Source organism: Carcharhinus amblyrhynchos, chromosome 13 (genome assembly GCF_965287045.1).
Source record: "Carcharhinus amblyrhynchos chromosome 13, sCarAmb.v2.hapA, whole genome shotgun sequence".
Taxonomy (NCBI): domain Eukaryota; kingdom Metazoa; phylum Chordata; class Chondrichthyes; order Carcharhiniformes; family Carcharhinidae; genus Carcharhinus; species Carcharhinus amblyrhynchos.
The window spans coordinates 33378860-33664543 of record NC_137336.1 but is presented as its reverse complement, the minus strand read 5'-3'; the positions used below and the strand labels follow the sequence as shown (position 1 = coordinate 33664543).

Sequence of the window (285684 nt, the reverse complement as noted above, 5' to 3'; positions counted from 1 at the left end):
ACTAATTGGATAGAAACACTTGTGATTCATGAATCCAGTGGGATCATGTGAAGGAATCTGCAGGTTGACAATGCACTGCTCTGCCATTCATTACGATCATGGTTGATCATCCAACTCAATAGCCTAATCCTACTTTTTCCCCATAATCTTTGATCCCATTCGCCCTAAGTGCTATATCCAGTCACCTCTCGAATACAAAACTTGAAACATTCTTCCAGTCCAGGGCCTTATTGACTTCTGCTATTGTTAACCTGGCAGGTTCAAAAACAGCCATGAATTTGAACAGACACAAACAAGGACATGGATTAACTTCAGCATTTTTGAGTGATAACTCCTATCAGGAACTCATCCTTGGTGTCTGTTCAAAACAGACACAGACAGGGACATGGATTAACTTCAGCAGGCTTGGGTGTTAATTCCTCTCAGGGACTCATGCTTGGTGTCTGTTCAAATATAGTCATATTCATGGCCCTGGACTGGAAGAATGTTTCAAGCTTTGTGTTGAAGAGGTGGCTGGATATAGCACTTGGGGTGAATGGGATCAAAGGTTATGGGGAAAAAGCAGGATTAGGTATTGAGTTGGATGTTCAGCCATGATCATAATGAATGGTGGAGCAGGCTCGAAGGGCCAAATGGCCTCCTCCTATCTTCTATGTTTGTAAACAACAGATCCTAATTCATGCTGCTTTCTAATATGCATGTTTGCATTAATAACAAGGCATCAATCATCAGTTTAATATTAACAGGAACTGCATACTAATACATATTACTGGTATCACGTGTGATAACTAGAAGGACTTCTAGGCAAAAGTTGAGATATATAGTGACCCTAAGTGCAATAGTCAATGTCCCATCAGTTCTAACAGTTGGTTATAGGTTTTTATGAAGGAGGTATTACAGTCTGTGACATCCTTCCTGGGGAGTCGCAGCCACCATATACTTTGCTCCACAGAAAATTGTAGGAATGTTGTCTTGGACCTATAAACTCTGCTGGGAGGATAAACATCCCTCCTTCTGTTTGCTCCTTGCAGCTGCAAGTCACTATGCTCCCTGTCTTCCTTTAGCTCTTTATTTATCAGTAGAATTTCAATGGAATGCTAACAAAGAAAGATGTGCGTCACCAGAAGTCTCTTAACAGATTACAACATAATGCATCCACAAAATAACACTCAAACAGGCTAAAAAGCAAAACCTCTTGCTTTTGCAGCAAGTTAACTGACAATTGTTGGGATCCTTTTAAATTGTGTTGGAAATGGTCACCTATCAATTGTACTGCCCATGGTTTGTGGGTATAATTAAACTCAATTAATATACTTGGTGCTCCTTACTTGTTCCATTAAGGGTCGGCATGGGAGCGTTATGATATTCCAACATAGACAATGAAACAGCAAATAAACATGATCTTACTAGAATAAGCAGTTGACAAGTTTCCTTTATTCTATTTCTGTGATGACTCCTGCTTTACTTTATTCTTTCACGGGATGTGGGCATCGCTGGCTAGACCAGCATTTGCTGCCCAACCCTAATTGCCCTTGACAAGGTGATAGTAAACTGCCTTCTTGAACCTCTGCAATCCATGTGATGTAGGAAGGAAGTTCCAGGATTTTGTCCCAATGACTGCAAAGGAACAGCGATATTTTTCCAAGTCAGGATGGCACCTTGGAGGGGAACTTGCAGGTGATCTCTGTGGTGTCATGTATCCGCTGCCCTTGTCCTTCCAGGTGGTAGACATTGCAGGTTTGGAAGGTGCTGATGAAGGCAAATCGGCGAGTTACTGCAGTCCATCTTATAGATTGTACAAAGTGGCCTGGTGGTGGAGAGAGTGAATATTGAAGGTAGTGGATGGGGCATAAATCAAACTGTTTGCTTTATCCTGGATGGGGTATTGAGCTTCTTGAATCTTGTTAGAATGGCACTGATCCACCAAGTAAGAATTGAATGGGGTAACTGTATACTAAGGTTGATATTAAAATGTGCTCTTTCTAGTCATGATGGTAAATTTAGCCAATACTATAGGCATGATGGGATCCTTGGCCAAGGAATGTTGCCCAGCATTTATGACAATAACTGTTCTCCCGGATATGCATTGCCAAACAGGTCAAGAAGGAAATAAGGGGAACTGAAGGCCATACCCAAGGCTAAGGGATGAGATAATGGAACATCTGCTGATGAAATAGTATGGTTAGCTAAGAAATTAATGAGAAATATTATAATGAAAAGCAGCAAGAACAAAAAATATGTGCTACAAAGCCTGTATCATTGAGAGATGCAGGCTATTGGCTGAGCAACACTGTCTCCAGCATATGTTTGAAATAAAGTCTTTATCTGAAAGCTCTCAAATTTGGAGTAGTTGGTTCTACCACAACAGTGTATTCCATCACACTCCTGGTTTGTGCCTTGTAGGTGGTAGAAATGCCTTGGGAGAGTCAGGAAGTTACTCACCACATAATTCCCAGAATGTCTGACCTGCTGATGTAGGCAAAGTATTTGTATGGCAGTTCCAGTTGTTTCTGGTCACTGGTATCCCCTTGGATTGATGTGGGGGATTTAGCAATGGCTAATTCCGTTGAATGTCAAGGGAAGGTGGATGGATTCTCTCTTGTTGGAAATGTCATTGTTTTGTGAATAGAGTCATAGAGATTTAGAGCGTGGAAACAGGCCCTTCAGCCTAACTTGACTATGCCACCCTTTTTTTTAACCCCTAAACTGGTCCCAATTGCCTGCAGTTGGCCCATATCCCTATACACTCATCTTGTCCATGTAACTGTCTAAACACTTTATAAAAGACAACATTGAAACCCGCTTCTACTATTACCTCTGGCAGCTTGTTTTAGACACTCACCACTCTCTATGTGAAAAAATTGCCCTTCTGGACACTCCTGTATCTCTCCCCTCTCACCTTAAACTTCTGCCCTCTAGTTTTAGACTCCCCTATCTTTGGGAAAAGATATTGACTATCTAGCTGATGTATGCCTCTCATTATTTTATAGACCTCTATAACATCATCCCTCAGCCTTCTACGTTCCAGAAAGAAAAGTTCCAGTCTATCAAGCCTCTCCTTATAACGCAAAACATCAAGTCCTGGTAGCATCCTAGTAAATCTCTTCTGCACTTTTTCTAGTTTAATAATATCCTTTGTATAATAGGGTGACCAGAACTGTACCCAGTATTCCAAGTGTGGCCTTACCAATGTCTTGTACAACTTCAACAAGACGTCCCAACTCCTGTATTCAATGTTCTAACCAATCAAACCAAGCATGCAGAATGCCTTTTCCACCATTCTGGCCTGTTCCCTGCATTGGCCATGCTAAATTCTCCCTCAGTGTATCTGAACAGTCAGAGTGTGGCGACTAGGGGATTTCACAGTAACTTTATTGCAGTGTTAATGTAAGCCTACTTGTGGCACTAATAAATAAACTTTAAACTGTGCCAGCTCTTGGAAAGAGCTATCCAAATGGACCCACTCTCCTCTCTTTCTTTATAGCTCTGCAAATTTTTCTACCTCAAGCATTGTCTAATTTCTATTTTAAAGTTAGCACTAAATTACTTTCCACCACTCTGTTGGGCAATGTAAACCAGATTGTAACAACTGCCTGCAGAAAAAAAGTACAATGTATGCACAGAGTACAGGAAACTCATATTTCCCAGTTTCCCATACAAAGCACCATCCACAGCTACTTCCCTCCTTCTCTCTATATTTGTGAAGGTTGAGCTTGAGATTTCCAGACTCATCAGGTAAGACATGACACATCTTAGTCTTTAATATTTCAGCTATTTTTCTTTTCTCCAATGATATCACAGATTGCTTCACACCTCTTGTCCTGCAAATGTCCTTCAGGTACTTCCCTCAATTTCTCTCTAAGTCCCCTGTTTACATCCCTTGGGCTGAATATATCTGAGTTCATGGGAAGCGGACTGAGTGACAGTGTGAGTTGTGAAATGCTGGCATGGCTGGATGGAATGAATCCTGACTCATCATTGTCTGGCACATTAAGAGAGAAAAGAGAGTGACAGATAGGCAATGGTGTACTGATTAGCATCTTTCATATCCAGCTTTTAGTAGGAGTGACATGGTAGAGGGGTCAGTATATTCCTTGTTAGCTTTCAGTGAGAGAATAGGATGAGAAGAAAGAATGATAGTAATTGTTAACAAATCCTTAACTGGCAGCTACCCTCTTACTACCCCATTCTTTGGCAATCATTATTGTCTTTCCAATGATTCCCAGGGTGTCTTTTTCATGTAATGTAACACTAAAGATACCCTTGCCCCAGAGAAGATACTGCAATACTCGGATAAATCCAAGAACTTGCCAAAGCACCTCCAAAAATGCACCATAGCTCTCCCAGACATTTGCAATAGACAAAATGCAAATCTTACCTGCAATTAGGGCGCCTGTCCTTTGAAATAACACTTCATAGCCTAGCTTGCAACTTCATGCTTGTATTTTTTGAGTAAATAACACTGACTCTGCTTGAACATTCATTACTTGGGTTTAGGATTCTGGCACCACAGCAACTAATTTGGCTGTGTGACATCAGGATAGTGCCAAATCAGAGCCCTTATCCTGGCAGAAGACTAAGCAATTCGCACAGGAAATGCTGGCAGCGCGGATAACACCAATAGAGCAGTACCATGCCTCAGTGGCACTGTTTAAAGTGGTGCTATAAAGAAGCAATTTCTCACTCTCTACCCTCAGCCTCATTTCCTAGAACAGGATCTCTGTGGACCTATTAAAACATTGGGCTGCTTTGTAGTCTACTGCACTCACCACACACATTACTTCACCAGCAGCTACTGTTTCAATAATTGTTCCAGCTTTGCTATCTGCCTGTCTAAGGTGCTGCAAATGACAAGCTTGTTCTCATGCTTGTTCTATCCCTGTATCCCAGCAGCAAGATTAGCAATCTGAAGATTAGGCAGGTGCAATTTCTGAAACATTTGACCACTGGTCTGCAATATGCACAATCAAAACCTACATTTCTGATTGCATTGACATGTATGAAACAACCGCTTAAAAATGTTGGTTCAGCTTAACTCAACATCATCAAGATATTATAAATAGTACATTTTATAGACAAAACTTATTATAAAAATCTAGGTGTTTTAAAAAACATTTTTATACAATGTGCAATTATTTGGAAGGTCTTTGTTTAATCCTCAGTCCTTGCTAAGATCACTGCTTTAAATGATATGAGGGTATTAAAATTAGTCTCAACTTGTCCGGGATAAGGAGGAGAAAATTATCCATGTTTGCTGCCCTTGATTACTACCTAGCAAGAGTGCTGAATGGTTGTAAGGGTAAGTGAAGGATAAGGGAAAAGCTGAGTTCATAGAGCATGATGTGGAGATGCCGTGACTTTAACATGGTGTTGTGAGACTTCTTGCAAAGGGCACCCAGCCACCTTATGTGCATTTTGTTTAACTTTGAAAATGTTTTAAGACAGTTTGAAGGTGCTGCTGATGGGTAAGGTTCTCTCCTGACTGACAGATTAATTACATGATCCCCACAATGCAATAGAGCTTACAGCCTGTTATACGTGAATTACAAAATTGTATTTTCTGGTTTTTAATTTCTCTAATAAGATTTTTCCAGTAAGGTTATGCAAAAGTATTTGGCATAGGATGAACAATGGGGCAAAAAAATAAGTTTTCATTCTTTTACGGGTCGTAGGCATCGCTGGCTAGGTCAGCATTTATTGTCTATCTCCATTTGCCCTTGACAAGGTGGTGGTAAGCTGCCTTCTTGAACCACTGCAGTCTATGGTGTAGGTACACCCCACTGCTGTTAGGGAGAGTTCCAGGATTTTGACCCAGTGACAGTGGAGGAACGGTGATATGGTTCCAAGTTAGGATGGTGCGTGGCTTGGAGGGGACATTGCAGGTAGTGCAGTTCCCATGAATCTGTTGCCCTTGACCTTCGAGGTGGTAGGGGTCGCAGATTTGAATAATATTATTTGAATATCGGCTAACAGTAAATTTATAGAATCAGCTTATAAAAATATAAAATACAGAATAGATTATAGATTCTGAAATGACAAAATTAAAAAAAAACACAGGTTTGATTCAAAAATTTAAGAAAACTTGGAATTTATATCATACTTTATCATGTCTCTCAGAAACCGACCAAAGAGCAAGTAGAATGATAATTATTATTCCTCCGTTTCAGCTTAACAAAATTGAACAACAGCAACATATTTGATGGTGCTGATTGAAGAGGGCATGTTGGCTTGCAGGTTAAGAAAACCCCCTGCCCTTTCCCCAACAAATATCATGAGACACAGTATTATCCACACAAGCTATTCAAGCAAGGAAACAAAACTGTTGGTTGGACATGATTCAACGGACAACATTTGCAACATTTTTCTGGGTCCTCCACTTTAAGCGCTAACTTGGATTATTTGCTTAAGTTGTGGAATGGGGCTTGAAGCAACGTTCTTGACATAAAGGTCCCTCAAGTTAATCAAGCTGACAACTTATAGTTGTAAATTAATTAATTAAGTTGCTCCCAAATTGGTGCTAAAACAGCTGTTCAAGCAACTTCAAATGGTGCAACAGTCATCATACACAAGACCAATTACTACAATGCAGCACCAGTAAGCACACTGCAGAATGTAATTTGGTTTACTTTCAGCATACAATTTATTCAAATATATTGCTGAATGGTATTGTCTCAGTGCATCTCTATCACAGTTTAACCAACACATTGTGACATCAAATCTACACCTTTTCAACATATCTATTTTTGAAACGAAAATGATTACCTGATGAGGTTAGATTTTTCCAGTTTCATGGCTTGTCCTGTCTTTAGTAGGTTTCAGGAGGCACATTGCATTTCAGGATACTCACTTTCGTTTATCTATTAGATCACCGATGGTATCACATTGTGGTTACATAAGGCAATGCTGATGAGATTCTTGAGGACACAGCTCTTACTTGTGTGCAATGCACTTTGTGAAAATCTAGTCAGGGTGCACTGACGTTTTATGATTGACACCAAAACAACCACAGAGACAACTTGAAGAGTCTCAACAATAATCAAAAACAGGAGAAATGGATACAAAGCAGCACCAATCAGCTCAGCACAGAATGGGATGTGGTTTACTTTCACAATATGATTTGTCGATCCTTATCAGGTTCGTGCAGACTGAGGAAAGGTATTACTGTGCTGAATATTGTTAACAAGCCTTTGTTGATTAGTGCGATTCTCTAGCACCATCTTGTAGCCGAATTTAGGATTTTGCAGAATTCCAAATCTCTAGGAATTTGTTAAAAGCTAAGATCTATCTGTTAGTAACACAGATATTTATTACAATTTTAAGATATTATTGTGTAAATCTATGTGAGAAAAATCATTGAAGACCTCTCCAATAAAACATTTTAAATAATTTGTTTAATAATTGTACCACTAAACAGTGAGCTCGGTTTCACATTGAAGACCTTCTGGATTATGCAGAATAACTGATATTTTCCAGGGTATGAATGTAATTTTTTTCCAGAAAAAATCTGAAACTATAATCTCCTTTTCTGGTAATGTTAATAAATACAGAGAGCTGAATATTCAAATACCAATTTGTTCTTTAGTCCAGCTCTTAAGATAACAACATATTAAAATTCCCATTGTAGTCCACACTCACAATTGCAGAAAATTATTTATAATATTGCTGCATAACAATCACTCTGGAAAATCTGTGGCTGTGTCCCTCTTAAATTTAAAGTATTTTCCAGTTTTTGTCAACGCTTGTTGCAATTCCAATTTATTCCAGGGTCTCACCTTTAAGATTGTTGCAACAAAGTTCTGAACCCTGCAATCAGCAAAATCTTAACCTGTGGGCCTCCTTGCAGTGGAAGAGGCCACCAATGAAAACACACATTATACATGATTGTTAAAGCTTCAGGGGTGATCTTACCAAATGCCGAATGAGCGTATAAATGGGAGAGAACCATGCCGATTTGTTGGGTGAGCATCCAGACGCAGTTGAATGGCATTTAGAAAAAAAAGCCCAGATGTGATTCTCGCCAACAGGGGGAGTGGGCAGAGCCTATTCTCGCCAGGAAGCAAGCCTCTGAGCTCCAGGAGTGCCGTTGTGCACGTGCCCCAATGTCCCAGTGTACTGCATACACACAGACATCGCCTCCCCCCACCGATCGTCACCCTCGCCGATCCTGATATCTCCCTACCCCCAATAACTGCCTCAGACATTGCTGGTCCCCACCCCCCCCATGCAGAATACTCCCTTCCTGCCTGCCTCCTTCTGACCCTGCCACCCTCAGGCACTGTCCCCTTGGCATTTTCTGGAACCCAGTGGGCAATGCTAGGATACTGGACTAGCAGTGCCCAATCCTGCATCTGTCCACTCGGGGCGGGGGGAGCGGCTTCAATGGTCTCAGGTCCCACTGGCAAGGCCATCACGACTAGTGCCCGTTGGTGGGGACCATATGTGACCCTCACTGGTGAGGACCTCAACCGGTGAGCAGGTCAGTGCAAATGAGTCCAGCCAATCAAGATCGGAACTCACTAATTATATTTAAAATAGGTTATACATATTGAAATTGGCTGAAGCTGATTTTGCCAGCAGAACAGGACTGGTAACATCATGAGAGGCAGAAAACTGGGCGCGAGCCTGATTTTCTTCCTCTCGCCTGGTCTTACCAGCTTGTCTCACTGGTCGACTGGTGGCACGAGCCAATAAGACTGTTGCCTCAATGTTTAAAGGGATAAGAGACAGTAGGTGAGATTTCTAACTCCTCCCTGCAGCCGGCAGCATGACAGGTGGGAATGGAAAATATTGCAAGACCAGAAAAATTGGTTTTGTGACACTGTAAAACCAATTTGCGACAATGCTACACAACCACTAATAGTGGACCATATTTCCCACCGTGACACGCTGGGAAATATTTTGCATATTTTTGAATATCATTAATACTCATTACATGGTTGTTCATTAATACTCATTCTCCCCACGCTGAATCAATTGATCATGTTGGCACGCAATCACCTCTTTCTTTTCCCAGTCTTGGCAGTAAGGCTGGGATGACTTTGAGTCAGCTGCAGGGTGAGGGCCCGACTTAGGGAATGGGCACTGGGATCCAGGTTGCTGCAGAACAAGGGGCTACAATGTGAGACCTGTACTGGAGTGGACGGAGCGCTTACACATGACTGGGATGCTGTGGGCAGGGAAAAAAAGTTTCTACATCATACTGTGCCAGAGCCTTCAAAGTGGGGGGGGATCAAGTTTTAACTGGATCATAGGTGACTTGACCTGCCTCACATGCTAATTACAATCGTTCTGCTTGCGGGTTCTTGCATGAGAAGTGACAGCTCTGCTCCACCCCCATAAATAACTTATCATGGCAAAGTTTAGAATCCTCATTTAAAGGGTAGAGGGAAGGGTAATGTTGAAGCTCTTCCACAGATCTTACAACTTGTATACAACTTGATTTCAGGGGCAATTATTTGCCTGCACCATTACCAAGTGTTTTATCCACCAGTGACTCGTTAGTTATCATGGGAAGAAATAGAACCGTTGGAGTTTAATGCTGACTTATGTATTCTCATGTCTGCTGCAGAGATGAGACCATCAGGAAGACCAACACTACATTGATTGCAACTGCCATTTCTTTATATGGTCAGGAGAGAAGGAGGGGACGATGAAAATGTCAGCACCAGGCATGCCAAAGAAAGGAGATTCAGCTTCCGTAGCATTGGCCAGCAGGGTCCCATCCACGTTCACACTCCCAGGCTGAGGCTTCTGGAAGTGTTGTTCATAGATGCCTTGCAAGATCCAGTGAATACTGGACACACATGTCTTTTCTGCAGATGAGTGAGAAAGAGTAGCACCGACACCTCCACTTGTCCAGAAATCTAGTGGTTCATTTATGTCACATCCTTCACCACTTGGTGCCACTAACACTGGGAAGATATCTACTGCCAGTGGCTGTGAAAGTCACAGGGTGGTGCTGTTCCAGAGAGTTGTTGCATACTCAATGGGCCAAATGGCTTCCTTCTGCACTGTAGGGATTCTATGGAAAGATGAGTGGTTTCTTCCCACATTCAAGTGCAAAACGATGCCTTTTCCTGCACAGCTAAGATCAACACACTTTGTAGCCCTCCACATTCATCTCTCTCAAGGCTCTTCTTACAACACCTTTGGACAGCCAACAATGGCACTATTCCTATTGCTGTCCCACACCCAACTTTCACAATTGCCCTTCAGAAATATTCTCAGTCCATCCTCTCCTAACTCTTTCCTTTATCTCCATGCAGGAGAAAAGAATGCAGAAAGCTAGGGAGAAGACCAGAAGTGGCCCTCCAATCATTGCCATGATGACCCTTGCATAGGAGAAAGTGATGAAAATCAGCAAAATGACAGAATGCATAATCATTGGAGATGGAGAGGTTAGGTCCTTCTAGCTACTTGGTGACAGTATATCGCAAAGTTAAATGACATATGCTGACTTCTTGGGTCAACAACATGAAACATTATTCTGGAGGAACAGCAGAAAATGCAAACATTTTGTCAGCATTCCCAGAGGCAGTTGGTACCATTGGAGAGAAATTGACAGGATTTGTATCCACCATGAATGCCATGATGTCTTAGACCTTTGTACTGTTGCCCACCTCCATGGAAAGAGTGGTAACTGCGTGGGACATCTGACATGGCAGGCAACTGAGTGTATTCTGGCCTTCACTAATGGCCTCCATATGGTCTGCTAGGATAAAGTAAGCTGAAGGAAACCCTCACCCTGGTCATTCATCGTCACACTGAAATGCAGGAAAGTGGAGGGAAGATGGAGACAGAGCTCATGGAACTGGGGACTCTACTCAAAGTACTTCCACTCCTCTCCCCCTCCCCCATTGTATCCCCTGCACCTCTACCCACCCCCCCCAACCCCCGCCCCACCCCCCAATCAGAGTTCCACATGCAGCCTTCTGTTCCAATAACCAAGGCTGCCCCAGCTCAGGTGTTGTTGGGACAATCTTTGGCAAAGTCTTCATGGGACTCAAAACAAGAGGACATCAGTCACAATCAGCTCAGTAATCAGAGCAGGGAAACAATAGTCCTGCTACAGCCACAGAGGTAGCACCATAAAGACATAATAGGAAAAAGAACAGACAGAAGTTGTAGTTTTGTAAGGGAAAGCACTTGGATGTCCACAAGTCTCTTAATGTGTGAATTGTAATATCTATGTTTAGGAACCATAAACTTTATTTCAAGTTTCCATTTTCAGTTATCTCCTTTGTTGGCTCTCACCTCCTCAGTGACCATTAGTTTAAGGAAAATGGTGTAACAAGAATAAAAGGTGAATAGTTGGTGTCAGTGATAAAAGGATTAGTGACTGTGGGAATGCTTTGTTGGGAGTGCTGGGACATGGGGCATGGGAGTGGGGGGCTGTGGATCCAGCACCGGTATCTGGCATCTGGTTGCACATCCTCAGACTTGTGGAGTAGTGACTGAATCAGGCACATACCAGCTGAACATCGATGGCGTGGGATCCCTTTTAATTGACAGATATTCTGGTTTGATCTGAGGACACCGAGATTGCAATAGTCCCGGGGAATCCAGCCATTGTCCCTCTCGTTCTGACTGGACCTGTCAGTTGCAAACTGAACATAATTGGTTGCCCTGGTAAACATGCCGCTGATAATCTGGGAAATGCACTTATGGGCGGCAGGTTGTGAAATCCAGCAGTTGACTGAAACAGATCTCTGGAAGGAGCCAGAGACAAAGAAATCAGGCTGTGGTGACCCTGACCACTGGCAATTCATTCCTACCTGATAAACTTGTAGGGAGGCCTTGTTCCAGAGGCTGCAAATGTCAGCAATGACCTCTAATGAATGTTTGAGCTCTTAGAACAGATTTGGTTCTTAGTCATGAACAGGAGTTGAATCTCTGCCTGTATTCCCTAGGTTGCAAAATTGAACACTACATCCATCCTCACTAGCCTGTGGAGATAGCACCTTGCAGCAGCCAGTAGCCAGCTTTCTGGTATGAATAGACTGTCCACTCCCTCTACTGGCATGAATCACACTTTGCCTCATTTTTTTCTCAAAGTGGCATAAGATTTGAATCTTTTTCTCGTTGATAAAATAGACATGACTCTTTCCCATTTTCACAATCATTCGGCACTTGGAACCTTTTGGTAAGATTGCTCCACAGTGTTCACTAACGTCTGGGTGAATTACTGAGAAAACATTGATATCTGTCTTGGTCCCATTTGATACTTATAGTGCAGTGTGGGTTGTTCGACTGCAGTTTGCCTGTTAATTCACATGTACCTCACGGTAACCCTGAATATTAGCTTTTAAGATACTGTAAATTGTTTAATCTTTTTGATCTTGTATAGTAAAGTTTATTTTTGTTTGTTCAAAACCTGGGGAATCTTGTGGCTTTATTCTCTTAGCAAGTGTCCTGAATCTCAAACTTCATCTATGTTAAACAAAACGTCATTGATTCCTAATCAATCTTACCAAAAGCTTGGGGGCCTAGTTGCGGATCATAACATTTAGAAGTCACCTCTAAACTAGCACAATCCCAGCACAAACCCTGTCAGCAAAGCCATTCATTTAAGTAAAGAAGTAGCTGTCATATAATTCAGAATGTGAAGGCTTTCTGGCTTGTCAATTTCATAGCCCCGTCAATACCCACTATGCTTCTGCTTTGTGTTCCTTGGTGAGTTTCAAATATCCTCAGAAACCAGTGCACTATAATTAAAGACAGAATTCAAAACAAAAATAAACTTTACCATACAAGGTCAAAAAGATAAAAACAATTTACAGTATCTTAAACTCACCCATTTGGTTTTTTGCATATTTATATCTCAGATATGCCAATCTCAGATAAATGCATAAGTTGCTTGATTCCTGCCTCATTTCTGACATACAAGCATTTGTAATGCTTTAACTCCCCCATAGATACCAACACCTGCCCCACTTATTCCTGATTAAAATTCCATCCCTTACTGCCTACAGCTCATAATAGTGAATAATTTGTTAATTATCGAACTGTATACTTTTTCAGAAGCACTTAAATCACAGTGTCACACTTTCTGTGGTACTCTATGAAAAGAAGAATGCCAAAATGAATTATCAAGAGTCAGCTTTGCCTCATTGGCAGCATACCAAGATGCTATCAACTATTTATGGAACCATTACTTAGCTATCTGGTAGTCAACGTGGCACACAGTTTCTCAGGTTTAGGTCAGCAGAGAAGCAAATGCCAAGCTGTGCCATCTGTTGCAAGGACAACAAATGCGTAGCATATGGCTTACACATGTAGGAATAGTAATGATCAGCTGTGATCTGGAACTAGCCTTATACCTCATTGCTGTTCACTTTGCAATGCCGACCTACAGTTAAGACTAGGAGATATCACAGAGGGCAATCTCCACAAAAGTACCACATGCAGCAATACCATAGGCGGAATTTTGAGGCCTCTTTCACCAACTGGATCTTCTAGGCAGAATTCAGGGTTAAATTCTCACTCATTTGGTTTTTTGCATATTTATATTACAGATACGCCAGCCTCAGATAAATGCATAAGTTGCCTGATTCCTGCCTCATTCCTGACTTACAAGCGGGAGAAGGGCATGATAATTTGGGGCATGACATTGCAACTGTGGCCAGGTGGCCAACAGCCTGATCAACTAGACTTCTGACCAGCTCGCTGCATTTTGTGGCCCTATCCCTACCATGAGTGGGCCATAAAAGTCCATCTGTCCTATGCACTGATCATCAACTGTGGATAGAGTGTTAACACAGTAAAAAGTCTGACAACACCAGGTTTTAGTCCAACCTATTTATTTGATAATATACTCACAAGCTTTCGAGGGGACTGCCTCTTCGTCAGGTGTCACCTGACAAAGAGGCAGTCCCCTCGAAAGCTTGTGAGTATATTATCAAATAAATAGGTTGGACTAAAACCTGGTGTTGTCAGACTTTTTACTGTGTTTACGCCAGTCCAACGCCGGCATACCCACATCATAGAGTGTTATGCAGCCCTTTTATTGTTACGTTTGTATTTTCTTCCTTCTCACTATTATAATCCCTTCTCTTATGTTTAATGAATTCAGTTTTCAGAATGCTTGTTCCCCATACCGTTGATGGAATGTTTTGACCCGACAAGAGGCAAGAAAGGTTGCAGCAGAGCCTAAAAATTTGGGGCTTGGCCTTGGAACTGTGACCAGGTAACCAATGGCCTGAGCAACTAGGCCCAACACAGAATTGAACAATCTAAATTAGATAGCAATCAACAGCTTCCACAGACAGGCCTGATGGAAATTCAGATAGACCAAGTTTAATCACAAACACAGATCAGAGGTGAGCAAGGGCACTCCTGGACTTACTCTGAAAACTGGAACCGGAGGTACTCAGCCCTGACCAAATAAAGACAGTATTTGTGTATTTCCCAGTTTCAGCCAGACTCTCTGGCACCTCGAATTCCTGCCGTTACCTTACATGTTAAGAAGCTATGTGCACCTGATGGTAGGCACCTGGAAGAGGGGTGGGGATATATATTCATATATCCATATATCCTCCATATATGGAATTGGTAATCCCATTGGGACTCTAACCCAGTGATCTCATTGGCTGAAAGCCAGAGAATCCTCCAGAAGCACACTTAGAGGAGGATAAGAGGCACCTGGAGGCCACGCCCAGTGAAGACTCAACTTGACTCCAATGAAGATTTGACTCGACTCAGCGAAAACTTGACCTACAACAAAGACTAGGCAGAGACCCACTGATGATGGAAGAGGGCATGCGAGACCAACCTTTGTGAAGAAGACCTGTGTTGAAGAGACAATAGAGCTTAGTGAATCAGACCCAGCAACTCAGTCAACTTCATTGATATAGGTAGTATGAGAATCTCAGACAGATAGTATAAAGCATTAAATTATTGGGGGAACTGAGGATTGTTTTTGTACAGAGCTTGTAATTTAAAGATTTGGAAATAAATTGGGTTAAACCGCGAATTGATTCTTGTCCTTGGTTGTTTTATGGGTAAGAGCACCTGGCTAAGCAATTTTATTTCCAGACAACAGAACAAAGACCAGTTGTCTTCCTGCTTCTACCAGAAGTAGGTTTTTGATGCGAAGATCCATGGTTGATATTCCTGCCACTCCTCCACTTGAGTCTGTTAGGTGGTGGATTAGCAACTTCCTATTTCCGCTGCAATATTCTCAGCTCCAAGTGGGCCTGTTGGCATGTAGCCTGCACGACTGGTAAAACTGTGTGGGCTGCAAAGCAGCTGAAGTTTATTTGTTTATGAGTCACAAGTAAGATTTACATAAACACTGCAATGAAGTTACTGTGAAATTCCCCTAGTCACCATACTAGCTGGCAGAATTACACTAACCTGCACATGATCAAGGGAATGAACATAGGGTAGGGAGTATGGCTGCTGACAGCTACCTCCTGCCCTTACTGCTGATCCTGATGGATCCCTCCCCATGACCCCCATCCCTTGACAGCACTTACATTTTTCCTGGGTCACTTCACAATCCTGGGACTCTGGGGGTGTTGTTCCGACAGCAGCAATGGCTCCATTGACCCTACCAAGTGAAAGAGCTTTTAGTTTTATTTTTATTATTGTCACATTAACACTGCAATGGCGTTACTGTGAAAATCCCTTAAAAGCTGCTGGCTTCCAGGTACCAATCAGGTCACTCTTGGCATCCAGTGTGCCATATTTCGGGGTCCACATTCAGGAGGAAGGACCACTGCTGTCCACTTAACAGTCTGATGGACAGAAAATATGGATGGGCCTTCATTTAGTTAGGGCAGGTAATGAAGGGATAAAGAAACAGGATGAAGACCGATCAACAATACAAAAAAGGAGAAAAAAATTCATAAAACAAGATGGGGACAGAGGTTATATTTTAAAGTTTTGAACTCAATGTTGAGCCCAGAACATTGTAGAGTGCCAAATCGAAAGATGAGCTTACTGTTCCCTGGGCTTGCATTGACCTTCACTGCAATACTTCAGCAGACCATGGACAGAAAGGACAGCATTGAAGCAAGGTGGAGAATTAAAATTACAAGCAACTAGAAACTCAGGATCATGTTTGCAGACTGAATGGAGGTGTTTTGCAATGTGATTATCCAGTCTACATTTGGTCTCTCCAATGTAGCAAAGACAAAATTATGAGCACCAAATACATCTGATTTGATTTATTATTGTCACATATGTTAGTATAGAGTGAAAAGTATTGTTTCTAGTGCGCTATACAGACAAAACATACCGTTTATAGAGAAGGAAACGAGAAAGTGAAGAATGTAGTGTTACAGTCATAGCTAGGGTGTAGAGAAAGATGAACTTAATGCGAGGTAGATCCATTCAGAAGTTTGACGGCAGCAGGGAAGAAGCTGTTCTTGAATTGATTGGTTCGTGTCCTCAGACTTTTGTACCTTTTCCCTGACAGAAGGTGGAAGAGAGTATGTCCGGGGTATGTGGGTTCCTTAACTATAGTGGTTGCTTTTCTGAGGCAGCGGGAAGTGTAGATGGTGTCAGTGAGCGGGGAGTTAGTTTGAGCGATGGACTGGTCTTCATTCATGTCCTTTGTAGTTTTTTGCAATCTTGGACAGAGCAGGAGCCATACCAAACTGTGATACATCTCAAAAGAATGCTTTCTGTGGTGTATCTGTAAATGTTGGTGAGAGTTGAGTCAACATGCCAAATTTCCTTAGTCTTCTGAGGAAGTAGAGGCATTGGGGGTTTTCTTAACTATAGCGCAGCATGAGTAAATTGAAAAAGATACAAGTAAATTGCAGTTTCACGGAAGGATTTTTGGGGGCCTTAGGAAGGGAGAAGGTGGAAGGGCAGATGTTGTATCTCACATGTCAGAGTTTACTGAGGAGTGGACTAGGGTATCAAGGAGGGAATGGTCCCTATGGAATGCTGAAAGGGGAGGGCAGAAGAAGATGTATCTGGTGGTTGCATTATGCTAGAACTGATGGAAAGGGAGGAGGATGATCCCTTGAGTGCAGAGTTTGATAGGGTGGAAGGGAGGGAGGGGAATGTGTAACAGCAGAGGTGTATGGAATGGATTATGGAATGGATTGGATATATTGAAAGGCTAAATAGGAACTTGAGGAAAAAAGAAGATTTGTTGAAAATGCTGGTAAAGAAGGTTGTAATATGAAAACAGATACCAAAGAGATGGAGAAACTGGGAGTATAGAATGGAGTCCTTACAGGAAGCAGGGTATCAGGGCATGTATTCGAAGTAGCTCAAGGTCATTCAAGGGAAATATTATGATGGTTCATGTGCCTCAAAAAACTGCCTTTGCTCAATGTCCCCATTATTAGCAAGTCAGAAAGACTTTGGCAAAGTTTAACAATATTAAAGATTGCCATATTCATAGAAAAAACTTAGTCTTCCAATTTTCTGTGAAATTGGAAAGGTAGGAATAACTAAGACGAATAGATAATACCCATAAATAGGATACTCAGAATTATTTTTAATTTACAGTTTATTAGAAATTAACTTGGCATTCTCTAATAGCTGGGATTTTCTGGCCCCCTCACGATGGTTTTTCTGGTGTTGAGGCTCGCCATTGGCCGCTGGTGGAATCTTCAGGTCTCACAGAAGTCAATGGCCATTTGTATTGCTCGCTGGCCATGCTGCCAGGGAGCCCACCACGGGGAGTAATCTTTTGCTAGATGGGAAGATCCCGCCAGCGGGAAGGGCTGGAAAATCCCGGCCATAGATTTTCACTTCAACTCCAGCTGAAGAATGTGGAACATAGAGGGGGAAATATTTAGATTTAAAGTACTAATTCTTACCATCGTCATATTTAGTGTAGTTTAAAAGGAAAATAACTGAAAAGCAAACCCTAGTGTAAAGTGTAATGATATACAGATGATGTTGATTCAACAGTTCAATTGCACCATCTAGTGTAGAGCTTCTTCATTTTTCTGTTTATAGATATGGACAAATCTGCCAGTTATCCTTCATTACTTAACTGTAAATTTGAAATATAAACATGTATAGAAAGACGGATGAGGGAGATAGGAAAGTAATTAAAAAGCAGGCCTCAAATGTATTAATCTCTGTACTATTCCTGGTGCTACACACCTACAAAACCAGAAATTGAAGGTTGGAAACATAGAAAATAACAACATAAGAACATAAGAAATAGGAGCAGGAGTAGGCCATCTGGCCCTTCGAGCCTGCCCCGCCATTCAATAAGATCATGGTTGATCTGTCGTGGCTCAGTTCCACATTCCCGCCCTCTCCCCATAACCCTTAATCCCCTCTCTTATCAAAAACCCATCAACCCGCGTCTTAAAAATATTTAGCGAGGCAGCCTCCACCACCTCAACGGGCAGAGAATTCCAGAGATTCACCACCCTTTGAGTGAAGAAGTTCCTCCTCAACTCCGTTCTAAACCGCGCCCCCTTTATCTTGAGGCTGTGCCCCCTAGTCCTACTGTCCTTTCTGAGCGGGAAGAGCCTCTCCACCTCTATCCTATCCATCCCATTCATCATCTTATACGTCTCAATGAGATCTCCCCTCATTCTTCTAAACTCTAACGAGTACAAGCCTAGTCTATCCAGCCTCTCCTCATAGCTCAACCCCCTCAACTCCGGCATCAGCCTAGTAAACCTCCTCTGCACTCCCTCCAAGGCCAAAATATCCTTGCGTAAGTACGGCGCCCAAAACTGCACACAGTACTCCAGCTGCGGTCTCACCAATGCCCTATACAGCCGCAGCAAGACCTCCCTACTTTTATATTCAATCCTCCTTGCTATGAAGGCCAGCATCCCATTTGCCTTCCTGACCACCTGCTGTACCTGCAAGCTGGGTTTTTGCGACTCATGCACAAGGACCCCAAGGTCCCTCTGCACCGTCGCCTGCTGCAGTTTTTCTCCACGTAAGTAATAATCCTTCCTACCATTATTCCTACCAAAGTGGACCACCTCGCACATGCCAACATTAAATTCCATCTGCCAGTTCCTGGCCCATTCGCCCAGCCTATCTAGATCCTTCTGCAGACTCTCCACACCCTCCGCGCAATTTGCCGTTCCACCAATCTTGGTGTCATCAGCAAATTTCGACACCGTACACTCGGTTCCCTCCTCCAGATCATCTATATAAATGGTAAATAGCTGAGGCCCCAGCAGTGACCCCTGAGGCACTCCACTAGTCACCAACAGGAGTAGGCCAGTCAGCTTTCAAGCCTGCTCCACCATTCAACATTATCATGGCTGATCCTCAATCTCAATACCATACTCACATGCTACCCCCATATCCTTGGATGTCTTTAGTGTCTAGAAATCTATCTATTTCCTTCTTAAATATATTCAATGACTTGATGCTCACAGCCTTCTGTGGTTGGGAATTTGATAGATTCACCACCCTCTGAGTGAAGAGGTTTATCTTATCTTAGTCCTGCAATGCTTACACCATATTCTGAGACTGTGATCCCTCATTCTAGACTCCCCACCCAGAGGAAGCAACATCTGTCTGTCTAGCCTTGTTAGAATTTTATATGTTTCAATTAGATTCCCACCCCTCCCCCCTTATTCTTCTAAGTGCCAGTGAATACAGGCCCAGTTGGCCTGATGTCTCCCTATATGCCACCCCAGGAATCAATCTGGTCAACCTTTGTTCCTCGATGGCAAGTATACCCTTTCTTAGATAAGGAAACCAAAACTGCGTACAATACTCCAAGTGCGGTCTCACCAAGGCCCTGTACCACTGCAGTAAGACATCCTTGCACTATACTCAAGTCCTCTCGCAATGAAGGCCAACATACCATTTGCATTCCTAACTGCTTGCTGCACCTGCACGCTTGCTTTCAGTGACTGGGTATACAAGGATAGCCGGGTCCCTTTGAATGTCAACATTTTCTATCTATCATCATTTAAATAATATTCTGCTCTTCTGTTTCTCCATCTAAAGTGGATAACTTCACACTTAATGCATTATACTGCATCTGCCATGTATTTGCCCACTCACTCAACTTGCCTAAATCACCTTGAAGCATCTCAACATTCTCCTCACCACTCAAATTCCCATCAAGTTTTCGGTTGCCAGCAAGTTTGGAAATATTACATTTGGTTCCCTTATACAAATCATTGATGTACATTGTGAATAGCTGGGGCCCAAGTACTGATTCTTCCAGGACCCACTAGACACTGCCTGTCACTTCAAAAAAGGCCTATTTATTCACACTAGAACCATAGAATCCTGTAGAATTCATAGAAACCCTGCACTGCAGAAGGAGGCCGTTCGACCCATCAAGTCTGTACTGGCTCTCTGAAAGAGCATCATACCTAGGCCCGCCACCCCACCCTATTCTCATAAGCCCACTCATTTGCCATAGCTAATCGATCTTATCAACACATATTTGGACACCAAGGGGCAATTTAGTATAGTTTATGATTCCAAATAAACCTGTTGGACTTTAACCTGAGTTGTGAGACTTCTTACTGTGCCCATCCCAGTCCAACGCCGACATCTCTACCGTATGAAATAATGGAGGCTCTGATCATTTTTCAATCTTTTATCAGATACAGACATGATACAGGTGGGATTGGAGGCTGCTAAAGTTGTACTTTTGTTTAAAAGGGGAGATAGGTATATATTAAGTAATTACAGGTCAAACAGACAATCTCAGCAATAGGCAAATTATCGGAAAACAATTTGAGGATTATGCAAATTGTCATTTAGAAATGCTGATTAATCAGGGAGCATTTACATGGATTTGTAAAGGATATATCGAGTAAAACTTGATTTAATTTTTTGAGACGGTGGCATGGATTTCAGCAAGACTTTTGACAAGGTCCCACATGGCAAAATGATCAGGAAAGGAGAAGTACAGAATGTTTACGGAAGGTGGCAAGTCCAAAATTGTCTCAGTGGTAGGAAGCAAAGAGCTTAGCATAGGTCTTTCGCCTTTTGTGGTATATAGACTTAATATAGTGGGCAAGATTAATAAGCTTATAGCTTATTTAAAATTGGCTGTGCAGTTGATAGGGAGAAACCTGTAGGCTACGAGAAATTAGTTGACAGAAAAGTGGCAAATGGAATTCAATGCAGAAGAATGTGAAGTAATAAGGCAAACACGGCAAGTACACAATAAGTAGTTGGATACTGAGAATTGTAGAGGAACAGAAGAACCTTGGAGTGCGTATCGACAGATTGCTAAAGTTAGCAGGACAGGTAGATAAAGTGGCCAAGAACCAATACAGGATAATTCCTTTATTTTACCAAAGCACAGAATATAAGAGCAGGGAGATAATGTTAAAACTGTATAAAAGACTAATTAGACCACAGTTAGAGCACTGCATACAGTTCTGGTTACCGCATTTCAGGAAGAATGTGATTGCACAAGATAGAACACAAAGAAGGTTTGTGAGGATGTTGTCAGGAATGGAGAAATTCGCTACAAGGAAAGATTTGATAGAATGGAGGTGTTCTCTTCACATGAGGAGGCTTTGGGGAGACTCAATTAAAGTCTACTAAAATTATAAGACATGGATAGAAAGAACTAATTCCCCTTATCTGAGCAGTCAATGGTCAGGGGACTTAGATTTAAAGCTTGTTGAGGAGAAATGTTTTCTCCAGAGGGTATGGGGTCTGGAAGTCACTGCCTAGAAGGGTGATTGAGGCAGAAATGCTCACTGTATTTAAAAAGTACTTGGATAAACAATTGAAGTGCGCTAAACCATAAGGCTGTTGACTAAGAGCAAGCATGTGCAATAAGGCTGGGTAACTTTATTGGGTGACACAAACACAATGGGTTGAATGGCCCCCTTCTGTGACATAAACCTTCTTTGTTTTATTCCATAAGATGTTGTTCCAAAATTCCAGTACAGCACAATACGTAAAGTGAGTGGATGACTCTTTGAAGAGACTAGAATTTACAGGGGAACCTAGCTCTCCCTGGTTGCTGTCCCATCTAAGGAATGACCCAAATTCCAATCACAGCAAACAAACAGAACCAGAATTCTCATAGCCAAATTCTCTGTCTTCGCTTGCAGTGGTGATAAGGACACAAATGGCTGGAAAATTCAAGCCCACATTTTCCACCTGCCACTGCCCACATCAAGGACAACTTTAGGGCCTTGTGTTAAGAACCCCGCAAATGTTACCTGCGAGAATGTCTCAAAACCCAAAGGGTAACTTGAAACTCTGGTTCTTAGTAGTGTATATTTGTTTGGAATAATGTGAGGAACCATGTACAACCCAGAGAGGAACCAGTCCAGTCATAGGGTATGCAATCAATAAAGTGTATTCATTAACGTAAAAGAAAAAAGAAACACAAAACAGGAGAGACTAAATTACACAAATGACACTTAAGTGCATTAGTAACCAAAAAGCACCACTTCAACTGAAATTACCTTGCTCGCAAAAGATACCTACTTTCTCTGAACTCATTAAGACATCGAAAACAACATACGCTTTAATAACTGTATGGACGGGATTTTCCCACCAGAGGTCAACGGTCTGCCCCCATCTGCTATGACTCCTGTGGCAGGTGGAATGGGAAAATTCCGCTCTAGAAGTCAAATGCAGCTCCTAGTTACCGTACAATACAGCTTAGATGACCAAGTCATGGTCAACCATGATGAACACTAAACACTGGATATCCAAGTAGTGACACTGCAGCCTGCGTAAAGGGGCCTTGAGAAGTAGCTTCAGTTGATAACTCAGTCCTTAGCAGATAACTGGTGACTGTCGAATCTCATATTGCAGTGATGAGACCATCAGGAAGATAAAGAATGGTTATCTCATCGTCTGCCTCATTGTTATAGGCAGGAGAAAAGATGGAGAAGAATGTGGCAGTGGTGCTTGGCACACCAAGGTAGGAGCAGAACCCTCAAGATCAAGGGGTTGAAGAATCTCATCCGCAGTAGGGGATGAGCCCCAGTGAGCTGTCAGCTGTTGGCACATCAGTAAACCTACAGATGGCATTTGCCATCCCTGAAGATACTGAGAACCAGTGCTACCAAAGGCTGCACGCGTCCAGGGAACTGGATGGTCATAAATGTCATTTGCTGCAGGATTTGGCACCACAGGAATTTGGAGGGCATTCAGTGCCAATGTCTGTAAAAGTGACCTCTGCAGGATTCCAAAAGCCTCCACACACAAGTATGCCCGCAAATGTTGTTTTCGCAAGGACACACAACCTGGCATATTTCGACTGGGATCAAGCAAGCCAGGAACCAAGAGTGCTGGGATTTGCACAAATCTGTGTGTTTCCACAGGCAGAATTTGACTCACCTGACAAAGGGGCAAACCCCGAAAGCTAGTGGTGTTTACTACCAAATAAATCTGTTGGACTTTAACCTGGTGTCATGAGACATCTTACCATGTTTACCACAGTCCAATGCCGGCATCTCCACACCATGTTTCCACAGGTGCAGGGTGCCATCAACTGCACTGATGTGGCACTCAGATTTCTGTGGCAACAAGCAGTCAACTACGTCAACCATAAGGGCTACGTCAACCACTCATTGAATATTCAGCTGGTCTGCGACCATACCAAATTTATCCTGCAGGTGTGTGCATGATTCCCAGGAGAATCCATGACTCTTACATTCTCAGCTGCTGTCAGATCCCTGCGGTCTTCTCGGGTTCACAGAGGCTGCAGGATTGGCTCCTTAGAGACAAGAGCTACCCGCTGAGGTCCTGACTGATGACGCCCGTGTGGAGGCCTCAGAGTGCCACAGGAAGAAGGTACAACAAGGCTCATGCTGCAGCTCACACTTCTGAGGAGCAACTATTGGGATGCTGAAAATGAGGTTCCATTTCTTGGATTGGCCTGGTGGAGCCCTACAGTATAGTGCTCAGAGTGTGACAGGCATAGTTGTTTCCTGCCGCGCCTTACACAACCTGGTGTGTGTGTGTGTGGGGGGCGGGGAGGAAGGAGCTGCCTGAGGAGGCGAGCAAGGAGTTGCATGTCTCCTCCAGTGAGGAGAAATCATAGAATTTGGTATCCATTTTGGTAGTAATAACAGCAAAATGGACTATTATTTAAATAGTAAAAAGTTGCAGCATGCTGCTGCACAGAGGGACCGGGGTGTCCTTGTGTAGGAATCTCAAGGAGTTGGTTTGTAGGTACAACAGGTAATTAAGAAGGCAAACGGAATTTTGCCCTTCATTGCTGGAGGGATGGAGTTTAAAAACAGCGAGGTTATGTTGCAACTGTATAAGGTGCTGGTGAGACCATATCTGGAGTACTGTGTACAGTTTTGGTCTCCTTACTTGAGAAAAGATGTACTGGCACAGGAAGGAGTGCAGAGGGGATTCACTAGGTTGATTCTGGAGAGGGTTGGTTATGAGACAGACTGAGTAGACTGGGGCTATACTCATTGGAATTCAGAAGAATGAGGGGAGATCTTATAGAAACATATAAGATTATGAAGAGAATAGATAAGATAGAAGCAGGGAAGTTGTTTCCACTGGCAGGTGAAACTAGAACTAAGTGGCATAGCCTCAAAATAAAGGGAAGCAGATTTGGAACTGAGTTGAGGAGGAACTTCTTCACACACACAAAGGGTTGTGAATCTGTGGAATTCCCTGCCAAGTTAAGCAGTTGAAGCTACCTCATTGAATGCTTTTAAGGCAAGGATATATTATTTTTTGAACAGTAATGGAATTTTTACTGTTATGGTGAGCGGGCAGGTAAGTGGAGCTGAGTCCACAAAAAGATCACCATGATCTTATTGAATGGCAGAGCAGACTCGAGGGGCCAGATGGCCTACTCCAGTTCCTAGTTTTTACGTTCTTATTAAGTACCATAGAATCTTACAGTGCAGAAGGAGACCATCCAGCCCAATGGGTCTGCACTGACTCTTTGAAAGAGCATCCCATCCAGACTCTATCCCTGTAATGGTAACCCCATGCATTTACCATGACTATTCTACCCTATCTACACATCTTTGGATTATAGGATGAAACTGAAGCACCTGGAGGAAACCCACGCAGATATGCAGAAACTGTGCAAACTATTTAAGAATTGAACCCTGGTCTCTGACGTTATGAGGCAGCAGTGCTAACCACTGTGCCACAATGCCACCCATGGTCTTCAACAAGAGGGTGAAGAGGTCCTTGAAGGTGAGAATAATGGGCCATGAGACCTTTGCAATGTCTAGATGATGGAGGTATGCTTGAAACGCCCTCATAGCTGCTAGATTCGTGGAGGACAGTGATGACATGCAGTGAGGACACTCCATATACCTTCACATTGCATCTAGAACATAAGAAATAGGAGCAGGAGTAGGCCATCTAGCCCTTCGAGCCTGCCCCGCCATTCAGTAAGATCATGGCTGATCTGTCGTGGCTCAGTTCCACTTTCCCGCCCTCTCCCCATAACCCTTAATTCCCTTTGTCTATCAAAAACCTATCAACCCGTGTCTTAAATATATTTAGCAAGGCAGCCTCCACCACTTCAACGGGCAGAGAATTTCAGAGATTCACCACCCTTTGAGTGAAGAAGTTCCTCCTCAACTCTGTTCTAAACTGCCCCCCCTTTATCTTGAGGCTGTGCCCTCTAGTCCTACTGTCCTTTCTGAGCGGAAAGAGCCTCTTCACCTCTATCCTATCCATCCCATTCATCATCTTATATGTCTCAATGAGATCTCCCCTCATTCTTCTAAACTCTAATGAGTACAAGCCCAGTATTTGACTTAAGTTTGACTAATGGTAGCACATGTGCCCTCTGTGATAAGGCACCTGTCACAGAGATGCAGTGGATGTCCTTGGTCCCTTCCTTCCAGGAAGATGATGACATGAACTGGGAGACTCCATAGATCCTCACAGAGTTTATGTGAATGTCTGACTCCTGCCTGGCTGATAGCCACTCACTTGAACTCAATGAACAGGGTCATTTGATGGAGATGCAGCATAGAAATTGTAACTTCTCCTGATCCTATGGCATCCATATGAGCTGAACCCTTCAGGACCACAGTGTCACTGGACAGAGATGCTAACGAGATGTTGGGCCAACCACAGCTCAAAGGTGCAGAGAGCACACAGAGAGAATGACAATCTCCGTGATGCCAGCCCAGGACATTCTGATAAGTCCCACTAATGATCAGCATGAATGGCCTGCTCAGTAAGTCTGAAAGTGCATCAATGTGACAGAAAGGTTACACATCGCACACATAGGAGACTTTGCACTGAGATACCTGTCTTTATCTTGTGCAGGAACCTGGCTTTTCCTTCAGACTGACAGAAACACTGCTCATCATAACAAGGAGCAATAGACAGGGTGACACTAGTTGGAGTTTATTTACACTTGTTAATAATATGTGCAAGTGATTTCTTCTTGATGCAACTCCAATATTCACAGCAGAGGTGGAAGCAGCCTGCAGATGTTGTCTGTGATGACCTTGGTGGGCGTTCTCTGGTGGCCCGAGGCTTGGGGAGAGGGGCCCAGCCTGCTTTTGAGGTCCGGTTGTGTGGCAATACCACACTCCTTGGCCTGTGGTGTTGGAGTTGAAGGAGTCACAGAAAGAGAAGGTTTGATGGGCCAGAGTCTCCTGCAGTCATCTGAATGGATGGTCCCAGAGTGTGCACCTGCCAATCCTCCTCCCTATGGATGACTAAGAGGCCCTAGCTGCCTCCTTGAGAGGGAGGGGCAACTGGAGTGACCTTGAGATGCCTTGCATTCTTCTGGCATTGACACTGATGGATGCTGGCAAGTGCCTCAGCTATGGAATGCAGCTTCCACAGCAGTGCAAGACCAAGGACTCTGCAGTGGCCACCACCCTACTAATGTTGACTTTGGTACCATGCCATGTCAGCGTTACTATCTTGGTTTGAAAACAGATGGACCCCTCCATTATGCCTTACAATTCAAGGAACACAACAAGCATCCCTTCCTGATGTTCCAGAGCTTGTCTTTGTAGCACTAGCAACTGAGGCATGACCAAGTGCAGAGGGTTGTCATTTGACTCAGAATCAGCAGATCCCTGGCCTTCAGCAATCCTCCAATTGCCAGCAACATTCAATGTCCCTGCCTCCCCCTGCCTTCTGTGGATTACAGTGTGATGTGCTCACCAGAATATCGTCCCAAGGCTACTCTAGAACTAAGTCTCTCTGCTCCTGAAGGATGTGGGTGAGCATTGCGATGTGTAAACAATGTCAGTGCCTGTGGATTCCTTGTCTGTGCTCGTCTTGGGACTGGAGTCCAGGATCTGGCTTGTAGACCATTCTCAATTTCTTCTTAGATTTGAAAGAAAGGAGAGATCATGATTGCATGGCAAGGACTTGTGAAATGTGAAAAATGCCTCACGTCATAGTTACCTGATCGATGCTGAGTGGCTGAGAATCTTGGTTCAGTGCCACTGGGCTCACTGTCAGAACATGAGCGGTCTACATCCTTGCTGACCAACTGAATTTCTCTGTCTTCAGTCTATCAGGAATTTGAGTTTGGGTATCTACCCACTAGTCTAGGACCTCTCTCTTTTATTGCATGCCTGTTTGTCTTGAATGAAGACAGACGCAAAGTGTAAGCCGGGCTCCTGCCAGGCTAGGTCATAAGGATGCTTGGCACTTGTGGGTGGTGAATGGGGCAATGGATGGGATCAGGACATGACCTGCAGGGGAGATTAAGGTGAATGTGGGAGAATGATGGGTGGTGTCTCTTGAGCTGGCTTTGAGTGGACATCCTTGTGGATGTTTGATGGGCCCATGGGAGAGTGATAGGAAGAGTGACCTATCAGATGGAGTGAAGGAGATCATTCATCCTCTTTCGGCACTAGATGATTGTTCTATTCTGGAGGTGTTGGTGCTGAGTGTTGCTGCCACTGCCTTTCATCCTGGATTGGTGGCCTTGCTTGGTGGTTTTAGCTCAGATGGGGGTGGGGGGCGGGGTGGGGGTTGGGAGGGGACACTGTGGTGGGCCTCCACTGTGTCTAGTAGGTACTGAAAAAAGGCATTGCTGAATTTAGGGGAGCATGCTTCTTGGTTTTGACAGCCATAATTCTCAGTGGCTTCCTTTTCCTTGAGTTCTACAGTGTGCAGCAATAGCTTTGAAAAATGGCGCCTGGATTACTGAAGCCCTGAGATCATGGTGGACAGGCAAATCAGAGGCCATCCTGCCACCGATCCAACACAAAACTTGTGCCAATTCAGTTTTTGAACCAAGTACAGCACAGTATGGCAGAAAAACATTGTTGACATCCACGAATCAAATGCTACTTTCCCTCAGTGAAATCAGGCATTGTCGATTTCTGGGATTATTCTGTCCAATGTTTTTCATTGTAAACAGCCGTGAACATTGTCCCAGTGCACATCTGAGTGGATATCTTGGCCCTGCTGTTCACACAGTAGCACAGTCGTTAGCACTGCTGCTTCATAGCATCTGCGACCCAGGTTCAATTCCCAGCTTAGGTCACTGTCAGTGTGAAGTCTGCATATTCTCCTTGTCTCTGTGTGGGTTTCCTCTGAATGCTATGGTTTCCATCCACAGTCTGAAAGACGTGCTGGTTAGGTATATTGGCCATGCTAAATTCTCTCTCAATGTACCTGAGTGGTAACTAGGAGATTTTCACAGTAATGTCATTACAGAGTTAATGCAAACCTATTTGTGACAGTAATAAGTAAACTTAAAAAACATACTAAATTATTTATTTTACATGTTCAGGTGTGAAATTTCCATCACAAATTGATGGAGAACAACATTTCACATTTTTAATTTTTTATATATTTATGAACTTTTCCCCTTTTTAAAGAATTTATGGATATTTCCTTTGAATATTTTACTAATTTCTGTTTCTCTGTAGCCTTACCCTCAGAATTAGTCATCCAAGTTTGCTGAAGATATGGGAGAAAAGTTCAAGATATAAATAGTTCCTCAGTGAACAAATCCAATATTGACAATGTTACAGAGTAGGAGTGATGTTATCCTGAGTGTGAGATTGAACTATGAATCTTCTGTTTGGATCTGTCCAGCCCACTGGAAGCACTCACTCATTTTTAGGCTGTTCCAAGCAATTGCTGTGAAAATTGCATCATACACCCAGTTTTCAGTCATTTACACTTTGTTGTGCTTTTGTTTCTTGGGATTATTCCAAGTTCCTTTTGGGCAGCCCAGTAAGGCTTCTAAAACAGCTGTGTGCATATGTATTAAGTAGGTCACTGGTGCACTGTTTACTACTGCAAACTGTTTCATTTCACTCTCCAAGATAATCAGCAGGAGCATGGCAGCACCAAGTAGTTTTGCACATGGCTAGATTCCCAAATGTTTAAGAAATTATAAATGACTAAATTAGACCACACTCAAACACAGGGTGACTAATCCATGCATATTGATTGCTGAGCAGTCAGCACATATTGTTGACGGTGACTTTGTTACCTTGAAGTTTGTGGCCAGGGGGAGGTTGGTACAAAGTCTTTGTCAGGTGTATTGTAAGGAAGTTCTGATAACTTGGCTAAAGAAGTCAACAAGTAGCTGCACGTCCTTCACAGTGTGAGCTATGAGAGCAGTGTCACTGGCAAACAAGAATAAAATAGCAGATGTTCTGTGACCTTTGTGTGAGCCTTGACCTTTGCAGACTGCCATCTGTCCTGAATTGTACTCCAATGTGAAGTTCCATGCATGGACATGGCTGAAAAGTAGATGGCAAGAAGAACTGGAACCACAATGCAGTCCTGCTTGGTAACATTTATGACAGGAAAGGTATCTGATGAGACATCATTCTATATAACATGGGCCATCATACCTGTAGCCCAGGTAGTCATGTGGATGTTCGGATGATATGGATACAAAAGGGGTCACGTTTCAGGAGCATGGGGAGCGGCACAGCATGTAAAAGCTATTCAGTTACTGTTAATAAATATCTCCTGTTGTTAGTCTCTGATTGCCAGTTATTGGAACCCAATACTCCTGCGTGGTATCAGAGTTGTCAGAATGGCACAAGGAATTTGCCACATTGACCTGCTTGTGTTTAACAAAATCTTTGCAAATGAAATCAATCCATAATCTGCACCAGATCCCAACGTTCAAGTGAACCTCATGGCGTATGATAGAAAAATGATTCACACACTGCAGGGGCAATTCTCCCAAAAGTGCTAAATTGGCAGCAAAACTGTTATAGATTGTGCCAATTCTGTCAGTTCAACTTCTCACCCAAATCTCCGCACTCTGTGCACTGAAGAGATCCCATTAAAAACCCAGGGGGGAGGCAGGGCCTATTCACGCTGGAGTCTGACAATTCTGGAACTCTGCGCATGCGCAGTGGCCCTAAACTGTCAAACTCCCATTTGCTGGACAGCTCAATCGCTGGCCAGCCCGAGACTCCCGCAGTATTGCCCCTCCAGTTCCCCCCCCACCTTGGCCCAACTGTGGCCCCCACAACGATTCCTGGGCCAGCCCTAATCCTCCCCTGCCCTGGAGCCCCACCCCCCACTCTCTCCCTCACCCTGGCAGATCCTCCCAACCACTAACCCTCCCCAGGTCAGACCCCCCCAGGAAGCAATCCCCCCCAATCGCTGCCCTCCTCCCATCCCAGACCAATCCCAATTCAGAGTGGCAGGGGACCCCCCATCTCCCACTGATTGTCCTTAGCTCCTGTCCACAATAGACCCCACCCCCTTGGCACTGCCCGATGCCTGATGGGCAGTGCAAATGTGCCTCTGGCACATTTGAACACTTTGCCCCTTGGGCAGTGCCAGGGTGCCCAATGTCCAGGGGGCACCACACCCCCCCCCACCACTGCCTGACACCCTGGGAGGCCCTGACCGTCCCCCCTTCATTCTGGCAGAGTCTCCTGCTAGTTCCCTAAATGTGGGGAGCTAGTCTGAACCCGCCGAAATGAAGTACTCCTGCCGGGTGGGAGATTCGATTGGGACCTGAAAGATCCTGATAGTTAACACATCTACATATTTAAAATGGATTACTTACCTGCCTTCCCGTTGGGTGAGCACGTGGTCTGGCAGGCGATTGCTCTGGGAGATGCCTATGCGTTCCCCACACCTGCGCAAATTCCCATTCAAGGCCGCAGATGTATGTCTCCTGGCCGGACCCATCAGAAAATTGGCGGGCGTGGATGGGAGAAATGCGGCCAAGGTTTGGTCACTCTCTATTGTACGCAGGACAGTTTTCAATTTCATGTCATTGACCAAAATGTGAAGCCTCTTTTGGGTCTTTCTGGTCAGCATCACAATTGGATTAATCCACCTTGGTCAAGATGTACACTCCGTAGCAGCAAGCTCCAGAAAAGATGGAATATAAAGACCTATTCAACTGCAACACCATTGGGAAGCTACCTGTAACATATGAGGCTAGATGGCTTGATTTCAGTTGTGGTCTGTGCTCCAAGAAGGGTCCCTCTAGTGATGAAGCAGAATTGATGAGCTTGACCATATGACAATACTGGGTGTCATAGCCCCCACAGATGAGACCACAGGATGGATTTTGGCAATCGTGGCTGCGGTAAATGAAGACAGCACAGTCATGATCTGTATTGACCCAGCCCACCTGAATTAAACACTGCATAGACCTCATCAGGCTGTGAAGGTGGTGGAACAGGTCATTGCTGACACGCCCAGTGCCAAGGTCTTCAGTAACTTGGATACGAAGTGTGGGTTCTGGCAAATTCCACTGGATGAAGGTTCTTCGAAACTCATTACATTAATGTCTCTGATAAGCAGATATTGTTTCCTTTGTACGCCCAAAGGGACCTCCACTGGCAGTGAGGTCTTCAAATGATTTCACAGGGCCAACCCTGTGAAATCATTGTCGATGACATCTTAGTCTGGGATTGTACTATGCAAGAACATGATGTACATCTTCATCTAGTCATCGACAGAATCAAGCCCATACAGTTAAAACTCAACATGCACAATATAGATTCAGGGTCAACCAGGTTCTTTATGTGGGTTACTATCTCTCAGCCGATGGTGTGAAGCCAGATTTTTTAAATTTATTCATGGAACATGGGTGTCACTGGTTGGCCAGCATTTATTAGCTATCCCTAGTTGCCCTTGAGAAAGTGGTGGTGAGCTTCCTTCTTGAATCGCTGCGATCCACATGCTATGGGCTGATCCACAATAAGAAGTCTCACAACACCATGTTAAAGTCCAACTAGTTTATTTGCTAATAAACCCACAAGCTTTCAGAAATGCTGTCCCTTCATCAGGTGTGTGGAAAGTTCTGATCAGATTGCACAGTATAACTGTGTGTGCCTTTATATGCCCTTTTCTGATCAGAACTTTCCACACATCTGACAAAGGAACAGCGTTTCCAAAAGTTTGTGGGTTTACTATCAAATAAACTGGTTGGACTTTAACCTGGTGTTGTGAGACTTCTTACTGTGTTTACCCCAGACCAACGCCAGCATCTCCACGTCATTGACCCACAATGCCATTAGGGAGGGAATTCCAGGATTTTGATCCAAGCACTGCGGAGGAACAGTGATACATTTCCAACTGAGGATGTGTGAGTGTCTTGGAAGGAAACTTGCAGTTGGTAGTGTTCCCATGTATCTGCTGCCCTTATCCCTCTAGATGGAAGTGGTCGTGGGTTTGGAAGGTGCTGCTTAAGGATCTTTAATGAATTGTTGCATTGTATCTTGTAGATAGAACACTGCTGCTACTGTGTATCTGTACTGGAGTGAGTGGATGTGGTGTCAATCAAGTGGGCTGCTTTGTCCTGGATAGTGTAAAGCTTCTTGAGTGTTGTTGGAGCTGTATCCATCCAAGCAAGTGGGGAGTATCCTATTGCACTCCTGTGGACAGGCTTTGGGGAGTCAGGAGGTAAGTTACTCGCCATGGTGTTCCTAGCCTCTGACCTGCTCTTATAGACACTGTGTTTATGTGGTGAGTCCAGTTGAGCTTATGGTTAATAGTAACCCCAAGGATGTCGATGGTGGATGATTCAGTGATGGTAACACCATTGAATGTCAAGGGATGGTGGTCAGAGAATCTCTTATTGGTGATGGTCATTGTCTGGCATTTGGGTGGTGCAAATGCTACTTGCCACTTGTCAGCCCAAACCTGGAAATTGATCAGATCTCGTTGCATTGGAACATAGACTGCTTCAATATCTGAGGAATCATGAATACAGACAAAACAACAGCCACACAATAGATGGCCATTCCCAAGGACAAGCACACCCCTCATTGCTTCCTGGTGTGACAATTTATCTTTCCAAATTCATTCCTTAATACAGAGGTCACCAGACCTTTTTATCAGCTCCTCCACCAAGATGTCAAATGGTATTGGCAGGAGCATCAAACTGTTGCATTTAAACAACTCAAGCAGGCATTCTCAGCCCCTCCCGTATTAAAATATTTTGACGTTCGAACCCTGATAATCCAATCAGCAGATGCCTCCCAGCCTGAACTTGATGCGGTTTGCATCTAAAATGGCAGACCAGTTCCCTTTGCATCAAGAGTCCTCACTGACAGAGACTTGTTATGCTGAAATTCAGAAGATCCTTGTCCTTGTCTTCGCTTGTCAGAAATTTCATGACTTCATATCTGATCATTCTGTAAATTATGAAACTGATTATCAGCCACTCGCTATTCTTAAAAAGCTTCTTCACACTGCGTCTACATGACTACAGCACAAGGTGATCAAATTACATCGCTACAATCTCATTGTCATCTACAAGCATGGCAAGGAGTTGTACCTTGCTGATACTCATTCCAAAACCTTCCTACCTACCACTGACCAGGCAGATCATGAGGAGGACATTGACATCATGCCCATACTTGTCAAGTCATGGAACTTAAGGATGCCCTGCAGATGGATCTCACATGTAGGCAACTCCACAAAGTCATCAAGAAAGGCTGGATCGAGTCCTCAAAGGAATTTCCCAAGAGCTCCACAAATTCTTCTCTATGCAAGAGAGACTAAATGTACAAGATCAGCTGATACTGCATGTTCAGCAATTCACCATTCCTACAACTTTGCATAGGTATGAGGCCAAGCAACTGCACCAAGGGCACACAATGTTGTGAGCAACCAGATACAGGGCAAAGGAATCCCATCGATGTATGCGGACATGAAGAGAGAAATATCCAGGTGTGTGAATATGTGTGCAATGCACTCAAACTACATCAAACCAAGGAGCCACAACACATACGTGAGGTCTTGGATCTCTCATGGTCATTTCTGGTAGTTGATATTTTTGAATGTAGCGATAAGCAATACTAGTCAACTAAAACTCTAGTTGGTTTGAAAATGACTACCTACTAGACAATGAAGAGCAACATATTATAAGCAAGCTCAAGAGCCACACACAGCATTCCACAGCGCATAATGACATTTGTCAGTTCGTTTCCAGAGAGTTTAGGGACTCTGTAAATGCATGGGACTTTGAGCACATCATGAGTAGTGCACAGTATTTACAGTCCAATGGCCTAGCAGTAAGGGTGGTGCTTTTAACCAAGCACCCGCTTGAAAAATGTACCTGAGACCAGGCAAATTTCTATGCTGCACTGCTTGGCCTGCAAAATATATCTAAACAGATCCTGTCATCGTCTTTGCCGCACATGTTCTCGAGGGTTCCCAGAACCATGGTTGGCAAATTCCTCTTGCAACCAAAGGTCGAAACCATGGTGAGTGATATCCTTATGAAGTGCAGATGAAGGAGAAAAGATATTACAACCAAAATGCTTGCACACTTTGTTCTCTAGAGCCTGGTCAAATGGTCAGGATCCAGATCACAGGTGGCCATGACTATTGTACACAGTCATGCCCCACATCCAAAAGGTCATATGGTTTCCTTGGACAGTGCTCAGTATGTATAAAACCAGCATCACTTACTGCAGGTATCTGAACCACCATTGTCAAGCATCACCATACCCCTTGCAGCCAGCCAGCAATCCAGGTTGTCCACACTAATGGAAATAGAGGCCCTCCAGAGGCTAGTGCAGCAATCATAAGTCCTTAGAGGCAGAACTCCCTTCACCAAAATCCCTTTAGTTACAAGTCTAACAACTGCATACAGAACGCTTTCATGTAGCAGTCTACACTAGGGGTCCCAGAGGAACTGACTCTTCTGGTTAATACAAACAAGACGTTCCCTGATTGGCTCATCAATTTGACCCTTAATCAGGGAGTTCATATTCTAACAGGCCAACCTTAATTGTCTGATTAAAGTCATTACAGCAGCAAGCCCTGCAGCCTTGGGGTACTCTGCAAGGATTTCTGATGCTGTTCACGCAACAAACTGAGGGCATATCAAGCACAATCACGTTTGGGGTGCCTGAGCCAGCCAAACCTAAGGCTCAACTAGCCTACAAATGGACTTTGTTTTAAAAGGAGACATGATGGGCAATGCCTCAGCTGCAGCAATCCAATCAGTATTTTGCATATTGTAAATAATTATGTGTTGTTGGCCCTGTTTAATTTTGTATGTGTAGTTTATACTTTTTGATTGTTCTCCTACAGTGTTACACTTCAGTACCAGCGGTTGTCCTAACTTAAATGGGGAAGGTGTAGACCGAGTGGTCATGTGGATGTTGGGATGATGCAGGTACAAAAGGAGTCACATGTCCAGAGTGCAGGGGATCTCGTGGAGCACAGCAGAGACAATGTATGTAAGAGCTGCTCATCTACTGTTGCTAGTCCCTGATCACCAGTATTGGAATCCAATACTTCTACAATACCTTCATGAAATAAATGGATCATCCTGATGATAGTTTGAGGACAACAGTAATTGTACATGCCTTTCGTGGGTCTTCATGATTTACTTACTATGTTGAAAACACTGATCAGGTCAACAAACACCATGTAGAAATTTTTGTTGTGTTCAGGGGACTTTTCTTGAATTTGAAGGCATGCAAAGACTCAGAGGAGCACTTCAACAGGGCAGTCTACAGAAAAATGTTGAAGGATTTGCAGAACAAAATGCTTGGTGCATTGGGAAGACTGCTGGAAAACCTGTGGTCAATGTCAAGGAGCATGGAGGAGTCCAGCACAAACTTGGCACAGGCCTTTGCATAGAACTTGGAGTCCATTTTTTTCAGCCTGGAATAGGTGGCCTTTCTGTCCATATATTTGTGGATCCAACTGTGATGCATGGCCTGATGGTTGATGTTGCAAATTCCATTGCAGCACAAGCAGCAGTCGCTCAACATCTGGTGCTGAAGTGGAAGCTCAAACTGCAGTCATCATGGATGTGAAATATGGTGTTCAAAGGGTCTTACATGGTATCAGAGTGGTCCAGCAATCTCCAACAGGTCACTAGTGTTTCTGTGTTGCTCCAGGAGAGTAGCAGTGACTCTGTGGAGCACAAACCTGTTTTGTCCCTCAGAATCACTGCATTTATCCTCCAACCACTGCCACACTGCCAATACCCTTGTCGTTGCCTGTAGATTGCGAGTCCAGACTGCTGCTGCTTATAGAGTTTGCTTTGTCTGCAGATAAGCTTTTGTGGTCCAAACCTGCTTGAAATTATCTTCCAGGACTATTTGCAGTCACCTTCATCGAATTCAGCAGCTTTCTACGGGCCATGTAACAGCAGAGTTGAGCTATGTAAGTGCCCTAGACAAACAAAGGTATCTAGAAGAGAGGCACAGGGTGATTAGTGTCTGCAATTTGGCATAATCTCATGCATAAACTTGTATGGAATGTGTATTTTGTGGTGGATTTATTTTTGCATTGTGCTCTGGTGGATGTTATGATGGTCAGTGACAGAGGAGAGGTGTGGGACTGATGGTGAATGGGAAATTGAGGATTAGGGGTACTAGCAGTGCACTTGGATGAGTTCTTCACAGAGAGCAAAGCCTTCCTCCGTTTTCTCTTTCTCAAGTCCTGCTCCTCTGCTGCTTGCTGTACAGCTAGAGGCAAAGGCTACTCTCATGATGGCAAAGATGTGAATGCAGTAGATCACCATGAGTTTTGACAACCACTCAGTCAAGTAGTGTGGGATTCCTCCAGACTGGTCCAGACAGCTGAGCCAATTACTTCAGCATGCCAATTGTCTGCTCCATCACATTTACATGCTGTACACGTTTGCACCAGGGCATGTGGTCAGTGATAGCCCTTGTTGCCCAATAATCACCCTTTGTTTTACCTTGATGAATCAAATGTAGTTGGCACAGCAGAATGAAGGCATTATGATTTTCTGCATTTCATCACTTTAACTGGGTCGTGAGGGGTTTTTTGTTCCAATATAGGGCAGAGTTGACTTACGGCATCCATTAAGTAATATGCGTATAGTCCATATCATCTGCAGGGGATTGTATAATCTGAGCAAAGTCACTTACTTGCTTTCCTGCTTCTCTCTGGCAAGAAATAACAACATAATTAACAATTGGAGTAGAAAGCTGCAGTGACCTCTCTTACTGAGACAGACAGATTTTTTAATCAGCACAGGCGTCAAGAGTTTTGGGGATAAGGCAGAAGAGTGGAGCTGAGAATTATATCAGATCAGTCATGATCTCGTTCATTGGCAGAGCAGACTATAAGGGCTGAACAGCCTACTTCTGCTCCTACGTCTTATGGTCCTAAGCAAGAAGTGATGCCAAACAGTGAGATGTTGCAAATATCTTCACCTTTGCCCTTGAAAGAGCTAGGTGCATAAAAGTTCATTGCCACTGACACTTGCACAGCTTCTGGACATGGACAGGGGTTTTCTTACCAGTAGATGCAGTGAGCCATTCAAATATCCATTGACTTTGGTGGGACCAGAAGATCCTGCCAGTGGAAAGGTATTGCAGAATCAATTCTCTGCTTATTTTACTTATTTTGCTTAGGAGGCCACATAGCCCATCGAGTCTGCACCAACTCTTTATAACAGATTATTTTACCCAGGCCTTCTCCCCCACCCTATCCCTGTAACCCCACACATTTGACAAGGCTAATCCATCTAACCTATACATCTTGGGACACTAAGGGGCAATTTTGCATGGACAATCCACCTAACGTGCACATCTTTGGACTGTGGGAGGAAACCGGAGCACCCAAAGGAAACCCATGAGGACTTGAGGAGAACATGCAAACTCCACACAGCCATTAGAGGTCAGCCATCCTAAAAATTCAGCCATTGAGTCAACTACCATCTGGATGGTTATTTTTTTCTCTGGAGAGATGGTGTGTTTCAGCCTACAAAAGAAGTCAAGGGATCCTTGCGTGGCCATTTTTTTGCAACTTCTAGGGTGAACTTTTATAGCTCCATTGTGGCAGAGACATAACTGGAAAATGTAGCAAGCTGTTCAAAAGTCCAGTGACTGGCAATAGTGGAAAATCCCACCAGGGGAGAGGCATAAAATTCTGCCCCTTGCATTTCTTTTTTTTTAAATAGCTTAGAATGTGTACTATCTTCATAGCTGTACTGGGAATTATGGAAATAGAACTCTGCTTAAAGGACAATAAGAAGGAAAAATGCAGGGAGAATAAGGTGGTCATTCAGCACTATAGAAACCTGCTTCCCACCCACGTTCACCCTCCCACCAGGATTTGCATGAATCAGTGCTAATGATCAAAATAATTTACATAATCAGGGAATCAGTAGATGAAGTTAATGGGTTTCTCAAGAGCAACATATTTGTGTGCAACCAATTATGCATTACACCTTGGGAAAGACTGGCACTTGATAAAATCATGTTCTTGGGGGAGGGTCTGTGATAAGCTATTCCATTGTTATTGATTCAGTGTCTTTTCCCTGGAAAGGCATTCAATAGTGCATTAGGTATTTGTTTAAAATCTTTTTGCACAACTAACTGGCCAATGTTGCAGATGTTCTTGGATGTTGCATTAGAAATGAGAGTTGTGCTGCCTTTCACAACCACTAACAGTGCAGTGCCTATTCTGGAGGTAGTAGGCAAACCAGATTCCAGTATGAGGCACAACTCATAGATGGACAAATTGATGCAGATTGCTTTTCTTGCACCACCATAAAGTTAGCCTTCCCATGCCTTCTTTAAAATCCTTGAACAGGCATCTGAAGGGATGAGTGAGAGGGGATGCACGTGCTGACATCCTATGAGATAGTAAGAAGTCTGACAACACCAGGTTAAAGTCCAACTGATTTATTTGATAGTAAACTCGCAAGCTTTCGGGGTTTGCCCCTTCGTCAGGTGAATGGAGAGTTCTGTCAGACTTCTTACTGTGTTTACCCCAGTCCAACGCCGGCATCTCCACATCATTCTATGACATAGCAGCTTGATAAAAACCCATTCATACCCTACTACTTTCTGTTTGGTTACTGCTCTGGAGAATAAAAATGATTATACACAAATTATTGAAGCTCTGAGTTGTCTGCAGGACATTGAAACTGATCAACAGCTTTACTGCTGGCCGAGGCTTCAACAGCAGTGGCTCAATTCTGGAAACAAAGGGTGGAATTTCTCCTTCCGGGACTAAGTTCCATGGTGAGGGGAGGAACTTTCCCACTGTGAGGATTCATACCGAATTTCACAATGCCGCCTCATTAATTATGCAGTTGGGGGCTTTGCACATTCCGCGCAGTGGAGGGAATTGGATGGAGCGTGCCACACCATCATCTCCAGGTGCCATTTTGAGAAGGTGCCCTAACATCAGGCTATCCACCACTCAAAGAGATGGCCCAGAGATGACAGGGAGCTCCAGCACCTAGGTTCAGTGATAATTTGTTAGAAGTTCTGCTGAATGAAGTGCAGGCCAAGAGAGGCATCTTTTATGCGGATGAGGGGATGAGCCAACAGACAAACATAGCATGGGAAGGAGTCTCAAAGGAGATAAGTGTTTGGGGCCTTCAGCATTCCTGCAATGTGGAAAAGGTAAATAATCTCATCTGCTCCGCCAGGGTAAATGAAACCTGAACTGCTCACACAACATGAGCCTCAGTGGAACATGATAAGGTGATGCCTCATTGCCTCGCTCCTGTCTATCCAGTCTGCAAGTGGAGAGGCCACTGTGGGTCCCTGACTCACACAGACAGCTCACATGCTGCCTAGGAAGAGAGGGGCTGAAGAGATTCAGGCATTGAGGACACTAGTGGTGCCACTTGTGATATGCATCTGTGAGTTTTATCCTTATATGTGCATGTTTTTACTATTCTTTTGGGTGCTGCCACAGAACCCTTACAGGCAGTGCAATGCAGCGGTCATATTGCACTCAATCCTGTGGGTTCTTTGGTAGACTAGAACCATTAAGATACATAAAACCCAGTAGTTCTCAACTCCTTCTCTCTTTGCACAGGAAAAGCTAAGGCACAATAGGAAAGGGAGGGAGAAGACTGGAGGGGGCCAGCCTGACATTAAGAGCCTGACAGCCTTTGAGGATCAGGCAATCCAGCTGGCAGGGGAGGAACATATGGATATGGACAGGTGGTTTGCAGTCTCCAACCCATAAGGATCCATGCATGACATAGAAACGTAAGAGTCACCCTTTCCTCCATGTTGGAGGTAGCTCATGCAGTCACTCTCCCTGCTGCCCTGTTCAGCAGTCACAGCAGCCTACAAGGGGCCAAGGACATTAGAGAGGTGGAAGAAAATGCACCTGTAGAGAAACTACAGAGTCACCTACACCCTCCAACAGCATAGAAAAATATACCTCAGTGGGTATCAGATGTAGTGAAGTAAGGGTCTTGCATTCTGGTAGTCACTGCATGAACATGTTTCATCAGCAAGAGGAGGCAGGGTCAGCCAAGCTCACTAGAACTTGAAAGACTTGCAAGGAGTGGGATCTACAAGGTTTGAGTCAGATAATAAACCTCTGGAATCAGCCTGCCATGACTTACTGGAAATGCTGCGAGAGGTAGGGGAACATCAAGCAGAAGTGGTGGAGGCCCTCAATATAGTGGCATGTGAGGCAGAGGAGTTCACCCGCAAGCTCTCTGATGAAATGGCTCCAGCCAGTGCATTCATGGAGGTCTGCATCAAAAGAATGGCAGATGCCATGGAGAACTTGGTGAAGCAGATTCTGCTAGAGATGCATGCAGGACTGCACTCCATCTGTAACTATGGATGAGTTTTTGCATTGCTATGTGAGAAGGGGACGAGGTACCTCAACATCCCTGCAGGTACCGCCTCCTCTCAAGGTGTCAGGCAGCAGCACCCATGGACCTCCATGCAGGACTCTCTGAGGGTACTTCATCCTTCTGAATCTTTCAGCCTTATCCTCAGTGACTGCAGAAGCAGCAGCTGCCTCACAGCAGGACAGCCATGCTAAGTTGGGCCCTCCAGGTCTCAGGCCACCAGAGAATGTCTGCCAAGATCATTGTCCTATTATCTAGAAAGTGGTCAGCAGGCTGCCTCCATCACTGCTGCAGATATCATGGAACACCCGAAAGAAGTGGTAGGGAACAAGAAAATTAAAAAGTTTTGATTTCACATGTGGTTGCATGAGTGCACTATGATTTTATAACACTTTTGTAAATACAGTCCATGTACACTTGAGGTCTGATGTGGGTTTATTTGCTTAGTCATTCTTAAGCCTGTGTGAGCCTATTCCCCCAACACCTTCCAAAGGATGCCCTAGTTGGGTCTATGTTACCCAGAATCATGTGTAAGGGAGGCAAAGATATTCGCCAGAGCCCTTGTGTTAGGGCCCTGGATCAGAATCTCAAATTACACTAGGAAGCCAGACAAGAGTCCAACAATTTTTCTATTTTGGCATAAATGTGAAAATGGATGAACAGCTAGGAACTAAATTAAATGTAATAATTTCTGGATTACTACCTGGGCCACGAGCTAATTGGCACAGGATCAATAAGATTACGGAGGTAAATGCGTAGCTCAAAGTGGGAGGAACGGGTTTGAATTCATAGGACATTGACATCAATATTGGGGAAGAGGGGACCTGTTCTGATGGGACTGTCTTCATCTGAATCGTGCTGGGGCCAGAGTCCTGGTGAATAGTATAACTAGGGCTGTAGATAGGGCTTTAAACTAAATAGTGGGGGGAAAGGGTTCAGCTGTATGGAGAATTAGAAAATCAAAGTTAAAGGAGAGGGTAGAAGTGCAGATTAATGGCACTGAAGACTCAGGAGAGGTTAGTAAAGATAGTAAAGAGGTTAGTAAAAATAGAACAGAGCATAGAAGGTGGCAGGAATCTAACCTCATGCAGAGCAAAAAAGGTGACAAGTATGAAAAAGGAGGTGGTCAATGCAGGACTGAGGGTGTTGTACCTAAATGCGTGCAGTATACAGAACAAATTAAATGAGCTTGTTGTGCACTTTGAAATTGGCCGGTATGATGTTGTGGGCATCACAGAGACACAGAGATTAGGGCTAGGGTCTAAATATCCAAGGATATGTCTCCTACAGGAAGGACCAGCAGATGGGCAAAGAAGGTGGGGTTGCATTGTTAGCAAGGAATGAAGTTAAATTGATAGCAAGAAGTGATATAGGATCAGAAGGTATAGAATCTCTGTGGATAGAGTTGAGGAATTGCAAAGGTAAAAAGACTCTGATGGAAGTTATGTACAAGCCCCCTAACAGTAGTCAGGATATGGGACAGAAAAGGCACATAAAAAAGGTAATATTACAATAATCATGGGGGACTTCAATATGCAAGTGGACTGGGAAAATCAGGTAGGTCGTGGATCCCAAGAAAAGGAATTCGTGGAATGTCTAAGAGATAATTTTTTGTAGCAGCTTGTGACAGAGCCAACTATTCTGGATTTGGTGATGTGTAATGAGGTAGACTTGATTAGGAAACTTAAGGTGAAGGAACCCTGAGGGAGCAGAGACCACAATATGATAGAATTTACCCTGCAGTTTGAGAGGGAGAAGCTGGAATCAGATGTAACAGTATTACAATTAAATAAAGGTAACTCTAAAGACATGGAAAGGGAGCCTAGCAGGGAAGACAGTAGAACAGCAATGGCAGGAGTTTTTGAGAGTTATTCGGGAGGCACAACAGAAATTCATCTCAAGGAGGAAGAAACATGCTAAGGACAAGGAATCCACGGCTGATGAGGCAAGTCAAGGTCAGCATAAAAGAAAAAGTATGAAAAGTGGCAAGGATTAGTGGGAAGCCAGAGGATTGGGAAGCCTTTAAAAGTGGGCAGAGGACAACTAAAAAAGCAATAAGGGGGTAGAAGATGAAATATGAATATAAGCTAGCTATTAATATAAAAGAAGATAGAAAGAATTTTAAAAGGTAAGAGAAAAGCAAAAATAGCCATTGGACCACTGGAAAATGAAGCTGGAGAAGTAATAGGAAACAAAGCAATAGCAGAAGAACTGAATAGTTGCTTTGCATCAGCGGGATGCCAGAGCTCCAGGAGAGAAAGCGGGCTCAGGTGAGTGTAGTGGCCATCACTAAGGAGAAAGTTCTGGGGAAACTGAAAGGCCTGAAGGTGGATAAATCACCTGCACCGGATGGACTACATCCCAGGCTTCTAAAAGAGATAGCTGAAGAAATTGTGGAGGCATTGGTGGTGATCTTTCAGGAATCACTTGAGGCAGGGAGGGTACCAGAGGACTGGAAAGTAGCAAATGTAACTCCGCTTTTAAGAAGGGAGGGATGCAGTAGATGGGAAATTATAGGCCGGTTAGCCTGACTTTCAATTATTGGCAAGATTTTAGAATCCATTATTAAAGATGAAATTGCAGAGTACTTGGAAGCGCATGATAGAGCAGGACTGAGTCAGCTTTGTCAAGGGGAGGATATGTCTGACAAATTTGTTAGCATTCTTCGAGGAGGTAACACGGAAGTTAGATAAGGGAGAAGCACTGGACGTGATTTATTTAGATTTCCATAAGGCTTTGACTAGGTGTAGCATAGGAGACTGTTAAATAAGTGCCCATGGTGTTACGGTAAGATCCCGGCACAGATAGAGGACTGGTTGACTGGCAGACGGCAGAGTGGGGATAAAGGTGTCTTTCTCAAGATAGCAGCCGGTGACTAGTGGTGTGCCTCATGGGTCAGTGCTGAGACCGCAACTTCTCACAATATAATGATTTGGAGGAAGGAACTGAAGGCACTGTTGCTAAGTTTGCAGATGATACAAAGATATGTAGAGGGACAGGTAGTATTGAGGAAGCGGGGAGCTGCAGAAGGACTTGGACAGGTTAGAAGAGTGGCTAAAGAAGTGGCAGATGGAATACAATGTGTATAAATTTTGAGATTATGCACTTTGGAAGGAGGAATAGGCTATTTTCTAAATGGGAAAATGCTTAGGAAATCAGAAACACAAAGGTACTTGGGAGTCCTCGTTCAAGATTCTTTTAAGGTTAATGTGCAGATTCAGTCATCAGTTAGGAAGGCAAGTGCAATGTTAGCATTCATGTCCAGAGGGCTAGGATACAAGAGCAGGGATGTACTTCTGAAGCTGTATTAGGCTCTGGTCAGACCCCATTTGGAGTACTGTGAGCAGTTTTGGGCCTCATGTCTAAGGAAGGATGTGCTGGCCTTGGAAAGGGTCCAGAGGAGGTTCACAAGAATGGTCCCTGGAATGAAGAGATTGTCGAATGAGGAACGGTTGAGGACTCTGGCTCTGTACTTGTTGGAGTTTAGAAGGATGAAGAGGGATCTTGTTGAAACTTACAGGATACTGTGAGGCCTGGATAGAGCGGACGTGGAGAGGGTGTTTCCATAGTGGGAAAAATGAGAACCAGAGGGCACAACCTTAGGCTAAAGGGACAATCCTTTAAAACAGAGATGGGAAGCAATTTCTTCAGCAAGAGAGTGATGAATTTGTGGAATCTTTGCTGCAGAAGGCTGCGAAGGCCAGGTCATTGAGTGTCTGTAAGACGTACATAGATAGGTTCTTGATTAATAAGGAGATCATGGATTATGGAGAAAAGGCAGGAAATTGGGAATGAGAAAAAAATCAGCCATGATTGAATGGCAGAGCAGACTCAATGGGTCAAGTAGCCTAATTCTGCTCCTATGTCTTATAGTCTTATGGATTCTTCACTCCAGGAGTAATTCCGCTGACAAATTAGGGATCTTTTACAGTAAAACAAACTTCATTTAATAATAGATTAACGATAATTCTAACAAATGAAGCAGCTTAACTATTACCCATTGAACGATATTTAAACATGAAAAGAAACTACTCTAATTTCTAACTTATTACTATTTCAGCTTCAAATAAGCAACAGTCTTAAACTCAAATTCATTTTAAATACAGTTAGTAACTATAAATATACTTACTATAATGAGTGTAAACAGCCTTAAACCTTTCAAAGATTCTGTGGAGAGAGCAATTTGCTGATTTCTGCCTCAGCCAGAACTAAAAGTTGTTTTCTTCTGCTAGTCTTCCAACTGAGGAGTAGGATATGAATCTGACTTTGTAACTGCATTGACTTTTCTGTAGTCCACACATAATCATTTTATACCATCTAGTTTTGGTATCATCATTATAGATAAACTCCAATTGATGCAATTTACTTCAATAACATCATTCTTAAGCATACTTTCAAATCTCTTTTGAACCTGTGCCAACTTGAGTGGATTGCGTCTATAAGGATGTTGCTTAATTGGAACATTTCCTACATCATGCACAATTATTTTTGTGCTTCTTAGTTTGTTCCCGCATATAGACCTATGTGGTTGTAATAACTCTTTCAGATCATTTTGATTTTCTTCCAATAGGTAACTCAGTAATTTATCCCAATTTCTGATTACTTCCATGTTGTCCAATCTAATTTGAGGAATGTCAAATTCAAAATCATCTGGATTTTTTTTTTCACTGTCTGCCCACTAATGACAATTTTTTGATCTCTTGTCCGCTTTTCCCAGCACATGCTGTGCCACTTTCAAATGCTATTTAGCCAACTCACCAGCCCTTGTCAGTCTCTCCCTAAAGTTTGAAATATAGTCAAACAATGTAGTCTCAGAACTCCGACTCACCAATTTCTCCATGACCAATTTAAGTGGCCCTCTTACCTCAAGACTGAAAAGCAATTCATATAGACTGAATATAGTTCATTCGTTAGGTACACCCCTAATTGCAAAAAGTACAAATGGAATTCCATTATCCCAGTCCTCTGGATAATCCTGATAATAGGCCGTCAACATAGTCCTTAAAGTTTGGTCCCATTGTTCTAATACTCCTTTCAATTCTGGAAGATATGCAGTTAAATTGCTTTACTCCTAAGCTATCCATAATTTCCGTGAATAACTTAGACTTAAAAATGATCCTTGATTTGATTGGCTTTCTGTGGGCAGTCCATATCCGGTAAAAAATTTAAGTATCTCCTCTACAATCCTCTTAGCTGTAATATAGCAAAATCTAATGGCCTCTAGAAATCTGATCAACAAATACTGATTCCCACTTTTTGCTTTAGGCGGGGATCCCACAGAATCAATTAGGACCCTAGTGAAAGCTACGTCAAATGCCAGAATGGATATTAAGAGTGCTGGTTTGGTTACCGCTTGAGGTTTTCCTATTACCTGACTTGTGTACCATGTATAGCAAAATTCAACCACATCCTTTTGGAGCCCAACCCAATAAAATTGTTTTGTATTTCAGCTTGATTTTTCTTACCCCTAAATGTCCTCCTACTGGAACCTCATGTGCTGCCCATAAAATCTCCTTTCTATGACCCACCAGTAACACAACTTGATGAACTTCTGCCTGAAATAACTCCTCCAAGGCAACTGTCCCTTCACAAAACTTAGATAATATTTACATACCAAGCAAAACTCAGGCAGATACTTCCACTTATTGAGTATAACCCCAGAGTGCCAGTAACATTGACACTCCACATTATTTACACATGCAGGGCTCCCTGATTGGACAGGCCATTACTGCCTTAATCTGGGAACTCATATTCTAAGAAGCCTGCATCGTGTGATTGACTGAACTCATTATATCCCTCCCTGTCTAGTCCAAGGACTCTCACCAGTTTGTTTGCCTCGAGAGCCTCTTGAGGCGTTTAAGTGCTGGGTGTGGTTCCTCAAACTCTGTGTCCAATGTAGGCAGGGTGTAACGAATTGGTGCTCATCTTTTTCATCTTTAGTGCCAAGGCATGGCTTTACTTCCTTCTTTTGGTTGCAAGGTAGTAGACTTGGCTATGTCCACATTCAATTTTGGGCTCAGAGGGTCCAACAACTAGAGATGGACAGTGGGAGCCGTTGAGTCCCAGAGTTTTTCTGAGGCTCTTGAAGTGTATTGTTTGCTCCTGAACGAATGGAGTTCAGCCAGGATGGGACAGTGGCCCAGGCTCAGAACAACTCTAGATCCCATCCTTGCGGTCACGGAAATAACTCTTTCAAGACTGGTGTCCGCTCATCAAATTTAGATTTATTTACATAGTAAGTAACACAGACAGGTGCTTCTTCAGTATATAAAACTGGAGAACCCTGACACATTTGCAGCTTCCTGATTGGTTAAGCCATTACTGTCTTAATCTGGGAGTAAACACAACATCACCGCCAGCAACAACCAAGCCTCCCCTGGCACCACAGTTGTGTTTACTCCAGTCCAACGCCGGCATATCCACATCTTAATCTGGGATCCCATATTCTAAGAAGTCCACATGGTGGGCCTCATTACAGTCATTACACTACTCATTTTATATCCGCCTGAATATATAAAGGTCTCCACTTAATCATTAAGACAATATTTATAATGTAATAACATTCCAGCATACACTCAGATTCTCCTTCTGTGTACGTCTTCAGATACAACTGCTTTATCTCTGCATCCGTATTTTAATTTTGCTAACTTGCCTGAACTAAAGGTATCTGTTTCATTCTCCACCTGTTTCTGCTCTTTATCAAACATTGAATCAAAGATCGTTTCTGATGACTGAACCTCAGTCTCCCTAACTTTGCTCTTTGATTTCTCCTCCTCCGGTCTCAACCTGTGGCTTTTTGGTCTTGTCGGGAAACATCCCAGGATACATTTCCTGCAACACTTCAATTGTTTGACTTAGCACTGACTTTTCAACCACAGTAGGCATCAGTCCCACCTCTGATCCAGTTATATCATTACCCAGGATAAATTAATGTCTTTGTTGGCACAGCGGGGCATGACTCTTCATGAATCATATGACAGTTCAACATCACTTCAAAGACAAAGGAGAGAGAGAGAGAGACATTGGCTGTGTTGACAACACATTAAGATTTCCTGCGATTTTGACAGATGAGAAACTTCTGTTATATCCACTGCTTCTTGTTAAGTATATGTAAAATTTTGCATAATAAATCCTACCTGATTCATAAATACTAGTTATCCGTACCTTTTAGAAATTAAAAATTCAGACAATAAAGTTTTCTAATGAGAAGAGTTTTATTTCATGAAACCCTGAACTTGACAGGCAGGGTGGGAAGGGTGGGGTGAAGGAAATGCTAATTGAAGAGGTATTCATTACTGTGACCAATTCCAATACAATTGGATAGGTACAGTGATCAGTAACAAGTATTTGTTTTGTTCAATGTTGTATTTGGACAGTATTAATTTTTCACTATCATGATTAAGAACTTTGCATTTCAGGGCAACTAGGGTGCACTTTAAGACCCACATTAAGGAATTCTGCTGATACTGGAAATCTGAAATTAAAATAGAAAATATTCAGCAAGTCAGAGAGCAGCTGTATGGACAGAAACAGAATTAACGTTTCAGGTCAATAGCCCTGGATGAACTCTGAAAAAAGGACATTGACCTAAAACATTAACTGTTTCTCGCTCCACAGGACCTGATCTTCTGAGTATTTTGCACTGTTTTTGCTTCAAAAGATATATTCATTTTTGTGGACTGTTCCCTTAAGCTGTTAACTTAAGTTGTTGTGATGACGGAACAGAGGGAGTTGATAAGGGGAAATTCATACATGGACTTCAAAAGAGCATTCGATAAGGCATCATGCAACAAACTTGTGAGCAAAGTTAGAGCTTTTGGAGAACAGACAGTAGCAACATGGATACAAAATTGGCTGAGTGACTGGTAACAATGAATGATGCAGAATGGTTGTTTTTCTGATTCAAGATTCTAGGGCCCAGTGGAGAGCTCTAGAGATCAGTGTTAGGATCCAAGCTCTTCCTGATAAATATTAATAACGTAGGCCTTGATGTACAGGACACAATTTAAAATTTGCAAATATTGCAAAGTTTGTACTCAAATCATCAGTAAGATAGCATTAAATTTCAAAAGAACATTGGCAGGTTGGTATAATGGTTGGGCAAGTGGCACATGAAATTTAATGGAGAGAAGACTTAAGTAATACATTTTGGTAGCAAGAGAAGAAAATGGGCCTAAGTATACTCAGAACAGCAATCAGTCAGAATGCCACTACATTCCTATTTTCTTAACTTTAAACTTGTTTGATCCTATCTCGCCCGACCTTCTGACTTAGACCTTAAAGGTCCAACCAACTTTAAAGGTCTTTGTCGTCAGTGAAAAGGTAAATGTATAAAGTGGGTAAAATTTTGGCAGCGGGTATGGGTGGTCATGTTGGGTATTGGTGGGAAGCAGGCTGGGAGCATCGGGTTGGAACTTGGAGGGAGGTGGGTAGGGTTGAGATGCATCTTGGCAAGGTGAGGGTTCAGATTGGGCCTTAGTGGAGGGGTGTCAGATCAGGTTTGGTCTTATAAGGTTGCTGTTGACCTTGGCAGAGTAAGGGTTGGGGTGAGAGTCAGGAGTCCGACTTTGCAGTGGAATGATGAGAATCATCCAATTGTGTGGGGGGTGGGAAGATGATGAAAGTCTGGAGTCAAGCCTGGGGGAGCATTGGGTTAAGAGTCTGGGTTGAGCCTTGGGGCCATGCGGGGCTGGTGAGAGTTGGAGTCAGGCCTTGCGAACAAGGGAGGTTGAGAGTTAGCAGTCAGGCCTTGCCAAGGAGGGGTTTGGGAGTTGAGTTTGGTGTGAGTCAAGGAAGTGATAGGTGGGTCTTGTGGAGGAGGGAACCCCCATTGGTGGGGAGGGGTTCTTGATAAGAGAGGGGATTAAGGGTTATGGGGAGAGGGCGGGAAAGTGGAACTGAGCCACAACAGATCAGCCATGATCTTATTGAATGGCGGGGCAGGCTCGAAGGGCTAGATGGCCTACTCCTGCTCCTATTTCTTATGTTCTTATGAGTAGGACAAGAATCCTAGTTCAAGGGGAGTTGGAGGAATCAGGGACAGTGGGGAGGGGGGGTGGGGAAGAGTTCTGGTGTGGGAATCCCATCGGAGTGGCCAGTCCCTATATGGGGTAGGTATGTCTATGTACAGCAGTTACCCAGAAGTTTGAAGTGGTTTTATTTCTTCTTTTTCCAAGTATCTACTTATGTAACATAGTCAAAATCCTTAAGTTTATGATTTCAATTGCACTTTTGATTGATTTCCAAGGCAGGACAATTGCCCATGGGCAGTTTGCACACTGCAGGCAATTACCTGGCAAACATTACCTGGAAACTTCCTGGAGCAGGGGGTGGGGGAGCAGGTCTCCATTACATCTTTGGGAGCCCAGAAGTTACTGCCCAATATTAAATAAAGGGGGTGCAAGGTCAGAGGGACTTGGGTATATATGTGCCTAAATCAATACGGTATTTACAGCTTTATGAAAAGCAGCAGTGTGAAAGTAAGGAAGTTAAACTAATCTAAAACACTAGTTTGGTATTTGCTAGAGTACTGTGTCCAGTTCTGGGCAGCACACTTTAGGAAGGACGTGATTGTAGAAATTGGAACGTTCTCCTTGGAGAAGAGAAAGTTGAGAGAAGGCAGAGAGGTGATTTGATTGAGATATTAAGATTCATGAGGTGTCTGGACAAAGTAGAGAAAGAATTATTGCTCTCATTGGTGAAAACATCAAGAACTGGATGGCAGATTTAAGGTGACTGGCAAAAGAATCAATGGTCTCAAGTCAGGAGCTGGAGTGCACTGCCTAAGAGTGAATTGAATTGATTTATTATTGTCACATGTATTGGAATACAGTGAAAAGTATTGTTTCTTGCGAGCTATACAGGCAAAACAAACTGTTCATAGAGTACATAAAGGAGAAGGAAAGGATAGCGTGCAGAATATAGTGTTGCAGTTACGATAGGGTGAGAGAAAGATCAGTTTAACATGTGATAGGGCCATTCAAAAGTCTGACGGCAGGAGGGAAGAAGTTGCTCTTCAGTCAGTTGGTATATGTTTTCAGACTTTTGTACCTTTTTCCTGACGGAAGAAGGTGGAAGAGAATATGTCCAGGGTGCATGGGGTACTTGATTATGTTGGCTGCTTTCCCAAGGCAACAGGAAGTCAATATTTAAAGTTTATTTATTAATTCACAAGTAGACTTACATTAACACTGCAATGAAGTTACTGTGAAAATCCCCTAGTCGTCACATGTAGATGGAGTCAATAGATGGGGGGCTAGTTTGCATGATGGACTGGGTTAGGCTCACAACTCTTTGTAGTTTCTTTCGGTCTTACTCATAGCAGGAGCCATACCAAGCTGTGATGCATCCAGAAAAGATGCTTTCTATGGTCATCTGTAAAAATTGGTGAGAGTCGAAGCGGATGTGCTGAATTGTCTTAGCCTTCTGAGAAAGTAGAGGCATTGGTGGGCTTTCTTAACTATTGCGCTGGTGTGAAGGGACAGGACAGATTGTTGGTGATCAGAACACCTCGAAACTTGAAGCTCTCAACCATCTCCACTTAATCACCTTTGATGTAGATGGGGCATGTCCTCCACTACTTTTCCTGAGGTCGATGACAATCTCCTTCGTTCTACTGATGTTGAGGGACAGATTATTGTGATTGCACTATTTCACTAGATTTTGTATCCCCTTCCGGAACTCCATCGCGTCATCGTTTGAGATCAAACCCACTATGGCGGTGTCATCAGCAAACTTGAAAATGCAGTTGGAAAGGAATTTGACCATGCAGAAATAGGTTGAGGGTAATCATGGCAGAGCTGTCATTACCTACACTTATTGATTGTGGTATGTGGGTTCGGAAATCTAGGATCCAGTTGCAGGAGGGACCAAGCTCCAGGTCACAGAGTTTGGAGATGCATTTTGTTGGGATAATGGGGTTGAAGGCTGAACAGCAGTCGATAAAAAGGAGTCTGACATAAGTATCCTTGTTGTGCAGGTGTTCCAGGGTTAAGCGCATGGTCAGGGAAATGACATCTGTACCTGTTGCAGTCATAGGTGAACTGTTGCAGGTCAATCAATCTGGGAGACCAGAGTTGATGTGTGCCATGACTAACCTTTTGAAGCAGTTCATGATGGATGTCAGAGCCACTGGACAGTAGTCATTAAAGGCATGCTGCCTGGCTTTATTTTGGTACAAGAATGATGGTCATCTTCTTGAAACAGGTAAGGCCTCAGATGGGAGTAAGGAGAAGTTAAAGGGGATCTGAGTGCTTGTCCAGGTAACAAATCTGGGCCTTCTGCTTTACGAGTTAACTTTCAAGAAGGCTGATCTGATCTTTGCAATGGTGACCTTGGATACTGTTCAACTGAGGCAGTTGGGGTGGGTGACATCCTCTTGCTCAAAATGAACATGGAGTGCATTGGCGCTTGTTGGGGAGGGATGCATTGTGCCAATCGATTCTACTTGTTTTCACCTTGTAGCCTGAATTGTTGTGTTGACCTTGCCAAAATCAGTGGATGTGTGTGGCTAGCTTGAACTCTAGCTTGGCCCAATATTGTCTTTTGGCATGTTTGATGGTGCTCTATAGGTCGTATCTGGATTTCTTGTATAGGTCAGGGTCACCCAACTTGAATGTCTCAGCCCTTTACTTCAGCAGGCAGTGGATATTCCTGTTTCTCCATGGTTTCTGGTTGGTAAACACTCATTAGATTCTTTGGCAGTCTTCTATGCACTTATAAATGAAGTCTATTACTGTAGTGGCGCACTCATTTAGGTTCGTCGCTGAGTTCTTGAATTTTGACCAGTCCACTGACTCGAAGTAGTCCTGAAGAAGATCATCCATTTCCTCAGACCAAAATTGTACGACTTTATCAGATTCTCCCACAAGAATAGGTCAAATAAGTCTTTCAAAAGAGAATTGGATTAATATCGGCAAAGGAAAATTCTGCGGTGCTCTGAGGAATGGCACTAGGTGAAACACTTCTTCAGAGGGTCGACAGAATCATGATGGGCCTAATAGTCTCCTTTTGTGATATAATCATTCTATGATTCTGTTAAATGTACTAACCTTTGCCCTCCTGTCACACTTGGAATCAAAGAATACCTAAGCACAACGTTTTGTAATAATACTTCCACTGGCCCTTCAGAGAATGTGGTTTTCTGCCCTAATGGTGCAATCAGCAACAATTCTGCAATCTCAAACCTCTTTTCCTGAACCAAAATGACACTTTGATTATGCATATTTATTTCATTTCTTACGAGCCTTTAAATCCTGCAGCAGCACACTATTTTCCCTCCCCAAAATGGGTGAGTTATTGATCAGAACTCATCAATGATATTTTAGCAAGAAATTATGTTGCGGTCATAGGTAGTTTGTCCAATTTAGTGGGTGCAAAATGCAATCAGTCCTTGTAATTCTGGTGTGATTGCTGGTTTTGGCACACTAGATCTTTTGGAAAGAGAAAGAAATGTTAAGCAGTAAGAGCTCGAGGAGACCATTCGGCCCATTGAGCATACGTTGTCATTCAGTAAGACTTTGACCTTAACGCCACATTTCTGCCAGTCCCCCATAACCCCCAACTCCTTTGTGGATCAAAAATCTGCCTAACTCAGGCTTGAATATATTTAAAGGACCAACGTCCATTGTCGTCCATGAAAAGAAATTACAAAATCTCTCTGGGAGAAAAAAACTTATCTCCATCTTAAATGGGATATCCTTTATTTTTAAACTGTGCTCCCTTAGTGCTAGGTTCCCCCACGTGGGAATCATCCTCTCAGCAAATATCCTGTCAAACTCCCTCAGAATGTTATGTTTTAACAGGATCACCTCATTCATCTAAACTCCAATTTATATAGACCTGGTTTGCTCAACCTTTCCTCCAGGAATCAACCTGGTGAACCTTCGCTGAAAAAAAATTACCCAAATTGAAGTCATAGAACGGATTTCCTTTGTGAAATGCACTGATTCATACAAACATGTACTTTATAGAATCCCTACTGTACAGAAGGAGGCCATTCGGCCCATCGAGTCTGCACCAACCACAATCCCACCCAGGCCCGATCCCCATAACCCCATGCACTTACCCTAGCTAGTCACCCTGACACTAGGGTCAATTTAGCACGGCCAATCGCCCAACCCACACATCATTGGACCGTGGGAGGAAACCGGAGCACCCGGAGGAAACCCACACAGACATGGGGAGAATGTGCAAACTCCACACAGACAGTGACCCAAGCCAAGAATCAAACCCAGGTCCCTGGCACTGTGAGGCAACAGTGCTAACCACTGCGCCACCATGTCACACATTTGCAGCTTGAATTTTATTTCTGACATTATGGTGCATTTTCCACCATTTTCAAATGCTTTGTCATATACAAAAAGGAGAGTGAACCAAGCTATGCTTGAACCTAGTGTCTGAATTGTACATTCTCATGTTCCTAGAGTCTGTACTGTCTGCGCTGTTTCGCGCTTAGATAGATCTGTATTCAACGACAGTAAATTCATACCCATTCATTCCAGACAAGTGGAAAATAATTGCAAGTTTTGAGAAGAGAATACACTTCACAAAACAGGCATTTCACTCGAGATCTGGGTGAAAATCGGCTTCCCACCTGAGCTGACTCAGCAAGCAACTACAACCCACCCCACCTAAGCTCACACGGGGGCAACCACGACCCATCCCACCTGAACTGGCTCAGCAGTTACATAGAGTCCTACAGTGCGGAAGGAGGCCATTCAGTCAATCGAGTCTGCACCAACCACAATCCCACCCAGGCCCAATCCCTATAACTCGACACACATTTATCCTGCTAGTCCTGCTGACACTTGGGTCAACTTAGCATGGCCAATTCCTCTAACCACACATCTTTGGAGTGTGGGAGGAAACCAGAGCACCTGGAGAAAACCCACAGAGACATGGGGAGAATGTGCAAACTCCACACAGACAATGACCCAAGGCAGAAATTGAACCCTAGTCCCTGGCGCTGTGAGGCAACAGCGCTAACCACAGTGCCACCCTTATGAACTTGTCAGGACACATTCCTCCACCGTCATGATTGTTGGTAGCTATAAATACACTCAGCTTTACATAGATAATTTTTAGTTTTATAAGTTCTAATGCAACAATGGAAGCTAAGAACAGAATATCAAGAACTTCAAGGTAACAACTGAATCACATTTCTGTTGCGTTCTAGTCTAAATTCCCCCAGGCTGTAATTTGATCCTGTTTCACTTGCAGATTGCATTTGTTCTTGACTTCTTTATTAATTTGTGGGACATGGATGTTGCTGGCTGGCCAGCCAGCATTTGTTGCCCATGCATAGTTGCCCGACAGTAGTTGAAAGTCAAGCACATTGCTGTGACTCTGGAGTCACAAAGAGGGCGGACCAAACAGGAATGGCAGATTTCCTTTCCTAAAGGACATTAATGAAACAGATGGGTTTTTCTGACCATAGTTAAATTCCAGATTTTTAAAAATATTGACTTCAATATCTGCCAAGGCGGGATTCGAACTCGGGGAGAGCGAAAATATGAAAACAAGTGGTGTATGTTGCTGACTCCTTGTTAGGATGTGTCTGCTGTGTGGGTTTCATAAGAAGTCTCACAACACCAAGTTGTGAGACTTCACCTGAAGGAGCGAGATTCCGAAAGCTTGTGCTACCAAATAAACCTGTTGGACTTTAACCTGGTGTTGTGAGACTTCTTACTGTGCTTCTTACCCCAGTCCAATGCAGGCATCTCCACATCATAGTGCGAGTTTCCTCTAGGTGTTCCTATTTGCCCCCCCACCCCCCAAAGATGTGCAGGTAAAGTGGATTGGCCATGCTAAATTGCCCCTTAGTATCTTAGAAAGATGTGTAGGGTAGGGGGATTAGCTATGCTAAAGGTTGCGGGGATAAGGGGGGGGGTGGAATGGGTTCAGGGTTGTCGTAGTCTGTGTTATAGGTTGCCCTGAGTGGGTTCGTGATCTGTAGTCCTTTTGGTATCTTGTCTGCTTTCTTGCATCTCTGTAAAAATTTGATGTCTGTGTCGATATGCGCAATCTTCTTGGAGATCCTCTCCACTTGGATCCGGCAGTTTGTGGTGTCGATAGTAGTCATGATGTGGGTATGCCGGCGTAAACACAGTAAAAAGTCTGACAACACCAGGTTTTAGTCCAACCTATTTATTTGATAATATTCTCACAAGCTTTCGAGGGGTTACCCTCTTCGTCAGGTGAATGGAGAGTTCTGGCCTCAGACAGAGCATATAAAGCACAGACAGTCCTGCTGTTCAAGACCTGAAGTGGCTGACAATGTGAGTGGTAGGAGCACTGATCACAGTTTAAAGAGATGTGTATTGTCTCCAGACAGTACAGTAAGTGAGGTTTTGCAAACCCAGGCAAGTCACGGGGTGTGCCACAGGGCTCGGTACTGGGACCCCTTCTTTTTGTAGTGTATATAAATGATTTGGAAGAGGGAGTCGGTGGTGTGATCAGCAAATTTGCTGATGACACCAAGATGGCTGGATTGGCGGGCAGTGAGGAGCAGTGTCTCGCAACACAGCAGGATATTGATAGGCTGGTTGATTGGGCAGATACGTGGCAAATGGAGTTAAATCCAGATAAATGTGAGGCAATGCATTTTGGCCGGAATAATGTAGGGGGAAGTTATATGATAAAGGGTAAGCCCGTAAGGAGTATAGAGTTGCAGCGAGACCTGGGGGTGCAAGTGCACAAGTCTTTGAAGGTGGCAGTGCAAGTGGAGAGTGTGGTGAAGAAAGCCTATGGTATGTTAGCCTTTATAGGAAGGGGTATAGAATATAAGAGCTGGAGTCTAATGTTGCAGTTGTATAGAACGTTGGTTAGGCCGCATTTGGAGTACTGCGTCCAGTTCTGGTCGCCTTACTACCAGAAGGACGTGGAGACTCTGGATAGAGTGCAGAGGAGATTTACCAGGATGTTGCCTGGTATGGAAGGACTAGGGTATGAGGAAAGATTGAAGAAATTGGGACTCTTTTCCCTTGAAAGACGCCGACTGAGGGGGGATCTAATAGAGGTATATAAGATTATGAAGGGTATAGATAGAGTAAACAGAGGTAAGCTATTTCCTATAATAGAGTCACGTAGGACAAGGGGCCATGGACTTAAGGTGAGGGGGGAGAGGTACAACACAGATATTAGAGGGAGGTTTTTCACACAGAGGGTAGTGGGGGTATGGAATGCTCTGCCAAGTAAGGTGGTGGAAGCAAACACGCTAGAGTCCTTTAAGAGTAACTTAGACAGGCACATGACTGAGCTGGAGATGGGTGGATATAGGAGAACCTTCAATTAAGGGTCATTAGCATTGGGGTGTCCCTAGAAATGTAAATGGGTATAGTATGATAAAAAAAATTTTTTCTCTGTTTTCATTCACAGGTTTGAAGTCGGTCCACCTCGTGTCCAACGAGGGGCATACACGCGATGGGTCGTACTGGGGCTGCTCTTGGTTGTTCGAGATTGGCCTAGTGCTTCATGTCGTTAGTGTGTGCCTAAACTGGACAAGATACTGGGCAAGACGACAGCTCAGTGACTATCGCTGATTGCTGTGCAGACACATGGATTTGGGCCGGTGTCTGTGGGACTTTGCGCATTCTCCCCGTGCTTGCGTGGGTTTTCTCCGGGTGCTCCGGTTTCCTCCTACACCCCAAAGATGTGCTGTTAGGCTGATTGGCAGGAATAAATTGTCCCTAAATCAGTTTTCCCTCAATCTGGATGGCCATAAAACATTAGATAGGGGTCATGGGTAGAGAGGTGGAGTTGAGATGGCAGCGTGGGCTCGTTGGGCCGAAGGGCCTGTTTCCCAGGCTGATTTTGTTCTTCGTTCTTCGAGTCGGTACATACTTGAAGGGCTGAATGGCCTCCTTCTATGAGGAAATTTCTATGTCTATGACTGCGTCAGGCCTTTCCACCGCCATTTCCTCCTAGCTCCTGAGGAAGCAGCGCCGGCCGCTGTTGGGAAGCGGCACGCGTACCGGGCCCACCGTGTCGGAGCGCCGGGCCGGGCCAGCCAACACCGGCGGCGGCGCGAGGTCCAAATCCGGGGACAAGCCGGTGCTCGCTCGACGTCCCTCCGGCCGTTTGGGGAAGGGGAAGTGCTGCCGGAGGGAGACAAGATGGTTTCCGTTTGCCGCCAAATAAAGATGGAGGAGAGCGAGATAGAGAACACCCACACAATTCAAATTAAACAGGGTCAACGGCAGTGCAGACCTGAGAGAATAATTTAAACACCGCAGCCCGTTATATTTACACAGCGGTGTGTTGGAGTGAGTGGAACGTGGGGCTGCACTCTGACCTGGTCACTCATTCCACCTCTCTGCACCCCTGGCCGGTCACTCACTCCACCTCTCTGCACCCCTGGCCGGTCACTCACTCCACCTCTCTGCACCCCTGGCCGGTCACTCACTCCACCTCTCTGCACTCTGGGCCAGTCCCTCCCTCCATCTCTCTGCAATTTGGGCTTTTCCCTCCCTCCATTAGGCTGCTCCCTCCATCTCTCTGGAGGACAATGGAAGCGACAAGGCTCCTGAACTGCAGCACAGAATGGGGCTGGCGTTACCTAGCAGCCAGCCCCTGGCCAATCAGCGTGGCGGGTCTGAGGCTAGGCCCCGCCTCCTCCCTCCCCGCTATATAAGGCGCTCATTAGGCAGGCCGTCAGTCTCCTGCAGTGTGTAGTGAAAGCAGTCGTTGCAACATGGCGCGGGAACAGCTCTGTAAGCTATTTGTTGGCGGGCTCAGCTTCGAGACGGTGGAGGGCAACCTGCGGAACCATTTCGAGCAGTGGGGGAAGCTGACTGACTGCGTGGTCGTCCAGGACACCATCACCCGGCGCCCCCGCGGCTTCGGCTTTGTCACATACTCTTCGCCGAGCGAGGCGGATGCTGCAATGGCCGCTAGGCCTCATGTCTTAGATGGCCGCACGGTGGATCTGAAGCGAGCTGTGCCCCGAGAAGACTCCAACAAGCCCGGCTTCAACATGAAGGTAAAGAAGATCTTTGTTGGCGGTATAAAAGAGAACCTTGGCGAGGATGATTTACAGAGCTACTTCTCAGACTATGGTATGATTGAGAAAGTAGATGTGATCTGTGACCGAGAGACTGGCAAGAAAAGAGGCTTTGCCTTTGTGTACTTCGATGACCATGATTCTGTTGATAAGGCGGTTATACAGAAGTACCACATGATTAATGGCTACCGGTGTGAAGTCAAGAAAGGTTTGTCGAAGGAGGAGATGCAGAGCGGAACTAGACCTCGCGGCCGAGCTGGCATCTTTAGCCAGAGAAACGGCCGGAGTAATGGCAATTTTGGAAATGCAGCTGGGTATGGGGCCCAAGGCGGTGGAGGCGGCTACTACAATGATAGAGGAAGCCGAGGAGATGTCTATGGTGGTTATGGTGATGGGGGGTATCCTCGGCGCGATCGTTCCTTCTCAGGCGGAAGTTATGGTGATCAAATTGGGAGCTATAGAGGAGGCGGTGGATACGATCGTGGAAATTTCCAGGATGCTTATGATAACTTTGGGAGCTATTCCCCTGAGCCGTCCAACTATGGCCCCATGAGAGGAGGGGGTGGTATGGATAAATTTGGACCCTACAGGGGAGATTATGTTAGTAATAGAAGCCGAAACAGAGATTATGCCTTTTAGTTCTTTTGGGGGTGGGGTGATGGTTTAAAAAGAGGGGGGTCTGCATAGCTACAAAATGTACTCAAGTAATGCGTACCACGCAAACTGCATACTTTTTTTGTTTTAACTTTTTTCATAATAAACTACATTGAATTTATCTCCTTTTGTCTATAGTGTCTCTTTCTGGGCGAAGCTTACCTGAAGACGCAGAGTTTTAACCCATTGATGCTTGTAGCAGTTTTGTTTCCTTCTCTAAATTGTGAAAACTAACTTCAAGTGCATTCAGCAACTGCAGTTTTCACGTTCCCTTTTTTTTAAATGAAGATTTCTGTTTGGGGTTTTTGGAAACGAATCCATCAATTGCCTTAAGTTCCCTCTTATCCATCTAAAGTACTTAAGTCCAGTTTTTGGAAATTTTCTAGGTATATGGGGCTCTGGTTCTGCCACTCAATTTGCAGTTTCATGTTCTTCGTGCGATTTATAATGGAGACTTTTCCTCACTTGTAGCAACTATCAGTTGCTGACCCCTCTCTATCTTTTTCAGTAAAGAGGTAGATTAAGTTTACTTTTAAGGAAGGTCTTGTCCTAGGTACTCTAAGGTCTGACACTACTCGAGCTTGTTTGGAATATACCAGATCTGATGCTTCTCTAGGGCTAGTTAGTCATTTCTGAATTGTGGTCACTATTTATACCTGGCTGAATTGCCTTTCCTGCAACTGAAAATACTTGTCTTCCAATACACGTGAATGCTGGTTGACAAATTGTCTCCACCTCAAATCCCTTCTAGCCATGATGTACAACTTTGCCATCTTTTTGAATTTGTGGTGCTGAGACGTGTCCATCAAGTATTTTGCACTTCTTGAAACTGAGTGCTCAAATGTGACACAAGTAATTAGAAAGATGCTCTGTTGACATGGTAGCCTTATCCTATCAAGTTTGCCTTTCCAGTCTAGGTCCCCATCAGTGCAAGTCTAAATTCTTTTGTCCTACTAAAAATTAAGGGATTAGTGACAACTAGGAGGTTACTTTATGTTGGAAAATAAAGTTGGATAATTCTTTAAAGATCAGTACAAGCAACAAATGAGACTCTTTATCCACAACTTTCTGCATATGTACCTGTTGAAGGCAAGTGTTTGTCTTTTTTCCCCTTGCCAAAAGCATTGAAACCAATTGTGGAAAATCATCCTCATCTTAGTTCACATTGCAAAACTCTGTTCAACTCGCCCTCTTTAGCTATCTGCATCAGTTCATTTGTCCATAACTTCAGAGGCAAATGAAGATCTGGGTGGAAGTTAAGAATTGAGAATATTGTGCAAAGAAGAATATTCTATTATGGAAGTACTGTTTCCACAGAATATTAATGTTTGGTATTAACAAGGGGCCTTGCTGCAACCTGGACCCTTGTACTTTCCACTGCATGAGTTGATGGTGGTTTTTAGCAAAATTATTTTGAATATCCAGCCTCAGAGCTGAATGGAATTAGTGTAATGGTGTTTGAATAAACCACAGATTAGTTGGCCCCTGGAATGGAAAGGGACAAGGCAGTCTAGGAAATGCATAGTTGGTCCCTTAAAGATTGCAGACTTTTTTTTTGTTGCAATCTCAGAACATAAATTTCTTGGTTCTATATGTTCAAAGTCCCCTCTTATGTGAGTTCAAGGCAGGTTTTATATATTTGAAGCAGAAGTATAGTCGAGATGAAGGAATCATGAATGTACTTAAGTTGTGGGAAAATGTGAGGAAGTTTCATTAACTTGAAATGTATTATCATCTAAATGCTCATGTTCCTACTTCATTTAAGTTCAAGTACAGTGCAGCAGCCATTTTGGTTTAAGTCTGCATAAATGATTATGATTTGTGCTTTTTGATTGAGGAATGTTGGCCAAGATAACAACTGCTTGCATTTATATAGCGTTTTTAACTTAACTATCAAGGCCATAAAGGAAGAACATGGATACAGAGTATTAGGAAGAGTCTTGGTCAGAGATGGTTTCTAAGGAGCGCATTCCAGAATGTGGGGCCTAGATTCCTGAAGGTTACCCCTGCCAATAGTAGTGTGAAGAGCGGGATGCAAGAGAGGAGTCTCCCTGTCTGACCAAATAGTGTGAACTACACCAGTGGATTAGGAAGATGCGCCTAACATCCAAAGGACAGGTTTGGTCAACTTGGATATTCATTTAGGATTATGGTTTTCTAACTAGTTATTGAGTTGGCTTTAAATTTAAAGTAAATTATGCTTGACTATCTTAGATGTTTTATTTTTGTTCTCTAACTTGGATCATTGGCTTTCCCTAGTTTGTAGATTATGGATCAATCACCCAGTTGGTCTGGACCAGTTCTCTACTATTTCATTTGAGTGGTATGCTGAACTGTGATCCTTGGCATTCTGTAAAGTAGACTTTAAAAATCTTGTCCCATGAGATCAGTACATAGTTGTGTAGATTAAGATTTTATTTTTAAATGTCTTAACAACATAAATAACAAAGCTATTAAGTGTCAAATTAATAACTTTCAATGGTTAATGAATCTTCATGCTTTCCCTTCTAGGTCACTAACTGCATACTCTTCTCTCATGCAGCCCTCGAGCAAGAGCGGACAACTTTGGGTCACAGAGCTTCTCAAGACCTGCTATCATCGCTGCTGTCTGCCAGGCTGATGGAAGTTGAACCTCTGAGGCTGCTGTTTACTCCATTGAGTGCCACAGAATTCTGCTAACAATTAAATCTTTAGTGCATCCTTTCTTCCTGCTCCACCCATGGAAAATTGGAAGAGAAACATTGCCTAAAATTGCATACAATACTGAAACTAAACCTGCAATTCTGGAAATTTTTCAGATGTCATTTGGCCAGACTCCACAATTGTATTGACAGAGGATAACCAACTAATCCAATTGGTTTGACTGACAGTGGAAAAGAAAGTCAGGCAAAGACAAAAGTGCAGCTAAGAGCCCCAGAAAGGGGAGGAGGAAAGATTATGGGTGTTGAAAGAGCAGTAATAGAAGTAAGTCATGGAAATACTAAGCATGAGCTTAAAAATTACGCCCAACAAAGCCACAAGAAAAACATTGTCATTGAGGGGTTTGATTTGCCAATTTATACTGATTACAAGATACCTCCTTGATTATATAGTTAAGATGCATCACCAACTTGAGATGGCCTCGATTATTCTTGTATATCGACGGACCTAGTGCTGTTTTAAAACTTTTGGCGGAATTATTTGGTGGGCAGCTATGTTCCTGTTGCCAAAATACTGGCATTCTTCATTTGGAAGACATGAAGGCTGACTTTCAACTGAAGTGTTTGCTATACTATATTGAGAGTAACCTGAGGTGACTTGAATTGATCACAAACACTAGTTTTTGCTTTGTCCACTGCAAAGTGGAGAAGATGCATATTTCCATCTATGGTATTTTTAATGTTTAAGAAATTAATTTAACCACCCAGCAGTAAAAGTCTGATTATGGAATGGATTACACAGCATCCCAAGCACTCCAGGTTAAAGTATTATGCTATCTTTGCCAGTAAGGGTGGACTGCAACCTGCAAGTACACAAAACTGCTTGTTTCAAGGTTCTCAGATGCCTGTGAGACAAATACTAGTTTAAGAAGTATGAAAATAGACTTGTGCAAAAGGTGGCTGTGGGAAAGAACCTGATCTTGGAGAAGTACTTTAGAAGCAGCATCAATGAAATCTTAAACCACTATCTGCCAATCTAAGCTGGTACTTTCTCACTCAGCTTGAGTGCTGTACCATGCCTATGATATCAGTAATTATGACGTGAATCAAACAATGTCTTGCGTTGCTAGTGATTGGATTGTAGATTACTAATATCTGCAACAAATGAAACTGAAGTCATGCCAGTGACAATTAAATAACAATGTTGCTTCTGAACATGAGGCAGCTAGAACACTTTCCTCAATCCATCAAAAGCTGATCCAACATAGTTCAGGAAAATGATGTGGAGCAGTTTTCTGATGGTGCAAAGTAGGCACTGCCTTTGGATTGGCATATGGGAATCTTGTTTGACTCGCTAAGCGTTTCTCTACTCTCCATCGGAGTTTCCCCCTGAAGAACACTTTGCAGCAACATGCCAGTCCTGGAAGGATTCAGTACAAATGCCCTGTGGGACTGTATTAATGCTACCTGTAAAGAGCTGCCAAATGTAATCAATAACCTTGGTTATGGTATCATCAGCAGCTTCAACTTCTCTGGCATGCTTGACTTGGCCATTGTTCTGTCAGTCACAATCAGCATGTGCTTTTGAGGATGTGGAGAATTACTTCTGCCAATCCTTGCCACACTGAACTTTTCTACCCAACTGCAAATTGAAGTCAAAAAAGAGTTTAATTGGCATGCCCTTTTCAATCTGAGCACAGTCCCCTTCGAGAGAAGACTGAACTGTATAATGTTTTAGTCTAAATAATTACTTAATGGATTCCAAGGCTAGGCAAGAGAAGATGGCGGCATCTTTTGTAACAGTTGAAATCTTCACCTGGGCTACTTCTGAGGTGTGATCAAATGTTGTACGAAGGTTCTTAAACCAGTAATTGCTGGTGTCATTATGAACATGTTGAGCAGCCTTGGGGATGGTGGTGGTGGGGGGGCTGCTTAAGAGTAGTTATAATTCCAGTATAGCTTTCAAAGCGTTGACTATTTGAATTCATCTGAAACAGGACTAAATGAGGAAGAAACACCTTGTTGCTACCACTATCAGAACACCTTCCAAACCATTGAATGATGTTCATAATTAACATGGAAGAAGTATTTTTTGCCAATGTGCTCAATTGAGCTAGATTAATTGATACTAAATTGCCTAACACAGTATACCTGCTGATCATGAACGTGACTGTTTTGTCCAAACACAGACTGCCTTTCCTCCACCCAGGTTCAGTTCTTGGCTCACCATTTGCCTAAAACTAAATAGCTTTCCAGCCTGTTGCATAGTGAGTCAGCACAAACAAGCCAGGACTAATACAGGCATTTCTTCCATGCTGTGAGTTTTGAGCAATGAAAAGATGTTTTGAGTTAAAGTACAAAAAATTCTATTGCCAGTTAAGGAACCAGGTACAGAACCCATCTCTGTACGTTTGCAGCACATTGAACATGTAAGATTCAGGTTGGTACCATTGGCAGTTGGATATACAGGACTTATTTCAGTGTGCAGATGAAAATAAAACTTGGAAGTACATCAGGATTAGTGTAGGCTGATGAAAGGGGCAGAAATGTGGTAGATGTGATTGGGTGCAGAGATGAATTTTGGTAGGCAGAATGTAGAGGTGATATAAACTAAATGGGGTAAAGAGGCAGCGATATCTGAATGTACGCACATATGGCTGAGAGGCAAAGACCATAGCCAAAACAAAAATCATGCAAATTTTTTTGTTAAATCAAGTTGGGTCACATTCACATTGGAGGAAGGATGTTGAGGCATTATTTCACTTGGATAGCTCTTTCAAAGATGGCAGAGGCTTGGCAAAATGGCTGCTTTTGCTGTGTTGTACTGTTCTATTAACTATGGTGTATTAGTCAACAGTTGGATTCTACGCCCCTTGACTAAGTTGCTGAATACATACCTGATTGTGAAAAGATAATCGGCATCACCTAAACTTCCTGTGTTATTAGTCATGAACCTATCGGTCCAAATCATTTAAAAATACTTGGTCTTGTTTAACTTTGGGACTTGTCACTGTCCATTTATTCACTAATCTGAAAGAGGCAATGTAATTCCTGATTAAGTTCCATTCTTGTGAGCTTGAAAGCAATTTAATTCCCCCCCCCCGCCCAAAGTTTTCTTGCAGCCCAAAAGATGCAAGACTGAACTTGAGCATCTAGTGGGGAAATGACTAGGATAGCAAATGTGGTACCGTTATTTAAAAAGGGTAGCAGGGATAACCTCTAATTATAGGCTGGTGAGCTTGACGTCGGTGGTAGGGAAGTTGTTGGAGAGGATTCTTGGGATGTATGCGCGTTTAGAACGGAACAGTCTCATTAATGACAGACAGCATGGTTTTGTAAGAGGGATGTTGTGCCTTACAAATTTGGAGTTTTTTGAGGAGGTGACAAAAACGGTTGACAAAGGGCCATGGATGTTGTCTGTATGGAGTTCAGTAAGGTGTTTGACAAAATCTCTCATGGCAGGTTAAGGCTCACGGGATACAAGGACAGGTGGCTAGATGGGTTGAGAACTGGCTTGGTCACAGGAGACAGGGTAGCAGCGGAAGGGTCTTTTTCTAGCTGGAGGTCTGTGACTAGTGGTGTTCTGCAGGGCCCCATACTGGGACCTCTGCTATAAGAAGGAGTAACTAGTGTGATCAGCAAGTTTGCGGATGACACGTAGATGGCTGGACTCGTGATAGCGATGAACATTGTCAGACAGTACAGCATGATATAGGCTGGTAAATTGGGCAGAGAAATGGCAGATGGAATTTAATCCAGATGAATGAGAGGTGATGCATTTTGGAAGAAATAATGTAGGGGGGAGTCCTAAAATAAATGGTAGGACCATCAAGAGTATAGAAACAGAGGGACCTAGGTGTGCAGGTCCACAAATCCTTGAAGGTGGCAGCACAGGTGGTGAAGAAGGCATATGGGATGCTTGCCTTTATAGGAAGGGGTATAGAGTATAAAAGCTGGAGTCTGATGTTGCAGCTGTATAGACCGTTAGTGAGGCCACATTTAGAGTACTGCGTCCATTTCTGGTCGCCGCAGTACCAGAAGGACATGGAGGCCTTAAAGTGCAGAGGAGATTTACCAGGATGTTGCCTGGTATGGAGGGTCTTAGCTATGAGGAGATATTGGGCAAACTGGGGTTGTTCTCCCTGGAAAGATGGAGAATGAGGGGAGACCTAACAGGTGTATAAGATTATGAAGGGTATAGATAGGGTGAACAGTGGGAAGCTTTTTCCCAAGTTGGAAGCGACGATCTCAAGGGGTCACAGGCTCAAGGTGAGGGGTGAAGCATAACTCAGATATCAAAGGGATGTTTTTTTACAGAGGGTGGTGGGGGCCTGGAATGCACTGCCAAGTAGGTTGGTGGAGGCAGACACGCTAGGGTTGTTTAAGACTTACCTGGATAGTCACATGAGCAGACTGGAAATGGAGGGATACAAAAGAATCTTCTAGTTGAAGATCAAGAGCCTCGGGACATTCCTGGGAATTAATAGATTCCTATCAGTCGTCCAATAAATTAAGGCTCGCCTTGTCACTTATGTTGGAGCTATTGGGGAATCTTCCATTACTGTCTGTATAGCATGTTGTATGTCTATTTATGTTTATTGATGTCTCCTTTTACATCCACAGGCAATTCGGTCCGCCTTGTTGGCCAACAAGGTGCATACACACAGTGGGTCGTGCGAGGTTGCTCTTGGATATTGCTTCGAGTTGCCTTGTGCTTCACGTCCGTTAGTGTACGCTTAATCTGGACCAATTGACGGGCAACACGTCAGCTCAGTGACTATCACTGTCTGCTGTACAGTTACAGGGACCCGGGTCAGATCTCTGGCTTGGATCAATGTTTGTGGGAGTTTGTACATTCTCCCTGTGCTTACGTGGGTTTTCTCTGGGTGCCCCGGTTTCCTCCCACATCCCAGAAACTTGCTTTTTAGGCTGATTGGCGTCAATAAATTGTCCCTGAATTGGATCTCCCTTAATCTGGCGTACATATAATTCCCTAAATTTCCACCCCCTTTATTGTGGAGTTCCACTAGAGGTAGGCAAAAACATCGAGTGACAAAAGACTTGAATAAGGCATTCTGTGTTAAAATGGGTGGCACGGGCTTGTGGTGCTGAAGGGCCTGTTTCCTGTGCTGTTCTCTGAAACCATGCGCATGAATGTAGCACACCAGCTACAAGCTTGAGCTCAGTGTGCTGCAATTCCTCCATTTGGGAGGAGGGACTAATCTGATTTTGCTGTTTGGTCTCGTTCTAGTTGCTTTTTAGTCAGAAAATGTTGACATGCTTTGTAGGGAGATGTGACCATGGCTCGAGGGGAAGAGAGACGGATAGCAGAAGCACAATTGGGATGAGACAAAGTAACAGTACACATAGCCTCCGTGCTAGCCAACCAATGGGAAATCCTGGTGAATCTTAAAACCAACTAATTTTAAAGACTGTAAATGTCTATTATCTTCTGAATCTTTCCTGCAATAAGTCATGGATAACCTGAGCTTCATGGGAATGTGTGATGCAAGGATCAGGAGATCATTCCGGTCTATCTAACCCATAGTTAAATCTATTTGAGGTTTCATATCTACTCCCTTTTGGAGATTTTGCAGTTGGAACATTTAGTTGTTCTGGATTACTTGGACTAGATGCACTTCTGCAAGTATGCTTTATGAATCTTATGACCATCACGTGGAAATAATAATGATGTTAAAAATCAGATGTTTTGTTTACTTGTAGCTCAAGTGACTTTTGAGCACAGTATATAGGCTGACACTTAAGTGCATTACTGAAGGAGTGCTATACTGGTGTTGTAATTTGGATCCTTCCTGCTGGATTGATGTTAAAGATCCCATTACACAATTCTCTCCCTGATGTCCTGACATTTCCCTTGACATCTTTCTTGGTGAGGGGGGAAGACTTTGATTATTTTGTCATTGACTCATTATTTAAGATTTTGTTTTTCTATGTTCCTGTATTACAGTGGCGACAGCACTTAATACTTTATTTGTTGTAAATGATTTGTGGATTCTTAAGGGTGTGAAAATTGAATTTTTGCATTTGATTTTGTATAGAACTTGGGACTGTTGGCTTTGTATAAATACTGTCTGTACTTTCAAATAATCAGTATTTTGTGTATTTAAACAGATACAGGGTGAAGTAATTGGTCCAGTGCAATAATTTCTTTTGTCATTTTATTTGTCTCCTGATAGCATGAGGTGCTCAACACTTCTAGATGAAGCAGAAATGCAAAATACTTGAATGTTATCCAGTTGAATGTCTTCAGTACATCCTAAATAAACCAGTTCCAAACTAAACATTTCCTCTGCCGAATGGATTATTATAATGACAATGTTTCTTGCACCATCATTTCAGCAAATAAGTATGGATTCTCTCATTTTATCAGGTTTGCAACTGGTTTTAACTTTAAGTGTCTTACATGCTGTAAATGATGCACAGTAACTTGTTTGCAAGGGAAAAGGAGTGTTAACTAAGTTTGAGGTTGAACAGTTCAGTTGGTAATGGTAAGATGACATGTAAAATTATCCAGTACTTGGTGAGATGTCATTGAGAAACCAGCAGTAGCCTGCACTAGTACATTAATATACATTGCTCAGCAGGCCAAGTAACATCTGTGGACAGAAACCAACTTAATTTTTCTGGTTGCCTACCTTGCCTCACCAAAGATTTCATAGAGCTCCATCTGTCTGGTCTTTCTCACAGCTCCCTTAAGTTCTGGTTTTAAAGTGCAGTACTTCTGACCAGATTTGTGGATTGTGGCCTGAATCTGAAGCCTCTATGTAATGCTGTCACTTTATATTCCAAGTGAGTAGTCAATGTTTTCATTTTTGAAATACAAAACCAACTAAGAATTTTATTTTGTGTGGCAATTCCAATGTACAAAAGATTATCAACTCAAACAGCACTAGGAAGCCCTAAAGCCTGAAATAAAATCTAGTAATGAAAAATAAGAACATTGCCTGTACAGAGCCTTAACAAAATGAGGAATTAAAGCCTTAGAGTGCAAAGGAGATGAGAATGAATACCATGGATGAGGAAATTTGGTTACTGTAGTCTCCATGTAGTGAAGGTTATGGGGAGGCTTACTAGAGTTTAAAAATAAAAGTAAGACTAACTGTTTCCACTAGCAAAAGGGTTGGTGAACAGGGGATAAAAATGCAAGATATTTGACTAAAGAGCCAGATTACAATTTGGAATGCACTACCAGAAGGGGTGAAGGAAGCAGAAGTAGAAACTTTCAAAAAGGAAATGGATAAATATTTTCAAGGGAGTGGGACTAACTGGATAGCTCTTCCCAAGATCCGATGCTGATCAAAATGGGCCAAATTCTTGTGCATAACTTATGTTAGAGATAACTAATAAATGCTTCAGACAGAACAGGTTTGGTAGTTTAAATATTTATGATTAAATTGGGAGGTTGAGGAAATTAGTAATAAAAAGCACAACCATAAAATTCTAAATTCTTCAAAATTGGATGGGAGTCACTGGATTTGTATAGATTTCCCTGGCAGAGAAATTGACTTGATTCTTTTCTGTTTCCATAGGGGGAAATCCAAAAATGGGAACACCTAAAATAGTTGACACATATTACAACTTTATAGTAAAGATGATGCATGACAAATTAGCCATTTAAAAAAAAAAGCTAGCATAAGTTATTCTATATTAGTATTCAGTTGAGAAAATGGAATAGCCAATGTTTGTTTTTAAGGGTAGCTGGTAAATCCAGGTATTTACAGGTTGGTGATGGGAAATTATTGAAGGTGATTCTTCGAGACAAAATTTATTCCCACTTGGAAATGTGGACGTATTAGTGAGAGGCAACATGGTTTTGTGAAGGGGAGGTCACGTCTCATGAACTTGATTGAGTTTTTCGAGGAAGTGACAAAGATGATTGAGGGTAGGGTAGTAGATGTCCACATGGACTTCTTTAAAGCCTTTGACGAGGTCCCTCGTGGCAGAAGGTGAAGTTGCATGGGGGTCAGGTGACCTGGCAAGGTGGATATAAAACTGACTCTATCAAAGACAGATAGCAGTGGAAGGGTGTGTTTCTGACTGGAGGGCTGTGACAAGTGATGCTCCTCAGGGATCAGTGCTGGGACCATTGCTGTTTATAATATAAATGACTTGGAGGAAAATGTAACAGGATTGATTAGTAAGTTTGCGGACAACAAAGATTGGTGGATTTTTGGGTAGTGATGAGGACCATCAGAGGATACAGCATGATATAGATCAGTTGGAGACTTGGGCAGAGAGATGGCAGATGGAGTTTAATCTGGACAAATGTGAGATGCGTTTTGGAAGGCCTAATACAGGTAGGAAATATACAGTAAATGGCAGAACTCTTAAGAGTATTGATGGGCAAAGAGATCTGGGTGTACTAGTGTACAGGTCACAAAGTGGCAATGCAGGTGGAGAAGGTAGTCAAGAAGGCATACAGCATGCTTGCCTTCATCGGCTGGGGCATTGAGTTTAAAAAATTGGCAAGTCATGTTGATGCTTTATAGAACATTAGTGAGGCTGCACTTGGAATATAGTGTCCAATTCTAGCCGCCACACTACTAGAAGGATGTGGAGGGCTTTGGAGAAGGTACAGAAAAGATTTACCAGGATGTTGCCTGGTATGGAAGGCATTGGCTATGAGGAGAGTTTGGAGAAACTTTGTTCTCACTGGAATGATGGAGGTTGAGGGACGACCTGATAGAAGCCTACAACATTGAGGGGCGTGGACAGTCAGGAGCTTTTTCCCAGGCTGGAAGAGTCAATTACTAGAGGGCATAGGTTTAAGGTTTGAGGGGCAAGTTTTAAAAAAAGATGCACGTGGCAGATTTTTTTTAGTGTGGGTGCCTGGAACTCGTTGCTAGGGGATGTAATGGAAGCGGATACGGTAGTGACTTTTAAAGGGTGTCCTGACAATTACATGAATGAGATGGGAATAGAGGGATATGGTCCCCAGAAGCGTAGGGGGTTTTAGTTATGTCAGGCAGCGTGGTTGGTGCAGGCGTGGTGGGCCGAAGGCGTGTTCCTGTGCTGTAATGTTCTTTGTTATCAGGAAATGTAATTCCAGTTTTAGAAAAGGAACTGGTCCAATTCCTGGGATGCTGTTTAACCAGTCTTCCAAACAGAAAAATGGTAGCTTTAATTCCACGAAGACACAGAAAAGGGCAATACTTGACATGATGAACATACATTTCAAAAGGAATTAAAGTGCCACTGAGAATCATGACCAAAGTTGGGGCCTGTGCAGTTGCATTGTTGAATGCACTTGGAATATAATGTTTGGTTCTGGTCACTACCAAGAAGATGTGGAAGTTTTGGAGAGGGTACAGAAAAGATTTACCAGGACATTGCCTGGTGTGGAGGGCATTAGCTATGAGGAGAGATTGGAGAAACTTTGTTCTCACTGGAATGATGGAGGTTGAGGGACGACCTGATAGAAGCCTACAACATTGAGGGGCATGGACAGAGTGGATAGTCGGAAGCTTTTTCCAGAGTGGAAGAGTCAATTATGAGGCATAGACTTAAGGGCAAGGAGATAAGAGGCAAGTCTTTTAGAGGGTGGTGGGTGCCTGAACTTACTGCAGGAGGAGGTAGGGGAAGCAGATACAATCGTGAGTTTTAAGAGGCATTGGGACAAATACATGAATAGGATCAGAATGGAGGGATATGGTCACTGGAATGGTATGGGGTTTTGGCTTGGTTGGTGCAGGCTTGGAGGGCCAAAAGGCCTGTTCCTGTGCTGTAATTTTCTTTGCTCTAAAGGACAAGAGGCCAAGAGTTGTGGGATGTTTCACAGATCAGGGAGCAGCATGGTGACTGTGTAGTTAGGACTGTTGCTTCAATGCTCAGGACCCAGATATGGCTATGGAATTTGCATGTTTTCTATCTTGGTGGGTTTCCACCCACGTTCCAAAGATGTGCAAATTAGGTGGATTGGCTGTGCTAAATTGCCCCTAGGTTAAGTGGATTAGCCAGGGCAAATGCTTGAGGCTATGGGGATTTTGAGGGGGGGCAGGGTGGGGGGAGGAGTTGGTGTGATGGGCCTTGAGTCGAATGTTCTTTGGGAGAGTTAGTGCAGACTTGGTGTGCTGAATGGCCTCTTCTGTACTTGAGAGATTCTATGAATTATTAGCTAAAAGTGTGAAGGTAATCTGCTGGGATAACTGTTTTGTTCCCTTTACAAATATAATTCCAAATGTGTAAATTGGGACGATGGTATTGAAATTAGCTATACTGGCCAATTTGGCATCATTTGCAAATGTGGAATTGCACAAAAACACACTTAATTAGACCTGCAGAGAGTAAATGACAAATGCTAATAGTGTGGTAGTCTTTTTTTAAGGAGGTGTAAGTAGCCTTTAAGGGTAAAAGGTAAGATCTGGGTGCACTGATGTCTAAATACAGCAAAACCAGTTGGGGCTTACAAAGTGGGTCGTATAGGAATGCAATTGTTAAATTGACAGACTGCATCGAGACAAAAGCACATTGTCCTGGGAAAAGTTGCATCTCAACTCTGATAATATTTTAGCAAATCTTCTTTCACATCAGAAAAAAGATTGGTTTTTCACAGGAAGACCTGAGACACTGGTTCTAAAATTGAAGGGATTCAGTGGGGTGGATTACAACAACAGATCAAATAAGCAATTTGGGAGAAATGTATTTTGCAATGGTTAGAATATCCAATAGGCTGCTATAGTGGTTCAGGCAAATGTCACATTTTAAGGGACAGTTTGCATGCATGAGGGAAAAGGAAAGAAAAAAATTGGTGTGTAGACCAGTTAAGTTGAATAGCCTGTTCCTGTGCTGTGATTCCATGTAATTGTCCTTCCTAAAACAGAAACGAAGGATTCACAAAATGGCTACTGTTGGATTTTTAAAAAAACACAAAATGGTGGAAATACTCTGCAGGTCTGAACTTGTGGTGGGAGGAAGAGGTTAACCTTTCAAGCCAATGACTTCTGATCAGAACAACTTTGTTTCTCCAGGAACTAAACTCTGAACCCATCACATTGTTGCTTGATCTTTAAATCCTCCTCCAGTACACCTGCTAATAGGGAAGTGTGAACTTCAAGTGCTACTTTCGTTTTTTTTTCTTCCTGTGTATTTTTGGTTTTCATGGTTTGTGTAATATACCATCAGGGGCTGTGAAATGTTACGTTTCATCATTTCACAACACCAGGTTTATCTATAATCACAAGCTTTTGGAGCACTGCTCCTTCATCAGGCGAGACTCATCTGATGAAGCAGTGCTCTGAAAGCTTGATTCCAAATAAACTTGTTGGACTTTAACCTGGTGTTGAGACTTCTTACTGTGCCCACCCCAGTCCAACGCTGGCATCTCCATGTTTTTGTCACTGGTAGCAGTGGGTCGAGCATAGAATAAATGAAAACATGTTAACTCTTGCCACCAAGTGAGCTTTGGGGATCTAATGGGCATGATTGGTTGACTGATCAAATTATTTATGAAAACTGTTCTTGTTGTGGAACAGGAGCCGAACTGTTCAGTATATCTGGGAAGTTCCTCATCATCCTTGAAGGTGAAGTCAGGTGTTTCCATGAAGTATTCTTTCTGGGCTACATAATAGTGTTGGTTAGAAGCTGAATGAATAATGCAAGTACTTTTGTGATTTTAAAAAGTTTAAAAAAAATTCATACATGCGCATATTAGGGAATCATCATTTTTGACCATGGGCACTAAAGATTATTTTGTTTTTGAACTGTTTAATTTTTAAAACTGAAAACTCCTTAGTGCTGAAACTGCTTTGGGTTTCACTTTAGCCAATCTTTTTCATGAATTGACAGTGGAATATACCTTACTATATTTGTAATTTGGCTTTTTCAAAATTCCCTAGTTTCCTATACTAACCAGCATTGTTCCATTTCTCCCCTTGAGAATCTGTGGCAATCAGTCTGAGATTAAGCTAGAAGTAATGCTTCCTAATGGTATTAAAATGATTGTAACAAGTAAACTATCTTATCATAGAGCCTAAAGCATAGAAACTGGCCATTTGCCCAACAAGTCTATATCAGTGCTTTTGCTACATGAGCGTCCTACCTACTGTTGATCTTTTAACCCTATCAACGTACCCTTCTATTTCTTTGTGCTTGGACCATAAGATATAGGAACAGAATTAGGCCATTTGGCCCATTCAGTCCACTCTACTATTTAACTATGACCCATTCTCCTTTTTTTACTATAACCTTTGATCGCCTTCTCAGTCAAGACCCCTGTCTGTTTTAAATACACACAATGACCTGGTCTCCACAGCCTTCTGTGGCGATAAATTCCATAGATTAGCTATCTTCTAGCTGAAGAAATTCCTCATTGTTCTAAGGATCGTCCCTTTAACTGTGTAGCTGTGCCCTTGGATCCTCGTCTCCTACCAATGGAAACATCTTCCCCATATCCACTCTATCCAGGCCTTTCAGTAAAGTTTGTGAGATCCTGATCTCTTTTCTCCCCCTCCCCTGTCAAGCTTTCCCCCTTTAAATGTAACAATGCTGTTAAAGCCCCAACAAATTAACCCAATAAATGGGGCAGCACAGTGGTTAGCTCTGCTGCCTCACAGTGCCAGGGACCTGGGTTCGATTCCCTGCTTGGGTCACCCTGTATGGAGTTTGCACATTCTCTCCATGTCTGTGTGGGTTTCCTTCAGGTGCTCCAGTTTCCTCCCACAGTCCAAAGATGTGCAGGTTAGGTGGATTGGCCATGCTAAATTGCCCCTTGGTGTTAGGGGGACTAGCTAGGGTAAATGTATGAGGATAGGGCCTGGCTGGGGTTGTGGTCGGTGCTGACCTGATGGGCTGAATGGCCTCCTGCACCGTAGGGATTCTATGAAATTGGTATAATTTTCACTGAAATGATGTAACCCCCCCCATTTGATATGTTACTCAACCCCAGAACAATTGTGCTGTGCATGTTTTTGGTTGAGCTCTGCATTCTTGCCATTTTGGGAAAGACATTTATCTTGAATTTCCTGTTGAAATTGTTTTGTCTTTATTTATGGTCCTTAGTTTTCATCTCTACTTTCCCACACCCCTTTAATGAGAAAATATCAGCTCAACGTTGAGCTTGCAATCCCTTTCATGCAACCTCTAAGTCATCTTTCAGCCTTCCCTTTTTCCTAAAAGCTCCTAGCCTTTTCTGATTTATTCTTTGTTCTCCAGTGCTGTTAGATCCTTTTGTGAAAGATCAGAACTGTGCATAGTTCCACAGGTGTGATCTAACCAAGATTTGATCTTTTTAACAATTGAAATTCTGAAAAGTTGCATCTTTCCAAGAAATGGTCCCCCCAGTGTTTGATTTGCTTTGAGAAATTAAGTCTTTCTAGTTTAAAGGTGTTTTTGCATACAAAGATTTATGAAGAGAGGATCTTTTTTAAAGTGGAATACTCCTCTTGCAAATTGTCCTCGGTGTGTGGTTGCAGAATGCATTGTAGAGCAGATTACATAATTGAGAAAGTGAAATAAATCCATTACTAACCTGTTCCTATAGTTGAAAATAGTTTGTAAAGTGAATTATGGATGTGGCCTTGTCTGCTCTCTTCCAGTGTATTCAAAGAGATAATGAAGTATGAAAAGGGTTCATCATTGAAGAGAAAGTAGGCAGAAAAGGCAGCTTTTAAGTATGTAATGCTTAATGTGTAGCCTGATGAAGCTTTGAAAAATTAAATTGTTCTGATCTTGAGTTATCTTTACTCAGGACCAATCATTAATTTGATTAGATTAATTGCACATGTTCAGTTTGGTAATTTGCTCCAATGGAGAAAAAATAAGATTTGCTATTGCTAAGAAAATGAATGTGGTTTCTAGAAGAATCCACAAGTTCCAATTAATAATGGCAAATGTAGATTTCTGAACTGTCCTTGATTTTGGATTTTGTTTCAAAGGTTAAACAAAAACTTAATTAGTATCCCTGCAGCCTATGTTCAGCACAACTGCTTTATTTAACATGTTTGCCCTGCACCTGTGGAAAACGCCTGCAACTGACCCAATGATGGCACAAGATTTTGAGTGAGAAAGTATTCGAGGTAAGAATTATCTATTCAATGCAATAGAGCTGTTTTCAAAATGGTTAAATTCTATATACTTGAGGAAAACTATGGCTACTTGAAATCAAATATGGAATGCTGGAAACACTCAACAGGCAACATCGTTAGAAAGAAATCATTGACATTTCAAGGCAGGTGACTTCTGTCAGAAAAAGTTAGACATTAAGTGCAGAAGGGGTCAGGAAAGCAAAAGAATCTGCAATATGTTAGACAGTCATTATGGTGAAAGGGATGATGGTACAAGGCAAAAGGCGATGGTAATTGAACAAGTGAAGAAACAAAATTGAATTGGAGTTATATATTCAAAAAGCAGAATCAACAGCTACCATTCCCCCAAAAATGTGGTCAGAGGTTCAGTATTCAATAAAATCATAGATGTTGAGTGTGAAGTATCTAATTGAAAGACCACATCATGAGCAATGAATACATTAGGTAGAAGGGACCTGACAGTTGGAAGGGTGGAAGTAAAAGGCAAGTGATTGATTTCCATCAGGTATGAAAAGTGGAGAATTGTTGGGACAATTGAAAGTGAGGGGAGGCTAGTTGCACCATGTTGACTGGGATGGAGTATAATCCATTCAACACTGTGGCCCAGTGGGTGAATCGTGAGTTCAAAAGAATCCTTTTGTGGATCTTGGAAGAGAAAGGGTGAACAGAAGTGTAGAAAATGAAATGGTTATGATCCCTGTCAAACACGTTGGAATCTTCAGTTGAGGAAAAGGAGGAATAGGAATGAATGTGTTATTGTATTTGATCTGATTTATTATTCACTTGTGTTGAGATGCAGTTAAAAAGTATTGATTCTTGTGTGCTATACAGACAAAACAGTATATGGGGAAGAGGAGGTGCTGAATAAGTGTTAGTCATGGCTAAGGCGTAGAGAAGTCTCAGCTTAATATATGGTAGGTCTTTTGAAAAGTCTGATAGCAGGGAAGCTGTTTATTGAGTTGTTTGGTACATGATCCCAGACTTTTTCCTGATGGAAGAAGGTGGAAAAATATCTGGGATGTAGGGTCCTTTATGCTAGTTGCTTTTCTCGGGCACTGAAGTGTAGACGCAGTCGATCATGGGAGGCTGATTTGTGTGATGGACTGGGCTTGATTCACAACTTCGTTTCTTGTGGTCTTGGTCAGAGCAGGAGGCATATCAAGCTGGAAACGATGTTTTTTTTTAAATGGTGCAGCTGTAACAGTTGTGAGCATGCTTTCTTGGCCACCTGAGAAAGTAGAGGTGTTGGTGGGCTTTCTTAATTATAGTGTCAGTGTGGAGGGACCAGGACACAGTGATATGGACATGTAGAAACTTGAAACTACCAAAATTTCCATTTCATTACTATTGATGTAGACAAAGGAGCATGTTCTCCACTATGCTTCCTGAGGTCGATAACTATCTCCTTTGTTTTATTGACATTGAGGGAGATTATTGTCATTGTACTAATAGTCTCTATCTCTTTTCTGCACTCCGTCTTGTCATTGTTTGAGATCCGACCCACAATGCTGGTGTCATCAGCAAACTTGAAAATGGAGTTGGATCAGAATTTAGCCACAGTCATAAGTGTACGGTAAGGGGCTGAAGAGACAGTCTTGAGGGGCATCAGTGATTGGAGGAGGTGTCTTTGCCTGTCCTTATTGATTGCAGTCTGTGGCTTATGAAGTCTACAATCCAGGCACAGAGGGAGGAGCTGAGCCCCACCTTACAGAATTTTGAGATGAATTTTGTTTAGATAATGATGTTGAAGGCTGAGCTGTAGTCAATAAATAAGAGTCTGACCATGTTATCCAGGTGTTCCAAGGTTGAGTGTCAGGCCAGGGAGATGGTATCTGCTGTGGAGATAAACGAAATGTAGTGGATCCAGGCAATCTGGAAGACCAGAGTTGATGTGTGCCATGACTAACCTCTTGAAGCACTTCATAATGAGTGGAATTGAGGATAAGATATGTCAGGAAATTATTTCTTTGAATATGCACAAGTGTGAAATGTTTCTAGCAACAAGATTTGTATTTCCATTGTAATGTTACTATTGCCTGTATATATTTGTGACAAAATATATTTTTGTATGGAGAGAAGTTTGTTTCTTCTATCCAATAATGGCATGCAAGCAAATTTGAGCAGTTTAATTTGACATTTCAATGATATAAAACTTGTGCTGTCAAAATACACACCAAACAAACAAAAATCAGAACATGCACAAAATACTAGAAATCTAAAATATAAACAATACTAGAATACCCTGGCAGCATCTGTGGCAAGCAACAGTTTCAAACTGGTAACGTTTCATCAAAACAAAAGTTTGGATGTAGGAGGTGTAAGGCTGAAGAGGAGGCCTTTGGTTAGAGAGGGCAGAAGCGATTTAAATGGTACCAGGTTTTATGATGCAAGGCCAAAAGGTGTAGTAATGGGACAAGTATGACAAAAGATGCTAAGGATGTGAAATGAATGGCAGGACCTGTAATAGCTGCTGTTGAAAAGCTAACAGTAAAGGAAAAAGGGAAATCTAACTAACAAAGGTTATGATTTAAAATTGTAGAATGGGAGTCCAAAAGACTGAAGTGCCTGTCGAGAGAAGATTGTTTCTCAAACCTATGTTGAGCTCCATTGGAACACAGCAGGCTTGAGATCCTTATTGAAATAAGGTAGAGAATTAAAACAATACGACCGGAAGCTCAGGAATCACACTTGTGGACTGAATGGAGGTGTTCTGCCAAGTGGTCACCAAAATCTCCCAATGTAGAGGAAGATAAACTGAGCTGCCAATACATGATACTAAATTGAAAGGTACAAGTAAATTTCTGTTTTACCTGGAAGGAGCACTTTGGAACCATGGTTAATGAGAAGATGGATGGGTAAAAGGGCAAATGCTACATCTGCTTGTATGGCAAGGTACAGGAGGAAAGAGGGAGGGAATTTAAAGTGTAATTGGACTGTTGTGTTATGGAGATATTGGTCTCTTGAATTTTAGGAACAGTGGAAAGAAAGATGTTTGGCCTCAAGCTGCAAATGGCAGTGGATCCACTGAATGTGGAGGCTGGTGAGATGGAAGGTGATGACAAGGGGAACCCAATCATGGTTTTGGGAGGGAAGGTGGGCTGAGAGCAGTGTTTTCTGGAACGGATACAGTACTGTCAACTACAATGCAGAGTGCTTGTTAGAGGAAAAAGGAAGGCCTATCTAAAAAGCTAGTATCTAAGAGGTTATGTTGCCCATTCATGTAACCATGGAAACTAGGAGAATGGGATAGTCCTTGCAGGATGCAGAATGTGAGTAGTAGTTAGGTAGCTGAGTTGATGGGCTTGAAATGAACATTACCTATTCTCCAGAAATGAAGTAGTCAAGTAAAGGAAGAGAGGAGTTGAAGATGACACCTTTTGAAGGTACGAGAAGGTGGAAATTGGAAGCCAAGTTGGTGACATTTTCCACTTCACACTCCTATCTGTGGTGATCAAGATGCTCCTCCTACAACACTTTGTTTCAGTACTACTCATACAAGAAAAATGTTCTGTATATCCCACAATAGCAGTCGCGGCTGTGGCCCGTGCAGGTACCCATAACAATGATTTTATTTGGAGGAAGTGAAACGTGAGAACCAGTTCAGCCAGTTAGAGATAGGAGCTGGTGGATGGTGTTCTGTTGGGCCTTGGAAGAACAAAGAAATGTACAGCACAGAAACAGACCCTTTGGCTGTCCAAGCCTATGCCAGTCTTGATGCCCTAACTAAACTAAAAATCACTCTTGCCTTTGGTCCATATCCCCCTCTTCCCTCCTTATTCATTACCCATCCATATGCCTCTTAAGTGTTGCTAATGTGTCCACCTTGTAATTGACCTGACATTTTGTAATTCCAAGCTCTTGTAATTGATACATCCACCCCAGGAAAAAGCCTCTGATTATCCAACCTGCCTGTGGCCCTCATAATTCTGTATCAGGTCTCCTGTCCGCCTGTTCTTCCATGAAAAAATTCCTAGTTTATTCAATCTCTTTTCATTATCAACACTCTTGAGACCAAGTAACATCTTGGTAAGTAATCATCTTTGCACTTTCTCAAAAGCTTCCACATCCTTAGACATAGAATAAACTTGATGGGCAGAAGGAACTGTGGGGAAAACTTGTTGGATTAAAATGCAAGCAGGATGAACATAAGAACGTAAGAAATAGGAGCAGGAGTAGGCCATCTAGCCCTTCGAGCCTGCCCTGCCATTCAATAAGATCATGGCTGATCTGTCGTGGCTCAGTTCCACTTTCCCGCCCTCTCCCCATAACCCTTAATCCCCTCTCTTATCAAGAACCCATCAACCTGCTTCTTAAAAATATTTAGCGAGGCAGCCTCCACCACTTCAACGGACAGAGAATTCCAGAGATTCACCACCCTTTGAGTGAAGAAGTTCCTCCTCAACTCCGTTCTAAACCGCCTCCCCTTTATCTTGAGGCTGTGCCCCCTAGTCCTACTGTCTTTTTGATAAACACAGGACGTGGATTGGTATGTGGAACTGGCATATTATAGCCATAACTGGAACATAGAACATCACAGCGCAGTACAGGCCCTTCGGCCCTCGATGTTGCGCCCACCAGTGGAACCAATCTAATGACCCTCTAACCTAAACTATTCCAATGTTATCCATATGCCTATCCACTGACCATTTGAGCACCCTTAAAGTTGGTGAGTCCACAACTGCTGCAGGCAGGACATTCCACGCCCTCTGAGTAAAGAACCTACCTCTGACATCCATCCTATAATTACCACCCCTTAATTTAAAGCTACGTCCCCTTGTGTTAGCTGTCACCATCCAAGGAAAAAGGCTCTCACTATCCACCCTATCTAACCCTCTGATCATCTTGTATGCCTCAATTAGGTCACCTCTCAACCACCTTCTTTCCAACGAAAACAACGTCAAGTCCCTCAGCCTTTCCTCATAAGACCTTCCCACCATACCAGGCGACATCCTGGTAAACCTCCTCTGCGCCCAAGGCTAACGGAGGGACAGGACTGGTAGCTTAATGTTCGAGCGTACAGGTGCTTTAGGTGGGGTAGAGGAATGGGAGTTGCATTCTTGATTGAAGGGACCATCACAGCAGTAGTCACAGATGAAATAACTGAGGGATCATCCAACGAGGCTTTATGGGTGGAACTAAGAAATAAAGGGATGATGCCCTTATTGGGGTTATACTATGCTGCCAAATAGTCACAGGAATTAAAGGACAAATATGCAGGGAGATGGTGAGACTTGCAGGAGTAATAAGGTTGTCAACGTTGGTGATTTTAATTTTCCTAACAGATTGGGACTGCCATGGTGTTAGGGGCTTAGATGAGGTGGAATTTAAGTGTGTTCAGGAAAGTTTCCTTAGGCAGTATGTACAGTGTCCTACTCAGGGAAAGGGCAGATCTTGTCCTACTGTTGGGAAATAGGGCAGGGTAAGTGACAGTTGATGGTGGGGGACCACTTTGGGACCTGTGACCATAGTTCTATTAATTGTAAAATAGTTACGGAATGAACAAGACTGGTCCACTGGAGCAAGATGAATTTTGATGGAATTAGGCAGAAGCTGGCAAGAGTTGGCTGGAGTAGCTTGTTGAGCAAGTGGGAGGCCTTCAAAAGTGAAATAGCTAGAGTTCAGGGTCTATATGTCCCTGTTGGGGTGAAGCACAAGGCTGGCAGGATTAGCGAACCCTGGATGACAAAACTTTTGAGGTTTTGGCCAGGAGAAAAGAGGCATGGCTCAGGTATATAGGAATTACAGGAGTATACGCGAGGGAAATTAAGAGCCCAAAAATGGGGTATGAAGCAGCTTTGGCTGAGATGACAATCCCTTTGGATTCACCTTTAAAGTATATTCAAGGAAAAAGAATAACGAGAGAATAAGACTGCTCAAGGACCAAATGGACACGTGTGGAACCACAAGAGATGGGTGAGGTTCTTGATGAATATTTCTCCTGTTTACTTTGGAGAAAGACATGAAGACTTGGGAACCTGGGAAAGTTGGTGGCGATATATTGGTGACAATCCTCATTATAGTAGAGGAGGTAATGGACGTATTAAGAAATATGAAAATGGATAAATTTCCTGGCCCTGACCAAGTATATCCAAGAACACGGTGTGAGGCTAGAGAAAAAATTCCAGCAGCCCTGGCTGAGATGTTTGCATCATCGTTAGCTATGGGTGAGGTACCATAAGACCGGAGGGTAGCAAATATTGTACCCTTATTTAAAAAGGGCTGCAAAGAAAAACCTGAAACTATAGACCGGTAAGTCTAATGTCTGTGGTTACTAGCAGATTCTGAAGGATAAGTAGTACAGGCATTGGGAAAGACAGGGTTTGATTAGGAGTAGTCAGCATGGCTTTGTGCATGGGAGATCATGCCTTATAAATTTTGTTGGAGTTCTTTGAAGTGACCAGGAAGGTTGTTGAAGGCAGGGCAATAGACATAGTCTGTATGGACTTCAGTAAAGCCTTTGATAAAATTCCACATGGTCGGCTGCTCTGGAAGGTTAGATCACATGGAATCTAGGGGGAGCTAGCAAATTGGATAGGCTTGATGGTAGGAAGCAGAGGGTAATGGTGGAAGGATGTTTGTTGGATTGAAGGCCTGTGACTAGGGGTCAGTGTCCATTGCTGTTGAGAATGTACGAGGCATGATCAGTAAGTTTGCAGATGACACTAAAATAAGTGGTATTGTAGACTGCGAAGGTTATCACAAATTGCAGCAGGATTTTGATCAGCTGGGGAGGTGGGCAGGGAAATGGCAAATGGAATTCAATATAGCTAAGTGAGGTGTTACATTTTGGAAAGTCAAATGGTAATTTGCCGGGTGTTAGAGATGGAACGGTGGTAGGACTGGAGGGTCTCAATGACATTATTGTTACTAGAGAGGCGGTGCTCGACAGACTGGAGGGACTGATTGTGGACAAGTCCCCAGGACTGGATGGAATGCATCCGAGGGTTCTGAAAGAAATGGCGGAGGTGATAGTGGATGCCTTGGTGGTTATTTTCCAAACGTCGCTGGGTGCCGGAAGATTGGAAAACGGCTAATGTTACGCCGTTGTTTAAGAAGGGTGTCAGGCAAAAGGCAGGGAATTATAGGCCGGTTAGTTTAACGTCTGTTGTAGGTAAAATGTTAGAATCTGTCATCAAGGAGGAAATAGCGAGGCATCTTGAGGGGAATTGCTTGATAGAGCAGACGCAGCACGGTTTCGTTAAGGGGAAGTCGTGTCTGACAAATTTACTGGAGTTCTATGAGGATGTGTCTAGGGCGGTGGATAGAGGAGAGCCGGTGGATGTGGTCTGTCTTGATTTTCAGAAGGCGTTTGACAAAGTGCCTCAAGAGGTTATTGCAGAAGGTCAGGGGACGTGGAGTTGGAGGTAGGGTGTTAGCGTGGATAGAGGATTGGTTGTCAAATAGGAGGCAGAGTGTGGGGGTTAATGGGTGCTATTCGGATTGGTGGTTGGTGACTAGTGGAGTTCCCCAGGGGTCGGTGCTGGGGCCTCAGCTATTTACCATTTAAATAGATGATCTGGAGGAGGGAACCGAGTGTATGGTGTCGAAATTTGCTGATGACACCAAGATTGGTGGAACGGCAAATTGCACGGAGGGGGTGGAGAGTCTACAGAAGGATCTAGATAGGCTGGGCGAATGGGCCAGGAACTGGCAAATGGAATTTAATGTTGGCAAGTGCGAGGTCGTCCACTTTGGTAGGAAGGATTATTACTTACGTGGCGAAAAACTGCAGCAGGCAACGGTGCAAAGGGACCTTGGGGTCCTTGTGCATGAGTCGCAAAAACCCAGCTTGCAGGTGCAGCAGGTGGTCAGGAAGGCGAATGGGATGCTGGCCTTCATAGTGAGGGGGATTGAATATCAAAGTAGGGAGGTCTTGCTGCGGCTGTATAGGGCATTGGTGAGGCCGCAGCTGGAGTAGTGTGTGCAGTTTTGGGCGCCGTACTTACGCAAGGATATTTTGGCCTTGGAGGGAGTGCAGAGGAGGTTTACTAGGCTGATGCCGGAGTTGAGGGGGTTGAGCTATGAGGAGAGGCTGAATAAACTAGGCTTGTACTCGTTAGAGTTTAGAAGAATGAGGGGAGATCTCATTGAGACGTATAAGATGATGAATGGGATGGATAGGATAGAGGTGGAGAGACTCTTCCTGCTCAGAAAGGACAGTAGGACTAGGGGGCACAGCCTCAAGATAAAGGGGGGTGTGGTTTAGAACAGAGTTGAGGAAGAACTTCACTCAAAGGGTTGTGAATCTCTGGAATTCTCTGCCCGTTGAAGTGGTGGAGGCTACCTCGCTAAATATTTTTAAGACGCGGGTTGATGGGTTTTTGATAAAAGAGGGGATTAAGGGTTATGGGGAGAGGGCGGGAATGTGGAACTGAGCCACGACAGATCAGCCATGATCTTATTGAATGGCGGGGCAGGCTCGAAGGGCTAGATGGCCTACTCCTGCTCCTATTTCTTATGTTCTTATGAAAGTAAGACTTTCATGGTGAATGGTAGGACCTTGGGGTATCGTGGAACAAAGACCTTGGAGTTTCAAGTGCACCATTCTCTAAAGGTGGAGTTACAGGTAGGGCAGTGAAGAAGGCTTTTGGTATGCTGGCCTTCATCAGTCAGGGCATTGAGTGTAGACATTGGTACTTTTCAGGTGTTTGTGCGGCTGCATCTGGAATATTGTTCGGTTTTGGTTGCTTTACTATAGGAGAGTGCAGAAGAGATTTACAAGGATGTTGCCAGGATTCCAGGGACTAAGTTGTAGGGAGTGATTGGCAGGCTAGGACTTTGAAGTGTAGGAACCTGAGGGGGAGAATCTTATAGAGGTGGATTGGGTGAATGCACTGTCTTTTTCCTAGGGTTGAGGAATCGAGAACTAGAGGACATAAGTTCAAGAGAGGAAAGAATTAATGGGAACCTGAGGAGCACCTTTTTTTTTTAAGAGGGTGGTACATATGTGGAATGAGCTGCTGGAGGAAGTGGTTGAGGCAGGGACATTGACAACATTTAAAAGACATTTGGATAAATAGATAAGAGAGGCTTAGGTGGAAATGGGCCAAATGCAGGTAAATGGGATTAACTTAGATAGGCATTTTGGTCAGCATGGACCAGTTTGGGCTGAAAGGCCTGTCTCCATGCCATACATTCTGAGTCTATGATCCTTCTGGTAGTGTGGTGGCCAGAACTGTGCACACTATTCCAAATGTGGCCTAAGCCAACGTTTTATAGAGCTACAACATGAACTCTTGTACTCAATGCCCCAGCTGATGAAGGCAAGCATGCCATATGCTGCCTTGGCCACCTGTGTTGCCACTGTTGGGAACTGTGGACCTGCACACCCAGATCCATCTGTTAACCGTCCTTGGGGTTCTGCCATTTAGAGCACAATTCAAACCTAAATTTGAACCTCAAATGCATCACCTCACATTTGTCTGGATTAAATTCCAGCTGCCATTTACATCTCCCTATCTATTCTCTGACAATCCTCATCACTATCAGCAACTCCACCAATCTGTCTCATCTGCAGATTTACTAATCAGACCACCCACATTTTCCTCCAGATCATTTATATTACATACAACAGAGGACCCAGCACTGATCCCTGTGGAACGCCATTTGCTATAGATTTCTGTTCCGATAAACATTCTTCCAACCCTACTGTCTTCAACCCAAGTAAGAAGTCTCATAACAGCAGATTAAAGTCCAACGGGTTTATTTGATAGCACAAGCTACTAACTTTGAGTGTTGCTCCTTTATCAGGTAAGTGGGAGTTCTGTTCACAGGGCATATATCTCCGAACAGAACTCCCACTTATTTGATGAAGGAGCAGTGCTCTGAAAGCTAGTGGCTTGTCCTACCAAATTAATCTGTTGGACTTTACCCTGCTGTTGTGAGACTTCTTACTGTTTGCTCCAGTCCAGCATCTCCACATCATTCTGTAACCAAGCCAGTTCAATTATCCATCTAGCCAGTCCATCCTAAATCCCATGTGATTTTAATTTTTGTACCAGTCTGCCATGTGGGACATTGTCAAACACCCTACTGAAGTCCATATAAACTATTGTCCACAGCCCTTCCCTCATCAATTATCTTTGTCATCTCTTCAAAAAGAAATAAAGAGCTCTGACCACTGGTGAGGGTTTGGTGTAAAACGATTGGATGTCCATAGAATGGACAGGTGGTGATTAGGGTCAAAGTTATATGGGAGGACAATGAAGAGCTATGGAGGTAGATGCAAAGAGAGTGAACAATGGCACTGAAATAGTCATATGAAATCTGTTCTGTAGGGGCACAGGATAGTTTGTGGATGTTGGGAAGGAGGTAGAAGCAGGATTGAGGTACAGTTTGGAAGCTAGAGGATTTTTTTTCTCAGGAGAGGCAAGTTGACATTCTTAGGAATGATTAGGTGGAGCAGGAAAAAGTTTGTGTTTTAGCATTTTGAGGTCAGTGTGCCAGGCAACAAGTCAGCAGGTTTGATGACTGGGAGAAAGTTTGGGCAGGGGGGTGGTGTGGAAATTAAGGTGTACTGACAGAGGCCAGAGGGGGCAAACAGCAGATGGATAAAATGATCAGCTGAATGTGGGGGGGAGGACCCCTGACCAAAGAAATGAGCTTGGTGTCATGCCCAGCTTGAATTTAATTTATAGGGGTGTTGAAGCAAAGATCTGATTGCTCGGTTCAAGAGGAAAATTGGAGGCTATTGACTGCAATGCAAGAAGTGACATTTGAAGGGATGGGTTCAAGGGAATGAAGGATCTGGAGGGTTTTTTGGTTTGGAGTTTGCAATCCTTTGCGTGTGAAAGGATGAAAACTATTTTGTTTAAAATGCCACGGGAGGCATCAAATCAAATTCTGGACCAGGATTGTTTTGAGATGGAGTCTGTGTCTGTCAGAAGGGTTGTGTGCAGAGTGATGTGTGGTATGTGGATCTTGATTTGCTGAGACCAATGCTTCAAGAAATACTGAAGATCTTGGAGATATCCATCCAAATTTCCAGGTTCTGAAAAAAGGAATTTAAGTTGGCATCCACATGTATTATATTGGAACAGGCTAGTTTTACTTGAACCTCCAGGGTAGCACAGTGATTAGCACAGCTGTATCACAACATCAGGGACCTTGGTTTGATTCCAGCCTTGGGTGACTGGAGCTTGCATGTTCTCAATCTGCATGGGTTTCCTTTGGATGTTGCAAGCATCCTCCAACAGCCCAAAGATGTATAGGTTAGGTGAATTGGGCAATTTAGCATGGCCAATGTCCCAAGATGTGGCAGTTAAGGGGGGGAGGAATTGATGGAGTCAATGCATGGGATTACAGGGTGGGGAGGGGGTGAAAGAATGCTCTGTTGGAGTCACTGCAGCCTCAATGGGCTGAATGGCCTTCTGTGCTGTAGGGATGATTCCCTTGCATAACATGGCTATTTCGGAACATTGTCCTTCACGTTGATCCAAGAAAGATGCTTGCAGTTAGGAGTGCTAATTGACAAATTGCAAAAAATAAGAAACTTGTACAAGCAGCCCAGACAGTTTCTGCTGTTTTATTGAAGCTGTAGTATATGGTGGAGTGGGTAGTTGGTGGAGCTACACTCTGGTTGGCCTCCAAAGGGCTGCTCATTCCACTACCCCCTCCAATGGGGCTGCACTCGGGGTTTGGCTGCTCCCTCCCTCCATGAGGCAGCAGGCTGGGTTGCTCACTCCCTCCATGGGGCTGCACTCAGTGCCGGCCTGCTCACCCCCCACCCTCCTCCTCCATTGGGTTGCACTCAGGGCTGCTCCCTCCATTGGGCTGCACTGTAGGCTGCTCCCTCCATCTCTCTGGAGGACAATGGAAGCGACAAGGCTCCTGAACTGCAGCACAGAATGGGGCTGGCGTTACCTAGCAGCCAGCTCCTGGCCAATCAGCGCGGCGGGTCTGAGGCTAGGCCCCGCCTCCTCCCTCCCCGCTATATAAGGCGCTCATTAGGCAGGCCGTCAGTCTCCTGCAGTGTGTAGTGAAAGCAGTCGTTGCAACATGGCGCGGGAACAGCTCTGTAAGCTATTTGTTGGCGGGCTCAGCTTCGAGACGGTGGAGGGCAACCTGCGGAACCATTTCGAGCAGTGGGGGAAGCTGACTGACTGCGTGGTCGTCCAGGACACCATCACCCGGCGCCCCCGCGGCTTCGGCTTTGTCACATACTCTTCGCCGAGCGAGGCGGATGCTGCAATGGCCGCTAGGCCTCATGTCTTAGATGGCCGCACGGTGGATCTGAAGCGAGCTGTGCCCCGAGAAGACTCCAACAAGCCCGGCTTCAACATGAAGGTAAAGAAGATCTTTGTTGGCGGTATAAAAGAGAACCTTGGCGAGGATGATTTACAGAGCTACTTCTCAGACTATGGTATGATTGAGAAAGTAGATGTGATCTGTGACCGAGAGACTGGCAAGAAAAGAGGCTTTGCCTTTGTGTACTTCGATGACCATGATTCTGTTGATAAGGCGGTTATACAGAAGTACCACATGATTAATGGCTACCGGTGTGAAGTCAAGAAAGGTTTGTCGAAGGAGGAGATGCAGAGCGGAACTAGACCTCGCGGCCGAGCTGGCAACTTTAGCCAGAGAAACGGCCGGAGTAATGGCAATTTTGGAAATGCAGCTGGGTATGGGGCCCAAGGCGGTGGAGGCGGCTACTACAATGATAGAGGAAGCCGAGGAGATGTCTATGGTGGTTATGGTGATGGGGGGTATCCTCGGCGCGATCGTTCCTTCTCAGGCGGAAGTTACGATCGAATTCGGGATTATGGGTTCGCGAGCTATGGTGGCGGCGAAAGAGGATACAATAATGAGAATTTCGATGACATGTATGACAGTTTTGGGAGCTATTCCCCAGAGCCGTCCAACTATGGCCCCATGAGAGGAGGGGGTGGTATGGAGAAGTATGCTGGACCCTACAGGGGAGATTATGGTGTTAGCAATAGAAGCCGAAGCAGAGATTATGGAGGATATGCCTTTTAACATGCGCATGAATTTAATGTGTAAGGGGGAAGTATTTGATTTGTACACATGGCTCAAGCTAAAAGTGAATTGTGTGTAAACTGTGTAAGGGGGACGTATTTGATATGTACACAAGTAGCTGTAAAGCTACATAATGTATTCATCTAATCAAGGATAATTGTATACTTTTTTCACAATAAAAAAAATTCAGTTTACAGTCTGTCCAGTTAACTTGTAAGTCTGAAATTACTTATTAGGAGCATGAACATTTTAAGTATCTGGGAAATTAGCAAGTGACTACATTCATTTTGAGTCTTGAAAAAAGGCTTTACACAACCACTTAATATACTCTTGATTAAATCTTGAGGCTGAACAGTTTCACTTTAAGATCTTGAATCTAAACTCTAATTTGAGCCCATTTATTTTTGTATTGATGTGGTTGGAGTTTTGAAGTTAAAGCTATAAAGATTCAGTCAAAGACTGACAGAAGAGAAGCAGGAATTGTTTCTATTCACATTTAAGCAATTTTTAAAGTTAAAAACACATGCAGAGTAACATTTTCATTGGGGTAGATCCCAAGTACATGTAATTTGAAGGTCAACGTATTATTTATGACCATGAATATTCAGTCTTCAACACAATTTTTTTTAAGTGTATTTGAGAACCAGTCACATTCTGGATGTTACTTCCTGCCACTGAGCATTCTGGAAGTAATTCCCATGGATGACATTGAGCACAAGGAAATTTGAATTTGTGTGTGCTCTTGCTCTACTATAGAGCAAGTCTGAACTCCCAAGTTTGTTTTTGTTACTTATTTGGGAATACTAGCTGAGTTAGATTTCCCATTGCCTTTGTCACAATTTTAATTTGAGTCTCCTAACATCCTACAAATTAGGAGTAGGAATAGGCTCACAAAGCTCTGAGCTTGTTCTGTATTCAGTAGTTGATTTTCCTAATTTTTACTTTTTTTCCACCCGTTACCTATAAATCTGATCCCTTAGTAGCACCAAAGAGCTATTGATTTCAGCCCTAAATGATGCATCTACATGCCTCTGCAAAGAAAATTCCAAAGATTCACAACCATTTGAAGAAATTTCTCTCCTTGCTGCTTGACACCTTCTGAGATTTTTACCCAGCATAATAATCTATCTAGTAAGGCCGTTCAAAATCCCGTGCTTAAATAAGATCACATCTTTCTCTTCTGAACCCCAGAGAATATAGGTCCAATTTACTTTGCCGCTGATCCATAAGAGCATAGACTCATCTGAGGAATGAATCTTGTTGACCTTGGAGCATCTGGAGCCTCCAAGTCCTATGTGGTCTGCAACTAAAGCTAAAATAGTGCAACCTCTTATGATGAGTATTACTGCTTAGCTTATCATTCCAGTATGAGAGCTGGCACTTTAAGAAACGGTCTCCGTTTGATGGAACTGTGGGGCCCAAGAACCTAACCTATCAGATACAGAGACAAGAATGGGATCATTGAGCTCTGGTTAATCAATCTAGAGGCAAGTATCCTACTGAGTCAACTTACTGCTGTAATGAGACTGTCACTTGGTGTAGAGATCTAGTGAGGGTTGTAACTAATTCAAGGGCTTTGTCTGTATGTCCTGTGCACGTGTTTTTCCTTGAAGTAAACAACCCCAAGGGGGAAAAAGATGTTCTCAAGCTATCAAAAACATCTTGCAGATAGCAAACTCCCCCAGTTCTGATTATATGGCAAACAGCATAGCTCTTGTAAATGTTATTACATTGCACACAACAGTTGCTGGACCTAGTGCTTGTATTTCACTGATTATTTTCTTGTATATTTGCCATCTCAGTCCTTACCTTTCACCCAGTTAAGTTCCTTGCTCCCTACATCAGCCCAGCTCTTGCTAACATTGTCCCATCCCTTCCCTGCCCTTATTCCTCCTGGACTGACTCAGTTCTTCTCTCTACCACAGATTGGGCATTCACCACAGTAGCTCTTGGTGCAAGCTCAATCTGAGTTTGCCATCCTAATTAATCCTAGAAAAATCTAACTGATTTACACCTTGGTTCACTACTGATTCATGCACCTCACAGATCATAGCATATGTGTGAAAATCCTATAGTGGCTTTTGCTCTTCATTTTGTAAGATGGTTTACTTCTCCCATTTCACCTTTAAAAAATTGCATTTATATAGCACCTTTCATAACATTACATCCAGTTCAACATAAAAGTATTCACTTGAAGGGAAGGCAACAGCCAATTGTGGCAGAGCACAATTACATAAGTGACCAGATATATAAATTAAATTAAATCTTTATTTGGGGAAAAAAATGTCCATTGTGGCAAAGGGCTGAATTGATGCAATTTATTTGATTCATTATTCCATTTTAAAAAGCTAGAATCTGACAGCTGCCAGGTTGTCATAAAAACCCATCTGGTTTGTTAATTCCCTTTTTAGGGAAGAAAATCTGCCACCCTTGCCCAGTCCTAAATGCGAGTACAAACAAAGCAACATGGTTGACTCTTAACTGCCTTCTGAAATGGACTTGCAAAGTACTCTTGTATTAAGGCAATAACTCATCACCCTTTTATTAAGAGTAGAATTGAAAATGGGCAATAAATGTTCACCTTCCCAGTGGATCTGCTTCCTGTGAATACATTTTAAAAAAAAGATGGAAGAGAGCCTCAGTATATCATCTCATCCAAAAGGCTACACCTCCAGCAGTACTGAGCTGGTGTCAATCTCACTTTTGTATTCCAAGTCTCGAGGATGGGATTTAAAATGGTAACCTCCTGACATTCAGGTGAGAGTACTCTCTTTTGTTCATATGATTCATTGCAGGCATTACATGGCTTTTGTTCATGTGTTGTCTCCAATGTACCTCCTAGATCCACCATCGGTCCCTTCTTTTCATAGCTGCATGCTACCTTTTGGTATTTTCCACAGGACCACAGTTTCCAAATATATGTTTATGATGTCCCACACTGTTGCAGTCATCATCATTAGCTGAAGGTTTTGGTCATACACTCATCCTGATCACAAAATTCCAAGTTCTCTTAATAGCTAGTCCTTTATTTTGTGGGGTATGCATGTCACTAGCAAGGTAGGCCATTTAAGAGTCAACATATGGGCCAGGTGATTTCTTTCCCTAAAAGAGAATGAGTAAATTAGATTTAAACTTTTACTGGGGTCAGCTTTATATTCCTAATTTAGTTTCTATGATGGGATTTGAACCCATGATTCCAAATCATTAGCTCTAGATCACTAACCATTGACTTCACTACACCACCACTATCTCTCTCCCTACTATCATTGCATTCTGAAATGTTATCTAAATATTTAATCACCAGTATTGTTTGGGAAAATATTGAGCTAGTAAATTCCACATCATACTATTGTGAAATATGCAGTCTCCGCTGCTTATAGTAAATGCATTGGTGCTAACAAAATTTGCCTGCTATATGCAATTAGAGAAAAACATTTAAGGCCATCAAGTAATGATTGTGAGCCTTGAGAATATGCACTTGGGTGTGGGGATATCCAAATATTGCCCAAGCTTTATGTACTTATTGTTTTTGGTGAGAACACTACACATGCCCAACAACAAACCCACAGTGTCTGATATTTGAGATTCTACTTGGTATGCTTTTGAGAGCAGAACTGGCATTTGAACCAGAGAAGATTTGGCCTGGCAACTGAAATGAATTGGCATTTGGAGATGAGCAGCCGTCTTGTGGAAGGAAAGGAGCTACAACAGTTTTGAGTTTGAGGATTCAAAACAAGAAGGGCAAAAGATCTGAGGTGAGAAAAAGACTATCAAATAATAACTAGATAAATTCATCAAAAATCCTGTACTTAATCACATTCAACATTTCATAGATTTGTAGTATTTATTCAAGTTTATTGAACTGGTCAACCAGCTGTAATTGGCTGTAATGGAAAGTGATTTGTGTTTTTTGATATGTGGGGTTAAATTTTAAATGGAGATTGCGAAAAATATTAAATTGATATTGGGAAGAGCTTAATTAGAAGTTGCCATGTGAAGATTAAGGGAAAATTGGTCATACAATTTTAAGCAACAATTGTGCGAAAGTTGTTGCACTCTTGATGGACTTAAATCTTTTCTGAATTCTGACTTTCCTAGTATACCTAAAATTTAATTTGGGCTGCATAAATGTGAATACAAAAACACTGACACTACAAAGGCCTGATTTGATTCGATTATTATTCTACTGTTTTACATTTCCATAGCCTACCTACCACATTGAGCTCAATACTCAGACATGGTTCATGAGCATTGCACAGGTAAGCAAATCTTAAAATATTCCTTGTTTTATTCGAACACTTATATCTATAACAAAATAGTTTCAACTTAATGTACTAATTAGTTCTGTCACATGGGCCTTCCCCAGCTCCAGAAAAGCCTCGCGTCTTATCCCATTTTGAGCTGATTTAACTGATCTTAGCTGGAGGCACACCATATTTAGCTTCAGTACTTTGAGTCAGAGGTGAAAAGTGACCAGGATTTCTCCTGATCATTGAGCACTTCCTTAGGAAGAAAATATGAATGGATATCGGGCAAGTACAGAATTGGGCCCAGCTGCCAGGTTTCTGATATCTATCAAGACTGAACATATGGTCCCTTGGGCAAGGTGATGAAAGAAAACTGGCTTGGCTTCATCAAGGCATTGCCTTAAGACTAGGAAATTTATTGGTGAGAAAAGCTGAATATTTGAATGATGTGATGTGTTAATACACATGCAAATTTATGGCATCATGAGTTTGCATACTAAAATGAATTAAACAGTAGTCACTTTCTCAGGAAAATTAAGATGTATTCAAAAGGTTTTAAAATGTGTTTTTGCTCCAAAAATAAGCTTAATTTTTAGTGGTTCCTTGAAGGGTTGTAAATGAATGCAGTTAGGGGAAACTTTCAACAATTAACTTGACCTGAGTGTGTAACCAGTTTTGTGTGATGGATGTTTTCAAAGTAGCACAAAAGGTTGCAGAAACTTGAGAGTCACACTGAATGTAATTTGCTCTTAAATTTGTGATCTTTTACACTGGTTTGACTGAGTTCTGCAGAACTGTGCTCCAAAAAAGTACAACTGAAGAAAAAAATCCAGACCCTTTTTTTGAGCTTTTGCAGTGAATCATGATAAATAGGACTGATTGGAAACATTATCAGCAACAAAGACAGGAAGTAAATTGGTTTTGGAAGTAAATGTTTGTATCAGTAGTGGAGGCCAACAACTTCTCAGATTGGAGATCTTAACAGTAATGGGTAAATAGTGAATGTAACTGTGTTGCAGTCAGACTCATGAATCCTCAGATTCTGATGGATAAAATAGCTAAATTTTAATAGATGGATCTCTAAATTCCTCCTTGGCTGTTGTACTCCAGTGATGTTTTCACTGACTCATTGTCTATTTAACAGCAGCTTATATTTACAAAGTGCCTGTATCGTGGTAAAATATCCCAAGATGTGCTTCTGAGGCACATTTTAAAGCAAAATATGACGTATTAGGAAGAATAGGTTGGGTTAATTGGCCATGCTAAATTGATCCTTAATGTCAGGGGAATTCGCAGAGTTAATATGTAGGGTTATGGGGATAGAGCCAATTTACTTCCTGTCTTTGCTGATAATGTTTCCAATCAGTCCTATTTATCATTCACTGCAAGAGCTCAAAAGGGTCTGAATTTTTTTCTTCATTTGCACTTTTTTGGGGCACAATTCTGCCGAACTCACTCAAACCAGTGTAAAAGATCGCAAATTTAAGAGCAAATTACATTGTGTGGCTCTCAAGTTTCTGCAACCTTTTGTGCTAGTTTGAAAACATCCCTCACACAAAACTGGTTACACACTCTGGTCAAATTAATCATTGAAAATTTCCCCTAACTGCATTTGTTTGCAAGCTTTCAAGGAACCACTGAAAATGGGCCAAATGGCCACCTTCTGCGCTGTAAAGATTATGATTCTATGAATACGACAGGAGGTGGTTTTATTGGAGGAAAGTGAGGTATAGAGGTGAAGAAGTGGGGAGCTTCGAACCTTGGTAGGTGAAGGCATCAATTGAAATAACAGCTTAAGCCAGCCAAAGAAAGCAAGTCCAACCAGCTGCAAACAACAGCTGGGCAGGACTTGCTCCATTAGTGGTAGGGCATTGGGGTGAGTTACAGAACAAAGATCTAGGGGTACATGTTCATAGTTCCTTGAAAGTGGGGTCACGGGTGGACAGAGTGGTGAAGAAGGCAATAGGCATGCTTGGTTTCATTGGTCAGAACATTGAATACAGGATTTGGGACGTCTTGTTGAAGTTGTACAGGGCATTGGTAAGGCCACACTTAGAATACTGTGTGCAATTTTGATCACCCTATTATAGAAAGAGTGCAGAAAAGATTTACTAGGATGCTACTGGGACTTGATGGATTGAATTATAAGGAGAGGCTGAATAGACTGGGACTTCTTTCTCTGGAGTGTAGGAGGCTGAGGGGTGACCTTATAGAGGTCAATAAAATAATGAGGGGCATAGACAAGGTAGATAGTCAATATCTTTCCCAAAGATAGGGGAGTCTAAAACTAGAGAGCATAGATTTAAGGTGAGAGAGGAGCAACACAAAAAGGTCCAGAGGGGCAATTTTTTCACACAGGGTGGTGAGTGTCTGGAACAAGCTGCCAGAGGTGGTGGTAGAGGCAGGTACATTTTTTAAGAACATAAACAGGAGCAGGAGTAGGCCACTAGCCCTTTGAGCCTGCCCCGCCATTCAATAAGATCATAACTGATCTGTCGTGGCTCAGTTCCACTTTCCCGCCCTCTCCCCATAACCCTTAATCCCCTTGCCTATTTTAAAAAGTATTTAGATAGTTACATGGATACGATGGGTATGGAGGGATATAGGCCAAATGTGGGCAATTGGGATTAGCTTAGGGGTTTTAAAAAGGGCAGTGTGGACAAGTTGGGCAGAAGGACTTGTTTCCACGCTGTAAACCTCTGACTCTGACAATGGAGAGATTAAAATCCTATGCTGATTTGCAACCAGGTTGTGTAATTAAGGTGATAACTCATCACCCTTGTGCTATATTATGTAATTAAAAAGCTTGCTTTTGTTGCTTATTGTGAATAAAGGTGGTGAAATCACTGGTAAATGAACCAAAAGTTATACATCATAAAAATGAAAGCAAATGGGTGAGTTTGTAACAAGTCGGAGGAATAGTGATCCCAAAGGAAACAAAGATTACAAAATATAAATCTCCTCCTGTCTTCCAGATTTAAAATTTCAACTCTTGTCCTCTCTTCACAGGTGCTGTCAGACTTTCCAGCATCTTCTGTTTTTGTTTCATATTCTGGCATCTGCACTAATTTGCTTTTATCTTATGATTTAAAGCAATGTGTTCCCTGGAAATGGCTGATCAGTAATTGGCCTGTCTTCAGAGGCACACTGTTTTGTATTTAACATTTTATATTTACCTAACAAACATCCACCACTCAGCAGTGTGAACTTTTCAGAATTCCTTTTTTCACTGAAGCTTGGAATTCTGGCATGAATTGTCAGAAACTGCACCTCATCATGCAACTTCTTGCCCAGCAGTTTCAGGCTATACAGTACTTCGATGTAGTCGGTGCAATTACTCAGAATATTGACTAACTTATTGCATGCCCATGGCCTACATTCTGGCTGTTATCGTTGGACTTTTTTCCTTAGCTGGTTGACAGGAGTTATTACAATCCACTGAGCTGACTACAATGACAGCTTCCTTTTCAGTGTTACAGGTGTTTACACTGTGCTGAAGATCACATGTTTAATAATGGTGTCTATTGCATAACTTTATTTACTAATCAGAAATACAACTGGAGGAAATGGTGGACTAGTGGTAATGTTACTAAAGTAGTATTCCAGAGGCCCAGGCAAATGCTCTGGGGATACTGGTTCAAATCCTACCACAGCTGCTGGTGGAATTTTAGTTCAACTAATAAAATCTGGAATTGAAAGCTAGCCTCAGTAATCCTGACAATGAAACTATCATTTTCTTTGGCATTAAAAGCCCATCTGGTTCATTTCGTCTTGGGGAAGGAAATCTGCTAACTTTCGTTTGATTTACATTTGACTCCAGATCTAAAATAATATGATTTGACTCTTAAAAGCCTTCTGGAATGGCCTACCTAACCACTGAGTTCAAGGATAATTGGGGATAGGCAGTAATGTCCACATCCCATGAAAGAGTAAGTTTTTAAAAATTACCCTTGTACGAATTCCCAATTAACTGGCAAGCAGTGACCTTTCTGACAGCTGAAGTATATAGAGTGTTAACATATAGACAACGTCAACTGAAAATGCCAGATCTTGTGGAAATTAAAACCATGTTTTAGACTTGATGTATTATTACAAGCCTGTTGAATTTCAAAGAAGAAATCAGTTGTTATGGGATGCAATGCTACCTGAAATTTGATTTTGATGGTACTAAATCCCACCATATGTCCTTTTGAAACCCACTTAGATCTGTAGGTTAAAGAAAACAAAATCCTGCTTGGAGCTTTTTTTTGTTGCAGCGAAATACATTTTTATAGGATTGGGGCCACTACTAATCTGGTGTCCTCTCATTGACCCCACAACTTTGGCATGATCAGGGTTGGAAATCCATAAGAGGAGGGACATCTGATCCAGTTGTAACCACCAATAACATAACCCTGTACAATACCTGGGCCAGAGCATTACTCCAAACCATTTACACAAGCAAAAGACTTTATAGGAAGTTCTGTTGCATTGGATAGGGTGGTTTTCTGTTCTGTTGCACATACTTTATCTTTATTACACCTTGAAACCACATTTATTGATTTTTGTTTCGCAAGATGTGGGTGTTGCTAGCATTTGTTAGCAATATCTAATCACCTTGAGAAAGTGAGCACCTATTCAAACTGCTGCAGTCCATCTGTGTGGATATATCCACGGTACTAGGAAGTGAGTTCATAGACTTCCTAGTGCGGAATGAGCCGAATGGCCGCCTCGTCTGCATTGACCATAATCCTCCTGACACTAGGGTCAATTTAGCATGGCCAATGAACCTAACCCCACATGTTGGACTTTGGCACTGAATCCAAATCCTGGCACTTGAATGAAGGAATGATAATATAGTTCAAAGTCCGAGTGGAGTGGCTTGGAGGGAAGCTGAACATGGTGTTTCCATGAATCTGTGGTCCTTGTCCTTCTAGGTGGTAAAGGTCGTGGATTTGGAAGGAGCTGTTGAAGGAGGCTTGATGAACTGATGTAGTGCATCATGTAGATGGTACACACTACTGCTATTGTACATCAATGGTGGCGGGAATGAATGTTTCAGGTGATGGGTGCCAATTGAGGAAGCTGTTTTTGTCCTGATAGTGTTGAGTTTCTTGAGTCTTGAGCCATAGTTATTCAGGCAAGTGGAGAGTATTCCATCACATTTACGACTGCACAGAATCTTTACGGTGCAGAAGGAGGCCATTCAGCCCATTGAGTCAGTGACTCATTGAAAGAGCAATTCTTCCTAGTTCCACTCCCCTTCCTCCTCCTCTCCCACCCCACCCCAAAATCTTGCCCATTCTTTCTTTTCGGGTCGTAATCCATTCCCTTTTGAATATCTTTGAACAAAGCTGCTTCTGCTATCCTCTCATGAAGTTCGTTACAGATTTCAATCTGGATGAAAAATTTTCCTCATCTTTTATTCCTTTTGCCAGTTATTTTAAATCTGTACCCTCTAGTTCTTGATGCTTTTGAGTGGGAACAGTTTGTCACTGTTCATAGCCCTCAGGTCTTGAATACTGTTATCAAATCTCTTGGCCTTTTTCTCCTAGGAAAACAGTCCCAGCCTCTATGATCTACTCTTGTAGCTATGGTCTTTTTAGCATTGGAATTGTTGTGAATCTCCTCTACTCTCCTGCATCCGTCCTCAAGCATATCCAGAACAGGATGTAGTGCTCCAGATGAGGCCTAATGAGTGTCTTATACAAGTTCAAAATGACCTCTTTTTGTACTTAATGTCCCTATTAATGAAGCTTAATTGCTCTCAACACATCTTGCCATCTTCATTGACTGATGTACATATTTTAACCAAGATCTCTGTTCCTGCACCTCCCCTAGTATTTCTCCCTCGCTACTTTCTCTCCATTTCTTCCTGCCAAAATGAATCACCTCTTCACTTCTCTGCATTCAACTCATGTACCACTTATCTGCCTAATCCACCAACATGTCTCTGTCCTTTTGAAATTCCAGGTTACCCCATCACAGTTAACAACAGTTCTAATTTTGGTATAATTTTCAAATCATGCCCTGAATGCTACAATCTTGGTCATAATATATAATCAGGAAAAGCAAGGGCCCAACACTGACCCCTGAGGAACTCCATGACAAAGCTTCCTCCAATCTGGAAAAAAACTATTTCTACTGTTTCCTGTCACTTAGCCAATTTCTTATTCAACTGGCTATTACTACTTTTACTCCGAGCTAGAATTTTGTTCAAGTCTGTTGCGTGCCACTGTATTAAATAGTTTTTTGAAAATCCATTTACACCACATCAATAACATTGCCCTTATCAAAATTCGCTTTTACATCCTCAAAAAATTCAGCAAGTTACTTAAACGTGATTTTTCCCTTCATAAATGCATGCTAGCTTTCTTAATTATCCTGACTGATTTTAATCTGAACTATAGTTTCCAGAGTTTTCCCTACCACTGAAGTCAAACTGGATCTGTAGTTGCTAGCTTTATCCTTGCACCTCTTTTGAATAAGGGTGGAACAATTTCAATTCTCCAGTCCCTTGGCACTACCATATTTAAAGACTGGAAGATTATCCTAGTGCCTCTGCAATTTCCATTCTCACTTCCCTCATTACACTAGCTACATATCACCCAATCCTTGTAATTTATCAATTTTAAGTAAAGATAGCATTTCTAATACATCCTCCTTCTCAACTGTAACTTTTTTCAGTGTACCAGTTACTTGCTCTCTCACCTCAGCCTGGATAATAGCATCATCTTCTATTGCTAAAGACCAATTCAAAGTACTTGTTTAATAAATATGCAATTTCCCCTGTCTCCACATGTTAATCCCCCTTTTTTATTTCTAATTGGCCCTACTCTTTCTTTTACCTCTTGTTTGTTATTTATATGCATGCAGAAGACCTTGGGATTCCCTTTTGTTGGCTGCCGGTCTCTTCTTGATCTCTGCTTGCTTTCCTTATTAATTTTCTAACTTCCCCTCAGATGCTCCATTGTATTTTCTACCTGAAATCTGTTGTATGTGCACATCTTCCTTTTCATTTTCCCCTCTATCTCATTATACAGGAAGCAATGGATTTATTTCAGAGTCCCTACAGTGCAGAGGAGGCCATTTGGCCCATTGAGTCTGCACCAACCCTCCAAAGAGCAACCCACAAGCCAGCACATCCATCATAGCTAATGCACCTAACATAGATACAAGGGGCAATTTAGCATGGCCAATCCACCTAACAGCACATCTTTGGAAACAGGAGCACCTGGAGGAAACCCATAGACATGAAGAGAATGTGCAAACTCCACAAAGTCACCCGTGGCCAAAACTGAATCCGGGTCTCTGGTGCTCTGAGGCAACAGTGCTAACCACTGTCACCCTAATATTTGTCCTACTTTTTTCCTTTAAGGGAATATATTTGTCCTGGCCACAAAAAGCAGGACAAATCCAATCTGATCAGTTAGAGTCCCATCAATTTACCCACCATCATCAGCAAACTGATAGAAGTTATTACTGAGTGTGCTATTAAGCAGCACAACTAATACTCATTTCTCAGCTTCTGACCTCTTTACAGTATTTGTGCCTGCCATTCTTTTTTCTTTGAAGGTGCCCATTATTCAGCCACAATCTTTTCTGCCCAGATTTGGTTCCAACACAACTCAACTCGGATGCATTCTCATCTTACTTTGCTTCCCCTAATTAGGTATCCTTGTTTTGGAATGTTCCTTTTCCATAGCCTGGCTTTTTCTACATCCCTTCCACTAAAAGATGGTCTGTACATTACGATGATCAATGTTATTGTACCTTTTTTCATTCTTACCTTTAGGAAGAGAGATTCTGTTCTTGACCCCTCTAGAACATATTCTCCCTTTAATATTGTAATATCCTCTTTAATCATTACTGCCACTCCTATCCTTTTATTATGGGATGAATTGAACATAGTTATGATGTTATGCTTCAGTTATATGCAGCAAAAATCCCCATTTCCGTCATGATGGAGGGAACATCATTGAAGCGGTTTGAGGATGGCTGGGCCTAGGACACTACCCTGAGGAACTCCTGCAGTGTCTAAGATGATTGACCTCCAACAACACAATCCATGTTCCTTGGTGCTAGGTATAACTCCTTTTGGTGGAGTTTTCCCCCAGATTCCATTAACCTCCATTTTGCTAGGACTCCTTGATGGGAGAAATGCTGCTTGGTGTCATGCAGTTATTCTTGCCTCACCTCGAGTTCAGTTCTTTTGTGCATGTTTGGACAAAGTTTCTGACCTCTTTACAGCCTGAGTGACCCCGGTGTAACGCAAAATAAACAGTTGTGCTGCTTAATAGCACTGTCAATGATACCTTTCAGTTTGCTGCTGATAGGAAGATTGATGGGACACTAGTTGGCTAGATGCAATTTGTCCTGTACTTGTGGACTGGACATACCTGGGCAATTTTTCACTTTGTCGGGAAGATATCAGTGTTGTTTCTTTTTATTCATGGGACATAGGCATCACTAGCTGGCCAGCATTTGCCCATCCCTAGTTGCCCTTGAAGGGCAGTTGAGTCAATCACATTGCTGTGGATCTGGAGTTACATGTCAGCCAGACCAAGAAAGGACGGCAGATTCCCTTCCCTAAAGGACATTAATGAACCAGGTGAGTTTTTCTGATAATTGATAATTTCACGGTCATAAGTAGATTCTTAATTCCAGATTTTTTTAATGGAATTCCAATTCCTCCATTTGCTGTGGCAGGATTCAAACCCAGGTTCCCAGAATATTAGTTGAGTTTCTGGATTAATAATCTAATGAGAATACCACTAGGCCATTTGCCTCCCTGTCGCAGTCCTGGAACAGCTTGGCTATGAATATTTATTCTGGAGCACAAGTCTTCAAAATTGTTGGAGTTGAGGAGCAGAGGGATTTGTGGGTGCAGATACATACTAATAAAAATGTCAATACATAGTAAAAGGCCTTTTTTTAAAAAAAAGACAACTCTGGTTCATTTGGAATAGAATTGTAAAACAATTAACATTAAACTTGTACGAAGAGAGGGGATGCACGTGGAGCATAAGTAATAGGATGGACCAGTAAAACAAATTAACTTGCCTTAATGATATGGCAGCATTTTGAAATTCAGATCCTGCACAGCATGCTGGTTGTTAAGTTTCTTCATTGCAGCTGCGTTGCAACAGTCTTCTAAAAATGGATTTTTTTGTGTTTGACCAGAGATCAGGATTACAGCCAGGAAATGTTTAAATTTGGCATATAAAAGTTGAAGTGCTGTTGTTGAATCTGCCAGTTTCAAAACTGTTTGGCAAAAGGATTGTGACTACAACTAAAAATTATTTATGAAGATGAATGAAGCAGGAGTTGATGGTATTTGTGACTGGAAGGCAGTTTCCAGTGTGGTTCCGCAGGGACCCAGTGTATTGAGTCACTTGATGTTGGTGTGTGGAATATATTAAGTATTTAGACTCAAATATACAAAGTATGATTAAGAAGTTTGGAGACAATAGAAAAATTGGCTATTTCATTTATGGTGAGTAAACTGTACCGCAGTATAGCTGTCAATGGATTGATCAGGTGAGCAGAAAAATAGCAAATGGAATTCAAGCTGGAGTAGTGAGATTGTGTATTTGGGTAGGTAAAACGGGGCAAAGGAATACAGTCAACTCCTGTCATTTACACAAGTTTTATTCCCGCACATTCCTGCAAAGTGTGAAATTGCAAACAGTCATCACATGCACAATGCATGCTTGCTCTGTGAGATCTCGACATTTTAAATCACGGATGAGTGAAGTTTTAGAATTGCGAACTGTGATTACACATACAAATACTTATGTGCAGGAAACACGGATGAGTGAAGTTTTGGGATTGTGAACCGTGATTGTGTGGGAAACAAATTTGCAATAGAGGTTTACAAATGACGGGAGTTGACTACATGGTGAATGGTAAAATACTGAAGTGCAGGGGAACCTTGGAATACATGTAAACAGATCACTGGAAGTAATAGGACAAATACATTAAGTAGGAATAGAGGAAAACTTTTATTGGCAGAGGGAAGAGAACAAGATTACAGTAGAACTGTATAAACCACCTATTACATCAAGCTCACATACTGCCTGCAGTTCTGATTGCCGAATTACACACAGGATGTGATTGTTCTAGAGAGGACACGATAGAGATTTGAGGATGCTGCCAGGAATGGAAAACTTTAGCTACAAGAGAAGACTTGATAGTCTGGGGTTACTTTCTTTCTAATAGAAGAGGCTATGAGGAAGTTTAATGGAGGTGTATAAAAGGGCCTATGATATAGGAAAAACCTATATAGATCAATAAACTGGGAGTATAGACTCAAACTGAAAGGAGTTGATCAGAAATGTTGGGGCCTGGAACTCATTGCATGAAAGGATTATAAAGATAAAAATCCTTAGCACATTTAAAAAGTACTTGAAAATGTACTTGAAGTGTCATAATCTAGAAGCCTGTGAACCAAAAGTGGGATTAGGTTGGATGGCTATTTTTCACTGATACAGACAGTATGCCAAATGGCAGTCTCCTGTGCTGCAAATTTCCATAATTCCGTGAAAGGGCTGGTCACTGGTATGTTTCTGCTAACCTTTATCCCTCCATTTCCTTTCAGAACCTGAATCTTACAGGGCTCAGCAGAAGTGGAGCACGTTTAGTCAAGCAAGCAGCAGCTCTGAGACTGGCATCTCATCTAATTTAGAATGTAGATAATAGAGAAGGCTGCACTGAGAAATTCACTGTGCGTGCAGGAAAAAGGCCCAAGAATTATGTCGACAGATGGTGACCTTGCATCAGAAGCCTTGCTACAGACAGCAGAGATTCAGACCTTGAGGACTCAATCTACAGAAGAGAACAGCTGGCTGAAAAGCATAAACCTCAAGTACACCAGGCAACCTCCAGTGAACTTCCATTAAATGAAAGCAATGAAGAAGTGCAATGATTCTGTGCACGATTTTCCTGCATGTTACCAGACCATGAAGTCAACCATGGAGATTATGCTAGAACCATATAAACCATTAGTTGCACCAAGCACTGCCATGAAACTCAATCGTGGAGCCTCTGATAGGAACATAAGAATTAGGAGCAGAAGCCCTTTGAGCCTGCTCCACCATGAAATCAGATCATGGCTGATCTCTCCCTGGTGTCAAATCCACCTCTCCATGTTGTTTTTTTTATAACTTCAATAAACGCCCACACTGCTGTCATTTGTATATGCCAGCATGACTTGATTTTTGAAATATTGATAAGTTTTGAAAGTGTCTCACTACCACCCTTCTGCTCTCATGCATGAGATTTGTCTCCAGATGATGACATAGACAATATTTGTTTTTCATTGACAAATGAAAAGTGGTGAATTTTGATGGAGTAAATGCCTTTTTTGGATTGATTTTATCCTTGAGATTATACGTCTTGTAAGATCAACACCAGACTATCTGAGGCAGTCAGTTTGAGAACTGCGTTGGGTGGATGGGAGGGATAGTTGGTGTACTGGGAAAGAGACCGAAGTTGATTGCTGCCTAACAGTTCTGGCAGCACTCTTGGCCCTCACCCTTCCTCTGCAGCCTCAACTTCCTGATTGTATTTCTCCACAGTTTCTTTTTTGTAGCTCCAATGCTTGCCAATGGGGTGGTTGTTAACACGTAGCACACAATGACTAATGTTGACATTTGTTCTGATCTCTTTGAAGAAAGTCTCCTCAATCTGTCGCGGTATCAGAACCTTTCCCTTTGTCTCTTGTGCCAAAAGGGTATAGGTTCAAGCCCCATTCCAGAGACTTGAGCATAAAACTTTGGCTGACGCTCCAGCACAGTGCCGAGGGAATGCAAGACTATCGGATATCCTTGCTTTCAGATGAAATGTCAAACTGGAGTCTCTTCAAGATCCAAGATCCCATGGCATTATTAGAGGAAGAGCAAGGAAGCTCTTCAGATGCACTGGTCAACATTTATATCTCAGCTAACACCATTTAACTGGTCGTTTATCATATTATGGTTTGTGGAGTCTTGCTATGTGTAAATTGTTGCATTTTCCAATTTTACAACAGAATGCACCTCTGAAGTTTCGTACAGTGAAATGACAAATTTCTGAATTTGCAGGTTCCTATTTTATAGAGTGCAAGTGAGGATATTGAGCCATTGTAATTTAGCACCTGTGAGAGTGACAGTTAGTCAACTAGATATTGTAACATTTAAGGTACAGAATGTACCACGTTTTGATACTTGAAATACAGATCACCAACCAGAAGGGACTAGCTTCTCAGCCTCCATTGGTTTTAACTTAAATTTTAACACTCACAGTGGCACTGAAGCCGTTCCCACAATAAGAACAGCTTTTAAGATTTAATTTTTAGCTATTAAACTTTTTCTGTGAAGCCAATTACTGTCTCAAAACTTATTCACTATATTTGAAAAGTTAAATAAGCCATGTCGTTCTGTTTGCTTTTATTAAACTTTGAGGAACAAGGTTTTGACTTTAATATCTGGGGGAATAACGGAGGCTTGTGATATCTGAAGTGCGGAAAATCCTGGATTCATTCTGAAATGACTGCTTGGGCACAATCATACAATTCATGAAATAAAAACAGAAAATGCCGGATAAACTCAGCAGATCTGTCAACATCTGTGGAGAGAGAGAGAAACAGAGTTAATGTTTTGAGTCCATATGATTTCTGCAGGACTGAGGAGGCATAGAACTATGAATAATATATTGAAGGACAGCCTCAACTTAGGAAGCACTTGTCACATACAACAAGTTAATGACAAAGGGAAGTGGGTGACCATTATCAGAGTGGCAAGAGTTATAAGAATCACCTGGGACTGTTGAAATGATAAACAAATATTCAATCCTGAACACCTATGACAACTCCCAGGATGGTGATCATGCACCAGTAGTTGCTAAAAGTAAGAGTTATAGAATCCCGACATGAAGAAGGAGGCCATTTGGCTCATCAATCCCAACCAGGCCTTATCCCCATAACTCTATGTATTTACCCTGCTAATTCCTTTGACATTAAGGGGGCAATTTAGCATAACTAACCTAATTCCCAACCTTTTGGAGTGAGTGAGGGATGGAAAAAACAGTAGTAATAATGGATTTGTCCGTGAAGGGATAGATGCATTTGTAGACACGGCTGAGAATTGAAATTATATTGGGTACAGTTTTGCTTTTCCTGAGCGGGTGTTAGGCATAACATGATTAAGAAACAAATTAAACAATGGGACACCAAGGGTAGTTATCTCAGGATTATTCCTAATGCCATTTACTAGTTGTTTGGAAATGTACAGAACAAAAGGTGGCCATTCAGCCCATATCTGTAACTTGCATTGTGTCTATTCAGCTTAATCCTGCTTTCCATCTTTTGTTCTGAGGCCTTGTCAGTCATGGCACCAATAAGTGCACGTACAAATATTTTTTAAATGTGATCGTTTCAGGCAATGGGTTCCTGACCTCTTCCACTAACTGGTGAAAGGATTTCTCAACAACCCTTCCCAACGTGTCACCGCCACAATCCTCAACCGATTACATTAAATCTAAAACAAGGTAAAGTCGCTGTAGATCCAGATGACCACAGGCAGTTGTTTCAGGAGTCTGGTGTCAGGCATATGAACTGTCATGTCCAGTAGAACTGGTTTTTAATTTGTCTTGATGCTGGATAACTTGGCTTTGGAGAGAACACGGTGGTTGGACCACCTTTCAAGCTACTTGATTGTGAGGATCTTGCAAAGGCATTGCTGGTGATTCTTCTCCAGTGCTTTGAGGTTGTCCAAGATTTTGAAGCACAGGAGTCATTGCTGCCCAGTAAACCTCGACTTTAGTCTTGAGTTTGAGATTTCTTTCTGTACTCTTTAATCAGCCAAAGGCTCACCTAGCATATTGGAGCTGATGAGGAATTTTGTTGCTTACATTTGCTTTGTCAAGAGGACGTTCCCAAGATGTCATCATTGATCTTATTCAACTGAAGGACGTATTGTTCTGTGGAAGGATGACTACATCATCGTTTGAGTAAGTGACTGCAGAGATGTCCAGATCACTGCACCATGACAGATACTGATGACTGCTGGACAGATCACTGCTCTTTAGGCACCAAGCTGATGGGGAAGGTAGATGAGATGAGGCAAAGACCACAAAATAATGGCACAAGGAACTTAACACCAAAGACTTCAGCGATTCTACCAAGGAGACCCTTTTCAGGCAGCACCTCATTGTTTCACACAATCTACCAGGCATTATGGTTTGCCCAAAATCCATCATAATGAGCACCTGAGAAGGTCCTTGGTCTCACTATCAGGAAACACCATGACTGGTTCAACCAAACTACAAGTGCAAAGCCTTAATTGACTGGAAACTTCACCATGGCTTAGCAGCAGTCCTACAAGTGAATGAAGGTAGTGGTACAGTATAAAACCCACAACATAAAGACCGGTAAAGGAGGTCCAACAAATCAAAGGTACTAATTTCAGGCATGGTCCACGGTGGTCAAAATGACCTATGGCCTGCACTCAAAAGTGCACCTTGCTGAGATCCAAGCACTAAGAGGAACTCAACAAGGATGGGGAAACAGTCAGTGCTCGCTGGAGAGAACATTTTGAAAAACTCCTCATCCAAGACTGTGTCCAGTTCAGTCTCAGCACTAGCTTGGCCAGGTGTGAGGCTGCAAAAGCCTTCAATAGCTGAAATGCAGATGGCATCCTGGAAGAGATACACTTCTAACATAATTGCATTCCACACCATCCCTCATCTGGGAAGAATAGCATATGCTGCAGGATCTTGAGGATGCTGTGATTGTGACCATTTCCAAGAAGGGAGATCAGTCTTATGGCAGTAACTACAAAGGAGTCTCCTGCAGGAAGGTCATTTCAAGGGTCCTCTTCAACAAAATCCTCCCAGTGACCAAAGTATTACTTCAAGAGTCTATGCAGTTTTCGTCCATTGAGAGACATTGGAGACATATCTTTACTGTGTGACAAATTCAAGAAAAATGCAAGGTATAGCATCAACTACTGTACATGGCCTTTTTTGATCTCAAAAGCCTTTGACTTAGCAAAGGCTTTGAATTTGGTTAAACTGAGAAATTATTATAGTTTTAAACATCTCGATTTAAGTGTCCCATAGTATCTCTTTGCTCCTATCTTTCCTTTAGTCATGGTAACATTCTGGTAAAATCCCCTCTGTACCTTCTCAAGTATGATCACATCATGTAAGATGATGACCAAGAACTGAATGCAGTACCCTAGCTGCAGACTAAATAGTGTTTTTGGCTTTTTTTTGCAGTTCTAGCATAAACTTAACTTCCCTATTTGGGTAATGATCACACAAGCCTTTTTGCCTTACCTACCTGATCTGTGAACATGCACACCAAGGTTCCTCTGCACCTACTATTTAGTCTCAATACATTACCTAACTTTTAACTGGATTGAATTTCATTTGCCACTGACCACAACAATTCTATTTCAGCATTAATGTGAGGATGTGATGTTTTACTCCAGGCATGATTCTAATGACAAACTCTGGAGCTTTCATCACAACAAATTTTAGTTAAAGTTTAACTATAACAAATGAAGTTCCTTCTGTTTTCGATCCTGCTTTGATTCCGTGCCCGAAAATAATGCTTGTAAATTAATCCTGATGTCCTCAAAGATCTGGGCAGAATCCAGAGGTTAAAACTTTACATTGAAAGCAAACTCGCACAAACCACTTCGCATTTGCTTTTAAACTTCCCTTGTTCAGTCTACAACTGGTTACTTTGATTTTCAGAGTACCGAAACGTCAAACCAAAGTAATCTTTTGCCAGAGCTGCTCACAGACTTTGTCATACAGAACCTGTGAACAAAGAGATGCTTTCTCAACTTTGCGTAGTCAGGCCATCAAGAATGGTTGCTTTTATCCTTGTCCACTTTCTTGTTAACTGGCCTTAATTCCTCTGTCAGGTAGTCCAACTCCACCACCTGTTGAGAAATGGTACACACAAAATATTAGCTTTAAATTAGGATTTTCATCTTCATTTTCTGCATATTCTTTGGCAAAGATGTATAGCAGACAGTGTCCAAATTTGTTGTAATTATGGTTTTAGCGATCATTGTGGCATTTACGTCACTGCAAAAAACATTAATTTAATTGAACCTCAGCTATGGTACAGTTTCTTGGGACAACAATTGTGCAAGCTATATAAATTTATTATCCTGACAGTTAATTTGGAATAATGGTACAGTTTCATCAAACACTGCCTTCACATAGTGGTCCTTTTTTCTGTCTGCAGTAGTAAAATGCTTCTGCTTCTCAATCTCCATCTTGAAATAACGCATGACTGCTGACTAATCTACATTTTCCCCCTCATAGATGATGAGTTGCTATCAACAGTCATGCAGTTTATGTTCAGTTAATTTCAATAACTCAGGAACAGGCACCAAATCAGTTAACTTTTCCTGCATCTGTCTCTGCATCTGCTCAATTTCTTTATTCATCTTCCAGTAACTTATTCTCCATCTCTGCCTTCACTGGTTTCACGTTGCACTCATCTGTCTCCATTCATGTCTTCATTAACTGAGATTTGTAACTATCTACCAGCCCTTTGTAGTGTTTGAGACTTTCGCTGCTGCATTTCAGACTGAGCAAATGTCAACCAGTCCTTCAGATCCCAAAGCAACATCTGTGAAGACTTTGCCTAATTAACATTTTCTATATCATGCACAATTACTTTAGTACTTCCCAGTTTGTTGCCACAAATAGGTCCATGTGATTGTAATAACTCAGGTCATTTTGATTTCCCTCTAGAAGGTACAACTCAGTAATTTATCCCAATATCTGACTACTTTCTCATTGTTCAATCTAACTTGAAGAATGTCAAATTCAGAATTGTCTGGATTTGTTTCTTCACCAAGTTGTAACAGTTAACACATCCTGCTTTGCTTTCCTTCCCTCGCAAAATACTATTTGAACATATGGCACACTTGTTTTTCTTCTTTTTGCCATTCTTAGTGAATATTTCATTTCACTCAATTTTCTTTTGATAAAGCCCACTACACCTTGCTTTTAATGTTCATCAACCACTGATAATAATAATACTTTATCCCCACCAACAAAACTACACATTTTGATCTCTTATCCACTTTTTTTCATCACATACTGTGCTGTCTTTAAATGGTGTCTCGCCTACTCACCAGCCCTAATTAATCTTTCCCTCCGGTTTAATACATAGTCCAACAATGCAGTCTCAGAACTCTAACTCACCAATTTCTCCTTGATCCATTTTAAGTGGTCCTCTTACCTCATGACCAAAAATTTAGTTGATCCATTAGGTGCTTCCCTAATTGCAAAAAGTACAAATGGAATTCCTTTATCCCAATTTTCTGGATAATCCCAAGTATGGGCCTTCAATATGGTCTTTTAGAGTTTGAGAAATTCTGGATGATATACAGTTCATTTTTTTAACCCATTCGTGAAGCATGGGCATTGTTGGCTGACCAGCATTTATCACCCATCCCTAGTTGCTATGGCTGTGGAATCATGTGTAAGCCAGACCAGATAAAGATGGCAGCTTTCCTTCCCGAAAAGTAATTAATGAATTAGCTAACAATGGTTTCATGGTTATCAGAAGATTCTTAATTTCAGATATTTTTTATTGAATTCAAATGTCACCATCTGCCATGGCAGGATTCAAACCATCCCCAAAACATTAGCTGAGTTTCTGGTTTAATAGTCTAGCAATAATACCATTAAGCCATTGCCTTCCTTTTAAATTTTAAATTGCTTCACTTCTAAACCACCCATAACTTTCCAGAACAACTTCAAAGTAAAATTGGATCCTTCATCTGATTGGATATTTGTGGCTAGTCCGAATCTGTTTTCTTTAAAAAAAAGTAATTCTTTTACAATCCTTTTAGCTGTAATATTACATAATGGAATGGGTTCCAGAAATTTAGTGGACACATTGAAATCATGACGGGCATAGATAAGGTTAATAACCAAGGTCTTTTCCCTAGGGTAGGGGAATCCAGAACTAGAGAGTGTAGATTTAAAGTGAGACAGGAAAGATTTAAAAGGGACCTGAGGGAGAAGGTTAATATGGATATGAACCAAACACAGGTAAATGGGACTGGTTCAGTTTCGGAAACCTGGTTGGCATGGATGAGTTGGGCCGAAAGGCCTGTTTCCATGCTGTACATCTCTATCCGTTATGGTCAACAAATACTGATTCCTACTTTTGTTTTAGGTTCCATACAACCAATTAGGATCATAGTAATAGGTTCCTCAAATGTCAGAATGGGTACCAGGTGTGCTGGTTTGACTACTGCTTGAGGTTTTCCTATTACCTGATGGTGAGATGTACTGCAAAATGCAATTACATCTTTATGCACTCCAGGCCAAACAATGTTTTTTGTATTTTTGCTTGCGTTTTCCTTATTCCTAAATTACCTCCTACTCTCATTTCCTCCTTTCGGTAACACACTTGATGAATTTCTGCCCATTTTTCAAGTGCCTGAATATGTAAAGGTCTCCACTTCTTCATCATAACATAATTTTTAATGTAATAGCACTTCGGTATACACTCAGATTCTCCTGTCTATGCTTTCTGATACAACTATTTTATTTCAATATCTTTCTGTTGTAACTCCAACTTTCCTGAACTAAAAATATCCACCTCATCCTCTATCTGTTCTTGTTCTTTTCCACCCATTTAATCAAAAATTGTTTCTGATAACTGAACTTCAACTTTCTTATCTTCACTCTGATTTCTCCTCTTGTCTTAATCTGTGTCTTTATGACCTTGTTATTACACAATCAGGAAAAGTCCCAGGATGTGTGTTCTTTTTCTGCATGGAGGTTGGTCACCAGGGATCTGTTGTAGGACCCTTGCTGTTTGTCATTTTCATAAATGATCTGGATGAGGAAGTGGAGGGATGGGTTAGTAAGTTCGCTGACGATACGAAGATTGGTGGTGTTGCGGATAGTCTGGAGGGATATCAGAAGTTGCAGCGTGACATAGATAGGATGCAAGACTGGGCGGAGAAGTGGCAGATGGACTTCAATGCGGATAAATGTGTCGTGGTCCATTTTGGCAGGATCAATGGGATGAAGGAGTACATCAAGGGTAGGAGTCTTAGCAGTGTTGAGGAGCAGAAGGATCTTGGGGTCTGGGTCCATAGGACGCTCAAATCGGCCTCGCAGGTGGAGGATGTGGTCAAGAAGGCGTATGGTGTACTGGCCTTCATTAATCGAGGGATTGAGTTTAGGAGTCAGGAGGTAATGCTGCAACTTTATAAGACCCTTGTCAGACCCCACTTGGAGTACTGTGCACAATTCTGGTCGCCGCACTACAGGAAGGATGTGGAAACTATTGAGAGGGTGCAGAGGAGATTTACAAGGATGTTGCCTGGATTGGGAAGCATGCCTTATGAAGATAGGTTGAGGGAGCTAGGTCTCTTCTCCCTAGAGAGATGAAGATTGAGAGGCAACCTGATAGAGGTTTATAAAATGTTGAGAGGAATAGATAGGGTGGATTCTCGGAGGCTATTTTCCAGGGCTGAAATGGTCACTACGAGAGGACACAGGTTTAAGGTGCTGGGAAGCAAATACAGACGAGATATTAGGGGTAGGTTTTTCACTCAGGGTGGTGAGTGAGTGGAATCGGCTGCCGTTGGTGGTGGTAGAGGCGAACTCACTGGGGTCTCTTAAAAGACTTCTGGATGAGTATATGGGATTGGGAGTTATAGATAGTTCTATGGCTTGGTAGGTATGGATGTGATTGGTGCAACTTGTGGGCTGAAGGGCCTGTTTGTGCTATAGTGTTCTATGTTCAACAACTCAGTTGTTTGATTCTCCGCTGGCTTTTCAACCACAGGCATCACTTCCACCTGTAATCAAGCTACATTGTTACCCAAGATAAACTATATTCCTGGACAAGATAATTTCTCTATTACTCCTACTACACTTCACTCTTGACGGGACACTCCAATGTTACTTTATATAATGGAACACTAACCTTTTCTCACTCTGAATTCCACATATTATTACCTCTTCTGTCAATACTCCTTCCAAACTGCATATCTCCTCATCTCTCATCACCTAAAGTTTGACTTGATCCAGTATCCATGAAGATCATAATTTCTTTACTCCTGGTACATATGAGTAAACCATACCCACGTAAATAAACTCTGGCACTCGCTTATAAACCAACAGTTGGCACAGTGGTTAGCCAAGGACCTAGGCTCAATTTCGTGGCTGACTGTATGGAGTTTATACATTCTCCAAGTGTCTGAGTGGGTTTCCACTTGGTGCTCCAGTTTCCTCCCACAGTCCAAAGACATGCAGGTTAGGTGGATTTGCCATGCAAAAATCAACCCTTTAGTGGCCAAAGATATGCAGGTAAGGGGGATTAGCAAGATAAATGTGTGGTGTTATGGAGATGGGACAGGAGTTGGACTTGAGTAAGATGCTCCGTCAGAGAGTTGGTACAGACTCTGGTCTGAAAGGCCTCCTACAGTGTAGGGATGCTATGATGCTATGAACCCCTGAACAAGCGATATGTTGTTCTGCACTTCTTTAGCTTCAAATATTGTTTCCTTTGCCACTTTAACAAACTCCACTGGTTTATCCTGTTTTATCACATCTGCCTTCCCAGTGCTTTATCTTAAGCCACAATACTGCAACTGTGTCTAACTTTATTACACTTAAAACAGCTAAGGTGTTTTATTTCTCTTTCACCTCATACGTCTCCCTTTTCTTTCACCATCATACGTCTCCTTACTATCTCCAGTGAGACGTTCTTTTCCGTGACCATTTGAGGTCTGTACTTCTTGGAGTTTAGAAGGATGAGGGGGGATCTTATAGAGACATATAAGATAATGAAGGGGATGGATAGGGTAGAGGTAGAGAGATTCTTCCTGCTTAGAAAGGATAGCAGGACTAGAGGACACAGCCTCAAGATAAGGAGGGGGGGGGAAGGCAGTTTAGATCAGAGTTGAGGAGGAACTTCTTCACTCAAAGGGCGGTGAATCTCTGGAATTCTCTGCCCGTTGAAGTGGTGGAGGCTACCTCGCTAAATATATTTAAGTCACGGGTAGATAGGTTTTTGAATGATAGGGGAATTAAGGGTTATGGGGAGAAAGTGGGAAAGTGGAACTGATCCACTTCAGATCAGCCATGATCTTATTGAATGGCGGGGCAGGCTCAAAGGGCTAGATGGCCTACTCCTGCTCCTATTTCTTGTGTTCTTATGTGGATTTCTCTTTTCCCCAGCTTCTATTCCTCAGTTTGAAATTGATGTCAGACTAAACCTTGATTCATGAACTAACTCAAAATCATCTTCCATTTCTGCTACCATCTTGTAGTTTTAATCCCCTTCCACGTGAATCCTCACTACTTCTTAAATTCTTCCAAAATAACCATTTCCCTAGAAGTGTCATATATCTGGTCTATTTTCAATGTCCTTATCCACCTTGCTAAGTTGTTTGATTCTTTAAAATTCGATATACGTCTGACTTGGTTCCTTCCTTAGATTTCTAAACTTTTGTCTGTTAGCATCTGGCTCTGGTTCAAATACACTTAAGATGTTTCTCACATCACAATAATCCCTAGATACCTTCTCTGATAGTGATGCAAACACCTCAATAGCTCTATAAGAACATAAGAACATAAGAAATAGGAGCAGGAGTAGGCCATCTAGCCCCTCGAGCCTGCCCCGCCATTCAATAAGATCATGGCTGATCTGAAGTGGCTCAGTTCCACTTTCCCACTTTCTCCCCATAACCCTTAATCCCCTTGCCTACCAAAAACCTATCTACCCACGTCTTAAATATATTTAGCGAGATAGCCTCCACCACTTCAATGGGTAGAGAATTCCAGAGATTCACCACCCTTTGAGTGAAGAAGTTCCTCCTCAACTCTGTTCTAAACGCCACCCCCCCCCCCCCCCCCCATCTTGAGTCTGTGTCCTCTAGTCCTGCTGTCCTTTGAGCAGGAAGAACCTCTCCAGCTCTACCCTATCCATCCCCTTCATCATCTTATACGTTTCAATAAGATCCCCCCATCCTTCTAAACTCCGAGTACAAGCCCAGTTTATTCAGCCTCTCTTCATAGTTCAACCCCCTCAACTCCAGTATCAGCCTAGTGAATCTCCTCTGCACTCCCTCCAAGGCCAAAATATCCTTGCGCAAGTGTGGTGACCAAAACTGCACACAGTACTCCAGCTGTGGCCTCACCAGTGCCCTGTACAGTTGCAGCAAGACCTCCCTGCTTCTACATTCAATCCCCCTCGCTATGAAGGCCAGCATCCCATTTGCCTTCCTGACCACCTGCTGCACCTGTAGGCTGGGTTTTTGCGACTCATGCACAAGGACCCCCAGGTCCCTCTGCACCGTAGCATGCTGCAGCTTTTCGCCCTTTTAAGTAGTAGTCCTTCCTACTATTATTCCTGCCAAAGTGGATAACCTCACACTTGCCAACATTGTATTCCATCTGCCAGGTCCTCGCCCACTCGCTCAGCCTATCTAGATCCCTCTGCAGACTTTCTACACCCTCCGCACAATTTGCTTTTCCACTTATCTTTGTGTCATCAGCAAATTTCAACACCTTACACTCAGCTCCCTCCTCCAGATCATCTATATAAATGATAAATAGCTGAGGCCCCAGCACTGATCCCTGGGGAACTCCACTAGTCACCAACCGCCAATCCGAGTAGTACCCATTGACACCCACTCTTTGCCTCCTATTTGACAGCCAATCCCCTATCCATGCTAACACCTTACCCCCAACTCCATGCCCCCTAACCTTCTGTAACAACCTTTTGTGCGGCATCTTATCAAACGCCTTCTGAAAATCAAGAAACACCACATCCACCGGTTCCCCTTCGTCCACCGCACTAGACACATCCTCACAGAATTCCAATAAATTCGTCAGACACGACTTCCCCTTAATGAATCCATGCTGCGTCTGCTCTACCAAACAATTCTTCTCAAGATGCCTCGCTATTTCTTCTTTGATGACGGATTCAAACATTTTTCCTACAACAGATGTTAAACTAACCGGCCTATAATTCCTTGCCTTTTGCCTGCTACCCTTTTTAAACAGGGGCGTAACATTAGCCGTTTTCCAATCTTCCGGCACTTCCCCGGAATCCAGCGAGGTTTGGAAAATAATCACTAAGGCATCCACTATCACCTCTGCCATTTCCTTCAGAACCCTGGGATGCATTCCATCCGGTCCTGGGGACTTGTCCACCATCAGTCCCACTAGTCTGTAGAGCACTACCTCTCTAATGACAATGATCTCATTCAGGCCCTCAACTCCTACCATCTTTCCATCATTAATACCCGGCAAACTATTCGCGTCCTCCTCCGTGAAGACCGAAGCAAAAAACTTATTCAAGGCCTCAGCCATTTCCTCATCCCCCACCACTAAATCCCCCCTCTCATTCTCTAAGGGTCCAACATTCACCCTAGCCAGCCTCCTCCTCTTTATATATTTATAAAAACTCTTACTATCCTTTTTTATATTTAGCGCTAGTTTAGATTCATAGTCTATCCTTCCTTTCTTTATCAACTTCTTCATCATTCTTTGTTGATTTTTAAACCTCTCCCAATCCTCTACTTGCCCACAACTTTTAGCCACTACCTACCAACTTTGTTTGAACCAAATAGCCATTTTAATTTTTTAGTTACCTATTCAAATGAAATGAAAAAGGCTTCTACATTCTTCTTGTCAAACTTTGGCTTGAATATATTTAAACATAACCCCACTAGGATTTTGACTAAGAATGGTTAATTCCTACTCTTTCTCCCTTTACCTTGACCAGTAATCTCTTTGCAGTTTCAGTTTCTGAAGTTCAAAACTCTTATTTTCCTTTTGCTTCGAATTCAAGCTCTTTTTCCTGTTAAAGCTGTTTCATTTGTAACTAAGTTTTAGCCAGTTCTGATGACTCGCTGTCTCCAGCAGATTTAAATGCTAAGCATTTAAATGAAACTACCTCTGCCGCCTTCACCCCTTGGGTACAATCAACTTCAGCTAGCTTGCTTGCCAAATCCAAAATTTTGGTTTCAACCACCTTTTGTAAACCACTCCAGGTGACCTCTTCCACATCCAGGAAATCTTTAGTCACCGGAAGAGACATTTTTCTAAAAGGCACTCCTATTTAAATTAACTGAATACAACACCTGAAGAAAAACACCAGGTCCTCAACACCCATAGAAAAGAGCCCACAATTTTTGTTAGGGTACCACATCAGAAACCACAAGGTATATTATGAAGCCAAATTAGGCCCCAACATTCTTTTATTTTGGTACTAATGTGAGGATATGCTCACTCCAGGCACAATTCTACTGGCACACTAGGGAGCTTTGTCAAAAATTATTTAACAATATGGTTAAACTATAAAAATGAATTAGCTTAACTTTTAACAACTGAATAATACTTAAAAATGAGACGATACAATTCTTAACTGTTAACCTATCAGAGTTCTAATCAAACATAATTTCTCTTTTCAAAACACAGACATATTTGCTTGTGACTTGGTTTAACAGTCCTGGAGCTTGCAGAACTTGAGTAAAAACAAATGCATTATTAGCTCCTGCTTAAACAAGCATTTGATGTCTCATGAGTACTTACTGTGTTCTCCCAGCTACTAATTTAAAAGTTTTCCTACACAAACCATCATCCTGCAAAACAGAGCTGCATTTTAAACATACCCCTTACAAGAAACATGATATAGATATATTTCTTAAAGGTACAGTGTCTTCAAATCACTTTTCTGTCCACTTAACTAATCTTTCAATATCTTCCTGATGTCTATCTACATTCTCATTTTTCACTAACAATGATTTCAATCTCCAAACTTGATTATGCTGCCTACAATTAAGTCTCAGTCTTTGGTGTATATCAAGAAAAGCATGAGACCCCAATGGACCCCAGTCACAAAACACGCATTGAACATAACCCTTTGCTTTCTAGTCAACATTGGAATAGTAAGATCCTATTTCACAGGAGAAACAACCATACATTTTTAATATTGCTAGATGTTGATTTCTCCTACAAAATAAACTGTGACAATCTGCAATACACACTACATAAAGATGGTTGAATATAAGCTATTTGGCCAATCCAACTTAATACAAATATGCGAGTAAATAGTGTGCACAGACTAATTGTGTCTTGTTTCAGTGCTGGCTATCTTTTTTCCTGTAGAATCAGCAATCAATTTATTTTCTTATTGTACAAGTGAATGCACAGTCTCTGCACTAGATGGCAGTCCCTTCCATAAACTAACAATAATGTGATAGTTGATACAGCTAAGGTTTTCTAGTTTGATAATGGATTTCTGTGTCCTTGATATTGATTCCTTTTATGGTTTTTAAAATTTTTTTTTGGGGGGGCGGTGGCAGGGAGGAGGAGTGTGTATTTTTCCCTCATCCTTTTTAGTATTTTCCCTCCAATATGAACACTAATTTTAATGTTACTATCACCTTGCTACTCTTATGTTTATCTGTCCCATTTTGTGTACAGTGGACCAACTATGATCTCATCAGTGCTTTTTCACATATTTTCAAGGAAATTGTATTCCATCGGGCACAAGCATAACATGGATTTGCACTCAGATTGCTGCTATCTAGTGTGCTTATTTTCAAAGTTAAGGCCGCTTATTCTGTTATTTGCATTAGTAAATCCTATCATGCTCTACGACCATACTTAATACTTTGCACTTTTTACATTGGATAATTTTTGACATTCTCCTGCTCAATTATATCTATTGATCTTTCCTTGGAATATCTTGTGACACTATTTATAAGTTTAATCATTTTACTTGTAATATCCTTTATCAAGATCAATAGAGCCATCTTGGATCGCGTTGTTCAGAATTCTGTTGTTGTGCTGCCCACTTAAGACAATCTGATTACTTTCTATTTATCCAGTTAAGGACCTTTTATTGTGTTTTCATATTAAAATATTCAAACTTATGCTATCATCCACTGCATATCAAATTTATTGCAACTTGTTTTTCATAATGTTATATTTATCATTGGAGCCTTTTAATCAAACTTGATCTCTGTCAACTTCAGTGTGAGTCTTGATGCTCTTTTCCTCCCAATTTGCTCAGAAATAATGCATCTTACAGTAGGCTGCAAGAATGATAACTTTTAACACCACTTTATACAAATACTGTTTTTATTTTGAGCATAATGTGCAGTAGTATAGGACTCCTTTTTAAACTGAGTGATTGTCAGTTGCAGTGAACAATAATCAGCAGCACTGTGATTGCTCCCTCTTCATGTTACATTATTCTATTTCACACTAATTGACGATCTATATAGTGAAATACAAAAGTTTTCCTTTCAAATTCTGAAACTGTTCTGTAGGAGTAGATAGAAGTGTAAAACAAGGTAACACAAATACAAGTTAATCATTAATAAATGAACTTGAAAGAAACTTCTTAATTAAGAGAATGTCAGCAATGGACATGGGAAGGGGAGGGGTTGGAATAGACAATGACTTTAAATGAGAGGCTTGTGTAATGAAATATTTGAGGTATTCAAACAAAGTAAAGTGCTGCAGGAATATGTGGGCAAAACCAATTTTGAGATCAAAACTGTAGCCATAGTAACGTGATAAAGCAAGTGCTGGAAACTGTAACCGGTGATTTTTCTGGCCTTACAATGCAGAACCTATGAAAATCATTAGTATCTGTTTTATATGCTCTATCATTAGTTACTAAGCTAGCATCTTACGTGCTTTTAAAAATGTGTACATTTGAACCTGTCTCTGTGTGCTCCCTTACAATTTAGTATGTTCTTTTATTCCTCTTATGCTACCTCACAGTCTCTGCAATAAGGTTTCTGTCCCTTATCAATCATTAACCTGTCCACGTACACCCTGAAGCCACTTCAGAGTTAACAATGCTTTCTTTCCCTGATATTTTGATATTATGCCTGATACCCAATCCATATACTTTATATGTCATTAAGACTAATAGGAAACTGATACTTATTCTTCCAATCCAATTTTTTCAGTACTTTATCTAACGTCCTATTGAAGTTGTGCTATGCCACTTAATATTGTATGCTTTAACTTTATTGTTGGGTCAAAATGCTTGATCTATATAAATGCCACTGCCAGTGACCTGCTACCATATAGACTACAGCAATTCAAGAAAGAAGGCAGCTCACCATCACTTTGGGCAATTAATGATGGACAATAAATGTTTGGCTTGCCAGCAGCACCTGTATCAAATGAAAATAATTTTTAAAAAAAGTGACCAAGCCTTTTGGTAATTCATGTGCAGCTTCATCTGTCAGTTCCACCTCCACAATTCAGACATTCTTGTGTGTTGGGATTAAAACTCTGGTGGGAGTAGAACACACTGTTGAAAATACCTTTTGTTAGTGCAACTCTTTTTCATTTTTTGTCATTCTTTGGTGCATAAAACTTCCACTTCCCTGAATTATTGGACAAAGTACCAGCAAGAAATTCTTCAGGGGTCAGGACTTCTGGGAAATCCTAGAGAACGTGAAATTACATGTGCATCTTTCTCTCTTATGCAACCAATGCTGATCCTTGGCCTGGAGGAGATTGGTTAAAATCCTGCCCTGCTGTATTTCCAGGATTAATAACTCACATTGGCTTATGGTTTCATGGCTACTGATTGCTTTATTGCCAAAGCTGCACTTAGTTATGTATGAGGCTAGTCAATTAATGTTGACTATTGCAGTTGATTGTGATCCTATTTTCCCCCATCCCTCTTGCCCACATATACTTTCTGACAATGATCAAAAGCTGATTTTCCTCTCTTTCAACTGCACAGTTCACACTGTCTGAGGCACAGGGAAAACATTGAAACAATGGTGAAGACTGAATTATTGGACAAAGTTAGGAAATGTCAAGTTTGAAAAGCTGAGAATGAAATGGGACCTTATGGAGGAATCTAATTAATGGAACAGAAAAAGTTAACTTTAGAGCATCAAATTAGGTTTAGGTTAGGTAAGCAAGGGAACAGAAGCATAATGAAATAGAAAGCTTGTTCAAGGCTAATCTCAGGAAGTAATTTCCACAAAAAATAATTAATATCCAGAATAATTTCCCAAATCAGGGCAGCAGGGCCAAAAACTCTGGACTCATTCAAGAAATGTTTGGATGTTGTGATAGAGGTCTTGACGAAAAGATGAATTAAACAGGCTGAAGAACTTTTCTCATCTATCCTTGCGTTGGTGACCTTTGTACTCCTTAATCTATGGACACAAGATCTGTTGTGGTATTCCTATCTTGCTCAAATAGTTAAACATTGATTCGAAATCAAATCTACTTGGGACCTTACCAGACTGCCAAAATACCACAGCGCATGCATTTGTCCACTGACCCATCAATACAATTCATCAACAGTGTTTTGATCTGTTTTATATGCTGTTACCAGTCCTTCTGCACAGTGTGTAGTCAATTGATTCCTTGCACTTTCATCATTATTTGTAGCCTTTAGCTCATTGTTCTTATGATTGCAGTTTGCTCCCTTGTTATTGGCACAACACCCCTCTATTGCACCCCCTTTCTCCAGAAATAATGTGCAAACACCTGCAAATTTACACAAAGACAGAAAATGTTGGAAGCGCCAGGGACCCACGTTCCCTTCCTGGCTTGGGTCACTGTCAATGTGGAGTCTGTACGTTCTCCCTTTGTCTGCGTGGGTTTCCTCTGTAATCTCTGCTTTCCTCCCACAGTCTGAAAAATATGCTGGTTAGGTGCGTTGACCATGCTAAATTCTATCACCGCCCCCCCCTTCCGTGCACCCAAATAGGCGCCGGAGTACAGCGACCAGGGGATTTTTCAGTGTTAAAGTAAGTCTACTTGTGACACTTTAAAACTCAGCAGGTTTGACAGCAGGGAACCGAAACTATTTTATCACCCAGAGTCAAAACGTTGGCTCGTATTCTCTCTCCACAGATGCTATCAGACCTACTGAGTTTCCCCAGCATTTTCTGTTCTTGTTTGAGATTCCAGCATAAGCAGTATTTTGCCTTTACCTGTGAATTTGAATCTGCGTATATAGAGAGGAAAAAAAAAGTTGGACCAACCACTTTAGAACACGTTTGACAAGTTTAAAAACACCCCAAGGAAATGGTCGCTGAAAGCATAGGCCCATTCTGTGTACACTTGCAAACATCACAGGGAGAAGGGGGGTGGGAATTGCTGGTGAATGTAGGAATTCCCGGGAAAGGTCAACTCTCGTAATGTTGTTCCCAGAGGCGCAGTTCCATCTGATTGAAAACACACACCACCCTGTGCCCGCTTCCCTAGCCAAGAGCAACTTGAATTTACATCAGCAAATATTTACTTGTTACTTGAACGTTGCACTTCAATGATTGGTTTGTTGACCTCGGTCTGCTCGCACCGGGCACCTTTTTCCTCCCCCTGTTGCTGACCAAGTGTGAGCTTGGGGTGAACAAAGCAGCGGCCGTCAGGGATTTATTTTATGTGTGAGAAACTTTTTTCGTCGTGGTTTTGCTGGGGGGGTGCTGGCGGGCGGCGACAGGAGGAAACGGCCTCTTCTCCCCCCGCCTCCTCCTCCTCCTCCTTCACACCGAGAGAGCTGTATGAATCCCTGCAACACGGCGAGAAATGCTGCGGAGTCTCGCAGTGGCGGCGGCGGCGGCGGCGGCGGGGGACGGTGCCCAGGAGCCAGGTGAGTCTCTGCCCGCTGCCGCTGCCAGGGGCAACCGGGGAGGCAGGCGCCGCGGAGGGGAGCTAAAGGCAGGGGTCCTGAGAGCGCGAGCTGCCGCTGCCATGGCGCCGCGCCGAGGCCCCGTGTCCGGGCGACTGACAGAGAGAGAGAGAGACACACACACACACACACACACAGCACCAGCTCCCCCTCACTGAGCGGCCAGACAGCAGCTCTCACCACCACCACCCTCCACCCCACAACACACACAGCCCCCACCGCCTGCTCCCTCTGCGGGGCCGGGATGCGGGCAGCGGGACACTGACACCTACGCGTGCTCCATCCCGCACCACCCCCGACCCAGTCTCCAAACCTACCGCCCCCCCCCCGCTCAACTCCCCCTCCCCCTCCACCCGGCTCTACCCCCCATTCTCCCCTCTACCTCCCCAATTCCCCCCCTACCCCCAGCTCTACGCCCCTCCTTCCCCCCCCACCCCCAGCTCTACGCCCCCCTTCCCCCCCACTCCCAGCTCTACGCCCCCCCTTTCCCCCCCAGCTCTACGCCCCCCCTTTCCCCCCCAGCTCTACGCCCCCCCTTTCCCCCCCCCGGCTCTACGCCCCCCCTTTCCCCCCCCCGGCTCTACGCCCCCCCTTTCCCCCCCCCGGCTCTACGCCCCCCCTTTCCCCCCCCCGGCTCTACGCCCCCCCTTTCCCCCCCCCGGCTCTACGCCCCCCCTTTCCCCCCCCCGGCTCTACGCCCCCCCTTTCCCCCCCCCGGCTCTACGCCCCCCCTTTCCCCCCCCCGGCTCTACGCCCCCCCTTTCCCCCCCCCGGCTCTACGCCCCCCCTTTCCCCCCCCCGGCTCTACGCCCCCCCTTTCCCCCCCCCGGCTCTACGCCCCCCCTTTCCCCCCCCCGGCTCTACGCCCCCCCTTTCCCCCCCCCCGGCTCTACGCCCCCCCTTTCCCCCCCCCGGCTCTACGCCCCCCCTTTCCCCCCCCGGCTCTACGCCCCCCCTTTCCCCCCCCCGGCTCTACGCCCCCCCCTCCCCCCCCCGGCTCTACCGCCCCCCTCCCCCACTCCCAGTTCTGCGACCTAACCCACTCGGCTCTACAACCCCCCCCTCCACCCCTGCCCCCAGCTCTATACCCATCCCCCACCCCTCTTGGCTGTACACCACCTCCCCCCATCCGCCTCGGCTCTACACCCTGCCCTCCCAGCTCCACCCCCACCCTCCACCCTGGCTGTACACCACCGCCCCCCCCCCCCCCCCCCCCCCCCCCCGCAATCCCGGCTCTACCCCCATCTCTCCTCTCCTGGTTGTACCTGAAGTCCACCATAATGAGCATCTGAAGAGAGGCCCTTGTACACACTGTCAGGAAACATTTGATTTGATTTGATTTATTATTATCACGTGTGTTGGGATACGATGAAAAGTATTGTTTCTTGCATGCTATACAGACAAAGCATATTGTTCATTTATTGGGGGAAAGGAAAGCAGAGGGTGCAGAATGTAGTTCTGCAATTACAGCTAAGGTGTCAAGAAAGATTGGTTTACTATATGATAGGTCCATTCAAAAGTCTGAGGGAGATGAAATTACTGAATCATCCCAAAAAAAATTCTTTAAATATTTTGGGAACTGTCCAGCTCAGTAAGAAATGATTGAAGCAGAAGTTTCAACTTGACTGAGTCAGTTAGTACGTGTTTTCAGACTTTTGTATCTTTTTCCTTGCTGAAAAAGGCAGAAGCGAATGCGTCGGGGGTGCTGGATTATGCTGGCTGCTTTTCTGAGGCAGTGGGAAGTGTTGATGGAGTCAATAGATGGGAAGCTGGTTTGCATGATGGATTGGGCTGCATTCACGACTCTTTGTTGTTTCTAGTATACCAGTTTCACGTTTGAACTGACATTGCACTTCTGTGCCCCATTCCCTTTCCCATTTCTGAAGATTTTTCTGGTCACGATGGTATTTCCAACCGCGTTGATTTCTGGAGGAAATTTTTAACAAATGTCTTCTGAACCTGACACAGCAGTGCAATTTGTAGGATTTTCAAGTAATGTTTGTGAGGAATTCGAGAGATACTGAAAGCCGTCATTGATAAATCTGGATCATGAATGTATAAAAACCAAATCTGAGGTTCAGACAATCCCAATACACCACAAATCCAATATAAAGCAGCATCACTACTAATGGTATTCTGTATTTCAATATTTTTGCTTTAGATTGGGTAATATCAGTTGAAAACTTCACACCGTTAATTTATCTAGCCTGGTAACAATGGTGTTTATTGGCTGCAGCCAAAGTTCAACTTACTTAGCTGTATTTTTGTGTCCTCTTCAATTTAAACTTGCACCTTTCAGCCAATAATTGTGAAAGTTGGTCTGGCTGCCTTAAGTTATTCTGCTTCTCACTGCAAACTGAAGCTGAGGAATGGTGGAATTGGTGAGAGCATAATAACTTGTTGGAAAAGTTTTGGGAGTATTGTGTGCAGTTTTGGTCTGAGAGAGGATTTATTTACAGGGCATGCAGCAAAGATTCACCAGACTGTCCCTGGAATGGCAGGATTATCATATGAGGAAAGATTGAAGTGATTAGGTTTGTATACACTAGAGTTTAGAGGAATGAGACGATCTCTTTGTAATGTATACAATTCTGACAGGCCTGGACAGAATAAATGCAGGGAGGATGTTCCCCTGGGTGTGGCTCTAGAACAATGGATGACAGTTTCTGGATACGGGGTAGGCCTCTTAGAACTGAAATTAAGAGCAATTTCTTTACTCACAGGGTGGTGAGCCTGTGAAATTTTCTGTCACAGAAGGCTGTGGAGGTCAAGTCACTGTATATTTTTTAGAATAAATATGTAGATTTCTAGACCCCAAAGGTGCCCAGGGTTATGAGGAAAGATTGGGAAAATGGTGTTGAGATTAGAGGATCACCCATGATTGTATTGAATAGTGGAGGAGGCTTGAGGGGTTGAATAGTCTACTCTTATTTTCTATGTTTCAATAATTTTGGGGAAGAGATATGAAATTATGTCTTATTTATTACACTCATGTGAAATACCATGGAAAGTTTTAATGTTTAAATATGCTATATTATGAGGTAATTGTGGTTGAGATATATTTAAGTTCTATCACATCATGGTTCATCTAAACTAAAAATGTTCATTCACTTTCGTAGAATGTTTACACCACAGACGGGTGCCTTTTGGCTTGTTGAATCTGTTACAGCTCTCGACAAGAGCAGTTTCTTCCAATGTGATTTTACTTTCTTATTGTTGTTGACGATGGCATAAACATAGATTTCATTGTTTTCAATTTTCTTCCTGTCCTGATGGTGAAAAGGATTCCGGGCTTTAATTGCTGGTTATGGTTCCTAGGATGTCAGAACCTTTTAAATAACTTTTCCAACTAGTAATTTGTCATATATAAGTCTAAGAATTAAGTCTTAAGAGACTGTTCTGAGGCCTATAACCCCATCTTGTCAGCAACCAGTATGTATAAACACGTATGTTTTTTGCGCAGTCGTTGGAATGGGAATCCCAGGCTCTTTTTTATTCCTATCCCATTCCTAGTCCAAGGATCCAAGGCAATGCACCAACTCTTAATTCAGCTGATAGCTTGAGAGTCAATGCAGGCCACATTTTTTTTAAACCTAGTGTTACATTTTTGCAGTCTATCACCAATTGAAAATCACAACCAATGCCAGAGAGTTTTAATATCCAAATAATATGAAAAAAAATTGTCATTGTCGGAAATGAGATTTACTGAGGATGGAATATTTTCTCCTCAGTATAATTAGCTTGCACTTTTTGCAAAGATACAATTATGACAGAGCAAGTGTTTGAAAGTTAGTATGTACTTTAACTATTTATTTTAAAATATAGTTAACTTTAATAACTTTAAATGCATCTTTAGACAAACTGTTTCATCAGCCTAACAATGTAGGAAATTGCTGAGGAATGCCCTTCCATTAAGAGCAGGACAAATCCAATCTGGCCCATTAGTCCATTTTCAATCATTGACAAAGACATTGCAGGAGTTCTATCGGCAAAGACCTGCACATTGAGGCTCAGTTTGGGTTCTGCCAGGGTCACTCAGCTTCATACCCAACTATAGTCCCCGAGTCTCTCTGGACCCTTAGTCCCCAGAAGAGGAGGGGTTTATCCCTGGATGAGTTGGGCAGCATAGTCAGTGCAGGCTTGAAGAGCTGGATTTTCTTGGGCTGTCATTTTCTTTGTCCTTTGTTCTAATTGGTTCCAGAACCTAAAATGTGTTGTCTTAAGAAACTATTCTGAATACTGTTACAAAACTGATGATAATACTCAACAAGTCATATCCTAGAATGTAACCAGGCTGGATAAATCCTAGTTTTTTTATTAGACACGATGGAGGTGAGTTACAGAACTAATTGATAAGAGTTTCCTAATAAACGTTTAACAAAAAGAATAAAACATTTTATTAAACAAGAAAATGAATTGTATTACACCAGGCCAATAAAGGTTGGAAATATCCAGAAATGAACACAAGAATGATTCTAATATTCCCAATCCTTCACCCTAGTTATAACTTTACAGATGTGTACAAATTTGAAAAGATAAAACAATCTACTATGTCTACCTTGTACTCTAATAATCAGAATATGTATGCAATATATGTGAACCAACTGGCGAACTGTGGTCAGATGCATCACATTTCAAAATACATAACACATATGACCAAAGTAGATTGTATAGGTTTCTTGCACTGTGAGCCAAATCATGGGCGATTTTAATCCACATGTGAACTGGAAAAATCAGATTGGCTGCAGTAGCCTGGATACGGAGTTCATAGACTGCTTCCAAGATAGTTTTGAATCAACCAGAGAACTGGTTATATTAGACTTGACATTGTACAATGTGACAAAGTCAAATAACGACCTTGGGTAATTCGAGGTAGCAGCAACCAAAATATGATCGAATTTTACATCCACTGGGAAAGAGGGAAGAATGGGTCTAGAGACTAAATTCTATGTAATATTAATGATCATTGATCTAGTATCTGCCATTTATATCATTGCATAGGTGATTACCACATTGGTAATATTATTCACACCTGAACGTGGAATATCAGTTCACTTCAGACAATTCAAGATATTGTGTATCTTGTCACAATTGCAGTTAATCCAGAGCTGGTGTAATATGAGGATATTACTGCAGAGAAGGCATCCATTTGATCCATCACGTCTGTACTGAGCTTTTTGAAGAGTTATCCAGTCAGTCGTATTCCCCTGCTCTTCCTGTCCTTGCAATTTTCTCTTGTTCAATTTTTTTATCCAGTTCTCGTTTGAAGACTACTGTCAGGCTGTGCATTCCAAGTCCAAGCAACTTCTGAAAAAAAAAATTTCCCCTTATTAACCTCTTTTTGTCAGTTTCTTAAAACTGTCCTCATGTTGTCAATCCTTATGGTCACTGGTTTTGATTTGATTTGATTTATTATTGTCACATGTATTAGTATTGTTTCTTGCATGCTATACAGACAAAGCATACCATTCATAGAGAAGGAAAGGCGAGGGTGCAGAATGTAGTGGTACAGCCATAGCTAGATCAACTTAATGTGAGCTACGTCCATTCAAAAGTCTGATGGCAGCAGGGAAGAAGCAACTGGTACATGACCTCAGACTGTTGTATCTTTTTTCTGACGGAAGAAGATGGAAGAGAGTATATTTGGGTTGCGTGGGGCCCTTAATTATACTGGCTGCTTTTCCTGAGGCAGTGGGAAGTATAGACAGAGTCAATGGATAGGAGGCTGGTTTGTGTGATGGTTCTTTCAATTTACCCTATCTCAGCCCTTCATTTAACTCTAAGTCATTTACCTCACCCCTGGGAACATTCTAGATCATCTCTTTTATACCTTCTCCAACGCCTTAAGTAATGTTAATGTTGTGATGTCACCTCAGTGATAAAGCAAAGCTATCGGTTTACTATTGGTATTTAAAGTGGATGTAACTTTGAATGACTGCCTGCTGGAACTAGATTCAGTTGTAGTTTTCAAAAGAGGATTGGGTAAATACTTGAAGGAGGAACAAATGCAGGGCTATGGAGAAAAAGCAAGGTAAATGGGACTGTTCTTCAAAAGAGCAGGTACCAACTCAATGGATCAAAAGGCCTCCCTCTTTCCTGATATTATTATACTTATCTGACTTTATAAAGAAGTTAATACTTGAATAAGACAATGAAATAAATGAAAAACTAGATTAATAATGAACAAAATACTGTACAACTGACTTCTGCAAAATGTACACCTGTTACAAATACGGAGTGCCATAGGTTGTGTTGGGTCCTTTATTCCTGTAAAGATTATTAGATCCAGATCTGGCTGTTGATACATTTTTATCAATATGTAAGTTTCCAATATTATTTTCACTGCATTTATACACTAAAACATCGGCACAAATATTGGGGGGGAGGCGGGGGTGATACAACAAGAAATTGGGATTCTTGAATTCTTTTTATGCTCGGATTTAACTTTTTCTGTTGTAATTGGTGTTATGACATGATTCTCATGGTATCCTGACTCCCATTCAGAGTTCTCCCATGATTGTTGTTTCTTTCATTCGTTTAATATTGTTTAGCATTCTGAAGACATTTTAATTAATCTTTCTGGTAATGTGACTTCAAGACCAGTAAGTGAAATATACTGTTTTGTTTATTTCAACTATCTGTTAAGTTAATTTGAGATTGTGCAAACAAAGCCGCCTGTACTTAATTTTTGACTACCTATACTGGATAATTTGACATTCTTTCAAGTGGAATTAAATTAGGATTAAGCAACAGCTATGTATTGGTAGCATATTTTGACACTAGGTATAGAATAAAAACACCACCAGACCAGAAGGTCACATTGTACGTCTGATCCCAGGTTTAATCTTAGCTTTGCACAATTCAAACATAGTTGAAACTGACAAGGTCAGTGGTTGAGATGCTGCAAATCGTCTGATTTTATTTTTCTTCTTTCCGTTGAGTCTGGATCTAGCCTGAACACACGAGATGGTGCAACATAACCCATGCCCACTCCCCCTAGCCACTGCCACCACTGATTAAAGGCAAAAATCAGTATTAAATCAGAGTGAGAGTCTGGATCAATTGAGCAGAGATTCTTCCAGCACCTTCTCAAAACGTAAGGGAGCTTCACAAACTTGCAATCCTTTCACAGGTGACTTGTAGCAATATTAAAAACCATTAAAAAATGGTTTATGTGCAAATATAATTTTAAATTCTGACCCTGAAAAATGATTAATTTCAAGTTTGCTTGTGCTGTAATAGTATTGGCATAACTCCGTTTAACTTTGTACTAGCAGTGAGATTGTAACATGTGTAAGTGGAAAATTTGGTCTAACAATACTATGATGTAAATATATGCATGGACTAAATATTGGAGTGTCCCCTTACTTTAAACTTACTGAGTTAGATTTTGACTCTGGTAAATGTGTTTTAGTTTATTTCTGCATGATGTGATTGTTGAGGAAAATGATTTCTTACTGATAGTTCCACTGTTTGCTTCCACAGGAGTGAAGCATCCATTTAGTTTTCTATTGGCCTATTTTTTGTAAACTGAAGTAGTAAACTGAATGGAGACAAATATTGCAGAGTAATTACTTACTTGCCATCCACCTGACATGTATAATTAATTGATTCCGAAAGACTGCCTTCTCTGCTTCTGACAATTAATATATTCCTAGTTATAAAAAGGACATCTCTCACTCCAAGTCTTTTATGTTAAAAATAATCCATGAGAGAATTTCTTTGAAATTCAAAGTGGACTTCACACTTCCTCTAAAGACATCCAGAAATTTACATGACATCCTTTCAAAAATCAATGTAATCATTTCTTTACAAAATACTCCTAGGATTATCTCTTGATGTTTCTGGTACTTGAGAATCACCCCTGTGGCTATCATAAAGCAAGTTAATTAAAGAACTGGAGCCAAATTCAGTTTTTTATATACAAAATTTCAAATCATATGTTGTGTCTCTAGGTATCATTGATAATTTGATAAATTAAACTTGTCCTGACCAGTGTGAAAAATGAAACATTGATTTCAAGACCAAACTGATACCAATGTGACATTTCGATGATAAATCAGAAAATACATGCATATAATCCTTAATCTGTCAAATACTTGAAAAATAATGCAGGTTTAATGACTTGCCATCCTCTAACTAGGGTGTTAAAATGAGACCTTGCCTGCCTGTTTTAAGATCTCATGGCAGAGGAGAACACAGTTCTCCTGATACCTTGTTCAATATTACTCACTTAATGAACACCACCAAACATGTTAACTGGTTGTTTATCTCATTGCTGTTTGTGGGCCCAAAGTGACAGCTGTCCCCCCCATGTAACAGTGACTGCAAATGTGATAAGATGCAATTTAAATACAAGTTATTTTTCTAAAGTTCCAGTTGTCAGATGTTGGGCCCAGTCGACGAATTATAAATTTTGTGCACCTTCTTACCCCTGCCGTATCCCTCCCTCAGGCCCCAGGTCTCTTGAGCATTGCATCCAATGAGCTTCCAGCCAGCCTGTCTCTTTGCACTGCATTTCAAAATGTCTCTGCTCTGTTAAATATGGTCTTTCTTGTTCACAATCTTATCTCGGAGGAATGCCATAGCATTTTAAGCCTAATGTAGACTGGCTGTTAGATGGTAACTCCTTCCCTCTCGCTGATGCCACATGCACTGTTCCATTGCGTATCTTGGTCTAACCGTGTGGTAGTGGCAGCCGGGCATTCAACAGCAAATCGCACCTTGGCTCTACTTGAACTCCTAGCTCATTCTTCATGCATGAACATTTCATCTGCACCACACTTTGCACCTCTTCTTCAACAGCCTCTTCATCTACTACTTTCCCTCTGCTCTCAGGGACCAGACACAGTCATCAGTAAATTCTCGCCTATTCATTCCCAGTCTCTGCACTGAAAGATCTTTTATCCTGTATAAATTCAACTACCACAGGTTCATTCTCATCATTCCACAGTTGGTTTACTAATCCTCCTGTCTTCCACATGCACTCTCCCACAAGCATAACTGTCATGGATACAGGATTGGATAACTAACAGAAAACATGTGGGTTATTTTCAGGTGTGCAAACTGTATCTAGTTGAGTGCCACAGGGATCATGTGGCCTCAACTATTTACGATCTGTGTTAATGACTTGGTTGAAGGGACTGAGTATTGTGGTCAAATTTGCTGATGGAAACCAAGTTGTGACAATGCAAGGAGTCTGCAAAGGCATATACATTGACTAAGCGCGTGGGCAAAAAAATTGGCAGATGGCATATAATGTTAGAAAGTATGAGCTTGTCCATTTTGGTTAGAAAGTATGAGCTTGTCCATTTGGTAGGAAGAAGAGAAAAGCATAATGTTTTAAATGAAAAAATGCTGCCGAACAGAGTGATCTAGGTACATAGAACATTACAGCGCAGTACAAGCCCTTCGGCCCTCAATGTTGCGCCGACCTGTGAAACCAATCTAAAGCCCATCTAACCTACATTATTCCAATATCATCCATATGTTTATCCAATGACCATTTAAATGCCCTCAATGTTCGCAAGTCCACTACTATTGCGGACAGGGTATTCCACGCCCTTCCTACTGTCTGAGTAAAGAACCTACCTCTGACATCTGTCCTATATCTATCACTCCTCAATTTAAAGCTATGTCCCCTTGTGCTAGCCATCTCCATCCAAGGACAAAGGCTCTCACTGTCCACCCTATCTAATACTCAGATCATCTTATATGCCTCTATTAAGTCACCTCTTAACCTTCTTCTTCCTAACAAAAACAGCCTCAAATCCCTCAGCCTTTCCTCATAAGACCTTCCCACCATACCAGGCAATGTGAATTGTAAATTGTAAGCATTCAGGTACAGTGGGAAGGCAAATGGCCTGTTAGCCTTTATTGCAAAAGCTGGATTTATTGTAAGATGTTGAATATAAATCTAATGAAGTTTTGCTGAACTATACTATTTGTTTTATTTATCTGTGTCACAAGTATGCTTACATTAACACTGCAAAGAAGTTACTGTGAAAATCCACTAATCGCCACACTCCAGCATTTGTTCAGGAGAATTTAGCATGTCCAATGCACCTAACCAGCATGTCTTTCAGACTGTGGGGGGAAACCGGAGCACCTGGAGGGAACTCGCACAGACAAGGGGAGAACATGATGACTTTACACAGATAGTGACCTAAGCCCGGAATTGAATCTGGGTCCCTGGCACTGTGAGGCAGCAGTGTCGCCCAGTACGGAGCATTGAGGCTTTAATTGGAGTTCTGCGAAAGGTGGGAACAGGTTTGGGATGAGACAACATGTTCCAGGTCTTTGAAAAGGAACGTGAGACTGGGGATGGGATGGTAGTTTGCAAGGATGGTGAAGTTGAGGCTTGTTTTTGTGGGGAAGGAAGTGATGATAGATATAAAAGAGAGAGAAAGCATGAGAAACATCTGAAAGATTAAACAATTGAGATTAATTATGATTGTAAATGTTTAAAACTTTAGGAGAGGAATTTCATTTGCTCAGATGTGTAATTTACTGAAGAGCCTTAACCTAAAATTTCAAATTTCTCATGCCTGCCACAATGCATTCTAAGCAACATATATATAATGTACTGAGAAAATTAATACCGGGATCATGACTCTGTTTGAATCTGCATCCTTAATTATTGCAAAAGGTACATCAGAATGCTGCCTGAATCGTTTTTTTTGTCAGATTTCCTCATTAAAACAAAATCAGCACTCAAGTACATATTAAAACTAAAGGGAGAACAATCACCTTGTTTCTTGTTCATATCTATGACATATTCAAGAATAGCTTGACTTTAGAAGTACTAAGGATTATATGCTCACTTTTTTGATTTATTTCTTTGCTCTCTCTAAGCCAGGTAGTTAATATATACATTATGCATTTGGAAATATACACCACTAAGGTAGAGCAGTTACTGTGGAAAAGGCTAGCACTATTTCCATACCAGGCTCTTGAACGTCCAAATCATTTAAAAGAAATATTATCAATAGTATCAAAACTCTTGTGATTGAGTTAGTAAATCTTAGTAAGAGTAAACTGGTCCTAGAGTCCCTGGACTGAGGGAAAATCAGGCAGAATTTTCACTTCTGACAGTTCATGATGAAGCTTGCATGTGTGGACCATGATGAGAATGGTTTTAAACTTAGAATGGTATACATAATGGACAAACAGTCTACACAAACGACACTTAACAGCTGAATAATAGCCACCCAGTAAAAGACCAGTTATTAATATTATCTAATGCTGGATATTAATGGGCATGGAAAATGTGAGATAGGATGCATATCCAGTCGGAGCCAGTCAATCTATACCTCAGTAAAGAGAGAACCTGTTTAGGAAAATAGATAAATTAAAGAACAACCCAGCACGGGAAACAGGCCCTTCGGCCCAACGAGCCCGCGCCGCCGCATCACCCTACACCTATTCTACCCTGCATGTCTACGAATGGAACCCTACTCAGTCAGATTCAGGGAAGAAATAGTGCCAATTTGGTAAAAACCGATTAGCCTAAGAGCACATCTTTGGGGTGTGGGAGGAAACCGGAGCGCCTGGAGGAAACCCACGCAACCACAGGGAGAATGCGCAAACTCCCACAGACACAGGCCCAAATCCATGTGTCTGCACAGCCAGCAGTGCTAGTCACTGAGCTGTTGTGGCGCCCGTCTACCGGTCCAGGATCAAGCACACACACCGACATGAAGTACTAGGCCACTCCTGGACTTCCAAGAGCAGCCCACGCACGACCTGCCGTGTGCATGCCCCTCGCTTGACACGAGGTGGACCTCCACCTGTGGAATAAAGACAAAAAATATTAATCATACAGCCTGCCCTTCCGGTGTCTCCCGAGGTTTAACCCTATTTAATAGCCCCTACCATATCCCTCCATTCTCGTTTCACTCATGTGCCTATCTAACTGCATCTTAAACGAGTCCAACGTTCCTGCCTCCACCACCGTACTCGGTAGCGCATTCCAGACCCCCACAACTCTCTGCGTAAAGAACCTTCTTCTCACCTCCAAATTATACCTCCCCCCCCCTCACCCTTAAATGATGACCTCTCGTGTTCGTACCCAGTCTAGGGAGCAGTCTCTCACTATTAACTCTATCTATTTCCTTCAGTATCTTATATACTTCTATCATGTCCCCTCTCAATCTCCGTCTTTCCAAGGAGAATAGCCCCAGTTTCTTCAATCTCTCCTCGTAACCCAGTCCCCCCATGCCAGGCAACATCCTGGTAAACCTCCTCTGCACCCTTTCCAGAGATTGTTAGAAAATCCAAAGGATTAGACTGTAATTGTCCCTGAAATGAATCAATCTGCAAATTATATTGAAATTTTTTGAGGAGATATAGAAGGCCTTGATATAAAAACAGAAAATGCTGCCGACTGCAATACTGCAGCAAATTAGACAAAAGAGAGGATGGGTCACACAAATGCAAACTTATACACTAACATCTCCAGTCTGAAATGTTTGGGACCAAGATATTTCTGGATAAGAAAACATTCTAACACCAAGCATGCGAATTGGTATAAATATTTACCCTTAACCTAAAACAGTGATACAACATTATAAAGCAGTAAAAAAAAGTTTAATTTATCCAACTATTGTAGAGCAGATGATGCAATTTGGACAGTATTTACATTAATGGTACTGGCAGTAACAGCAATGGTGGTAACTTCAGCAATAGCCACTTCACTAGAGTTATTTAAAACCACTGGAGCCATAGTTTGTTGCTGAGCATTCTGGATCTATACTTTCAAAAGTTTCTCAATGCTGTACACTTACATGATTTGCCAGATGGTGTCAAATACAATGCCCTGAATATCACCTGAGTTGTATTCTGCAATGCCTATTCTGGACAGTTTGCACAATAACACCTTGGCTGGTTTGAATGCTGTGGAATTGTCTGATTTGCCTCAGTATTGTAGACAGCAGCTGTTGTCCAACATAGAAAGTAGGATTAGACAATTTGGCCCTTCAAGCCTCTTCCACCATTCAATATGATCATTGCTGACCCTTTATCTCAATGCCATATTCCCTTCTGTTTCCTGTTTGTCAACCAATTCTCGATCCATGCCAATATATCACCACCTATCCCATATGTTTTATATTTGACCATTAACCTGTTATGGGGACTTTATCAAAAGTTTTCTGAAAATCCAAATGCACCACATTCACTTGTTTTCCTTTTTCTGTTCTATTTGTTATATCCTCAAAATATTCCAGTAGATTTGTTAAGTGTGATTTACCAACAGCAAGCTGCTGAAACAGACTCGGCTCTTTCAAGTTTTATAAGCCATAGGACTAAAGAATGTTTGCTTCGGAGGTGGATACAATGATGGCTAATGATTCCTTGGTATTTTCTGAACTGAATGCATTGGTGAATTCAGACTGAGCGGTTTCTGAGTAATTAACCAGGGAAGTGCTGCAGGAGAGAAGCGAGGAGGCAGTGGTAATGCAGACGGATGTGGAAGAGCAGGAATAGTTCATCTGGACCCTCAAGCCTGCTCTGGCACTTAAGCTCATAGCTGCTCTGATTGTGGTCTCAACTCTACTTTCCTGTCTACCCCCATAATCTTTGACTCACCTGTCAATCAAGAATCTATCTCATTCAGTCTTAAAATATTCAGTGACCCTGTTTCCACTGCTCTCAAGGGAAGAGAATTTCATGGACTAACAACTGTCTGAGAGAAAAAAGTTCTCCTCACAAGGTGGAGATTCAGGTATGTATTTCAAAGAGGTGCTGGAGATTGGCATTAAAATGATTTGACTCCCTTTCAAGACTCTGCCATTTGAAGACAGGGCAAACTTAATACTGACGGCCAAAGTCAGACCACCCATCTGGCATCCCATAGTCCCTAATGGAGCAAGCCCACATTCAACAATCTGGCAGCCCCATCTTATGATGGCTTACTTGCTGGTTTACTGTAAACGTTACCAACTGCAACCTGGTAACTAACCCAAGTGACGAGGTCTGGGTTTCGACCTTTCACGGATTATCTGGACAACCCTCAACCGCTTGAGTATAAGCCAGGGAAGATGTGGCCACAAGTAGAATGTGAGGAACAGCTCAAATTGTGACGATGGCCATCCACATCAGACAATTTCCCATATCATAGAATCATACAGTGCAGAAGAGGCCCATCGAGCCCACACTGACACATGAGAAGCACCTGAACTCCCACATATCCGTTCCTGTTGACATCACAATGATTTACTGTCAGCTGAAGCCATTGAATGGTTTGTTAACATCGACAGCGAATGATGACTGCTTCCCTAGTCAACGCATAAAAAAAGGTTAAAGGTATTATGTAAATATGTTGTTTCTTCTAGCATGTCTCAAGCTGTCTTGTGCATATTATAGTTTTTGACTGCCTCTTACTGTGTAGAATATAAATAATTTTTATAGCTGTTATCCTGAATTAAAGAGCCTGAAAATTCCACTCATTTGAAATCATTTATCTTTTATATTGTGAGAAGTGACACAGATCAGCTGAGTGATGGAGTTCTTAATTGGGTGCATGCAGTTGGAGGATTTTTCAAGGAGTTTGACATACCTGAGGCAATGAGTCATTTGATTGGCACTTCATCCACTCCCTGACTCACTGGTGTACTCTGCAATGTGCACTGTTTATTCCAAAGGCTTCTTCTACAGCAGTTCCCAAACAGTGACCACCTCCACCCAGGATAGGGGCAAATGTTACATGGGAACACCTCACTTCCAAGTGACATGCCATCCTAACTTGGGCACATATCTCTGTCCCTGTATTGTTGCTGAAATAAAATCCATTATAGGAGCATCTTCATCACATGAACTGCAGTGGCCCAAGAAGATAGTTCACTGTCATTTTCTCAAGCAATTAAGAATGGACAATAAATAATGCCGGTGCAACGATGTTCGCATCTTTTGAAGGAATTTAAATATATGGTTTGTCTGGCAAGGGCAGTTTCATTTTTTAGACTCCTTTCTCCATAATATGGTATCGATGTAATGATTCTGTTGTCTGTCCATCTTTCAGCGCTGACTTTCTGTACCAGGAAGGCCTTGGGGACGATGTGAGATAGATTATTACTATTCTCTTCAAGTTCCCTTGATTAGGAAATGGAATATGTGTAGTTAGGAATTAATACTCACCAATAAACGACTGAATTGATTTCTAACATCTTAACATAATTTTTATTTCAGCAGACTCAGAAATTCTTTGCAAAGACACAACAAATGTCCTTCTACTGGATTTGTCTCTCTGTTAACAAAGACTTCAAGAAGGCAGTTTCAGGTTTCCTTTCCCAAAGGATTGTGTTAGTCTATGCACAAAGGTTAATGTAATCTTAATAACTTGGAAATACTTTATAGCAATTTCTATGAACTTGACACTTTCTGGTTAATTGATTCAACATTCTGGGAATTTGTTCTGCTTTTGTGAACAACAAATATGAAGGAAAATAATTACAACTTTAAGTACCTTTTCTTCTATGTTGTCAAAAGCTGTGCATTATTTGGAGAAGGTTATTTGATTAGTGCTAACATTTCGATTGCTTTTACTTTGGTTTTAATGTTTATTTGGTTTTGAAAAGTTATGTAGTGTCCCTTAGAATATTTGTAAGTTGATCATGAACCTTAAGTATTGTACGTCTTTATTGGTTCTGAACATTTTGGATCAATTATCTGGTACAAATGATGATAAAGGGCTGAGAAATTAACTGCCACAGACAGCAAATGTTCAGGATAGTAGATGGATTGCCATCAGGAAAGATCGGAAGAGGCAGAAAGTACAGGAATCTTCAAGGTGTGTGCCACTCCCAAACAGAACTTCGCATTGGACTGGTTAGTCATGGCAATAATTTGAATGTGTGCAGTCCAGCCCAGGATACGAGTGGACAAGGAACTGCAGAATAGGGAACAGCGAAGTGTGGAAATGTAGGTATAGGAGATTCCATTGTTGGGGGACAGACAGGCATTTCTGTAATTGTCACTTGGTGTGTTTTCTTTCTAGTGCCAGAGTGAGGGACATCATGGAACTGGTGCAGAATATTTTGTAGAGGGAATGGGAGTGAGTCATAAGTTTTGGAACATGTTGATACTAATGATGTAAAGATGGAAGATATTGAGGTCCTACAGCAGATGTTCAGTAGAAGGGAAGAAGATTAATAAATAAGACGTCAAGGGTAGTAAGCTTTGGAAGATAGGGAGGATTGTTGTGTGTCTTAAGGCGTGGTGCAGTAGGGGGGGCTTCAGCTATGGGGGACATTGGGATCAGTTCTGAGGCTGAGGGCATTTACTCAAAAGGGACAGCTTGCATTTCAATACGATTGGGACCTCATAATGGAGGTTCACTAGTGTGGTTGGGTGGGTTGAAACTAAACTGGCAAGGGACTGGTGACCAGTACATAATTGTGGAAAAAGGAACAAGGTGCATAAAATGAATGTGTTGGGCAATACTAAAGAAAGGAGTAGCCCTATATTGAATGGAATGGATAAGGAAGGACTATGGGGAATGAAAGGATGTTGTTACTATGCATATATTAAATGCGCAAAATATGGTGAATAAGGTTGGTGAGCTACAGCACAAATATCATGGGAATATAATGTAGTAGCAATGACTGAAGCTTGACTTAAAAATGGTGAGGATGGTTGGATGGCAATATTGATTAGGGAAGACATTGTAGAGTTGAAATTATAGGATGTTCTTGAAGGACCAAGGAGAGAATCAATTTGGATAAAAGAATTGAGAAGCAAAAAGATTATGGGTACATTACTGAGGGTATTTATTGGCCTCCAAACATTGGCAGAAGTAGGTGAGCAAATCTGCAAGGAATCACAGAGATGTACAAGAACTATGAAGTGGTGATATTGGGTGACTTAACATGATCCCAATTGACATTTGAGTGATTAAAGTAAAATTCGCACCACACAAGTGCCAGGCAATGGTCGTCTCCAACAAGAGAGGATTTAACCATCGCCCCTTGACATTCCCCCACTATCAACATTCTGGGGGTTATCATTGACCAGAAACTGAACTGGAGCCTTATAAATACTGTGGCTACCAGAACAAATCAAAGGCGAGGAACCCTGAGGCAAGTAACGCATCTGACTCGCTAAAGCCTGTCCACCATCCACAATGTACAAGTCAGGAATGTCATGGAATATTCTGCACAACGCCCAAGAATCTTGACACTATCCAGGACAAAGCAGCCTGCTTGATTGCTACCTTTCCACAAACATTCAATCCCTCCACCAGTGGCAAACAGTGGCAGCCTTGTACACGATTTACAAGATGCACTGCCAGAATTTACCACGGTTCCTTGGGCAGCATTTTCAAAACCCACGACCACTGTCATCTAGAAGCACAAGAGCAGCAAATATCTGGGAACACCACTAGCTGGAGGGACCCCTCCAAGTCACCCATCATCCTGACTTGGAAAATATATCACCTTTGATTCACTGTTGCTGGGTCAAAATCCTGGAATTCTTGGAAAATGTATTGCCTTTCATTCACTGTGCTGGGTCAAAATCCTGGAATTCCTTCCCTAACTGCATAGTGGGTGTACCTACACCAACGGAGGATTTTCATAGTAACTTCATTGCAGAGGGCTTATATCCATGGGGGGGAGATAATGTTTGCCATAATTTTCCAACCTTCCCTAGATACAGGGGAGGTGAAGGAGGCATGGCAGGTGGCAACTGAGAGCCCCTTATGTAAGGACTGATGTAAGGATAGTCCTAGCAACTACCGGCCAGTTAGTTTACTGTGTGTAGTTAAAGTTTGAGGAACAATCAGGGAAAATAATTAGCAGGCACTTGGTGAGGTTTGAGTTAATTAAGGATGACTCAAACCTCGCCAAGGTTTTTATAAATCCATGTATTTATAAAAAGCAGTTTTTTTTTGACGAAGTAACAGAGAAGGTTGATGAAGGGAATTCAGTGGTGTTGTTGTATGGAGGGAATCATTTGATAGAAGTACCACTTAAGGGGCTGGTTAACAAAATTGAGCTTCACAGGAGGGTCATTGTCAATTTAAATATAAAAATTGGCTGAAGGACAGCGGATCATGATGAATGCTTTGTAAGAATGGAGGATGGTAGACAGCGGTGTTCCTCAAGGGTTAGTGCTCGGACCACTTTATTTTTGAAATATATAAACAACTTGGATATTGGAATGCAGAATAAAATCTCAAAATTTGCCTGTGATAGCAAACCTAGAGGAATGGCAGACACTGAGAATGATGCTAATGGGAGGCACTGAGGATGATGCTAATTAGTTGCAAAAGGACATAAATAGGCAAGCAGGATTAGCAGACAGTTGTCAAATAAAATTTAAAACTGAGAAGTGTAAGATGACACATTTTGGCAGAAGTGGTAGGGAGAGCAAGATAGACTAAATGGCACAGCTGTAAGTAATGTGCAGGGGCTTAAGAACCACGGGGTCTATGTGCAAAGACCTTCAAAGGTAGGACATACTGAGAGAATATTTAGCAAACCAAATGGCATACATAGAGCTATTGAGTAAAAACCAGGGAAGTTATGTTAATTCTGTATAGCATGCTGATTATTCCACAACTAGAGTGTTGCATCCGGTTCTAGTCATCACACTCTAGGTCAGATGTCAAGTTCTTTGAGACGATGCAGAGGAGAATTATCAGAATGGTTTCAGAGATGGTGTATTTAATTGCAAGATTAGATTGCATAAGCTGGAGTCTTCATAGAATCCTACAGTGCAGAAGGAGGCCATTTGGCCCAGTGAGTCTGCACCAATCACAATCCCACCCAGGCCCTATCTCCAGAACCCCAGACATTTACCCTAGCTAGTCCCCCTGACACTAAGGGGCAATTTAGCATGGCCAATCCACCTAACTCACACATCTTTGGACTTCTTGGAGCAAATGCAATTGATGGGAGATTTGATAGAGGTGTGCAACAATTTGACTGGTTTGATAAGCCAGACAGGAAAAACTGTCCTTGTTGGCTGATGGTACAGGACTATGGAACACAGATTTAAGATTTTGGGTGAGAAATGCAGGGGGAAATGTGAGGAGGAACATTTTTCTGCATCAAGCTGGAACTTGCTGCCAACGAGGGAGGTGGAAGCAGAAATGATCAATGATTTTGGAAGTAAATTGGATTTAGGAGAAATAGACTTGCAGAGCAATGGAGATAGAGCAAGGAAATTGGACTGACTCAATTGCTCCACTAAGAACCAGCATGGACTGAGTGGGCTGAATATCTATCATAATTTACCTTATGACTTTATGAGCATATTAAGTCCTGTTAATCATTTTGCTCAACATCATGTTCCCTTACCGGGTGAGAATAGAACAGCCTTTTTTATATTGTCTGGTTTCGTAAACATCGTGAATTTCTTATAGTTGATTCATTTCAGCTTTGAATCTTTTCTTGGCTCTGTTCACCAGTATGTGCAACCATTGCTAACTTGTAGTTTGTTAATTTGGATAATGGTGGAGGGATTAAAAGGTATGCTTACCATTTCCAGAAAAAGCTGAAAATATTATGAACACCATGGGACATTTTGTAAACATAAATGGACAAATGCTGTTACAGTCACTCATGTTTTGCCACATAATTAACTTGTCATAAAAGTACCATTCTGATAAAATTGACATTTGGCACTTCTCTGTGATTAAAAGCGCTACCCTTTTAATTACATACTTTGTATATTGTTTTATTTTTCACTTCTCTCTAAACATGTATTTTCACATTTACGTAAACAGCAATGCCAAGTCCTCACCTCCTCGAACTGTGGAGCTGAATGAAGATGATAAGGATCAGGCCCCGGCTCCTATGAATCCTTTTCATATGATGAAAGCCTTCAAAGTCATGAATGAGCTGCGAAGGTAATGTTTTAAAAACATACTTTTTCTTCCTGAATTTGAATCCTTCGATCATTTTTCTCTTCTCTTTCCCCATTTCAGATCTCTGTGCCATTCTTAGCTGCAGAAGGCTAACTGATTCTAAGAGTTCTGCCAACATTGCTGGTTATCTTGGAGTAATTTACACTATTTTGTTTTCTTTTTAACCTTGAAGTATCCTAGAGAGTCCATTTTTTTCCCATTTGAATGGAATAGATGATTTTGAATGAAATAGGTGATTTAAAAATCTGAAGTGATGCAGTTAATAAGGATATTTTACACAGCAATTGTTTTCAAAAAGCTAACGATATGGAAGCAACCTACAGATAAAACACCTCTTATAATAGCACTTCTCTGCAGAAAAAGCCTATTTTCCCATTTATTTTGAATGGACACAATCAAGTCTACTAGCAGCCTACTTCATCTTCCAATGTGTTTTCATATTCTGGGTCAATGTGGCTACCAGCAGGATGTTGTCATTTTGGGATGTTTCTATCCTTCATCCTTTAGAATTTTCTTCTTTGTTTTCCATGATTCCCCCGGATGATTTGTAATCCCCTTTGACCTTCAGAGTATCTTCACTAGCCTTCGGTTATTCATGAATCTTCTCAACCTTGTCTCTCAGCTGAGGTGTCTTGGCCTTCAAGTCAAAATCACCACCAGTGAGCTCCCCCCACTCAAAGGGGAGAAAAGCCTATGGTCATCTGGGACTATGGCGACTTTAACTTTACCAACCTTAATAACTATCCTTAACAGTCAACAAAACCTGTCCATTAATTACTTTAGCTACCCAAATTAGCCCAAGCCTTCACAGCAATTTTCTTTGAAAAGCAGTGGAGCATTATATCAGACTTTGTTTAGTTAAAACTATTAACTATTTTACGTGATAATTAGCATTTAAGTGCATGGTGAGTAAATAGCAGTGATAAAACGTGTACTTGCAATAGAAATTATATGATTTCTCTTTAGAAGAATAGCATGCAGTATTTTTATTTAGTCACTACTTTGAATTAGTGTGTGTGTGTGTGTTTGTGTATTTGTATATAACACATCTAGTAGCTCATAGAATCATAGAATGCCCTCAGTGCAGAAGGAGGCCATTCAGCCCATCAAGTCTGCACCAACCACAATCCCACCCAGCCCTATCCCCATAACCCCATGCATTTACCCTGGCTGTTCCCTCTGACACTAAGGGGCATTTCCAATCTGCCTAATCCACACATCTTGGACTGTGGGAGGAAAGCAGAGCATCTGGAGGAAACCCATGCAGACACAGGGAGAATGTGCAAACTCCATAGTGACCCAAGCCGGGAATCAACCGCGGGTTCCTGGTGTTGCGAGGTGCCATCATGCCACCCTGCACATTTCTTCTATTTCTCACTACCTTGGGATCTACACTGCCATGACTTGGCTCTGAAAAATAAAATTGATTTCACTAATTTACCCCCAAGTGTTTTAAAACATTTGAAGGCACTTTGTAACATAACATAACTTTGTGGTTTTAAATCACTTGAGAGCTCTATAAAGGAGCTGCGAGTCACAGAACAAGCAAACCATTCACGTATCATTATTTATGCATAAATTGTGTGGCTTGATTCCTCCTTATAGTTTGCAATCTTGGAGACATCCTGACAAAACCTTGCAATATTTATATTGATTTAGGCAGTGTTCAAGATTTTAACTGGACCTGGCTTTTAAATCTGTGTGTTTGGGCTGGATTTAGAGTGTTGTGATATGATTTAAAAGAACAACTATCAATCCAAAACTAAACCGAAACACTTGAACTAAAAGCAGAAAATGCTGGATAAATTCAACAGATCTGGCATCATCTATGGTAGCCATGATGTGGAGATGCCGATGTTAGACCGGGGTAAACACAGTAAGAAGTCTCACAATACTAGGTTAAAGTCCAACAGGTTTATTTGGTAACAAAAGCCACTAGCTTTCGGAGCGCTGCTCCTTCATCAGGTGAGCGGGACTTCAGCTCTCAAACAGGGCGTATAAAGACACAAACTCAATTTACAAAATAATGGTTGAAATGCGAGTCTTTACAGGTAATAAAGTCTTAAAGGTACAGGCAAAGTGAGTGTGGAGAGTGTTAAGCGTTAAAGAGGTGTGTATTGTCTCTGACCGCACTGACCTCCTCAGAAGACAAACATGGGACACGGTGGAGAGTACCCTTTGTCATCCAATACTTCACCGGAGAGGAGAAGCTACAGCATCTTCTCCAGAGCCTTCAATATGTCATTGATGAAGATGAACATCTCGCCAAGACCATCCCCATACCCTTACTTCTTGCCTTCAAACAACCGCACAACCTCAAACAGACCATTGCCTGCAGCAAACTACCCAGCCTTCAGGAGAACACTGTCACGGTAACCTCTGCAAGGCATGCTCGATCATCTCACGTGAGAACACCATCTACCAGGTGCACAGCACATACACTTGCAACTCGGCCAACGTTGTCTACCTGATACGCTGCAGGAAGGGATGTTCTGAGGCATGGTACATTGGGGAGACCATGTAGACGCTACAACAATGGATAAATGAACACCACTCAACAATCACCAGAAGTGTGTTCTCTTCCTGTTGGGGAACACTTCAGTAGTCATGGGCATTCGGCCTCTGATCTTTGGGTAGGTGTTCTCCAAGGCGGCCTTCACGGCACACAACAACACAAAGTCACTGAGCAGAGACTGATAGCCAAGTTCCGAACACATGAGGACAGCCTCAACCAGGATCTTGGTTCGTGTCACACTACCTGTAATCCCATGACTTGTCTGGGCTTGCAAAACCTCACTAACTGTCCTGGCTGAAGACAATACACACCTCTTTTACCTGTGCTTAACCCTCTCTCACTTGTGCTTAACCCTCTCTCCACTCACATTGTCTGTACCTTTAAGACTTGATTACCTGTAAAGACTTGCATTCCAACCATTATTTTGTAAATTGAGTTTGTGTCTTTATATGCCCTGTTTGTGAACTGAAATCCCACTCACCTGATGAAGGAGCAGCGCTCTGAATGCTAGTGGCTTTTACTACCAAATAAACCTGTTGGACTGTAACCATGTGTTGTGAGACTTCTTACATCATCTATGGCGAGAGAACCAAGAGTTAATGTTTTGAGTCCATATGACTCTCATACATCTAAACCACGTGCTATTCCGGGATTCAGGATGAGGTTCTTTTAATCAATTTTATTGCAAAAAAAGGTCACAACAATTCCATGAAAGTTTAAGTTTAAGGTGTGATTGAGATAACAAGGGTTACTATATGTAAATAAGATTTATCTCAGATAATAGCAAGATTAAAACCCAATGAAATAATAGAATAATTTTACAAGCCAGTTTTAATTCCTTCAGTGTTAGTGTAGTTTGCTGCTTTTGTGGGGGAGACTCGAACTAGGAAACAGAGATGAGGAGAAACTTATTCACCCAAAGGGTTATTAATGTGTTGAATTCTGTTTCCTAGAAAGTAGAGTTTTTTTTTGAGTTTGCCCCGACTCTCTGACAGAATATCTTACCAAGAGTATCTTGCAGAGTATCTTATCCTTCTTTCTACCACTATAACCCCACATATCTACCATAGCTAATCCATCTAACCTACACATCCTGGGACAAAAGGGGCAACTTAGCATGGCCAAACCACTTAACCTGCGCATCTTTGGACTGTGGAGGGGCCCAGAGGAAACCCACACGGACACAGTGAGAATGTGCAATCTCCACACAGTCATCTAAGGCTGGAATTGAACCTGAGTCCCTGGTGCTGTGAGGCCGCAGCGCTTGCCACTGTGTCGAAGGCAGTTCAACATGACCCCCTTAAGGGCAATTAGGGATGGGCAATAAATGTTGTCCTAGTCAATCATGTCCAGATTCTGAAAATGGATTTTAAAAAGGTTGAAAGTACTAAGTGCTGTACTCCTATGTTCCTATGAATGTGGTTAGCAACTTCCTTTTTTTTTCCTTCCCCCTTCTCATCATGTTTAAACTGGACAGCTTCAAATACAATCATGGTTGACATAGTGTTCCCTTCAATCTGTATTAGTACTCATCTGTGTGATTTCATTCATCAGAAATGTTTTTCAAATTTAACTACTCACTCCCTAAATTTTGTAATTCCCTTGCTGCCTCTCTTTCCTTTGCTCTTCCTTTTAAAATGGTCTTTAAAACCTACCTCTTATAATATTTCGTTACTTGTCCTAATACGTTCTTGATTACCTGTCCAAATATTTCCTTGTCTGGCTATATGTTAAATTTTGTTTGATAATTCTCTGTGACATTTAACTACATTGAAAGTACCAATAAATGAAAGTTGTTGTCATATTTCAATTTGGATTTTTGCAGCTCTCTTGTTAACTGAAGCCTTCAGGGCCTCTGTCTTCCTTTGTCGTGCTGCCTCTTACTCCCAATCGGGTGACAATGGTGAAGTCACTTCTAACTTGCAGAAACATGGACAGCAGCATAAAGGGGGCTTGGTCAGAAATCTGAATGCAACTCTTGCCCTTTCATCTTATTTGTTTCCCTTCCACCCACTGCAACCCTTTGAGTGCCAAAATGGGTTCAATGAAGCAGGCCTGAACTTGAGAAACCCACAAAGCTTTAGGTCATCACTCCTAATACCTTCTTCGCCTTGGTGATTTTGTTTTGATTATATTTCTGTAATATGCAACATTTTTCTATATTCAAATGTCAGTTATTGAGATTGCTAATATGGTGACCCCCATCTTCAAACTAGTCAGTCCTTACAGCGGCAGAGTACTGAGCTGACCTTAGTAAGGAAAATGATCAGTTGTCTATTACAGATTTACAAATACACAATGGTGGCATTAGTGGTATGCGCAGTTGATCAATTAAAACCCAGCTGAATTTTTCACCAAACGTCAGCCACTTAAGAAATGGAATCCCTCAACAAACCTGCTTCTCGCTCAACCTTTGTCATTCTTCATTTCTTGTTAACCACTGTACTGTGTGGTCCAAGATGTGTCAATACAAAACAACTCTTTCAGATTTTTATATACATTAGAGATGCATAAAAATAAGCAACGCTCGCTGTTTATTGCCCCAGATATATGACAATATATATTGCTCAACTGTATTAGGTACAGCACTAAATTGAAGAATGCGTAGAGTAAATTTTATGCATGGAAATGCATGATTGATGATGGGCAAATGTGAGATACAGTGCATGGTGAAAGGTCAGTTGTAGAAATACAGCAACCTCTGATGTACAAATGCTTTACACAAAATGGCATTCCTTTTGTAAATACTCTGTATTTTAATAGTGGTGGAATTGGGAAATGTTCCCTTCTGCAGTTAGGCTGCTTGCCTTTTAAATGATAATAAAATGGATTTGTCTAGTCTTATGCAAAAAGATGCGCAAATATATAGGATTGTTATCATCCCTGTACCAATAGTTTGCTGTCACCATTACCAACACAAATATTGATCAGCATCTTTTAACATAATTACTGTCACAAGACAAATGAAATAATGCTGCAATGTGAACTAGTTAGTGTAGCTGATCAAAAACATGGTTGAAAAGCTAAATTTTGAGGAGGTTTCTGAAAGTAGAAACAAACATGTGTAACAAAGTGAAGGAGATTTAATGCGAGTGTTGCAAAGAATGGCTTTGCAAAGAAACAGCTGCAGACAACCATCTGGAGCAGGTAGGATAGGGAGAGATTCTTAGGCTGCATCGGAGGTGAATGGGATATAGGACAAGTTGCATTTATGAAAGTGACTGGACAACAAAGTCATGGAAGTATTTGTAAATGGACATTTCAACATTTTCAATTCAAGCTATTGGTGGATGGGAAGTGAATGGAGGTCATCAAGAACCGAAATGATGGGTAAATAGGGCTTGGGGCAGAATAGTACCCAAGTTGAGGAAGAGGTAGGTGTAAGGGGCCTTGATGATGGATGAGATATGGGTTTGAAACTCAGTTAAGGCTTGAACCAAATATTCAGGTAATGTACTATCCGAATATAGCTCGAGAATAGCTGAGAAAAAGCATGAAGTTTCTGCAGGAATTGTTCCATTTAGAGAAAATTCTGGCTTGACATCAGGGAAACATTTGGTGGCTGCAGATAAAGTACTGGGTGGTGTCACCCTTCTGTATACCTACAGTAGAGCAATGTGTCAAAGAGGAAAATGAGTAGTAGGGTGAGGATCAAGGTTAAGGCCTTGAGTTCTCAAGAAAATCACTTGGGGTTTGAGGAGAAACAAACTCTTTTTGGATGACTGGGTGTGTAACCAACTGAGTATGTCTCTGCATGTGAACCATAATATAGCAGGATGGAATATTTGATAAAGGAGAAAAATCGAGGATAACATGCTTTGGTATTATTCCATGGTAGGTCTGATAAAGAGGCCTGTGTTACAGAAGTCAGATTGAAGAGATTTGAATTGGGATCTTTCAAGGGGCGAACATAGGACTGGGTGGTGAAAGCCTGTTCAAGAACCATTGGAGGGGAAAAAGATATTATATATGGTATTTCAGGAATAGTAAGAACTTGGTCTGCATATAGCAACACAAGTAAAAGCTTATAACCTCTGAGGAGTCCTTCTGATTCATTGATGGAGAAGGATATCTTGTTATTTATTGAATTATCACATCATGCAGTAAACCTAAAATAAAAGCGGAGTTGCAATCTGCTTGCAATGTTGAACCTTACACCTTCCCCATCTTGTGTCCTGGTCTCTTCTGTCTTTAACAATGCAAAATAAATAAAGTACTGGGAAGCTTCCTCTTAAAAATTAGGGATAGAAGAATTTTTGCTGCTTTTCTTTCCTTCCCCGAAGAAGTTTCTTCTGTTTTTCCTCCTCACTGCTGCTTGACAGTTCCTCTGCTTGTTTCTAACCCTGATTATATCTTGGATGCTAAACTTTAATCTTAATCTCAAATGTTCTGTTTCTATTGTAATCTGTTCTAAAAACATGAATTCTAACGGATTATTTGGTCAACTTTCAGTAAAAGCACTCTGTGTGATGTAACCATTGTTGCTGAGGATGTGGAAATTGAAGCGCATCGTATTGTCCTGGCAGCCTGCAGCCCTTATTTCTGTGCCATGTTTACAGGTACTTACTTGTCTTTGAATGAAATTATTAAATACGCTATCATTTTTGTTGCGGTTTTACTAAAATATTCTAGGATCTGTTTTGGCCACAAAGACAGGCAGGTGCTTAGCTCCTCGTAGTCATTACACTTTCTCTCTGGGAATATTGGTTTATCACAACCTTGCAGTGGAGTTGATTGCACTTGCTTGTTAATTAATGAAAGTGAAATAATACTCGAACCGATGCTGGAATTCTGTGATGAACCAAGTGCAGCATACCCTACATTACACTGGCTGCAATTGCACATAGCATATATGTTTCAGGAAGGGAGGATCAATGGAGTTCCTGCTTCTGATCAATATCCAGTTACATGGATAGATGAAGACAAGATGTGTCCACCTGCAACATTGCCTCCCATCAAACACTCAACTGATGTGACAGTGAATATTGGACAGAAACAGGGTGGCATGGTGGTACAGTGGTTAGCACTGCTGCCTCACAGTGCCAGGAACCCAGGTTTGTTTCCCAGCTTGGGTCATCACCTCTGTAGAGTTTGCACATTCTCCCTTCGGGCGCTCTGGTTTCCAGGTTCGGTGAAATTAGCCATGCTAAATTCTCCCTTAATGTACCCGAACAGGCGCAGAGTATCATAACTAAGGGTTTTCACAGTAACTTCATTGCCATGTGAATATAAGCCTATTTATGACTAATAAATAAATTTTATATGAATATTGCACACGTGTGGAAATGTTCTGGAGGACATTGGCATCGGTGAAACCATAAACAGCAAGGAGTCAATGACTTATAAATAATGAAAATGGAAGAAGCACAAAGTCACGCAAGTTGTTCTCCACTGGTGAATGTCTGATCTCACCACGCCTCTAAAGGAAATGCTGATTGAAGGTTTGGAACCTCTTCACAGGAAGGGAGAGTAACTATGTGTTGATCCATCTAAGAATCTGCTGGCTGAACTGAGAAGCAGCGGCCCCATATTTATTTATTATTTTCTTAAGAATTGCACTGGGATATTGTTTCAAAAGCTCGGACAACCTTCTTTACCTTGCCTGAATGGTCATTCTTCTCTGTGTCAGCTTGGAATGACAATAGTATGGGAGATTTCTCAATTTCTGCGCAATTCCTTGTGTATTAGGATTCAATGGTGAAGATTCATTTGTCAAAATAAGCAGCATTAATGTACTCTTTCCTTTGGTTTGCTCTTTACAATATTTATTTGAAGATTTAAATGCAGCATTGATTGTCACACTAAGTGGTACGCAGTTGAAATTGAATCTAAAATGGAATATGATCTATAATCTAGGTTGACACTCCAGTGCAGTTCTGTGGGAGTGCTGCATTGTCAGAGTGTTGTCTTTTTTTCTTGGACTTTGATGAAAAGTCATTGCCCGGACGTGCTAACCCAACCTTCCTCTCTCTATAGTTGCTACCTGATTTGGGATGGGAGTTTTAAGCGCTTTTTGTTTTTATTTCTGAAATATGTATCAGAATTGCTTTATTCTTATACATGCCAAAATACACAAAGCTAGATAGAAACAGATTACCTGCTTCCTTCGAGTCTGTCCAAGGCACAAAGCAACTAAATATCATGGCCTCTAGTCTTAAGTAAATGAAGACTTGCGTTTATATAGAGCTTTTTACTACAGGTAGAACACACACACACCCGTACGCTGCCTCCCATTAATTCTAAAATTTCAGGAATTTGACTTATTTTTTAAAAAAAATCACACTCCTTGTTTGAATGCAACCAGTGACAACTTTGTATTGGATGTAATGTGACCAATGGGAACAAGATGTAAGGTTCAATCAACCCAGTAAACTATGGATCCAATTACAGAGTGATGTAATAGTCAACTGACCAGCTGATTCACTATAAATAAGGAACTATGTAGAATTGTGGGAAGCTTGGTGTGGCCCAGAGCGAGGCCCTAAGTTTGGAGTAATGATGTTTCTTTATGAAACCCTTTATTTGATTTATAAGTTGGAGTAAGTTCTGTTGCATTTTCATTAGCTGCATTTTGAAGAGTCCCTTCTGAAGAAACACCCCTGACAGCTGCAGAGTGGTTGTTGACTTTCGGGCAGCTTTGTGGATTTCTGGCAGGCTTTTCAAATTTAAAAAATGGGACCCACCAATCTGTCTGAAGATCGGAACCAGCAGTGCAGCAAATACAGTGAAATAGACTTGAATGGATGTTTCAAACATTGTAACCTGACAGATGCATTTTTTTAAAGCCAGTCTATCAGGTTTGCAGCAGCTTCGATGAACCCACCTCCTCCCTCAACAAGCCCCACGAGCCCCTGGTGTTTAGCACTGCCTGCATCCCCTTTCCCCATCCCTGATGATTTCTGATTTTTGGTAGCCTATCTAGTTCAAACAGTCTGTCCACACAGACAGTCTAGTCCTTTCAGAGATTTTAATTGCTTAAGTTATCTAGAGCCTATGTATTCCTTTTATCAAAAGATCTAGCTCTGAGCTTGTTGTTTTAAACTAGGGATTATTCTTGTGGCCCTGCATTGAACCTTTTCCACTGATGTACTCATGGCTGAAGTCCAAATGACCATGAAAAACGTGCAACCGTTTTGGAGACGACACAGGGTGCAAGATTATACTCTATCGTTGAAAGGACAGATCTGCCAATTGCATACAACTGATCTGAATTCCAGTATGCCAATCACTTATTTTTACTTCAGTGAATCTAGCTACTGTCAACTCATTGTCATTAGATAGAATTCTGTCTAAAGGATCACTTTTCCCTCGAGTTATTTTTAATGAAAATATACCAAATGTACTAAATACTAATTTCCACATCGAGAGCAGTAAATTCAGAAATCTGGCAGATTTAACTGTCTTGTTTCTGAATAGATGAATAATTAAATGATCATAGTTAAAGCTGAAACTTCCAAATATCTTGATCCTACTATTCCATTTCTTGCTAAACCCGTTCTGTGTTTATAATTCATTCTGTTGCTGAAAATAAGCTGGGGTGATGATATGTGGCAGGCGATAACTGAATAAAAATAGATGTGAAAATTGAACAGCAAATGCTTTTCTCATGAACTGAAAATAAATTTTAGACTTCAATAATAGCATTGATGCAGAAACCTGTGAGCATCCTGTAATTAAAATCTAGGTGGTGATAGTGCAGAAAAAACTTAATTGTAATGAATTTATATTCAGGATGCTTTTTTGTTATCCTTGACTCTAATAAATAAAATAATTTTTCTTTGTCTACCAACACACTGCCTTTCTCCTCGAACTTGCTGCAGAGCGAGTGAAAACAACATGACCTTTCCACTTCCAACCAGACTACAACTTTTTACCCTGTAGAATCTCTAAATTGACGCACGTTTATTATGATCCAATTAGGATTCTGTCAAGAACCTATCAGTACTGCTGCCAATAGAATGTTAGTGCCAGAACTGATTTCTAGCGCTGGAGTTAGGTGGCGGCTTTGAATCTCAGAACAATTGGTAAGATTTGTGACTGACCTAACTGTTCATAAAAAAAATGTGCATGTATATGTGGTGTTTTTTACAGCACATTTCTTTTTCGTGTTTCAAGCTAGTATGTTGCACACATTAGTTAATGCAATTTTAGTAGTAATGCACTACAGACATTTACAGTCTTTGGATATGGATTGTAATAATCATTCAATTAGCCGCTTGAACTTTTAGGAAGTTCACCAAGTCACTGCAGTGCCAGACCAAGTCAATATCCTGACAGCGTCTAGGAGATGAAACTTCCCCTGTAATTTTCTCACACGCAGCCTTCAGTCTCAGCTGAGCCTGGTTTACCGTGCCACATGGGTACCTCATTGAGATTGGCCTGAGAGCAACAGTGGCTGAGGTCTTTAACTGGGTCACCTGTTCTGGCCTTTCCTTTCTGATGCAAGTCACATACTGTAGACCAGGGTGTTATAAAGATTGTGATGCAGTGCTTTAGTTGATCTCAGAGTCTAGAGTGACAGAGAGGTATTACGGTTATGTATTTCTGGACTCGGAAGGTGTTAAAAACAGCCAGAGTTCCCAATGTTGCCTGATAATCCCATGGCTCCTGCTGGCAAATGTGTCAGTTAGGCTTGTATTTAATACCTGTTGACCATTGTTGCCCAGGCTTGCACACAAACAAGCATGAGGACAAGAGGAAGATTAAATTATTTCAAGGCATTTTTAATGTGGATTATCTTATATGTTGAAGCTATTGTAATTTCTGACTTAAGAATGTTCTAACCAGGTAGCAATAGATACATTTATCTGTAGTGGGCAGAAGGTTTGGATAGATTAGCTGTGTGCCTGTGGTGTATCTTCATGTGGCATGAAATCGAGCCTTTTATTTTGCCTGATTGACAGCAAAGGCCATGGCTCAATCAGTAGCTTATCCTGCCACTTCACTAAAACATTATGGGTCAGATCCTCTAGTATTGGGGGCAATGATACATTGAACCTGAGTTGTTGGTGCAAAGAACAAAGACCAAGGAAAGGTATCGCACAGAAACAGGCCCTTCAGCCCTCTGAGCATGTGCCAGTCATAATACCTGTCTAAACTAAAACCATATGCACTTACAGAATTTATATCCTTCCATTCCCATCCTATTCACATATTCATCTAGTTGTTCCTTAAATGCCACTATCATACCTGCTCCCACCATCTCCCCGGGCATCACGTTCCAGACATTCACAACCCTTTGTGTAAAAAAAAAACTTGCCTCGCACATCTCCTCTAGACTTTTACCCATGCACCTTAAACCTATGTCCCTTAGTACTTGACTCTTCTACTCTAGGAAAAACAATCTGACTATCCACTCTGTTCATGTCACTCATAATCTTGTAAACCTCTATCAGGTCACCCTTCAACCTCCGTCATTCCACTGAGAACAAACCGAGTTTATTTAACCTCTCCTTGTAGCTAATACCCTCTAGACCAGGCAACATCCTGGTAAACCTCTTCTGTACCCTCTCCAAAGCATCCATATTCTTTGGTAGTGAGGTGACCAGAATTGTACACTGTGTTCTAAATGAGGCCTACCTAAGGTTCTGTACAGCTGCAGCATGACCTGCCAGTTTTTATACTTAATGCCCTGACCGATGAAGGTAAACATGCTTTATGCCTTCTTAACTGCCTTATCCACCTGCGTTGCCACTTCCAGCGAGTCAGGGTCCTGAGGAAATCCTGACATGCATATGCACACTGTAATTACCTGAGAAATTTAAACTTTTGATGGGCTAATTTGTGCTGTGCAGGACACTCTGCGAATGATTCTTGCACCGATCTCAGTGTCAGAGACCTGGGCTAGTGCTACTTGCCTGGATACTTAGGCTAGATCAGTGACTAGGGTTTATTTCTGGAGGGATAGAATTGAAAAGCAGAGATGTTAAATTTGTATCAATCCTTGATTAGATCATACTTGGAGTACTATATGCAATTCTGATTACCATATTATTACAATGACATGGCAGTACTGGTGAGGATGTATCAGAGACATACAGGATGATGCTAGAAATGAGAGGTTATTAATCAGGACTGATGGGCTGGATCATTCTTCTCTCTGTCAGAGGTCTAAACTTATGAAACATTTTGGTAGAGTAAACACTGTGTTTTCCACTTGTCAAGAACTAGAGGCCATAAATATGAGATTATCAGCAAGAAATTACACATGGAGTTGAGAAAAGTTTTTTTACTCCAAATGTTGAGAAGGTACGGAGCTGGAACCACAGGGAGTGATTGAGGGAAATAGTATAGATTCATATAAGGGGTGGTTAGGTGAACATACAAGTAAGAACAGGTGGCATGGTGGCACAGCACTGTTGACTGTCAGCACCAGGAACCCAGGTTTAATTCCGGCCTTGGCTGACTGTCTTTGTGGAGTTTGCGCATTCGCCCGTATCTCAGGTTTTCTCCCAGAGCCCAAAGATGTGCAGGTTAGGTTAATTAGCCAGCTAAATGGCCCTTAATGTCAGGGGGACTGACGGTAAATATGTGGGGTTACGGGGATAGGGCCTGCTGGATTGTGGTCGATGCAGGCTCGATGGGCTGAGTAGCCATCTTCTGCACTGTAGGGATTCCATGAAAAGAGCATTATGTTTATTGAGCTGGATGAGGAAGCATCTGAGGCGGAGCAGAAACATTGGAACATGTAGGTTGAACCAAATGGTCTGTTTATGTGCTATATATCCAATGCCATTATAGATGAAATGAAGATACAGTTGACTTGAAGGTGGACTTGTGTATATATGTCTGTGGAAGTCTTTATTTAGTTGTCTTCCTTACAATTCAGCACAAATAATACTGTAATCATTTGATCTTTTGAACATGACTTGTTCATGTGTTTTGGTTGAAACAAACTGTATTGCCTCTTCAATTCATATTTTTTCTCTTTGTTTTGCAGGAGATATGGCTGAAAGCAAAGCAAAGAAAGTTGAGATAAAGGACATTGATGGACACACACTAAGTAAACTAATAGATTATATATACACTGCTGAAGTAGAAGTCACCGAAGAGAATGTGCAGGTAAAATACACCTAAGCATTACTCAGAAACATATCAAAGCAGCCGTTAACACATATAAACTTAAAACATTGATCTTGGGCACTGAACTAACATGGGAATTGAGTAGGGTGTATGGCTGCCGTATGTTGGAGCCACTGACTATTAATCTTGTAGAGCTCTTGATTTGTGGACTTTTTTTCTAATCATTTTGCATAATTCCATTATTAATGCCATTATTTCAGAGGCAATGGATGAAAACAGAGTTTGAACATCTGTCTAATGCATTGTATGAGTAATTGCTGAGATAAAAATTACGTGCACTGTCTGCCGAGCAAAAGGATTTTGGGGCAAAACCTTTCAGCCATTCCAGCATGTTCCTATTGCAATCCAGTATGAGTGTGTCAAATTAGACTGGATTGTCTTGCATTGAGAAGATGATGAAATGTCCATTTACTCTTTCCAAAGCAATTGGCTTCAGAAACAACCAGGACAGGCGAATGTGAGAGTTCCTTCTATTCCAGCCTTTCTGTTGATGGAGGCTGGTAAGCCTATTGAGAAAAGGGATATTTGCCTGCCACAGCACACTTGTAGACTTCACCGAAAGGGTGCGTACAGGATTGCCAATCGTCCAGGCTATCCTGGAGTCTCCAGGAATGAAAGGAACAATCTCAGGGTACTGCTGAAAGCAAACCTAGAAGGAAAATTTTTTTTTTCAAATTGCATTTTTTTTGCCTCCTTAATCTTCTCCAGTTTTTTGAACCCTTTTTGTGCATTAGTTTCTGGGTCAGAAGACAATGAAGAATCACCCTATTGGGCAATGAAGAGCCTGATTCTGTGTTGTGTAGGGATGCAGTGTGCAGTGTACCACGTAGATGGACTTGTCAGGAGAGCAATAATGGGAACATGGGAGTGAGATGGGCGGTTGGAATCAGGATCATCTGCAGGTGCTTTGCCCAACCTACATACAAGATACAATCCTAGAATAGGCCTCTAAAAAAGGAAGATTAAAAATATGTCCATTTCTCAAAGAGCCTGCTGGGACCCCTACTTGTGTACTTTATGGAAGATGTTCTGCATAGACATTATGGCAGTTGCTGAATTATTTGGCACATTAGGACAGGTGGACATGCAGAATATACCCCAATGTGAACATCCATCATCAGCATGTGAAAGAGGGAACTTCCTTGTAAACACAGAGAATCAGCTGGGCGACAGAGGTTCAACATAATTAACAGGATCACAGGCTTGCAGATTTATAGTGTTTACAGTATTATTGTGCAGTGCAGAAGTACAGAATAAAACGGATGTGATACTTCATGCAAAATTGAGTGCAAAGCTTACTAAAGGAATGTATCATTCGAGCAAGAGGGTATAATTCTACAAAATAGTGCCTCAGGCATTGAAATTACAGGAAAAAGTCTTCATTTGGTGCTGAATTACAATTTCATATTCTAAATCCTTGAAGACTACATGTTTATTTTATAATTTTTTATCTTCATTAATATCTGACAGGTTACACCAGGTTAGTTCAGACAGGTTACACCAAAGGTTGGAAGACTGAGTACAGGTGGTTTGGGTCTCATAGTGGTGTCTGTGTGTATGACAACAGAAACTTGCATTGATATAGGAACATAAGAATTAGGAGCTGAAGTCGGCAAATTCAGCCCATCGAGCCTGCTCCGCCATTCAATCAGATCATGGCTGATTGCTGCCTGAGTTCAAATCCACCTCCCCACATGTTCCCCATATCCCTTTTTCCCTTTTTTTATTTAAAATATATTTTATCTCCTGGTGGTGTGGCACGGTGGTCAGCACTGCTGTCTCACAGCGCCAGGGACCTGAGTTCGATTCCCGGCCTGGGTCACTGTCTGTTAGAGTCTGCATATCCTTCTTGTGTCTGTATGGGTTCCCTCCAGTGCTGCAGTTTCCTCCCACAATCCGAAAGATATGCTAGTTAAGTGCCATGCTACATTCTCTCTTGATGCACCCAAACAGGTGTTGGAGTGTGGCGACTAAGGTATTTTCACAGTAACTTCAGAGCAGTGTTAATGTAAGCCTACTTGTGACACTAATAAACTTCAAAACCCTTTTGATGCCGTTAACATTGTGTAATGATCAGAGGCAGATCTATTACCTGACAAATTTTGACACCAAGCCACATAATGTGATATTAGGAGAAGTGGGATAGATTTTAAGGAACATCTTTAAAAAAGCAAAGAGGAGAGGTTTAGGAGTGGAATTCCAGAATGTAATGCCTGGCCTGCTGAAGACATCGCTATCATTGGTGGAAAGATGGAATTGAGGGATGCAAAAGAAGTAAGAATTGGAGAAGTACTGAGATCCCTGGAGTACAGAGATTGGGAATGGAAGAAGGCAGAGAGGGATTTGACCTCTCGAGAATTTTAAATCAAAGGTGTTGTCATACTGGGAGCAATGTAGGTCAGTGAGCACCAAGGGTGATGGTGAACTGGACTTGGGTTATGAGTCAGAATAATGGAGGCTGAAAGATGAGAGGCCAGTCAGGAGCATATTGGAATAATCCTGTCTGGTAGTTAATAAAGGCATTGTATGAGACTTTCAGATGCACTTTAGCTTCATACTTGCTTGTTGCAACACTTGGAATGGAGGATTCAATCGGGGTGAAAATCAATATTATTTTATCATATTTTGGGCAAAATATAAAGGCAAAGGGGGATGAGTTATCAGTTGTAAAATTTTTTCAGTCATGATCTTCAGTCCCTGATTTATCTCAGAATTGTGCTGGCTGTCAATTTGGAAGCTCACTACTTTTATGTGAGAGGAACCCACCTATGAAAGATATTAGGCATGTGCAAATCAAGTGAAAGTCTTCTTTTGTTTGTTGGCTATAAGAATTAAATATAGAATAAAGGTAAATTTGAGCCTGTTTCTGTTGATTGCGGGCACACAGACCAAGATAGAGAGAAAAAAATCAGTATAATGGGGATATTCTTTTGAGTTTGGAATTGGAGCACATTATTTGTGTGTTTAGTCAGGTATAGTGCTGATGGGGACTGATTGATGGTGATATTAAAAACCTGGAAGGGAACGTCCCATTCAGTAGCACATCACTGAATGGAAAATTCACAAACTCAAAAACATATTGAAAGGTAGTACTCTGCTGTTCACTGTTGCCTCACAGTCAACAAAGTTGTTCCTTTTGAGGCTGAGCAAGCTCACATGGGTGCCAGTCCATGAGCACCTGTGCTTAAAAAAAAAGTGTTATGTATGGCATTTTATTTCTCTCAAAGCAGTGACATTGGGCCAGATAATAAAGTTCAGCAGTAAATCATTGAGTAACAGTTGTTGAAACTGGACAGAGGCTCATTGTGGATTATGGGGCGCACAACAGGGTAACATCCGCAGACTGCTGGTTATATCTTTATATTTTACTAAATCTGGTATTGTATTTGGGTCACAACCATGCAGTTTTGTAGCATTAGTAATGTAGCACCATGTGCACAATTATCCAACACTGGTAACATTTTATGAGGAATTTCATGGTAGAATTTAAACATCAACTGCTAAGAGTGAAAATGTTTAAAAAATATCTTAGCATGATGTCACCAAATTGTTTTGAAAGAATAGCAATCATGTATAATTTTTAAAAACTGCTCCTACACTAAACTAATTTACTTAATATTGCACTTGTATTAAATAACAGATACTCCTGATCATCAGCACTGGCCAGAATTTTGCTGGGGACGACAACATAGCAATCAGAAAATGCTGGAAAATCTCAGCAGGTCTGACAGCACCTGTGGAGAGAATAGAAATTATAGAAACTCTACAATGTAAAAGAAGACGATTCAGCCCATTGAATCTACACCGGCAACAATCCCACCCAGGCCTTATCATCACCCACCTATTTACTCCGCTAATCCCTGTCATCCCACATATTTAGTCCGCTAATCCCTCTAACCTACACATTCCAGGACACTGAGGGGCAATTTAGCATAGCCAATCAACCTAACCCGCACATCTTTAGAGTGTGGGAGGAAACCAGAGCACCCGGAGGAAACCCACGCAGACATGGGAAGAACATGCAAACTCCACACAGTCAGTGACCCAAGCCAGTAATTGAATCCACGTCCCTGGAACTGAGAGGCAACAGTGCTAATCATTGTGCCAGCGTGCCGCCCCAATAGAGCCAATGTTTCGAGTTTAGACAACCCTTCATCAGCTGGGGCATTGAGTACGAGAGTTGGGAAATCATGTTGCAACTATATAAAAGCTTGGTTAGGGCGCATTTGGAGTATTGCACGCATTTATGGTCAGCACCCTACTGGAATGATGCGGAAGCTTTGGAGAGAGCGCAAAGAAGATTCACCAGGATGTTGCCTTTTCTTGGGTATTGGCTACGAGGAGAGGTTGAATAAACTAGGATTGGTTTCACTGTAAAGATGGAGGCTGAGGGGAGAACTGATGGAGGTCTTCAAAATTATGAGAGGAATAGACGTGTTGCGTAGCCCAAGGGTGGAAGTGCCAGTTACAAGGGGCACAGTTTCAAGGTGAGAGGGGGAAAGTTTAAGGGAGATGTGTGGGGGAAGTTTTTCTGTCATAGAGTGGTGGGTGCCTGGAACGTGCTGCCTGAGGAAGTGGTGGAAGCAGGCACATTAGCTAACTCAGTACATAGCAGAGATTCAACCATAAAACTTTCTAGGTATGTATGGTTTAGCAAGTCCCTGGATGAACTCACTGCACTGTCAGGGAAACTAATATAATCTTTTTTTCCCAAATTCTATTATTTCCCCTGAAAAATTCACCACTCCAGTTGGAAAAATGTTATAATTAATTCACAATACATGTCAGTAATAGTAGCACAATTATTTTTTTCTGACTGATGACATTAACAAAGCTGTGAAGGACACTGGTCATTCCTGGGAAACAAAACAGGAAAAGTTAAGTTCATGTTTGTTCTGCCTATGCAGTGCACCCCCAGGATGTGGATAGTAGGAGATTCAGAGAGGGAAAGTTTAAGAGGTGTCTGGATGGGTACATGAATAGAGAGGGAATAGAGTGATACGGATTGAGTCAGGGCAGAAGGCTTTTTCTTTAGTTAGGGCATCATGATCGGCACAGGTTTGGAGTGCTGAAGGACCTGTTCCTGTGCTGTACTTTTCTTTGTTCTTTGAAAGAAATGCTTAGATTCCTGTCAAAATTAACAAATTTGCCCAGGATAGGGCAGAAACCCATGCAGAAACTAGCTTTGCCCCATATTCCTCTCTCGGACCAGATTACACGTGATTCTTGCCAAAAATTGATAAGAATTTTTGGGCTTTAGTATTTTTGTCACAGATGTCGTTTAATTTATTTTGAACTATATTATTGTCATAAAAATGTAATTGGATAACTCATACCTGAAATAATCACATCGAAAATGACATGCAACATTTGTGCTATTTTCCTCGTAGAGTGATTAATTATAGTACCTAATATCAACGATTCTGACTTTGCAAAAATAATTGCTTACAGAAATATGTTCTGTGTCACGAGTAGCACATTAAACTTCCTGTTGGGTTGTTTTGCAGGAAATGAGCAAACATGACAGGCTATAGGTGAGTGACAAGTGCGAGGGTAAATACCACCTGGATTGAGATTTGCTCATGTTCCACACAGTACAGAGACTGTTGGAGTCTGAAAGTGTGATTCAAAGCATCAGGCTGTGAACAAATCCCAGATTTGTTTTTCCCTGCACAGCTGGACTTTTAGGCAAGGCACTTCCTCTAATATCTCTAAAGGAAATGAGTAGCCTGCTGGGGGATATCCTGTGCCACTATGTCATTAAACGCAACCCCCAGGGATACCTTCATTTATATAACTCAAACTCATGTTAAGATTTTACTCTCACCATTTGCAACCCTCAGATACTAAAACAGTCCACGCAGCAAATGCAGCAACTAACTGTATCAACACCTGGACAACATTCAGTCTTGGGCTCAGTGGCAGGAAACATTCATACCACACACACTACCAGGCAATGACCATTTCCAACAAGAGAGAATCCAACCATCTCCCTTGGCATTCAATAACACTTCCCTTTCTGAGTCCCCCATTATCCACATCCTGGGGGTGCGTGGCATAGACAGAACAAAAGTTTATTTTTCCTGTTTTGTTTCACAGGGATTGGCCAGTGTCCTTCAGGGCTTTGTTAATGTCATCAGTAAGAAAAAAATAATGACTGTGCTGCTATTAGTGACACATATTGTGAATTAATTATAACATTTTTCCAACTGGGGTGATGAAATTTTGAGGGGAAATAATAGAATTTGGGGAAAAAAGGTTATACTGGTTTCTCTGACAGTATGGTGAGTTCATCCAGGGACTTCCTAAACCATATAGATCGAGAAAGTTGTATGCTTGGATCCCTGCTCTGTGCTGAGTTAGCCGATCTTACAGCAATGTGGTGGTTAGGGTGCCAAAATCAGCTTCAGCGCTTCTGAGCTGGATGGTGTAGTGAATCATCTGCTTGTGAAAGCTGTTTGTTGGGTTCTGCTGGCAGCATGTATGTTCTTATTGGGTAAGGACAAGATTGAACTTCACTGTAATTGCCTTTGCTTTTAAAAAGCCTGCTGAAACTTGCATCTAAGCACGTACATACATAATGACTATCTGGATGAGATACCAAAGGATACCATGGAAACCTAACTCCAAAAGAGAAAATGCTGGAAAATCTCAGCAGGTCTGGCAGCATCTGTTTGGACTTTAGCTCTTTTCTCTCCTTATATCTTTTTCAGATTCCAGCATCTGCAGGATAAAGGCCCTTCTTTTTGGAGATGTGAGAGGTCGAACATTGGCACAAAGAAATTTGTGTTTAGTTAGTACTAACTTTTAATTTGACATTCATTCTGAGAGGCCACACTACTTGGACAGAACAAAACAAGAATGAACTTTACTTTTCCTAGCTGATGTTGATCCTAGGTGCCTGAGACAGAATTAATTTCATTAACTTAAAAATAATTAAGAACAAACTTGTCAGGTACATGTCCTAGGCCTGCTTTGTATTATAATAGAAGGTTACGAAAGAGCATGCCACACCGAAGACAAACCCTCCAATTACTGCAGTACTGGGGCTACTATAACATGCCTCGAAGAAATGAGCTGAACACCATTACAGGTGCTGGTAATGATTCATTTATTCAAAAAATAGACCAAGAAGTATTTTTGTAGTAAGTTATCGGAAATTACTCACTGGACAATTAGCTGGGTGCTTTATTTTCACAGTGGTAGTACATATGCAAGTGATGCAGTTTTACCTAAATAGTGTTTTTTTAAAAAAATCATCTTAGTAGTTAATTTAAATATCCTTTAATTTTATCAGTTGATTTGATCACATTAACATTTTCATTGACACAGTGCTGTTGACTATGTGAGGCCAACATTGCCTGCTTTTACAATACACAGGTGCACTTAGACTGGTTTTGATTCTGCATGTGTGCACAAAATCCACATTTTCCATTGTGTTGAATGGGGTTTTTAAATTTGCTGTGCGGGAAACAGGCTCTAAAAAGATAAGAAATTCTTGAACAAGCTGACCACATTTCCGGTCTGAGAAGGAAACGTCTGTCTAATTTAGCCCTGAAACATGTGCTCTGATCAGACTCAAATTGCCAACCAATCAACTCCCTTTTCTCCCAAAGTATAAATTGTTCTGATTGCTTATATTTTTGTGTTTATCCTGATGAATGCAAGACGAAAGTCTTTGGCAACATGTCCTTTGTTTCAGCAATATTCAATTTCTGTACTATCAAGCAACACTATTTCAAAGTTTATTCATAGAATGTGAGCATTGCTGACGAGGGTAGCATTTATTGGCTCATTCCTAATTGTCTTTGAAAAGGTTGTAATGGGCCATCTTGAGTTACATGAAGAGATTAGAGAAGCAGGGACTGTTCTTCAGGGCAGAGAACGTTGGAGACAAATTAAGTGGAGTTCAAAATTGTGAAGGGATTTGATGGATTAAACTAAAAGAAACCTTTTCTGCTGACAGGAGAATCAGTACTCCCACAGTGCTGTTAGCGAGGGAGTTCAACTTAGGATTGGCGAAATATTTCCCAAGCTGGAGTGGTGATTTTGATTTGATTTATTATTGTCACAGTTATTGGGATACAGTGAAAAGTATTGTTTCTTGTGCACTACACAGACAAAGCATACCATTCATAGAATATATAGGGGAGAAGGAAAGGAGAAGGTGCAGAATATAGTGTTACACTCATAGTTAGGACATAGAGGCATTGATGTGAGAATTGGAGGAGAGCTTATCAGCACTGGTTTCCATTTATGTCCTGCCCTTGTCCTTCTAGGTGATAGAGATTGCATGTTTGGGAGATGCTGTCAAGAATGCTTTAGCGAGTAGCAGTTGGGTATTTTGTAGATCATACACAGTGCACTTGTAGTGGAGGGAATGTTTAAAGCAGTGAATGGGGAGTCAATCAAGCTGGTTGCTTTGACTTGAATGTTGTTGCGCTTTGAGTGTCAGTCCAATTCAGGGAAATGGATGGTATTCCATTGCACTTTTGATTTGTGCTTTGTAGATGATGGATAGACTTTATGGAGTAAGGTGAGTTACTTGCCACACAATTCCTAGTCTTTGACCTGTTTGTGCAGCCACAGTATTTATGTGGCTGGTCCAGTTTAGTTTCTGGTCAATGGTAACCTGCAGGATGTGGATAATGGGGGATTCAGAGAGGGAAATGTCATTGAATGCCATGGGGGGATGGTTGGATTCTCTTTTGGAAATGGTCATCACCTGGTAGTTATGTGGCATGAATGTGTCTGGGCTCAGCGGCAGGACTGAATATTGTCCAGGTTTTGATACATTTAATTGCTGCATTTGATACATTTAGTTGTTGCATGGACTGCTTCAGTGTCTGAGGGATTGCAAATGGTACTGAACGTTGTGCAATCATCCTCACTTCTGACGTTATGGAAGGAAGGAAGATCATTGATAAAGCAGCTGAAGTTGGTTAGGCCAAGGACACTACCGTGTGGAGCTTCTGCAGCAATGTCCTGGGACTGAGATGATTGGACTTCACCAGTCACAGCCATCTTCCTTTGTGTTACATATGACTCCAACCACTGGGGAGGATTCCCCCAATTCCAGCTGATTTGAATTTTGCTAGGGTATCTTGATACCACACTTGGTCCAATGCTGCCTTGATGTCAAAGGCAGTCACTCTCACTGATTTCCCCCCATTCATTAATCACCACTGGCAGACCTGGTAGACACAGTAAGAAGTCTCACAACACCAGGTTAAAGTCCAACAGGTTTATTTGGTAGCAAAAGCCACTAGCTTTCGGGCCTCTGACCCTTCGTCAGGTGAGTGGAAAGCTCTAATCACAAACAGGGGATGTAAAGACACACACTCAGTTTACAGAATACTGATTAGAATGCGAGTTTTTACAGCTAATCAAGTCTTAGAAGTGCAGACAGTCTCAGTGGTGATTGCATTAAGCATAGGTTAAAGAGATGTGTATTGTCTCCAGACAGGACAGTAAGTGAGATGTTGTAAGCCCTGGCAAGTCATGGGGGTTACAAATAGTGTGACGTGAATCCAAGATCCCAGTTGAGACCCTCCTCGTGTGTGGAACTTGGCTATCAGTTTCTGCTCAGCAACTCTGCGCTGTTGTGTGTCGTGAAGACCGCCTTGGAGAACACTTATCCGAAGATCAGAGGCCGAATGCCTGTGACCGCTGAAGTGTTCGCCAACAGGAAGAGAACAGTCTTGCCTGGTGAGCGGTGTTTATTCATCCATTATCATAACATCTGCATAGCCTCCCCAATGTACCATGCCTTGGGACATCCTTTCCTGCAGCTTATCAGGTGGACAATGTTGACTGAATGCAAGAGTATGTGCCGCATACCTGGTGGATGGTGTTCTCATGTGAAATGATGTCATCCGTGTCGATGATTCGGCATGTCTTGCAGCGGTTGCTGTGGTAGAGTTGTGTGGTGTTGTGGTCACTGTTCTCCTGAAGGTTGGGTATTTTGCTGCGACAGTGGCCTGTTTGAGTTGTGCGATTGTTTGAAGGCAAGAAATGGGGGTGTGGGTATGGTCTTGGCGAGATGCTTGTCTTCATCAATGACATTGTTGAAGACCCCAGAGAAGATGTCATAGCTTCTCCGCTCAGAGGAAGCACTGGACGATAGAAGGTAGTCTCTCCACTGTGTCCCTAGTACAGGCAGCAGGTAGCAGAGCAGTGATATAAAGTTGGAAAAGAGTTTTCTTGGGAGTTTTCAACATTAATTGAAGACCCTATAAAGTCTAATGGCACCAGGTCAAATGTGGACAGTAGAATCTCCTGCTGATTGTCACCTATTGCTCTCTCTCAACTAATGGATTAGTACTCTTCCACATTGGATATCACTTGGAAGAAACAGAGTAGCAAGATCACAGAATGCACTCTGGCTGCGGTGCAACCATCATATTAAATGGGATAGATTCAGAAACGATCAACTCAAAACTATACATCTATCTGGTGTTGTGGGCCAGTGCAGAATTATGTTCAATCACAATTTGTAACTCACTGCCTGACAAATCTCCCACTCTACCATTACCATCAGTCAGGGGATCAACCTTGGCTCAATGAAGAGGGCATGCCAAGAGCAGCACCAGGCATACCTAAAAATGTATTAACCTGGTGAATATGGGCTTGCATGCCAAACAGTGAAAACCGCAAGCAGCAGACACTAAATGATCCCTCAACTAATGGATCAGATCTAAACTCTGCCTTCCTGTCACATCCAGTTGTGAATGTTGATGGACATTTGAACAATGAGAGGATGAGGTTCCACAGTTATTCCTATCCTCCTTGTTGGGGAAGCCCAGTACGTGAGTGCTATAAACAAGGCTGAACATTGCAACTATTTTCAATCAGAAGAACTGTTTGGGTGATTCATCTCTGCCTCCTCCTGGGGTCCTGAATATCATAGATGCCAATCTTTTAACTAGTTAAAGGCTAACAGTACTGGGTATAGCAATGGTTATGGGCCGTAACAACATGCCAGCAATGATATTGAATGAAGACTTGTGCTTCAGAATTTGCCAAGCCCTAGTTAAGCTGTTGCCATACAGCCACAACACTGTTATCTACCTGACGATTTGGAAAACTCATCCTATCCATAAAAAGCAAAACAAATCCAACCTGGCCAATTACTGTTCCGTCAGTCTACTCTTGATACCTTGGGTATCGGCTACAGTTCTATCAAGCAGCACTTAAGTAGCAATAACCTATTCAGTGGTGCTCAGTTTGGGTTCTGCCAGGCCTTTTGGTTCCTCACTTCATTACAACCTTGGTACAAACATAGCCAAAGATCTGAATTCCAAAGTTACGAAAGTGATTGCCTTTGACATCAAGGCAGTATTTGACTGAACATGGCATTAAGGTGCTGTAGCAAAATTAAAATCAACAGAAATCGGAAAGAAAACTCTCCACTGATTAGAGTTGCACCAAGCACAAAGGATATTGTTTGTGGATATTGGAGGCCAGTCACCACAGACCCAGGGCATCACTCTGGAGTTTCACCACTACTAAGCTGCTTGTCAATGAGCTTCCCTCCATCATAAGGTCAAAAGTGAGGATGTTCAATGGTGATTGCTCAATGTTCAGTACCATTTGCAATTGGAATGCTGAAGCTGTTTGTGTCCATTTGTGGTGAGACCTGGGCAACATTCAGACTTGGGCTGACAAATAGCTAGTAACATTTGTACCTCAAGTGTCAGACAATGACCATCTCCAACAAGAGTGAGTGCAACCACTTCCCCTTGACATCCAATGACATTGTCTTGGCTGAAACTCCCATCATCAATACTCTGAACAGGTTACCATTGACCAGTCTCTCAAATTTTGTGGCTACAAGAACAAATCAGAGGTTGGGAATTCTATGACAATAAACTCACCTCCTGACTCCCCAAAGCCTGTTCACCACCTACAAGGCACAAGTTAGGAATGTGATGGAATACACTCCACTTGCCTGGATAAGTGCAATTCCAACAATATTTGAGAAGATAGAATAGAGGTGGAGAGACTCTTCCTGCTCAGAAAGGATAGTAGGACAAGGGGGCACAGCCTCAAGATAAAGGGGGGGGGGGGGGGTGCGGTTTAGAACGGAGTTGAGGAGGAACTTCTTCACTCAAAGGGTGGTGAATCTCTGGAATTCTCTGCCCGTTGAAGTGGTGGAGGCTACCTCGCTAAATATTTTTAAGACGCGGGTTGATGGGTTTTTGATAAGAGAGGGGATTAAGGGTTATGGGGAGAGGGCGGGAATATGGAACTGAGCCACGACAGATCAGCCATGATCTTATTGAATGGCGGGGCAGGCTCGAAGGGCTAGATGGCCTACTCCTGCTCCTATTTCTTATGTCCTTATGTTCTTATACAATCCAGGACAAAGCACACCATTAATATAATAAATATCTGCTCCCTTCATCACTGTTGCAGAGTGGCAGTAGTGCGTACTATCAAGCCAAGGCTCCTTCGACAGCACTTTTCAAATCCATGACTTTTACTACCTAGGACAGGGCAACAGGTGCACGAGAGCAACACCACCTGCACGTTCCCCTCCCAGCCACCTGACCTGGAACTACATCTCTGCTTCTTCACTGTTGCTGTATCAAAATCCTGGAACTCTCTTCCTGACATCATTGTAACAACACCAGATGGACTGAGCAGTTCCAAAAGGCAGCTCGCCAACATCTTCTTGAGGGCTGTTCGGAATCAGCAATAAATGTTGGCTTTGCCAGTGACATTCACACCCCACAAAAGGATGAGAAAAATTGTTTGTAACATCTGATCTGCAAAGACTGAGGTCAGACATTCCCTTTTAAAGTTGCCGTATCTACATGAACGTTTCAGATCATTTACTTTGCACATTTCTATCAAAACGCGTCCGATGGATGGCAGAAGGAAAAGAAAGCAGTGAATTGACATTCCTGCTTTTTCAATGGGATTTAATCTTTGATTCTGGAAAAACAAAATGGAAAATTTTGGACCTTGTTTGGAACATCAACTATACACAAGCAGAGCAAACTTCCCTCAGCTAGAATTAATCCTAAATTTGCTTTATCTTGTTGAAATATTTTTAAACATTGAAGTTGTTATGAACCAAGGTAGTACAGATCTTGATTTATTGCCATCTGTACCTTTTTAACTTGGAATCAGTGACAGAGCCTCGCTAGTGAAGCCTTGCATTTATCACCTTGCAACACACCAGTGTTTCCCTGGGTGAATATTATGTTGTAAAATGAAAACTAAGTGAATAACAATAATGGAAATGATTAAAAAAATGTCTAGTGTAAGCAGGTTTTTCTAGCAACTGGCTGTAAATTCCAGTTTTGTATGGCAGATTACTATTGTTGCATGTGGAGTAATGTAGCACTTCAGGCATCTTGCATTTTCAGGGCTGATTACATGGATGACTGCTGTGGTGATCTCATGTGCTCAGAGAATTGGTTTAATTTGTTTAACATTTTCATACCAGAAAGAAACTCAACTGATTATTGAGGGTCGAGCTTGCGGCATTACTTCGAGAAACCACATTTATAGGTTCAGCAGTTGGAATCTGAAAGATCCTATGAAATATGTAGTCGATGTATTAAAAAAAATCCAAAATTTTCCATTTTATTTTTCCAGAGTCAAAGATTAAATCCCATTGACAAAGCAGGAACTTTAATTCACTGTTTTCTGTCCCTTTTGCCATCCATCAGAGGCGTTTTGATAGAAATGTGCAAAGGAAATTATATGAGTTAAAATTGGCCTCAGTGCTTACGTTATCTCTGTAAAGCAAGATGTTTGATTATATTGATGAGATTGGGTTGTAGAAAAGTCAGAATGATGGTCGTAGAATTCCTACAGTACAGAAGGAGGTATTTCAGTCCATCGAGTCTGCACCAACAACAATCCTTCCCAGACCCTATCCCCGTAGCCCGACGTATTTACCCCGCTAATCCCTCCAGCCTATGCATCCTGGTACACTAAGGGCAATTTAGCATGGCCAACCAACCTAACCGCACATCTTTGGACTGTGGGAAGAAACTGGAGTACCCACTGGAAACCCATGCAGACACGGGGAAAATGTGCAAACTCCACACAGATAGTGACCCAAGTTGGGAATTGAATCCAGGTCTCTGGAACTTTGAGGCAGCAGTACTATCCACTGTGTCACCGTGCCGCTGGTGGCATGTGTTTGGAATGTTGAATTTTTAATGAAAGTTGCTCAAATTTGTAACATTCTTTATATAAATTGTAAACATAGAGTATAATGTGAATAAATGAAACATTTTCAGAATTGTGGTTTTCTTTTCTTTCTCATGGGAGATTTGCCTGTTTTAAGCATCTTTTATTGCTGAGCATTATAAAATGAGATTTAGCTGTTTGTAGTGGTTTGTGTTTCCACTACGATGGGATTAAAGCGCAGCTTGTCTCTTGTGGTCTCTTCAGTTAAATGTGATAGGATGGGTTTATTTGTGTATTTGACGTCATGTTAATCTGTTGGAATTGAGACCTTTTTCCCGACAGAGGGCTACACGATATCCAAGCTGGAGTTTGAATCTCATTTGCTTTTCATTTTTGCCTTTTAGGTGCTTTTGCCCGCAGCCAGTCTGTTACAGCTAATGGATGTACGAACTGCTTGTTGTGATTTTCTACAATCCCAGTTACATCCAACCAACTGTCTCGGAATTCGAGCATTTGCAGATGTTCACACATGCACAGAGCTGCTGAATGAAGCCAATGCATATGCAGGTGGGCACTGTTCACTTTTGGTTTTGTTAAAATCACAAAACAAAGCACAGGACAATGTGAAAGCATTCTTAAACTTCCATTTTTGAAATTGTAACCCAGTTTTGACCCAATGATCTAGTTTTGTTCAAAAGCAAAATAGTGCGGATGTTGGAAATCTGAAATATAAACAAAAAATGCTGGAAATACTCAGCAGGTCAGGCAGCGTCAATGGAGAGAGAAGCAGAAGTTAATGTTTTGGGTTGATGATTTTTTCATCAAGCCAGGGAAAAGTTAGAAATGGAATTTGAACAAGTGATGTTGGGAAAGAACAAGAAAGAAAATGGAGCAGAAAAATGAATCCCACCAGCAAGGTCACTTATACCAGCAGTAAAGAAAGTTTGTTCTCCAAACTGTTAGTTTAATTTCCACCTCAAGCACCATTGGACTGCCTGTCCTCTGTTAGGCTCTCTCTCCTCTTCCTCATCTGCTTACTGTCCTTTGGCAACCTCATCCAAATGCAAAGGGTCAATTTCCGTGTAGAATTAACAACACTAACCATACCTTCAAATAGCTGTCTCAATGTCACACAGACCTGTGTCGCCAGACTATCCAGCATCTAGCCTTCGATATTGGGTGGCACGGTTGCACAGTGGTTAGCACTGCTGCTTCACAGCTCCAGGGACCTGGGTTTGATTCCTGACTTGGGTCACTGTCTGTGTGGAGTTTGTACATTCTCCATGTGTCTGCGTGGGTTTCTTCCAGGTGCTCTAGTTTCCTCCCACAGTCCAAAGATGTGCAGGTTAGGTTGATTGGCCATGCTAAAAATTGCCCTTCGTGTCCTCAGATGCATAGGTTAGAGGGATTAGTGGGTAAATATGTAGGGATATGGGTATAGGGCCCAGGTGGGATTGTGATCAGTGCAGACTTGATGAGCTGAATGGCCTCTTTCTGTACTGTAGGGTTTCTATGATTTCTATAAATTAACCTAATTTCTTCCAGCTCATGTTTGGAAAATTGAAGGCATTGACTTCAGCCCCGGGAACAAACTCTCTACTTTTTCAATGGTTTGACAGATCTCTTTAGCCAGTGTCTTAGATTGTGCTCCACAATTCAAAACTCCACAACTCTGTCACAAAGACTGCTTACAACATTGTCGAAACCCACTCTCATTTCTGCCTATCTGCCAGTGAAATCCTCCTCCATATCTCTGTCAACTCCAGAAATGACTATTTCATTGCTCTGCGTCTACCAGGAATTTAAACTCGTGAGAAACTCTGCTACATAAGAACATAAGAAGTAGGAGCAGGAGTAGACTGTCTATCTGATGAGCCTGCTCCACCATTCAGTAAGATTATGGTTAATCTTTGATTTGATTTATTGTCACATTTATTAGTATACAGTCTAAAACATTGTTCTTTGCATGCTATACAGACAAAACATACTGTTCATAGAGAAGGAAGCGAGAGAGTGCAGGACGTAGTATTACAGTCATAGCTAGGGTGTAGAGAAAGATCAACTTAATGTGAGATAGGTCCATTCAAAAGTCTGACAGCAGCAGGGCATCTTAGGACTGTGGGAGGGAACTGGAGCACCCGGAGGAAACCCATGCAGACACAAGGAGAATGTGCAAACTCCACACAGACAGTGACCCAAGTGTACTTGAGATGGTTGGTACTTGTCCTCAGATCTTTGTATCTTTCTCAACAGAAGAATGTGGAAGCGAGTATGTCTCAGTGCATGGGGTCCTTAATTATGTCTTGGGCACAGCAGAAGTCATACCAAGCTGTGATACAACTAGAAAAATGTTTTCTATGGTGTATCTGTAAAGTTGGTGAAAGTTGTAGCTGAAATGCCAAATTTCCTTAGTATTCTGAGAAAGTAGAAGCGTTGGTTTTCTTTCTTTAGTCAGCATGGGGCGACCAGGACAGGTTGATGGTGATCTGGACATCTAAAAACTTGAATCTTTCAACCATTTCTACTTCAGCCCCATTGATGTAGACAGGGGCATGTTCCTCACTACCCTTCCTGAAGTCGATGACAATTTCCTTCCTTTTGTTGACATTGAAGGAGAGATTATTGTTGTCGCACAGCTCACAAGATCTGTTTCATTCATGTACTCAGTCTCATCATTGTTTGAGATCTGACCTGCTGCAGTGGTATCATCAGCAAACTTGAAATGCGAGTTCGAGGAGAATTTGGCCACACAGTCACAGGTGTTTTCATGGACTCCGTTCCACTTTCCCGCCCGCTCAGCATAACCCTTAATTCCTTTACTGCTCAAAAATCTATCTATCCTTGCCTTAAAAATATTCAACGAGGTAGTTTCAGTTGCTTCACTGGGCAGGGAATTCCACAGGTTCACAACCGTTTGGGTGAAGAAGTTCCCCCTCAAATCAGTCCTAAATCTGGTCCCCCTTAGTTTGAGGCTATGCCCCCTTGTTCTGGTTTCATTTGCCAGTGAAATCAATTTGTTATCTATTCCCTTCATAATTTTGTGTGTTTCTATAAGATCCACCCTCATTCTTCTAAATTCCAATGAGTATAGTCTCAAGCTACTCAGTCCCGCCTCATAAACCAACCCTCTCAACACCGGAATCAAACTAGTGAATCTCCTCTGCACCCCCTCCAATGCCAGCATATCCTTTCTCAAGTAAGGAGACCAAAACTGTGCACAGTGCTCAAGTACTGGTGAGGCCACACCTAATAAAGCTGAAACATAACTTCCCTGTTTTTAAACTCCATCCCTCTAGCAATGAAGGACAAAATTCCATTGCCTTCTCAATTACCTGCTGTGCTTGCAAACCAACTTTTTGTGATTCTTATACAATGACGCCTAGGCCCCTCTGCACAGCAGCATGCTGTAATTTTTTACCATTTAAATTTTACTGTTTACTGTTTCCGTTTTACTGTTGTTCCTACCAAAATGGATGACCTCACATTTACCAATATTGTACTCCATCTGCCAGACCCTTGCCCTCTCACTTAAACTATCTATATCCCTTTGCAGAAGTTCAGCACCCTCTGCACACTTTGCTCTGCCACTCATCTTGGTGTCACCTGCGAATTTTGACACACTACACTTGGTCCCCAACTCCAAATCATCTATGTAAATCATAAACAATTGTAGTCCCAACACTGATCCCTGAGGCACACCACTAGTTATCAACCAGAAAAACACCCATTTACCCCCTTTCTGTTAGTTAGCCAATCCTCTAACCATGCTAATACATTACCTGTAACACCGTGCACCTTTATCTTATTCAGCAGCCTTTTGTATGGAATGCCTTCTGAAAATCCAGATACACCTCATCCACCGGCTCCTCGTTGTCCATTGCACTCAAAAAATTCCAGTAAATTAGTCAAACATGACCTCTTTATGAACCCATGCTGCAACTTCCCGATGGGACAGTTTCTATCCAGATGTCTCGCTATTTCTTCCTTGATGGTGGATTCAAGCGTTTTCCCCACTACGGAAGTTAAGCTGTCCGGCCTATAGTTACCCACTTTTGTCTACCTCTTTTTTTAAACAATAGCACCACATTTGCTGTTTTCCAATTTGCTGGAACTGCCCCAGAGTCCAGCAAATTTTAGTAAATTACCATGAGTGCATTTACCATTTTCCCCCGCCATCTCTTTTAGTACCCTGGGATGCATTCCATCAGGGCCAGGAGACTTATTTACCTTTAGCCCATTAGCTTGCCCAACACTATTACTTTAGTGATCATTTCTAGGTCCTCACCTGCCATAGCTTCTTGTCATCAACCTTTGGCATGTTATTTGTGTCTTCCACTGTGAAGACGACACAAAATACTATTCAATGCTTCAACCTCATTTCCCATTATTAAATCCCCCTTCTCACTCTCTAAAGGATCAGTGTTTACCATAGCCATTCTTTTTTGTTTTATTTATTTGTAGAAACTGTTACAGTCTGTTTTATATTCTGAGCTAGTTTGCTCTTCTAATCTGAATTATTTTTCTTTAAAGCTTTTTTTGTTGACTTTTAAAGATTTCCCAATCCTCTAGTTTCCCACAGATCTTTGCCACTTTGTATGCATTTTCTTTCAATTTGATACCTTCCTTTATTTCCTTAGATATCCATGGCTGGTTATCCCTTTTTCACAGTGAAAAGTCTGACAACACCAGGTTTAAGTCCAACCGATTTATTTGATAACATACTCACAAGCTTTCGGGGTTAGCCCCTTCGTCAGGTGAATGGAGAGTTCTGGCCTCAGACAGAGCATATAAAGCACAGTCACCAGGCAAGACTGTTCCCTTCCTGTTGGCGAACACTTCAGTGGTCACGGGCATTCAGCCTCTGACCTTCGGGTAAGCATTCTCCAAGGTGGCCTTCACGACACACGACAGCGCAGAGTCGCTGAACAGAGACTGATAGCCAAGTTCCGCACACATGAGGACGGTCTCAACAGGGATCTTGGGTTCATGTCGCACTATCTGTAACCCCCGTGACTTTCCTGGGTTTGCAAAACCTCACTTACTGTACTGTCTGGAGACAATACACATCTCTTTAAACTGTGATCAGTGCTCCTTCCACTCACATTATCAGCCACTTCAGGTCTTGAACAGCAGGTAAGGTGTAAGGATTCGCATTCTAATCAGTAATCTCTAAACTGTCTGTGCTTTATATGCTCTGTCTGAGGCCAGAACTCTCCATTCACCTGACGAAGGGGCTAACCCCGAAAGCTTGTGAGTATATTATCAAATAAGTCGGTTGGACTTAAACCTGATGTTGTCAGACTTTTCACTGTGTTTACGCCAGTCCAACGCCGGCATACCCACATCATTATCCCTTTTTCTACAGTTTTTTATCACTGGTATATACTTTTGCTGAGCGCTGTGAAAAATTGCTTTGAAAGTCCTCCACTGTTCTATAATTGTTCCACCATAAAGTTTTTGCTCCCAGTCTCCCTTAGCTGCCTCCTTCATCCCAGTGTAGTCTCCTTTTTTTAAGCACAAAACACTGGTATTGCATTTTACCTTCTCATGCTCCACATGTATTTTAAATTCAACCATACTGTGATTGCTTCTTCCGAGGAGATCCCTAACCGTGAGATCATTAATTATCCCTGTTTCATTACACAGGATCGGATCTAGGATAGTTTACTCCCTTGTAGTTCCATTACATACTGTTTGAGGAAGCTATTGTGGATACATTTTATGAACTCCTTCTCAAGGCTGCCTTGACTGACCTGGTTTGACCAATCGACATGTAAATTAAAATCCCCCATGAAAATTGCTACACCATTTTTACATGCATCAGTTATTTCTTTGTTTATTGCTAGCCCTGCCATGATGGCATTATTTGGTGGCCTATAGACTTTTTCTCCTTACTATTTCTAATTTCCATCCAAATGATTCAACTTTTTTCTCGATAGAACTTGTATCATCTCTCACTATCACCCTGATGTCATTCTTAAATATCAGAGCTACACCACCTCCCTTACCTTCCTGTCGGTCCCTCCAAACAGTCTGGATATTGAACTCTTAGTCGTGACCACCCTGCAACCATGTCTCTGTAATGGCCACTACGTCAAACTCATTTATGATGATTTGTGCCACCAACTGATTTACCTTGTTTCGAATTCTACGAGCATTTAGGGTAAAGTGCCCTTCTGCTAGTTTTTAATACCTTTTGAATCCTAACATCTCCAGGCGGGAAAGTGGAACTGAGCCACGACAGATCAGCCATGATCTTATTGAATGGCGGGGCAGGTTCGAAGGGCTAGATGGCCCACTCCTGCTCCTAGTTCTTATGTTCTTATGAGTTTTCCTTCCTTCTAATTTTTTTCATAATTTTCCATGCAGTTGAAACCTTCTCCCCACATGCTAACCTGCTGCTTTGCTTTCCATTAACCATTATACTTCCCGTAGTTTTACCCTTCCCTTCTTCCCCGACTTGCTAGTTTAAAGTCCTTGTGACCATCTTATTTATCCTTTCTGCTGGAACACTGGCCCCAGATTAGTTCAGGTGGAGACCGTCCCAATGGCACAGACCCCATCTGTTCCAATACTGAAATGGAACCCCGCTTTCCCACACCACTTCGGTAGTCGTGTGTTTACTTTCCTAATTTTCTCATCCCTGTGCCAATTCGTACGTTGCTAGGGTCGTAATCCAGAGATTATAACCCTGTTTTTAATTTAGATCTCAGTGCCTGATAATCCCCAAAAATGTCCTCTTTCCTAGTCTGCCTATGTTGTTTGTCCTAACGTGGATATTAACAACTGGATCCTCCCCTTCCACTCCAACTCCAATATCCTTGTAAGCTGGTCAGAGATGTCCCTCACCCTGGCACCGGGCAGACAACATACCATGCAGGACTCAGGATCTGGCTTGCAAAGGATGCTATCAATCCCCCTAATTATAGAATTCCCTACAACTACCACTTGTCTTTTTGCTCCCCTTTCTTGAATGGCCCCCTGTATCTCAGTGCAGTGGTTGGCTAGCTAATCCTCTCTACAGCCCTTTTCCTCATACACACTGGGAGCAAGTACCTAATACCTGTGGGACAATGTCAAGAGATCCTCCGTTCCTGAATTCAGTATCCCTGTACCTGCCTCACTTGCAGTTTCATCCTGTTGTCCCTGACCACTGACTGAATTAGAGGTGTTTAATCTACCGGGTGTGACTGCCTCCTGAAACAATGTGTCCAGGTAACTCCCCCTCCTGGATGTGCCGCCGCATTCCAGGTCATCAATTCTGAGCCAAAGTTCTTCGAGCAACCAACACTTGCTGCAGATGTGGTCATTGCAGCTCGCAATGGAATCTGCCAACTCCCACATCATACAGCTACAGCACATCACCTGCCCAGCATCACTACTTAGTTAATTAATCAATTAATTGTCTTGCAGTGTTCTTTTTCAAATTTAGTACAGATTTCCTACCAGACAATCAGGTCACAGCTGTCAGGTCACTTCTTTACTCCGAGGGTAGTAAGGTCGTGGAATGCCCTGCCTGCAGCAGTTGTGGACTCGCCAACTTTAAGGGCATTCAGATGGTCAGTGGATAGGCATATGGATAACATTGGAATAGTTTAGGTTAGAGGGTCGTTAGATTGGTTCTACTAGTCGGCGCAACATCGAGGGCCGAAGGGCCTGTACTGCGCTGTAATGTTCTATGTTCATGTGACGTCAGTTTTCAGGTTTTTTTACAATGTACACTCTGCTGCTCTGCTCTGACTTCTCCCTGCTGACTAGGCCACGAATCCCTGAGGTAAGTTAGTTTTATACTCTCAGAGCTGCTCTGCTCTGGCTGCTGTCTGCAGACTAAACTGCAGATCCCTGAGGTAAGTTAGTTTTTTTATACTTATTGTGCTGCTCAGCTCCGACCTCTGACTTCTCCCTGCAGACTAGGCCGCGGATCCCCAAGGTAAGTTAGTTTTATATTCAGTGCTGCTCTGCTCTCTGCAGACTAGGCTGCAGATCCTGAGGCAAATTAGTTTTTTTATACTCACTGTGCTGCTCTGCTCCCCCTTCCAACTGCTGCCTGCTCTTCCTAACCACCTCCCTCACTGCCTTACGTTGGCTCCTAGTTCTTAAACTTGTATATAAATCCTTTCATGACATGCCCTTCCTTATAGCTGAAATTTTCCAGTTCCATAACTCTTTGGTCCTCTTACTGTGGCATCTTGGAAAGATCACCCTCCCTTTGTCTTAATACTAGTTGTTATTATTATTATGCAAAATATGAAGCCTAGGGAAGTTCTGGAATTCCCTAGCTAAAATTTCCACTTCTCCATCTCCCTCTTTTTCCTAAAATTTCTCTCTTTGATGAAGCTTTAGGTTACCCACTCTAATACATTTGACTTTAGTTTTTGATTATTTCTGTGAATCACCAGGAGACTCTCCTGTTCATTTTTATTGCCATAGACATACTGAGAGGATTAGTGGGTTGGGTAATCAACCTGTTTGGTCATATCATGAATACATCATCTGTGGCTTTCAAGCCCTGGATTGGCACTTGAACCTGGAGCTTCCACACTGAAGCAGGGACACTACACACTGCACCACCTTCTGCAACCACAGTGCATCTTCCCTTTATGAGGTGCATGCTACTGTTAATGTTGCTGGCCAATCACAACATTAGGATTTTGCTCTTGCATCCAGCCAACCAATATGCTGAAGTCATTTGTAACAGGAGACAACACAGAATTGTCCTGCTGCCTACGTTTTGGTTAGTGGGCACTGGGGACAGGGATCATGCATCATAATCCCTGCCTTCAGTTTTGGGAGTGTCAGTTTAGTCTTCTAGAGCAGTTATATTTTTCAAAACCCTCTGAGGTGAAACACTATATTTTATTATCCTGGCCTAATGTCACAAAAGCATTTTAAAAAATGAATTCACAGTTTGTAATTTTGCAAAATTTATTTGGTAACTCTTCTGTGAAGCACTCTGGAGTATTTTTGTGTTAAATGCAATATAGGAATTCAAGTAGGAGACAATTAGCTGTGATTGTTCAGGAGGTTTGTAAAGAAGCACTTCAATTCAGTTCCTGAAAAATATATAGATCATAGAATCCCAACAGTAGAGAAGGATGCCATCCAGTCTGCACCGATTCTCCGTCAGACCTCTTAACCAGTCCCTATCCTCGTCAGCCCACATATTTACCCCGCTAATTCCCCTGACCTGTACATGTTGAGACATTAAGGAGCAATTTAGCGCAGCCAATCCACCTTACCTGCACATCCTTGGACTGTGGGAGGAAACTGAAGCACTTGGAGGAAACTAACGCAGACATGGGGAGAACTCCACACAGTCACCTGAGACCAGAATTGAACCCCTGCCTTTGGCACTATGAGGCAGCAGTGCTGATCATTTAGTTGCTTTATAACGAACATGGGTTGGAAAATTTGTTATTTGAACCGATATATTGTAACTTGGACAGTTCTATGGAAAGGGAGAAATGAAAATTGACATCAGCACTCTGGTTAGAGAAAGGAAAATCAAACCATTCCCACTCCTGTTTGAATTCAAACAGCAAGGATTGACCACCAAAATACCTCCACATATAATAATCTTTTTGCTTCAAGTTTCTACACTGTTAGTGCATGTTGGCTTCTAATGTAACCTTTTGTATTGTCCCAGCTTATGCACTGTTTTATTCACATTTCTATTATATTTCTATTCTATTATATTTCCCAACAAAAATGGATTATTTGTCCATAAACGTCCCACCTTCCTTTGGTATAATAAAGAACATTGAATAAGTTTGAACAAGCTTTACTGGAAAGGTGATTTAATTGTGAATAAATTATTCAAGTTGTGTGACTTGCTGCTCCGAGGTGAATTTCTATTTGTTTAGTAATTAGGAAGTAATTTATTGAATCCAACTGGTCTGCTGCAAGTTCTGTAGGTCGATGTTAATGGTAATGAGTCCTCTGTAATACATGATTTTACACGCACTGCATGATGCAATTAACATTCTTTGGATTTTGTTTAAACTCTTGTATGCCACTGTACTCCTGGGCTTCTAGTGAAATCAATTTTTAAAGTCTTTCTTTTTGAACCAATGTACAATTATTGTGCTGAAATTCTGAAGAATCATGTGTTTTGCCCTTGCTGGGAGGGAACCGCTATCAGTTAAGGACAGTTTGGATTCAAAGTTTAAGGTGAAGGAAATCTAGCTATTAGTAGATTTAGTACCTGATGTATTAAATCACCAATCCATGAAGTAAGTGTAATACTTAGCATCCTAAGTATTGCTTAAACTCTGTGGCCCTCTGTTTAAGCCAACCTTGAGTACACCTATTTTCAGTTTAGCCAGAGTAAATAGATGAAGAGGGATTTGGAACTGATGGCAAGGAAATTATGTGTGTGGCAGGGTCTTGGACATAATTACTGGAAGGACTGAAGAATTAGTAGGAGGGGATTGAGGTTCATCCAAGATTGGTGACAAATAGAATGCAACAGAGAACAATGCAACTATTGGTAGGGCGGCATGGTGGCAAAGCGGTTAGCCCCGTTGCCTCGCAACAGCAAGGACCCAGGTTCGACTCCCAGCTTGGGTCAGTGTCTATGTGAAGTTTGCACGATCTCCCTGTGCCTACATGGGCTTCCTCTGGGTGGTCTGATTTCCTCCCACACTCCAAAGATGTGCGGGTTAGGTTGATTGGCTATGATAAATTGACCCTTACTATCGGTGGACTAGGAGGGTAAATATTTGGGATTGCGGGGATGGGACCTGAGTGGGATTGTTGTCAGTGCAGGCTCGATGAACCAGATGGCATTCTTCTGCACTGTAGAATCGATGATCTATGAACCAGTGGAGGGATGAAGAGAGTTGCTGGAAAAATAGAGTTAACATCAGCATACACAAAGAAACTGATCACATGTATTCTTTTGTCTTCTGGTTCAGTTATCCCCATCTCATTAACCTGATGAATCTCATGAACCTGATGAATCTCATGATCTTGACGTCTATGTGAAGGTCCATCAGTAGAATATTAAATAACTTGCATCTGCATGCTTTTGCTGTCAGTGATTCCTACTATAAGTTGCTGTATCCAAACTTTTACTGGGAATGTCCCATGTAAACTTCTTACTGTAACTGTGCTTCCCTACCATTTCAAGGAATGCTCTACCCTATTGGTGGGAAGCTGTAATAATGGTGTGGAAAATCTATTAGGCAGTTAAATATTGTTACTGGAGACAAATTTATTTTGGAGCTATAAAAATATAATGTATGGTTTTAAAATGAAAACTGAATTATGTCTCTGCCCTAGTCCAGGTAATACCCCACTTCCCAAGAAGGCTACGTTATTTCCCTATGTTTTCATTGCAATGTCATTGTTGGCAGTCCATTGAAATCGCGGATGATGTTGGTCAGACTTGATCAGGGCAGCTCAGTCGCAGATGCAGCTGCCAAAAGGCACCCCTGACCTGGTGACCACCACGCATCCACAGCCTCTGTGCAGAATCTTGGCCAGGGAACAATACGTATCACAGCTTTGCCCATCTTGTCAATCCTCTGTTGCCACTGGGCTTATACTTCTACCTGACGGAGACCTGCGCATGACATTCTTTACTGTGGGGACTCTGGCGTGGAGCCAGGTTCCACATGGCCTTGGTGGCTGGATTCAGCGGCATGGCACACCATGATGACTTGGGTCACTTCCCCATTGCAGCTGTCTTAAACCTCTGCAGCCATAGGGGGCTGCCGCCCTCCTCCACCTGCTCCACTATTGAGGACTTCTTGCATTGTTCTTTGTCTGGAACCTTCCTTGCTGCCATGGGAAGCCCTACCAGGATTATGAGCTCCGCATGGCATTGGTCTCAGGTTCACTGGGACATGCAAGCCTCTCCACCACGGCAAGGTGACGATCCTCGGAAAGGATTTTCTTTACCATGTAGTCACCAACAGATCAGTTTGGTGTTGAATTTTATGCTTGGTGATTGGCTTAGAAACTCATCACACCATCTGTCTACGTTGTTAAAGTTAAAGTTTTATTTATTAGTCACAAGTAAGGCTTACATTAACACTGCAACAAAGTTACTGTGAAATTCCCCTAGTTGTCACATTTCAGCGCCTGTTCGGGTCAATGCACTTAACCAGCATGTCTTTCAGACTGCGGGAGGAAACTGGAGCATCTGGAGGAAACCCACGCAGATACAGGGAGAATATGCAGACTCATCACAGTCAGTGACCCAAGCCAGGAATTGAACTTGGGTCTCTGGTGCTGTGAGGCAGCAGTGCTAATCACTATGCCGCCTCAAGTCCAGGCTTCTCTGTGGGTAGGGGGAAAAACATGACTGCACCGACTAGGAACAGGCTGAAGTGGCAGACGGTGTTTTCTTCCTATAGTTCCAGTGGCTTACTATTTTGACAGGTGCCCCAATGAAATGGGATTAGCAACTAGTGTCGGAAATGTGCTGCAGGAGCTAAGCGCAATTGCTTTGATTGGATGATTGCAGAACATAGAACATACAGCACAAACAGGCCCTTCGGCCCACGAGTTGCACCGATCACATCAACACCTACCAATCTATAGACCTATCTATAACCCCCAATCCCATTAAATTCCATATACTCATCCAGAAGTCTTTTAAAAGACCCCAGCGAGTTCGCCTCTTCATAAGGCATGCCTCCCAGTCCAGGCAACATCCTTGTAAATCTCCTCTGTACCCTTTCAATAGCTTCTATGTCCTTCCTATAGTGAGGCGACCAGAACTGCGCACAGTACTCCAAATGAGGCCTGACAAGGGTCTTATAAAGTTGCAGCATTACCTCCCGATTCCTAAACTCAATCCCTCGATTGATGAAGGCCAGTACACCATACGCCTTCTTGACCACATCCTCCACCTGCGAGGCCGATTTAAGAGTCCTGTGGACCCGGACCCCAAGATCCTTCTGCTCTTCAACACTACTAAGACTCCTGCCCTTGATAGTGTACTCGTTCATCCCATTGGTTCTGCCAAAATGGACGACTACACATTTATCCGTGTTGAAGTCCATCTGCCACTTCTCCACCCAGTCCTGCATCCTATTTATGTCCTGCTGCAACTTTTGACATCCTTCCAGACCATCCACAACACCACCGACCTTCGTGTCATCAGCGAACTTACTTACCCATCCCTCCACTTCCTCATCTAGGTCATTTATGAAAATGACAAACAGCAAGGGTCCTAGAACAGATCCCCGGGGTACTCCACTGGTGACTGACCTCCATGCCGAAAAAGACCCATCCACAACCACTCTCTGCCTTCTGCAGGCAAGCCAGTTCTGGATCCACAAGGCCAAAGGCCCTTGGATCCCATGCCCCCTCACCTTCGCAAGAAGTCTTGCATGGGGGACCTTATCAAATGCCTTGCTGAAGTCCATGTACACCACGTCCACTGCACTTCCTTCGTCACTGTGTTCAGTCACGTTTTCGAAGAACTCAACCAGGCTCGTAAGGCACAACCTGCCCTTGACAAAACCATGCTGACTATTTCTGATCATGTCAAACCTCTCCAAATGCTCGTAAATCTTGTCCCTCAGAAGCCTCTCCATCAGCTTACCAACCACTGAGGTCAGACTCACCGGTCGGTAATTTCCCGGGCTATCTCTGTTCCCTTTCTTGAAAATAGGAACTACATCCGCAATCCTCCAATCTTCCGGAACCTCTCCCATCTCCATTGACGACGCAAAGATCATCGCCAGGGGCTCTGCAATCACTTCCCTCGCCTCCCACAGTATCCTGGGGTACATCCCATCTGGTCCCGGCGACTTATCTATCTTGATAGAATTCAAAAGTTCTAACACATCCTCCTCCTTAATATCCACATACTCAATCTTTTCCATCTGCTGCAAAACCGTAGCAAAATCTCCCAGATCAGTTTCCACTGTGAATACTGAGGCAAAGTACTTATTAAGCACCTCTGCCATTTCCTCTGGTTCCACACAGACCTTTCCCCCTTCACCTTTTATAGGTCCTATCCCTTCTCTTCTCATCCTTTTACTTTTCACATATTTATAGAAGGCCTTGGGATTCTCCTTAATCTTACCCGCCAAGGCCTTCTCATGACCCCTTCTGACTCTCCTAATTTCCCTTTTAAGCTCCCTTCTACAATCCTTATACTCCTCAAGATCCTTAACATCTCCTAGTTCCCTGAATCTTTTGTACACCTTTCTTTTCCTCCTTACTAGGTTCACCACAGCCTTCGTGCACCACGGTTCCCGTGACCTACCAAAACCCCCTTGTCTCATCGGAACGTTGTCATGCAGAGCTCCAGACAAACATTCCTTGAACATCTGCCACCTTCCTTCGGTACTTTTCCCTAAGAACGCCTCCTTCCAGTTTATTTGTCCAAGTAACTTCCTGACTTCTTCGTATTTCCCCCTACTCCAGACAAACACCTTCCTAGCCTGCCTGATCCTATCTCGTTCCAATGCAATTGTGAAGGAGATGGAATTATGATCACCATTCCCAAGATGCTCTCCTACCGAGAGATCCATCACCTGTCCTGGTTCATTCGCCAGCACCAGGTCAAGTACAGCCTCTCCCCTCGAAGTTCAGATAGAAAAGACCACAGAGCCAATGTAACAGTGATCATCCCTGAAGGACTTCTAATTGTTTTTAGGCAGCCACAAGGTCACTGCAGCCCCCTGAGCAATTCATTCCCCTTTCAGCTACAATACTTTGTCAGAGGCTAGGCATGTTTCATGGAAGTATATAACCTGAACCAGAAATAAAAGTGAATTTGTGGCACAGTGGTTAGCACTGCTGCCTCATAGCGCCAGGGACCCGGGTTTTCAATTCCGGCCTCGGGTCACTGTGTGGACTTTGCACTTCCTCCCATCTGTCTGCGTTTCTTCTAGGTGCTCCTCCCACAGTCCAAAGAAGTGTGGGTTAGGTTGATTGGCTGTGCTAAATTGACCCTAATATTGGTGATATGTGGGGTTATGGGGATAGGGACTTGGTAGGATTGTGATTGGTGCAGACAGGGTGGGTCAAATGGCCTCCTGTACTGTAGGGATTCTATGATTCAGGCAATTGCCAATCAGAATTGTTTCTCAAGAGCAGCCTGCTTGCCTGACATTCGTCAGGTGGGTGACTGAAAAGTTGAACCTCAGCTTTCATTTTCCCATGGCCTGGGCCTCGACATTTCCCTCTGCGACTGAACTTCCTAACTCTCGGGCCATAAGCAGTAAGGAGAGGCATCAACACCATCTCCACAACTGTTCTCAACACTGGTGCCCCATAAAGCTGTGTTCTCAGCCCCCAACTATACTCCTTATACATCAATGACTGTGTGGCCAAATTTCCCTCCAATTTGATTTTCAAGTTTGCTGACAACAACACCATAGTGGGTCAGAGCTCAATCAATGATGAAACGGTACAGGAATGAGATAGAGAGTCTGATGAACTGGAGCGGCAACAATAATCTCTCCCTCAATGTCAACAAAATGAAGGAGATTGTCACCGACTTAAGGAAGCGTAAAGGAGAACATGCCCCTGTCTACATCAATAGGGACGAAGTAGAAAGAGTTGACAGTTTCAAGTTTTTAGGTATCCAGACCACCACTAACATATCCTGGTCCTTCCATGCCTCTACTTTCTCAGAAGACTAAGGAAATTTGGCATGTCAGCTATGACTCTCACCAACTTCTACAGATGCACCATAGAAAGTATTCTTTCTGGTTGTATCACAGCTCGGATTGGCTCCTGCTCTGCCCAAGATCGCAAGGAACTACAAAAGGTCATGAATGTAGTCCAATCCATCACACAAACCAGCCTCACATCCATTGACTCTGTCTACATTTTCGCTGTCTCGGTTCTCTTTTCTACCGTCTTCCATCGGGATAAAGATACAAAAGTCTGAAGCCATGTACCAACCAACTCAAGAACAGCTTTTTCTCTGCTGCTGTCAGACTTTTGAATGGACCTACCTCACATTAAGTTGATTTTTTTCTACATCCTAGCTATGATTCTAACGCTACATTCTGCACTGTTTTGTTTCCTTCTCTATAAACAGTATGCTTTGTTTGTATAGCATGGAAGAAACAATACTTTTCAGTGTATTTTAAGCATGTGACAATAATAAATCAAATCATTTTCCACCATGATAGTCAGTTTGTGCAGAGTGTGTTGGAATTGACTGGAAAAAAGATAATCTGTAATGAGTTTGACTGAATAAGGAATTTCAATGCCTCGACAATTGGCATTGATGTCACTGTAAAATGGCATGGTGCTGCCAAATCTCTGTCTGTATTTTGGTCAGATACTGTACCAATTCATTCCAACCTAATCAGACTGCTCATGGACCAGCAGCTTTGGCACAGATCTTGGAGAATAGGCCGTGATCTTATCTTGGTTTCCAGGTGGAATTGAGATAGATAAATGGACAGTATTCTGCTCTGTTGGGTTGCTGGCCATTTTCCCCTTCATTGGATTTCCTGCTGGCAGCATTCATTACACTTGCCCATATATAGAGAGGCATAATGTAATAATATACAAATGATGGTAAACTGTTTTCTGACACATTTCCTATCATTTACACAACAGCAATGGTTGAAGCAAGGGATGCCTGTTCTCTGTTGTACATTAGCATGATCATGCAGGTGTAATTTACCATTAGGGTTGTAGTTACTGGTCACAGTATATGACATACTGTAACCTTTCTCTACTCTCAGTGCAGGCAAGCTTGGCAGTAGAGGCCAAAACTCCTGCCAAATTTATGCATGTGTCCCAAAAGCCAGATCATTGATTGCAATTAGCTTAGCGATGCAATGTTTTGGCAGGCAGAAGATTCACCCAAATCTGCTATGGAGGAAAATCTAGGCCAGTTTTTGCATAAATCAAAAGAAATATTTTCTTGTGTAATGAATTCTTAATGCACTGTGTTACTGAAACGTTAAATTTGCTGCAAAGATTGTATGGTGTTTGCCATTTTAACTCATTGGAACTGTATTTTTTTCTTCTTAATTTCCAAAGTGCCCTTCAAGACAAGCTTTCCTTCACATTTAGCTCATTGTTGTGCCTTTGGGTTTCACCATTTGCTGCATTTCTTAGATTTCTTGTAAACTAAAATGAACTCCATCTCTGAAGCTGCAGTACTACCCTAGATTTCCTTCCAAAAGAGAAAAATGGAAGAATGCTTGATAGATTGTGGCTGTCCCAACTTTGTCTCCCCTACAAATATAAACAAAGCCTCAGAAGACTCAAGATTTTGTGCTCATTGACTATGTCGTCAGGCAAGCCTAAGACTTAATTTCAACTAAAGGAATTTTGTTAGTACATAAGTGTGGAAGTTTCATACGTGAACTTTTAAACTTCACCAGTGGAAAAGTCTTACGATGTGTTGAACTTTTTTTTGTGTGTGTGTTAAATTAAAGTTTTTTGCCACAGTGGAATGGAGAGGGGAAGATAATCCATCGGTTTATGTCATGAGCATAAAAATCTGATGTCTATTTCCCAGTCTGTACATTCCAAATCTGCGTACACCCTGGATATGACTTGAATTATGTGAGTATGATCATTAGGATGGCTGTCTTTGTAACTCACAAGATGAGGTATTAAGTAATTATGGTGAGACCCAAAGCTACGTGTTGCAGTAGCATCTTGTAATTATGTTGTACCTGTGAAAATATGAGTATGATTTATGTTTTTATGCGAATGTAGGGTTGAATTCAGCCCAGACTGATAGGCTAAAGACTCTTTCTACTGGTAATAAATTGAAATGAGCTTCAGACACCCTAACCTCATTTTGAATGGTATGAACTTTCAGTATAAAACTGCATTATTGTTCTTAAATGGGTGACCTCCTTCTGATTGGTGATATGAGAAATGAAATATCATACTAGTACAGTTCTCAGAGTTGGTGGAGAATAACAACATTTTTTCTTTGTATTCTGCTACGCAAGACTTGGTGCTGTCACTGTTGGCAAAGAAAATATCTATTTTAAAATAACTTCATACACATGCATGAGCACGCACAAACTGAAATTACATTTTTTTGTTTAATAATATTTCTTCACATACTCACCACAAATTGAATTGTTATAAGCCCTCCAGTAATTGGCTTGTGCTTTTTTCTGAAAACAACTGAGATATTTCTGATTTCCTTTTACTATTTGGAAATTACAGAAGTTTACTTTTCGTCATTAACCTTGTCAAGCCAAGGGAACAGAGTTCAGGATTAATAATAAATTGCAGGATTACACGCTGTCCACGGAGCTGGAAAAGGCTAAAGCCGTGACAGGATCATTGAGGAACATCCAAGAACACAAGACTTTCATCAAAACCTTTGCTCCTCCACCAGGTCATCATTCCAAAGTGTTGGCAAATAAAAACGTAGGCCCCGACAAATAGCAAAGGCCCTTCGCATCTGACTGCCTCCAGCCCTCCTTGACAAACTCCGAGGGCAAAACAACAGAAAACCAATGGTTCGAGTCTTTGACTAACCCCAGACCTCAAACTGGACATAATGTACTTCATCAACCTTGAAACGTCCAGCTTTAAGATAAAGATTGTGAAAATATGGTATTCAAATTCAGCTGGGAAATCATCGCCTGCTCTCTTCAGAAGACCAGGCACACACACATTCCTTCTCCACTTCCATCTCTGTGAATCACGTTTGACATACCATATAGCAGGATTTCCAAGAACTGTACTTAACTCAGCTCCATATCACTAAAATTGAATCAGGATCTTCCAGTATCATAGCACTATTATACACATCAGGATCGCGTGATTACAGGTTTTGCGTAAGGATTAAAAAACTGGATTAAAAGATGGGTAGTGCCAGAACTTGTTAAAAATGCAACCATTCCTGGGCTTACACCATGTGACTTCCCTTTTTTAAAAAATAAAACAAGCAATATTTGTGCTTAAAGCTGAACATACTCAAAAGAAACTTTTAATAATGGTTCATACATGTATAATATATACTGAAAATTGAAATTAATTGGCTGCATTTTTTACAAGATCACTTGTAGCATGTCAGCATCCACTGGCAGGGCTCCATTTATCACCCTTCTGAGGTGAGATGCTTTCTTGAATTGCTGCAGGCCATGTGGCATAGACTCTCCCGTCTGCTATTAGGGAGGGAATTCCAGGATTATGGCACAGTAAGGAATGGTATGTTTCCAAGTCAGGATGCTGTGTGGTTTGAAGGGGAACTTGGCAGGTGGCAGTGCTCCTATACATTTGACAGCCTTGTTCTTCTAGATGGCAAAGGTTGTTATGTTGGGAGGTTCTATTGAAAAAGCTGTGGCAGTTGCTGCAGTGCATGTTGTAGACAGTACACACTATAGCCACAATGCACCAATTGATGGGCAGGAATGAACATTGGAGATGTTGGATGGGGTGCCAATCAAGAGGGCTGCTTTATCCTGGATGGTATTGGGCTTCTTGAATGTTTTTTAAGTTTCCAAAACAAGTGGAGAGGATTCAAGTACACTGCTGACTAGTGCCTTGCAATTGCTGGAAAGGTTTTGAAGAGTTAGGAGGTGAGTCACTAACTGAAGCCACAGTATTTGTGCAGAATGTCCAGTTAGATTTCTGGCCAATGATGACCCCAGGTGGGCAATTGCATGATGGGCAATGCTGTTGAGTATCAAGGGGCAAGGTTTCTCTCACTGTCTTTGACCAAATAATCTCTGTCTTTGGAGGTGGTCATTGCTTAGCTGTTGTGTGGCACTGATATTATTTGCCACATAGTAACCCAGACCTGAATATTGTTCATGTCTCGCTGCTTGTGAGCTTGGACTTGCAAATAAACTAAACGCTGTACAATCGTCATCAGAAAATCCCAGTTTTGATATTTATGATGGAAGGTAATTGATGTAGCAATGGAAGATGGTTGAGGCTAGAAAATTGCCCTGAGGAATTCATGAGGTGGAGGTAATCTGAGTAGTCCTACAGAACAAAACTGAATATTGATGAGCAAGTTATTGGTGACTAATTGTTGCATGATAGTGCTGTTGACAGCACCTTGCTGACAATTGAGAGTAGACTGATATTGGCAGGATTGGATTTGCTTTGCTTTTTGTGGATAGGGTATTGATAAGTAGATGCCAGTATTGTAGTTGTATTGGAACAGCTTGGTTAGAGGGGCATCTAGTTCTGGGATTGAAGTGGTTATGTTACGTATGTTATTGAGTTATATAGAAGTTTTGGTGAGGCTACAGCTGGAGTATGATGTGCAGTTCTGGTCGCCACATTGTAGGAAGAATGTGATTACATTGGAGAAGGTGCAGTGGAGATTCACCAGGATGTTGCTTGGAATCGAATATTTAAGTTATGAAGAGGGGTTGGATAGGCTTGGGTGGTTGTCGTCAGAGCAGAGAAGACTGAGGGGTGACCTGATTGAGGGACATGGACATGGTGGATAGGGAGCAGCTGTTCCCCTCAATTGATGGGTCAGTCATGAGGGGAAACAAGTTCAATGTGGGGGGTGGGCAGGAGGTTTAGAGGGGATGTGATGAAAAACTTTTTTACCCAGAGGGTGGTGATGGTCTGGAATGCGCCGTCTGGGAGGGTGATGGTGGTAGGTTGCGTCACATCCTTTAAAAGGTACCTGGATAAGCACTTGGCACATCATAACATTCAAGACTATGGGCTAAGTGCTGGCAAATGGAATTAAGTAGATAGATTAGGTGTTTCTCACATGTTGGTGCAGACTCGATAGGGCTTCTTTTGCACTGAGAGATTCTTTCGCTTGACAGACTGGAGGGACTGATTGTGGACAAGTCCCCAGGACCGGATGGAATGCATCCGAGGGTTCTGAAAGAAATGGCAGAGGTGATAGTGGATGCCTTGGTGGTTATTTTCCAAATGTCGCTGGATTCCGGGAAGTGCCGGAAGATTGGAAAGTGGCTAATGTTACGCCGTTGTTTAAGAACGGTGCCAGGCAAAAGGCGGGGAATTATAGGCCAGTTAGTTTAACGTCTGTTGTAGGTAAAATGTTAGAATCCGTCATCAAGGAGGAAATAGCGAGGCATCTTGAGGGGGATTGCTTGATAGAGCAGATGCAGCACGGTTTCGTTAAGGGGAAGTCGTGCCTGACAAATTTATTGGAGTTCTATGAGGATGTGTCTAGGGCGGTGGATAGAGGAGAGCCGGTGGATGTGGTCTTTCTTGATTTTCTTATGTTCTTAAGATGTTGTCAAGATGCTGTCAGGACGCTCAGCCAGTTCATTCAGCCATTTCATGATATATGAAATAAATTTAACTGACTAAAGATTGTCATCTGTACATTGGGAACCTCAGCAATGGATCAGCACTTCTCCAGAGTGATGATAATGAGGATAAACAAGGCTGAAGTGATTTGCACTCAATGTACTGGGCTCTGCATCATTGAGAATGAGGCGAGACAGTGGCAAAGTGGCAGTGTCACTGGATTAGTGGTCCAGAGGGTATAGGTTCAAATCTCACCATTGCAACTAATGATTTAAAAATTCATTTATGGCAAGTGGACATTGCTTGCTAGCCCAGTGTTTATTGCCTATGTCTAGTTGTCCAGGTGGTGGTGAGCTGCTGCCTTGAACCACTGCATTCCCAGAGGTGTAGATGCACCACAGTGCTGTTAGGGAGGGCATTCTGTATTTTGACTGAGCAACAACGCGGGAACAGCGATATATTTCCTAGTCAGGATTGTGAATCGCTTGGAGGGGAATCTTCAGGTGGTGGTGTTCCCATGTATCTGCTGCCATTGTCCTCCTAGATGGTAATGTTTGTGAGATTGCCTAACAAACCTTAGTGAGTTCCTGCAGTGCATCTTGTAGATGATGCATTCTGCTGCCATTGTTTGTCTGTGGTGGAGGGATTGCATGTTTGTGGCAATCAAGTGGAATGCTACAATCTCACATTTTAGTAATCCTCTTCCTAGTGCTATTTTTCTTTTGTCCAAATGTACATTATGAGCATTGTAAAAAGTTTGACTTTCTACCTTCATTATTGCAGTACATCACAGCAACAGAATACATACATTTATTATAAGCATTCTTAAGGTCAAAAGAAACATTTTGTTCAAAGTGCTATAGCAAAGGCATTATTAATAATTGTGAATATTTGAAGTATTTCTAGGTCAATATGTTGTCAACTACAGGAGCTAATTTTACCCTCTACCGCCTGTAGTTTTTTGTGGGGGAGATAAAATAGAAGGAACCTGCGTTCCTTGGGATCACACTTGCCCTACCCTCGCAGCAATTTTACATTGGGTTGGTCAAGGCCTCAGACAAGCCGCCTGCCATTGCCTCAAATGAGGGCAATTATTGGCTGCTGGAAAGCCATTTCCCACTCATCGCCAGGTCTGGGGGGTTGTCCAGAAAATGATTGAACTTCGCCTCAGGCCGGAAGAGGGGGGGTTGATTCTTCTGTTGGAAACCCCCTGCTAACTTCAGCCTGCAAAAATGGTACTTAGTTAACTGGAGTGGAGAATTTCGAGATTCCAAAGAGAATCAGTAAAATTTGTTGTCTGTACCAGCTGACTTTTATTTTATTGTTTCCTCTTATGTGTTCTTTTACAGAGCAACATTTCCCTGATGTAATGCTTGGTGAAGAATTTCTGAGTCTAAATTTGGATCAAGTATGCAGTTTAATATCAAGTGATAAGCTCACAGTTGCCTCAGAAGAAAAGGTACATGTCTTTCATTTAATAGATAAAGGTTTAAGTGTAAATATAGTTATTACAATTCTTGTAACAACCAATAACTTTAACAAAGAGATACAAGGTTTCTGGTGACTGTTTGGAAAAACTTGCACGAAAAGATTTTACATTTTAAGACTCTTACTGTATCAAACAAACTAAAATCAACATAATCTAGACATTAGGCAACTAATATCCTTTCTTAAGAAAAGATATTTCCCCATTAACTATTGACACAACTGAAAAATAGTTTATGCCACATTTGTACATTACCCCACACTCTCAACCGATATGTAGCCTTGTAGATAAATTACTAATTTCACCCTGATTATTCAACACAATCTCTTCTCTCGTCACAACACAAGTCTTCAGATATCCTTTTGAAAGTTCCTCCACTCAATCTACTGAGTTTCATCGAACTGACAAAGCATTCTGAAAACTCTTTGGTCTTTAAATCTCTACAAGTCCTGGCCTTTCCCTGTCCATTCACACCAGAATTCTGCTTGGTGATCAACACAAAAACAACCTTTCTCTTTGCCTAGCACAGCAGCAGCTGTTTTCAGTCTCTCTCCAGGTCTGTCTGTCTGTCTGACAGTCTGTGTACAGAAATACTTCTGTGTCAAGGTGTGAAATTTGACACTTGATTTCAGCCTGGGCCTCTGCCCCCATGACAACAAAATCACATGAGCCAATCTACAGGCAAAGTTCAGTCAGATCATCACACCCATTCTAGGATATTCTGGTTTACCTCTAAATTAAGGAAAATAGTTTAAAACATAACCACCTTATAAATTCTCATATTAGTGACATTGCATGCCACTAACTATCATCATGATTACCATGCGTTACTGGTACAGGGAGTATTTTGGCTGAGGAACGGTGAACTTGATTTTGTATCCATGGAGATCTTCCAGACTTCACAAATTGTACATCATTATGTTCATGTTTAAAGTGAGAGAAGTTTGACGTTGACCCACATATTTCAAGATCTACAGAGTTCTAGCATGGTTCCTGCTTTCACAGGTATTTGTTTTTAAAAACAACAGAAATCCATAGATTTAAATTCCTTTCAAATTGAATTTACCAAGTATGCTATCTGAAAATCTTACCTTTAGCAGATGCAGATACTACCATTTTATTTTCTTCACATCACATTCAAAACTGATCGTCAGGAGGTATGCCCAGATTATTTACATATATTTGGTCTTTGTAATTTTCTGGTTCCAACAATCCAATTTGGACTTGTGCTAGAATTGGCGCAGTCTGTCTTGCAGGTATGCAATCCTGAGAAACTGAAATAGTGACAAAGACGGTGATAATGTGGATCGCATGTGATTGCTCTTTTCAAACTAAGCGCGTCTTTTTTTTACTTTTGGAATTGTAGATGTGATGGCACTTTACTTCCTTTCCATCTTGTGAATGATCTGAGGTGCTTATTTTACTTGTCTCATTTCATTTGTAGCCAGCATTATTGCTTTTCACATGTTTAAGGCTACTGGTATATCAATCTCAGTGTGACGTGAAGCTACTTGGGAAGATTCATGTGATAGATCCTTAGGAAGGGTCAGAAAAACTGCGTGTGCGCACATGCACACACATGCGCACCCACACGCGCGCGCGTACACACATCCACACACATCCACACACACACACACACACACACACACACACATCCCCACAAACATCCATACACACACACACACACACACACACACACACTCACACACACATCCCCACAAACATCCACACACACACACACATACACACACACACACATCCCCACAAACATCCACACACACACACATCCCCACAAACATCCACACACACACACACACCCCTTTAGCAGCCAGTCATTACTTGGAGTTGGTTGTCATCATTTCAAATTAGTCACTCCCAGCATAGAGTTTGTAAAAGATGATAGCTCCATAATTAATGCATATTAAAAATAATGTGGATACAAGAATGATTTGGCGCTTCTGAATGATAGTGAAAAACAGTATTTAGTTTTAATAACCAGTCTGTGATAATGATAATATATACACCAAAACAAAATACGTGGCTTTAATTTGACAGTGTATGGAGAATGATTTGCATAAAGATATGTTTAGCTTAATATACTCTATAAAGCAAACAAACCCTTTAAAATTGTTAAATAACTAATTTGTGAATTGCTGTATCACACCAATTACTTAATACGGGCATTTCAAAAGGATTGGGTGACAATGTGGGATAGTACATTGGTTATTAAAGCTATTAAAAGCAAGGCTGGTAAAAGTAGGGAACCTTAGGTTACTCAGGATATTGAGGCCCTGGTCAAAAAGAAGAAGGAGACATATCAGATTCATAGACAGCTGGGATCAAGTGTATTCCTTGAAAAATATAGAGCGTATTGGAGAGAAGTCAGGAGGGCAAAAAGGGAACATGAGATTGCTTTGGTAGATAAGGCAAAATAGAATTCAAAGAGCTTCTATAAATACATAAAGGGCAAAAGAGCAACTAAGGAAAGGATAGAGCCTCTTAAGGATCAACAAGATCACCTATGTGCAGATCCACAAGAGATTGGTGAGATCCTAGATGAATATTTCTCATCAGTATTTTTTTTGGCCATGTCTCAAATTTGATTTGAGTTTTTTGAAGGGGTAACCAAGAAGATAGATGAGGGCGGTGCAATTGATGCTGTCTACATGAGTGTAGCAAGGCCTTTGGCAGGATACCGCATGATTGGCTGTTGCATAAGATTAAATCTCATGGGATGCAGGGTGAGGTAGCCAATTGGCTTGATGACAGAAGCCAGAGGATGGTTGTAGAGGGCTGTTTTTCAAACTGGAGGCCTGTGACCGACGGTGTGCCTTAGGGATCGTTGCTGCTCTACTGTTATTTGTCATTTATACTAATGATTTGGATGGGAATTTAGGAGGCATGGTTAATAAGTTTGCAAATGACACTAAGATTGGTGGCAAAGTGGAGAAGATTGTATAGGATTGTAATGGGATCTTGATCAATGGACCAGTGGCTGATGAATGACAGATGGAGTTTAATTTAGATAAATGCAAAGTGATGCATTTTGGTAGATTGAATCAGGGTAGTACTTACTCAGCGAATGGTAGGGCGTTGAGGAGAGTTACAGAGCAAAGAGATCTAGGGGTATAGATTCATAGCTCCTTGTACATGGAGTCACAGGTGGACAGAGTGGTGAAGAAGGCATTCGGCACGCTTGGTTTCATTGGTCAGAACATTGAATACAGGAGTTGGGATGTCTTGGCTGAAGTTGTACAAGACGTTGATAAGGCTGTGCTTGGAATACTGTGTAGAGTTCTGGTCACCCTATTATCGAAAGGGTATTAAACTAGAAGGAGTGCAGAAAAAATTTGTTCTGAGACTTGATGGTTTGAGTTATAAGGAGAGGCTGGATAGACTGGGACTTTTTTCCCTGGAGCGTAGGAGACTTGGGGTGATCTTATCGAGGTCTATAAAATAATGAGGGGCATAGATAAGGTAGATAGTCAACATCTTTTCCCAACTGTAGGGGAGCCTAAAACTTGGATTCATACATTTAAGGTGAGAGGGGATAGATACAAAAGGGTCCAGAGAGTGGTGAGTGTCTGGAACAAGCTGCCAGAGATAGTAATAGAGGCAGGTACAAGTTTGTCTTTTAAAAAGCAATTTTTAATTACTTTACATGGGTAAGATGGGTATAGAGGCTTATGGGCCAACGTGGGCAATTGGCTCTAGCCTTAGTGGTAAAAACTGGGCAGCATGGACAAGTTGGGCCAAAGGGCCTGTTTTCGTGCTGTAAATGTCTGTGGCCGTATAAATACTGCTTTTTCACAATCATTCAGAAGCGTCAAATCATCTTGTAGCCATATATTAATTACGGAACCATCACCGTTTACAAATCCTATACTGGGAATGACTGATAGTAAAACAATGGCACCTTGAGGAATTTTAAATCTAGCCCAGATAAAACCTCATTGGTTCTGTATGATCTGCATGAAATGAGTTTTGTGTGGCTATGGCACTAAGGTGTCATTAATTTGGCCATAATTAGCAATTTTACTGGAAGATATAAAATGCTATTCTGAAGCAGTGCAGAGGTATTTCCTGCCTTGGCTCAGTGGTCGTAATCTCATTTCGGAATCAAAAGATTGCAATTCAAGCCCCATTCCAGCGACTGAATGCATAACTCGGCTGACGCTTCACTGCAGTACCAAGGGAGTACACTATTATTGAAGATGCTGCCTTTCAGGTAATACATCCAGGGCTCTGTGTGGCCCCTCAGGCAGATGTTTAAGATCCCATGGCACTATAACAGAAGAGTAGAAGAGAGTGATGGACAATTTTTATCCCTTACTATTCTGCGAGTTAAGAGCAAATTGGTAGACAGAATTTATAGAACTTTACTTTTTGCACACTAAATAACATTCCTGGGCAGTGATTACGGCTGATGCTGAAACGGGTGAAAGTGTTCTACTTCTCCACTATTACATGACCATCATGAATAACATGGAAGTCCACAAAAGAAATCAAGGAAAATTGGAAGTAGATTCGCTAACTTGAAAAAGGTGAAGTTTTTAAGAGGTTAAAGAATTGCAGTTAATATATAGTTATGAAAATTAATATGTCCTCTTTTAAATTTCTGATACATATTTCAAAATTCTTCTTGGGCCTAGCATGAAACATCTTTTGAGGCTTTTCCTTAACACCTTAAGTCTCTTGGATCTGTAGCCTTTATAATAATGGGTTTGTCTGTATTCTCCGCTTGACTCAATCTCTGTGGTGTTAAGGAAAACACGTAGATTCCTTCGGCAAACAGAGGTTTTACAAATAGAATCTCTTCTCTCCAGTCTGTACAATAAGCATCACAGTTCTGCTGACTGCCAATCACCAAACCTGTGAAATTTGATCCTAATTCTTTTCTATCGTGTTGTACCTGGGTTGCTGCAACTAATACCATTACCTAGTTATCAAAGAATGATTGAAAAGGGCTAAGTGTCAACTGATTACCAGAATTAGGATGAGCTCAATTACATTTTCATTCAGAACGAGTGTGCTCATTAATAATAATTCAAAGCCTATAAGATCAACTTAGCCAGAATAGCTAAAAATTAATTTTGTGATTAAGCCAACCATGCCCCATGTGATTTTAAGGTATATGATCAAATCATTTTTTATCTATTTAGTCAGTTATTTTAGATGTGAAACTGCTGAATGTTATAGATTTCTGGATATGCAATAGAAAATATAAGTTGTGAAAAAAGTTGGTCAAGATTTTGCAGTGACAATGATGGCACAGCTGTCAGGATTCACCATCATTGCTCAACTGAAACATGCAGAGTAATGCAAAAATCCTCAAGTTGCTGTCTGCTTTTCCAAAGGGCATGCCGTTGAAGCATCCCCAGACTACAATCAATTGGGAAACCCATCAACTAATGATTATGAACTTTCATTCTTGCTGCTTAAACCCTCTTGAAAAAGTTACACTTTGTGTTTTTAACGGCGTACTAACTTTATAATTATTGCCTCATTGGCCCTGAGAAATGAGTTTTACATTAACAGAATGTCAAATTTCTTCATTGTGTATAAAATTTTTTTTAAAAATTAGCTATTTTTCACTTTAGCTTCTACTTCAATGCAATCATGGTCATTTAACTCAGCTTCAGACATTTTCAATTAGAAGTGAAGAAATATGGTCCTGATTTTTACCAGGACACCCGCCCCGAAATCAAGGTGGGGAAGTCTCACGGAACGGCATTCTCCTTTGGCTTCGGCCATGATCTTACGAGCTTCGGGTGGGTGTGCCGGTAAAATTCCAGTCATCATGCTCTTAACTTCTCAGTTTGCTGTCTGTGAGAATACTTCAGTGTGATTGGCTGCTTATTCTGCCTGCTGACATCACTGCTGCTTAGAGATTCCTTTGAATTGGTGTCAAATTTAAATTGTTGCTGAGAAAGGTGAGAATGCTAAATATTTGTGCACAGCTTTCTTTGAGATAAGAGGCATTGCTTTGCTACTGGCCACAATATCTGGGTCATTAAAAATGTTCAGACTTTAGATATATACAATGGTCATCAAGGATATAAATGTTATATTAAGAAAGGAAGCATTTTTTGGTTTGTGATAGTCATTCATGACAATGCTATAAATTTTCACTGTACTAAGTTCACAAAACTGCATATCCTACTGGGAGTATTCTTTCATAGCCAGCTGATGTGCTGCCTTACCATTTCAGGATTCGAGATAGCCTTATGTAGCCAAAGACTTTGCAATGTTGCCCGTTACTATTTTAATGGCATTATAAAGTATCTGATTTGGCCAAGATTTATATGGGTGAATTTTCTTTTGCAAGTTTTTTACTCTCTTCAATCCTGTTATTTCAGTTAACTCAAAAGTGAAATATTTTCCAACTCTTATGTTTCGTGGCATTGTTTATAACAGATTGACTGCCTGTTACAAACAATGTCGTAATGACAGAGGTGTTTGGAAATTATTGCCTGAGATTAGCTGACCAACATCTCAAAGAATTATCAAATTTTTTTCTCCAGCAACACTATGTTGCAATGTTTAATTATTAATGTCTGACTACAACCTTCCAAATAACTCGTACTGATAATGGGTATCACCTAACTTCCTGTGATATATTTCTATCACCATCACCACCCATTTTCTTCCACCATTTTATTTCGGATGCAGTTGTCCCTGATTCGCCAGCAATTAACTCATGGGCTTCTGTCAATGCTGCCCTACTGCCTGACAGCTGCCTGGGTTGATCATTAGGTAAAATTTATTTTATATCACACCAGAAATCCTATAAAGCGGTAAAATTTAAAATTAGCACTCACTTCTATTTTACATTGAAATAGTTGTTTTAAGAATCCCTTGCAAATTCAAGCCCCCTTTTTCTTTAAAATTTGATAATAGTGATCTTAACAAAGCTAATGTTTTCATGATATGAAGTAGTCATTGTCATGAGATAGTAAAAGTATTGTAGCTTTGCTTTGGTGAATATTATTTGTGTTTATCCCTGCACAAAAACCTCCTCAGTCTTTGCTTAGCTCAATAAATAAATTCAGAGGAAGGTCATAGCTAGTGTTTTAGCATCTATTACCATCAGTAAAGTTTTATGATTAACTAAGAAAAAGTGAGCAGTGTGATTTACTTTGGTTTTTGGTGCATAACTTCACTTAGCTTGTGTAATTAAATGTAGCTTTGGGGGCTGTTGTGTCTTGCATACATATCGTGTCAAGTTCAAGGGCGAGGGAAATGAATCCACGTGCCACCATGCAGATGTCTCCTTAGTACAAGTTTTAAAACCAGACTGCCTTTATCTTAATCTACTAGCTCTTAACTGTCCCAATTGCAGTCTTAAAAGAATATTTTTTGATATGGTAGTGAAAGGAAATAGAAACTGTGTATGTATATGGCCTCTTGTCACTGCTGTTCTGGTCTACTTCAGAATGGACCTTGAATAACACAAGTAGAGTACCTCAAATCTGGCCACCTCCAGAATAGAGTCGTCAATCAGAATACTTCAATTCAAATTGGAATGCCTATTTTCAGCAATTTAGGTTACTGGCCGATTTTAATTTACTTGCACATTCAACTTAACTTTTTCATGCTTTTCCCCACTTTGGCAATCCAGTTCAAAATGAGAAAAGATCAAACTGAAATGATATTAATTTCTCCAATTGTAACTGACCAGGTTTTTTCTATGCGTGCAAGATTGTATAATACACTTTAATAACTCCTTGGCTTGGGCCAGCTGCAAGAAGGCAACCATGGAACTTAAAGGCTTTTGGCAACACGATGCAAGTACCCTGTATTGTAGCAAGAATAGGTTTATGTCCTGATCTCAAGTATATCCGCAAGAGTTTATTTTTTGTTCTTCCTGGGGGAGTTTGACTGTCACTGTCACATCTGCACTTCACCCGATAAGATCTGCTGGAGCATGGAAAACATCAGTCACGCAAAACTGATCAGTCCTCAGCAACTCTCCCAATTTGCCAAGCCGGGTCAGGTGGGTCCAAGGTTCACTGGAGCATGAAGGAAAATATGTCTAGTTTATGGGCGATGCTGGTTCTTGGATAGCCTGATTTGAGGCATTCTGCCTCTATATTAAAAGTTGGTATCTACAGATGGTAATTCTTGCGGATAGAGGACTGGCTGTCAAATAGGAGGCAGAGAGTAGGTGTCAATGGGTGCTATTCGGATTGGCGGTTGGTGACTAGTGGAGTGTCCCAGGGATCGGTGCTGGGGCCTCAGCTATTTACCATTTATATAGATGATCTGGAGGAGGGAGCCGAGTGTAGGGTGTCGAAATTTGCTGATGACACAAAGATAAGTAGAAAAGCAAATTGTGCGGAGGGTGTAGAAAGTCTGCAGAGGGATCTAGATAGGCTAAGCGAGTGGGCGAGGACCTGGCAGATGGAATACAATGTTGGCAAGTGTGAGGTTATCCACTTTGGCAGGAATAATAGTAGGAGGGACTATTATTTAAAGGGCGAAAAGCTGCAGTGTGCTAAGGTGCAGAGGGACCTGGGGGTCCTTGTGCATGAGTCGCAAAAACCTAGCCTACAGGTGCAGCAGGTGATCAGGAAGGCAAATGGGATGCTGGCCTTCATAGCGAGGGGGATTGAATATAAAAGTGGGGAGGTCTTGCTGCAACTGTACAGGGCACTGGTGAGGCCGCAGCTGGAGTACTGTGTGCAGTTTTGGTCGCCGCACTTGCGCAAGGATATTTTGGCCTTGGAGGGAGGGCAGAGGAGGTTCACTAGGCTGATACCGGAGTTGAGGGGGTTGAACTATGAAGAGAGGCTGAATAGACTGGGCTTGTACTTGTTGGAGTTTAGAAGGATGAGGAGGGATCTTATAGAGATGTATAAGATGATGAAGGGGATGGATAGAGTAGAGGTTGAGAGGTTCTTCCCGCTCAGAAAGGACAGCAGGACTAGAGGGCACAGCCTCAAGATAAGGGGGGGGCAGTTTAGAATGGAGTTGAGGAGGAACTTCTTCACTCAAAGGGTGGTGAATCTCTGGAATTCGCTGCCCGTTGAAGTGGTGGAGGCTACCTTGCTAAATATATTTAAGACACGGGTAGATAGGTTTTTGGAAGGCAAGGGGATTAAAGGTTATGGGGAGAAAGTGGGAAAGTGGAACTGAGCCACTTCAGATCAGCCATGATCTTATTGAATGGCAGGGCAAGCTCAAGGGGCTAGATGGCCTACTCCTATTTCTTATGTTCTTATGTACTCTTTCACCACCATAAGTGCAATTATATCTAAATAATGTATTACTTAATGGGTTGACAGTTTTGAAAATAGCTGATGGAGCATTTTTATACTAGAACAGCATAAATTTAACATTTTAAAACATTTGTTATCTATCTGCCCTGCAGCATACTGAGTACTTTTATTTAAACCCAAAATCAACATAAAGTTAAGCAAGTGCTAACAGACAAATGGGTGGTTCACACAAAGAGATGAATTTCACTTTAGATATTTAACATCACAGAGACATCTGTCATGAAATTACAAGCACAAGCATCACTTCCTACACGTGTTTTAAAGTTATTTAACTCAGACTTCAGTACATAGAATCCCTCACTTTTCCCACTCAATGGATTTGGTCCTTAGATCACTTCCACCTGCAGACGTAGTCTATCCCAGGTTTTGGATATGGTTAACACCAAAAGGCATGCATCCATGAACTCCCTCATGGTCAATTTTTATTCTTAGTCCCAAACAGAAAACTAACCTTTCCTTGCTTCTTCTCATTCTAGGGTTGGATTTTACATACTCCCGTTGGTAGATTTGATTGAAGGGGGAGCCATTAAATCCAACTTGCCCCTACCACCAACACAATTTAACCAGTAGTGGGAGAGGCCAAGTGGCCCCCCTGTCACGTTTCCCTGTACGGGCTGATGGTGGATGGGAGGAGTCTCTCCCCTAGTTTCCTTCCTCAGATGGCTTCTGAAACCCCACCATCCCCCTCTCTCTCTGGGGCCTGATAGTTTTGCATCCAATGAGATGCCAAACACTTAACCAAATCTTGATCCAGTGCCAAATGCCTCTGTCCTAAAGTGAGGGAAAGAGTTGCTGACTTCTAATTGGCCAGCAACTCTCTGAGGTAGGACTTCCTGATCCAGAAGAGCACATATCCCACCTCTACCCCATAAATGGCTGTGGAACAGCCAGTACTTTCCTCCATGCACTTCCCCTGCCACAAATCTTTAGCTGGGGGAGTGGTGGGGAATTTGGCAGCTTGTATAATTCTGTCCCAGGACTTCCATCTGATTCTAATCTCAGTAGGCATTCTGTATCTGTATGTGCTCCAGCACAAGCTTTAACTTGATATCCAGTTAGCTTCTGTTTCCTTTTTGTGATCTGCCAACTCCTATCTCCGAAGCCGCCTCAGAGTTTTTAATGTCTCAGAAATGGTGCTATACCCAAGAATTATGACTTATACCCTTTTCCAGAATTTGCTCTAGCTTCACTTTGGTTTTAAAGGGATATCACACAAACATGGAGAAGAATCAGTGGGCTGAATGACCTAATTCTGCTCTGCTACCTTATGACCTTAACACAAGTTTTTTGCAAAACATCGTGTCACAACTCTAAAAGCATCTGGTCAATGTGAAAGGCAAATATTAGTAAGTCAGAGGTGAATCAAAGGCGTAGGGCCGTAGAACAATTTTTTTTTTACCAGCATGCAACAGAGCCTTGGTACATATGATATTTGTTTTTGTTTCTCTCCCTAAAAGAAATATGGGTGCATTGGATAGGGAAGTTGAGTTGGATGATTTTATGACTTGGGTGCCTGGGTTAGGGAGAGAGTTCATACATCTAATCATACTGTTTCTTAATTGGTGTGTCTCATTCTGTGGATGGGAAAGGACCGGGTGAGTCTCTAGAAGTTGGGAGGTTATACTCGCTACTCTCCATCAGGAGCCAGTTTGACATTGAGGGTATGCCAGTCATACTTTACAGAAAGTGGACACGCCCTTAGGGGAAACACTGGGAAAACAGGTCCATCAGTAAAGAAAACAGTCCAGTTGACATTCAGTGACATCTTTGGCTCAGCTTGTTCACCGGAAGACCATCTGTACTTTCATTGGCTACTTGGTCATGGCATTGTACCTCCGCCACAACGACATCTGCAAGCAAGATATGAAGATAGCAGGTATTGATGCAGACAACTGGGAGGCAGTTGCCAATGACCAGGATTTCTTTAGCCTGACTGTTCAGAAGGGGTATTGGAAAAGGTGAGCAGAAATGAAAAGCTTGGTTGGCGAAGAAGAGGGCCCAGAGAAAACAGAGTCCGGTGAATCCTGCGCTTTCTCAGCCAACTACCTTCATTTGCAGCAAGTGTGGCAGAGACTATTCAGGCCAGAGTGCCTCTGGTGAGCCACACAAGGCAATGTTTAACAATGCACTACCAAAGTGCAAACTAGCATCTCATGCGATGGAAAGCTAGTGACAGCTCTTCAGTTGGGACCTGGTTTGACATTGAGGGAGGTATACCTGGTCTTGCCATCATAGCTTATCAGCATCAGCAGAAATGGAACTCACTCCTGGGGGCAACATTACGATCAATTCCTGGATTCCTGAAAATGATGGTCTCATTATATTTTTTTCATTTTTAAAAGCCATTTGAGGGCAGCATTTTTACCTTTTGAGGGGCATCCGTCCTCCATATCAACATTCCTTAGCCAATGTTTTTGGTCTGTTGGGGAGTAAGCATTTGTGCGGGTGAGGTTCATATACTGATGTTCCTCCACCTCCCAAATGCTTACTGCTCCTGCTTCCTTCTGATCTCCTTTGAGCCAGCCAGAGTTCACTGGTGGGCTCAGTGCTAGTGTAACAGCCAGGACATCTCTGGACAAAATGCAAGTGAAAGGAAAAGGCTGTTTAACTTTGATGCAGACTAGGGACCACAAGTACAAGATTTGAGCAAGAATAGAGATTGGAGCGTAACTTTGGAATTAGATTACAAAAATAAATGCTCATTTTAGTTCATTCAGACTTCCACGTGCTTCTTTCTCATCGGCAGGTATTTGAAGCCGTTATCTCTTGGATAAAGTATGACAAAGAAGCCCGCTTGGACCACATGGCAAAACTAATGGAAAATGTTCGTCTTCCTCTGCTTCCACGGGACTATCTTGTACAGGTTAGCAGCAGTGCAAATGGGGCAGGGATCTAATGTTAGGTAGAACCCATCACAAGTACTTCCTTATGGTTAGGAACATGGTTTATTGCCAGGCTTTATAAAAAGCATATTGACGTGATTAAGCAGAAATAGTGTAACCAAAAAAAATTACATTTAAGCTGAAAAGGAACAAAATTTCATCCAAACATGAAATAATTGCGAACGCTCTTTTACAATGTGCATAAAATCATTTTCCAGAAAAGCTATTTGAAAAAACCTTGCAAAACAAATTTGCAACAAACAGGAATATCTTTTGCAATTTAAAATAACACATGAAAGAAACATGGGGCTGGATTGGGACACAGAGAAGTCTTGTATAATGGTGAGGGAAGATGGTGGTGCAGTGCCTGTCACTTCACTGCTGTTGTGCATTTTACCAACAGTGTGGAGGCAGCTGAATAGTCCTCCAAACCAGAGGCCAATTAAGGATCCCTTTCTGCTGCTGCTGGCAATGTGTCAGCAATAGATGGGCCCCTCTGCTGTATCGAGAAATTGCCTGATGAAACCCAACAGCCTCCTGTGACTGTGGGAGAGGTGGAGTCCTCCGATTTGGGCGCTGTGACATTTGGAGGGCCCCTGGCAATAAAACTCCTATTACCACACCTATGCCAAGGCCTCCCTGATCTGCCCTTGATTCCTCAGACCATGCTTAATGGTTGTGGGGGCAGCTAGCTTCAATGGCATCCTCTTCTTCAAGGAGCAGCCCCAGCTGGTGTCCGTTGCACCAGGTGGCTGCTGACTGCTGGTATTCTGATTGCTTTTGGGGGTAGCAGCCCATCCTTTAAAGGGAAGGAACCCCGTTGGCAAAAAATTAGTTGCTGGGCAATGAAAAGTTGTGGCCGGGTATCCCAGAAATGGCTGAGTTGGGACTGGTCTCAGCTTTGAGCCATTTGTAAGGGCTCCCTCTACACCAATTAAAATACCAGCCATAGGAAATGTACAGCACAGAAGGTAACAATTCAGCCCATTGTGTTTATGCCGACCAGAAAAGACCTAATCAGCCTGGAATCAGCACTGCATTGCCTTTATCACTGGGTCCAAATCCTGGAACACCCTTCCTAACAGCACTATGACTGCACCTGCACCTCAAGGTCTGCAACAGTTCAAGAAGGCCAATCCCTAATTATTCAAGGGCAATTAGGGATGGGCAATAATAGCTGGCCTTGCTAGCAATGCCCACATCTTGTAACTGGGGTAACACAGTGGTTATCACTGCTGCTTCACAGTGCCAGGGACCTGGGTTTGATTCGCGGCTTGGGTCACTGTCTGTGGGGAGTCTGCACATTCTACCTGTGCATGCGTGGGTTTCCTTCAGGTGCTCCGGTTTTCTCCCACAGTCTGAAAGATGTGCTGGTTAGGTGAATTGGCCATACTAAATTCTCCCTCAGTGTACTCGAACAGGAGCAGGAGTGTGGCGACTAAGGGTAACTAACTTCATTGTAGCGTTAATGTGAGATTACTTGTGACTAATAAATAAATAAACTTTAAATTAATTTTTTAAAAAAGATTGACGTCCACTTCCAAATATAAAACTTTCTCTTTTCGCATTATGAAATTTAATTTGATCCCAAGTGCATGCAGGATATAATGGTATGCTGTATTTGCACAAGGATTCGCTTCTCTTTCCGATTTGGAAAAACATTTGGGGCTAGTGGTGTGCCATGTTACAGGATTTTCCTTTCCTAGATCTGGCACAGTGCAAATTTTCTTAATGAGGCAGTTTTTGTAATTTATGTCAAGCCATATTTGTTGATGACTCTTGCTGATGTGCCTGTATCCCCGCTACATGCAGACTGTAGAAGAAGAGGCTTTGATAAAGAATAATAATACATGCAAAGATTTCCTAATTGAAGCAATGAAATACCATTTACTTCCTCTTGATCAACGAGCTGCAATAAAGACTGCGCGCACGAGACCGAGGACCCCAATCAGCCTGCCCAAGGTAGGAAAGAGAATGTTTTAAAGTTTGAAATGAAAGCAACTATATGTTTTCTTTTCCTGACCAGTAGCTTTGCTAATGTGTCTCCTACAGGTATGAGAGCAGACTGATCAGGCTGCTACCATAGTCTAAAACTGCCATCCAATGCTGAACTAAGATTGGTCAGAAGTAACTACGGAAACTTTTCTGCTGGCACATTCTTGGCATGGAGCCACACTGACCGGCAGCTTTTATCAAGAATCTCTTGGTTTCATGTATATAGTTTCAGGTTTATGCGCACCTAACAGGCACTTCATGATGGAATGTGCAATTGGAAAAATACCCTTCCAATATAGACAGAAATAAAACAGGCCATTACTGTACACTGGGAGGGATAAAATCTTGTGAACTAGTGATTCTGGAGGCATTGTACCATTTATAGTATAGCACTGACAGCAGCAGTGATATTGAGGAATTGTTTTTATTTGCTCTCAGGATATGGTTGATGCTCACAATGTCTAATTTATAGCCCTCACCTTGAAGATTGTAGTGGACCTTTTTGAACCACTAATTCAATGACACACTCTCGGTGGTATCAGATAAGGTATTTCGAAAGCCATGATGAGTTGTAAGAAAGAAACGCCGGTATATACACAAGTCAGTGGAAAGCAGTTGATTTTTTTTTCCTGACACGTTCATGAGAGCCTCGCACCCAAGAAGCAAGTCACTGACTCCATCTCAATGGACAAGCAAACCACTGCTCTGGTGACGGTACATATCAGATTAGACACAACCTTGTGCAACAGCTTCCCGATTCTGATGATTGGCAGGTATGCTGCTGTGTCTCAGGTCTCTTGGAGTGCCGCAAGATCAGCAGGCAGCACTGGAGGGGGAAGATGTGGTCAACAGGCAGCCTTCCGGGGAATTAACTTTTCTCATCTTTAAAGCAATACTTCACACGGAATCAATTGACCATAATATCACTGACTGATTCAAATTCAACTTCTCTTTGAATTGATATGTTAATTGATAGATCTGGAGGTTGTTTACATTGAAATTGTTCTTTTGTGTCCCTTCAAGACAAAGAGGTTAGTTTGCGTAGCAAGTACCACATTCCTAGGTCAGCAATATTATTGATGCCAGATCCTCTTAAAAGAGCCAGTTGTGTAATCGGTCATATTGACCTCACTGCAGTGCTTAGAAGCTTTTGAATTCCAGCCACAGAGTACAGGGCAAGAATGCCAGTGCTGTGATCTTAATTCCCTATATGTCTGATGACCTTGTAGATCTAGGCTGACACCACAGATGCTGTCAGACTTGCTGAGATTTTCCAGCATTTTATGTCCAGATTTCAGATTCCAGCTTCTGCAGTAATTTGCTTTTATTTAGATCTGTAGATCTAGGCTGACAGTACTAAGGGAGTGCTGCCTTTACCAAAAGTACCACCTAGTGGATGAAATGTAAACCAAAGCTCCGGCTGCCCTTCCAGGTGGGAGTAAAAGATCCCATGGCACTATTTGACGAAAAGGAGAATCAAAATTTGTCCCACAAACAATATAATTAAAATGGATTATCTGATGGGATATTTTGTAACTGCCTGCAAATTGGCAACTATGTCTCACTATCATAATAGTGATTACGCGTGAAAAGTATTTGATTATTTAAAGCGCTTTGGGATGTCCCGAGTTTGGGAATGGCACAACACAAGTTCCTTCTTACACTATGCTCTCATTTATGAAACCATCATTCTAATGGCCTTTGTTGTGACTTTATTTATCTACACTCACTATCAGGGAATTATTTATGTATTTGATATTTGCGCACGGATTTACTTAATGCCAAATTTACTTCGGAACAAATTTCAGAATGTACAGGCTTATCTGAGAAATCTGGAAAGACTGGTTGTTTTCGCCTCTAAACAATGTTGGTAGACGTGTGAAAACAATCCTTTAGTCTTCTCCATGACAACCTGTTGGAAAGCTTGGCCAGCAGAATAATAAAAACAATTTGGAAATTTAATTTTGGCTTCTTGGTCATTTGTTTTACAGAACCTTTTGGGGGTGGGTGGAAGAACTGTTTAAGAAGCACTTTAATTTCAATATGTTTGCCAAAAAAAGTCCAACTTAATAATGAAAACATATTTTATCAACAGAAGACACACAAGTGAAAATAGCTCCACCTTAAATTTTACTGGTTCATTTAAGTGTTAACTTTAGAACTGTGAGCCCTTATCTCTAGGAAGTAGCATGTCACTTGGACGTCACATCTATGTTCTATCTGTTCAAAGTATGCTCAAGGCTGGAGAGCCTCTCATTCCAAATGATTATGCTATTCAGTTCTTTATTATCATTGTTTGATTTAGTAATATGCTCTCTTAAAAGCTGGGAGATCAGATTGTGGTACATTGTGTGGCATTGTCAATGTATTAGAGTGCTGAAACTAGGTCATGGACTGTAAATCCCAGAACACTCATTTCTGTCTGTCCCCATTGGAAATGTAATGTGCTGCTTTGATCTGGCACGGTGAAGTAAAAGCCCTTTATTCACTGCACTTCACAGATACCCAAGAAACAGATTTGTGTACTATTTGTTTTTTTTGCCCATTCAAAATAAAGAAGTATAAATAGTCGCCATAATAAAGCTCTAAGTGGGAGGCCAAATTAGAGCAATTGGGGTCAAAGAGCAAACTGTTACCATGGAATCGCCTTGGGAATGCACTGTTCATAAAGGTGAACAGATCTAATGAGGTTTGATGAAGGGTCATCCCGTTTTGAAACGTTGGCTCTGTTCTTTCTCCACAGATTTTCTGTTCAGATTTCAGATTCCAGCTTCTGCCATAATTTGCTTTTATTTAGATTTGTTGATCATTCAGGCGACTTGTGAAAACAACTCTGCTATGTTTTACTCAGCAGGTTTGCCACATGATCTGCCATATTAAAATCATTTTGAGTGCTAATGATGTCATAGGATTTGATTTAAATTGATTTACAAGCAGCTGCCTACTTCTGATGGGTTGTAGTAGTGGGTCACTAGGGTTGTAGAGGGGTGGCACAAGGGGTGGCACTGTGGTTAGCACTGTTGCCTCACAGCGCCAGGGACTAGGGTTCAATTTCTGCCTTGGGTCATTGTCTGTGTGGAGTTTGCACATTCTCCCCATGTCTGTGTGGGTTTTCTCCAGGTGCTCTGGTTTCCTCCCACACTCCAAAGATGTGTGGTTAGAGGAATTGGCCATGCTAAGTTGACCCAAGTGTCAGCAGGACTAGCAGGATAAATGTGTGTCGAGTTATAGGGATTGGGCCTGGGTGGGATTGTGGTTGGTGCAGACTCGATTGACTGAATGGCCTCCTTCCGCACTGTAGGACTCTATGTAACTGCTGAGCCAGTTCAGGTGGGATGGGTCGTGGTTGCCCCCGTGTGAGCTTAGGTGGGGTGGGTTGTAGTTGCTTGCTGAGTCAGCTCAGGTGGGAAGCCGATTTTCACCCAGATCTCGAGTGAAATGCCTGTTTTGTGAAGTGTATTCTCTTCTCAAAACTTGCAATTATTTTCCACTTGTCTGGAATGAATGGGTATGAATTTACTGTTGTTGAATACAGATCTATCTAAGCGCGAAACAGCGCAGACAGTACAGACTCTAGGAACATGAGAATGTACAATTCAGACACTAGGTTCAAGCATAGCTTGGTTCACTCTCCTTTTTGTATATGACAAAGCATTTGAAAATGGTGGAAAATGCACCATAATGTCAGAAATAAAATTCAAGCTGCAAATGTGTGACATGGTGGCGCAGTGGTTAGCACTGTTGCCTCACAGTGCCAGGGACCTGGGTTTGATCCTTGGCTTGGGTCACTGTCTGTGTGGAGTTTGCACATTCTCCCCATGTCTGTGTGGGTTTCCTCCGGGTGCTCCGGTTTCCTCCCACGGTCCAATGATGTGTGGGTTGGGCGATTGGCCGTGCTAAATTGACCCTAGTGTCAGGGTGACTAGCTAGGGTAAGTGCATGGGGTTATGGGGATCGGGCCTGGGTGGGATTGTGGTTGGTGCAGACTCGATGGGCCGAATGGCCTCCTTCTGTACAGTAGGGATTCTATGAAAACTTTATCCCCGGATGGAAAATTTAATCTGCCAGAGCTCCTTCAAAAATTTTATATTTACATACTTGAGTTTCTTTCTTCTCTTAATGCAACTAATGGAATATTGGGCATTGCTGTAGTTTTACATCATAACAATTTCATGTTCCAATGTAACTATTATTATATATTAAACAACTGGTTGTTGAACATGTGGTTAAAAGTATTAGAAGAGAGGAATTTAGCTTGACCATTTGCCTTGAAGTAGAGGTCATTGTTCTTTGGTTTGGTCAGAGCTATTTTTCAGTAGAATGTTACTTTTTGAGTTTGTCAGCTTCTATGAAGCTTTTGATCAGCTTATCTGAATTTTGCAGATTTGGCATATTATAACTAAACTTCAGTGGAAAACAGGCCTGTTAGATCCCTTTGACTTAAGGAGGAAGTTAGATACAATCTTTGGCGTGGGGGAGAAAGAGCTTGTTCTGCTTGTGTGGTCACATAATCCATAAATCAAGAGGTCAGAATTGCAGCAGATATTGCATCAGGTTTTCTTTTAAGACCTATATTTTGGAGATATCGTTAGACACCAACACTGAAAAAATTGAACTATTTCCACATCCAAAAGTCTATGTTGTTACTAATTGATTTGTAACACAAATCTGCTTTTGGTTGCAGGTTATGATTGTGGTTGGTGGTCAGGCACCTAAAGCTATACGAAGTGTAGAGTGCTACGACTTTAAAGAAGATCGATGGAATCAAGTAGCAGAGCTTCCATCCAGAAGGTGCAGAGCAGGTAAATATAGTTTATTCTTTTATTTATCTGTGGGACATGGACGTCGTTGGCTGGCCAGTATTTAGTGCCCTTCTCTAGTTGCCCTTGAACTGAGTGGCTTGCGGGGCTATTTCTGAGGGCAGTGGAGAATCAACCACATTGTCGTGGTTATGGAGTGACATGTAGGCCAAACCAGGTAAGGACAGCAGACAGATTTCCTTCCCTAAAGGACATTAGTGAACCAGATGGGGTTTTCCTGACAATCAACAATGGTCATTGGTAAATTCTTAATTTCAGATTTTTTTAAAATTGAATTCAAATTCCACCATTTGCAGGATTCAACCTCAGGTCCCCAGAATATTAGCTAAGTTACTGGATTAGTAGTCTAGCAATAATACCACTAGTTCATTGCCTCCCCATAACAGTGCTGTTCCATTGAGAACAGCGAGTGCAATGTTATGACTATAAACAAGTAATTTTATTCAGTGTTGTATATTTACTTATCCTTATATAAATGTATTATACTTATTTCAGTAAGTTGTAGAAAATAACCACAAGGACTGTTTGGGGGAAGTGGCCTGTTTCTGTGCCAAAACATCGTCAACTTGGCAGCAGCCTTCCTTCAAGCCCAGAAAGTTGTTCAGAATTTTTAGCTGTTATTGACAATTACCTGTAGTAGAGGAAGTGTTGCATTGTTGGAGGTGCCATAGTTTAATATACTTCATTTATATGATACCTTGTCACTTGATGTAATTATTACAAAGGTTTCAAATGAAGTTAACCTATCAGTGCAATTATAAATGTGACACTTCTGCATGCAAGAAGACTTTACGGAAAATGGAAATCAATTTATCATTGACCAGAAACTAAACTGGACCAACATGTAAATGCAGTGACTACAAGAATAGGCCAGAGATTGGGAGCTCTACAGTGAGTAACTCACCACCTGACCCCCTAAAGCCTGTTCACTATCTACAAGGCACAAGTGAGGAGTATGGTGGACCGCATTCTATTTTCTTAGATGAATGCAGCTCCAATAACACTTAAGAAACTTAACACCATCCAGGACAAAGCAGCCCACTTCATAGGCACCCCTTCCATTACTTAAGTATCATGTGGCAGCATTTAACACTGCAGCAACTTGGCAAGCCTCCTTTGGCAGTTCCTTCCAAACCTGTAATCTCTGCCACCTAGAAAGACAAGAGCAGCAGATGCATGGAAACATCATCACCTGCAAGGTCCCTCCAAGCTGCATACCATCCTGACTTGGAATTAGATCACCATTCCTTCACTGCTGGGTCAAAATCCCGGAACTCCCTTCCTCACGGCACTCTGGGGCTAGATGAACTGCAGCAGTTCAAGAAGCTGGCTAACTCTTACCTTCTCAGAGCAACTAAGATGAGCAACAAGTACTGGTCATGCCAGAGATTCTTACACCTCATGAATGAATTTTTTAAAAATCCAACAAAGAATTCACTTACGAGGCTGAAATAATCTGTTAAGTGAGGTAATGTTAGGAAAACGAAAACATCTATGGAAAAGGTTTTCTATTCTCTTAGATCATACACAACTTGCGTTTGAAATGTCTCTTCACAACTTACTCAATGAGTTGTGAGTTGAAGCTTCAATCCAAGAATCTAGACTGAATTTGATGGAACTTATTTAGATTTCCAGTATGGCTCCATATAATAGACTAATGGAGAATCAGGGGTTATGTTATTGAAGAAATGGTTTATGGCTAGCTTGGCTCCAAGACAGAGAGCAGGGGTAGGACAACAAATTATAGCGACAGAAGGTGGAAGTGGGGTCCCACAAGGGACCCCGCTTAGTGTTGGAAGAATTGGTGTTGACAATGCATATTAATCATTTAGATTTTGGAATCAAAAACTATTTTTAAATTTGTGGGTGGCACCATTATGGAGGTGGGGAGGCCAGTCAGCACTGAGGAGGACCCAACAAATTTCAAGACAATGTTAATAAACTTGTAGAATGGACATAGATGAAGCATTGTTAGAGAGTTTAAAAGAGTTAGAATGAAATCAAATCAAATGAAATCAAATCATTTCTAAGTGACGAATAAATTTCAACACATACGAGTGAGTTGTTACATTATGGTAAGAAGTATAAGGAAGTTGCATATTGGAAATTTAAAAATCTGAATGGAGTAGCGGGACGGATAGTGGAGTAGTGAATCAGTGCACAAATTACTTAAAGTAGTGTCATAGATTAGTAAGACCATAAAGCAAGCTAACCCCAAGAGTTGATTTCTAGAGGGATAGAATTAAAAACGTGAAACTATGCTAAATGTTTACAACCCCCCTTGGTTAGATTGCATTTGGATTACTGTACACAGTTCTGGTTGCCATGTTGTTAATGGAATATGGAAGAACTGGAAAAGGTGTAAAAAATATTTACAAGAATGATAGCAAAAATGTGAAGTTACAAGTATCAGAAACTTCTGAACAGGCCGAGAGGTGATATAATAGAGGTCTTTAAAATTATGAAAGGTGGAGTAGATACAGATGGTGGATTTTATTGAATCCCGTCTGAGGCTAACGGAGAATTCCATTCTCCAAGTGTCGCCCACCCCAATTCTGGGGCAGGCGAGGCGGTCAGAGTGTTTCTACTTGAGAGGAGCAAAACTAGAGGCCATCAATATAAGATGATCACCAAGAAATCAGATAGGAAATTCAGAAGAAACTTCTTTACCCAGGGAGTGGTGAGAATGTGGAACTGACTACCACAGGGAGTAGTTGAAGCAAATATTTAAAGGGAGGCTAGATAAGCATTTGAAGGAGATGTGAATAGAGAGTTATGATAATGGATTTAGATGAGGAAAGATGGGAGGAGACTTAAGTGGTTCATTGTCATTTTGGCTGTTTGGGCTTGCTCCTGTGTTGTGTTAGGCTATGTAATTCAAAAAGAACTGATTAGGTTTGAAGCATTTTAGTACATCCTATGGACATCAAAAGCATCAAATAAGTGCAAGTTCTTTCACATAATCAAGGATCAGACTCCACAGTAACGTTAGGAAGTGCTGTCTCTCAGATGAGATGTTAAATCATCATCTATTCTGGTTCAGATAGAGACTGGAAATTCCTGCTATTATTCAAAAAAGAGCACAAAGTTTTCCTGCTGCTCTTCCAACATTTTTCTCTGGAACAATATTACCTCATTATCCATTTCATTGCAGTTCATTTTACCTTGCAGTGTATAAATGATCAATTTCAAAGTAATTTGTAGCACGTGACACTGAGATAGCTCTGAAATATGAAGCATTATATAAGTGCAAATTCTTTTCTTTCTATGCTAATGTTGTGCCAGTGCACCACTTGTATAATGCTATTAATTTACCTCCAGTTATTGAAATAGCTGGCTGAACTGCCAGTATTAGTTCTCTTCATTTTACATGTCTATCAGACATTCTTGATAAAGTTTGGGGAAACTGTGCTGAACAGTTATATAAAAGTTCTATAATGATGTTCCAGAGAGGAGATTTGGTGCCCCAGCTCTGTGCCATGTACATAAAGCCTCCGGTTATGCACAGTGGAGCAGCTTTGTTCCTGTTTGGTTAAAGACTGTTGTGTTAGGCTTTTCTTTGTTGAAATTGGTTATATATTTAATTGGTTGTATGATTGCTTTAAATGCACGATCACATGATTTGATGATGTCATTAGTGTTTCAAAGGCTGCTTTTAATTTCCATTTACTTTCTGTGCAGAGAATATCTCTTTCAGTAAATTTGTTGTGTGTTTGTTTGAATTTATGTGTGCAAACCATGTCTTTTTCTTTTTGTTTAAAACCCACAACCCCTAATGTAGTTAGGACATTACGAAATTTGAGACGTTTTCTAGAAATTCCTTAGAACTAGGTTGCATTCGTAAGACAGAGTATGAAACAGCCTGTGTTCATTTATTTGGCCTATTTGGGGTTTTGTATTTCTTTTCAGTGTCTTCAGGAGTCTAAAACATTGATATTGATTGATATTGGAATATTAATCTACGGAAAATATCATACTAAGTTGCATTTTTCAAGACAAACCTACAAAGGAAAGGATCTCTTGATTTTTTTAAAATATCTATTACTCCGAAGATAATCGGATACAAAGCAAGTAAAAGGACAGGGTAAACAAAAACAATATTAATATAGAATAAACTGAGACATAAGTATCTTCCTTTATACTGTGTGGCACCATCACCGTGCTAAGATCATAAAACATAGGAGCAGAATTAGGCCACTCAGCCCATCGAGTCTGCTCCACCATTCAATCATGGCTGGTATTTTTCTCATCCCCATTCTCCTGCCTTTTCCCCATAACCCCTGATCCCTTATTAATCAAGAACATATCTATCTCTGTCTTAAAGACACTCAATGACCTGGCCTCCACAGCCTCCTGTGGCAGAGTCCCACAGATTCACCACTCTCTGGCTGAAGAAATTCCTCCTCATCTCTGTTTTAAAGGATCATCCCTTTAGCCTGAGGTTGTGCTCTCTGGTTCTAGTTTATCCACAGATGGAAACATCTTCTCCACATCCACTCTATCCAGCCCTCACAGTATCCTGTAGGTTTCAATAGGATCCCTCCTCATCGTTTTAAATTCCAACAAGTACAGACCCAGAATCTGCAACTGTTCCTCATACGACAAGCTCTTGATTTCAGGGTTCATTCTTGTGAACCTCGTCTGGATCCTTTCCAAGACCAGCACATCCTTCCCTATTTACGGAAAACTCTAAATAGGATAGACTCGAAACAGATCTAGCAGCTGAAAAATGGGCACCCAAGAGGCGCTGAGGGCTAATGGCAGCAGCAGACTTGTGTTTAACCACCATCTGTAACTTCATGATGCCACCATGATGGCAGCACAGTGGTTAACGCTGCTGCCTCTCAGCTCCAGGGACCTGGGTTCCACTCCCAGCTTGGGTCACTGTATGGAGTTTGCATGTTCTCCCTGTGTCTGCATGCATTTCCTCTGGGTTCTTTGGTTTCCTCCCACAGTCCGAAAGACATGCTGGTTAGGTGCATTGGCCATGCTAAATTCCCCCTCAGTGTACCTGAACAGGTGCCAGAATGTGGCGCGTAGGGGATTTTCACAGTAACTTCATTGCAGTGTTAATGTAAGCCTACTTGTGACTAATAAATAAACTTTAATTTTGTATCCCCCGTTCTACCATAACCACCAAGCCAGGGAATCAACCTTGGTTCAGTGAGGAGTGTTTAGGAGCAGTACCAGGCATACCTAAAAATGAGGTGCTAACCTAGTAAAGCTAAACAGTAGAAGCGTGCCAAACAGTAGAAGCAGCATGTGAGAGAGCTAAGTGAACTCACAATCGAAGGATCAGATCAAAGTTTTGCCGTGCTGCCACATCTGGTTGTGAATGGTGGTGGACACTCAAACTAACAGGATGAGGAGACGCCACTAACATCCCCACCTTAAATGATGTAGGGAGCCCAGCACGTCAGTGATAAAGCATTTGCAACCATCTTTAGCCAGAAATGCTGAGTGGACGATCCATCTGATCAGCTTCCTGAGATCGCAGATTGATTCATGCCACACCATGTCAGAAAATGACTGAAGGCACTGGATACTGCAAAGGCTATGGGCCCTGACAACATTCTAGCAATGGTACTGAAGGCTTGTGCTCCAGAGCTGGCCATACCCCAGCCAAACTGTACAAGTACAGCCACAAAACTGACATAAACCCGACAATGTGGAAAATTTCCTAGGTATGTCCTGTCTGCAAAGGAAAATAGGAAAAGTCAAATTCAGCCAATTACTGCTCCATCGGCCTACTCTCAATCATCAGCAAAGTGATGGAAGGTGTCAACTATCAAGGAACACTCTCAAAGCAATAACCTATTCAGCTTGGGATTTGCAAGGGTTACTTGGCTCCTGACCTCATTACAGCATTGGTCTAAATGTGAGCAAAGGAGCTGAACTCTTGTCAGGTGAGTGCAACTGCGCTTGACATCAAGGCAGTGTTTGACCATGTTGTATCAGGAAGCCCTTGTAAAATGACAGAACTGCTTGACAAGGCTATTTGATAACATAGTTTTTATAAACTGTGGCTGTACTGCTTGAGCAAGTTACAAGAAATCAAGTGAATATGCCCTGAAATGGCACTTTGGTACATGCCAGCATAATGTTGATAATATGATTTCTACCTGTTCACGTATATAAGCATGTGCTATCAGCAAGCTTCCTGTCATTTGTTCACATTGATCCGTGAATTTATTACTACAGATTATGAAAAATTAATGCCAAAATCACGCTGCCGTTCACTCTGGTGGGATCTTAAGGTCCCGTGGATGGCACATCCCTGCTGCATGTTTCCTGGTGGCAAGGGATGCTTTCAATGGGAAATCTTGTTGACAGTGGCAGACCATAAGATCCCGCCGGCAGCAGGTGGCATGCCAGCTCCTGCTGCCATGAAACATGTCGCAGAGGGGGAGGAAAATCTCACCTTACGATTGATTATTTGGAATTTCTATGGCCAGTATACGTTACTGTCCAGTATAAATTACTAGTAAGTAAATACATTGAATGAATAGCCTGTTAAATAAGCTAAAGTGTTGGTAACCAGATTTATTTTTGCCAACATCATGACTCGATACGCCTTTTGTACCCGCAGAAAAGGTATCCAAAATTTGTGGTGTAGACTATTTTCTATGATCAGGAAACTCAATTATTGTTCCACAATATGTTAAAATCAACTAGCAGGGCAAGCCACTTCCGTTAGCAAGGTTTCCAAGCAGGACTCCAAGCTGGGTAAGTCCTGGAGTAGCGTTCCCTGCCAGGTAAGTGATAAACCTGTTCACATATTAGCTTTACAGCTGACACAAAAGGAAGCTGTCACATTCGATTAGTCAGGCTTGAATTCAAACTTGGATTCAGAAAGGAGCAAAAGCAGCATTATAACTTGCTATGCAACCCATATTCCCAGAACTGAGAAGAACATAAAACATTCTAAGCATGTTCAACCATATACCTTTAGCATTTAGGGAATTACTACAACGGTTTCTCTAGTTCATTCGTATAATATTTTCAGGCAAATTGTATGAAGTGCTGGAGGCATGCAGCAGGGTACCAAAAAGAGCTCTGCAGCAGGATAATAAAACATTAACAAACATTATCAAATTGTTTCAAATATTTAGTTACAGCTTTGTGTATCTGGTTTCAAAGAATGAAACCTGGGCCATACCATTGGTTGTTAAGGGTTATGAAAGCAAAGTGGGTGGATGATGTTAAGATGCAGATCAACCATAATCCAAATGATTGAAGGAGTAGGCATGAGGGATGTTATTGTGTGATGCTTCCACAATAGAAACATAGATCAGCCTGGCACTGCTTTTGAGATCCCATTTGTTCCAGCTTGAAATGTTATTGCTTTGAAGAAATTTTGTACAAAAATGGGACTAAATAATGAAGCCTATTAGCAAAAAATGGAAATAAAATTCATACTCTCTGTAAACCTGGGCTGCCTTTTACTCATCACACTTTTCGGGCAGGATGATTTATTGGGGGCGGCACTGTAGCACTGTGGTTAGCACTGCTGCTTCACAGCTCCAGGGATCTGGGTTCGATTCCTGGCTCGGGTGACTGTCTGTGTGGAGTTTGTACGTTCTCCCTGTGTCTGCATGGGTTTCCTCCCACACTCCAAAGACGTGCGGGTTAGGTTGATTGGCCATGCTAAATTGACTGTAGATGCATAGATTTGAGGATTAGTGGGTAAAATATGTATGGATTATTGGGGTAGGGCTTGGATGGGATTGTGGTCGGTGTAGACTCGATGGGCCGAATGGCCTCTTTCTGTACTGTAGGGTTTCGTCCTTTTTCTTGTCCTTTTTCTCAATAACCACCTCATATCCTGATTTGGAAAACTCTTCCTTGTCTGGGGTAGGGAATAGTAAATTAATAGGTGGGGTCAGAGTAAAAGAGAAAGTAATACAGTCAAAGTTAATGTGCATGTATTTTAATGTACAGTGGTAAATAAGATTGAGTTACAAGCACAGAATGCCATGTGGAAACATGATGTGATGATAACAGAGATATAGCTCCAAGAGGGCAGGATTCACTATTAAATATTCCTGAATACAAGGAAATTAAAGAGTGTTACAAAAATTATTAAGTACTTATAAACAAGGTACTTTAATTATCCAGATGTAGACTGAGATAATATTTGTGTAAAGGGCAAAGAGGGTCAAGAGTTCACAGTGTGTGTTCAGGAAAATTTTCTTCGGTATGTTTCCAGTCCAATGAGGAAGGAAACACTGATGGACTTTGTTCTTGGAAAAGAGATAAGCCAAGTAGATCAAGGGTGGGATTTTCTGGTCATGTTCTACCCTGAAACTGAAAAATCCCACCCGTGGTCAACAGACCTTTCCATGCTCTGCCCCTCGCCTGCTACGATTCCTGTGGCAGGTGGAACAGGAAATTCGCTCCCAAGTATCAGTTCTCAAACATTTAAGGGACGGTCAGCCTTAAAAAAACAGCCCAGAGTAAGATAAAAGAACAGGAAGAAAGCCAACTTCAGTGGGATAAGGACAGATCTGGGCTGAATAATTTAGAGTCCAAGGTTGACAGGAAAAACAGTAGTTAATCAATGAACAATTGTCAAAGAAAATATGATTTGGGCATGCGCAAGAGATTGAAAAGGGAAAGGGAAAGCAAACAAATCCAGAGCACCCTGAATGACATAGGAGACAGAAATTAAGATAAAGTAGCGTTGAGCAGAAACACTTAAGAACCAGACTGTGTATAGAAGGATGAGAGGGGAAGTGAAGAAGCATATAAGAGAACCAAAGAAGGAGCATAAAAAAAGACTAGCACCTAACATAAAAGAGAATTCCAAAGTCTTCTATAGGCATGTAAATAGTGAAAGGATGGTAAATTGAGGATTAGGACCAAAAAGCGAATTTACACGTGGAAGCCGAGGGCATAGCTGAGGTGCTAAATGAATACTTTGTATCTACCTCGATGAACGAAGATGATGTTACCCAGGTCATGGTAATAGAAGAAGTAATTCAGATACTTGAAGGGTTTAAAATTGAAAAGGAAGTGATATTGGATAGGTTTTCTGCAATTAAAGTTGGCAAGGCCAAAAGTTGGACTGGATACTGTGAGAAGTGAGAGTGGAAATTGTGGAAGAACTGTTCATAATTTTTCAGTCTTCCTGATGATGGTGCCAGAGGACTGGAGAATTGCAAATGAATACGGTGCAAAGGTAAGCCCAATAACTATAGGCCAGTCAGTTTAATGTTGTTGGTGGGGAATCTTCTAGGAACAATAATTTGGGACAAAGTTAATAGTCACGTAGATAAGTGTTAATTAACAAAAGCCAGCATAGATTTCTTAAGAAAAATATCATGACTGTGCTTCTCCAGCCGTTCACACCCCGCTCACGCTGCCCTCGAGAATGGAGAATTTAGTGCTCAAACAAATCTCCATTCACTGCAGCAGGATCAGAGAATCCCAGATATGGGCGAGGTTGGAGAATTCTAGCCCATGTCTAACTAACTTGCTGGAGTTTTTTGAAGAGGCAACAGAAAGGGTTGATGAGGGCAATGCTTTTGGTGTGATGTGTATGGATTTCCAAAAGGCAGTACAGTACAGTAGCACACAACAAACCTGTGAGCAAAGTTATAGCTCATGGAATAAAAGGAACAGTAGCAACATGGTTACAGACTGAGTGGAAGGAAACAGGAGTAGCTAATGGATATTTTTCGGGCTAGGGGCAAGTTTGTAATGGAGTTCCCCAGGAGTTGGTTCCTGATATATTAAATGACCTGGATCTTGGTGGATAGGGCACTGTTTCAAAGTTTGCGAATGATACAAAAGTAGGAGAAATTGTGAATTGTGAGGAGGATAGTGAAGAATTTTGAAAGGACAATAACAAGTTGGTGGAATGGGCGGACAGGCGGCAGATGAAGTTTAATGCAGAGTAATGTGAAGTGATTCATTTTGGTAGAAATAGTATGGAAAGACAGTATAAAACTGGGAATGCGGGAGCAGAGGGTCCTGGGTGTATATGTGCATGAGTCATTGAAGATAGCAGGACAGAGTAAGAGAGTTGTTAATAAAGCATGAAATATCCATGACTTTATTAATAGAGGCATAGAGTACAAGAGCAGGGTGGTTATGCTGAATTGATAGAAGTCATATGTTCATGCTATTCTGGGCATGCAGTTCAGGAATGACATGAAGGAATTGGAAAGAGTGCAGAAAAGATTCACAATAATAGTTCCTGTGATGAGAAACTTCAGATGGAGATAGTTTGGAGAATTTAAGATTGTTTTCATTAGGGAAAAGAAGGTTAAGTGGAGATTTAATAGAGGTATGCAAAATCATGAAGGGCCTGGGCAGACTAGATGGGGAAAAAATTGTTCCCACTCATGAAAGGATCAAGAACAAGAGGGCGGAGTTAAAGTGATTAGTAAAAGAAGCAAATGAGGAAAATGTTTTTCACACAGCAAGAAGTTAGGGTTTAGAATGCTCTGCTGAGAGTGTGGTGGAGACAGGTTCAATTGAAGCATTCAAAAGGGAATCATGCTGTTATTTGAAAAGAGAGAATGTGCAAGGTTATGGGGAAAAGGTGGGAAAATGGCACGAGCTGAGTTGCTCATTCAGAGATTGAGCGCAAACACAGTAGCCACCTTGTGCTTCATAACAATTCTGGGCTCTAAGCCTATGATTGGTAAACATCAATGCAAAGTATTCATTTAGTACCTCAGACATGTACTTTTGAGCACTTTTGGCTTCCACCAGTACTAATATTGACTTCCTTGATGGCATATTGTTGGACAAGTTCCAACTACTCATATCTTGTCTAACTGCTATTAATTATGCGCTAGCTGTTAGACCTTCAACCTCGGAGTGTGTCAGTGTTGAAGTTGGCACTGTTCTCACCGCATTCAAACAAGTATGTATACATGCATGCACTTCAGTTAGGAACAGTGATCTCTGTGTGGCCTATTCTAGTTTGTTGACACCAGTACTTCCTCTCGTGTTCTATTGCCCAAAAAAACTCAACATGGAAACCATTACTGTATATTCATCACAAACATTTGTTGAGTAATTTGGGAAAATAATCTATACGTTTGTTTTTCATTCATCATCCTTTCCTGAAGGTGTTAATCACTGCCATCAAAAGCAAGAATACTACGTTTTCCCCTCTCCCTATATTCCTTGGGTAGTGTGCATCAATTTCTGCAATATGCAACGATTACAGTATATTTTTGCCAAAGTAAATCTCTGATGCTTGTAAAAAATGTACAGTGGGCACAGGCATATTGTAAGATGTACATTGTGAATGAAGTGGAGAGATATTACACTACAACAGATGTACCGGGATATGCCCTTTGTCCACCTTCCAGTGTGTTCATACTTCCTGTTCATCTGCCCGTTACACTGCCCATTCCTTAAAATATACTCTAAATATGTCTCTAATGTACTGAAACTGCTACAATTTGTACGATGTATGTATATTCCATGGACATCCTTTACCATGTATATTAATTTATACTGTACCTGTACTATAGCTATATTTAGATCAGGCTGTTACCTGATGTAAATCATATATCTGGCTAGCAGAACAAGTTAGTTTGTCATCTGTTGTCTGGTACATGGTCCATGCTGGTGACAGTGAAGTGTACTACCATTGGTTGTTATATTGCTGTTTTGTTTTAAAATCAAACTGGGGACCACAGATTGATTGATTACTTGTATTCAATGAAGTTTGAATGTCTCCTTTACTTCCAGTTCAACAAGAATAATGTATGATCACAAAGAATGATACCTGCTGCATTGTGACGCATTTTAAAGCGGATACTTGACAATAGCTGGGTAAAAATGCAGGTTTTTGCTGGTGTACGTTGTCATTAACTAATCAGAAATATATTCCTAAATATGAAGACATTGTTTATTATGGATATGATACAAAACAATAGACAGTTATGTGCAATTACAGAGTTGGATGCATCCATAATTTTGTTCTGATTAAACACCAAAACTTTTGGTATACCAAAGGATCTTGATGGCATGCTGCTTTAAATTCATTGTTTGCATTCAGAGTATGTTTATTCATCAACTTCCTTTAACAAAGCACTTTGCATCATGTATAAATGTAGGCAAGAGGCTGCTGAGATGAACACAGGGTACATGACCCTAAGTGACAGGAAAGCAATTTAAACACCAGATCGAACAGAGGGGACTGTGTAAATGACAATACCCAAGGATTGCACAATGTAACTGTAGTACATATGCACTTACACTTGCCCTGTTTTATTATCTGTCTCTCAGGTGTTGTATATATGAGTGGCCGTGTTTATGCAGTGGGAGGATTCAATGGATCCCTGAGAGTTCGGACTGTGGATGTGTATGATGCAGTTAAAGACCATTGGACATCCATTGCCAGTATGCAGGAGAGACGAAGTACTCTTGGGGCAGCAGTGTTAAATGAATTGCTCTATGCTGTTGGTGGATTTGATGGGAGTACAGGTACAGTGGGTTATCCTTGAAATATTTTTCACTTCTACCTAACTCCCTCCTCATTTTACAATTGTAGTTATTGTTTTGCATTTTATGTCTTATCTGGATATTTCTTAAATCCATCTCCTCTTTAGCACAAATAATTAATTGGGCTGACTATTTCACACAATCGCTTCTCATCACTTGTTTGCAAAGGTAACTTGATACTATAAGACCATAAGATATAGAAGCAGAATTAGGCCATTTGACCCATCGAGTCTGCTCCTCCATTCAATCATGGCTGATATGATTCTTATCTCCATTCTCCTGCCTTTTTCCCGTAACCCTTGATCCCCTTATTGATCAAGACCCTATCTATCTCTGTCTTAATGATACTCAATGACCTGACCTTCGAAGCCCTCTCCGGCAATGAGTTCCACAGATTCACCAGCCTCTGGCTGAAGAAATTCCTCCTTATTTCAGTTTTAAAGGGGTGTCCCTTCACTCTGAGGTTGTGCCCTCAAGTTCTAGTCTCTCCCACAAGTGGAAACATTCTCTTCACATTCAATCTATCTAGGCTTCTCAGTATTCTGTAAATTTCAGTTAGATCCCCGCCCCCCTCATCCTTCTAAATTCCATCAAGTATACACCCAGACTCCTCAACCACTCCTCATATGACAGACTCTTTATTCCTGGGATCTACAGGAAACTGACAGGTGGTCTTGCTTCCTATCTTTCCACGACTACCACCTTCCATTTCCTCTGTCTCCTAATTTCCATATTTTAATTTACCACCACCTTGTTCCTTCTTGTTAGTTAAAATAAAAATATTAATGTTTTTTGTGAGATATAATGTCACTTAGCCAGGGTATGACAACAGTGGCAAGAATCAGCATCAGAATGGCATAATTACATTTTTCTTTCAGTGGAGGTGTATAAAAGAGCATCATTAAACTCCATCAAAACTAACTGTTGTGTTATCTAAAGATTAGGGAAGTTACATGGCTTATTCAAGGAACCTACAAACTAAACCTTATAATTGCCCCATCATGTCCTGTAATGAACCTTGAAGTGGTGCTCATATTTAATATTGTGTATGCATCCAAAAAGCTCCCCTCAGTTATCAATCTACAAGACTTTTATCATCAATTGCCTGTCCATCATTACTAATTTTGTTTGTTATAATAGCCTTTCCTCAAATCCCTGAATGCTGGAGACCACTTCCTTCCCCACTCCATATATATGTACATACATGTAATGCATACTTTCCATATAGGATCATTGTAAATTGGTTACATTTAAAAATTATAGCAACTGGAGGGAGGAGAAAATCAAGTCAGAGACACCTGCCACAGAATTGAGAAATGTATGTAGAATACGTGGTTTGATTGCACTGTCTCCTTAGCTTGCCTGCTTCCTTTGTCACGATGCCTATAACTGGTCACAGTACTTAAAGAGTAGTCTAACCTTAGCTGCATTACACTTTATTTGGCACCATTTTGGGAATTAACGTATTCTACATACATTTCTCAATTCTATGGCAGGTGTCTCTGACTTGATTTTCTCCTCCCTCCAGTTGCTATAATTTTTAAATGTAACCAATTTACAATGATCCTATATGGAAAGTATGCATTACATGTATGTACATATATATTTGGAGGGGGGAAGGAAGTGGTGTTGAGATGATGGTGTACTGGTTATGTCACTGGATGGGTAATCCAGTTGCCCAGACTAATCCCAGGGGTGGGGCCTGGGTTCAAATCCCACCATAGCAGCTGGTGGAATTTCAAGGTAGAATACTAAAACCTGGCATTGAAACCATGAAGCCATCATCGTTTATCATAAAAACTCATCAGGAGTGAACCAAATGGGATTTTACCTAAAGGGAAGGAAATCTGCCCTCCTTACTCATCTGGTCTTCATGATTTACATTTTTAACTGCCCTGTGCAATATCCAAGCAAGCCATTCTGTTCTGTTCTGTCCTGTAATTAAGGCAAATGCTGACTTCCTTAGTGATGCACACATTCCTACAAAACATAAATTATGTTTTAATCTTATTTCCTTCTATGTTTATTATTGCTGATTTGTAACAAATAAAAAAATTATTGGTGGCAGCTATTGTTAGTGATTAGCAAAGGTCTAAAAGTCTATCTACCTCAAGAAATCCTGCCTTAGAACTAGCAACAATAAACGTACGAATCAAAAGTGTTTCTTCAAACTGACCCTGTACAATTAGCACTGTCATATTTAATCTCCTGAGGCTTGGCTTCAATTCACTAAGATTCTTAATCCTGGTGTACTTTATTCCTTAGCTGTTGGTTCATTCAATGACAAAGATATCCTTGCTGTTCTGTTTGTATTATGCTTAGTTCTGGAAATGAGATGATTATATAATTTTTCCCTTGTTAAGTAGGACTATCATCAGTGGAGGCTTATAATTATAAAATCAATGAATGGTTTTTCGTGGCACCCATGAACACAAGAAGAAGTAGCGTTGGTGTTGGAGTTGTGGAAGGTAAGAGAAGAGATGACGAATGTTTTGTAGCTCTGTATATTTTCTGAACAAATTGTTATTCCTACCTATTATCCAGTAAAGAAATAAAGGTAAGAAACAAAAAAAATTACTTGACCTTTGAGTCCTAAGCTTAAGGGCTGTCTTATGGTTTGAGTAAAAGAAAAATGAATTCATTTTTTGCATTAAGTCTGACCCAAAGTTTATTTATGTGAAAAATCTGATCATACATAATTTATTGCCTATCAAAGTGAATGGTTTATTTAAAGAATATTCTTTTCACAGTCTTTTAAAGAGGGCCAGGTCTCCTGAAGACTGTAAGTCACTGTGTGGACTTTTACCTAGTCACTAGCCTGTTGCATGTTAAATGCGTACTTGTCTTAATGAAGATGTTTCTGGGTGTTCTTTCACCAGCATGATGATGCAAAAAACTCAAACCTGCACAGCAGAGAGGAATGCACACTGGACATTTGCACCTACAGCATGTTTTGTTAGACAGAACAATATAAAACTGTGTTGCACAAAGATCGGTGTTGGTGATTTCAAATAGCACATTCATCCATAATTGCATAATTTTGTTTTTAATATTCCCTTTTGTGAAAGCCTCTTGTACCTTCCACATTTCAGAACAGATCCACTTCTACTTTGTTCTTCTGTAACACATCTCAGCTTTTTAGCTGGAGAACAGAGACTATTGGAAGAAAATCTTTCTCATATTTCGAGCACTTTCAAATATGTCCAGGACATAAAGCATGTGGAACTTTTCATTTACCATGTGTATCCACACTTTCCACATGCAAGTATTCATTCAGTTGAAGATTGTGTTTTATATGACAAATATAAATATCAAAGTCACCTTTCTAGAAACAGCAATTACAGAATTTCATTAATTGCTATTTTTTTCACAAAAACAAAATCTCAACAGGATTTATAGCCTCTGTCTACTCATGTTTAATGATGCATCAAACTGCTAATCCTCAAATATTAGATGCCCAGCCTACATCATTTAAGCTGAATGATTATCAATATTTTAAACACAACTGGTGTGAGAGTCCTAAAAATAACTCTCATCATGTGGGGATTTTTCTCTGCGGCTGTTTTGCCCTATGTCATTGCTGTTTGAAGCTGTGAAATCTAGGTCTTAATCCTTGCATGATTATTTTCCACACAGATGCTTTTACACAGACTTTCCCATTCCTTGCTACTTGGAAGTAAGTAATAAGTTCCTGGATGGACAGGGGAGGAATTGAATTTGTGCTAAGAATTTAAGCTAAAATTCAGTGCACACTCAAGTTAACTCTCAGAGAAAAACAAAGTACTGCAAATTCTGAACTTAAGACAAAAATTGCTGGAAATACTCAGCAGGTCTGGCAGCATCTTTGGAGAGAGAAACAAGAGTTAACAGTTCAGGTTGATGCCTTTCATTGCTTCTGACGTTCACACTCTCTCCCTCCTCACCCCATTTCTCTCTCTCTTCTATTGGACAACCAGTATTGAACGAGAAACACTGTTGTGTTCAACAGTTTTCCATAAAGTACATGTGTTGATTGTTAATGCACGCTCTGTTTCCTCAGGCAGGTTGTATGCAGTAGGTGGTTATGATGGAGCATCACGTCAGTGTCTTAGTACTGTTGAAGCATATAATCCGGTCAGCAACGAATGGACATATGTTTCAGATATGAGTACACGTCGTAGTGGTGCAGGTTTGATTTTTAAAATATATCTCTTGTATAATGTACAGCATTTTACAGTCTTTTTAAATTTACCTTTTCAAATTTAGGTTGTTTTTTTTATTTTTAGAACTAATATATTTTGCGTAACATGGAAAGACACAGTAATAAGTTTGATCGGAATTGATAAAATCTGCTTTTTTAACAATTCCTGGATAGTTTCACGAATTTAGTTATGGTAAATTATAAATGATTAATTTACACAATGCTGTGTACAACAGTTTTCAGAATTGGTTCTGTTTTAATGAGTGTAATGATAAAGACTATTTTATTCTCAGCTCTTTCCTTGAGCTGTGAGACTCGTTCAAAGTTTTGTTGAATCACAGCAGCGAAATCATTAAATAACATTCTATGTGACTATGACCTTGGAAAACGATTCTTCCTCTACTTTCTTGGTCTGTCTGTAGCCATTAACGTTGTGGGCCACATGACCCTTCTCCAGCTCCTTCCCTCTGGTTGGGTTGGGTGGGACTGCATGTGCCTAATTCCATCATTATCTATTCGGTTGTAGCCAAGGGACCACTTGCAATGGCTTTTCCTCCTCCTCCAGCCTTACAATCCTCCAAATTGTCATCACTTCTCCAGTTCTGACGTCTTATGCATCCCCAATTTGAATCACCCCACTATTAATGGCCATGTCTTAGCTGTTGAGCCTCACTACCTTGCTTTTCTCCTTTAAGACGTCAGATCAAACCTACTTCTTTAATCAAGGTTTTGATCATCAACCTCAAATCACCTTTGTGGATCGGTATCAGATTCAATTTGATAATGCTCCTGTGAAGCTTGGGAGTTGCATTTTACTACATTAAAGGTGCTTCGTAAATGCAAGTTGTTGTTGAAGTGTGCTTGACCCTCATGCGACCAGGAAAAGACAGCATATTGAGTTCAGTCAGTCTGTCACGGGAGGGCATCTTCAGATTGAACTCTTGATTCTTACAGGTAGGGAGTGAGGTGCTAAATTGGTTAGCCTTGAAAAATGTTGGAGGAATCCCAATGCAAGATTTGCCAAAACCTATTGATTGGAATGGGAGCAGCATACCAACTTCATGCTGTTGCTAATTATTATGATTTTTTTGGGTACATTGGGTACCAACTGTACCAGTCATTGGCCAGTACTTAATATTGTAACTAATTTGCACTAAAAATACCTTGCACCTCTTAATGGGGAGGATCACTGGCAGGAGCAGGTTCTACAATCAAATCTGACCTGGGGAAAAGAGAATAGTTGACCACGGAAGAGTATGGGTCCCCAGGTTTTTAGGATGCTGAATTTGAAGATCTTGGTGGAGGAGGTGGAAGGTAAAAGAGGTGAGCTGTATCCTCAGAATGTTCTCCAGACACACCATGAGGAGGCAGTGGGAACAGTTGACATGTAGGCCAATACCAGGAATGCAACCTCAAAGACCTGAATGCAGTGTCAAAAGACATTTAATGACCACCCATGAGTGGTCAAGTTCTGCGAGTGATCTTCGCATGCCACATCCTATCAGCTGTACCATACTAGCTTCAGCTACTGTTCAATTCGCCTCACCTATCAACAATATGACCTGGCACTTTTGAAAGTCTCGTATCTATTTCTACATTGGTATCCCAATCCTCAGAGGGTCATGAGTTTTGGAACTCTTTTCCCCAGAGTGGTGAAGACAGAATCAATGAATATTATTTTAAGGCAGAAGTAGATAGATTCTTGACTAACAAGGGTTCAAAGGTTAATGGGGGTAGGCAGAATGTAGAGTTGAGGCCACATACAGATCAGCCACATTCCAATCAGCAGGTTCAAGGGGACGAAAGGCCTACTCGTGCTCCTAACTCATGTTCGTAGATAAGGAGCTGGAGCATAAAAATTCACAGCTACTCTTAGTCCGGTCCTTGCTTTGTCTCGTGGCTTCAACAGTTAACAGATTTCAGTGATTACCTCCTTAGAGAAGTGCAGAGGCATCAAATATTGGTCTGTCTTCTCAAAGATGCATTATTACAATGATCATAACGTATCTTTATTCATTTCTGCTCCCCAATAATCTGAATTATATTTGAGCATTAATTTTCTTTGGGTCAATACACATTTTTAGTGTGAATATAATTTCTCCTTGTCTTTTGATATTACTTTGTTTTGTTGTCTGGCTTTTTTTCTGATTCTTTGACTTGAGTTTTCCTAACTTGTGTCACGACATCACAGCATGAGCAGAACTGATACTGGGAGGTTGATTAAAACACTAAAACTCCAGAACAAAAACAGAAAATGCTGGAAAATCTCAGCAGTTCTGACAGCATTTGTGGAGAGAGAATAGAGCCAACATTTGAGCCTGGATGATCCTTCATCAGAGCCCTGATTCGAAATGTTGGCTCTATTCTCGCTCCACAGATGCCATCAGACCTGCTGAGATTTTCCAGCACTTACTGTTTTTGTTTCAGATTTCAGCATCCGCAGTATTTTGTTTTTAACTAAAACTCCAAGTATTTCCTTCATTCAGCTTGCTAACTGTGTTGACCTTCATGCATGGTTACTATTTTAATAACATTCCAGCAATCCAGAGAGAGGTTTTCTTTTTATAATCCTGTTCAATTTTTGAGGATTATGACCTGAACTCTCCTAACAATGCAGTGGGTAAATGCAATATGTGGTGTGATACTGAGTCCAAAGATGTGCACTTTAGCTGGATTGGCAATGCTAAATTGCCCTTAGTGTCAGGGGGACTAGCTAGGATAAATGCACAGGGTTATGGGGATAGGGCCTGGGTGGGATTGTGGTTGGTGCAGACTTGGTGGGCTGAATGGCCTCCTCCTGCACTGTAGGGATTCTATGATTCTGTGATACAGAACGGGAGAGTTGCCAGTTGAATTGATCACCTAAGCTGAGTTACCTGGTCTTGACTGAGATGATGGTGGGTGCGAATATTGGCTTCAGTATGCAGGGATTTTAAAAAGAAAAACTGACCAAGTAACTTCACTAGATATCCTCTAAGACCCCTCCGTCCCCTGCAAGTTTCACATGTGAATGTTCGAGAGGACAACATTGGAACTGACTATAACATTCCCCCACCTCAAGAATGGCCTACTGTGATTTGTTCACTTGGCCTATGAGAAATGGGAGGGTTACTGGTGCCTATGCAAACGCACCCCAGCAGTAGTTACCACCCTTAGCAGTGGAATAAGGGAGAAAAAATTGGAGAGATAAGAAAAAGACACAACCTAAAGAGCAATTCATAGATTCCCGTACGGCCCATCAAGTCTGCACCAACCACAATCCCACCAGGCCCTGTCCCTCTAACCCTACTTCTTTAGCCTACTAATGCTCTGACACTGAAGGGCAATTTAAAGGCCAATCAACCTAACCCACACATCTTTGGATTGTGGGAGGAAACTGGAGCACCATGCAGGAATGGGGAGAATATACAAACTCCACACAGACATGACCCAAGCCAGGAATCTGACCCAGATCCCTGGTGCTGTGAGGCAGCAGTGCTAACTACTGTGCCACCCGTGTGATATATAAGGCATTATGATAAACTCTATGCCTCGACTAATATAGGCAAGTATAAGAGCAGGGAGGTTATGCTGGAACTATTTGAAACATTGGTTAGGCCACATTGAGAGTATTACGTGCAGTTCTGGAACCCACATTATAAGAGGGGTGCGATAGCACTGGAAATGGTGTGGAGGAGATTTACTACGATGTTGCTTGAGCAGGAGAATTTCAGTTAGAAAGACAAATTGGATAAACTGGGGTTGTTTTCCTTAGATCAGAGGAGATTTGGTGGGGGGACATGATTGAGATGTATAAAATTATGAGGGGCACATCTTTTCCCTTTGGTGGAGGAATCAGTGACCAGGGAGCATTGATTTAAGGTAAGGGGCAGGAGGTTTAGAGGGGACGTGAGCAAAAAATGTTTTCACTCAGAGGGTGGTGGGTATCCAGAACTTACTGCCTAAAAGGGTGGTGGAGCAAAGAAGTATTTAGATATGAATTTGCAATGTCAAGACATGCAAAGCTATGGGCCAAATGCTGGATAATGGGATTAGAGTAGTTGGATAACTTGTCTTTGATCGGCGCAGATGCGATGGACCGAAGAGCCTTTTTCTGTGCTGTAGACCTCTACGACTCTAACTTCATCCCTGTCAAACTGAATGGAAACATTGCTTGTTAACCTATATTTGTACAGGCTGATGGTCCACAATCAAGTTTGGTATTTTGCATTGAGGAACTGAATGCTTTATTCATTCTTATGTTACAGGAGTAGGGGTTCTAAATGGTCAATTATATGCAACAGGAGGTCATGATGGACCTTTGGTGAGGAAAAGTGTTGAGGTGTACGACCCATCCACAAACACTTGGAGACAAGTGGCGGACATGAATATGTGCCGGAGGAACGCAGGTAGGGATCCATTTAAATTTTGGATTTTATCTTGTATTTGAAGATAAAATAAGTTTTAGTCTAATCAAATATTTTCTGTCTTGTAGGAGTTTGTGCTGTAAATGGATTTTTGTATGTAATTGGAGGTGATGATGGTTCTTCTAATCTAGCTTCTGTGGAGTTTTATAACTCTATAACTGACAAGTGGACATTATTACCAAGCAATATGAGCACTGGAAGAAGCTATGCAGGTAAAGCTGTTGCAGGTTGTAGCTAAGATTTTCTAACCAGGTTGCTGTGTACCGTAATGATGCACAAGCTAAGCAGTTTTTTTTTGATCGTTTGTCATCGGACTATTTCGGATCTATCCAATGTTAGAGTTGGTTTCCATTCGCAGGTGGACATAAAACATCCATATGCATTATTCTAATTCTATTACACACCAGAAATTGACTTGAATTTAAAATCTATATTTTTAATTTGATTCGATTTGATTTATTATTGTCACAAGTTAGTATACAGTGAAAAGTATTGTTTCATGTGCTCTATACAGACAAAGTATGCCGTTCATGGAGAAAGAAAGGAGAGGGTGCAGAATGTAGTGTTACTGTCATAGGTAGCATATAGAGAAAAATCAACTTAATGAGGTAGATCCATTCAAAAGTCTAATGCCAGAAGGGAAGAAGCTGTTCTTGAGTCATTTGATATATGGCCTTTTGCATCTTTTTCCTGACAGAAGAAGGTGGAAAATAGTATATCGGGGTTACGTGGGATCCTTAATTATGCTGGCTGCTTTTCTGAGCCAGAGGGAGATGTAGACGGAGTCAATGGATGGGAGGCTGGTGTGTGGGATGGACTAGGCTTTGTTCATGACCCTTTCTAGTTTCTTGCAGTCTTGCTCAGAGCAGGAGATATACCAAGCTGTGATACAACCAGAAAATATGCTTTCTCTGGTGCATCTGTAAAAGTTGGTGAGAGTTGTAGCAAACGTACCCAATTTCCTGAGCCTTCTGGAAAAGCAGACATGTTGGTGGGCTTTCTTTATTTGTAACATCAAAGAGGGACCAGGACTGGTGACCTGGACACCTAAAAACCTTGAAGCTCTTGACCATTTCCACTTGATCTCCATTGATGTAGACAGGGGCATGTCTTCTGGTACACTTCCTGAAGTTGATGACTATCTCCTTCATTTTACTGTCATTGAGGGAGAAATTATTGTTATCAGACCCAGTTCACCAAATTCTCTGTCTCTTTCCTGTGCTCCGTCTCATTGTTCAGGATCTGACCCATTACAGTGGTGTCATCAGCAAACTTAAAAATGGAGTTGGAGGGGAATTTGGCCACACAGTCATAGGTGTATAAGGAGTATAGCAGGGGGCTGAGGACACAGCCTTGTGGGGCAATGGTGTTGAGGATAATCATGGAGAATGTGTTGCTACCCTTCCTGATCCTTACTAATGTTTATAATAATCATTTTCATATCTTATCTTTTGTGTAGAGGCAAAATGATAGTGACATTAATTTGCTTAATTGTAAGACTCTCTGATCCATGCCACATTAGTGTTTAAATAGAGCATTCATAAGCATCAATGATGCCCATGTTTCAAAATGAATCGCTCTTTGACACATGACATCATTTCTGCCTGGTTGGAGCGCCAATTGGAGTTGATGATTGGCATCAATCAGAAAGCAGGAAGCTGTGAAGAGGATAAATAGAAAAGCAAGAGGCTTCAATAAAGTTATAATTGGGAAAGAAAAGCAGTTTGAGAGGGGTAGCTGCTGGGATGGATTTGCATATTGAATATGGGGAGGTGAGATTTCTGAAGTGTATAAAGAGAGCAGAGTTAAAGGGTGTTAGGTTTGGGTATGCAGGACAATAAGTGAATTCACCTGTTGGCTGAGCGTTGGGGGAAACAATCACACAAGGAAATCGCTTTTGCCAAAAGTATGGTGACTTAAATAATGTAGTTCTGATATCACTGACTTAATTTACTGGCTTTTGTTACCTGTAGTCTGGTGTAAGCTAATCACCACTGCTATGTTCTAGCAAATTGGTGGCTGTTAACCAATAAACATTTTAAACCAGAACTCTGCACTGGCAACATCGGGCAAAAATTGTAATTAATTTGAAATAGGGCAGTTTGTTGTTCTTCCCCAGCCCTAGTTTTCAATATATTTGTTATCTTTTCTTCCTTGGGACTGTCTATATTAAGCTCCATGAAACATAGTTATCCTCAACTATGCTATGAATCAGCTGGCAGATGTGTCTGTACGAGTGAATTAAATTGGCTGGTGCTGCTTGTCCCATGGAGAGTGAAGTGTTGCATCAACATGAGCCACTCCACCTAGTGGCGTACTAAAACCAGTGAAGAATTGGTAAAGTGGGTCTCGTTAAGACATTATTTTTAATCACTATCCTGGAGTGGCAGCCCAGCACTCAACTACCAAACAAACAAGGATAGCTAACTATATGTACTCTTGAAAGTAATTATACTTAAATTATTTAGTTGTGATGTAACCTTACTTTGAACAAAGAAAATTACAGCACAGGAACTGGCCCTTCAACCCTCCAGGCCTGCAGCATGAACTAAAACCCCTTACCTTTCCGGGGAACATATCCCTCTATTCCCATCCTATTCATGCACTTGCCCAGATGAATAATAGAAGCAGATGGGGCAGTGTTAACTGAAAAAGGTAATTGGGTCACGTATGAAATGTGCTGTAGATTAAAAGCTAAAAGAACTCAAAATATGTTGATATGAGGCAGAAATATCATTTGGGTCACTTATTGATATTATCATTATTCAGAACTGGCTCTGAATCTTTTAACTTGAATTGTTTATATTCCTATTAGGTGTTGCTGTTATTGATAAGCCACTATGACTCCACACTTGAGCAACAGTGGGATTCAAGTGAAAACTGATTCGCATCCTGCTGAAGACTGACCTAGGTGTTTTTTTTAAACTATTTATACTACTTGGATGCATGGTATACTGTATGAGGAACAGCTCAGTACAGTTACCCTATCAAAAAGAAACCAGCACTGCAATATACATTTTTAAAAGAAAAATCAACTATGAATCTAAGGGTATAGCAAGATATGGAAACACTTTCGCTACTAGCACTGCAAGTGAAACTAAGAAAGTGCAAATTAGCGGGCATATGCTACCAGTTTGCTCTTGCCAAGTGATCTGGGATGTTCAGAGTTGATAAGCGACAGCCTTCAACAGAGCCCTATTGACTGGAGAATGTGAACGTTTTACTGTTACATGTGAGTTCTACACAGTACCGTTGCTGAAAAATCAAGCTGCTGCCTTTTTAAAGCACAATTGTTTGGATTAGATGAAGCACTGCATTTACCATATCAACCATTTTAAAAGAGACAAACCCAACATTCTAACCTCGGGGAGCAGAAGGGATATTTGCCATAATGGTTTGATCATGTTGAGATGAGCTGCACCTGTTATTTCAAATAATGTTCACCCCTCTCTCCTCTCTCAGATATAGCATTAGATCCCCAATTTTGACAGATGAACTAATAGAAGATATGAAGTTCCTGTTGTAAGTAGTTCCTTTGGTAGCCAGAAAACTTTAATGCAGTCTTCAAATTCTTTGTGAGTTTGCTATTGCCAGTACAGAAACTGTTTGGACACTGGAACCTCTTTTGCGCCGATGCCATGCAGCACTCTTAGTAGTCCAAGCCAAAATGGACCAGAATTGTTATCGATTTTTACAGCCTCACAGTTTAGACTAATGATATTCATTAACTTACATAGATTGTATCAGCAGTACTCAAATATTTTTTAAAATAAAAAAAACTTCAGGCACCTGTAATCGCATGTAATATGCAGATGGTGACAGGCAAGATAGACCATCGTACTTTCCCGTCCAGTTGATCTGGAGGACTTGGGATTGGGTGGTTTACACTAGGCAAATTAATACAGTGAAAGTGAAAACTTTAAACCATCTTGTAGAAGAATTGTTTTAAAAATGCCTTTAACCTCAAGTTTCCATTGTCCCAGCCTTCCAAAGTTTGCAGCTAATTGTTTGGCTACTTTTAATAAATACTGCCATCTAGTGAAAATTCTGACCAGCAAAATGCTAAAATCAGTTTTTTTTAAAAGAACAAAATACATTTTTAATACTAAATGTATTCAAATTCATTCTGGCTACAGATAGTGTGTTATTATGTCTAATAATACATGGAGCAGTATCACTTCAAGGCTCTGAGACTGCACTTGTATTCCTGATGTGAGTAGAATTCTTACTCATGAGGTACAGTAACATTGTAAATGTGGTTAATAGGTATTCGCTAAAGCCTTATTCATTTTAGTATATCCATTCCTTTGTAAAACATCGACTTAAAAAACACAAGATTTTCATACTATTTGCTTTTTTTGACTTTCTTTAATTTCCATTTCCTTCTTTACTATTTTTCTTCTGTTTAACACTTTTTTCCTTTTACTTTATAATTTTGATTGTTTAAAATCGCTTTAATAAATCATCCCTATACTTTTTTGTTTTCACTGTATTTGCCTCTGTGGCTTTCCATTTTAAGAACATAAGAACATAAGAAACAGGAGCAGGAGTAGGCCATTCAGCCCTTCGAGCCTGCCCCACCATTCAATAAGATCATGGCTGATCTGTCGCTGCTCAGTTCCACTTTCCCGCCCTCTCCCCATAACCCTTAATCCCCTCTCCTATCAAAAACCCATCAACCCGCGTCTTAAAAATATTTAGCGACGCAGCCTCCACCACTTCAACGGGCAGAGAATTCCAGAGATTCACCACCCTTTGAGTGAAGAAGTTCCTCCTCAACTCCGTTCTAAACCGCCCCCCTTTTATCTTGAGGCTGTGCCCCCTAGTCCTACTGTCTTTTTTGAGCGGGAAGAGTCTTTCCACCTCTATCCTATCCATCCCATTCATCATCTTATACGTCTCAATGAGATCTCCCCTCATTCTTCTAAACTCTAACGAGTACAAGCCCAGTTTATTCAGCCTCTCCTCATAGCTCAACCCCCTCAACTCCGGTATCAGCCTAGTAAACCTCCTCTGCACTCCCTCTTTTTTTCCAGTTTTTAATGATTTTTAATTTTTAATTTTCTTCCAGTTTTTAATGATTCTCCAGTCTCTGAGCATTGAAATATATGAACCTTGATTTGTTTTATCATGTGTTTCTGTGCAGATAATTTTGTGCAGTGTGAGAGGTTTGAATACATTTGTCAATTTGCTTTTCAATGTTTCTTGTGTCCTCTTTGGTGTTTTCCTTCTGTCTCTTAATTTCACCATCCTGTCTGTCGTTTCCTGTGGATTTTCTTTTAGATGCTATTTTACCTCTGCTGTTTCCATACAGCCACTACTACTGGAGCTTATTAGATTGATGATAATGCTGCACTACTGCAATAACCTGGTAAGTGTTGCCCATGGTTTAAGAACATTGTCTAGTGCAGCATGAGGGAAAATATAAAATGCATTAGGGAATGAATGAGTGAAGAGTCAACTAATTTTGGAGCTTCTGGAGAGCCATACCTTATAACCCTACAGTGCAGAAGGAGGCCATTCGGCCCATTGAGTCTGCAACAACTCTTCGAAAGAGCATCTTATCCAAGCCCACCCCAACCTATCCCCATAACCCCACGCATTTACCATGGCTAATCCACATAACCTACACATCCTTGGAAACCGGAGGAAACCTACACAGATAGTCACCCAAGGCTTGAATTGAACCTACGTCCCTGATGCTATGAGGCAGCAGTACTAACCACAGTGCCACTGTGCCACCCTGACAGGGGACTTGGAGTCAGATTAGCTAATGCAAAAATGTTTATGTCCTGCTTTTCCAATGAATCCATTTAATGTGTATGTTCGAACTACCAGAGGTGCAACAATTATAGAAGCTTTTTTAGTTTCCTTCACAAGAATTTTTAATTATGGTTCGATTGTTCATTTATATAATTATAGGTTGATTTGAATATTTTTGGCAACCTAATGACGTGCAAATATAGTTCAATGAAAATCAAGTATTTTGGTGCCAATGTGATCCTGCCATTGATTATCTACTAAATGTTACTGAGTTGGATAATGGTTGCGCTTCTAATGTCAAACGCAAGTTACTAATTTAATTTATGTAAGTTATTATGTTCAGTACATATACTATTCCATTCTAAGCAGTGTTACAAAATAACTCTCCATCCACAATAGTGAGTGTCATAAAACATAATTAATTTGTAATTCTGTAACTCTGTCTTCATTGTTATGTATTGGACTACCAAATCAGACCAAAAAGGTCATAATATAGTGACAGAGTATGGTGTCAGGGATTAATGTACCATTGCACTCTGCTGTCATTTGAAACAGTGTTTAAAATCTTTTTGGGTTTTATGTAATGATTTATTTTAAATGTTCCTGTCATATCTATGGAACACAAGACTGTGAAGCACTCCTGACTGTATTTTATTTTTCAAAATGTCAATAAAATGACAGAAATAATTTGAACATTTTATTGTTTATTCAGCTTGGATAGATGCAGCACATTTGTCTTTTTATGTGTAGCGCTTGACATTTTCTTGCTACTTTAGAACACTGACAACTGGAATCAATTCTCTTTGTATCTCTAATTTTAAAGTATATAGGTTTTTATTACTGTAATGTTTCTTACATTTCATGAAGGAATTTATAGAGGAAAGAAGAAAATAACAAGTACTCAGAATGGCGAGCAATAGTAAGTACAAAGTGGATAGTTCTGCACCTGAAATATAATCAGATTAATATTTAAATTGCAAGTAAATTTAAACTCCTATGTTTCCTATTGTTTTAAGATTTGTCAGAATTGTGTAATCTCATTTGAATTCAACTGAAAGAAAGGTTGAAGCCATCTTTAGTTGATACATACAGATCTTGTATCAACTGTTTTATTTAAATGCTACAAAATATTACAGACAAGTCAATGAGTAATTTGCCATTAGAATTTCAGGAATATTTTTAAAGTTGCTTGGTGGTACAGAACTTGAATATTGCTGGTAAAAAGTTGCCAAAGACTTGCACTCATCAGGACAAATGCAAGAGTACCAAATTTCAAATGATCACAATTAATACTTCAGGAGAAAAGAGTGATGATTGCTTGGCAAGTCCACTGTGGCTGAGGCATTGCCATACAGAAAGCAACAGGGGACTATAGGCTCCCCAAACTCCAGGTAACTCAAAAATAGGCACAAGGCTTAAATATATTCTTTTTCTTTGCAGAGAACAGGTCTCTGCAAGGCAATGCATATAGCTTTTAATAAGCTTAAATGAACCATGTTACAAGCTCAACTGACTATCTTAGATTGGTTGTTACTGTAGCTGTTAGCACACTCAGGATTCATAGAATCCCTACTGTGCAGAAGGAGGCCATTCGGCCCAACAAGTCTGCACCAACAACAATCCCACCCCATGCCCTATGTCCACAACCCCATGTATTTACCCTGCTAACCCCTGTAACCCACACATCCCAGGACGCTTTGGCCAATTTATCATGGCCATTCAATCTAACCTATACATCTTTGGACTGTGAGAGGAAATTGGAGCACCCAGAGGAAACCCATGCAGACACGGGGAGAATGTGCAAACTTTGCACAGACAGTGACCCAACCCAGGTCTCTGGAGCTGTGAGACAGCAGTGCTAACCACTGTGCTGCCCAGCCTAATCACAAAATCATATCTAACAGTAGATGTTCTGTTTGGGGTTTTGCAATTGTGGACTGATTGAGTACAGTCTGTATTCTGCCTATTACAAACAACCAAAGGAACATGCCATTTGAATCAATCAGTCTGGTGTTGGATGCAATTCTGTGATTTTTCCAAGCAGCTGAAGCCTCCAGTTATGGAGGCTGGAGAGCAGTTGGTGACTCTTGAATTTGAATAGTGATAGGCTTGGCAAAATGCATTCTCAGTCTCTGCTCTCTCACACACAAATAAACAGGCAAGATTAAAATGAAACAGGTGATTTTTTTCATTGAAGCAGCACACTCAATGAAAGACTTTACAAAACATTGAGGCATTTGATGTTAGACTCAAAATTGAGTTAACATAAGAACATAAGAAATAGGAGCAGGAGTAGGCCATCTAGCCCCTCAAGCCTGCCCTGCCATTCAATAAGATCATGGCTGATCTGTTGTGTCTCAGTTCCACATTCCCGCTCTCTCCCCATAACCCTTAACCCCCTTGCCTATTAAAAACCTATCAACCCACGTCTTAAATATATCTGGCGAGGCAGCCTCCACCACTTCAACGGGCAGAGAATTCCAGAGATTCACCACCCTTTGAGTGAAGAAGTTCCCCCTCAACTCTGTTCTAAACCGCCCCCCCTTTATCTAGAGGCTGTGCCCTCTAGTCCTACTGTCCTTTCTGAGCGGGAAGAGCCTCTCCACCTCTATCCTATCCATCCCATTCATCATCTTATATGTCTCAATGAGATCTCCCCTCATTCTTCTCAACTCTAACGAGTACAAGCCTAGTTTATTCAGCCTCTCCTCATAGTTCAACCCCCTCAACTCCGGTATCAGCCTAGTAAACCTCCTCTGCACTCCCTCCAAGGCCAAAATATCCTTGCGTAAGTGCAGCGACCAAAACTGCACACAGTACTCCTGCTGCGGCCTCACCAGTGCCCTGTACAGTTGCAGCAAGACCTCCCTACTTTTATATTCAATCCCCCTCGCTGTGAAGGCCAGCATCCCATTCGCCTTCCTGACCACCTGCTGCACCTGCAGGCTGGGTTTTTGCGACTCATGCACAAGGACCCCGAGGTCCCTCTGCACCGTCGCATGCTGCAGTTTTTCACCATGTAAGTAATAGTCCTTCCTACCATTATTCCTACCAAAGTGGACAACTTCACACTTGCCAACATTAAATTCCATTTGCCAGTTCCTGACCCATTCGCCCAGCCTATCTAGATCCTTCTGCAGGCTCTCCACACCCTCTGCACAATTTGCAATTCCACCAATCTTGGTGTCATCAGCAAATTTCGACACCATACACTCGGTTCCCTCCTCCAGATCACCTATATAAATGGTAAATAGCTGAGGCCCCAGCACCGACCCCTGGGGCACTCCACTAGTCACCAACTGCCAATCCGAATAGCACCCATTGACCCCCACTCTCTGCCTCCTATTTGACAGCCAATCCCCTATCCACGCTAACACCCTACCCCAATTCCATGCCCCCTGACCTTCTGTAATAACGTCTTGTGAGGCACCTTATCAAACGCCTTCTGAAAACCAAGAAACACCACATCCACCGGCTCTCCTCTATCCACTGCCCTAGACACATCCTCAGAGAACTCCAATAAATTCATCAGACACGACTTCCCCTTAACGAAACCATGCTGCGTCTGCTCTATCAAACAATTCTCCTCAAGATGCCTCGCTATTTTCTCCTTGATCACGAATTCTAACATTTTACCTACAACAGACGTTAAACTAACCGGCCTATAATTCCCTGCCTTTTGCCTGCCACCCTTCTTAAACAACAAGTTAATCCGCTAATTGCTACTTTGTAAATAAAAATGGTTGATAAAAAATGTTAAGTATTTTAAAATTATTTCTGAGTAAGACTTAAGTACAGTAGCATCAAAGTAAATTGCAATGCAAACAATTATAACAATATCATCACAATTTCAAGAATATAAAATGGGATAATGCACTAATTGCAATTTTACAGCAAGTCTGTGGAATAAGGATAAAGGATCTTTACAAGCACTTAGTGAGACTTATCTCCAATGCCAATTGAATTTTATGCCAATTGACTTTAGATTAAACCCTGACTACCCTACCCATAAACAATTCTTTGTTATTCATTGCAGCACTAACATTTTAAAATATCAAAATAACTGAACCAATCGCATTTTTCAGTTCTTCCAACATTGTTCCATAGTCTGTTGCATGCTGCACTTAACACTTGTAAGAACAGGAATAGATGCTTTGGCCCCTCGAGCCTGTTCTACCATCAGGGATGTTTCGTATATTGGTTATGTGGCCTATCTTATCTTGAGCGACTCTGATCTGACTCAGGTAGGTTACTTCGAACTGCTTTATTAACATCATATACAAGATGGGGGCGTTATCTCATCTCTGAATATAGTCTGTTCTATCTGCTGTACAGTGTTGAGTACATGACTACTGCTGTCACTGTTACACTGTGACGTAGGTCACTGATTCATTACCTTAACTATTAATCCATTAACCTACAAGTGTGAACATGGCTGACCTGCGACCTAACCCCACATACCATATCTCTAGCCCCATATCTCTTAACATGTCTTTAACAAAAGTTGATCGAGCATCAACTGCTGAAGAGAGTCGCAAACATCTAACACTTGTTTTGTGTGTAGAAGAGTTTACAAATTTCACCACTGAAAAGTCTGGCTCAGGGCTCGTGCCACATCCTCCCATGCCAACGTACTAAATTTTACTTCATACTTCTCATTCTCCAGAACCTGCCAATGCCTAACTTCCACTTTTTTGGAATGTGTTCACATCTTAATCACTAAATTTGTGGGGTGGAATTTTCCTCAAAAAATGACAACGTAATTTCTGGCGAGATCTGGATCACAATCTTGATTTTTTTTTTGTGCCTGAGGCTCAACATTTCTAATCCCCCTCCTTTTGGGGGTCAGCTGAGCACTTAAAGCAGGGGGCGCTGCATTTAGCGGTTCCACAGCACTTAGTCTCATTCTAAGCCAGGACGATAGGAGTAAGGAGATCAGCTCCTCTTCACAGCAGGGGCCCTCACCCATTTGCTGGAGTCCTGCATCAGGGTAACAGATGCTGCCTGGGAGATGGTGGCAGCACAGGTCTATGCCAGCAGTCTGGCCAAGAGGGAGGGAGTACAATGTAGGAAGTAGGTGAATGATCTATTACGAATGACCTACTGTCATCTTGTCACTTGATCATTCTGTCATGTCCCCAGATGTTACTTGGAACCCACAAGTTGCTACCTCACAGTTTTCCAGCAGCTGACCTCCCACCAGCTTCCTTAACTTCCCCCTCAGCACCACGGCACTCCTCAACAGAACCCCCTCCTGCCTGGATGCAGTGTCCACACGTGTTAATTATCATCAAGCTCATATCTTTTGTGTCCCTGCGGGAGAAAATAGCCCCCAGCTGCAGAGAGAGAAAAAATAGGCAATGGACTGCCCGAGCTGAGGATCCTGACTCTATTCAATAAGAGGGTCCATGGGACTTGCAGGGGAGGAGCAGGGGCGGGCCTGTACCAAGTGAGGTTGCTCTGCGGGGGAAAAGTGAGGAGTCATTGTATTTCATCCAAATGATCAGTCTCAAATAAGTATTTTGTTGTCCAAACACTTGACCACGCCATATGCTAAAACACTGGCCTTTGCCTGGCAAGAGCGTCAACCAGAGAGCCTGGCCTGTCCACCAGCTGTGCCCCACTGCCCATCCTTGTGAACACCTCAGAGATCATCTCCGAGGACGACATGGATGAAGCGTCATGGTATCACCCGCACCGTTCACCGTTGCAGAAAGAGAGACACCTCGGTTGGTGAACTGAGCAGCCGGGCTTTTGGGTCACTTTCTGGTGAGCACCACACTGCTTCTGACGTGCATCAGGTGGAAGCAGGAACATCCCAGGGATTGGAGAGTCAGATCAGCTGGATCCCAGGACACAGATGTGCCCCAGCCAGGTGCCTTGTCTCTAGCCATGTTTGAGCTTCAGCTGCTTGAGATGCAAAGACAGAGCTGGGAATACCAGAAGGGTGACTGCAAGGTCAAATGGAGAAGTTCCACAGCCTTCTGTCGCAGATATGTTGTCGGCTTTGTGTGGCACCTGGGCCAACACTGCAAGAGTGGCAACGCAGCGGAAAGCACAGGACATTTAATCCATGGCTGCAAACCTCAGTCCCTGAGCACCATGGTCCAGACAATGACTGACCTCCAGGACTGGTAGCACCAGATGATGGCCAGGCTTCTAGAACTCACTCCAGCTACTCCTTTGCCCCATTCAGTAACCCAAGGGCCCACGAACACCCGGAGGAAGAGGAATGATGGAGCACCTGTGAAGGCCTTCCACCTAGGAGAGCCTGGGAGTGAATTTCCCCCTTCCTAATACTTGTACACCTCAGGGGGCACAAGTATTAGGGCTGAACAGGGTGAGGTGGCAATACCAGTGCCACCCGAGAGAAGTCTGGGGCCCCTCCAGGTCCCAACCTGCCACTGGATGCGTGCCAAAGGCATCAGGGCAGGGAATGCAGCTGGCTGCCTCCACTTCTGGTGTGCAGCCTGGGACACATCTAGACATAGTTGAGGGTACGCAAGGCTATGGAATTGTGGTGGCACAGAATGGGCACAGGTGAGGTTAGGCACAGATAGTTGGAGGTCTTTATCAAATGTTACAAATGCACATGTAACTATATTATACAAACTCAAAATAACATAATTCCTGAGAGCACATGGTGGTGCACAGACCCTCACCCCCGAATCCTCCTCCAGTGCTCTGTGACAAAGGGACCTCAGGCCAAAACTCACTCTCTCTCTCATGAGCCAACAAATAGGAGTCAGAAATAAGCAATAACTGAGGAGCATCACAGACCTTCTCTCACTGCAAATGACCATCACTGTCCTGCTCTCTCTGATCAGCAGGCACCAGGAATACCCAGGCCCAGCATGCTGGTGACTGAAGTTTAACACAACTTTTCTTCCGTGGTCACAGAGGGGTTAGCATCGTCTTGGTAGAAGGGGGCTTCTTGAGCTGCCGGACAACATGGTGTTTCTATAGGGTGAAGCAGAAACTGATGAGGGCAGCCCTGTTCCTTCTACCCATGGGAGCCCTTGCCCCCTCCTGGTCTCCATCTCCCAGCTCCCCTCAGGCCTCTTCCTCCACTCGCACTTCCTCCTCACCGCTCCATCACAGACCGGTTGGCGCTGTCATTGAGCCACACAACCCACAGACTAACAATGCTATAAAATTGTAAATGACACAGGCTTCAGGGCGACACACACCAGTACGACCCTATCCTGGAGACACCTGACAACCTCACCCAGCCACCCAACTTTGCTGAAGCCATGGTACCCGATTCCTGTTTCTAAAAACTAGTAGCAATTCACACCTGGGTGACATCCCACCTAGTGAAGTCTGACTTTAACATCACTAAGTACATTATAATGCATTAGAATTGAGCTAACTGCATCAATGGGGCAGGCCCAGAGATATCATATTCTGAAACCTTACCAACACAAATCCCATTCTTGACCTTTCTTGATATTTTGTGGCCATAACAGGATTGTGCCCGTGGCTAACTGGTCCGCTAAATTCCGTCCATGATATCTCTCTGCAAATATCCTTTTCTCTGCCATATTTTTCCTGCAAGTCAGCGCACGGCTTTTAATAAACAGTTACTTTGTAACTGCAGTGGTTATGTTACTGGACGAGTAACCCTGAAATGCCTGGATTATTGGTTTAGAAACACAAGTTTAAATTTGACCATGGCAACTGAGAGATTTAAATTCAGTTGATTAAAAAAATGTGAAATTAAAACCTAGTATCAGTAAGGGTAACCATGAAACTACCAGATTGTTATAAAACCCAGCCAATTCCCTAATATCCTTTCGAGAAGGAAACCTGTTAGACAGTCTGACCTGTTTATAACTCCAGCAATGTGGGTGACTCTTAAATATCCCAGCAAGCCACATAGTTATATTAGATCGTTGTAAAAAAAAAAGTAACAGGAATTAAACTGGACAGACCATGTGAACCAAAATATTGATATGACAACAGTCATTCTGCCAGGAGGGAGTGGCCCTGGGAGTATTGTCTCCACATTTAATGAGGTCTGAAGGAGTTTTGAGAGTAGCAAGGGTATAGATGTACCATAGTGGTAGACAATGCCCATCACCACAAGTGAATCAATAGCACCTTGCCTGAGAGCTGGCTGAGAACTGAAGAACACAGCTGCCAGATTAGGCCTATGGTAGGTGGAGGTGAGGAACTTGCATAGCCGAAAAACCCACTTGACTGTATCCCTTACCAATCTACCTGCTGCGGATGCATCTATCCAAGTATTGATATGACTAACCACTGCACAGTCCTTGTGGAAACCCTCATCATGTTATGTGACAGATTCAGATAAAAGCTAGCAGCTCTAAACTGGACATCTATAAGGAGCTGTTGGCCATCAGCAAAAGAGTTTTATTTCACAATCTAACCTCATGGACTAGCAGGTCTCTTACTCTACCATTACCATCAAGCTAGGGGACCAACCCTGGTCACACAGTGTGTGGAGAGTATCAAGAACAGTAGGCATACCTAGAAATGAAGTGCCAATCTGTTGAAGCTGGTCACTTATCAAAGATAAGCCGTTCACAACCGATGAATCAAATCAAAACTCTGCAGTCTTGTCATATCCAGTCATGAACAAAGTTGGGCAATTATACTAACAGGAGGAGATGTCTCCGTGAATATCTCCATCCTTAATAATGGACCTCAAAGTATGAATCCAATTAGCAACACTCAGGTGTTTGCAACCATTGTCAGCCAGAAGTGCTGAGTGGATGATTCTTTTTAGCCTTTGCCTGAAGTCTGTGCCATCACAGATGCCAAACTTAACCATATAAATTCAGTCCACGTGATATCAAGAAACAACAGAGCGCACTGGACACAGCAGAAGGTATAGGTCTTGATAACATTCTGGCTGTGACGTTGAAGATTTGTGCTGTAGAACTAGTTGCACCTTTAGCCAAGCAGTTCCAGAATACATACAATACTATTCTGAACAAAGTGGAAATGTGCCCATGTATGCCCTGTTCACAAAAAGCAGGACAAATCCAATTCAGTTGATAACCATTTCATAGGTTTACTCTCTATCATCAGCATCAAAGTGTCAGAAGATATGGGTGACATCACTTATTTAGCAAAAACCTGCCCACTGATGTTCAGTTTGGATTGTGTGGACTATTCAGCTCCAGACCTCATTACAAACTGGGTCCAAATATGGACAAATGAGCTGAATTCCGGAGCTGTGAGAGTGACATTGATATCAAGGCAGCATTTGACAAAATATAGAATCCAGGAATTGAAGTTAAGAGGGATCGAGGGAAAACATTTCATAAACTGGCCATAAATGATACAAAAGAAAATGTGTGTGGTTGTTTGAGGCTAATCATCTTCAGGCCCAGGACATTGCTGCAGGAGTACAGTGTCCAAGGCTCAACCATTTTCAGCTGTCCCCTCAATGACCTTACTCCATCATAAGAATGTGAACTCATTAGTAACACATTTTCAGTTCCATTCCAACTCAGATAATGAAGCAACCCTTCCTCCTAGGCTTAGCTAACAAGTGGTGTATAACATCTTTGCCACACAAATGTCAGGTAATGACCATCTCCAACAGAAAGATTCCAAACACCTCCCTTTACCAGGACTGAAACACCCACCACCATCATCTTGGTGGTTACCATTGGCCATCATCATCCAAGACAAAACAGCCCATTTGATTGGCACCCCACCCACCACACTAAATATTCACTCCCTCTACCATTGGTATACTATGGCTGCAGTTTGAACCATCTGTAAGATGCATTACAGCCATTCCTCAGCATTTCTTTGGCTGAATCTTCCAATTCACCACTTCTATAATTTAGAAGAATAAGGACTGTGGGTGCATTGGAACACTACCACCTGAAAGTTTCCCTCCAAGTTACATATTACCCTTCTGACTTCAAATATCTCATTGTTACTTCATTGTCAATGGTTAGAACTCACTCTCTAACAGCACTGAGTGTACCTACACCATCCCCTTAGAGCGGTCAGTGGGCAGCATAATGAGCAAACAATGTTGTTCATTCACCGATAACCACAAAATCTGGGCAATTGTTTCCATTTCTTTCCCAAGCTTTTTTTTACTAATTATCAGCTCTTAGTCTCTTGAGACTGATTGGTCTGCTCACATTAAGATGTTACTAAAAAGTTGTTGTTGAATTGGAAAGTCTCAACCTAGTGGGTATAGTTCTAATTCTATATCAACTTTTTAAAAATTAATTTGTGGGGCATGGCCGTCGCCAGCTGGCCAGCATTTATTGCCCATCCCAAATTGCCTGAGGACAGTTGAGAGTCAACCACGTTGCTGCGGCTTTGGAGTCACATATAGGCCAGACCAGGTATGGATGGCAGATTTCCTTCCCTAAAGGACATTGGTGAACCAGATAGGTTTTTCCAACAATCAGCAATGGTTTCATGATCATCAGTAGATTCTTAATTGCAGATTTTTTTTTATTGAATTCTAAATCCAACATTGCCATGGCAGGATTCAAACCCAGGTCCTCAGAACAATAGCTGAGTTTCTGGATTAATAGTCTAATGACAATACCACTAGGCCATTACCTTCCCCTGGCATTAAAGAGACAATCTCATTTTTGCCCACATTATCCACAGTATTTCCTCAGTATACTTTAAAAAATCCTAAATGTTACTTGTTAACAGGTACCTATCCATATACCTCTTTAAAACCATGAAACATTTTTGTTCTATTAACCATATAAACCATTTTTTACACAAACTTGCAGCCTTTTTAAAAAAGTTCTTCATTTTGTCTTTTATTTTGTTGTCCTCTTGTACTCTGTATGTAGCAGAAATATCTGATTCAAATTGCTTAATCCTGTAAGAATTATACATACTTTAATTATAAAGGGTCATGCCTCTGTTCTCTCTCCACACATGCTGTCAGACCTGCTGAGATTTTCCAGCAATTTCTGTTTTTGTTTCCAGAGTCTCTATTTTCAAGAGAAAAAGGAGTCAGGCTAGCCAATCTTTTCTCATAGGTCCAGAACTTGAGGGAATGGCCTTTCACTGTAACCCCTCCAATGACTCAACATTTTCCTGAAACCAGGAGACCAACAAGCATGCTGTATTCTAGTTCTGGTCTTACCAAAGACAAATTCATTTTAAAATGACTTCTCTGCAATGTTATATCCTTGGGAATGCATAGCAATATTGGTTCCTTTTTTTCCGTGGTAAAAAGTCTGACAACACCAGGTTTTTTTCCAACAGTCTTGTAAGTACATAGGAATTTGGAGCAGAAGTAGGCAATTTAGCCCTTTGAGCCTGCTCTACCATTCAATCACATCATGCCTGATATCTCCCTGGTCTGAAATCCACCTCCCTACCTGTTCTCCATATCCTTTTAACCTGTTTTTTTCAATCAGAAATGTATTTCCTCCTTCAAACCATTTAATGACTCAGACTCCACTGTGCTATGGGGCAGCGAGTTCCACAAATTTATCACCCTCTGAGAAGTAGTTCCCTCTCATCTCAGTTTTAAATTTCAAAGTCTATTTATTAGTGTCACAAGTAGGCTTACGTTAATTAACACTGTAATTAAATTACTCTGAAAATCCCCCAGTCACCACACTCCACCCACTGCCTGTTCGGATACACTGAAGGAGAATTTAGCATGACCAAAGCAGCTAATTGGCATGTCTTTCACACTGTGGGAGAAAACCCATGCAGACACAGACAATGACCCAAGTGGGAATCGAACCAGTCCCTGGCACTGTGAGCAACAGTGCTAACCACTGTGCCACCGTGTCTCAACCTATACCTATGACCTCTTGTTCTGGATTGAGAGAGCATCTAGATTTGAAGGCATCAGGATTTGAAGGTTTTTGAATTTAATTTGGCTTTGCCTAACCTGATGTGAAGATGCCGGCATTGGACTGGGGTTAATACAACAGATCGCAACAGACACTGAAAGATGCCCTCACAAGAACAGGATATGGCTCTTGACTCATCGATTGACAGTTCCAACGTGCCACAGCGAAAAACCACACCGACCTCCTCAGAAGACGAACACAGGACACGGCGGATAGAGTACCCTTCATCGTCCAGTACTTCCCCGGAGCAGAAAAGCTACGACATCTTCTCTGGAGTCTTTAACATGTCATTGATGAAGACGAGCATTTCACCAAGGCCATCCCCACACCCCCACTTCTTGCCTTCAAACAACTGCACAACTTCAAACAGACCATTGTCCTCACTGTTCTCACTGTTCAGGAGAACAGTGACTACAACATCACATAACCCTACCACAGCAACCTCTGCAAGACATGCTTGCTCATCGACATGGATGCCTTCATCTTACGTGAGAACACCATTTACCAGGTACATGCCACGTACTCTTGCCAACATTGTCTACCTGATGTGCTGCAGGAAAACATGTTCTGAGGCATGGTACATTGGGGAGACCACGCTATGACAACTGATGAATGAACACCACTTGACAATCACCAGGCAAGACTGTTCCCTTCGTGTTGGCGAACACTTCAGAGGCCATGGGCATTTGGCCTCTGATCTTCGGGTAAACATTCTCCAAGGCAGCCTTTACGACACACGACAGTGCTGAGTCGCTGAGCAGAAACTGATAGTCAAATTCCGCAACCATGAGGGCAGCCTCAACTGGGATCTTGGGTTCATGTTTCACTATTTGTAACCCCCATGACTTGCCTGGGCTTGCAACATCTCATTTACTGTCCTGTCTGGAGACAATACACATCTCTTTAACCTATGCTTAATGCTATCTCCACTCACATTGTCCGCTCCTTCAAGACTTGATTAGATGTAAAGACTCACATTCTAATCAGTATTCTGTAAATTGTGCGTGCCTTTATATGGTCTGTTTGTGATCAGAACTCCCAGTGACCTGACAAAGGGACAAACCCTGAAAGCTAGTGGTGTTTACTACCAAATACACTTGTTGGAATTTAACCTGGTGTTGAGAGACTTCTTACTTTGCCTAACCTGCACAGCATGTGACACAGGATAATATCATTCCTAAGCTTTGCTTTTCAACCTTAATTTACATCCTCATATTGCCTCTGGAGAATGTCACTATGCCATGGACCTCCCCTCCACAGCGTTTGAGTGCCCCAGCTTTCTGAAACACTTGTTCTGTTATCGTCTTCACTTGGCCAGTACTAGAATATCTAGTAGCCTAAAAAAGAGGGAAAGTCTATGAATCTATGATTAGAGATGTTGAATCTGGAACAAAACAAGGGCTCAGGCATAGAACATGACTCTGGCGGATTTTGAAACACAGAAACTAAAAGCAGGAGTAGGTCATTTGACCCTTTGAGTCTGCTCCACCATTCATTTTGATCATGGTTGATCATCAAATTCAATACCCTGATCCCACCTCCCCATCCCCCATATCACTTTCGTCCCAAGAGCTATATCTATTTCTTGAAATCACACAATGTTTTGGCCTCAACTACTAAATTCCACCGATTCACCATTCTCATGGCGAAGAAATTTCTCCTCACTTCAGTCCCAAAAGGTCTACCCCTTATCCTCAAGCGATGACCCCTGGTTCTGGACTCCCCCACCACTGGAAACATTCTTTCTGAATCTACCCTATCTAATCCTGTTAGGAGCTTTGCTAGTGCCAGACAGGAGTAAGTTTTTTTTATTCATTTGTGAGACATGGGTGTTGCTAGCTGGCCAGCATTTATTGCCCATCCCTAGTTGCCCTTGAGAAGGTGGTGGTGAGCCACCTTCTTGAATCGCTGCGGTCCACATGCTGTATGGGTTGACCCACAATACCATTTCAGGATTTTGACCTAGTGACTGCAAAGGAATGAAGATATATTTCCAAGTCAGGATGGTGAGTGGTTTGGAGGGAAACTTGCAGAGGGTGGTGTTCCAATATATGTGCTGCCCTTGTCTTTCCAGACGGAAGTGGTCTTAGGTTTAGAAGGTGCTGTCTAAGGATCTTCGGTGAATTGCTGCAGTGTATCTTGTAGATAGTACACAGTGCCAGTGGTGGAGGGAATGGATGTTTGTAGATGTGGTGCCAATCAAGCGGGGTGCTTTGTTCTGGATGGTGTTGAGCCTCTTGAGTGTGATTGGAGTTGCACCTGTTCAGGCGCGTGGGGAGTATTCCATCACGATTCTGACTTGTGTCTTGTAGATGATGGACAAGCTTTGGGATGCTGGCCTTCATAGCGAGGGGGATTGAATATAAAAGTAGGGAGGTCTTGCTGTGGCTGTATAGGGCATTGGTGAGGCCGCAGCTGGAGTACTGTGTGCAGTTTTGGTCGCTGTACTTACGCAAGAATATTTTGGCCTTGGAGGGAGTGCAGAGGAGGTTTACTAGGCTGATGCTGGAGTTGAGGGGGTTGAACTATGAGGAGAGGCTGAATAAACTAGGCTTGTACTCGTTAGAGTTTAGAAGAATGAGGGGAGATCTCATTGAGACATATAAGATGATGAATGGGATGGGTAGGATAGAGGTGGAGAGACTCTTCCCGCTCAGAAAGGACAGTAGGACTAGGGGGCACAGCCTCAAGATAAAGGGGGGGCGGTTTAGAACGGAGTTGAGGAGGAACTTCTTCACTCAAAGGGTGGTGAATCTCTGGAATTCTCTGCCCGTTGAGGTGGTGGAGGCTGCCTCGCTAAATATTTTTAAGACGAGAGTTGATGGGTTTTTGATAAGCGAGGGGATTAAGGGTTATGGGGAGAGGGCGGGAATGTGGAACTCAGCCACGGCAGATCAGCCATGATCTTATTGAATGGCGGGGCAGGCTCGAAGGGCTAGATGGCCTACTCCTGCTCCTATTTCTTATGTTCTTATGTTCTTTGGGGAGTCAGGAGGTGAGTTGCCGGATAAGCGGAAGGGGTGATGAAAATGGGTAAGTGGAAGGGTTAATACAAGTGGGTGAGTGGAAGGGGTAACACAAGTGGGTGAATGGAAGGAGTGATACAAGTGGGTGAGTGGAAGGGATTATATGAATGAGTGGAAGGGGCGATACAAGTGGGAGAGTGGAAGGGGTAATATAAGTGGGTGAGTGGAAGGGATAATATGAATGAGTGGAAGCGGTGTTGTTGTTACTCTGTTGCCAGTCTGGGTTGCAGTGACGTATCCTGCCCATATTGGATTGTCCACACAGCGCAACATCAGTCCACCGGCTCGTCCAATCAGCGGCCGCCGATCCGCATGAGTCGAGAGGAGGCGATCTGGAACCCGCCTCCTGGCCGCACGTCGATTGGCTGGTAGGTCTGTCACTCAGAGAGATCCTCTGCTTCAATTGGTGCCCTGGGCTGTCAGTGAGGCAGTGGGCTAGTGTTGGGTTAAAGTGCTGCGTCTGCAGCCAGGCTGCTTTCCCACAGCATCGCATACTCAGCCTGCAGAATGGATGCAAACAGCAGCATCATCACCTCTGCCATTCTAGCCATGGACTACATGGATTCTTTACTCCCTCAGAATCCCTTACAGGAACCTTTTAAAAATGCATGGAATTACATGCTGGAAAATTTCACCAAGTTTCAAATTGCTACATGGGGATCTCTCCTAGTTCACGAAGGCGTTTATTTCCTGTTCTGTTTACCGGGTTTCATCTTTCAGTTTATTCCAGCCATGCAAAAGTATAAGATCCAAAAGGTAAGGACTGTTTGAAGCCAATAGTTATTATTTGGGGGGGGGGGGCGGGTGGTGGTTGTGAACGGTGTGTATTATTTACCGTGGGACCGGGGCACCTTTTGAATTCTGGAAAGTACCTATCTCAAATAGCCACTCATTCCATCCAATATTACTGTGAGTTTAAATGGAAAATAGTTAATGATTTCTGCTGGATTTGGGTTTATATTTAGAATGGCGTACAGGCAAACAATGTGCAAGAAAAAACTTGCAGAATTTCGAATGCAGGTACTGTATGTATTTGTAATGTCCCATTTAGCCTCTTGTTGCTTCTGTGTTGATAAAATTGATCAAATTGTAACACATTTTGACCCATCATTGGCCAAATGTAGAATGAGTGGAAAAATTGCAACAGGCATCTGGAATCTCTTTAAAGAAAACTTTTGTTTTGGTATTCGCTGAATATATGTTGAACGTTGTGAAATGTAATTATTACAGACTTAACAGAGAACTCGCCAAGCTGCGGTCCAACACTCTTGAGCAGAAATTACCCCCTCCTTTACCTCCTAAGTTTTCTGGTGGAATATTTCAGTAAACATTCGTTATATATGTCCAAGCCAAGTAAGGAGTTGTGAGGAGGAGCAAGCAATGTAATTTATGCCAAAAAAAACCAGGTGGGTCTGACCCTCCCACTGGCGATTATACCTACAGTTCCTGATTTTATAAAACTCTTGATCTGGACTTGGTTGACTATAATGCTTATAACTATAATGGATGTTAATACAGCAGTAATCGTATACCTTAAGAACCACGGCCAGAGTGGCGTCCTGGTTAAATTTACTGTATTTCTATCCACCCTTGTCGGATATACCCCAGGAAGTGCTAGTTATCACTGAAAATATTGGGCAGAGTTGGTCACAGTAAATGTACAATGTGACCTTAACATTTCACTGCATCATAAATATTAGCTGAAAAGAAAAATAATTGCAAGAAATATTCTGAGATATGTGTTTTTTAATGTAAAAGTGCAAAACTGCATTTTACAGAAGTAGCGACAATTATTGCAAAAACCTCAGCCTTCCTTGCTGATCTTTGAGCAAAGTTCCCTTCACAGCAATATGTTTTGACTTGATATGATTTGTTATTATTGTCACATGTATTAATACACTTTCTCGAATATAATTCTTATGAACATAATAGAGAATGAGCACTCGCCTAGCTGTGATCCAACATTCTGGAGCAGAAATTACCCCCTCCTTTATTAGTATCCAAGTATTGTTTCTTGCGCAGTATACAGACAAAGCATACCGTTCATTGAGAAGGAAAGGAGAGTGCAAAATGTATTGGTTCAGTCACTGTTAGGGGGTAGAGCAAGATCAGCTTAATGTGAGTTAGGTCCATTCAAAAATCTGATGGCAGCAGGAAAGAAGCTGTTCTTGAGCCGGTTGGTACATGACCTCAGATTTTTGTATCTTTTTCCTGACGGAAGAAGGTGGAAGAGAGAATGTCCAGGGTGTGTGGGGGTCCTTAATTATGCTGGCTGCTTTGCTGAAGAAGCGGGAAGTATAGACAGAGTCAATGGATGGGAGGCTGGTTTGCATGATGGTTTGGACATTTGAATTAACTTTAACATGTGTTTATTTGTGGTTTAACTAGAGAATGTAAATAATATCAGTAATTGAAGAATTTTTTAAAAACTGCACGCAGTAGCATAGTCGTTATGCTACTGGACCAGTGATCTATAAATCTGAACAAATGATCCAGACACGATTTTAAATTTCACCACAGAAACTCAGGAATATAAATTCTAGGTTAAATAGTTTCAGTAGTAGCAAACATCTGGTTCATGAGTGTCCTTTAGGAAAATAAATCTGTCATCCTCACCAGGTCTAGCCTACTCATGACTTTAGACCCACAGCAATGTGCTTGACTCTTAATTGCCCTCTGAAATGCCATAAAAGCCATTCAGTTGTATTTAAGAAGATGGATTAGCACCTTCCCCACATCCAGTGAATGAATATTTTTTAAAAAATGAATGGGCGAAATGAGAAATCTAAATTAGACTAGATAGCTTCAGTGTTCATATAGTTGAAATTCTAAGCACTGTTTGTCCAACATAACTTGTTCAAGTTGGCTCCCTTAATGATATCATTAGTTGCTGTTTAAGCAAAAACTAACCTTGAAGTTCCTGGGAGTCCAGCAGAATGAGCCAGGAAAAGACTAGAATCATCAAATGCCAAATCCTTGTAGTTTCTAGGAATGCTTGATTGGCCTTATAAAGGGTGAAATTTCTGCCTACAAACAACACCAAAAGCCGTGGATCAAGTGGCCGGTATTCCTTATACAATGAGTTTGGGAGAAAGAGGCCTAGAACCTCCATGAGAAAGGTGGCATGGGAGGTATCAGTGCTTTCAATACCTGGGGTAGATGCCAATGGAGAGCACTCACACTGTGCAAATTGTATCAAAGTCCAAGTTTAGGGCAGTGGGTCGAATTCTATTATAACTGCCAGGATTGTGATATTCAGGGCAAAATGTGTAGTAAAAAGGAGGAGAAAAGATGTTAAAAAATTATTAATTTGTTTCCTGCATTTGCTTTTGTAAAGTAGGTTGTCCATATATGAGACAGTTCTCTTATCATCATCCTTTTTGAATCTAGGACCAGCCAGAGTGTATTGAGAAACAATGGAAGTGCTTCAAAGTGCTGTTATTCAACCACTTCTGCATCCAGCTGCCACTGATTTGTGGTACTTATTACTTCACTGAATGCTTCAACATTCCCTACAACTGGGACAACATGCCACGATGGTAAGATATCCTTGCCTCATCTCATTATCTATAAAGCCTTTGTCCATGGTTATTCATCTCAAGGCTTGAATTTTATAACCTTAACCAGCCTCCTAAGCTGCACCCAATACAAATTCCAATTCATGCTGAGTTCAGTTGCCTGCATCCTACCCCACATTAAATCCTGAATATTACAGATTTGAATCTGATATCAGCAGATGATTACCATGCTCTATCTGCATATTGCTGTTGCTAAATCATGTGCTGTCTATCATCCCAATCCTTGTCAATCTTCAACTGGTCCTCCTACTCTGGAGTATTCATTTACAACTTCAATCTGCAACCTCTTTCAATCCTGTGTTCAGCTTGCATCTTCCACCATTCAATCTTCAATCTACTTTTCCACACTCAATGCTCTTCTAAATCACTCACCCCTCTGTTAGAAGCTTCATTAAAACCTAACTAGCCAGCACTTTGGTCGCCTTCCCTATTCTCCCAATGTTATTATCTGATCAACGCCTCCTGCAGTGTCTTGACATTGCTTGCTGTATTGCAGCCAGTATATAATAAGTGCACATTTTAATGTTGCTTGTTAATAGAAAATAATCTTGATCATGTTACAGAAAATGAAATAATGGAACAAAGGGCAAAATAGTGAGAGGTAATTTTCTGACAGTGCTGCTGGTGGGCAAGTTCTGATGCTGGTGGGCAAGTTCACCTCCTGGCTTTGCAGGGCAGAAATTCAGGTATGGGTCATTAGTTAAAATGGTTGGAAATTTCTGAGGAGAATGCAGCTGGATTTCTCATGTGTGTTGCTGATGGACAAGGCTCTTGACAGCGGTGCAAAGTCAGAACATTTATTGCTGTAGTTTAAACATGGAATTCCTTCAGTTGAAGTCCGGTGGAGTTTCTTTACTGATATAATGACCCTAAACACTGCTCTATTGCTCTTTCTGATACAGGCAGATCATTGCAATGCAATGCCTGGGTTGTGCTGTTGTTGAGGACACTTGGCACTACTTTGTACACCGACTGCTGCATCACAAGAGAATATACAAATATATCCATAAAGTTCATCATGAATTTCCGGTGAGTCACATGTACTGACAGAGGATTTTTTCTTTTTGGGCACAATGAGAAAACTTGGCAGTTGTGAATCACCAATTTACCTTCCCATTGGCTTCGATGTTGTGGATTACTCAAAGCTCCATTCATCCATTGGTCCTGTTCACACTGACCTATATCATCACCTTGCCTTAGGTCCTGCAGTTTGACAATGATACACTGTGCCCTGAGTTGCGCAGCTTCCTGTGGCCAGTCCCGTTAAGCATGTGAAACACTTAATGCACTTGGGCCACACCCTGAATCTAGGTTGGATTTTCTGGACTATGCAAATTAGAATTGTTGTCGCATTAATACACATTTAAAAAATGAAATTGTAAACTGTGTGCATTTGCTTGACCCATTTTTGCTGCAGGAATTGGGACCAAGTGAATATACAAAATATATTTGTGATCTGGCCATAAAACCATTAAGTCTGGAGTTAGCTCACTTATTGAATAGTTGCAGTCTCCAGCAACTGTTTGTTCCACACCTCTGAATTCTTTCCAAAGCTTCATGTTAATTATTGATAACAGTACAGTAGGACTTTTTCATTGCACCTTCTTGTTATCTTTTTACATCATTCTATCAGTGTTTACTTTCAGTGAATGTTACCTTGTGCAAGCATCACTCAGTTTTAGTTTTTTTCAAATTTCTATATTTATTTAGGCTCCGTTTGGCATGCAGGCTGAATATGCCCATCCAGTAGAGACAGTCGTCCTCGGAATGGGTTTCTTCATTGGCATCATGATCTTCTGTAATCATATAATCCTCCTGTGGGCTTGGGTGACCTTTCGTCTCCTAGAATCAATAGATGTACACAGGTAAATATACTGTTCAAGTAGGACCATAAGACCTGTTTGTTTAATGTTTGAGAATGAGTTAGACAGAAATTACATGGAAAAGGTCTCTCCTTTCACAGATCAATGTAAGCTCCTGCAATAAAAGGTTGCACTGATCCTCAGCTGGATCACCATCCAAACATCAGGGTATTGAATACTGCTGGATTCCACAGATTTGAATGACATATTTTAAGACAACTATTTATTCCAAGTGCTTGTTCCTTTATGGATGGTGTCAAGACCCAGGCCAGAAGCTCCAATGTGTTTTATGCCATTTGATTTTGGCATTGGTGAGCATAAGGTGTTTCACTCCAAGTATAATTCAAACAACCCACTAGGAAGCTTTTATCAAATAAAGTTTGTTTAGGAACACAGTTAAAATGTAACAAAAAGATTTAGCATAACATTTAGCAATTACAAGAATTAAACACAACATAGTATAACTCCTAATAACTATCTCTGCTGTTCCAAGTTAAGTAGCATCCCACAGACACCCACCCTTCTCCAGACTTAGCACACAAAGCAAGTCTGCTCACGTGATGCTGGATGTTCAGCTTTTTAATACCTGCTGTGACTTGGTCTTTGAATGTTGGATCAAATCTTTGAGGCTTCCTGTCCTGGAACTTTCAGCAAGCCTCTGGAGAGAGAGAGAGACAGAGTGAGACACTGCCTTCTTCTTGAGTCACTGTCTGTGTGGAGTTTGCACATTCTCCTTGTGTCTGCATGGGTTTCCTCTGGGTGCTCTGGTTTCCTCCCACAGTCCAGAGATGTGCGGGTTAGGTTGATTGGTCATGCTAAATTGACTGTAGATGCATAGGTTAGAGGATTAGTGGGTAAAAATATGTATGGATATGGGGGTAGGGCCTGGGTGGGATTGTGGTCAGTGCAGACTTGATGGGCCGAATGGCCTCTTTCTGTACTGTAGGGTTTCTATGATTTCTATGATTTCCACCAGCTTCTAGAAACAACTAAGAAAATAAACTAAAACTGGATTTTTTTCTGAAGCATAGCTGTCCTTTACCACTTGACATAAATTGTCAATCAAGCTCCACTCAGCAAACCCCAAAGGACCATTAAACAGAACACTGCATTAGACCAGATTAACATCTGGTGATGTCCATTATATTGCTTCAGTAACTATTAGAGGGCACCGGTTGCGTGGGCCAACAAAATCCTGCAAAGGAACATGAATAAAATACATTTTTTAAAGGCACAGTGTTATCACAATGGAGTTTAGTTGAAACTTTGTACTAGGAAACAGCCACATAGAACATTACAGTAACAGGATTGAGAGGTCACTTTTAAGGCGACATTATTCAGTCGCATTCTAGCAACAGATATACAGGCTTCAGGAATGGGATGGTCTATAACTCAAGGACCAGGCTAAGAGAAAGGAACCAACTGTCAGGAGCTCATTTTATAAAATCTGAATGAAAACTGCACAGATGTAAAAGTAACATTATCACTTCACCTTTGGAGTTTGGGGAACTGAATGAGGGAATTGGGGTATCCCAAAGGCAGCAGCCATAGAGAAAAGATGATTGATCCTGACCTACATAATATATTTTTGATTACACAATATTTTTCCTAATTCATTTTGACTCCACATTACACCACCAATGTAACTGCATAACTAAGCAGTGAGACAATAGACATCTTAACCGGTAAAATTCAGTTGTTACCCCCCCAAAGTCCATGTTTATGCAAGTTAAAAGTGAAAAAAAATGTATTTTAAGAACCTTAAATCCACTAGATTTCATTGAGCTAGATGTCATTTGTAAATAGTGTAAAGTGCACAGGGAAGTATGGTAGAACATGAGTAGCCAAGAAATATAAAAATTTTACATTTAATGATTGAAATAAAAAGGAGATATTTCTAAACTGTATGTTGAACTAAATATATACTGTTGTGCCAGATTCATATTACATTCTTCCATATTATCAAGTCGCGATATTAAATCATTGAAACATTAAATCCAGTGAAGCTACAAACAGTACAATTTTCTGATGAATCTTTACATAGTTTGAAAGAAGTATACCCCCTCAGATCCAAGCTTATTGAAAATCGATGTTCGACATTTAAATCAACTTGATGCTTTTGACTTTGCAGCTTTGTTTGCAGTGTGGTTCAATCACCAGCTCAATACCTGCTAGCTCAGGTCTTGTATATGAAAACGGGGCAAAGGTTCTTTATTACCAGTTGAAGAGAGTGTTAGTGGGTGATTTTGAAGAGTATTAACACAATGGTTGGGGCTAGGGTGAGGGGATGTAGTCCATTAGCTGAAGCATTGGACAGTGAAATGTTCACAGCTCCTGTTGCTCCCTCTTGGTCAAATAGTGATTATGGAGAACTGGGACAACCTGACAGCTGCCAGGAACTCGGCATGGACCTGCAGGAGTCAGTGATGGGATCACTTATGAGGTGAACATGGATGGATTGGTCGCCTTGCCTGTTCACGAGGGCTTCACGAAGCATTTGTGATGTGTCAAGTCCTGGGGGAAGTTGATGACAGCGGGGATCAGAGCAAGAATGGGCCTATAAGTACAGCCTATAGAATCATAGAATGTTCAGTACAGAAGGAGACCATTCGGCCCATTGAGCCTGCACCAACAACAATCCCACCCAGGTCCTGTCCTATCCCTGTAACCCCATATCTTTACCCTGCTAATTCCCCAAGGTAATTTAGCACGGTCAATCAACTTAACCTGCACATCTTTGGACTGTGGAGGAAACTGGAGCACTCAGGAGAAACTCACGCAGACAAGGGGCGAATGTGCAAATCCACACAGTCACCCGGGGCTGGAATTGAACCCAGGTTGCTGGCGCTGTGAGGCAGCAGTGTGAAGCAGGACCACTGGCACCTTGCTGTTGCCTGGTACACCGAATTTAAATTAAGTATATGAACTGTTTTACTGCAATTGTTTACTGAAGCAGAGCAGGAGGTTTTAATGGGAAATTAATAATTGAAGAAGAAAAATATTAAAAGCTATGGGGAAAGAACAAGGAAATGAGAATACTGTTGCTGGGGTTACCTTTCCACTTCACTGCCTGGATGATACGCTGGCAAGGCACATCACCTGTTATTTAGAGAATGTGCCTGCATATCCTTCAATAGCTTGAAAATTGGGCAGACGATTCATTCTGCCAGGTCATTGCCAACAGCTACAATGGAGGAACTAGCACAGAGAAGATGGGCTAAACAGCCACTCCTGCAACCAGAATTCAGCAATTCTATTAATGAGACAATATAATACAGAAAAATAAAATGCTAAGTACAGAGAAGCAATATAACAAATGTGCACCCCCACCAGGAGCGTTTCCTTCTTGGGGGGAGGGACAGCAAGTAAAATAGGCTGGGTACCCATCCCACCATCTTCCTACCTACTCCCAAGCTCATGCCCCCATAATAATGAGGCAGGGAAAAGGGTAACAATCAATTAAGTACATTATACGCTGCCTGTGCCAAAATGTATTTGGCAGGGTGGGAGTGGGACACTAGATTTGCTTTAAACATTAAATGTATAGGTGGGGCGCTCTCGGGGCTGCCCTTGGCCAATCATGGGGCAATCCTCCTTAGACTGAACCACCTCATCCTTCTGACCCGATTCTCTCCCATAAACCCACCCACAATGCTTTATGAGTGATGGGGTGGATCAGCAGGGAGCCCATTGGCTCCATGCCAACGTGGTTTCCGAGGCATGTGCTGTCCAGTGTCCCCACCCCATCCCCGCATTATTCCACCCTGTAATCCACAATGGGAATGAAATGCACATGTATGATTGAGGTTTGTCACTCTTGCTAATTATTTTGCATTATATTTTCTCAGTGGTTATGATGTTCCCCTAAATCCTCTGCACCTGATACCGTTTTATGGGGGCTCCCGTTTCCATGACTTTCATCACATGAATTTTGTTGGAAACTATTCTTCAACCTTCACATGGTGGGACAAGCTGTTTGGAACAGACTTGCAGTTCCAGATATACAATGAGAAAGTGAAGATGGACAAGGAAATGAAAAAAGACAAATAAATGCAGAAAACCAACGAGACAAAAAGTTAACAAGTTTTACACCAAGTTACCATAACCAGGAAATCGAGGAATCTAACCAACAGCTGAACTCTTTCCTAAACCGAAGCTCTTAAATTTCAACAGCAGGAACCATTATTTAGCTACCATCTTTTAACAAATAAAATATTCTAAACTTTCTCCAGGAGTTCAGCTGAGAAAGTAGCAGTGTTAATATACACTTGTACAGACTCGCGTTAAAGTTTCTCCTGACTTTTTGTATTTCGTATACCAAATGCACACATTCATTTTCTCATTTCTTCCAAAATTTTGAATGGATAATCTTGAAGTTCTTTCTCTTTGTAATAGGGGTTGTGAGGAAACATTTTTGTGTGATTATTTGTGGTATTGAAACTTTAATATGAATGGGCCCTGTGATTTTTGTGGTGTAATTTCCTCTACAATATTTCCATGTTATATTCTAGAATCAATAGTTGCAACAGCATGATTTTGCTTACCTATGTTATGCCCTACAGTATAACTGCCTTTCAAGGGTTCCGATTCTGGAACAATGGCCTCAAGTATTCAGTCTTCTACCCAAGCACTCATTCCTGTTCGTTCTTACTAGTATTTTTGTCATAGAGGATAATATATCCAAACATTTTCAACTAAGGAGTCCCTACAGGATCAACTAGTCCTTGTTAATACTTGGTTACAGTCAAGTAACACTGGATTTTATTAGTACCTTGTAGACTGATAGTTCCATTTGGGCATCAGATACATAACTTGATTCACATTGACTGCACTAAGAACTGTAGCTAATGTGCTTTATCATTGTCCTTGGAGCTCTCTTTTATTAATACACCTCTCTGGTACACTTACCACAATGTCTTGTTAGCATATATTTGAGCTGATCTACTCAGTATTAAGACAGGGTAGTACCACTTCTTTTTGCAAAATGGATCAAACTTCATTCAGATGACTGCATTTGTTTACGGTTCATTTCAGCTGATGCTTTCTGAACTGCGGTGAGATGATGAAGGATACAACTTGCCAACAAGCGGTGTCAACTTTCTCCAGTGTGGAGAACATAGTTCCTTTCATTAACAATAATGTGGCTATGGGCCAAGTGCTGGCAGATGGGAATAGCTGAGAGTTCAGGTGTTTCTAATGTGTCAGTGCGGACCCGATGGGTCAAAGGGTCTCTTCTGTGCTGAAAGATTTCATGTATTGAGATTGTATTAAGATAAATCAATATGGAGATTATATTTAATAGCATTAACTTAAAGGTTGAAGATGGCCAGTGGAAATCTGACATAATAGAAGAACGTTCGAGAGGGTTTCAGTATATAATTTGAGGATCATTTTCTTTCCAGTTAGCAGAGAGTTTAGTGACTTGGAGGAATGAGTAGACATTTAATGATCTGTTCTAGGATTGAAAACTGATATAGGGACCAATATTAAAATAACCAGACTGTTGGTTCAGTGAAAGATCAGTGCCTGAATTTTGTTCGTGGCACTTAACTATATGAATTACTCATAATGTGGTATAAATACTTAGTGTTACCTGTAGAAAACTCTATACTCTTGAGTTCTTAGCATTGTTGCACAATCAGTTTGGGAATGCAGAGGTAAAAGAGATATTGGGTGCATTTTGTATTTTTGGTGGCTTACTGAAATCTTGCATTGATTGAAATGTTTGTGGTGATGAGGTATGGATATAGATTTTCATAGAAGTACCCAATAATAGAATGTAATTTTAAATGAGAAAACATCTCCCAATATTGCAGGAGGATCTTTATTTTAAAAGAATTTGGGGTAAATCCCATCCCCATTCAATCTGCTTCTGTCAACTCCTCTCCTCAACAAGTCAATCCCATTTTCCTTTCCGGCTGTTCCATCTGTAATTACTTTAGGTCCGGAATGAATTACTGCTATCGAGTTTTATATTTACCTTGCCCAAATCTTTCTATTTGAATGCCTCCAACTAATCTTACCTTTCACCAGCCAGTACAGTGAGAATCTGTCCAATCACCAGCAACATCCTTTGTTGGTGTAAATGTGCACCATTCTTGCTTGACCTTTTGATATTTCGTATCGTCAATTAGTCCACGTTTTTCCATTGCACATCATTGTGTGGTCTATCCTCACACATGTCACTACATATTCCAGTAGAGCTCGTACACCCCAGTTGCTTTTGGATTTTCACTGTGATTTTTGAGCTAAAGTTTCAAACTCCCACACCTCTTCCATTAATAAAACTGCATTCCTCGACTGTATTTCTCCTTTCACCCTTAGCTCATTACCATTGTTGAAGCTCTGTTGCTTAGACTCAACTTATCTAATATTTTATAAAAGCAAACTACTGTTGGACTGTGGTTAGCACCTCCTGGCCTTTCCCCTCGTTTTGTGGCTATGACTCATTTTTCATTCCGTCACCCTACAGTTTAACTATCCCTCCACTTTCTGTGCCTTTTATCTGGTCATCTGGACTCGAAAGGTCAGTTCCTTTCTCTCCTTACAGATGCTCTCAGCTGTGCTGAGATTTTCCAGCATTTTCTCTTTTGGTTGTGTAATATTTTGCCTGTTTGCCCACTGTGTTCTACGTGTGCAAAGACCAATCTGATCAAAACTTCACTTCTAACCCCCATCGCTCCTAATGTTCATCAATCTGCCTCTCCTCCCCCCCACCCCCAATGGATCAAATTCATAGTGATCACTCTCAGTTACTAATCCCTCTCTGGCCTCGTTTAAACCTTACTGTGCAAATTTCTTCACCTCTCCATCTCACGCCATGATTGATGCTCTTTTGCTCTTCTGTGTGACTATGCCATTGGTGACAAAGCTTTTGGTTGTTCCGAGATTATTTTCCAGAAATTCTTTTCCTACATCTCCACCTTCCTATTTTTCATGATTTTAAAAATACCATCCAAATCCTCCCCTAATGTACCATGCTGTGAATTATTTCTCCAACTATTGAATTCTTTCTCTTTGATGTGCCTTGGAACATGCTCTACATTTAAGGTGGTAGCAATTTGTTGGCAATCCCTGCCCACCCACCATCACAAAATAAAAAGAATGGCTTTACGGCGCTTCAGAAGGAGTGAACCTTCTGCTACATTTAAATGTTTGCATGCAAATCCAAATATCTCTTTGAATGTAATCTAATACAAGGCAAGCTACACAAGGGACGGAGGTGGGGGGTGCGAAGAATGGGGACTAGCTTTGCTGGAACCTTCCATATTCATCTTGCAAAGATTGAGTAGAAGTTTTGTATTCTGAGTGGGAAGAGCGATACCAGCGTTCTGAGGGAAAGTAAATGGCCCATTGGACTCTTCAGCGGGTGAGAACTGGATCCATTACAACGAAACAGGTAATAACTCATGTTAGCATAATTCCTTCCTAAGGCCAGGCATCTCCAAACCAGGTTTCCCAGTGGGTAGGAGTTGTGACTTTAATGGTGCCCACTGGAAAATCTTGGATTTTCTTGCAGGATTCATGCAGAAACAGCCAGGTAATTCCTCTGCAAGTGCTGGGATTCCAATCCATGAAAATTCAGGCCAGAGGATTTGATTTCTATTGTAAGGCAGTTTGGTAGAGATAGTTCAAGTACATATACATATACTCATTCAAATTTATGATTTGAAAATATCAATGTATTATCAACCCTAATGATGTGCATAATGAAGTAATGGTCAATCATCAAATCAACTGTAGGAGTTCCAGTTTATTAATAAATGTGTGCTCAGTGAGATTTTTCCAGAGTAAATTAAGCAAGTTACGATCTTATCTGATAAAACAGCCTTGCTGATCATGAATCATGCACATGTAGCATTTTGAACTAAAGTTACTGTCATTGATATAGTGCTGTCCATGATGGATGCCCAATTTCTGTAATAATTTCATGATTGTAAGATTTCTTATTCTATTTAATAGATACAATGAAAACTTCCAAAACTTTGGTTATTTTTGTTATTCTCATATTTTCCGAACATTTTCACTCCGTAGATCACAGTTTAGTGGAAGGGAAAATGTTTTGCTGTTTTCTGTCAAGGGCCCACACTCGTACTTTCAACGGGGAACTCCATGAAAAAATCTGTAGTGCATTTTAATTGGCAAAGAAAACTGCTTCTTCAGGACATAGGCTGGAATATTACGGTCGCTCACAATGGCGGGAATTTGCAGTGAACAGAGGTTTGGTTGGGCACCAAATTCTCTGACCTCGCTGCAACGGGAACGTGGCATGAATGGCTGGAAAGCTCACACCCATGACCTCTTGCCATAAGAATTAGTAAATTGAAAGCTAAAACCTATTCAAAATCAAGACTTGGTTAGGAATTTGCTGTTCTTTGTTATAACTATCCGGATAATATTAAGGGTTAAGAATGATGGAATTTTGATTTCAATTTAACCTGATTTGTGGGTTATTTATTTTCGGTTTGGTTTAATATGCCTGAGTGTGCTTACGAACGATGCTTGGATTTTTGACCCAGTTGAGAGGTTTTTAGAAGCAAAAAAGGTTGAAGGTTGCTTCGGAGAAAACGGCTGAGGTTGGAGCAATGTTCTAAAAGGAAAACTGGTGGGATATTGTTTCGGAAAATTGTAAGCGTAGGAGAAGCTGACTAGGAGGCTGCAGATGGCAAGTCTTGTGTTTAACCGGATAACTCAGTTCCGTGTGTTTAAAGGAGAACAGAGGGAGTTACGAAAAACTGGGTCGGACCAAGTTGCTCTGTAAAGAGCCATGAAATCCAGCTACAAAATAGACACCAAGGCAGTATCATGATTCTCTATAATGCATACACTTGGACTAGAGGTTTGTATTGGAGTGAAGAGATAACAGAGAGACCTGAACAGAATCTATACAGCCAGACTCACAGAAAAAGGAACAGCCTCTCAAGAGTATGAGTATTTAAAAAACCTATCAGAGTGAGAAGCACAGGAAAAACGTTAAGGTGAGCTATGTCTGTTGAATTAAGTTTTCAGAGTCATTATCTTAATTCTCCAATGTACTTATTTAGCCATTACTACTCAATTTGTTTTATTCAATTTTGTACAGTAAGGATTCTTCTAGGGTTTTAATTTAGCCTTGAGCCCCTGCTGCTTATTTCCTTATCATTCGTTCTTCTACACATGATATTCTTAAATGATTATGGTCTAACCAAGCCAGATTCTAATGGCGGCACAGTGGTTAGCAGTGCTGCCTTACAGTGCCAGAGACCTGGGTTCAATTCCAACCTCTGTGGAGTTTGCACATTCTCCCTGTGTCTGATTGGGTTTCCTCTAGGTGCTCTGATTTCCTCCCACGGTCCAAAGATATGCAAGTTAGATTGTTTGACCATGCTAAATTGCCCCTTAGTGTCGGGGGGGTTAGCAGAGTAAATATGTGGGGTTACGGGATTAGGGCCTGAGTGGGTCTGCGGTCAGTGCAGACTCGATGGGCTGAATGGCCTCCTTGGATAGTCAGAAGCTTTTTCCCAGGGTGGAAGAGTCAATTACTAGGGGGCATAGGTTTAAGGTGCGAGGGGCAAGTTTTAAAAGAGATGTATGAAGCAGATTTTTTACACAGAGTGTGGTGGGTGCCTGAAACTCGTTGCTGGGAGAGGTAGTGAAAGCAGATATGATAATGACTTTTAAGGGGCATCTTGACAAGTACATGAATGAGATGGGAATAGAGGCATATGGTCCCTGGAAGCATAGGGGGTTTTAGTTTAGTCGGGCAGCATGGTTGGTGCAGGCTTGGAGGGCCAAAGGGCCTGTTCCTGTGCTGTAATTTTCTTTGTTCTTTGTTCTGCACTGTAGAGATTTTATGATTCTAAGGACCATGTTTGTCCAGTATTCTTACAGCTGGGATTATAACACTGGTAAAGCCATTGGCTGCAATTTTATCCCTAGCTACCCAGCAGAAATTGGAAGGATGGGGACTTCAAATTGCCAAGTCACTTAGTTTCTCTTGAAAACCACAGGGGAACCAACAGGTTTGTATCTTAATCTGTTTTTCTGAGAATACCAGAAGACCTCAGGCTGTATATATGTAACTGGAAAAATAAGCCAGAGGTATTTTAATTTCCAGGTGTCACATAGATGTGCTCTGCGACTCCAAAAGGAACAGCCCTGCTTTTCATGGCACTATGAGGAAATTAAGATGTTTCACATACCTTTCTAGATTTCCCAGTCCCGACTCACTTCTAGGCTGCGTAAGCCCACCATTTGCTGTCAGCTACTGCTCAGCCTGCTATCAAAAGCTGCTGTCAAGTGTGGATGAAGGGAATCGGAATCCAAAGTTGATACATTAGAAAGAACTCCATCAGCTTTTGGTGGCAATCCTTGGTTGGCATAGAGCAGCTAGTTACCACCTTTGGCTCAAGATCAATCAGTTAATAAGAACTACGTCATAAGATCAATAAAACCTTTTGAAATAGCACATATCTGCTTATCCAATGATTGGACAATATGTTTCCATTTGGAGCACATCAGGTAACATACGTCAGAGGGAAATAGTAAGTTGGACTATAATCATGAAAAATAATGAGCAGAAAGGTCTACAACTTGGAAACTACCTGGACAGTAGCTGAAATAAATGCAAACACCAAACACCTGCCACTGAATTCTCTTTGCAACTACAATATCAACAATCAAAAAAATTTCACAGAGCTCAGCAAGTTGCTGATATTCCTGCACAAGTGCAGTGGACAAGCAAGCAAGCATGATAGTGGGCTAGAATAGTGTCTGTTTTATTTAGACTTCTGCCTGCATATTTCAACTCGGGTATTTTCATCCACTGAGTTGTAGGTAGTGTGAGTTGATAATGCTGCAAATAGGGAAATGGGTCACCCTGGAACCTGAGTGAACAGGAGATCTCCTTAACAATGGATGGATAGAGAAAAAGTATGAACGAAAAGGGGTGAATTTGTTGTCAAAGTAAGTACAGAAACTGAAAAATGATTGCATTAAAGTGAATTCATTAGCAACAGAAGTAGGCTTACATTAACATTGCAATGAATTTGCTGTGAAAATCCCCTAGTCACCACACTCTGGCATCTGTTCAGGTTCACTCGGGGATAATTTAGCATGGCCAATTCACCTAACCGGCACATCTTTGGACTGTGGGAGGAAACCAGAGCACCCGGTGGAAACCCATGCAGACACAGGGAGAATGTGCAGACTCCACACAGACAGTAACCTAAGCTGGGAATCGAACCCAGGGGAAAACGTGCTAATGACTGCACCACTATGCCATCCTATGTTTGAATTTAGCAGCATGTTTGAACATCTGTTGGCAGCTGTGAGCTATTACTAATTCCAACTGCACTTCAGCCTCACTTTGTTCATTTGGACAAGCAATTCTTTTCTTTGCTCCTTGCATTACAGCGTGAATCAATGTAAATATACTGGAGTAATCACAGGGAGGCCTGCCTCTCCTCTCATATGGATGCAGGGATTTATAATTAGTTTGGAATCCAAGCTAGTGATTACATTTGCATCTACAAATTATGCAGAGTTCTTTAAAAATTTCCACCTTATGTGGTTTCAATAAAATTATTTTAGCAGCAAGAATTATAATTACCGTTCTTTCTTTATAATAGTTAATGGCTACATGTTCTTCAGAAAATGTTCTTCAGGTAATTGACTATAATTGGATAATCCTATTAAGGGCTCTGCACAGTCTAATTGCACACAAAGATTAAGGCCCTCGAAATAATTTTAATTTTCATCCTTTCCAATTTGCAATGACCAGAAGGGGTCATTTTGTTACATTACAGTTTGACTTACATAAGTTGCTTCAATTGACTAACATTTGTGTCAATTTTGGATATTCAAATATACTGACAATTCATTTCCAATTCAATACTTGCAGGGCCAATATCCCCTCCATTTATGTTACAAGTCACAAGTGGGTTTCCCTCCGGGTGCTCCGGTTTCCTCCCACGGTCCAAAGATGTGTGGGTTAGATTGATTGGCCACACTTAAAATCGCTCCTTATTATCCTGAGATGTGTAGGTGCGAGGGATTAGCAGGTAAATATGTAGGGATATGGGGGTAGGGCCTCGATGGGATTGTGGTCAGTGCAGGCTCAATGGGCCTCTTTCTACACTGTAGGGATTCTATGATTCTATGATGAAGTGAAAATTAGAATAAAACCTAATGGGTGCAGATGAAAGTCTAACCACCCAAGCCATGTTCTCCACGATGCCAGCAGGAAAACACGCTGGTACAAGGTGAGGTGATGACCTAATGGTATTATCACTAGAATATTAATCCAAAAACTCAGCTAATGTTCTGGGGACCTGGGTTCAAATCCCACCAGGCAGAAGGTAGAATTTGAATTCAATGAAAATATTTGGAATTAAGAATTCACTGATGACCATGAAACCATTGTCGATTGCTGGAAAAACCCATTTGGTTCCCTAATGTCCTTCAGGGAAGGAAATCTGCCATCCTTACTTGGTCTGGCCCACATCTGACTCCAGAGCCAGAGCAATGTGATTGACTCTCAACTGCCCTCCAGGGGCAACTAGGGATGGGCAATAAATGCTGGCCAGCTAGCGACATGCCCACGTCCCACAAATGAATAAAACAAAACATGTCTGGAACAACGTCACGTGCAGATTTTGGACTCAGCTGAACAAATACCTGGAGCTGCGTCCAGAATGCAGGATGGAGGCTGCCATCAAGCTAGGACCCTGGAACACCACAGCAGAGGGGGTGGGGAGGGGGCACATCAGCAGGTGGATTTTCCAGATTCAGTGTCCTGGAGGAGGTCCATCTTCCAAGCTCAGAATTTTCCTGGAGATCCATCTTCTTCCTCAGGAGGCCCACTTTCTTTCTTCAATGGTGGGTCAATGATGTTGGGCACCAATATGGCACCCAGATAGGATGGCGGACTACACGCCATGAGGCGTGCTCCGTCACAGAATACGGCACAAAACACCCAGCTGCATAATTCATGCAGTGGGGGCTGGAAGATGCAGCGTGTTTTCTGCAGCTGGAAGCACTCTACGTCTTACCCCCAGCACAGGACTTAGTCCCCAGCTGGGAGAATTCCACCTGCTAACTCTGTTTCTCTCTCCACAGATGCTGCCAGATATGCGACCTTTTTCCAGCATTTTCTGTTTTAATTTCAGATTTCAAGCATCTGCAGTAGTTTGCTTTTACTGCTGTCCTGCTTAAGGTTTAAAGTTTTTAAAGTTTATTTATTAGTTTCACAAGTTGGCCTACATTAACACTGCAACGAAGTTACTGTGAAAATCCCCGAGTTGCCCACTCTGGCACCTGTTTGGGTACACGGAGGGAGAATTTAGCATGGCCAATGCACCTGTCCAGCACGTCTTTCAGGCTGTGGGAGGAAACCGGACCACCCAAAGGAAACCCATGCCGACACAGGGAAAACATGCAGACTCCACGCAGACAGTGACCCAAGCTGGGAATTGAACCTGGGTCCTTGAGGCAGCAGTGCTGAACACTGTGCTACCATGCCACCCCCTTTCCTTTCCCATAACACCACCTGCCTCCCCCCTTGCTCAGACCATTTCCCACTGGAACACTCATGTGCTTTTTGACTATCCTACGCTAATTTGATCAGCTTTATATTCTCCACTAGTCCATCAACAACTTATGTGTCGAGTATAGGGCTAACAGGAGGACTTTGAATAGTGTGGATGAGCAGAGGGATCTAGGTGTATGTGTACATAGATCCCTGAAAGTTGGGAATCAAGTAGATAAGGTTGTTAAGAAGGCATACGGTGTCTTGGCGTTTATTGGTAGGGGGATTGAATTTAGGAGTCGCAGCGTTATGTTGCAACTGTACACAACTCTGGTGCGGCCGCACTTGGAGTACTGTGTGCAGTTCTGGTCCCCACATTACAGGAAGGATGTGGAGGCTTTGGAGAGGGTGCAGAGGAGGTTTACCAGGATGTTGCCTGGTATGGAGGGGAGGTCCTATGAGGAGAGGCTGAGGGATTTGGGGTTGTTTTCGCTGGAAAGAAGGCGGCTAAGAGGGGATCTTATTGAAACATATAAGATGATTAGAGGTTTAGATAGGGTGGATAGTGATAGCCTTTTTCCTCTGATGGAGAAATCTAGCACGAGGGGGCATGGCTTTAAATTAAGGGGGGGTAGTTATAGGACGGATGTCAGGGGTAGGTTCTTTACCCAGAGGGTGGTGAGGGATTGGAATGCCCTGCCTGCTGCGGTTGTAAATGCGCCTAGTTTGGGGGCGTTTAAGAGATCCGTGGATAGGTTTATGGACGAAAAGGGATTGGTTTAGGTTAGTGGGTCATTGTTTTGTAACTGGTCGGCGCAACATCGTGGGCCGAAGGGCCTGTTCTGCGCTGTAATGTTCTATGTTCTATGTTATGTCAACTTTTGCTCCTCCAAAACTTTGGAGCCCATATTTCATCCCACGCCAAATTCAATTCACTCTTAATCCCTGCACTTCCTTTCCATCTCCCAATATCCCCAATTTAAATTCCTAATAATTCTCTTCACTCCTCATCTCTCCCAGCCCTACAGCATTCCAAGGACACTCTCTTGATTTGCTGTGCCGAGCCCCCTTCTTTTGCCCCAACATCAATGGCAATGCATTCAACTATCTAGGCTCTATGCCTTGGAGTTTTTCTGCTGAATTCTCCTTTTTTCTACACCTCCGACTCGAAACCTCCCTCACATTTGTCTCTTGGCCCTGGTTTTGGGCATCCCCTGTCCATAGAATCATAGAATCCCCATGGTACAGAAGGAGGCCACTCAGCCCATCAAACCTGTACAGACAACAATCCCACTCAAATCTTATCCCCATTACCCCACATATTTATCCTGCTAATCTTACTGACACTAGCATAGCCAGTCAACCTAACCTGAACATCTCTGTATCCTCCTTTGACTTGGCACCTTTCTTTGTCTATTACACTTCTATGAAATGCTCTGGGATGTTTTTTACTTTTACAAATGCAAGTTGATTTAAGCTGAAATACAAACCAAGTTGGCAAGATCACAGTAGCAGGGTTTTTCCACTTGGTGGCAGAATGCACCAACCTCAAGTTAAATAGTTTTGAATCCTTTCCTATTCACAGGTCCACGTGTCCTCAAAACTTTTTTGTTGAAAGATCACTTTTTCAAATGGATTAATTATCATGGTTTTCGGTCTAAATTCTAATTCTACATAAAGCTCATGTTACGAATGCACTCAATCTTGAATGTTTTAATAATCGCTTTGAGAGAACAGATACTTACTTACAGTTTCAATGCTGAACCCCACCCCCAACCCCCGCCTCCTTTTTCACAAACGCCCCTTAAACCAGGTTGAATTCATTCTGGTAACCATCACCAGCCTTCGTATCTGTGGATCTAACTGGTGAACACTGTGTGGCTCTCAGTGTTTTTCCGTGCGTGCTGCTCCATCAGAGGAGGCTCTGCACTGCACACATGGTCCCACTATTCAAACCTTTTTTTTTGATTCATTCATGGGGCATGGGCGTCGCTGGCTGGCCAGCATTTATTGCCCATCCCCAATTGCTCTTGTTCAGAGGGCAGCTGAGAGTCAACGGCATTGCTGTGGCTCTGGAGTCACATGTCGGCTGGACCAGGTAAGGGCGGCAGATTTAGAGTTATAGAGTCATAGAGGTTTACAGCATGAAAACAGGCCCTTCAGCCCAACTTGTCCATGCCAACTTTTTAAAAAAAATCCCTAAGCTAGTCCCAATTGCCTGCATTTGGCCCATATCCCTCTGTACCCATCTTACCCATGTAACTGTCTAAGTGCTTTTTAAAAGACAAAATTGAAACCCGCCTCTACTACTACCTCTGGCAGCTTGTTCCAGACACTCACCACCCTCCGTGTGAAATGATCGCCCCTCTGGACCCTTCTTTATCTCTCCACTCTCACCTTAAACCTATGCCTTCTAGTTTTAGACTCCCCTACCTTTGGGAAAAGATATTGACTATCTAGATGATCTATGCCCCTCATTATTTTGTAGACCTCTAAGATCACCCCTCAGCCTTCTACGCTCCAGAGAAAAAAATTCCAGTCTATTCAGCCTCTCCTTATAACTCAAACCATCAAGTCCCTGTAGCATCCTAGTAAATCTCTTCTGCACTCTTTCTAGTTTAATAATATCCTTTCTATAATTGGGTGACCAGAACTGTACACAGTATTCGAAATATGGTCTTACCAATGTCTTGTACAACTTCAACAAAATGTCCCAACTTCTGATTTAATTTCCTTTCCTAAAGGACATTAGTGAACAAGATGGTTTTTCCAACAATCGACGATGATTTCATGGTCATCAATAGATTCTTAATTCTAGATAATTTTTATTGCATTCAAATTCCACAATTTGCTGTGATGGGATTCAATCCTGGGTCCCCAGAGCATTACTGAGTTTCTGCATCAATAATCTAGCAGTAATACCACTAGGCTATCACCTTCCCAAGCCCAACCCCAGCCACTGTCCATCCACTTACTGTATTTCATAGAATCCCTACTCTGCAGAAGAAGGCCATTTGACCCATCAAGTCTGACAAGCAATCCCATCCAGGCTCTAACCCTATAACCCCACATATTTACACCACTAGTCCTTCTAACTTACGCATCCCAGGACACTTTGGCTGTGCTAAATTGCCCCTATCAGCCTAACCCACACATCTTTGGACTGTGGAAGGAAACCGGAGCACCCTGAGGAAACCCACACAGACTTGGGGAGAATGTGCAAACTCCACACAGACAGCATCCCAAGCTGGGATTCAAACCCAGGTCCCTGGGGCTATGAAGCAGCAGTGCTAACCACTGTGCTACTGTGTCGCCCTTATGGGTCCCCTGGGAAACCTATATAGACCCCTGGGTCCACTTTAAAAATCAAGAAAATAAACACTTTTTGTTTTATACCGGAAAGGCACAAACCATAACAATGATGGAACTTAAAGAAGACAATTCTTCCTGCATTGAAAGTAACAAGAACCTACCAACTGAACAGAGTTGTACTTTTAATGGAACCATGGTAAATCCATTTTAATTGACATTGTCTTATCGTTTCCCACCCTCCTACCACACACAGTCTGTTTACCATCTCTTGTACACTACCTTGCCAACTCTGAAACATCATTCTCAGAGTGAGAGGTCTGGCAACTGACTTGTTCTCAAGTCTTCACCAATGAGCTCTTTGCTGGCTGCCAAGAGGTTCAGGAGAGCACCAATGATTTGGTTCATTCTACTAATTGCTTTCACTAACTATCCCTGGGAAAGTCTTTTCCATGTATCTGCACTGTGTGGCAAGATCACAGCACATTTCTCACAGGCACACAATGGAGGAAATTGTGAAGTTATGCACTTTGGTGGGAAGAATAAAGGAGCAGAATATTTTTTAAATAGAAAAAGACTGCAGAAAACTGGAGCACGAATGGATTTGGGGAGTCCTTGTCCCTAAAATAAAAAAAGCCAGCAAATAAGCTTAACAGATAATTGGGAGGGCAAATTGAATGTTGGCATTATTCCAAAGGGAATGGAGAATAAAAATAGGGAAGTCTTGCTAAAACTAGTTAGACCGGAACTGGAATACTGTGAACAGTTTTGGTCCCCTTACTGAAAGAAAAATATACTGGCACTGTAGACAGTCCAGAGAAGGTTCACTAGGTTAATCCCAGGTATGGAGCGATTTTCTTATGGGGAGAGTAGTTTGGGCCTGTATACATTAGAGTTTAGAGGAAAGAGTGGCGATTTTATTGGGAAATATAGGATTCTCCGTGTGCTTGACAGGGTAGATGCTGAGAGGAAGTTTCCTCTTGCGGGTGAGTCTCAGACCAGGAAGCATAATATCAGAATAAGGAGACATCCACTTAAACAGAGATGAGGAGGAATTTCTCCTCCCAGGAGGTAGTGAATCTGTGGAATTCTTTATTGCAGGAAGATTGGGTCATTAAGTATGCTCAAGGCTGAGATAGACAGATTTTTAATTAGTGTTGGAATCAGGCTAATGGGGATGAGATTGGACAGTGGAGGTGAGGATTATTGGCCAGTATTTTATGACCTTGAGGCTTGTAAGATCCCACCCGAGACCAAGGGAGAATGCTGTTCTGCAAGCCTTGTCTGCCCCGGTTCTGGCGCGGGCGAGGTGTTAAAATTCCGGCTATCATTATCAGATCAGTCATGATCTCATTGAATAGCAGAGCAGGCTCGAGGGGCCGAGTGGCCTCCTTCTGCTCCTACACCTAATGGGCAGTGTTCTGGTCATATGTGTTTGTATGCAAAATGGAAATGTCACCCACTGCAATGGATCTTTGCGATCTCTTCTAACCTTTCCACCAGTCCTGGTCATTCCTCTGAAGGAAAAATTGCACCCAAACGTCACACTTACATTTATAAATTAACAATTATATTTATAACTTTGATATAATTCACCCATCTTCTTCATTTTGTCTCTGTTCTGAGGTTATACTGAGCAGCCAGGATGTTTCCTGCTCAGAGTTTAATGATTCATGTTTAAGAAGCTGCGATTCCTCACCGAAAACAACCTGATCTGGAGAGTCCCATTAGTTCTGTTATTTGTTACTTTGCTTAACTGCTAAGGCGACGTCCCAGATTTAGTTAACCCCTGATTTGAGCGCTACCTTTCAGGCGTGGGCTATTTTAACCGTCAGGTCTTATTAAAATTCGACACATAGGTTTTGAACCCGATTCACAGCTAAACGGGAGGGGTATCTAATTTTTTTGGTATCATTTTTGACCTGCACTCGAGGGGGCTCCATGGAAAATGGGAATACACCTCTGGAAAGGAGGCTGGGTATTTCCTTGTTCTGAGTGGAAACTGTCTACAAGTAGAAGGAAGTAGACTGAGTTGCATCTTGATTCTCAAAGGATTGCAATAACAAAAGCTCAGCTGTTGAGTGCCTAATCAGTGTACATAAGACGAACAAAAGGCCTGAAACGTGCATGCTGCATGCCAGCATTACACTGGGCACTCACTAAGCACCACGTCACACAGATCCCTGTGAGCTGGACAGGTTGGGTAAATATGGGCCCACAATGGAAAGTCCTGTTCAGGGCAACTCCACATAGAGAGTGTTAGCCCCCTGGCCTCAGTGTGACCAGCCGTGCTTCCTGCAGGATCAAAGATTGTATTACTGTCGCTCTCTACGTGTAGCCACAGCAAGCAGCAATGATAGGCCCCGTTCGGAGCCTGTTGTAAGCAGGTCATCACAAATTTTAAAACGTGGCATGAAGCAATCCAGTGACATGAACGGGGCAATACAACATGGGACAAGTGGAGAGACTGATTCACCAAGCGCAGGGCATTGCGATTAGGGTATGCGGAAGGAGATAGAAACATAGAATCCCTACAGTACAGAAGGAAGCCATTCGGCCCATCGAGTTTGTACGGACCACAATCCCACCCAGGCCCTATCCCTGTAACTCTGTATATTTACCCTGCTAATTCCCCTGACACCAAGGAGCAATTTAGCATAGCCAATCAACCTAACCTATACAACTTTGGAGTAAGGCAAACCAGAAAATTTCCCAAATGACAAAAGAAGCTAGAAACCTTTCGAGGAACAAAGGGTTTTGGGATGTCAGGTACACAAATCACTATAAACTAGTGTATAAGTTTCAGGAAGAAATCCTAACAGGCTAACAAAATGTTGGTCTTTATTGCAAAGATACAGTAATACACTGGGGAGGAAATAATCAGTCTGTTTACACACTTTGTCAGATCTTATCTGGAGTATTGCAATTATTCTAATTAACGTGGTCAGAATTCTTCGATCTTGTCAGCGGTTGGGATTCTCCAGTTCCACTGCACTGATTGGAGATTTGGCTAAGGCCAAATTCTCCATTCTCGCTGGCAGCCGTAGTGAGGCATGTGAGACCAGAGAATTCTGGTCCAAATCTCAGGATGGATTTTTAAAAAATGTATTTGCAGGATATTAGCACATTTACTACCCATCCTTAATTGCCTTTCAGAAGCTGGTGGTAAGCTGTTTTCTTGAATCACGGTGCTCTGTGTTTTGCAACAACACCCACTGTGTTGCTGTTAAGGGAATTCCAGGACTTTGACCCAGTGGAAGTGAAGGAATGGTGATATATTTCCAAATCAGGGTGATGAGTGACTTGGAGGGGAACTTCCAGTTGGTGCTGTTCCCAGGTATATGCTGCCTTGTCCTTCTAGATGATAGGAATGGAGGTGGAAGATGTTGTTGAAAGAGCCTCAGTGAGTTACTGTAGTGCATCCTGTAGACGGTGCATGCACTGCTGCTGCTGTGTGTCGGGGGTGAAGGGAGCGAATGTTGAAAATGGTGATCTGCTTTGTTCTGAATGTTGTTGAACCTCTTGAGTGTTGTTGGAGCTGCAATCATCCAGGCAAATGAGGAGTGTTCCATCACACTCCTCACTTGTGCCTTGTAGATGGTGGACAGGCTTTGGGGAATCAGGAAGTGAGTTACTCACTGCAAAATTCCTAGCCTCTGGTCTGCTCTTGTAGTCAGAATATTTAGATAACTGATTTATATATTGATTTTAGAGGGATTATAGCATAGATTTACTGGCATTATGCCATTTAATTATGAGTACATGTTGCATGAACTCAGGGGCATTTATAGAATCCTACAGTGCAGAAGGAGGCCATTCAGTCCATTGAGTCTGCAATGACCACAATCCCACCCAGCCCCTATCCCCATAATCCCAGGAATTTACCCTAGCTAGTCCCTCTGACATTAAGGGGCAATCTTAGCACAGCCAATCTATCTAACCCACAGATCTTCGGACTGCGGGAGGAAACCAGAGCATCTGGAGGAAACCCACACAGACACGGGGAGAACATGCAGACTCCGCAGAGACAATGACCTAAGTCAGGAATCGAATCCAGGTGCCTGGCGCTGTGAGGCAGCAGTGCTAACTGCTGTGCCACCATGCCACCCCTTGACTTTAGAAAAAGTATGGTGACTAATTGATTTTATACAGTCAATTCAATTAGGAAATTCACTTCCTCTGTTGGGACGGTGGCATCCAGAACGTGAAGAGCTATCTGAAAATTAAAGCAAGGTCATTCAAGGGTAAATTCAGGAAGTACTTTTTCCACATACAGGGTAGTGAGGAGGATGAATTCTCCCTCCCAAAGGCTGTGAATACTGGGTTCATTTGAAACTTGAAGGCTGACATTATCAGATTTTTATTAGGTTGGGTATCACGGAAGCTGGGGCAGAGACGGGTAAATAGAATTAAAATACGGATCAGCCATCATCAAACGGAATATTGGAACAGGCTTGAGGAACTGAATGGTGTAATTCTGCTCCTATATTCCAGTGGCAGAATGTAAAAATAGAACAGGCACAGGATTGAGCTAGCTGTTCAAGCAAAAACTGAAACGGGAGAATTTGTTAAGGAAGGTCGTGCAATGTTAGTCTGAGGAATCGATGATCTCCTACGGGACTGCTTAGAGTCAGTGGATGGATCAGTATTTAAAAACTCTGCGACCAGCCTGAACCAGTACACCACTACAGTAACTGACTTCATTAATAAGTGTGCAGAAGACTGTGTGCCAAGGAAACAAACCCGTATTTCCCAATCGGAAACAATGGATGCACAGGGATATCCACTGCTTGCTGAAGTTCAAATCAGGCAACACTGACCTATACAAGAAAGCCAGATATGATCTAAAGAGATCCATCAAAGATGCCATAAGACAATACCGGACCAAACTAGAATCCCAGGCTAACGACACGGACTTTCACCGACTATAGCAAGGTCTGCAAGACATAACAGGCTACAAGATGAAGGTATGTAAAATTGCTGGCTCCAAAATATCCCTCCCCGATGAACTTAATGCATTCTATGCCTGTTTTGAGCAAGAGGTCAGTGAGAGCATGCCCTCCACCCTGGAAGCCCTGGATGAACCTGTATCTGGAGGCACCATTGCAGATGTCAGAGCAGCTTTCTTGAAGGCCAACCGACAGAAAGTGACTGATCCAAAAGGGGTACTCAGACATGCACTCAGACCCTGTGCAGAACAGCTGGCGGGGATATTCGCAGACATCTTTAACCTCTCTTTACAACAATCTGAGGTCTCTATCTGCATCAAGAAGATGACCTTCATCCTGGTACCAAAGAAAACCCAATCAGTGTGCCTTAATGACTATTGTCTAGTGGCTCTGATATCCATCATTATGAAGTGCTTTAAAAAGCTAGTTATGGCACAAATCAATTCCAGGCTCCCGGGCTACTTGGATCCATTACAGTTCACCTATTGCTGCAACCGGTCCACATCAGATGCCATCTTTCTCTCTCTACACTCAAACCTGGAACACCTAAATAACAAAAACACCTATGTCAGACTTCTATTTATTGGATACAGTTCAGCCTTCAACACCATTATTTTGACGAAACTCATCTCCAAACTCCATGTCCTGGGCCTCGGCTCCTCCCTCTGCAACTGGATCTCAGATTTCCTAACCCACAGACTGCAATCAGTAAGGATAGGCAACAACATCTCCTCCACGATCATCCTCAACACTGGTGCCCCTCACAAGACTGTGTCCTCAGCCTCCTACTATACTCCTTAGACACTTTTGACCATATAACCAAATTCCCCTCCAACTTGATTTTCAAGTTTGCTGATGACAGCACCATAGTGGGTCAGAGCTCAAACAATGATGAAATGAAGTACAGGAAAGAGATAGAGAATCTGGTGAACTGGTGCAATGACAATAATCTCTCCCTCAATGTCAACAAAATGAAGAAGATTGTCATCGACTTCAGAAAGTGTAGTGGAGGACTTGCCCCTGTCTATATCAATGGGTACGAAGTGGATGTGGTTGAGAGCTTAAAGAATCTAGGTGTCCAGATCACCCACAACCTGTCCTGGTCCCTCCTTGCCAATGCTATAGTTAAGAAAGCCCACCAAAGCCTCTACTTTCTCAGGAGACTAAGGAAATTTGACATGTCCACTACAATTCTCACCAGCTTTTACAGATGTACCATAGAAAGAATTCTCTCTGATTGTATCACATCTTGGTACGGCTTCTGCTCTGTTTAAGACCGCAAAAACCTACAAAGGGTCATGAGTGAAGCCCAGTCCATCATGCAAACTAGCCTCCCATCCATTGACTTTGTCTACACTTCCCACTGCCTTGGCAAAGCAGCCAGCATAATCAAAGGACCCCTCGCGTCTGAGGACACATGCCAACCGACTCAAGAACAGCTTGTTCCTTGCTGCTATCAGAATTTTGAATGGACTTACATTGCATTAAGTTTGTCTTTCTCTACACCCTAGCTATGACTGTGCACTACATTCTGCACTCTCTCATTTCTTCTCTATGTGTGGTATGCATAGCATGCAAGAAACAATACTTTTCACAGTATACTAATACATGTGACCGTAATAAATCAAGTCACAATATAAACTAGGCTTGTACTCATTAGAGTTTAGAAGAATGAGGGGAGATCTCATTGAGACGTATAAGATGATGAATGGGAAGGATAGGATAGAGGTGGAGAGACTCTTCCCGCTCAGAAAGGACAGTAGGACTAGGGAGCACAGCCTCAAGATAAAGGGGGGTGGTTTAGAACGGAGTTGAGGAGGAACTTCTTCACTCAAAGGGTGGTGAATCTCTGGAATTCTCTGCCCGTTGAGGTGGTGGAGGCTGCCTCGCTAAATATTTTTAAGACGCGGGTTGATGGGTTTTTGATAAGCGAGGGGATTAAGGGTTATGGGGAGAGGGTGGGAATGTGGAACTGAGCCACGACAGATCAGCCATGATCTTATTGAATGGCGGGGCAGGCTCGAAGGGCTAGATGACCTACTCCTGCTCCTATTTCTTATGTTCTTATGTTCTTATAAAAGTTTTAATATTTCTGTTGATGCAAAAGAATTCCTTGACTATAACTCAGAAGATACCTCATCGCAAATGTTATTCTACATACATAAGCATGATAAGTTAGTCAAAACTGGATGAATAAAATGTCAGGAGTCCTGATAATGATAATGCACTGCCATACTAGTACAGGTGCATATTCTCAAGGCATGTACACATTTAAAGCAGTAAGCAGATTCTGTAATGGTTTGTATTATTACTGTTTGGGGAAAGTAATAACTAATCAACTTATCAGGCTTGGGCTGTGCTATTTTCTTCTCTTTTAATAACATTATTCTATTATTTGAGCATCTGAAATTAATTCCACCAGAGTGACAGAATTGTTCCTTGCTTGTCAGCAACAGGAATGATTTAACAAGGCTGTTCTTTTCTGCTTGTTTATCAAGTTGCCTCATGGTGGCACAGTGGTTAGCACTGCTGCCTCACAGCACCAGGGACCCGGATTTGATTCCTGGCTTGGGTGACTGTATATTTGCACATTTTCCCTGTGCCTATGTGGGTTTCGTTTGGGTACTCTGGTTTCCTTCCACAGTCCAAAGATATGTTGGTTAGGTGGATTGGCCATAGGATATGGGGAGAGGGTTTGGATAAGATACTGTGTCGGAGATTCGGTGCAGACTCATTGGGCTGAATGGCCTCCTTCTGCACTGTACAATTCTATGAGATGTCAATCTCAAACAAGAGCTTACTGAAGCTGCAGAGTTAACCATGTCAGAACAAACAAACTCTTTTGTCTGCTCTTCACTAAGTGACCTCGGACACAATGGGAACAATGCAATGAGTATTTTTGGCAATTCATTCAGGGCGTCTCTTGCTCCATTGTTGTAAGTTTGGAATGATTTCTGCCAAACTTCATTAAAGTTACAATGTCCATGCAGCAGAAACCCCCAAGGAAATACCAGCGCTGCCAATTCCATTTCATATATCCAGTATATTTTCCTGCGTTTGGGCCCAAATCAAGTAGCCCGTTCAGCCAGGCAATATGTCCAGTCAACGCACTTCAAAAAGAACTAAACATGTGAAATACTGCAAGACATTGTGATGTGACAAAGCATTGGCCTGGATGAGCAAAGCAAGAGAACTCTTTATTGACCCCGGAGAAAGATGTAACAGTCCCAGCGAGGTGGTTTCTCCCTCTTCCAACCCCAATGTAAATCACAAAGGGATGTTTCAGAGTGCAGCAGCAGCTAGGCAGCCAGTCACATTTAAATATTCACACACGGCTAACTAACATAAGAACATAGGAAATAGGAGCAGGAGTAGGCCATCTAGCCCTTCGAGCCTGCCCCGCCATTCAACAAGATCATGGCTGATCTGAAGTGGATCAGCTCCACTTTCCTGCTTTCTCCCCATAACCCTTAATTCCCCTGTCTATCAGAAACCTATCTACTCGTGACTTAAATATATTTAGCGAGGTAGCCTCCACCACTTCAACAGGCAGAGAATTCCAGAGATTCACCATGCTTTGATTGAAGAAGTTCCTCCTCAACTCCAATCTAAACTGTCCCCCACCTTATCTTGAGGCTGTGCCCTCTAGTCCTGCTGTCCTTTCTAAGTGGGAAGAATCGCTCTACCTCTACCCTATCCATCCCCTTCATTATCTTATACATCTCTATAAGATCCTCCCTCATCCTTCTAAACTCCAACGAGTACAGATCCAGTCTATTTAGTCTCTCTTCATAGTCCAACCCCCTCATCTCCGGTATCAGCCTAGTGAACCTCCTCTGCACTCCCTCCAAGGCCAAAATATCCTTCCGCAAGTGCGGCGACCAAAACTGCACACAGTACTCCAGCTGCAGCCTCACCAGTACCCTGTACAGTTGCAGCAAGACCTCCCTATTTTTATATTCTATCCCCCTCGCTATGAAGGCCAACATCCCAATCACCTTCTTGATCACCTGCTGCACCTGCAGACTGGGTTTTTGCGACTCGTGCACAAGGACCCCCAGGTCCCTCCACACCATAGCTTTTTGCCTTTTAAATAATAATCCCTCCTACTATTATTTCTGCCAAAGTGGATAACCTCACACTTGCTAACATTATACTCCATCTGCCAGATCTTTGCCCACTCGCTCAGCCTATCTAGATCTCGCTGCAGACTTTCCACACCCTCCACGCAATTTGCTTTTCCACTTATCTTCGCGTCATCAGCAAATTTCGTCACCCTACATTCAGCCCCCTCCTCCAGATCATCTATATAAATGGTAAATAGCTGAGGCCCCAGCACCAATCCCTGCGGTACTCCACTAGTCACCAACCGCCAACCAGAATAGCACCCATTGACCCCCACTCTCTGCCTCCTATTAGACAGCCAATCCTCTAAGAAGCTAAAAGTATGAAACATTATAGAATCATCGAA

General features: G+C 42.0%; 2 protein-coding genes, 1 long non-coding RNA gene and 2 pseudogenes across 6 annotated transcripts; 4 read left to right on the top strand and 1 right to left on the bottom strand.

Annotated features, from left to right (window-relative positions):
- Window positions 1-58516: 58516 nt before the first annotated feature.
- Window positions 58517-59646, top strand: LOC145351824 (heterogeneous nuclear ribonucleoproteins A2/B1 pseudogene; annotated as a pseudogene).
- A 28516-nt stretch (window positions 59647-88162) lies between these two features.
- Window positions 88163-89380, top strand: LOC145351823 (heterogeneous nuclear ribonucleoproteins A2/B1 pseudogene; annotated as a pseudogene).
- Window positions 89381-102219: 12839 nt separating this feature from the next.
- LOC145351822 (uncharacterized) lies at window positions 102220-122788 on the bottom strand. Of its 2 annotated transcripts, XR_013888459.1 has the most exons (3): window positions 122701-122788; window positions 120635-120719; window positions 102220-109339 (listed from the first exon to the last, which is right to left on the bottom strand). It is a non-coding gene; the product is annotated as an uncharacterized LOC145351822 (long non-coding RNA). The 2 variants fall into 2 exon arrangements; XR_013888458.1 differs by lacking the exon at window positions 120635-120719 and having other exon boundaries at window positions 122701-122786.
- Window positions 122789-122956: 168 nt separating this feature from the next.
- Window positions 122957-237895, top strand: LOC145351821 (kelch-like protein 3). 3 transcript variants are annotated; one of them, XM_080201497.1, is made up of 15 exons: window positions 122957-123048; window positions 142814-142936; window positions 149922-150028; window positions 156409-156530; window positions 171107-171269; window positions 193214-193323; window positions 205378-205494; window positions 207326-207475; window positions 212193-212310; window positions 224584-224781; window positions 227166-227267; window positions 228839-228967; window positions 233227-233367; window positions 233454-233597; window positions 236201-237895. In XM_080201497.1, exons 1-15 carry the CDS (start codon window positions 122960-122962, stop codon window positions 236227-236229), a joined length of 1842 nt encoding a protein of 613 aa, XP_080057623.1. In that variant the 5' UTR covers window positions 122957-122959; the 3' UTR covers window positions 236230-237895. The 3 variants fall into 3 exon arrangements, with proteins under 3 accessions (XP_080057623.1, XP_080057622.1, XP_080057624.1); XM_080201496.1 differs by having other exon boundaries at window positions 227163-227267; XM_080201498.1 differs by lacking the exons at window positions 205378-205494; window positions 207326-207475 and having other exon boundaries at window positions 227163-227267.
- Window positions 237896-254454: 16559 nt separating this feature from the next.
- LOC145351820 (methylsterol monooxygenase 1-like) lies at window positions 254455-263905 on the top strand. Its single transcript, XM_080201494.1, has 5 exons — window positions 254455-254764; window positions 257399-257547; window positions 258489-258615; window positions 259297-259451; window positions 263297-263905. The coding sequence occupies exons 1-5, from the start codon at window positions 254516-254518 to the stop codon at window positions 263496-263498; spliced, it is 882 nt and encodes a 293-aa protein (XP_080057620.1). The 5' UTR covers window positions 254455-254515; the 3' UTR covers window positions 263499-263905.
- Window positions 263906-285684: the final 21779 nt, after the last annotated feature.

Bases quoted from the DNA above. Each gene is read 5' to 3' on its own strand.
- LOC145351821 (XM_080201496.1), top strand. From the start codon at position 122,960: ATGAATCCCTGCAACACGGCGAGAAATGCTGCGGAGTCTCGCAGTGGC. The intron at 233,368-233,453 runs GTAGGGATCCAT...TCTGTCTTGTAG, and splicing joins TATGTGCCGGAGGAACGCAG to GAGTTTGTGCTGTAAATGGA. The intron at 233,598-236,200 runs GTAAAGCTGTTG...TATTCCTATTAG, and splicing joins CACTGGAAGAAGCTATGCAG to GTGTTGCTGTTATTGATAAG.
- LOC145351820 (XM_080201494.1), top strand. From the start codon at position 254,516: ATGGATGCAAACAGCAGCATCATCACCTCTGCCATTCTAGCCATGGAC. The intron at 257,548-258,488 runs GTAAGATATCCT...TTTCTGATACAG, and splicing joins TGGGACAACATGCCACGATG to GCAGATCATTGCAATGCAAT. The intron at 259,452-263,296 runs GTAAATATACTG...ATATTTTCTCAG, and splicing joins GAATCAATAGATGTACACAG to TGGTTATGATGTTCCCCTAA.